The 288,358-nt window shown below is 37.7% G+C and overlaps 3 protein-coding genes across 7 annotated transcripts; 2 read left to right on the forward strand and 1 right to left on the reverse strand.

The window, feature by feature from the left end:
* Window positions 1–100,197: 100,197 nt before the first annotated feature.
* On the reverse strand, window positions 100,198–137,053 carry LOC146002590 (cuticle protein 19-like). Its single transcript, XM_083140535.1, has 3 exons — window positions 136,981–137,053; window positions 112,777–112,884; window positions 100,198–100,516 (listed from the first exon to the last, which is right to left on the reverse strand). Exons 1-3 carry the CDS (start codon window positions 136,990–136,992, stop codon window positions 100,253–100,255), a joined length of 384 nt encoding a protein of 127 aa, XP_082996661.1. The 5' UTR covers window positions 136,993–137,053; the 3' UTR covers window positions 100,198–100,252.
* On the forward strand, window positions 109,063–220,200 carry LOC146002589 (uncharacterized). 5 transcript variants are annotated; one of them, XM_083140532.1, is made up of 4 exons: window positions 109,063–109,207; window positions 207,882–207,930; window positions 212,489–212,680; window positions 218,854–220,200. In XM_083140532.1, exons 2-4 carry the CDS (start codon window positions 207,927–207,929, stop codon window positions 220,092–220,094), a joined length of 1,437 nt encoding a protein of 478 aa, XP_082996658.1. In that variant the 5' UTR covers window positions 109,063–109,207; window positions 207,882–207,926; the 3' UTR covers window positions 220,095–220,200. The 5 variants fall into 5 exon arrangements, with proteins under 5 accessions (XP_082996658.1, XP_082996660.1, XP_082996657.1 ...); XM_083140531.1 differs by lacking the exon at window positions 109,063–109,207 and adding an exon at window positions 183,983–184,137; XM_083140529.1 differs by lacking the exon at window positions 109,063–109,207 and adding an exon at window positions 203,357–203,480.
* Window positions 220,201–269,307: 49,107 nt separating this feature from the next.
* LOC146002293 (uncharacterized) lies at window positions 269,308–269,997 on the forward strand. The gene has a single exon (XM_083140002.1). It carries the CDS (start codon window positions 269,308–269,310, stop codon window positions 269,995–269,997), a length of 690 nt encoding a protein of 229 aa, XP_082996128.1.
* Window positions 269,998–288,358: the final 18,361 nt, after the last annotated feature.

Raw genomic sequence — 288,358 nt, forward strand, 5'->3', positions numbered from 1 at the left:
AAGTTAGGGCTCCACACATTCTCGATGTAGGCTATACAGAAGGTGATGCGATCAACACCATATTTCGGTAGTCTTTACCCCCATTATTAATCCAGGTTATAATTGATTTCAGGTTGGATGTTTCCTGGACCACTTTATGTTGGGACATAAATGACCACTTAAGAAAAAATGACCACGTAAGATCACCCACGGCAAGAATCGCACCCCCGTCTCCTGGGTTGCGTCCAGCATCCTACTGCCTGGACTATCTCACAGCATCGTCATCGCCTTGTAATCAAGGTGTCCCGGGTTCGATTCCTGGTGGAGGCACATAGAGCTTCAGATCCTACTTTAACCTGTAGGTCCACTACCGATTAGCCTTACTGTGCATAAAGTGAACTTAAAACACCAAAACAATTCAATCAATCCAATTGCACAGCATATATTATTACCATATCTTAAAGCACATTAAGGATTAATGTATATTTCCCATCTTTTCCAAGATACAGAATTCATCTGAACATTTTTTGTTGACGCAACAGCTTCTTAAGGAAATAAGTCTACCAAGATTTTTTCATTAGGTGACGCTCGGTTAGCGTTTCGAGTGCCATCGTCGCTGTTTCCTGGATTTTCACGATACTGGATCGGCGCCAACCGTTGGAACTTCAGACTCACTGGGGATAGAACCCAGGACCGATTGGTCCAAAGGCGCGAGCGCTATTTGTGCATGAAAGACTCTTGGCCAATAAGGACCCGCTCTGATTTCAGAAAACATCTTCTTCAGGACTTTGCGCAGCGCTTGAAGTTGAAATTGCTAGCTGCGGGGTGTTTGTCCTGGTAATCTCTAGAGCAAGGTTGCGCATGGCGGCAGAGAAGGAAGGAAATCGAGTGGGCAGAGCGAAGCAGTACACGCTGCTGCGTAGGCTGGTATCTGCAGTCGCTTTCTCCCCTCCACGCAATCCCATTCCCTCTCACGTGTTCATTTTTTGGAGCCGTCGCGCGTTACTACTTGTGCAGAGATTTGTTTTTATTATTCGCTTGCTCCAGATATAACCTAGACAGAGTATAGTTAGGGGGATGTTCCTTTGTTTTCACATGGTGAAAGTAAGACAGCTGGGGGGATGCTTTGCGAAAAATTTGCTATTTGTTGGGGGGATACCATCCAATGCATCCCTCCCTCACTTCGAGCACTGTTCTGGTGGTTAGAGTAACACCAAGGGTGGCGGAAAATTGATTGTATTCACTACACCTGCCGAACGTTGGTAAAGGGCATCTCCCAAAACTAACTGTCCGAGGAAAAATAACCTACAGTAATTTTCTTACCATTCCTCCGTATGCCTGATTGGTTTAGTTCACTCTTGCTTTATTTTCACTCAAAGCATGGTGCTGATCACATCACCTCCACAATAGCCGAGATCGAGAATGTGTGGCGCCTTACCTCTGCATCCCCTAAAATATACCTTCATACCACGGTGCTATATGCACGGAGAACTTTACCTTTACCATACATACTTATGGCAGTTTGCCATATAAGTTATCATCAACGAAAAGTAGCAACCGACTGTACTAGGTGAAAAAGTCAATATTTGCAAATTCATGGTTTTAGCATTGGAACGAGTGTTGAACTAATCAAAACGAGAGAATACACAATGTAATACTGAACTATGTGAAATTTTGTAAATAAAAACGTAACAAGAAATTCGTAACTAACAAGGGAGGTTATCTAAGTGCCCCCCCCCCCCGATTTCCAACAAACTTGGCAGGTGTATAGAGGAGCCCAAATGAAGAAATACGTGTTTTTTTGTATCAGCTAAGAAACTGTTTTAGGGAGCAAAACACACCTCAAATGTCAAGATGAGGACAAATTAAAGTGGGTATTTGACCCCTGTGTCTCACTCCGATTTCCATGAAACTTGGCAGGTGTATAGAGGGACCCAAAGAAAGAAATACGTGTTTTTTTTCGGCTAAAACACTGTTTTAGGGGGCAAAACCCGCCTCAAATGTCAAGATGAGGACAAATTGACGTGGGGATCTGACCCGTGCGTCCCCCTCCGATTTCCATGAAAAAAAACACGTACTTCTTTCTTTGGGCCCCTCTATACACCTACCAAGTTTCATGGAAATCGGAGTGGCACACAAGGGTGAGATCCCCGCGTCAAGTTGTCTTCATCTTGACATTTGAGGGGGTTTTGCCCCCTAAAACAGTTTTTTTAGCCGAAACAAAAAAACACGTATTTCTTCCTTTGGGCCCTTCTATACACCTGCCAAGCTTCATGGAAATCGGAAGGGGACACTTAGATAACCTCCCTTGTAAGATGTACTTTACCCTTAGTTAACGGTAGTTTAGTATTTTTCAGGTAGGATTCTGAAATGATGGTAAGTATTTTAATTGTTGCGGTTTAAAGTGCATTAAAAGATAAAAGATACTGAAAATAGTGTACTTTTCAAATTAATAGTAAGGTAGAGGAAAACAAGGAGATAAACATAACACTGACAAGCAAAAAGAAAAAAAATGAAATGACTCCTTCCCAGTCACTGAAATCATGTATCAACACATATTGATGCATATTCACTAACATGTAAATAATTATTCTGGATTTGTCTGGAATTCCACGTAATATACTAGATGGTCCCACTTGCTTAGCCAATAGACAGTACCTCTTGTTACAAGCGGCTGATTACAAACCTTATATCTAGGAAAGATAATTGCAACAGAAATGAAACAACTGCCCTTGTAGTAAAAGAAAAAGTGACGAATCCGATTTTGAAGATACGACCACTCTCTGGCCTGTAGGTTCGCCGCCATCTTGAAAAATGGCCAAAAATTCACCTAAAAATTAAAAAAAAATAACATCTCGAAAATAGTGCATTGTACACAAAAACTGAAGATAATCAAAATGAAAGAGAAGAAAATTTGATAAATTATGGTTTTTGTTTGATAGAGCTACCATAAATGTTAATTGAATTAGAAATCTTCAAACATTTTCTTTAATTTTCAGAATTAGCTTTAAAGTTGGCTTCCGACAAAGACACCATTAAATATGCAACGAACTATGTAATTTACGTCCTAAAGTCACTGGACCAAATTCATAGCTCATGATCTCCTCCTCCAGGGGTGGGTGTTGTTTTGTACTTGTAGAGACAGGGGTTGAGGACATATGTAGTTTAAAACAAAGCCATGCGTTTCCTACATTTGACGTATTCCATTTCTTGTGATATTGGTGAGAATGTAACATATTTTTCTGAAGTGTTTCTTTCACTTGCGTTTGTTGTTTATGTTGTTTGAAAATGTATGCACACAGTAGCGGCAGTTGGGTGTCAAAACAGAAAAGAAGGGGGGGCAAGGGCAGTTTACTTTCTCTTAGTAGACAAGGTTTGGCATTAAGATGCGATAATGCTATCACTTCGTCTAATAATCAATTGCAGAATTTTTCTTACATACCTGGTGATAACTAGGTCCCTGACTTTATGTTATAACATATTTTTCATTTGGCTTCGGATATAATATTGAGGTGAGATCTTTACAGATCTGATAAACATCAGCCGAAATAGACAAACTTGACAAATCATATTTTGACATATTTCACCAATTTCGCGTTTTTACAACATATTTCTTCAATGTTGTTGTAATAAGACATATTTCTGTATAATTTCGTAATTCTCTCGCACATAATCGGTTATTTCATATTGTTTTCTTCGTAGCTTTAGCACAACGAATAGTTCATATTGTCGATGGCAGGATATGGAAATTACGGAGGAAGAAAGTATTTTCTTAGTACAGAACAATAATACCCCACTTATTTTTCCCACCGACAATTGATAGCCATGCAAACATTATTGAGGAAAAATGTTCTCTCTCATTGTTGCACGGGAAGTAAAGAAGTTTCGTTCTCATTTCTTTGCCTTTTTCGCTTTTCACAAAAATCAGTCAAAAGTAAAAATAACATTCGGTACATTAGAGCCTCTACTCTACTCTATCGGGTATGGGAGAAATTCGAGAGTTCTGTTGTACATATTTTTGACTTTACTGGGAATATTTCTGCATTTTTCTGACATATTTGTAATTTTTCATGACATATTTGTAATTTTTCATGACATATTTTCCAATTTATATGACATAATTACATACATATTTTACAGTTTTATAGACATAAAGTCCCGGGCCCTAGTGATAACATGTTCAATTTCATCATTTCCTGCCGGCTCCCGTGGCGGAGTGGTTAGCACATCGCGCTACGACGCCAGGGGTCTCGGGTTCGAATCTTGGCCTGGGCATGGATGTTTGTGACTGTCCATTCATCAATTTCATCATATCACTCATCCCCATCTTCGCAAATTAGCCAAAAGTGGCAAGAAAGGCGAAGTAAAATAAAGCAAATCAACCAATTATCATTTCCTGTACATTCAGACGCGCACTTGTAGCCCAGGCGTTTCATTTGATGCAGCAAAAGGAGCACATATGCGTAACTGATTGAAGATGTAAATTCCACTTCCAAATATGCTCGGCTTTAATGAAATTCCTAAGAATATTGAGCGTCCTAATGTATTGCAGCAACAGAGCAGAAGCATCCTGTTATTTTCAGAGATGAAACAAATGGAGAAAATATTTTTCCAGATTTTTCAGGGCGTCGGAGCTTGAACTTACAGCCAACGATTATTGAACGTTTCTCAGAAATATTCTCATTTGCAAGTCGCACCAGCGCACTTCGGAAATGAAAAGAAACATCGATTTAGAAATTTTTGTTAGCCTTCCATAATTATTGGTTTAACCTTCAACATATTCTGCTTTGTGTTGTTTATAATAAATATATAAATTAATTGTTTTTAATAGTAACACTATTTAAATTGTGATCGTGTACTTCTGACTAAAGAACAAAAAAAACCGTTTTTTTCCTCTGATTGTTTATATATATATATATATATATATATATATATATATATATATATATATATATATGCCACACGTATATTGTATGCCCCAAGCCCCGCACCCACACAGGGCCTGCCCTGAACTCAAATTTATACTAAACATTTCCCCAGCTTGCGTTATTCGATCATGAATAACATAGTGTAATGCTAACCCACTTCAGAGTGTGCCCAGACGAAACAAATGAAGAGAAAATAGTGGGATTATCATTTAAAAATCGAGAATGAAAAATTGTGAAGATTAGAATGAGACAAGCGTCTGAGAAATCGAGACGAGACAGATATTAGCTTTCCCCAAGTGTCATTTTCTTTCAGATGTTAGGGATTTCAATACAAGGTACATGACAATTTCTTCGAAATCAAAATTTCTATAGTAATATTTGTATATATGCCTACTTTTGTACATTTTTGTATCTTCAAATTTCGAGACTCGAGAGCAAATAGCAAGATTGACAGACAACGAGACGTGCTTTCTTATTTGCGAGACAATACGAACCCGTGCTAAATTGTCTCACCTCATCACCTTCCTCAAACAAATTAATGTCGGTGTCATTGTGTTATGTCTCTGATAGTAAATATTGATTTCCCTTTGTGAACCGTATAGCTACAGCAAATGAACTGAATTTGAGTAAAACTAACCCACATCGAAATCGCACATTGCATTGGATGTTAATATATATGGCAAAATAATAGTTCTCTCTGTTGTGATCGCTTCAAATGCATTGTATACTCTATCTCGGAATGTCTGGGGCAAGTTGTGCATACAAGTAGAGAAGGGGAGAAAGCGAGTGGGCTGAGCGAAGCAGCTGTTGCAAAGACTGGTAACTGCAGTATCTCTTATTCCTCCAAACAATCCTGTTCCCTCGCAAATGTTCATTGGTCGAGCCCTCCCTAGTCACTACTTGCGCAGAGACTTGCTTTCGTTCTCTCTCTCAAGAGATACCCGGGACAGAGTATATAAAGCAGGTAATCATAAAAGCAGAGAGATAGAACAGGAAAATCGAAACCCAAGTAGAATAACTTGGTTTCCTATACTGCTATACTGTAAGAAAATTTGTTGAACCTAAATATATTTTATTTATTGGGACATCAAATAACATCTGGTGTGCTATTATGCACACATTGACTAATCGCTACTAGACCTACAGTTTTACGTATCGGTATATCTACACTCATGGGCGTATACATAGTTCACGTGCAGTTCAACTTTTGGTATGATTAAGGTTGCTTTAGTCCATAAGTGAAAATCCAGAACACTGCTGACCGGAAGCGTTTGGGGGGGGGGGGGGTATTGCACCCGACAAAGTTGTGTGTATATAGTCACGAAGTCTCGCTACTTAGTATTGATACTTTTCTGTTCATCTTGTGTCAAATAACTTGAGAATGTTAACAATGTTTACCTGGTTTTCTTGTATTGCGTTTTTAAAAACCATATTTCTTTCAGAAGACTCCAGGGGAAAAATGATAACTTACTTGACAGTGCCAATGTAGTTTCTTACCGCAGAAATGCCGAAACTTTCAGGAAATTACAGACATTTGGTCCCATCTGATGTGTTGAATTACGTAATTTCCTTCCCATCCATATATCGTCCTATACGTCTCGAATTCAGGAAAATAAATTGAGTCCGAAGAAATTTTTATTAACAAGCGAATAAAAGAGGTAATCTGGTAATTTTCCTGAACCAAAAAAGGTGGTTTGGACCCTTTGAACCCCCACGTAAATACGCCCATGGCTACACTACATTAGAACTTTCTATTATCCTGATTTTGGTCATCGTTGACAGTGTTATGATCGGGGTTACAGTAGAGACAGCCGAGTTCGGAGGTAATATCTGATTCACAAAGCATAAATCTACTTTTCCTTATGCTATCCGTGTAGCTATACCGAATGCTTCTACACATGGATTGCAGTGAAAACATATTGCCATTGTTATGACATCGCATCGTAATTGTCGACTTTCTCCTCTCGATAAAGAAGAAACACTCAAACGGAATATGGCCGTATCTATCGACGCGATGTCCACGTATATTTTGCATAAAGAAAAGTGAGACGTGCTGCAGGCGGTCATGCACGTGTAACCGACTTAAATTAAGAAGCAATAAAATAATTTTTAAAATACTCAGATTTATGCAAATGCTGCAAGAAAATTGTATAGCTTGGTGTTTGTGTTTTGGCTGAGGACTGTTATTTGTTGTGTTTTGAACTACATTCATCATTTTTATTATTACTGAGGAAATTTTAAAACGCTATGGAAGTTTATTGCATACTGTAAAATAATAATATGGGCTATATCTACTTTACTGGCTTTTCGGCCATATGTATTTATTAATATGGACATTTCAGTCTGTAGTATTGCTTTCATTTCAATTATCCGTTTAAGATCAAGAGCTACGTGTAAAAAGTGTGATATGAAAGTGCAGCTGTCAAAAACTGTTATACGTCACGTGTTAGTTTAACATGCTATAATGTCTGGAGATAATTCTATTATGGACCTAAAAGGGATGAGGAGACAGGTGAGTGGAGAAGGTTACATAATTTAGAAGTACATAATTTGTATTCATGTCCAGATATTATTAGAATGATTAAATCAAGAAGACTTAGATGGGCAGGCCATGTGGCACGAATGGGAAAGGAAAGAGGAATTTACAGGATTCTTGTTGGGAAACCTGATGGTAAGAGACCTATAGGAAGGCCAAGACGAAGATGGAGGGACAACGTTGAGATGGACCTAAAGGAAATCGGTAAGGATGGAAAAGAGTATATAGATATTGCTCACGATAGGGGCAGATGGAAGGCCTGTGTTGCTGCATCCATGAACCTTCGGGTTTAAGAAGGCTAGATTGAATGATTTAGTGTTTTAAGTCCACTTTATGCACACTAAGGCTAATCGGGAGTGGACAGTTTAAAGTGGATCCGAACCAATTGTACCTCCACCGGGTATCAAACCCGGGACCCCTTGATTACAAGGCAAGGACGCTACCACTGCGCCATCGGGAAGGCCTAAGAAGGCTAGATAGTTAGTTAGTTAGTTATAATGTCTGGAGGTTTTAACTTACGAGTATATGGTATGGGGATACCACGTACCTTTCGTCGATATATATTTACAGTTCTTACAGTCTGTCCTTTGCTATAGGCCAACGATTCCCAATACCTTTGTTGCGGCACATTTCCATAGAGAAATTACACTGTACCAAAATTTCTGTTAATTTTTGACTGGTTTTATCTAACTTAATTTATCAAGTCGTTAGTCGATATTTTATCGTATCAAAGGCAAGAATTATTTTTCGAATTCTATTTAGCATATAGTGAATTCTTCCAATTAGTTATTAAAAATTGAATCCTTAATTACTGTTTTCTCAAAACATCAATTTGGCACAAACACTTTGGCCGTTGTTTGTGATAGAGTGATTAGCTAAGTTCTCTATGGCGCCATCGGTGGTAGATTGGAAGCCTGGATTAGGTATGGAAGTGTATTTGTACCATCATTCATTTCATCAGTTTCTTGTTCCTTGTCATAGCAACCGTAAACCTAAACGAGAAACAGAAATGGAAATACACCGGCGTGTTGTTTCATTTGAGTTGAAATTGTTAAATTATTTCACGATATCAGGCTTCAAAACAAAACGCTCGGAATACACTTGGGGCGGTTTATGTGCGAAGGAGAACAAAAGTTTATGCAGATGAGTTTCATAAAGATAGTTCATATTCATGAATTTTGTTGTATTTCATTTAGATCAGGAGCTTGTTCTGTTACAAATAGCGCAAATAAGGCATGTATAGTTATAATTTCACGTAAATCAATCAATCAACTAGCGTTCATAGAATTAAAATTTGACTCTTCTATCACATAAGTTCAGAAAAATGCATTAACATGGAACAAAATTGAAATTGAATTATATTCTATGTTATTTATATCCATCAATTTTTAACTAAAGTTCTGTGCAAGAAATAAGTTCTGGAACAGTGGCGGCGATTGGGTTCCAAAACTGGGGGGGGGGGGGGCAAGGAAGTTTACTTTTCCTTGGTAGATAAGGTTTAGCGGGGGCAAAAATAGCAAAAATAGGGGGGGTCAGTTGAAAGTTGTGAGTTTGATTTTGAGTTTTGGTTTTATGTCAACTTTATGCAGAGTAAGGCTAATCGGGACTGGACCTACAGTTTAACCTCGAAGTCCCTCCACAAAAAAGGAACCAAAAGCATTAGCGTTAACCACTACTTTATCTTTCACGCCTTGGAAGGTATAAAGATATTATTTTCCAACTTGCAGCAGATAATGGTTCTGGAAAAATCCTATATTTCAGCTGAAAAGACGAAGTACAATTATATATTGCTGCAAACGGATCCATGTTATTAGCACCTCGTGTATAATGAGTTAACAGTCAATCCATTACATGCAGAATCCTCTTGCTGCATTCTTCAGTAACTTATCCAGATGCAGGCATGCGTTCTCGTTATTACTCAGGAACTGGGTTTATTATGCATTGTCTTAAAGCCGGCGGGAATCTTCAAAGTCAAGGTCGGAATCCATTCTGCGATACGAGCCAGCAGCCAAAAGAAAGCTCCGTGACCCTGAAATTTGGCAGCGACTGCCCAGCGGCGGTGTCGTCGGGCAGGAGATTCCAGAGGTCTTCTTTAGAAACCGCCATCTGAACTCTGGCGTCTGAGGTGAATTTACAATTAAGGCCCGCTCCCCTTTCCACTGTCCTCATTGTTGGAATAAATCGCAGCGGGAATCTTCTAATTAAAAAATAGGAAAATTGAATGTTCTCCGGAAGAAAGACGGGACACGCCTGGTTGACCCCTGAAAGTTGCCTTCATTTATCACTGGCTGTCTTAATAATTGGGAGATGAAGGCAGGGAACGACACATGTTCCAAAAGTTGATCAACAGTCAGGTCCAATGTACGAAATAACGGGGGATATTTCAGGAAACCCCCCTCCACATACAAATTTATCCCCGGTAAAATACATTTATTTTTATCCTTCCCAGGGATGTTTTTATTCCCCTCAAAGAAAATGGAATTGAATGGAGTATACCATTTCATAAATATGTAACAAACACACAATTGAAATATCATTTCTTTTCATTAATGGTCCGGCCATCAAAGATTTCCCTGCCGAAAAGTAAGCAGCCTTGTGGACTAAAGAAAGACACCATTTCTGAGACAACAGCAGGCTGAGATATACTCAAGTTTTCATGGCATAGTGCTGATGTTTACATGTATTAAAAGTGTTCACAAGAAACATGTAGGTGGGTTAAGCCTGAATCACATGGAAGGAACTGGATTTCCAGTAGGAATGCTCTAGTTGACGCTGGACTGGCTACCCATTTGCTAGTATTCGCCTCACACGATACTTGTTACACCGTACTTGTCGATAGTCTTTTGTTTCCATAATGGCGGCCGCGTGAGATGTAAACAACATCTCACTTGACACTTTTAAAATACAATAACTATTCAACCGAGAGGAATATCGCTTCGTATTAAATGGTTTTAGGTAGAGAAGAATGGCGCTGATTAAATACATACTTTACAACGTTTACTCTACACGTATGGAAGAATATTTTAGCTTTTTCAATTGTAAACACCGTGCACTCACCATAGACGGTGTAACTCGACGTGCCTTTCGTGCTGTATGTATTATACATTGTAATTGGAACGGCTAACCGAAATGATCCATGAAATGCTTTGGTGTAATACCGTAAAATACTATCTGTTATTAGATTTTTGGAAGCATTTACGTAGCATTTATGCTAGCAAAAATGTTAATGGAAATGCTTTCGTCTAAGACCGGCTTAAAGGTGGACGAACAATTTGAAGAGTGTTGTAGGAGAATTACTGCTTTGTGCTTTTATTAAAAAGGAAAAGTATGAACTAGAGATTGGATCGAAAAAAATGTGGTAATCAATGGGTACCGAACAAGCTTTTCAACTCGGGTTTGCATTATTCATAAATGAGATTCGCAGGATTCATTCACAAAAAAAGGTCAAACATTTATTAATACACTTGTAATAATAAGGATTTTCATTTTCAGCTAATCATATTTGTCACGTACACATCTAATCGCTTTGCATAAATTCCTAAATATTAATGAACTGAACACGAATGCACTGCACGTCATCTCTTTACTTTTTTTTTTATCGAAAAACGGAGAAGCTATAACATTAACAGCAAGCACTCGGAAACGACAGACAAGAAACTCTCCTTTGCAAACTCACAGATTATCTTCACATGGCCAAACTTTCTCTGATTGGCTGTTCCACAGACTCCAGTCGAGGAAAGCTAGTAGCAATTATAACATGTCCTATTCCTCCAAACCAGTCAAGCAGTCAGCCAGGCAGTCATCACATCCGGGCAGGTAGCCAGTTCAACGATAACTAACTGGATATCCAGTTCCGTGCGATTCGGCTTTAGATGGACGTTACGTTTGAACTCGGTAATAGAAATTTGGTCAAGTTTTCTGTTACTAGTTCGATAGCTCTTTTTGTGTATGAGTTTGTGTTTTCTTAGAATGTATAGTAAGTGGTTTCTAAATTATGTGTAAATAACATAAGAGAAAAGTTTTACTGACTGGTAAACATATATACATATCTGCATACCCAGAAAGAAACTACCTCCTAGAATGAAACCACAAATACGCCCCCCCTCCCCTCCAAAGCAGAAACCTTAACTCGCACAGTGGTTAGGTCGTTGATATTGCTATCTGAAGGATATTTCGTACTTTTCTTATTGTACTTTGTTTTCTGAGAAATTCAGAACTTGAGGATTTCCCAGTACGAAACATGTTTTGTTGTGTTGTTTTAAACTTGTGCATGTAAAGTTACAATGGGAAATCATACATTAAAGAGATCATCTATTTTTGTTAATTTACGTAGCCCTTCTACCTCTTAATAGCGACAATGAGGATGAATGTTGAACTGGTGCAATCGTGATTGGACAGACATAAGCCTCAAACCTGGTAACTTTGGCTTCGTAGCACGTTACGATTGATTGATTGATTTGGTTTATTTTACTTCGCTCTTCGGCAACTTTTTGCTAAACGCGAAGATGAAGATGAGTGATGATATAATGAACACTCACAAATACCCATTCCCAGGTCGGGATTCGAGCCTGAGACTTCTGGCGTCGTAGCGCGCTGTACTAACCACTCCGCCACGGAGGGCGTTACGACAGATAATCAGACGATACTTGATTGATTGATTTGCTTTATTTTACTTCGCTTCTTGTGTCACTTTTGGCTAATTTACGAAGATGGGGATGACAGATGATAAGACGAAATTGATGAATGGGTACTCAAAACGATCCATGCCCAAGCCAGGATTCGAACCCGGGACCCCTGGCGTCATAGCTAACCACTCCGCCACTCAAGCATATGAGATACAGTTAAATGCTATTACTGTATGTCGAAGTTACGGTAACACCTTACTTTTAGTAGCGAAATAGTGGTGACTGTATCACGTTACATTTTTTACTGCTTCGCTCAACACTAAGGTACATTCACGCCCATGGCCAGGTCAGGATTAGATTGAGAATCTTCAGCGGTGAGACCATGAGTCGACCACTGAACAACCTTGCGACTCCGGATGATATATATTCAAAAAATATATAACTCATTGTTACTTAGTTCTTTAATTACATGATTTTTCAAGCGCAACTTTCTTTGCGTGTGTGTGTGATTTCTTTTTCAGTAAATTCCATCATGAGAGTTCCCACAATGACATAGAAAATATCCCAAAAATATTGAACGTCTGTTTGCATATATTTTAGCATATTATATGTAATGTCATCACAGCATATCCAATTAAACATCAAGCAATCTTAATTGGACGTTGTCAATTCTCTAGTCGAACCTTTACCTTTTGTACTAACCACTATTGGTCAATTTACGACTGTTTCAGTTTCCTCAAGGTATTCCTTTTTCTACCTCACTACCATTGGTTTAAAGTAATCCCAAAGCAAATCCAGCAAAGTTAAAGATGGAGAGGTATTTTTCATAAATTGAACTATGATTCCACCATTCTTTACTACAATTTTAACTTCTTTCCATCAAATACAGGATTGTCATACAACTTAACGTGGAATTAGAGCGTCAATGAAATTCTATAAGAAATACGTGGGGAAAGTGGTGCCGGTTTCGTCTTAGGATAGTCATGCACGAAGGAGAGTATATTGTTTGTTTCTGATGGCACAATTTCAATTGTTCTCAGATCTCATCCCTCACCATCAGTGCACGGAGGAGTCGCATAGAAACATAGCTACGTACGCTGAACCAATCAGTGGCCTCACCAGGGTAATGTCGTTCGGATTGTCTCCAGGATGGATGGAATGGTTTCCGGTGGATTTGCGTCGGTTGTTATGGCTGACAAGATTCTCTCTTTTCTTCTTCTCCTACTATATTTTATGTTTCTTTTCTTTCATTTCCAATCTATCATTCTTGCTCCTATCCTCTATGCTCTATATTTCTTCCTTCCTTTCATTTCCCTTTCTCTCTCTTTCTCCTGCCTTGTTTCTCCTTCTCCCACCTTCTTTCTTTGTTTGTCATTCTTTTTATTTTTACATATTCCTTTCCAACTACTTTTTATATATTTCCCCTTTTACCTCTATCTTTCTTTCTTTTTATCCCTTTTAAATAAACTTTTCATTCATTCCTTCTTTATACCTTATTTTTGTCACTTTCATTCTTTCTCTCTCTCTCTCTCCTTCCTTGTTTCTCTCTCTCCCACCTTCCTTCAATCTTTGTATCTCTTTCTTTCTTTCTATATTTTATGTAGTCCTTTCTTTCTACTTTCTATATATTTCCCATTTTACCTCTTTCTTCCTTTCTATTCTAATAAATTTTCATTCATTTCTTTCCTTATTTGTGTCCTTTTTTCTCTCTCTCTCCTTCTTTGTTTGTTTTTCTCGCACCTTCTTTCCTTCTTTCTTTCTTTCTATTTATATTATAAATACTCCTTTCCATCTACTTTTTATATATTTCCCCTTTTATCTCCATCTTTCTTCCTTTCTATACTTTTTCTAAACTTTTCTTTCATTTATTTCTTTGTTTCCTTCTTTATGTTGTTCTTTTCTGTATCTCTATTTCTATCTGTCTCTCTTCTTTAGTTTTTACTTTACAAATTTGACGCTCTATTTTACGGTTTTTCATTGTTCCTCCGTTTCTCTAACCTTACTTTCATTCATCTTTTTTTGTCACAGAATCAAAAAGTCGTGTTCTTTCCGAAGTTGAGGTAGTATTCTCTCGTGAGTCCGTATATAAAGTCTCACCTCCTTTCATTAAATTTAGAGTAGGCCTCCATGACGACAGGACAACAAAATCTGGGACGCGGCGAAGGACAACGCAATAAAGGGAAGAGAAAACAAACATTAACACGCATATGGCTCACTGGTCTTGTCGTCTGTTGTCTTCCAGGCCATTCGAGGGGAACCGGAATTCGATGTAATGAGAGCGCGCCGCCACAAGACCATCCACACGTCGCTCTGGCGTCCACGTAATCAAGAGTTGTTTCAAATTCCCATAATGTCACTGCAGCGGAGCGTTCGGTGAACATGATGTGACCACTGGATTTCGTGTCACGACTGGTGGACACGAAAGAAGAGTCTTCCCTCCTATTTTTACATTCAACTGTTCAACATTCAATTGTTCTTTTGCTCCACCACCAGCCGTACAGTCATACTGAAACGTGAGCTCTGCACTCTGTTGGCTTCAGATTCATGCCCTTTTCCTGTTTTGATTCTTACGAGAATCATCCACATAGCACCGACGACTCTATTTATATCCAATACCAGTGTGCTAATTAACGGGGTGCGGGTTTTTTTCTTCAGAGATTCAGGGTTTGGACCAGGGTTCAGGACCAATAAATTCTATTGGATTCTATTGGGTTCTGCAACAGGACCGAAACAATTTTTCTTGCACAATTTAAAATCGGTCCAATTTGCGTATTGTTTAATTTCAATACGGAACTTGGACAGGATTTAAATTCATCCGGAAAAAAAGGTTCCTGGAGCTATTTCAATTCATCCTCAAAAAAAGTTCCTGTACCGTATTTAAATTTATCCGGAATAATGGTTCCTGGGCTGAATTTAAATTCATCCGAAAAATAGGTTCCTGGACCGAATTGTAATACTTTATTCATGAAAAGGTTCCTTACGGTCTAAACCCCATTTACACTTGCTGATTTTCTCTCCCGAACCGGAATTGAATTTATTTAAAATTTCTGGACCTTTAACAACCCTGGGATTCTTAAAGATGTAGTAAACCATACATTTTAATGGGTTCTATTGGGTAACAGAACTGGAACCTTTTTTCTCGCATAATTTAAATTCGGTCCAAGGTGCGTATTCTTTCATTTCAATACTGAACTTTCAACCTGTATAAACTGATCCGGAACAAGGGTTCCTGGACCGTATTTAAATTGGTCCGGAAAAAAGGTTCCTGGACAGAATTGAAATTCTTTACAAATATAAAGGTTCATTTCGGTCCAGAATCAATTTATGTTTGCTAGTTTTCTCTCCTGGGCAGAAATTGAATGTATTTTAAATTCCTTGACCTTCAACAACCCTGATTTGGACCCCAAAACGGTTCATTTTATTCAGTAACATACGCAATAGCAGAGCTAAGTCAAGAATGAAAAGTGTTGGCCAAACTATGCAATCTTTGAAAGGAAAAAAAGAAGACACCGCGAAAGTAACATAGAAAAGCAGATGGCACATATTTTTAAGAGATGGCCATTGCTGCATTTTTCCGTGCGTGTGCAACATTACTTGTTTCGAGGCTGCTCCTCCTTGACCTTCATTCCCGCTGCTTCATTTGCATCCGGTCCAAACAACCTGCTGCTCCAGCCTACAACACGGTGATTCACTTCGCTGACCTCCCTAGCATCTGCTGGGTAGGATCATTGCATTGTAATCAAGGGGATCCTCACCTGTTCAATTTCCGCACAGGCTTTCATTTCAACGACCAATTCTTTGAATTTTAGAAGCAATCTATCTGCTTTTACACATTAAGTTGGTTTATAAAAATTCAGAAAAATTGCTGTTTGCAGATGAGCTGAAATTTTACAGGAAAATAAGCAAACAAGATGACAGTATTCAACTTCAAAATGGTATTACAAAGTTAGAATCACTGACAGTAAATAATGATTTAACACTAATTATCAATAAATACCATTATGTAATAATACTGGAAAGAAAAACCCAGTTGAAGTTCATTACCGAATACACAACTATACTCTGTCAAAAAAATTTACATTCAAAGGGGTTAATTTTTATTCAAATCTTACTTTATAGAACATAAGCGTATAATTAGTGATGCGATCACGAACCTTGGGTTTATTCTTAAACAGGAGAGGGATTTTAAGAGTATTGAGACACTATAAGTTCTGTATTATTCATATACAAGATAAAAACTCAAATATGCATCTGTTATATGGATACAGATAGAGCAAAATACACTGAAGCAATTAAAAAAAAACAATCAAGGTTTCTTACATTTTTAAAATACAAAGTTCAGAATATTTGAACACTATGGCAACCTAATACATATATGGGTTTACAAAGCTGTGTCATAGAAGAACGTTACAGAAAATAGTATTCTTGTGGAAGGTGTTAAATCATGAAGTTGATGCTGAACATCTACTCTCCCAGATTAATTTTCGAATCCTGTTTACAAAAACTAGATGCAAGGGTGAACCTTTTCTTCTCATGAAGATCGGAAATTGTAAAGAAATCTCCCATAAGGAGAATGTGCATAAGCTGCAATAAAGGGCTAATTAAGAACAAAACTATTGACATTTTTCCATGAACATAAGGGAACTGTGTAAAGCCACTATTTACACACATGATTTGTTGATGAAATTATATAAGAGTTGCAAATACAAACATATTACAGAAAAAAATACATGTAACTGAATTCACTATGTTTCTGGACTCTGTAGTTAGGTATCTATCTACCTCTTCAGTTCAATATATAAATAAATAACAAAATAAGGCTTTAGATTTGATTCATTGATGATTATAGTGATCACAAATATTGAGCTCTGTAAAACTAAGGGTCTCGAGTACATCTTAAACGAAGCCAGGTCACACTTGTTTGCAACAGTTTTTAACTCAAACTTCTGTTTTTTCGTACTGACATTTATTAAGGTAGGAACACGTGTGTTTAAAATTGTGTCCTAATTTGGGTTGCAATAATGCTGTTCATTTTTATTGTTGTTATTTTATGTTGCTCTTTTATCGCTAATCGCAAAAATGAAGATTGATGAAACATGTTTGATGGTAAAGAATTTAATACTGAAGCACTAGATGTATGTGAATTAGAATATATTATTTGAGCTTGTGGGTTCATCATTTTCCATCTTAGCAATATCTGATGAACAATTATAGGATAAAACGTTAAAACAAATAATGGTTAAATTGAAAGCCAGTGAAATGGTAGAACATTACGAATTGGTAAACAAATGTATTGTTCTGTAAAAATAAAGTCAATACTATGCCATATAAAATAGTCGTTCACGTAAGTCTGTAATTACGTATTTTCATAGTAATGTTATCCAAGATGCTCAAATGTGTTGGGTGAAGACATTAACAAAATTCAAAGAAACCTAGCCTGGCCAATGATGGCTAAGGATGTTAAAGATATGGTACTGTACAAGCAGGTGATATTTGTAAGCAAAGTCGAAGTATAAATTTTGGTGTAGTAAATGAATCATCATCAGAAATTATTTCTGATCCTTGCCAAAAATATATTGATTGTGTCAAACCACTAGTGCCATTAAAATAATTTAAATTTGTATTAGTGGTAGTGTGAGCATTTTCAAAATGGGTTGGTTATCTATGAGCGTTTAAAGATATTGTCTTCAAAAGTCATTGTACAAAAACTCTACAATATATTCTTAACATATGGGTTCCAGTAAAGTTAATGCTTCAAATTTTATTCCACAATTCTTTACATCATTCCTGTCCAATTTTGGGCATTAAACATACAACAATAAGTCCTTATAATAATTAACCAAATATGGCTGGAAAAGAAAATATATCAAACCAAGTGGGCAAGTGCATTGATAGAAATACAATATTCACACAGTTCATGTGTTAGTTATGCTACAAAATATAACAGACTGAGGAGATATTTTATGCATTAGATGGCAATTAGAAAATTAAAATGAAGTTATTTCTGAGAATGAACTTAAAGAAAGCTTGGAAAAGGAGGGAGGAACTTTATAAAATATAATAAGTCCTGTAAATGTTGCTGTAGTAATGGTGGAAAATCAAGTTCCTATTAACAAGAAAGGCGAGAATGTGACACGTAAATTACTATCTTGTTCCCGATCATACGTGGATTGTAAATAAAGTAGAGTCAACACTGTCAGGAAAAGGTGAGAACACCGTGCATGTGCTATCAGGCAGTGAGCAATGTCAGTTTGGGCCCATGTCGATGTGTGGAGTGCCGAAAGTGGTCGGTGCAGCGAGTGCTGTGGTGTATATAGGAGGTTGAAATGAACACCATTTTTTGTACTGCTCTAAAACATTTTTACAAAGGTATAACATTGATAGTGGATCAAAATACAAGTTGTCTGTGGAAAAAATGCACGACAATGTCAGCAAGACTTTCATGAAGCTTATAGCAACAATACCTAGCCGTATCTGATGGTTGCAAGTGCATTTATTTAGGAGGTTGCGATGCGTCCGTGAGAACAACCTCAACATGAGGAAAATTGCATCCTGCTGGGTGCCGATATTATCACCATTGTGCAACCATCAGGTAAGGCTAGTTATTGTTGCTTCAGGCTTCATGCAAGTTTTGATTACATTTTTATGCATTTTTACCATGATCAAACCTGGATTTTGTTCCACAATCACTGTTCTACATTTGTAAACATGTTTTAGAGCATTACAGAAAATGGTGTTCATTTCAACCTCCTATATACACCACAGCACTCGCTGCACCGACCACTTTTGGCACTCCATACATCGACATGGGCCCAAACTGACATTGCTCACTGCCTGATAGTACATGAACGGTGTCATTACCCTTTCCTGACAGTGTTGCCACTACTTTATTTACAACCCTTTAAAATTGTCAATTTCTTTCACTAATGTGTCATTTCTAGTAAAACATTGCTCAGATCAAAATGAATTTAAGACAGTGCATGTCTCTAAGAAACAACTGTTAGTCCTCCATCCAGTAATAATAATAACATAGGTAATTCATTACCAGAACTACAGACATTTTTTTCTTATTTTTCATGATATGACAAACACAATGATACAATGTCTGACTAGGGTTCGAACCTGACCACCTTGCCTCGAAGGTCTCACAATACTGCTCTAGAATTTCTGTTATCAAGAGTGTTTGAAAGGAATGAATGTATATTTATCCTTTTATTTTTGTTATTAGCCAAGATAGATATAAAGCCGAGCTCTATGACGGAGTAATTTGCACAGAGCATTATGACGCAAGGGGTCTTGGGTTCGAATCCCAGCCTGGGCATGGATGTCCCTTCATCAATTTCATCATATCATCATCCTCATCGTCACAGTTATCCAAATATGGCAGTAAAACAAAGAGAAATAACAAATAACAAATCCAGGTGTAATTGAATGATGAAACAGACACAATAAGAACAGAGGTGGTAAATAGGATTGAAAACGATAGATGAACTTCAGCCATTTGTGAAGCAGAATATAACATTTTATTCACAAATCGTCAGTTTTCTTCATTAACTAGCATAAAGATCATAGCCCGGAATGCATTCAATATGTATACAGGTAAGTAGAGTTGCACTTACTGATCAGTGCATGAGTGCATAAACATAACGGACCATTTAGAAGCAATTCGAAGTGGCAGTCCGCCGCGAACAGCTACAATTTTCATCTCCATAACTGGTAGTTATGTTGCCTTATGGCCAGTTCAAGTTCCATAAATACGTTATGCGTTCACGGTTTGAAGAAGAAACTATCAAATGGATGGAAATCTACCTGGAAGGACAGAGGGGCACCACAAGAAAGAAGGATCTACAAAATACAAGCGTTAAGTTGAAATTGTACGTTATTATCTCAGGTGAAGGAGCTACGTCATGACCTTGGAAACTCGTACATTTGTTTTTCCTATTCACGGTAGAAAGTTAGAACGCAAGTTGAGCCCGGGAAGAGTGTAGGGTATCTCCCACGCAGTCGGAAGGAATGACGGAACGGAATATAAACCAGGGAATTAATTAGTCAAAAAGCCACATGAAAGTGAGACTTCCCAACTCTTTCGCAAATTCCTTCCATGTTATGTTCTCACCTTCCAGATGAACTCTCCAACAGGTACTCGTCATTATATCACCCGGAAGCAGACAACGGCAGGAAATTTTCCAAGGAGGAGCAAATCAAAATTGCATCTCATAGCATCTTTAGGAGTCTCCATGAATAATGGATCTTTTCGTTTAATCATGTAAAATTATTTGCCCTAGCTTACCCTTGCTGTAACGAGATACGTAATTACGTGAGGGGGAGGGGGGCTAACAAATTACAGGCCCACACCATTTTTATCATTAAAATTCAAGAATCCATTCTGTTATTGAATCACTGCTTGATTTGTTGATTATATGTGTACTTATTTATTAATTACAATAATTATAAAAATATAATCATTAATAAGAAATAATAACATAATGTGCATAAGTGTCACATACATATTTTATCATTCACTAAAACTCACAAAAAACATAATAATATTTCATTAATGCTTTCTTGTTTATAGAGGTGTAGTTGTTCATTAATTATAATAATTACCAAAATTACCATCATTACCAACCAATTGTACACTCTCACTGGCATGAGTATCTGGAATAACACGCATTCAAAGATGGCGCCTGATAGGCGCACCAAGTGCATTTAGCCTTCTATGTACATTACATTTAGACAAAAGTAATACAGAAATATTGTGAACACTCCCCTGAACAATTTAATGTATTTTCAACTTTTTATAAAACTTTTCAGAGGTTGAAAAATTGAAAAAAATAGAGGTAGTGGGCCTCGGGTAAGTTAGGGTTAAAAGAGAGGTAGAAGGGGAGGAAGCAAGAAAATAGACCGAAATATAACAGGGAAGGAAACAGAATAAATAAAAAGAGAGGAAGCTATTAATAGAATAAGAAAGGAGGAAATATAGAGAGAAACAAAAAAATTAGAAAACAGAGAACAAATGAAAAGGGGAAGAATTAGCTTGTAATTCATATCTTATTCCGGGAGAATCATGAATGTGACCTTCCCCATGAATGCTTATGGATCATTTAACAAAAATAAATTAATTCATCTTCCAGAAGTAATTCAAAGCTATCGTATCCAGCAATGGACAACTTCAACTTGTAACACTTCCATTTATAGGGTTTAGGTAGCCTATATGTAGGAAATACATAAAAATGCGCTTATTTCGTAAGAATACCCACTCGGCCAGCGAGGGGATCCCAATACGTTTGGGAGAGTATCGTAATCCCCCAGTATACGGGTGCAATTATGGTGCACAAGCACTTAATCGATTAGCGGAGAATGCATTAAATGTAAAACAAAGTTTCAATTACTTTTTCTTCTATACTCTGCTAAAACCTAGCACTTGTTACTTTCCTCGGTAGTAAAAAACACACTTTGAAATTTGAAGTAGGAAGTAACATTCTGTAGACATTTGTGTTTGTATCTTTCACACAGTATTAAAGCTCTTCAAACTAATTTTGTAAGAGCTCCGTTGTGTGTCCAACCCGTAAAAATTGCATCCGTAACGTAAGTTTTCCCACATTCAACACTTGTAGAACGTTTTTTTTTAAATCTCACTTGTGAACTGGAGCACAATAACGCAAAGATTTCACTGTAAGAAACGTGATCTGGAGCCATTCCTTTGACTTGTTTTGTTCTCTAATGGCGCTCTTCATCGTAAATGATGTGTGTCCTGTGTTTGGTTGTTGTCTCTATTTTTACAACAGGGCCAATGATTTCCTTCCGCAGTAAAAGAAATAAATTTTCACCTTCTAAGTAGCAAAAACTATTAAAACTTCAGGTCAATGCGCATTTCCATATTACTGGTCATTGCATTAACATTATAATTACATTGTTGACAGAGATATATAGTGTAGGCCTACTTATAATCAAATGTTGAAAATGCTTCCGCACTATGGTTTCTTAGGCCTTACCTACAAAGAGAATGTAAACTGTCTTTGTGATTTCCAGATTTGGCATCACCCGTGTCAACTACCGATAATTCATTAGCTACCAGAGAAGATGAAATTTGGTAGAGCGTTAGACTCAGCAAGTAACAGTGGAACACAGGTAACCATCTATTAGGCGCATTCAGAAAGTAAGTTCCCCTGGAGTCCTGCACAAAAATGAAACATTATTTCATTCAAAGATGTATTGTCATAGATACAGCACTTGTCCAGTTACTTGTCAACATAATTCCCGCCGGAATTCAGGCACTTGTCATAGCGTGGGACCAACTTCTGTATACCTGTTTCGTAGAATTCCGCCGCCTGGGCGCCGAACCACTGTGTGACAACCGTCTGAACCTCTTCGTCGCTGTGAAAATGTTGACCGGACAGGAACTTTTTCAGGTGCAAGAACAGGTGGTAATCACTGGGAGCGAGATCCGGGCTCTACGATGGATGATCGAACACCTCCTAACCGAACCTGTCCAGAGGGGCCTAGCCATATGCGGCTTCACATTGTCGTGCAGCAAAGATCACCCCGGCACTGCGCTTACCGCGTCGTTTATTCTGAATGGCTCGTCGCAATGTCCCCAGTGTTTCACAGTAACGGTTAGCGTTCACAGTCTCACCTCTGGGCAGAGACTCGATGAGCAGAATGCCTTGTTTGTCCCAGAACACCGTGCATATCACTTTTCGCGCCGACACAATCTGTTTGAACTTTGTCCTGCATGGAGTGTCCCCAGTGTTTCACAGTAACGGTTAGCGTTCACAGTATCACCTCTGGGCAGAGACTCGATGAGCAGAATGCCTTCTCTGTCCCAGAACACAGTGCTTATCACTTTTCGCGCCGACACAATCTGTTTGAACTTTGTCCTGCGTGGAGATCCACTGTGACGCCAATGCATGGACTGCTGCTTGCTTTCTGGGGTGCTGTATGTAACCCACGTTTCATCCCCTGTGATGATCCGGTTGAGAAAATCGTCAGTATCATGATAACGCTGCAGAAATGTCAGCGCAGTGCCCATGCGTTTTTCTTTGTGTTCGGGCGTCAGTTGTTTCGGCAACCACCGGGCCTACAATTTCCGGAACAAGAGGCGTTTGGTAACAATGTCGTGCAACAACGACCGAAAAATCTGCGGGAAATGGCTGCTGAGTTCCGTGATCGTGACTCGACGATCCTCCAATAACCCCGTCTAGTTGGCTGCACTTTTTGACACTCGGTGCAGTGCAGGTGTATCCAGTGTCAGAGTGGTGCAAGGAAATTACGTTCAACCAACTAGACGGAAAGCGGTGTTCAAGTTCAGAAGATTCAACAAATGCCTGTCTGCTGCTTTTAACGGTCATTTGATTAGTTAGCACGCACTACGTGACCATACACCAAAAGTACACCTGTCCGGAAGGTAGTGCAGACGGTGCAGACACCAAATACACTACTTGACTCCAAATTAACGAACTAGACGACTCGGTGTTTCACCTTGCAACCAACTATACGCTTCGGTGCAAAGAGTCTCAAAGGAGTAAAAAAGTGCAGCCAACTAGACGGGACTAGTATGCGCTGCTGCACCTGCTCCACAAGCTTGTCAATAACGGTCGATGGTCGCCCACTGCGCTCGTCGTCAGTCATGCACACTTTGCCGGCCTTCAGTAAAAGTCCTGCACCAACGACGCACCATCTGCTTGCTCATGACGTCTGGCCCTTACATCTGGCACAGCTGACGATGAATTTCGATCGGCTGTATGTTTTGTGCGTTCAAGAACTTGATCACCGAACGAACCTCGCACGTGGCGGAAAATGGAATAAGAGCCGCCATGTTTCATTGCTGCCGCGACGCTACTGAGGACTTTCGGGAGGCATCTTCTAGGACATTCACTAGCCAGGGCATGTGCCTCTCACGCATGCGCAAAACCGGTTTCACTAAGCATGGCCTGCCACCTGTGGGCGAGTGGGAAACTTACTTTCTGGATGCCCCTAATACTATATGGCCATAAATGCCAGCAAGCAACCTCTCACGATAGACCACTAGCATGCTCCAGTTTCAACGCGGCTTAAGTTATTCTTTGAGGGTCTCCATAATTGCGTAATGTTAACGCAATCATCTTGTAATGAAGAAGTCCTGGATTGGATTTCTGATAGCATACATTTCAGTTTTTGCAGTATATTCAGTCCCGATTGTTTTATTTGTACAAACCTTTTATATTCTTTGACTCTTGAAAATGATACTACCAATGGAAGCTGTAGAAGGATTTTTATCGTATGTTGCTCGATCATTTTCGTGTTGGTATAAAACGATATCACCATTTATTGGTATTTCACCATCACATTTGGATACCGGGGATTCGAACCCTGTACCCTTGGCGTCGTAGCGCGCTGCGCTAACCACTCCGCCACGGAGGTCGGCTCTTGGTTTGTTAGAAGATGTGTAATAATCAATTAAGCACTGACACAAAAGTCGTGATGGAATAAGCGAGAGAAGGTAAAACACGAAATGCTAATTAAGTACGAAAATTTCGCTTTCGCGCTTAACCCTTTACTCATTACGTGACTCTTCGAGGGAAACCCTCGTGTTTAACAGGTAGTTACGCCGCAACCTGTCAGTGGAGGATTAACGATCTTCTGTAAATGAGAGACGTTCAAAGATGTTTCAACGGTCTCCCTACTATCTGAAGCTGATCATATTTTTAAAACAATAAAACTTGACATTTTTCATATTTTCCTGAAGAAAAATGGACGAAACATATCGGAAAAATGTACACATTTAAATACAAAAACTGTTTAGTCATAAATACTTATGTTTGAATGTTAAATAATTAAATAGGCCTACTCTGTAAACAACACTTATATAATATGGTGATATCACATAATGAATGGATCTTCTTCATTGCATCCTTCGTTTCCAATAACATTTTGTAAATGTTTACACACGTGTGATTAAAGTTCACCTTATTAATAGCTTTCAAAGTTTGTACTGAAAGAGTGTTCTTGTCACTTGTCCACAAACCATTCATGTACAGTCAACGGCAAAGATAATAGTAGGCAAATTGTCCATCGCTATTTTCATTACTTTAAAATTTTACACGATGTGCTGTTTTAAGGAGTGAAATTATGTTGGTTCGAAGCAGATATTGTCCATTGCTTACTGACGTCTCTATTTCAATTCATTATCATTACATTGTGTAATACAGACAGAATGAAATTGGTGATGGACAATTCTAGTACTGTTTCTTTTGCTGTTGGGTGTACAAAAGCAATTTTTCAGTGGGGGCATTAGTTCCACGTTAACAGAGAATAAACTCCAATATTTTAAGGGAATTAGAATAAGGCATATTGTTGACATTGAAATGTGAAACAATTTCTACCCTGTTAGGTTCATAGTAGTTCATAGTAATAGTACAGAAGGTATATTGTTGCACTAATTTTACCGATAAGTTATTGTAAAAAAAAAGAGAGAGAAAAAGAAAATAACATTTCGGGCTCCCGTTTCATGCTACTACATCTGCGAGTGTCCATTTCAAGCGTTTCTCAGCATGCTTTGGTGATGAGCAAGGACTTTCAGAAAACAAAGGGGAGAGGATGAAGTATATGCTTCTATTCTTCTTAAGGACTTGATATTAGTAAAATTGTCTCGATACATACGATGAAATTTTACAGTCGCTACTAATTTATCTCATAAATCATGCATTTTTTTCTCATTCAAAATAACTGCTCACGGCAGCATTGCACAAAACTGTCTATATCTTTTGGGTGGATGCACTTCATTCGGTGAATATCTTTCTCTGGTCCGCCATCTGTTTTTATATATTTTTAATTTCTTGAAAGCAGATATTTCGGCTGCAATAGCCAATAAAGAGTACGAGTATGTTATAATGTTCTTCTGAACACACCCAAATGTTAACTGAAGTATTGCAAGCCAACGAGGCTCTGGCGTCTGAACCTACGGCCAGTATAATCCTTTGTAGGGTTGCTTGATTTGAATTTTTGCTTTTAACTCCACTTTATGCTCAGATATGATAATCGGGAGTGGACATACAGTTTAATGTGGGATCCGAACACTGTGTGCTTCAACAGTCCTCTTGATTACAAGGCAATGACGTTACAGCTAAGCCATCGGGAAGGCTACCTTTGTATGGTTGTGTTGTCCTGTGTTTTGACCATATATTATATGCTTAGTGCCCCAATACAGCCTCGGTAAGGAGATTTTAAAGAGACGCATGGTGATTTTTTACCTATTGTAAGGGGCTTGGTTCCGTATAATGCAAAGGGTGTAAATAGCCTAAGTGCTGATGCATCCAAAATTTTAATTTCAATCAATCAATAGTGTTCTTCCATTACACCGGTAACATTTAAACAAAATGCATGGCTAGTTGGTACTACAACAAATAATAATAATAATAATTATTATTATTATTATAATTATTATTATAACGAAACTATTTTTTTTTTCAATTTTTATTACTCCATATAAACCATATACATTGGTATTTGGAGGGTTCAGTACAGTTCATATAAAAAAATATAATTACAAAATTACTATAATTTACAATCTAGATATTCACTAACGCTATAATATTCCTTATATGTGTGTTCTATTGAACTTCGCAGCGCAATATTTTTTTCTTGCATATAATGACATTTCATATATGTACAGTGAAGGAAGGGTTAATATTTTCAATTTTTTAAACAACGTTTTGCACGATTCCCTAGGCTTTATTCCTGCTTTAATCCTAATAGTTTGCTTTTGTTTTCTAAATGCTTCTAAACTTGCCGGTGAATTCGCCCTAAATTCTATTGCATAATTTATTAGTGAATGAAACATTGCATAATATACCTGAATTAGTGAATTTGTTTGAAGTGTTTGTTTTAATCCTCAGTGCAAATATTTTGGAATTTAGTTTTTTAACAAGAATTTTTACGTGGTTTGACCAATTTAGACTGGAAGATTGCTATTCTTTACTACATCTTTAGTTTTACTCTTTTGTTTAGTGTGAAAAGCAGGTAATTTGTTTTCTGTTCGTTCAATAGTAATTTGGTACTGTCAAACCAAGATTTCATTTCTTCCATTGTTTTTTCAATGTTGGCTTTTAACTCATTCACATAATTTCCCTTTATTATGCCCTAGTATCATCTGCGTAATCTTTGTATTTTGTATATTTAATGATAAATCATTTATGTACAAAAGGAAAAGTAGTGAGCCTATTATTGATCCTTGGGGAACTCCATATTTTAATGTCTTTAGAGTGAATTTGTATTTTCTTACTTTTCCTTCACTTTCGTGGTTAATTTCAACACTTTGCATTCTGTTTGATAAGTATTATTTCATAATTTCAACCGTGTTACCCCTTATTCTATAGTGTTCCATTTTAGAAATAAATATTTTGTATCAAAGGCATTTGTCAAGTCGTAAAATATTCCGAGAACTAATTTTTTATCGCTTATACCTTGCAAGATGTTTTCGATTAATGTATGTGTTGCACTTGCTGTGCTTTTATTTTCAATAAATCCATGTTGTTGTTTTGTTAGTATGTTGTGTTTATTAAGGAAAAGTAGAAGGCGACGTTTTAGTAACTTTTCTAGAATTTTGCTTAGCACATGTAATAATGAAATTGGTCTGTAATTTTGAACCAGGTTTTTACTTCCATTTTTAAATACTGGGTTGACTTTTGCTATTTTTAACTTAGTGGGAAAGATACCATTCGCGATATAGTCATTAAAGAGATATTCTAAGATGGGTGCTAACAACTTCTTTAATTCTTTTATTACTCTGACTGGAAATTCGTCTCCTATAGCTTTTGAGTCTTTTAAATTCCATCTCTCTTTCGATATTCCATTTGTTGTGGTTGGTGTTAGAAACATGCTTTCTAGAGTGCGCGGTTTAGAGTTACACAAAAATTGCAGTCCGTTTTTTACGTTATTTATATGTGTTACTAAGTTATCTCCTAATTCGGTGAAGTATTTGTTAAATGTTTCACACACTCCAAATGGATCGTATATTTCAATATCATTTGTACATAATTTTATATAGTTATTTGTTTGTTTTTCTTTCATTACAATGTTTTCATTTACAACGTCCCACATTGCTTTGCTTTTGTTATTTGAAGACACAATTTTGTTCGCATAATATTTTTGTTTGGCATCTCTTATTTGTTTTTTATAGTAATTTATGTAATTTTTTTTACTGCTTTATTTATGGGAGTGCGTTGACTTGGACTTATTAGGGATCTTTTCATTTTGCTATATTGTTTTACCTCTCGTGTTATCCATTGCTTTCTCCTTCCATTTCTGGCTTGTATTTTCCTTTAGGTAAAGTTTTGTCAAAAATATTGTAGAATGTATTTGTAAAAATTTGTGAACTTTTCATCACTGTCTATTTGACTTACATTTGGCTCCAAAATTCTATTTCTATCAAAGATTTAAATTTGTACATATTTCTTTGACTATATATTCTCTTTTCATGCGTAATAGGTTGTTTGGTAACATGTGTAGGTTTTACAACAATTATTAATATTATTTAATGTTATTACATGTATGTAACTATAATGTACAATTCAATAATCGATACCAGTTACAATAAATGTGATCAATTCGCTGCACAATCTACATTAATTTTATATGAATTCTAAGGTCAAAACCAACCACTGTAGTAGCAAATTAAAGATAAGCATTTACGCTACAAATTTTGTTCGGAACACTTTCTTCTCAAATGTCTTACTGATAAGCATAAACTTATTAGTAAAAAAATACAAAATTATTTTACTAATCTGTGTTTAACTACTAAAAGGTTGCTCCTATCGAAAACCTAATATAACCTTATATATAGAACACATCTTAAGATTTCATTTGAAAAAATAAATCGTTGATATCGGACCATTGGTTTCAGAGATATAGTTGTTTTTGCAAATGTCAACATCCGCCATCTTGGATTGGCCGCTATTTCTATTAACTACCACTTTGAGATGGCAATCATGGTTTGTTGGTATTCTTTCACACCCATACTATTGTTCCATAAAGGAAAATTAGTACCCTCAAAAGATACCGAATTCTTGGCTTGCCCATAGACTAAAAGTTCGACGGTAACAAGTTGTGTTCAATCTTCCTTGAAATTCGAGTAAATATGTTTAAATTTTGAAGTTGGACAATTCGGACAATGCTTTGCTATCACAGATTACTGTTGTTCCAGCTGCAAGAAGATTGATTGATTGATTGATTTAGTTTATTTTACTTCGCGTTTTGTGCCTCTTGGCTAATTTGCGAAGATGGGGATGAGTGATGAAATGATGAAATTGATGAATGGACATTTACAAACAACCAAGCCCGACCGGGATTCGTACCCGGGACCCTTGGCGTCGCAGCGCGATGTGCTACCCACTCGGCCACGGGCAGCTGCAAGAAGAAGATAAAGAAATGATTCCAAAGCCTTAAATCTTTAACGCTAGTATATGCCGTTGTTCGTTTAACCGGTTCCGTCGAGCATAATCAGCGTCATCTATTGCGCCTGCGTTTATTTACAATATCTTTGTAACGGTCCTTCCTCAATGTCGTTGCGAGCATATACGTAAGCAGGGAAACTGTTAACTACTGGCAACACTGGAGCCTGTTGAAGCCTACCATAATCCACGGTAGAGTGGCTATCTCTCCTGGTCACGTTCGGAACTTTCCGATTCATGTGCCATGTAGGATCACAATCTTTTCCCTTCTTTCCCCAACAAGCGTGATTATTGCCGTTTTAAGAGAGGGGGAGGGAGGCAGCCCAACACATGTGGACAAGAAAATAGCTCCCCCAACCTCCATGGTGTGCAATGTAATTAGGAAGATAACAATTACTGGTGCCTTCGTGCGTGCCAAGCGAAATTCCTCCTGATATATATATTTTTTCTAGTTCCCTGTTGCCTCTACGCTCTGTATCATATGGCCCACATTTCTTCATTTCTCCTCGATACCCGGCAGCCACCCAACGGAACTCAAGGTCACCTGACCGAACATGGCGTGCGCGAGAGAGTACTTCCAGCTACGCGCTCCTCGATTCCGGGAAAGAAGGCTTCTCTCTTCCCTCCCTCTCGTAACAGGTTGCTTGCCTCATTAATTTGGGTTAGTGCTCTCTCTCCGATAGCGCAGCTGCTAAACTGTCGTGTTTGTAATCATGGTTTCGCGGGTTCGAGTTCCCGGTGGGCCAAAAGTTCGGCTAGGTCTTGTGTGTAAGGTCACTTCATACTCAGATAGGCTAATCGGAATTGGACCTACAGTTTAAGGTTGCGCCATACATTTTCAAGGTCGGTTCAGAAATGACTTCGGTCCATTCCTTGATCGCACCTCGCTTTTAGGCGACGGTACAACACTGTTCCGAACCACGGACAAGTCAGGAACCAGCATAAGCTATCTATATGTATTTGTCCAGAGATTTCCCAGCCTCAAATTGCATTACCAACAATAATAATATTATCAACAACAATAATATGTAATGGTATGCGTGACAGAAATTTTTTAGTCGGAACGGGATCGGGACGGGAAAAAAATTGCAACTTTCCGACTAAGTAGGGAAATTTTCAGTGCGGGATATGTTTGAAATTTCCCGACGCTCTAGAAACCTCGAATTCTACACGTCATTTTCACCTTAAGTGATTGTCTTTGAATTTCTGGAATAAAAACTAACAATTTCCAAAATATTCTAGACACAATGGAGAAAACATCGAGAATTAACCACTTTTAAAAATTACAATTTTGAATTTCCCAACTGTCCGGAATCGCGAAAAGTCGGGAAGTAATTTCTCGAATTCGGGATCGAGACTGGATTTTTTTTTTCCGGATTTTTCGGGATCCCGCACACCCTTAATAATATCCAACAGCACTCTCGTAGGGAGGAATAAAGGGGTCACTTCACCCGTCCTGGAATAAGGGGAAATAGCTCGCTTATTCATATCTTCTCCATTTTATTTGTAATGTTTTATTTGTTCTCCTTCTTGTATCTTCCTTCTTCAACATTCCAATCATCTCTTCCCAGTTTTAGCATCTCTTTATGTTCAGTGAATTCCCGTGTCATTTAATGTCTTATATGTATAAGATATTTCACAGGCCTTTTAAAATAAACCGAAATTCCCATTTCACCTAATCCATATCGGCGGTGGACTAGTAGGTGTCGACTTCCGTGGCGGAGTGGTTAGGACAGTGCGCTAAGACACCAGAGGTCACGGGTTCGAATCCGGATAAGACGATACATAAGATGTTTGTGTTTGTCTGTCCTGAAGTCCTGAATAATTATAAAAAATTAGTTACATTGACATGATATTGAGGTAAGGAACACTGCCGTTTAGGTTTTTTTAAAATAATGAAGTCGTAGAGCGTCTGACTGCCACGCGGGAGACCCGGGTTCGATTCCCGGGGTGAGTGACCTAAGGTTGGAATTTATCCCGCTTGTTGTGTGTTCATAAATAGTTACTATGGTTGCCAAGTATATTGTCTCTGGATTCTATCTATAAAGAGAGCATATTGCCATCATTGTACATCGATTTTATCGGAGGCCACTTAACAAACAGTGCCTTCAGGTTTCTTGTGATTGAAAAAAATGAATGATTTGTTTTATTTTTCTTCGCTTTTCTGCCACTTTTGGCTAATAGCGAAGGTGAGGATGAATGATGATGAGATGAGATGGATAAAGAGACGACAATCACAAAGATATATGGACGACAAAACACAAGTGTTCTCACTTTTCGCACCCATATTGAAGACACTTTGTATTCTGTTGTCATAGCGGTGTGCCTTCGTTGCTTGTTAGATTTCGTTCTCTTAGCATAAGTACAATGCAATATTTCGGAAATTGACCAAAAAGTTATTATTTTTAGTAATGAACCTAACAAGCCTAACCTAACCACGAAGGCACACCGCAATGACGTCAGAGCAGGAATCGTCTTCAATATGGGTACGATAAGTGAGACGCCAACACAAGCCCCACTGAGGATTGTACGCGTACTTGCTGCGAGTCCAGACGCCAGAGCCTCGTTACTCTTCAAAATGCAGCCCAGGGTGTACTACGTACAGTGGGATCCATGAGTATTACCGTGTAAATTATCCATGCCTATTTTCATTAATTTTTCTCTTACATCCATGTGTTTTTAAGCGATGGATTTTTGTGTATGCTGGTGCAGAAGTCGTCAACAGCTTGTTTTGTGTTTTTTTTAATTCTTGAAGCTCTTATTGGGTCAAATAAAGTGCACGAACATGGTGATGGGCAATTTGCACGGTGAAACTCATGGATCCCACTGTACAATAAATAGTTGACATTTGGGTGCCTTCGGAAGGGTTACCCCACTCCTCACAAAGTATAAAAATAGATTACAGAGGAAATGAACTATTTCACTCTTTTCGTAAGTTAATCACTGGCACAAAAAGCGAAGTACAATAAAGGAAGTCAATCAGTCAATCGTATCATGCAAACTAAGAAAGAGTGAGTCGTTAGAAACGCAAATATCAAGATTCCCTGACTCTAAATTCAACAGAGGATATAAACAAATTATATTCTGTTTTCTTTGTTTTTTAGTCAGTTTGATAAGTTGCTGCTCCTAAAGACAGGAAAGACTTTAAAAAATACTAGAATTTTAGTTACTTATTTTGAATTCCAGGATAAGGCTAAAAATATCAATAATAACTAAAGTTACCGAAAATGCCATTGAACACATTACACATAGAAAACGTTTGTAATAAGCAAAATAGTTTCTGGCAACCAAACATTTGTTTAAATAGGCGCCAAACAATTGGTAGTTCACCAATGTCAAATTATTTTAGTAAATAATGCACATACCATACCAGGTACACTAGTAATTTCAACTCATGTACAGTACATTCATGTTCAAGAAATATATAATATTTGCTCTCTCTATTTTTGGTGAATTTTTCAAATCTTCCCGTTTGACTGCCTCAACCATTACTTACCAGAAGCTTAACCCCACGTGTTTGGTTAATTGGTTGATTGATTGAATTGTTGTTTTAAGTCCACTTTATGCACAGTAAGGCTAATTGGGACTTGATCCGAACCACTGTGCCATGTGTCTCCACCGGATCCCTTGATTACAAGGCTTGGTTAATTGGTTTTATAACATTTTCTGTGCAGTTGATGAAAGTAAGTCGGTGCACTTAAATAAATTTGCATTACCACTGTCGATCTCAGTAATAAACTATTCGTAACATTGTTTGGATCTCGAAAATTATACTGTAATAAATGAACATTATTTAGTTAGTCCTCTACTTTTTCATGCCGTCAGTTTACTTAAAGTGGTATTTATTGACGTGTTATCTATGGACACAAAATATCAGCTTCATATAAATTTTAAGTATAAATATTGGTAAATTAATTCTGTCTTTTGGAAGACATTAATTATAACGACGACGAAAAAATAATACTGTGCGCTTTACAGTTTTATTATTAGAAATTGCGTACAGAAGTTGCTATTATTTAGTGACTTCACGTGTGAGGTTTTAGTATCCTAAACTAAGCCTTCATTTAAAGCATGGTCATGATGATGGTGGAAGGCCACAGTCCACCATGTAGCTTTTCTGACTGGCTGATTATCATGGATGGAATTTACATATAAATAAATATCCTAATATGAAGCTAAAATCAATGTCGTCCTGTATTATCTTTGCAAATCGTAGTACGTAAGCTCGAAAAATGCTATTTTTATTTTCCAGATTATTACATATATTGGCTTTTAGCACATATTTTTGTTATGTTTACACATAATTTCCATATTTTCAAATATTTTTCCAAGATATATTTCATATTCATTCTATTACTACATTTTTCTTTCTTGCGTTTACATTACAGTTCATCTGTATTCTGTTCATTTTGTATTCTCTGTTCATCTTCATTCTTGATATTAGACAATTCATCTGTTATTCTAACAGTCTAGAGAACAACAGAGAAATCTTTCGCTGTGGAATCCATTTATTATTTTAAGTATGCTCCAACTATTTTATGCGATATTGAACACAGTTTCATTCACTATAAATGTTATTTAGGTAAAGATGCATGTGCACACATGCCATGAAGGCATATGGGGTGATGTGAAGGTAGAGCTCCACATATTCTTAATCTCGGCCATAGTTGAGATGATGTTATCAGCATCACACCAGGCCGCCTTACCCCCAGAGTTTCCCGCAGGTACCCATTGATTTGAGGCTTGGTGAGCTCCGATCTTAGATCATGCACCCCGGGAATCGAAGGCGGGTCTCTCGCGTGGCAGCCAGATGAGATTCATTTTTCAGCACTTCAATAGAAAATTTGGTAAAATTTTGCTTCAGCAGCAAAAAAAAAAAAAAATGAAACACATTTTATATTTTAATTTTGCAATAATGCCATGTAATGATGTAAGCCTAATTCATTTTATTTAGCTATGTTAGCCTCTTGTGGAAATTTACATTTTTCACAACTGTAAGTACATATTTAATTCATTATTTGATTGAAATATATATATATATATACGTACATATATTCATATGTGTAACACTTCTTTGGTATATATAAACCCGTTCCCTGCTGATTATTATTGCCAAACTAATGTCCAAAAGCAAATGTACTTCCTACTTCCTTATTTGATTTGGCGTGAGAGACTGGTATTTTTCGTGCTGATCCAGCTTAAACGACGGTGAGGTGTTGGATCTAGCAAGGTAATGACCTCAGGGCTAGCAAGTCAGGAAGGACATGGAAATACGCCTGTGTCTTAATGGTATAATATCAGGGTTTTACACGAGTTTCAGACAAAATACCATTGAGTCTCATTTCACTTTCAGAGAAAATCATGTTTTTTATGTGGGAAAAACACAACTCTGCGTTTTCACTTTCAACTCTATTATATCATTATCCTTCCATTTCAGTGGTAATGTGCAGTAGTGCGTTTCGAGAATTTCAGTTTACCAAAGGAGTGAAATTTTAGTGAAAAGCGAAAGAAATGGGGAAAAAAGGCGGGAAACGAATTTTAGTATATCTTAATGTAAAATGTGTATTTTTGGCGAAAGTTTGTTTAATTATAAAATATTCCCTAAATGTTTTGGGGGAAAGGCAGAGCGAATGATTAGGGAACAGTTCCTTTGCCTATGAACAATGTCGCCACTTGCACTTTCCCGCAAAGATAAAGACAATTGAAGGCGTCAGGGCTATAATGTTCTAAGGAACGTTTATTTTCATTACGTTATGTGTGTTGGTAACTCTACGGCGGTTAGTGAATTTTAATAGAAAATTTTCAATGTCAACATCAACCACAGCTGTAGAATGTGGCATAACACCTCGCAGGGAAGCGGGTATTCCAGGATCTGGTTATTTCATTGTAATTGCGGGTACACGCAAAAGGTTTAACATGAAATTACGAAATGAAATGAACATCAGTTATAAACATATCAAGAGAGATTTGTAAGTAATTAGTAATTTAACAACTTAATATTAATTGGTTTAAAATACGATTACTTTCTTTTCAGTCATCTGATGATTCTTATATAATTTTTATTGATCAATTAATAAAGGATTTGTGTGTTGTGACTTCAATAAGGATTGGAATGACACATAAGTTTCTGGGCTCTAGGTAGCCACAAATGAACTAGCCGGCTCCGTGGCGGAGTGGTTAGCACATCGCGCTACGACGCCAGTGGTCCCGGGTTCGAATCCCGGCCTTGGCCTGGATGTTTGTGAGTGTCCTTTCATCAATTTCACCATAACATCACCCATCTTCGCAAATTAGCCGAAAGTGGCACAAAAGGCGAAGTAAAATATAGCAAATCAACCAATCAACAAATGAACTAAAAATAATGGGATTTTAACTAAGAAAGCAAAAACCATACTAATATATCAAATTAAATATTAGCGTTTACATAACTAGATATATAAATATATAAATAATCCACCTAATTTCTTATTTAATATAAAATATAAATTAAATGCGGCATAGAGACAATGTGTTAGTCTACAAACAGTTCTGTAGTCTTAAACGTTTCAGAGGGTATACGCTAATTTTCATGAAACGTTAAATGGGCACGTTCCAATAACTGAATTATGTTTTCATTAAATATATGGTTCAAATCATTTAACTTCTACAGGGTGGCTCAATAAGTCACTTAACACCCCCAGTACAAGGCCACTGCGGCATGGAACGTGAAAATGGCGATGACCAATCGTTGACTGGCCAAGGGGGAACCACATTGACGTCACCCGCATGGTCGGCAGCCATCTTGATGTCCGCTATCTTGAATTCAACTTCAGAAATTTAAATGGGAAGGGGGTTGTGCGACATATCAAAATGGGCTAGAATTTCACCAGGAAAACAACTGTGACATTTGTTTTCACCTAACTTTAATTGTTGCAGAGTTAACAATACCACAAAGTTATAACACATGCTCAATATGACGTCCCTCTTGCTCAACACACACGTGTAATCGTCTCTCCCATTACCTTACCACATTCTGAAGAACCTCAGGAGTTATTGCAGTACAGGCATCCACAATGCGTGTGCGCAAGTGGGCCAGATCCCTGATTTTCGTAGCATACACAATGGCTTTCAGGTGTCCCCAGAGGTAAAAGTCCAATGGTGTCAGGTCAGGTGAGCGTGCAGGCCATTCCACAGTCCCTCGGCGACCAATCCAGTGGTGAGGGAATTGTTGATCCAGGTACTGACGGACTATCATCCCATAGTGCGGAGGAGCACCATCTTGCTGGAACCATTCAGGATAGCTCCCATCCTCAGACAGTAAGGATGGTAAGATCTGCTCCCGTAGCAGAAGCAAGTAGCCCTCTGCATTTAAGTTGCCCTCAATGAAAAATGGACCAACAAGTCGGGAACCCCAAGTACCACACCACACCATTAGCTTCCCGCCTCCCGTCACCTTGCTGGGATCTGTCCAATGTGGATTTGCGGGTGACCAGTACCGCAGATTTTGCTTATTCACCTCTCCCGACACATAAAAATTAGCCTCATCACTGAACAGAATCTTGCTACCGACGGCAGGGTCACGTTGCAGTTGTGCTATAGCCCACTCACAAAACTGCAAACGCCTGTCTGGATCGTCCTCACTAAGGTGCTGCTGCAGCTGTATCTTATACGGATGCCAGTGGTGGTCACGTACAATCCTTTGAATTGAACCCCTGCTGACACCTCTTTCCAGCGCCAGTCTCCGTGTGCTACGGGTTGGGGACTTTGCAAATGATGCCAACACCGCTACAGCAGTACCCTCATCCGTGGCTGTTTTCGGACGTCCATGTCGCGGCTTGTCGTACATAGATCCAGTATCTTGAAACTTTGCCAGCAACTGGCTGACGGCCACATGTGACACCGGTTGTCTTGCAGGATTGCGGTTATTGAAGTCTGCGGCACTGTCACGCGTACTTCTCTCCCCTGACATCAATATGATGGCAATCCGTTCCTCACGTGTTAATGGCATTTTCGTTCAGATCAGTGAAAAAGGGAATATGCTACTCTTGACACGATCAATTCACATCATCACTCTTTTAAACTTTTATGTAAAGACAAAACACAATCGTAATTCCCATGCCAACCAATACTACAAGATATGTACATACCGGTAAGTCAATATCCGGACATTTTCAGTGATTGGTCTAACAATAAATACCACATAATCACATACTAACGATTATTTGAACAATAAACATTTAAGCAAAAAGGAAAGGACGTGTCACTCTCCCATGCGGAAACCGCCCTTAAATTTAAAGTTAGGTAAAAACAAATGTCACAGTTGTTTTCCTGGTGAAATTCTAGCATTTAAATTTCTGAAGTTGAATTCAAGATGGCGGACATCAAGATGGCGGACATCAAGATGGCTGCCGACCATGCGGGTGACGTCAATGTGGTTCCCCCTTGGCCAGTCAACGATTGGTCATCGGCATTTTCACGTTCCATGCCGCAGTGGTCTTGTACTGGGGGTGTTAAGTGACTTATTGAGCCACCCTGTACTAAACATGTTATTGATGGTAAGTTAATGATGATAATGATGTACTCATAACTAACATAAAAGAGCCATATTACAATAGAGACGGCATTTTTAAAATATTCAAAAAATATGAAACACGGTTTTTAATTATTGTATTTTGACCTATTTTGTAGGCTACAGTACAACATGTTATTGTATTTTCTTTTCTTTGTTGATATTGCTGCTGTGAATTGTCAGTTCGTATACTGCTACTAATACTTTGAAAACCGCACAAGGAGCAATAAAGTCTTCTTTTGGAGCTGTTAATACCTATCAAGTCGAAAACTAGAGGTAGCGCCCTCGGAGGCGCCAACACCGAGGTATCTCTTGATTAGCTCCAAAACCTTATTTCTGATTGCAAAATTAACTAACTCTCTAGCCTTCTTAAACCTTAAGGTTTATGGCTGCAACAACACAATCTTCCATCTGTCCCTATCCTGGGCAAGATCAGTCCAATCATTTCCATCCTTACCGATTTCCTTTATCTCCTTCTCAATGTTATCCCTCAATCTTGGCCTTCCTACAGGCCTCTTACCATCAGGTTCTCCGACAAGTATCCTGTAAACTCTTATTTTACCTCCCATTCGTGCCACATGGTCTGTCCATCTAAGTCTTCTTGATTTAATTATTCTAATAATATGAGGACATGAATACAAATTGTGCAGTTCTAATTATCTAACCACCTCCACTCACCTGTCTCATCATCCCTTTTAGCTCCAAATATTTTTATAATGCTCTTATTTTCAAATACTCTTAATTTATGTTTCCCTTTAAATGTAAAAGTTTCACATCCATATAATACCGCTGGCAAAATTACTGTTTTGTATATTTTAACTTTTAGTTTCTTTGATATTATACCAGAAGATAAAAGATTATAAAGAGAAAAGTAACACGCATTTCCTGAATTTAGTCTGCTTTTTATTTTCTCTTGACAATTGTCAGCATTATTCCTAAGTATTTGAATTTGGAAACTGATTCAAACTAGATCTTATCAACAGTTACATTTTTATTATTACCTAACACTTGGTTTCGTTTTGTAATAATTCATTTATGTAGTTCTCTCTTTGCTAACTTCCAAACCTATCTCGAGACTGCATTCAATAATATTTTAGCAATGATCCCCTAGTAGTCACATCATCTCATCTGCAATGTTAAATAACTAAGGCAGACCATTTAACTTAAGTCCTTCATTAGTAAACAAAGATTTTTATATCAATTTTAATTTTAAAGTGTGCATTTCTCACGAGATCGAAAGTTTTGCTTGGCATTATATCGGCCCAAATCCTTCGATTTATGTACATTTTAAATATAAGCAAAACACACAGAACAAAGCTATTTCTTAAGTAAATTATATCGCATAAAAATTATATTAAGTCAACATACCTGTTTCTAATTTGGCCATCTTTTTTGCTTCTACACGTTCCTCAGTTGTTTGCAAATATAAGATGAATGATGAAATGAATGCTATCTAAGCACACATCCATGTCTTACTAAGAATTAGAACACAAAAACCAACCATTCGTACTCTAAGGACTTAGCCAAAGGGACTGGTTTTTCAGGGTTACATGATAACATTAAAACACACACACATGAATTTCGACATATTACAAAGCATTTACATTGCATAAACATTACATGCATACTGACTTCTCTTGTTGTGAATATCTTTACAAAGTTTATTCGAGATTGAATTACAGATAATAATGCATGTTGAATATTCTGCGCTGTTAATCGCTTACGTAGTTAAATGTCAAAATGGTTATAAAGGACTGACACAACCACAAGATATTACATAACTCTTTGCTAGTGTTCTAAATTCAGGCACCCGATAATGTACAGTAAGTTAGATATTTATGTTCATATGAATATTATTTTCCCAGATAAAAATTATATATCAAGACTCTGGAAGTTTAAACTAGACATCAGAAGAAGATATTGGGTGAATATTTTCCTTATCGAAAACTGTGAAAGAATGTGTTTATGCTTATTACAGTGACTAACTATGAATTGCGTTTACATAGTAACAATCTGTCTGTTCCATTAACTGAAGATTTTTCCTGCTTGACTTCAAGAAAAAAAAATAAAGGAATATTTTACCTTTTTACAAGAAATAATTAGTTATAAGTAAATTAAATAAGTAAGTATACATGCATATGCAACTAACACAGACTGTTAATAACTGATAGTCTGTGTGTTTTGTATGCACGAAGTAGTAAATTTATGCAAATGTAAATAATAATAGTATTTAGTGTAATTCAAAACACAAGGTGGAGCTAAACGGAAATGGGTTTATTTACTTTCACTTAAAAAACAAACAGAAAATGAATATATGACTAATAGTATATAACTTTAGTAGAGCTATAATATAATATTAAGTAGTTGTATATTTTAGGTAAATATCTAACATTTGCTTAAAATTTCTTTGCGTATGTCATTGATCATTAATTCATTTTATGCATATTTCCGATGTTGTACATATATCATATTTTGAGGGTGCTACTATTAGACAATTTTCCTCTGTAAATGGGTTTCGTTCTATGAGCAAGAGTATCTCATTTCAGCCTATGAAAATCTATATACATAAAACTGAACGATCCAATCACGATTGCGCTTTCTTCTGAAAAAGAAGGGAACGAATCAGATGACGAAAAAAATCAGGAGAGATGGAATTTAGATAGAAAGGCACGTGACGTGGTCTTCTATATTAGACTAGCAAACATTTGGCGTGAATGAGGTCCTGACCTAAATCCAGCGACGAGCATTAATATTCCTTGGTCCCTCGCCTTCGCTGCATGAAATTGAAAACGATGATGGAAAGGAAACAAAGAATGAACTGTTAGGAGAAGGCAAAAAGAGAACAGGAGGAAAGTGCAAGATGGTAAGCAGGGCGTGACGTCATATCAGTCACCATCTGAAGATCCTTAACTGAAGACAAGCGTCTGATGGTGTTGGTCGGCGAAAGGAAGAGAAGCAAAAAAAAAAGGTGTCAATAGAAATAAAGAAACAAAGTAAAAGTTAAAGGGATGACCGTAAAAATTGCTGAAGGGGAATAAAAGGCATGTTTTAATGTAAGTGTAAATAGAGAGGGGAGAATGTTTGTCACGATAATTGCCTTTGATTGACGTCCGGCGTGCGCTTGGAGTAATGGTAAACAAGAGGAGGTGAATGGGCAGATTTGGAAGCGTACGAAAACAAAAACCACCTGCTCTAGTTTAGGAAGAGTAGGTAATGCTTTATAACCAGGGAGCGGATTTATATGTAAATGCATATTTATGTATGAAGCTGAATTCAGTTATATTTTGTGTTATTTTTGCGCAATATGGCATGGCATGTAGACTCGAAAACGTCAGTCTTTATTTTCCATATTTGTACATATATTAGGTTTTGGCTCATATTTTACATATTTTAGTTGTTTTTACATATTATTTCCATATTTCAGAATATTTTTCAACATATGACTCTATATTCGCACAATAACTACATGTCGCCGTGTGACCGAAAGAGTTGAGTGAATTTCTTGCGAATAACTGACACTGTACGAAGCGACGTTAAACAAGTGAACATTTACTATAATTTTACTACCCTCCAAATTGCGTTAATTACAAGTTTTCTGTCATCCGAACAAAAATGTTATTCTTTTTTCAATTTTACACCTCCTAACAGTTTGTTGTTACAAACCTTATTTTGGCAAGTCCTAAGTCGAGAAGTCCATTGCTAACCCCACCCTAGCTACTAGTTGCGCGTCCGATAGCAGCGCCAGAAGCAACGATTTTGTGGTACACGTACGGGATTCGCTTCTGGTTTCTCTTCAAGACAGTCACGGTAATTATTGCAATGATGAGACTGTATTTTAAATAGCTCGTCTAGTGTCTTATACATATTATAAAAAAGGTACTTTTTTTTTACAATTTCAAGTCCATATTTAATTCCATATTTTGATGAAAATAACTAAATATGTATTTACATATTTTGCACATTTTTACTACGTATTGGCTAAATCCGTTCCCTTCTTATAACACTAGAGGCCACGTGTTCAGAGCTCGACAGAGAGAAGAGTCACTAATATTTTGGCTACAGAGTTTAAAACGAACAGATACTTAATATAAAAAATAATAATAAAATAACTTTTGAATCCGATTCCATTATAAGAGATATAATCTGTCTAGATTTTGTAAATCCCTAAAAAGACAAACTCAACAATATGGGTGTCCGCATAGCATCAGCCAATCACTTAAAGGAAAAGCAAAAAATAAAAAATAAAATTAAGCAACAAGAAAGAAGAAGTAGTACTACTGTTAACCATCTCTCTCAGGTCTAGTAACTAACTACCTATCCTAGTATAACATATATGTAAATCGTACTTCAAAGATACTCTTAATGTGTGTTTTTCTTTTAATGTAATGGACCAAGTTTCATATCCATATAATACTACAGGCAAAATTACTGTTTTGTATATTTTAACATTCAGTTTCTTAGATATTATACGAGATGAAAAACGATTTTGAAGAGAAAAGTAACACGCATTTCTTGAATTAAGCCTGCTTTTTATTTCCTCTTTAATATCATTTTCATTTGTTAGTATTACTTCCAATTATGTTAGCATATTCATTGAACTAACTCAACTCTCTAGCCTTCTTGAACCAGAATGTTTATGGCTGTCCTTATCATGGGCAATATCAATCCAATCTTTTCCATCCTTACCGATTTCCTTTTAGGTCCATCTCAACGTTTTTCCTTCATCTTCGCCTTGGCCTTCCTACATGGCTTCAACTCTATTCAATTAGTAATATATTTTATTCCTTTTCTCAACTACGCATGTTATCTTTAATTGTCGTATTTTCATTTACTTAATTTAAAATTGTATTTGCATCTGATCGTGACAGCGAAACATAGTAGTTAATCATTCAACAAAGCAAATACAGTGTGTTTTACAATTCCTGCAGGATTCTAAAAATCTATAAATTCAAAATAATAGGTATATTTTAACATTTTTTTTACACGTGCCTCAGTACCTTAGCTTAAGACAGCGCCAGACGACAATTGACCTAAAGCGACTTGTGGCCACCTCCAAAGGTAGAAAATGTAAAGATTTGAAATTGTACAAATTTGAAAAACTACCACATTCGATATAAAAGTAAATTACGAGGGTAATTCGAAAAGTAAGGTAACTAGCTCTCACGGACAGCCCTTATTTCACTGGCAGATACATTGATACACAGTAGTAAGGAACTGATACACATTACTTTTGAACATAGTAACCATGTTTGTTCAAACATTTTGTTCCAACGGCACACCATATTATGAACAACTCTGCGTCAAGTCCTTGAAGCCACATCATCACGGGTTTCTGAACTTCCGTATCGCTTGTGAATCGCCTACGAGCCAGGTTCTTCTTCAATGGTTCAAAGAGATGGAAATCACGGGGTGCTAGGTCGGGGTTGTAGGGAGGATGGTCCAGTACCTCCCGCCGGAACAATTCACGCATACTGTTGACTGAGTGTGATCGGGCGTTGTAGTGCATCAACACGACGACTGTTGAGGGAAGTCCATGCTGAAAACCTCCCGCAACCGCCTCACTGTGTGACAATAACCTGATCACACTACGCTTGACCATCTTTCCGTTAGCACGGACATCTTCCAACTGATATTGCGAGGAGCACTCAGCACATATAAGTGCAACACACAGTCTTACGTAGGATTATACTGGCCGCAGATCCACACGCCAGAGCCTAGTTAGCATTGCAATTACCAGAGTGTACTAGGTGGAAATGAGATTGACATTAGGGCGGCTTGTCAAAAGGTCACGTCTTGCACTCTTTTCATTGCCATAGACAAACTGGCTAGCGATTCGAAATATGAGGGTGATTCAAAAAGTAAAGTAACAAGAGCTGGTATCATATACATCCTGTTCTTCGAATTTCCTACCATGCTCGCAACAGAAGAGCACAGATTTATCGCTCAACCGTTACATGGCGCATATGTTGCGTCAGAACCTGTAAGGAGATTTTAGTCCTCCGAGACACATGTTGATTTTTGATACAATAAGGGGTTGAGCCCAATATAATTTTACGGACCCGTGTAAATAACCCATGCGTCGACACACTAAAAAAATATTCAATCAATATATCTATGGCAATAAAAATGAAGGTCAACAGACGATTCGGCAACATATTGGATTGTTAAGATTGGGCCGTTCATTGGTCTCTTACAGTCAACAATAGAACCATTTGATATATCCTGATTACTCAAAAAATATAACTGTTCCGGATATGAAATTTCGTGTATTGAAGCAAGTACCAATTTTTTTGCATAACCGTACATGTCATCAACCTGACTGTCTGTCTTTCAGTCGGAGTGAAGTATGACAGTATCAATCGAACTGCCACTAAGAAAGAAATATGGTAATATAATATTTCATATATAATTATCATTATTATTACTATTATGAATAATAATAATTATTAATTATAATTATAAATAGCTATGATATTTTGTAGAGCGAAATAACGATGAAATATTACCTCGATTTGTCTATTTAGAAAACCACAGGAACTAAAAATATAAAATTTCGTATAATTTAGTCCGGTTCAAGTTCTAGATTATTACATTTGAAATCCTATTGCATTTGGTTTTATATCCCCCAAAATAAAGAGTAATCATTATTCTATTAAATAATGTTTTTATAAATACCTAAAGAAGTTCGTATATTCCTTGTTAATCGTCAATGTTAACTACATTCACAGGCTGTTAAAATAAAGGTACACCATTATCCTGAGGGAATTGTATTTTCGTATTATGTAAGTTGGTTGTCCTCACAAATTTGCACAAAACAACTACTCTAGAGTGATTTTAAAGTTTGTAAAGATAATGTGCGGATATTTGAGAGTTTGATGGCATGATTAAAGTAATAATAATGTTATTCTTCAGGTATGGAAAGCCAGGTTAGTGGATACAAGCGCACCTCCAACTTTCTAATTTGCAATTTCACGAAAACCATTTGAGCTATAAGTATGAAATTTGGTATATTGAAAAAAAATGCACAACATACAATTTATCGACCATATGTATTCTTGAATGTCCCGTACCGTAGCCATATGGTCTAAGGCGTCAAGCTTTGGTCTCCGAACTGGACACGCGCTGGTTTGACTTTGCTGGGGTGAAGCGTAAGAAATTTTCTCCTGGGATTTTGGGCAGTGCGTATGGGACCGGCGGCCACCATCGGGAAGCTTGTCACGTACCGTGTCCGGCTCCTTTGGACAGCACAGGTATCGTTACCTTTTTATCGGACTTATTTTCTAAGGCTGAAGGTAACAACTTGTCCGTTGCCAGAAGTTACAGATCGGAATCTATCTGTTCTCTCCTAGAACAGATTTGCATTTGATTGCCGAATTAATATCCACAATAATTTTGTATTCAGTTACCGCTTTTGGGATTTATTTGGTATCTGGATGTCACCAACTTACGTTGCACCGCTATTCCAGGAAACGCACCTCCTTAACGTAATATTTGCTTAATTTATCGATGCTGCTGATTCCTATGAAATAAAATAAATGTCTTGTTAGCGGTGAGAATTAGGTACCCGAGTGAAAACCCTGGGTCGCCTTAACTGCTGACGACGCTGGTGATGACCAAACGAAAGGCCCTGGTTAGGTATAATTAAAAACCTCTGTCCCTTCCAAGTTTCCGTAAAGATCCTCAAACAGTAATGTCTTCGACCGACTATAAACCCAGTTGGCGGGACAATTAAGATGGAGAGCACACGAGTCCCACTATGTCTCCTTGTTTCTGTGAAATTACACCGCTTTTATAGCCGGAGTTTGTTGATTTCGTTGTTGCCATGCAGTATTCAACTGTTTGAGCGTTGCTAAGGCCATGATTGTGATATTAGGCCTTCTGGCTTTTCATAATTTATAAGTAATACAGCAAAATTATCTTTAATTTTTAGAAATCTTTTCAGATAATAATCCTCCTTAATTTCTTAATTTCAATACGCATGGAAACTTACTTTCTGGATGCGCTGTTCTAATTTCGTTCAAATTTCGTACAAAATTCGTTTGTATAGGAGAGTCCTAACATGCTGATGACAGGAAATGAGAATGAATGAGTGAGAGAGTGAAAGAATGAGTCAGGGGGACCTGTAAGGTGTTCGTCATGTAAATATTTTGATTCCAATATATACATATTTTACTGTTAGTACGAGTTATCATTGATGTTTACAGGTGCCAGGTGTATCAGGTACAATGCTATTTGCTGTTGTATTTTTTAATGTCGACGGATGTCAGGTATAATGCAAGGTGATATATTTGTAGGTATTTTATCCCCATTCCCGCATTGAAAGGGTAGCGTTACCGTTCAGAACCCGAACTCAACCTGGATCGTTTGCTATTGAATAATTGGCACTTCCTGTCATTTTGTGCGGTGGTGTTAACTTTGGCCCCGCAACCAGAGGACTCCTGAAAACGTCATTCAAATGATTTGTCTGAATGTTGCGCTGTTACAACAACTAAAGCCAATCATGAATATAAAGGGTGATATGATTTGGAAATGAACTGTGATTCACTGTCACTAGTTGTCATTTGTGTTTAGTATACTGTGACAGTTCATCATGGCTAAATACACGCTTCAAGAACGTTTGGTTATTATCCAAAAATTTTATGAAAATAGACGTTCTATTGAACTTGAAACGGATCATAATTTTGGGCGAAAAGTTATCTTCTCAGATGAAGCTCATTTCTGGTTAAGTGGATATGTTAACACATAGGCAAAAGATCACTGTATGGTGTGGTTTATGGCATGGTGGCATCATTGGACCATTTTTTTTTTCCAAAACGAGATAGCAGATGCAGTTACAGTGACTGGTGAGCGGTACGGATTGATGTTAACAGATTTTTTGTGGTCAAATTTAGATGAAATTGATTTGGAGGACATGTGGTTCCAACAAGACGGTGTTATATGTCACACTGCTAATGCCACTATCGACGTATTGCAAGAACAATTTGGTGAATGGATAATTTCAAGAAATGCAACTGTTAGTTGGCCTCCAAGAAGTTGTGATTTAACTCCTTTAGATTGCTTTTTTAGGGATTTATTTGAAATCTATAGCCTATGCAAACAGACCACGAATCCTTGATACATTAAGATTGAACATCGAACGCTGCATTCGTGACATTAGGCCCGAGTTATTGCACAAAGTCATCGAAAATTGGGTTCATCGAACTCAGACGTGTGCAAGAAGTCGAGGTGGACACTAAAGTGATGTGTTATTCAAAACATAATGTAATAAGCTATGCTTGAAAATAATAATAAAAAGTCTGGTTATATCTGAAGTAGTTCATATTTTATTTCATTGTAAAATCATATCGTTCTTACTGGAAATCTCTATACATCAAACTGTCGCAGAGTGAAATATAGTAACAATCATATAACTTGACGCAGAGATATTCATAACATGGTGTGCCGTTGGAACAAAATGTTTGAACAAACATGGTTACTATGTTCAAAAGTAATGTGTATCAGTTCCTTACTACTGTGTATCAATATATCTGCCAGTGAAATAAGGGCTGTCCGTGAGAGCTAGTTACCTTACTTTTCGAATTACCCTCGTAATTTACTTTTATATCGAATGTGGTAGTTTTTCAAATTTGTACAATTTCAAATTTTTACATTTTCTACCTTTGGAGGTGGCCACAAGTCGCTTTAGGTCAATTGTCGTCTGGCGCTGTCTTAAGCTAAGGTACTGAGACACGTGTAAATAAAATCGTTGAAATATACCTATTATTTTGAATTTATAGCTTTTTTAGAATCCTTCCGGAATTGTAAAACACACTGTATTTACGTTGTTTAATGATTAACTACTGTGTTTCGCTGTCACGATCAGATGCAAATACAATTTTAAATTAAGTAAATGAAATACAACATTTAAAAATAACATGCGTAGTTAAGAAAAGGAATAAAATATATTACTAATTGAATAGAGTTGATGCCATGTAGGAAGGACAAGGCGAAGATGATGGACCTAAAAGGAAATCGGTAAGGATGGAAAAGATTGGATTGATCTTGCCCAGGATAGGAACAGATGGAAGGCTTGTGTTGGTGCAGCCATAAACCTTCGGGTTCAAGAAGACTAGAGAGTTAAGTTAGTTCAATGAATATGCTAACATAATGGTAGTACGAGCAATGTCTATTTTCTTGCAGAAATAGTGTTTTTCTGGAAAATAGCAATTCATCTAGCGAGTAGAAACACTTTTTGAGGTAGGGTCTGAAGATTATACAGCGCAATATTGAAATGACGATGTCACATTGATTTTTTCGTATTGTTCTTGAAGCGAGTTTACTCAAAACCAACAAGCCAAGTATCACCAAATTTTTAAAGACGTTCCTAGAGCTTGAGTTTACATTTAAACTTAGAATATTTTTGAAGAAAATTTTGTAGAAATAACATTTATTTCAAATGGATTTGATGCAAAGATGGCAAACTTAGAGAACTTTTTCTAACCGTAGAATAGGACTGATTCAATATCCAAAGAAATACAAATACAATTACTAATATTTTATACAGATTGTTCATAAAAAATAACTGTATTTTTCGTTTAAATTGCCATTTTTAAATTTATTCACAACTTGGAGGTATAGCAGTTATTTCCTTGCCACCCACTATATGTCCATACCTGTCGTATTGTAGTGTTCACAAACATGAAACTATTATCACGGCGATGAGATACTTAACGAAATAGTTATATTGTTAAGAATGTAACAAAGCAACTTTTCACAGCAGGATTCAGAAATAAGACTTAATTTTGTAAAAAGATGCTATCTTAGATAGCATCAAAGGTACTACCGTAACGTTGCTCTTGATTATTTTTAATGTAAAGTCGTTTTTCTACGTCATTACGTTGATTCAATGGTGAAGATGAATGATGATTAGATGAAATTTATGAAATGAGAAATGCAATAGAAATATCCTGACAATTCACTCGATTCCACCATCTTCAGCCGCCATGGTAATTTTGTGAGGAATAAGCAAAATCGTAAATCAGGAACTCAATAGCTTCGTCATACAATTGGGATGGTTGTTAGTATGGAAAGTTTTCACTGGAATGCATCCAAGGTCAAGCACATTCGCAGCTGTTGCATTTAGTGTTATCTTCTCTTACACATAGTCATATCCTTCACATGAGATAATTGGGTTTATAATCATGATCAGTAATGTTAAGAGAATGATCAATCTTTGAGCCCTATCGTATTTCATTTTTGAACGTTCCACTTGTGATAGGCGTTTTGAGAATAACTTTCTTTCTCTTTAATACACATAAGCACATTCAAGAAATTTGTAACATTTTCAATATAAGAGCTAAAAAGTGCCTTACCGTTACAATCCAGTTAACGACATTTATATAATTACTAAATAGAGAACTCAATTCTTCTTATCAATACTAAGCTGCCATCTTCTGACATCTAAATCAAATGAAATTGATATCACATTATGCGGTGTTGTGTTATAACATGTTAATTTAGATTTCTTTGGCGACACTTCCAAAATAAAATTGAGTGCGTGGGCAGTAATGGCGCAGTCATATTTAGTATACGCCTAAATACCATACCAAAATACATATTGGGGCTACAATAGCATTTACTTAACTAGTTGTGTTTACTGTGGAGGTGGTAGGGCGAGTCGAACAGATCGACAGGGGGGCTCTTGCCCCCTGCCCCACTCTAGCGTCGACATTGTAATTAGGAGCAACCTTGGTTAGATGGAATGAGTAGACCAGGTAAGCTGTAATTTAGGGCTCAAAATTACTTTAGTTGACGTTATTTATAAATACATCTCCAATTTCTAAGTATGTACATTAAATGTTAATACAGGGTGATTCAAAGTCTAAGTAAAGTAAAGGAGCTATGCTGGGTACAATTGGTCATGAAGGGAACCATATCGTCCGCATATTGTTGGCCGCCATATTGAATTCAACTCACTGTTTTTAAAATGGGAAGGGGGCATGTGACATGTGACATATTAAATCAGGCTAGAATTTTATGAGAAATGCAATGGTGAATGTTTTCCAACCTATCTTTCATCATGAAAAAGTTATGACTGCATGATTGTTAGAAATGACTCATTTTCCAGGTGTGAGAAAACATTGCCAGAATGCTCCTAACGCGTCAGGAACGCATCGAGATCGTACTGCAGTTCGTACTGAAGTTCACGTGCTGTTACAAATTATTCTAATCAATGACGCCCCAACGAGTGACAGCTGCACAATTACTTCAAAAGTTCCAGGAGACAGGATCAGTCAACGACAGGAAACGATCAAGACTTCCCAGAATTTCCACCGACGAAGAAACAGTCACAGTTCTGGCTTCAACGAAATTAACAATAAGGTGTGTTTTATACAGCGTATATTGATACACTTGCTTGTCAATTGTATCTTCTGCAAATATGCTGTGTAGAGAAACAAACTGCCGGATTACTAAGTGAGGTGAGTGTACCAATGAAATTTATTCTAGTTCTGGGGTGGTTTTGAAAATTCTGTTAACTGGGGGAAAGCCTCAGCCCACATTTCCCCCACTTTAAGCACTGCTGCCACCCCCACTTTCGTGAGAAAATATCGTGCTACCATTGTTCATAGCATGTAGCTATTTCGTAAATGTTTCGACCAGAAATAATCATTAGCCCCTCTAGTTCGCTGCACTATTTGACAATCGGTGTAGTGCAAGTGTATCCCGGTGTCAGACTGGTGCAAGCGAATGACGTTCAACCAAGTAGACGGATAGCGGTGTTCAAGTACAGAAGATTCAACAAATGCCTGTCTGCTGCTTTAAACGTTCATTTGATTAGTTAGCACGCCCCACGTGATCATACACAACACACTACACCGCTCCAGAACGTAGTGCAAACGGTGCAGACACCAAATCAACGCAGTAGACGAGTCGTTATTGCACCTTGTAACCAACTAGACGCTTCAGTGCAAAGAGAGTCAAAAAGAGCAGCGAATAAGCCGAGCAACCTAACGAAATGTTTAATAAAATAAGACAAGAGAGATTACTTCAAACATCCCCCCCCCCCCCGAATAGGCAATATCTAGGCTACATGGTTTAATTTTGTAAGCACGCACGAGTGTACCTACTGATGTTAGGATCCGAGCGTCTATTACTAATTACACTTTAAGCCTAAAAAGAAGAGAGATTTGAATTACTTAACAGTGTACTTAATAATGAACCGGTTGCCTGTCAACGAGAGACAATAGCCCTAACGACAGCTTATTACAATCAAACGGGAAGCTTTTTCATGCTTCAAAGGTTTCATGCTGTAAGCACACCAATCCGTCGGAGGCCATCTTTTCAAAGCCTGTTAAGCATGAAATTAATGACTGCCCTCTGGCGTCGAAAAGCTGAACCAAATTAATCCGATAAATGAACATGACGTCATATTGCTTTTGTGATGAGAGATTTGATTTGCTCTCCCGAGCAAGACTTTTCCGTAAACGGTCACTTTTATCTGCCGAAGGAATGCCAATTTTAGGGGAGGGGATAAAATGGGTGGGGAAACAAACGCGCAGCGAATGAGCGAGTTTTGACGATAATAAAAGAGAAAGCAGCATTTTTCGTGTCGTGTCGAACTAATTTGCTTCACAAAGCTTTCAAAACATTATATCCTTTTTCTTAGTACCTAAGTCGTAATAAAGCAGCCTAGTGTAATAATAAAAAGTCACGGATGATATACGATGATCTAATTTGACAGACACGTAGAGAAGGCACTTTCAGTACAGCGTAGGATCAGAGGTGTGCAACGTTTTTTTCCGCAGTCAATTTCCTCTTAATATTGCGTTAAGTAGAACGATTTCGTCACGCCATGGAAATTTCCTGCAGCGTCAATTGTTCGGTACATAAGTTCTGGCTTTGATTCATGTCGTAACAAAGCTTTTGTTTTGACTAAGATTGTAGCGTTCAGAGATCTTGATTTGATTTCCGTTGTACGTAGTTTCTAAGGATGGTAGTTTGTTACAGAAAATTGGAACTTTGCTAATCGTTACGTTTTGGTTTGTTTTTAAATAGATGTATTGATATCTTACATTTAAAAGTATCGTATTGAATCATTTTTTTAGAAAGAAGGAAAGATGAAACAGAAGAGATAAAAGAAGCAAGAAGGCAAAGCGAAGCAGAGAAATGAAGAAAGGAATATATTACGAAGGGTAAGACGTGAGAGCAAGTTAACAATAAATCGAATAATAAACACGAGTACGCCAAAGCGGGGTCTTCGCCCCCTTCTGTAGCTATCAAAACCTTATTTCTGATTACAAGCGTGGCTATTTGTTTTAAAAAGATATTTGTGTAGGCAAAAGTTCATTGAAGATACTGCTGCATAACGTAAGTATATTGTAAGCGGAGTTGTGATCATAACGCGATGACGCCTGGGGTTCCGAGTTCGAATCCCGGCCTGGTCATGTGTGTTCTTTGTAAGAGTCCCTTCATCAATTTCATAATGTCATCACTCATCCTCATCAGGGTGGATTTATAAAGTTTTGGGACACTGCGTTAACCTAAGGTAAAATAATAAAAAAGATATTACTACTACTACTACTAATAATAATAGTGTTGTTAACATGTTACTTCACTTCCACTAATTTGCATGCCATGTACTAATTACACTTGTAATATTTAAAATACAGACACACATGATTCAAAATTATTCATTAAACTTCGTTTTCGATGATAAGCGCAACTTGCACTATGCATTTCGCCACACAACACTAATACCGCACACGCACCAAATGAAAAGAAACCGACACTACATTACTGTAGCCACACTTGCCCCGAACTGAGAAAACAATTATGTTGATTTCAACTATCAATATCCCTCCATTTAACTTTCAATTGGTTGCATTCTAAATGTTTACATTCGTTTCGTGCAGGAACAATTCTTTATATTCAAGCACTGATGTAGGAAGTTATTTAAACGCTATAAACTTCTTCCTTCTACCTTTTTTTAATGAAATAAGCAAATAAAAGAACTTGACATGTTGTTTTATTTTTCTATTATCACAATATTAATGAGCGTCTTTATCACTTCACTTCTGCCTCTTTAGCGTCTCATTTCTTGCGACCCCCCCCCCCCCTGGACTTGCGGCCCTTACGCTACAGCTGGCGATTAGCCAAAAGTGGCAGAAAAGCGACGTGCAATACCCTAATTCAATCAGTCAAGTACATTGCAACATCTTGTAGCATTTTAAACGAAGAGATTATTACATATTGATGTCATTATGTAGGTATTCAGCAAATGAATACCTACAATAAGCATTTTCTTTAATTGTGACACTTAAGGTATTTAAAAATGAGGCTGTTATTTTTTCTCGTTAAAACCGTGGTCATATTTTTATTGAGGGGTGGTGGAATTTAGAGACACCAAAACTGAAAGTTTGGGGATGGAAAAGTAGAAATTGATGCGGTTGCAAGTTCTGAAGTTCACCTCGTCCGGGTGAAAATTTTATCTTGAGCCGCCCCTGGATAAACAAAAATATTCAATAAAGAAAAGATAGATTTCCAGCCACACAATGAAAACTGTGGAAGACTGGCAACTACATTTTCCCTGCACAATTCCACTAGAACCAATTTTGTGGTAGAAAGTATTCAGAACCCTTAGATGCTGAGACTGATTTTCCAGGTATTTGAACTAACGCTGAGCGTGTTTTCAGCGGGAAATTAGCAATTCTGAATGCTTCTAAATGAATTTTTATATTTCGGGAACTAAGAACGTTAGAGGTACAAATGATACCTCGTTTTATTCAGTATACTTTGGGCTATAAACTTGATGTAATTTTATTCTTTCCCGTAATCAGTTATAAGAAGAAAAAGCAAGGGAAAAACTATTTTTTACACGAAATTTGAAATTCATCAGACCACACGCAGGCTACTCCAGGACGTGAATTTCCAAAATTTCCCACCCATCCTTTTGGCACCAGGAATGTCGCAAGGTTGTACTTCTATTGCCAAAAGTGTGTTTTGAAACACCAAAATTTAGAAAGAAGCGATTATTTCCAAACCAATGAAAATATATCCCAAAAAAATCACAATTTTTCGGACATCGCCCCGCACCAAAATAGTAACACTGAAACTAAACTTTACTAATTGTTAATTACATACCTCTAGACCCATTCAGAACTCAAAACACGTATCTCCGATCATTATCCAAGTTACAGTATGTTAAAAAAGTAACACCTTCCTTTAAGGAAGTACCTGCTGTGACACCCGTGTCATGGACTGTCCTTTAAGGGTAAGTAAGTTAAATCCAAGACAGATTGCTACAAACCTAGCTCAAAGATATCTTTTGTTATCCCAGGAGAGGCGAAGTTGTTCCATGTTATTTTATTTATCATTATTCAAGTATATTTTCTTCTGAGTGAAATAAGTCAAACACGCTATTCCACAATTAGGTATACTGCACACAAATGCCGGATATAAAGTATTGTGCGCTACGGCACTATATTCTGTGAAATGTTGCTTGTTGTTAATATTACTAGTAAGTGAAACTCATCAACAATTTCCATAACTGTGAGAAATTACAAATATGCATCTACAGTGGCGTACGCAAGGGTGGGGTTACGGGGTTTAAACCCCCCCCCTTGAGCTTGTGAAATATTATGAAAAAGGCTGTGGAAAAAATTTAAATGGCCAATTTACCACAGTCAAAGATCTGGGACAATACTATTACTATTACTACATCTACTACTACTACTACTACTACTACTACTACTACTACTACTACTACTACTACTACTACTACTACTACTACTACTACTACTAATAATAATAATAATTTGAATTATTATTTCCATGTAGCATGGAGAAAAGCACAGCATTCCAAGCACACGCGTCTTTCAGAGTGATGCCTTGAAAATAAGCACAAGTTCTTGAAAGTGAAATATGAGGGTAACTATGATTTAAAAGAGAAATAAAATGTTTTGTATTTCAGTTGCAACAATGTTCAATACTCTGGCGTACGCAGTTTTTTTTTGGGGGGGGAGAGGCTGGAATAGTAAATGTGGATAACACATGGCTTCGTTTTGGAGGGCAGGATGCATAATAAAATATTTCGTATTTTTGGAGCTTTTCAGTCTATTAAAATTGTATTCAAAGACAAAAATGGTAATCGGGACTCACTTTAAAAGAGGTTTCGTATTTACACATTTTGATTTTTTAAAGTTCTTAACGGATTTTTATTTGAAAATTCTGATTTTCTCAAAATGTTGGTAGGGGCTGTAGCATCATCGGTAGAGGCATGCATATTTCGTTTTTGACAAAAGGAAAACGAAATTGGAAATAACACATTGCAATGTTAATTTTTAAGGTTTCTGAAAGGTGTGAGGTGCATTTTCCTACCCTGTTTTGTCACGAATTGATGCAAAATGAACTGCAAAATGCGAAATAGACTCTTAAACACGAAATTTACCGTTTATATACCGACGCAACACTTTCTGAAGGCTGAAGTATCCTGTGTGTTATGCAATTCACGGAAAATTGATTAATTTTGCTGTAAATATTTGAAAAGCAAAAATGGACTCCTCTATACAGGAATAAACTTAATATTCTGGTAATGATTTAATGTGCTATTAGAAGGGATACCTATGTTTATTTTGTGTAATAGTGCAGTTTTTAAATCGGGATTATATTCACATTTTTAAAACCAAAATGTAATTTTATATACCGCTTTTTCACCGCTATAACACCGAAATTTCATTTCATTTACAGCTTTTGAACCCGAAATTGCTTTTATATTTACCAAAAGTATGTGCCTCTAACCATCGGCCATGCCTCTATGTACGCCAGTGTTCAACGAACATGTCTTTTTTTGTGTGAACAATGAGAATTAACTAAAGAAAGTTCTTGGTTCGTTGTTAGAGGCTAATGTATAGACAAAGGCTAGGCGGACAAGAATACAGTCACCAGTCTGCCTTCCCATTGTATTATTTACCGCAGCACGTTTGAATGTCTCTCTTTAAAATGTCTCACCTTGTTGACTAGACAATTATTCAAACGACAATAAGCTTAACTATTGGAAAATGTTTTGTTGGTAAGAACAGGGAGACAATCCAGATGTGAATTATCGGGGACATATATGCGGGGAAGAAGCCGGAAAAATTCCAACCAATTTCGGGAATCGAATCCGGATCTCCCGCGTAATTGTCAGATGCTCTACCGACCAGACCACCGCAGCTTCTTGGATGAGTTCCATACTTTAATTATTTCAATTTATTTTAATATATTTTCTTGTTTTATGGATTTTCTTCATCCTTAAAATGTCTCACCTCGTTGACCAGACAAAAAACAAAAACGAAAACAAAAAAATGCTCCCAGGATTTGATAAAAATTGAATGATTAGAAAGTAATTTTTTTCTATAAAGGTAAAGTGTTCCCCTGTGCATAGCACCACGCCATGAAGGCGTATAGGGGGTGTGGGGGTAACGCCCCACACTTTCTTGATCCGGTCGTGAGTGGGGGTGATGTGATCAGCATCACGCCCCTGACCGCCTTTACCCCCCAGGGTTTCCCCCAGGTACCCATGTTATTCGACGCTGGGTGGGCGCCGGGGCCGCTTCCATCGTTAGAAAAGTTCCCGGATTTGAACCGGCCGGTGATCGAACCCGGGACCTTTAGCATGGTAGTCAGACGCGTTACCGACTGAGCCACCGCGGCCACATTGTTTTCATAAATGGTATATTTATGTAGATCTCTACTACATAATAGTAGTAGTGGTATTAGTAGTATTATTAGTAGTAATTCAGCTAATTAATTAACTATAAGTATTATTAATTAATTGTGATTATTATTATTTAATTAAAGTATAATAAATCAAAGGTAATGTGAATTTGGAGAAAGTTTTAGAAATAACCCCCCCCCCCTTGACGAAATCTTGCGTACGCTACTGTGCATCTATATGCAACACAAAAGGCAGACATATGATTATGAAAATAATATCAGATTGCAACAACTCTGGAACATGGCAGAAGCTACGAGAAGCAGAGTAGAAACCGAGAAAAAGCGGCATGTTCTGAAGATGGCAGATAGCCTAGAAAAATATTAAATTACAGGCGAAAGGAAAATAAATTTAGGAAGATCATATCGCCGATGGATTCATTAATTTTTGTAGTCGCAGAACAGTCTTTGGTTCCCCAGACCTTCAAGAGGAAGATGAAGAATATTTAAAGCTATTTATAAACACAAACAAATGAACACACCATTCGTTCTACATTTTCTATTGTCTTGCATTAATAATACGCATTATGTATTAAAACAATGAACAAAATTAATTAAATGTCAAGCATAAATAAAGCAAATATTTCAGTCCCCCAATTACGATTAACTTACTAAATGTCGAATATTATCTCTAAAATTTCTTTCTAGAATATACAAATTGATTCAGTAGTCAATTTTTATTTCATCCATTGTAATCACTCCTTTTTACATTTTGAACTAATTCTTTAGCCTTCTTAAACCGAAAGGCTGCAGCAACACAAGCCTTCCTTCAGTCCCTATCCTAGGCCAGATCAATCCAATCTTTTCCATCCCTACCGATTTCCTTTTGGTCCATTTCAACGTTATCCCTCCATCTTCATCTTGGCATTCCTACAGATCTCTTACCATCAGTTTTGCCATTGCGATCCTCCATTCATATTGGAGGTTAGGTGTAGAGCTGACAACTCTGCACTGTAAATAAGTTATATCAGAAAACAGCAACATGAGGCCATGGTTTGTTCCCAAGGTAACTACCTCAAAAAATGTCTATTTGTAGAAAACTTGGATTGTGAGCATCACCTAGCTGGTGGATTTCCTGGGCGAATACAAGCACGATTTCGTATTTGATAGCATACACAGGATTCTGTGTGCATATGGTATTTCGGAAAGAAATGCTTTAAGAGTGCATCGCAAAATTCAGCTTTCAACCGCATAGTGTGGCTTCTGATGATTGGCTCACGAACTACTCTCGCCGTGTCTCCGAATACCAGATGTCGCTTCGAAAAACGTGCGCTGATTCTTCAAAAAAAACACCGCCAGCATGGCAGAAACTGACTTCTGGGCCATCATGATGACGAAGAACATTAAGAGCATAAGAGTGTTTTACAATACGAATACTTTCTCTGCGGTTGACAGTGTAGAAATCACCTGTCGCTTTGCAAGATCTCTCGGGAAGCTTTTTGGCAAAAATATCTCCATCGCAGGTCAAAGAACGGATTTTTACCATTACCTTGACGGCGTACCCATTCGCTTTCACCAAACTCTTCGACGCTGATCATTGCATTATGGGTTTGCACGAGGTAGGAGAAAACCATGATGGTTCATTGAAAGGGCAGGAGGGGGGTGCAGCTTGGTACGAAACGAGTCCAATGATCTACTGGGCTCTCGGATCCATGACCTTGCCCATCATGATATGGTACCACGTTTTCACTTTCCATAATGATAGTCCTGGATTTTTTCCTCCCATACTTACCTCTGCATGGACACTCATGCGTCATTCATCTCCCCACTCCCAAATCTTTTCTCTGTGATACATTTAAGGTTCTCCTCGTAATCGTAGCTTTCTCTTTGCCGTGTGTCCGAATTCTGTAAGATCATCTTCATATGTTGATAACTCTCTCCACCCCTTTCCTTTTTTCAAGCGCTCTCCTAGATTTTTCTCTCTTTCACTGCACTTTGGTTATTTTTCGAATTTTTTGTCCTTTCACTCATCTCATGTGCATTAAGCTGGATTGTAAGAAAAACGGGTGCTTTCCCAGGAAACGGTTTAATCGACTTCATCGCTTCTTTGCACATTTAAGTTTCTCTGCAAAATCTTAACGAAAAGAAAGGTCTAGGTTTATGGGTAATAAATTGACGAGGTTATGAGCTGGTTGGGTTGCCCATAAGGTCGCGAACCCTGTTCTAATTGCTCGCTTTCCACGAAGCTTTCTATACAGAGTATTACTGATCGCAAAAAAATGTGGTTCCAAAACCTGTAGTTGCCAGCACTTCACACTTCAACATCACACTTTCTTTGCAAAACCTCATCAGTTCGAACCAGATACTAATCTTTACCTCATCCTTATCTTGCCAAACCAAAAAAACTCGATTTCATACATACGGGTGCATGCTAATCTCTACCAACCTTTATTTGAATATACTGACACCTACCTTTCGATATATTAATCCAACGCTCCTGTATATATTTGTAATAATAAATATAAGTGAGATTCTATAACAAATTGTACATGGTAACGTATATACGCACGTATAGAAAATTAACTAACTCTCTAGCCTTCTTAAACCCGAAGATTTATGGCTGCAGCAATTATCCTTCCATCTTCGTCTTGGCCTTCCTACTGGTCTCTTACCATTAGGTTTCCCAACAAGATACCCTTAAACTCTTTTTTTCCTCTTCCATTCGTGCTACACGGCCTGCCCACCTAAGTCTCCTTGATTTAATTACTCTAATAATATCTGGACAGGAATACAAATTGTGCAGTTTTAATTTTGTAACATTCTCCACTCGCCTGTCACCTCATCCCTTATAGGTCCGAATATTTTTCTAGGGATTATATTTTCAAATACCCTTAATTTAAATTCCTCTTTTAAGGCAATGGACCAAATGTAATGTATGTAAAATTATGTTATTATGATTTGCTTTATTTTACTTCGCTTTTTGTGCCACTTTTGGTTAATTTTCGAAGATGGGGATGAGTGATGATATGAAATTGATGAATGAACACTCACAAACATCCATGCCCAGGCCGGGTTTCGAACCCGGGACCCCTGGTGTCTTAGCGCGATATGATAACCACTCTGCTTTTGTTGTTATGATTAACATTTTTACTAGCCGGCGTCTACTCCACTCTTAAACTGGACCGGCATATGATTAAAAATCTTATTTTCCTTGTTACATATCCTGAGGGTTACTTATTTAGTAATTATTTTTTTCTTCGTGTAATGCAGTTTTTGTAGCTGAGGTATACCTCGAGTTTGAAATCTGGGCCATAGTTACAATGGACATTTCCACTCAATTTTTTTACAGCAATTTTAAAAACATGTTTAACCTTTAGGACACATTCTTCCACATAGACGTTTCCCAAACTATTTTTAGAATTTTATTTATAGAATTTCCTCCTCCGTTGTGTTTTGTTTTAGAAATAAATTCACTCCGTGAATTTCATGGTTCCATCTTATTAATCTCCTAAGTGAAGAAATGTTTGTTGGCTTTTCAGTATTATTGTTCAGTCGTTTCGGACGCTGGACACATTCTTTCTCAGGTTCGAGTCCTGGAAGCCTCCTCGATGGAGCATTGGTAGCGCCGTCGCCTTGTATTAAAGGGGTCCCGGTGGATTTACAAGTGGTTCGTATCCAACTATAAACTGTAGGTCCAGTCCCGATTAGCCTTACTGTGCATAAAGTGGACTTAAAACACCAAATCAATCCAATCCAATCGAGTCCTGGGGTGAGCATGGACGAGGCTTCTTTCAATTTCATCTGATCACCAATAGCGGTGATTGGGTGCCAAAACTGGGGGGCAAGAACAGTTTACATTCTATTAGTAGACAATGTTTAGCATTAAGAAGCCATAGTGTTGGGGCTCCTCACGTACCCCTAATCGCCTTCACTACTAATAACCTTTCAACTTCATCGTCTTGACAAGCCAGAAGTGTCAGAAAAGCAACGCTAAATAAGAAAATTCAAAAATATTGATCGTATAGGGTCTGCTTGCTGCGTCTTTGAAGCAGTTCCGTATTGAAATGAAACAATACGCAACTTGGACCGATTTTAAATTGTGCAATAAAATTGGTTCCTTGACCTTTAACAACCCTACCTAATAGTGTAGCTGCAGGTATTTGGAGCTATTTTCCTGCAAGCTTGCTTCATTGGTGATGTATCTACAGTAAACAGTGGCGGCGATAGGGTTCCAAAACTCGATGGGGGGGGGGGGGCACAAGGTCCCAAAACCGAGGGGGTGGGGGAATGACAGTTTAGTTTCCCTTGATTAATAAGGTTTAGCATAGTGCGGGAGCAATAGTGGCAAAAAGTGATGGGGGGTAACTGCCCTCCACAAACCCCCAAATCAGCGCCACTGACCATAGGCGCCGATTTGTTCCAATATTTGAGGGAGCCCGAAGCTAAGCAAGGCATAAATACAGACTTTTTCCGTTGGCGGCTGGGGGGGGGGGGTTTTGGAATATTTTCTCAGTAGTAAGGAAACCCTTAAGAAAAACCTTCAAAAAATTGTAATTACAATTTACTAGCTCTGGAAACATAAATGTACACACCGGAAGCATATCAAACTTTATTAGCTGGACAAGAAATGAATGATTTGAAGTGAATATTTTGATTACGTTTGTTTCTAAATTCACTGTGTGCTCGAAAGAAGAAATACTGAAGTGGGGTGTACGCACAGGCATGCTGGACACTATACACTCGGCTGTGTCATAAACTCCACATTTTTAAGATGCCAATTTCAGAAGAGAATTCTCCGTAATTTCCTGCTTCTTTGTATCCAACGTTCCTGTATGCAAAAGTTATATAATCATAAATAGAAGAGCCTCCCCAATGGTACAGAGGCAGCGTCGCCTTGTAATCAAGGGGATCCGGGTTCGATTTTTGGTGGAGGCACATAGTGGTTCGCATCCCACTTTGAACTGTAGGTGCAGTCCCGATTAGCCTTTCTGTGCAAGAAATCGACTTAAAAGAACAATTCAATCAAATCATAAATAGAAGAAATAATTCGAATTAGAAATCTGAGGAACTATGAACCTAACATCTTCTCACGCACAGTCCTCAATCAATTTGTGCAATTTTTCCCCTTACAAGAAGGACCCTAGTGAGGTTTGGGGGGGAGGAACCCCCTGGCATCCCGATTTCGGCGCCCCTGAAACTGACTACAAATTATGTTCAGTGAGCGGGAAGTCGGAAACGAATGCCAGCATCGCAGGTTTCTCCTTCACAACATGCGAAGGCTGTTCACTCGCTGCTGCAAGAGCGCCACATGGAAGCGTTTTCACTGGAACGAAGCGTCGCGGCGCGTATCAAGGGCAGATAAGGAAGTTATTAACGCCAGAGGACATTCCCCCACTCTTACCCGGTCTGAATTTCATCCGCAAGCCCGGAAAACAATGTCAGAAGAGAAATTAAATTCTTTTTCGCTCCGTCTCTTCATGCGACAAGCCAAATTGCTGAGACTGACGGGGGATGGTGCTTGCTTTTCTGGTGCACATTTTTACCGGAAGGAAGGCGGGATGTTATTAATCACTGCAATTTTGTGCTCGGAAAGCAGTACCTTATTACGTACACTTTCCATTGTTCCTTAATTTTCTTGTCGAACAGTTTAGCTCATCGTGCAGGAGTTGTCCCTAGTGTTTGCTGCAACCTTGCAGAACTGCAGAAGTATCAAATTACTTATGAAAGTATACATGAGAATTTACTTTTCTTTGATTAGCGTGTTAAAGAAGCACTACTAAAGAAATGTGACAAATCTTTCCTATACGCTATTTCGGTTATCTCTGGAGTAAGGTTGCACATAACGGCAGAGAAGGGGGGCGGGGAATCCAGTGGTCAGAGCGAAGCAGTACACGCTGCAGCGAAGGCTGGTAACAGCAGTCGCTTTCCCCCTCCACGCAATCCCGTTTCCTCTCACGTGTTCGTTGGTGAAGCCATCTCGCGTCACTTCTTGCGCAGACACTTGTTTTGGTTCTCTTGCTTAGAGATACCGGGACAGAGTATAGGCAAAGAGTAGATCTTCCACCATGAGTCAGTCCACCCTGACACTGGAGCCCACTGAGGCGTTTTAGTCTTCGTGATCTGACCCCCATCTCTTACACATTTTTCTTACCTATCTCGTCCATAAGGTTTCGTGAGAGCTGCATCGCCTGCTGTTCGAAACAGCGTTGCCAAACCCTGATAATGAAATATTCAGTTTGGAATGTGGAGATGTGCAGCGTCATAGAGAAATATTGGGAGGAGTTCAACTTTAAGCAGCCCAAAGATAGTAACATTTTAATATTTATTTATTGATTGGTTGATTTGGTTTATGTCATTTCGCATTTTTACCACTTTTGGCTAATCGCGAAGATGAGGAGGAGTGATGCCATGATGAAACTGATGAAGGGAAACTCACAAAGAACACCTATTCTCGGGCCGGGATTCGAATCCGGTAACCCTGATATCGTACTGCGCTGTGCTAAGCACTACACCGAGGAGGCCGGCATTAATAATTATTGATAAAATTTTAATACTTATAATAATAATTATTTCTTAATGTTCACGATTTCGCGATTATGTCTGTATTATATTTGTCTAATTATTATTATTATTATCATTAAATAATATATTAATGAATAATATATTTCCTTTCAAACATTTACATTGTGGTTAACAATGTGCACCTATTAGCAACAATATTAGTATTATTCATTATATTTATTGCATTCCTATTTTGTAAAATTTTGAAAAATCTAAAAAAATATTGAACATTTCTACGTAGTTGCTAAAAATATATGTCTAAATTTTCACTTTCTAAAACTACATACAATTATTGTTTTTCAATTATACTTTTCTTACACACATTTTGAGACATGCTTACGTTATGAAGAATATAACATTAATATATCTGAAGAAAATGTGACCAATTGTGTGTAAATCAAACATTTTTTTCCAAAAAGTATTATCATGAAATTATTAATTGTTGATTATAAAATTATTGCAAAACAGATCGTAAGACAATGAAAGGGTTTTTGGACTCATTAAACCCTCTCTTTATATTTGACCATGTGCAGTTAATTCGCGCAATTATACGTAGGCCTACTTGAAGTGGTATTGCCAAGTTTGTCATGAAACATTACATGCTGCTCGGTAACGTGATCATAAACAAAATGTGCTAATTCAGCAATGATGACAAATATTAACCCTTATTCGACACACCTGGGTCCTAGGGACCTGACTGAAATTTATTTTGTCTTTTATTACGAAGCGACTGGCAGCAATGATGTGACTGGCTCAGTAGTCTCTCAGGGGTGAATATCCCCCCCAAGGCCCATGACGCACTCTCCCCAAAAACATAGAACATCGCCCCGTTTATGCCGAATGAATTACTCAATTTTTTTTTGTCAGACAAAATTTGATGAAAAATGCAATACCAGAGGTGCAACTTGTCCGGGGGGGGGGGGGGCAAGTACCAGGATAAAAGTACCAATAATTATAATAATAACATTAATAATGGCTTTATTATTATTATTATTATTATTATTATTACTACTACTACCAGTAGTAGTAGTAGTAATAGTAACAAAGACGTTATTTGCATTTGTTTGGAACAAACGATATGAAACATTTTTCAAAACCGTCAATTTCACATTAGCTAATAATGGAAAATTTTTAGATCCAATTTTTGCAATTGAAAGCAATATTGATTTAATAGGGCGCAATTAATTTCACTGGAGGCCATGGCACATTCTCTCTTTTACAACTTTTTTTTTGGGCACTCGGCGCCCCTAGCTATAGCTCTGAACTTGACGAAAACGAGAAAAGCAGACAATGCGAGCGAAGCAAGCAAGAAAATTTTCCAAAATGTATTTTTATTTGCATAAAATTTGAAATCGAAGGGGGTAATTGCTCCTCTGTGCCCCATGCAGGTGTCCTAGGTCGTCAATGTTTGTCCCCCCTTGCTACCCTAGAATTGACTTCCGTCGAAAGTTGAGGGGGGGTCAACAACCCCCTGCCACATGTCGTTGCGTCACTGACAGGGTTTCGGAGCGGAGTGCGGAGCGTACTAAAGAAGCGCTCCGGAGCGACTTCGAAGCGTCATTTCTACTCCGCTCCTCGCTCCGGAGCGGAGCGTGGTACGACAGCACTCCGATCCGGAGCGGAGTGGTTCGACTTCTTGAGAGACACGCTCCGCTCCGGAGCGGAGTGGTTCGACTTTTTGAGTCGCACGCTCCGATCCGGAGCGGAGCGTGATACAACAGCACTCCGCTCCGGAGCGGAGTGGTTCAGCTTTTTGAGACGTACGCTCCGATCCGGAGCGGAGCGTGATACAGCAGTACTCCGCTCCGGAGCGGAGTGGTTCAGATTTTTTAGACGCACGCTCCGATCCGGAGCGGAGCGTGAGGCAACAGCACTCCGCTCCGGAGCGTGGTGCTTTTGACAGCACGCTCCGATCCGTTTAGGAGTTTTTTTTACACGAATGCTGTAATGCAACTATGAATAATGGAATGGGCGCGTTAAAGCCGGCTTCCGTGACGGAGTGGTTATAGTGGGACCACATGGAAAAGAGCCTGCAGTCCTGTTTCCACGTACTCTAGTTGTTTGTCTGTATGATCGCCCCCGCTTGGAGGGGAGGGACAGAGTGAATCATGCTTCCTTATGGCCCTAGTCGAACGGGTGAAGGAGGAGGTGCGCGGGGACTTTTGACCGAAGCTTTTTTGTTTGTGGTCGCTCTACAGCACAGCACCCTATGACTTCAGGGATCCGTGGGGTACTTCAAATTTTGTATTGTGACTCTTAGATATAAAAGTTTGAATGTTATGTGTTGAATGGGTTACGAATAATTTCGAGCAATCAATTTTTTCTGCTTTACGGATTTTTCCGACCCACCTCCCCCATACAACAGACAGCTTCGTTTTGTGCCGTATTCCGTGTTCCTTGCAGGTGACTCAGTGCAATCGGCTAGCTCATTGGTCTTGTGCCCGTTTCAAGAGGGGAGGAGGGTGAAACTGGTACATAGCTTGTTTGTGTGTGCTTTCGGGGTTGAGAACTTCGTTCGCTGCGCTGTACGTTGCGTTCGACTTATCCGTACAAGGTAGAGACATTGCCTTTGCCAGACAGATCAAGTGTTGCCAGTTGTATTAGAATTATGCTACACCAATTCTGGCTAGATTGTTCTCTTTTAAAAGTATTACTTGCGCGTGTTATTCTTCTCTTCACTGTCATAAAAAGAAGCCTTTAAAAGCTGTGTTCTCTTGTATCATTACATGCATATTATGTGTGCTTGTCAACGGTGATGTATGGACATTTAATGAAATTTTTAACGCCGCTGATACATGGACGTCTTCAGGATTTTTTCCAGGAAGGGACAAGCAAGATATTTGTCCAAGGGAGGGGGGCAGAATGAGGCAGAATTTCCCCAAAATAGTATTACTCCCATTAAAAATATTCTACAGTTTGAAGTTATCATGTTCCTGCAACGCCCTTGCAATAATTAACATATATTACTGTGACTGAAATGAAATTATATGCGTGATATATGTACTTCTTGATTACCTTTAATTTCCGGGTGGCGTGTCCCCCTCCATTTCCGGACGTCCATGCGAATGGAGAAATCTTTCCAACCAGTATCGTTTAATAGAATAATAAGGTGACTAGATTTGTTAAATCAATATAAAAGAACAAAAAAGAACGAAAAAAATCCGTAATTGTTAATTCTATGCATCATAAGCCAAGAGAATCATGGAAGATCTATACTGTAATAATGAATTGAAGGAAACCATGCCGAGTTTTTATTTATAGTCTACATATTCAAGTAGGAATGGAATGGTGCACAAAAGGAATTACAAATATGTATGTAAAAGAAAACCAAGTATTTCGATAAAGTTATTTCTATAATTGTAATCAACAATAACCAATTGTCCCTTCAACCAAGTATAAGTTTCAATTTGTTTTTTCCGGACTTTACCTTGCCTTTAATCGTACATTTCTCATGATCCGTAATTTTAAACAAATTCTAGATAAGTCGGTAAAAAAATAGGACCCCGAAACTATGGAAAAGAATTATACTGTGATAGAGAAACAAACACAAAGGAAACACCAATGACATTAACGCGGGTCAAACCAACACCATTTGTCGTTGAGAGCTAAACTCAAATCCACGAACTCGCTGAAATATTCCCATGGAATTCATTATTCGTCTGATATTGAATACCCAATGATGCTTTCTGTTATGTAATAGACATTTATGAAGTGAATACATTATTAGAACTTTGCCAGATTTCAGAAAAAACACACACACACACACACATACGTAAAAGATATGCATAAGAGGTTGTTCATTTGAAAATGAATTTCCCAGTTGTATTTTTATGATTTTGTGAATAGATTTAAAGGAAAGTGACATCTCTTATTGTTAAACAGAATTACAAATGTATATTTGCTTAAGGATTAATTTATCACAATATACATTGCAATTATACATTCAACATACGTTGAAACAATGCCTTTTGTTATGACTTTTGGTGGATTTAAGACTCAACAATACGCTATCGAGAATAGACCTACAGTTTAAATCCTACCTAAAGTGGGATTCGAGCCACTATGTACCTCCACCGGGTATCGATCCCAGTGCCCCTTCATTACAAGGAGACGTTGTTATCACTATGTTATCGGGGTACAGCGCGCTACTTTTTTTTTCAGTACACATTTATCAATTCTCTCATTATCATCGTCGCGATTAGCTAAAATTCAAAGCTAAGTTACAAAAATCAAATCAAATGCCATCAGTGAGGAAGGCACGTATTGCTCGCAGCCCTGTTTTTCAAAATTAAACCATAAAATTCAGGACATGACCCTATCCAAGTAGATAATATTACATTTTGTGTTTATCACGGTTATTAAGGTTTATACATCTTGTTTCGACTTATCTGCTGACTACACGTTGTTCATTACTGAAAACTTGCTTTCAGTTTGCTGTCTACAACGTACTCAATACAAAAAATATTAATTTTATACGTATACGTTTTCTGGCTTTCTAGACTCAGAAAGTTAAATATAGCAACATTCCATTCGTCGTCTTTCCAAATTTTTGCCATTTTCTTATAACCACCATGCCTATTTCCAGGTTACTGCTTACAAACTTGAAATGTTATATATGGCAACCAGACATTTTGTAATTTTTGCAGTAGTATACGTATGTAACCATTAAATACCTATTTCAACTTCCTGCCTTTAAAATTGGGAAAAATAATCGATATGACAACCCTGTATTTCATACTATTTAAATTCCCCTGTTCGGCTGTATACAAACAGCATTCCGATTTTCGACTTTATACATTCATAAAAGTAAACCAAATGTGGCAACTTACATTTTTGGTTAAGCCGGTTTTCAACTTTCTAGTGTCAGAATTTTTAAAAATTGAGATATGAAAACTCTGTATTTCAAATTAAAACGTTTCCTTATTGGCCGACGGTAACATTAATAAGCATGATTCCGATTTTCAACTTCATACATTCAAAAATCGAAAAGTTAAAATTAGCAACCTGAATTTCCAATTACTTTAAACTTTTCCCTTTCGCTACATTCAAAGTATCATACATAACCAGCGTAAAAGAAAGTTAGATATGACAATCATGCACCAGCGAGTGTTTTGCACGAACACCTGTCTGCCTTTATCTTCCTCCGTACAAGTTGCTTCGCCTTTGCTCTGGCCTTTTAGAAGGTCGAATGGATTCTCTGCAGTAATTTCGCCAGTGTTACTCGAACCAATATTCCGGAATAACTCACTTCTCCCGCGGCGTGGACTGTAACGTCGGGCCGATATGCCGAAGTGCTTAGCCCGAACCAGAAGTTGAACCGAAATGAGTTTCAGTCGCGATCCCTGGTGGCAGGAAATGGAAGAGTGGTTCCATTCTCTCAACTTATAAAACCACAGGTGGCACACCTGCTATTGAAATATATTGTCCCCAGAAGTAGTAGTAGAGTAGTAAAAGTGATAATGAAAATGTAATAATAATAATAATAATATCGCTCTCTTCACGAAAACAGTCCAGTGAAGATCGAAGCTTCCCCTTGCCTCCTCCACACCCCTGGCCCTCCAGGTTTGCCACACTTCTTCTACGCTTCACAGTTGACACATTGCGCGTTGTATAGTCACGGACAGTACGTATGCGGTTGATTGTGCCTTCCCTGGTGTATTGTGTAAGGATTATTCCTTGCTTATTGGCAACACTGTAGGTGAGTGACGTAATATTTTCTGGACTGTTTCCGTGGCGTTAGCTTTAGTAATAATCAGTTTTATAACAACAATAACGGGCGATTTTCAAATGCCGTACAAATTTCAGAAACAAAATTACTAATGTACTCGGAACCTTTGATCGTTAGTTTTCTGTATACACTCGTATTATCCAACCTCGGAGCGCTCCGGAGTCGCTCCGGAGCGGACTGGGCAAGTTCTTAGAATATCGCTCCTCGCTCCGGAGCGGAGCGTCACAAGGTATCGCTCCACTCCGGAGCGGAGTGAACCGTTTCCTAAAACTTCGCTCCTCGCTCCGGAGCGGAGCGAGAAATTTTCCAACTTCCTCTGCTCCGATCCGGAGCGGAGCGTGTCAAGGTAGCGCTCCGCTCCGGAGCGGAGTGAACCATTTTCTAAAATTTCGCTCCTCGCTCCGGAGCGGAGCGAGAAATTTTCCGATTCCCGCTGCTCCGCTCCGGAGCGGAGCGGGATAAGACATCGCTCCGCTCCGGAGCGGAGCGAACCATTTCTTAGAATCTCGCTCCTCGCTCCGGAGCGTTGGCAACAGTCGGAGCGTTGATCCGCTCCGCTCCGAAACCCTGGTCACTGTATAATCCAGACATATTTAAGCAATATATGTTTACTTTAGATACTTTAGGCTCCCTGCCATTGTTAGTGTCAACCTCATTCTGCATAGTTTGTCTGCTCGATTAACCTTGTATTAATGCGAATACCACGCCCCCCTCCATCCAAACCGATTCTAAAGGCATAAGAGGTGGTGTTTCATTTGAGTCCGTGTCGTTTGCGCCGAGTAATTTGCGCCGAAGCTTCTTATCGGTTCATTTCCGCCGTGACATATGTCAAGACCATCCTTGGCTGGTTTTCCCACAATCCAGAGTGTCATTATCGCCGCGCGCACGTATGTTTATGACGTTGCCCAGCTGCAGCTGTGTTTATCTTAGATTGAAATGGAAGGTGAGTGGTAAATGAATATAAGATGAAAGTATATATGAGGGATATACATTGGAAAATTAGTCCTTCACCGAGATGCCGAGGTTGCAACACCTCGGAACTTTCTCCTCGCCGTGATAGAACGGAAACTGTTCGATCCCGAACACCCCTGACATGGAAAAGGGGAGACGGAAGAAGAGAGCCCGTGAGGAAAGACCAGAAACCGAAGATGAGGGGATGTAGATACCACCAGCGAGTCCGACGATGAGAGCATTTCAGCGTCGCAGCAGCGAGATGAACCAGTGAAGACAAGCAGGCCACCCTGCATAACCATATTCAACGCGACAGGTCAAGCGATATCGCTTAACATACAAGATCAGGTTGGCAACAGAGCTCGTTTTATCTATAGCAGAGGCTGCTGTAGAGTGTAGGCAAGCAATGACAAGGATTTCACGGTTATCCGTGAATTGCTCACCAAAAATAACGTTGGACACGCGTACGGTTCGTCCGCTGCCGACAAACTCAAAGTAATTATTCGACACCTCCCGGTGGATGCCACCCTCGAGCTACTTTACAAACATCTGACTGAGCGCCGTGGACTTACCATTCACAGTCTCAGCCGTCTAACTGCCCCTGTACGACGCCAGAAGACAACTCTACCCGCTGAACAGGGCTCCCGAGGACGCGCTTCGACCCGGCGACCGTTACCCTTGATAATGGTCGTTCTGCCAAGAACACAGCAGTCACAACATATATACAAGTTGGACTAGGACCTTATAAGATCAGCGTGGAAAAATACCGATCTAAGCAAATTCTTCAATGCCATGCCTGCCAGCGGGTCGGGCACGGTCAGCGGCATTGCTTCGCTACACCCCGTTGCGTAAAGTGTGCGGGGCCACACAGATTTGCTGACTGCCCAGAGGAGGACCTGGACACACAACCCAGATGTGCTAATTGCAGCCTTCACCATTATGCCAGTTATAGGGGATGCTACTTATTCAAAAAGGTCAAAGAAGATCGTCGGACCCAATCGAACCAAAAACGCCCAGTTGCACCAAGGCCCATTCGACAGGATGTTTCCGTGAAGACACCCGCCCGGGAACATCGTCCGAGAACTGCACCAAATTCGACCAATCAGAAACCCGATGCACGCCAGAGAGACCGTCGTCCTCACGCACCACGACAGGCCCCTCGCCCTGCTGCACCTTCGATTTCTCATCAAGCGTCATTGTTGGATCTGCTCCAACAATTGGCCCAACCTGACGTGATCCCAGGACTGCTACGATTACTCCAGGGACTACAGAAAATCCGGGAAGCTCCGGACTCGCCGATGAAATGGTGCAGTAAGGCAAAATGTGTTGTATTGTTTTGTTCCTTTGTGTATTTTCATGTATGGGTTATTTCTAGGGAACAACAGCTAATTCCATCTCTTGCGACAGATGCAGAGGACTATTGTATATGATGATCGTAAAACTTTTATTATTGTAAATAAAATTGTAAGACACCTGTAAATGATTAGGGAAAACAAGATGCAGGTTCCCTTAACGGATGACGTCCTGACGGACAAGGTAAAAAAAAAAGGAAAATTAGTATTTATGTAAAACTGACACTTGAGAAAGGACAAGATGGCTGAGAATATGGAAATGATAGAAACAACGCGTGGAAAGAATTCAAATAACGTTTGTATTGTTGTTGTGCAAGTGTATCGAAATATTGTGTTTATATATACGTAGCTATTACTTATATAATGTTTGCAAAAAAGAAAACACTGTATTTATAATGTTTTTGACGATTTTATGTTGTGTATAATAATTAAGTGTAATAGACTGGCACATTTATGTTGCTTCCAGAGTGTACATTTACGTAGTACTTGTAGAATGCTTGCAATATTTTAACAATACTGTATTTACAATGTTTTTTTTTTACGGTTAACGATAACTGATTAATAGTTAATAGGCTGATGCTGATTTCTGTTTTTGTATTGTGGAATAAAATTGATACAAGTAATCTTGTGTAACGTCCTTGAAATAATTAAAGAAAAGTCATATTTGACTCTCTGGATAGGTATAACATTTCAGTCTAAACACAGCTGTGCAACGTGATAAACACACGTTTGATTTTATATTTTAAGTCCACTTTAGGCACTATGCACCATGTGCCCAAAAACACACGTGCGCGCGGCGGTGATGACACTCTGGATTGTGGGAAAACCAGCCAAGGAAGATCTTGACATATGTCACGGTGGAAATGAACCGATAAGAACCATCGGCGCAAATGACTCGGCGCAAACGACACGACACCGTTTCATTTCAACCCTATCGCCGCGAACACCCACAGGTAGGTAGAAAAACTATACATAATAACCAAAACTAAAAATCAATAACAAGTCAATCAAACGATACGATCCTCCCATTTTTGTGTGAAGATATATAGAATTGGTATAAAATTTTGTCCCCCCCCCCCAAATTCCCATGAGGCAGGCGCGTCAGGCACCCCTGGGTCTCCTATCCCTTTGTTATCTTCTAGCCAGTGGAGTAGCTAACGTTATGATCGTACTAAATGTGCCAAAAGCGACTAACATTGGGTCTCCAGGACCCAGGTGTGTCGTTAGTGTTACTTTTTGTGTCAACGTGATTTTGACATCGACCAAGTAAATTGAGGATTTTGAACGAAAAAGGCGTTCTTGCAATCTTGAATGATTCCCTAAATGATATTGACGGATATCAGTAGCGCTGATAGTCATTATATGAGATTAGTGAACATGATTGAGATACAGGGCAAAACGTAGAGAAAGATGGTAATATAAGTGAATATGCTAAGGTATAAGATGTAGAAGAAGCTGAATATGGCAGTAAGACTGACAAATCTAATTTATTTTATTTATTTATTTATTTATTTATTTATCGAACTCAACAGGTACATACCTAATTACAGAGCCCATGTGAAGGATACATAGTGAATACAATTACATATATTTCTGTAATATATATATATATATATATATATATACACACACACACACGTACATAAAATACATTAAAATTATTTCCTATATATATATATATATATATATATATATATACACACACACACTTGATCACATATTATTTCATTAGGAAATTATGTGTTTAAGCTTAGGTTATTGTGTTAATAGTGGCTTTACTGAGGTCCCTTAGGTTCATAGAAAAGATGTCAATGGTGTTATTCTTGATTAGCAATTTATTGTAACTGGTGCACATTCTCCACAATGGAGATTTCTTTTTAATTTCCGATCTAGCCTTCTTTATAAGAAAAACTTCGTTCTTGAGTCTAGTTTTCGACGACGGGATTCGAACATTTATCTGGCAGAGTAGATGTTCAGCATCTACTTCGTTATTTAACAACTTCCACAAGAATACTATTTCCTGTAACGTTCTTCTATGGCACAGCTTTGTAAACCGACTTTCATATATTAGGTTGTCGTAGTGTTCAAATGTGGGGTAAACTTTCTGAAATTTGTATTTTAAAAATCTTAGAAATCGTGATTGGACTCTTTCAATTGCTTCACTGTACTTTGCTGTGTCTGTATTCCATACAACAGATGCATATTCGAGTTTTGGTCTTACATACGAATAATACAAAACTTTTAGTGTGTCTATACTCTTGAAATCCCTCCCCATTCTAAGAATGAACCCAAGGCTCTTGAACGCTTCACTAATTATTTGTTCTACGTGTTTATTAAAAGTAAGATTTGAATCAAAAATAACCCCTAAATCCTTCACTAAAAAATTTCTTGCTAGAGTATGGTTGTATATTTGATACTGAAATTCAACTGGGTTTTTCTTTCGAGTATATGATACAAAATGGCATTTATTGATATTTAGTGTTAAATCATTGTTTATTGTCCACGTTTCTAAATTTGTAATATCATTTTGAAGTTGAACACTATCATCTTGTTTGCTTATTTTCCTGTAGAATTTCAGGTCATCTGCGAAAAGCAATTTGTGTGAATTTTCAAATGAATCAGGCAAATCGTTAATAAGTAACGTGAAAAGAAGTGGCCCAAGGTTAGACCCCTGGGGTACTCCAGAGGTGACTCTTATCTCTGAAGATGTGTGGCCTTTATACGTCACGTACTGCTTACGGTTCTGCAAATAGGAAGCGAACAATTGGCGCAGTGGTTCAGAAATATTGAAGCATGCTAATTTACTTAATAAGATATCGTGGTTAACCAAGTCGAATGCTTTGCAGAAGTCTGTATATATTGCGTCAACTTGACCTCCTTCGTCCAAGGTTGAACTTATAAAATTGGTAATATCGGAGAGATTGGTCAACACTGATCTACGTGGTACAAAGCCATGCTGAAACGATGATATTACAGGTTTTACGTGAGTAAATATGTAACAGTGCATGATTTTTTCGAATATTTTTGCTGGGGCTGATAGTATACTTATTGGTCGGTAGTCTTGTACGTCATTAGTGTTATTGGTTTTGGGAAGTGGACAAATTGCCGTGGCTTTCCATTTTTCAGGGAATTCGTGCTTTGCAAGAATTAAATTGAAAATTAGATACAATGGGTATTTCAACACATCACTGCAACCTTTAACTACATAGGGAGGTATCTTGTCCGGTCCGGCTGATTTCTTGGGTTTTAAATTTTTAATGGCTTTTTCTATGTCTTCAATTCCTATCTCTGTAATATTAAGATTATCCAAAGTTTCATATTGTTTATGGTTAGGCAATACTTTCATGTCGTATCTAGGGGGATCTTTTTTATACACCGACTGAAAATGCTGTGCAAAAGCTTCGACTACTGAACGTCGGTCTGACAACACTTTATCCTTGAACAGTACAGGATCTTTGTTGCTTTTCTTACGTTTATTTGCAACAAACGACCAAAACTGGGTGCTATCTTTTGCAATATTTATTTCCGAATTGGCAACATAACTATTGTATGCATCAATAATTTCCTTACTAACTATTGTTCGAAATTCGCTAAATTTATTGTAGTGGTATCGAAAGTCTCCCGCCTGTTTTTTCCACTTCTTGTGGTGGTAATGTTTCCTACTTATACTTTTAATAATGCTGCTCGTAAACCAACACGGGTACTGTCTTTTGCGGCTTTTCTTTAAGGGGACACATTCATCGAATATTTTATATATAATTTCATAAAACACGTCTGTAGCCTGATCAACGTCATTATTTGTTTTCAATACATCCCAGTTCGTGTTAAGCAGTTTGTGATAGATAGATGGAAAGTCGGCCTTACTGAAATTGTACTGTAGATTACGACAAGTTTTATAGCGGGTTTCTTTGACATGATTAATATCTACTAGCAGCGAGGGATGGTGTGTGTCTTCAGGAACTAGTGGCTGTGTGCTCCGTGTCACTGTTATTCCCTGTCCATTTGTCAAAATCAAATCGAGTGTCTTTCCGTTATTATTCTTTACGTCATTTAGGCTTATTAAGTCAGAGAAGTTTATGAAATTGTGCAATTCTAAATAAGGTCCAGTCGAAGTCGTTAAGTCATAATTGGAGTCAGTTATGTCAGGGAGATTAAAGTCGCCGGCCAAGAGGAGTTTAACTTTACCAGGTTGACAGTGCATTTCTATGAACCTAAAGAATTCGCAGTAAGTATTGCAGTTGCTACCTGGTGCTATGTACACTACACAAATATACAACATCCCAATGCATTGAATTAACACTTTAACGACGATGCAGTCTATGTTTGGATCTAAACGCGGAGAGTCGACTAACACACACTTAAATTTACATTTTATCGCTACAGCTACCCCTCCCCCTTTTTCTTTTCCTGTTGTTATTGCGTTTCGATCGGACCTATAAACCACATAACGATCATCAAAAAGTTCACTGTCCATGTGCGATTCGGTTAACCAGCTTTCTGTTATCAATATTGCACTATAGTTGTTCGAAAGCAAGTTCTTGTAAAATTCATTTGTTTTAGTTCTAAGTCCGCGAACGTTCTGGTAGCAGATTTGAAATACCGAGAAATCATAACCGGTTGCTGTGCATTTGGAACTGTTTGTACTTACTTTACTGATGTCTTGCTTGGCGAATCCGTCAGTCCTTTGTCAGCGAGGTTGCTGACCCCTGAGTTGGTAAGATGAGGGTCTCCGTGTATTGGGCCTAGGGGGTAGTTGATTGTTTCTGAAGGAGGGAGGGGGAGGATTTCGCGTCGCTCCGTCCAGGATTCCTGCTGGAGATACCTGGTCTCTGTTCCGCAACGTTGAACGTGGGTCCTGTTTCCTTATCACCTCGCTGTAGGACTTTCTATTTCCCTGTTGATTCTCGTAGGAAGGGGGAGGGGGGTTATGGCTCGTGACACACTGCGCTTCTGTGCTGGTGGATTCCTTCGGCACTTCCAGCGGGGGGGACAATGTAGAAGTAAAATCGACCGTTTGTTGCATAGCACCGAGGGGAATGTCACGCCTGACGTCGGAAAAAATACTCACTGTATCAGTAATAGACACATTTTCTTGCAACACGTTGTCCTTTACACATGGCAGTCCATTTGCGACTAAATCACTTAACGTATGGACTGTACCTTCTATCACCAGCTTATCGTACTTTAGTTTTGCAAATAGGTTTTGCTCTCGTGCCCGTTGCATATATTTTCCCAGCTCCCGTCGGGTATCCCGCACACGCTTTGAGAAATCTTCCTGTACACTGATGCCTGTTCCCTTGAAAAAGCGAGCTCGCGCAAGGATAATTTCTTTCACTTTGAAGTTTGCAAATTTTACTATAATGGGTCTCGTGGATCCTGATCCCAATCGGTGCGCTCTCTCTACATCGAAGTCACTCGTATTTATTTCGAGAATATCCCATAGAGCATCCCTCACCAGCTCCTCCGACATCGCCCACGTTTCTCCTTGCATTTCCCTGAAGCCGTGAAATACCAAATTGTTTCTTCTGGAAAAAACCTGTATACGTTGCCTGAATTGTTTTGAAAATTGAAAAAAAAAGTCACCTAGAGAAAGGTACTACTATACACGCGCTCCAGCCGTGGTTTTGGTCAAACTGTAGTTGTGTTATTTTATTTATCTCTATGTTTTATAAATGATAAAATTAGTATTCAATTACTGGCACATTAGGGAATCTCATATATGAAGATTGGAGAGAATGACGCAGATAGTTCTTCATATGCACTCATTTCTATATATACATATTTTGTCATGATGTAGATATATTTGTGCCTCCACGGTGGTGTAGTGGTAACATCGTAGCCTTGTGAACAAGGGGTCCCGGTTTCGATACCCGGTGGAGACACAGTGGTTCGGATCCCATTTTAAACTGTAGGTCCAGTCCCGATTAGCCTTTCTGTGCGTAAAGTGGACTTAAAACAAAAAATTCAATCAATCAATGTAAATATATTTATCAAAAGATATATATTAGTTACAGTGTGAATATATTTTTTATAATATGAACATACTGTTGTTTCAACTACCAACAAACACATTTCAAGACATCGTGATCAAATATTGCGTGTTTCCAAATTTTTATGTACATAAAAAATAAAATAAAATGCTGGGTCACATGTATCTAGGTGTGTCTTAAATACATTTTTTTTAGGTATGTCGACTAAGGGTTGGACGCTGTGAGCTGGAGTTTTGCTGCTGACTCAGAAAGTGTCCAGTGTCACACTCCATCCAGTTGCTTGTAAAAGCTTCTGAGGGCGGCTGCTTTGTTTCTTGGTGAATTATTTGCGTGGTCATATAGAATATTTTAATATAAATACACATGATTCCGAAATTTATTTTAGATAATTTTTATTGTAATGGACAGGATAATGAAGTGCATTTGTTTGTTATCTAGATTTGTTTTGTGTATGGAGTGAGTGACATGATTGCCGTAGTTATACACCTTACCTGGTCATTAGAGCCACAATACTTATTTTGAGAGCAATTTTATTTATACAGGGATACATGGACAAATGATAAACATAACATATGAAAATTCCTGAGCACGTCATTATAGATACTTACGTTAATTAATTAATTCTGTTTGTACAGAACCATTATTTAAATATTTATATCACGACTGCAACAACAATATGGATTTTTCAAAGTCCTTCTGATATTTCTTAGATTAATAACGAAATAAGTGTTGCGACAATAATTTGATGCAGGAAGTAGACGAAGTGTCAATTTGTCTCTTCATTAACCTTTTCTCTAATCTGCTATTACTCCTCCTTCACTCTTCCTCTTTCTGCCTTTTCTCTATATTTCTTTTTCTCTCTTGCTTCTCTATTTCTTTCTTTTCTCATTCTCTTCCCTCTATTTCTTTCATTCTTTTCTTTCTCTCTATCTCTTCTTTCTACATCTTTCTTTCTTTCACTGTTATTCTGTCTCTCTCTCTCTGTCTCACTACCCATTGTCCATTTCATTCTTTCTCTTTGTTTGTCTATTTCTACGTATTTCTTGCTATCTTTCTCTGTCATTTTCTCTCTACTTCTCTCTCTCTCTCTTTCTCTATTGCTTCTCTATTTCTTTCTTTTTCTTTATCTTTTTCCATTTCTTGCTTTCTTTCTCTGTCACTCTCTCTCTCTCTTCTCTATTTCTTTCCCTGTTCTTCGGTCTCTCTCTCTCTTTCTTTTATCTAATTGTTCGTCGGTCCCTTCTTTATTTTATCTTTCCATTTCTTCTTGTCTTTCTTTTTTCTTCTGTGGAGGCACATAATGTTTCGGATTCCAGTTTAAACTGTAGGTCCAGCCCCAATTAGCCTTACTGTGCACAAAGAGGATAAAAAACACCAAATCAATCATTCTTTCTTCTTCTTCTTCTCTCTTTGTTGCTTCTCTGTTGATTTCTTTCTCGGTCTTTTCATTTTCTTTCTCTCATGCTTTCCTACTTCTTTCTCAGTCTCGCTGTTTATATTCCTCTTCCTCTATGTAGAAAAATAATTATGGTTAAATGATAGAAAATGTAATTAATGTAAATGTAACCTTGGCTATCTTACGTGCAAAATAAATAATTATTAAATATGAACAGTAAAGACGCTAAGTATAACTGGGTGGCAGCAGAAATATATGCATATTTGTAACTAAATATGATTATAGGAGCAAACATTGAAGCTATATCTAGCTAATGAAACTATTTTTGGGCCCACTCCCTCGGAAATAAGCCAGTAGTTTTTTAGAAAATTTACGTCCGTATGTACTAAAATCAACTTTGTTCAATTATATATCTAATACTCGCGTACTTTCGACGTGGACTTTGGCTTGTACGCTCGAATGCGTGACCTTCGGCCACGTTGTGGGCGTAATCATGTTATAGATGGGGTAAAATGTTTGCATGTTTTATTGGATGAAGCCAAACAAGTGTATAAGTTCGCTAATTTGAATACTTTAGAAAGTAACGTTATGTCTGTATGGGCTCTAATAAGGTACATATATTCAAAATATTATTGTCTATTTTCCTAATAATAAACTGAGTAAGTAATAACCGTTTCAAGATAATTAGTTGGATGTTTTGCATAAACGAATTCAATAACGACACTAAATTGGAAATGCAATATTTACGTCTTTTGTCATTTTCACATTTTTAAACTTAATTGGATAATAATTGCTTTCTGTCATTCTCCTCAAATTCCTACCTTGCCTCTGTAATAAATTCTGACGCTCGTATTTTGAAATTCGAAGTCTAGCATAATTCCCTTACAGTAGTTCTCGGGGTGAAAATAAACTTTCTGTAAGTACCCTAGCAACGTCCGTTTCCATGGTGAACAACAAGCACGGCAAACTCTCTAAATAATTGTTTGTTATTATACCTCTAAACATTTAATTAAAACAACCACGATGTAAATATGTTCGCATTGAGTTTACCAATATATACGTTTCGCTTATTTTGAAAGTTTTGAACGTAACTCTGTGTGTGTGTACGGGCTCTAATATGGTACAAATATACAAAATATTCAAAATTGTCTATTTTCTTAATAATAAAGTGAGTAAGCAAGTTTCAAGATAGTTAGTTAGATTTCTTGTATAAACGAATTCAAGAGCGACATTAAATTGAGAAAACAATATTTACGTCTTTTGCCATTTTCACATTTGTAAACGTAATAGAAAAATAATTGTTTTCCGTCATTCCCATCAAATTCCTACCTCTCCTCTCTAATAAATTCTGATGCTCATGTTTTGAAATACGAAAAGTCTAGCATAATTCCCTTACAGTACTTTTCGGGGTGAAATTAAACGTTCTTTAAGTTCCCTAGCAACGTCCGTTTCCATGGACAACAAGCACGGCAAACTCTCTAAATAATTGTTTGTTATTATACCTCTAAACATTTAGTTAAAACAACCACGATGTAGATAATATTTTTGCATTGAGTTTACCAATATATACGTAAGTAATTGATTCTGGGCTGAAACTCCTTATGTAGATGTCACCTTTTTGAACCAGGTGTTCATTCATCTGTGTGTGATCTGTGACAAATATAATGTAGCTAGACAATTAAGAATTGAAGGAAACAATGTGAGCAAAAAAGAAAAGCCTTGGAAACGGTTGCTAGGAACGTGAGAAAAAGGCATTTTCACCCTTAAGGAAGGGCCGATTGAGAGATTTTTTTAATTTTCTCGGCCTTTTGGGACGATTTCATGGGGGGTCGTAATCGGGCGTTTTTCACCTCCGGGGCTTCCTTCATGGAGAACATTTATGTCAGTGAGTGAGTGGTGGGATTGGGGCTATATATATATTGGATATCTAAGATATGTTTATATTTTTCACTTTCAAGATTTGCCAAATTGGGATACAGAGAACAATCCAAAAATAAAAACTCATAAAGTTGACTGAATGGGCGCAAACAGCCAGAATATTTGAAAATAATGTGTATGGATTCGACAAAACTAACATAAGAGAAAACTTTAGCGTTCTCATATGAACGCGTGGAACTCATAGCGAGCAGCATTGCTGTAGAGTTCTAAGAGGGGCGATGGGAAGATGCAGGTTTGCCAGCGACTTAGTACGAAATACGATTAAACTGCTATGTATTACACACAATTACAAACTCACCCATATTCCACACGTTCAACTTTTTTTTTTACGAATAAGGAAAGGAATGTTCCATACTAATAATAGAAAGAAAGTAGGGCGTTTTAATAACTCAAATTTGCAAAAGAAGTTTGGCATTACTTACCTTGGAAATTGCCCATTTTGTAGGGGGATTAAAGCAGAGACGTCGAATCTCAATAATTTAAAGTTGACCTGTGATTTGCAAGATTTGTATTTAACGGGCTTTCTGGTAGAGTGGTTAGCGCAACACACTACTATTTTAATTGATTCATTGATTGAGTTGGTGTTTTCAGTCCACTTTATGGATAGTAAGGCTAATCGGGACTAGACCTGCAGTTTAAAGTGAGATCCAAACCACTATGTGCCTCCACCGGATATCGAACCCGTGATGCCTTGATTACAAGGCGACAACGCTACCACTGTGCCATCGGGGAGGCCATCACTATTTTAAGTTACGCGAAACTACAAAGATATATATGTAAATGTTTATATAAACAAGTAATATTAATAATTGAAACAAACAACATATTCGAAGGTCGGTCAAAAAGTAACGCACAATCCACTGTAGCTCAGGAATGGTAAGCACTAGGGAAATGAAATTTTGTAGCTAGAAGCATTGGTCCTTTGGTTCTTTGGAAATGTCACTCAATGTATGATCTATGTGCTTTACTGTACTGCAGCCATCTTTGTTTCCATGACATGAATGCACTTTCGTAAAACTCTCTAGGTTGGTCTCTAACCACTTTATCACACACGCAATGAGCTCGTTGTCATCTCCAAACTGTTTCCACGCAGATGAGCTTTCAAATGTCCAAACAGATAGAAATCCGATGCCGCCAGATCAGTGCTTTATTGGGGTTGTGGCACCACTGTCCATCCCATTTGGCCAATCTTCTGAACTACCATGAGTGCATGCGGTCGTACATTATCGTGATGCAACTTGATGTCCGTTGCGCGTAACTCTGGCCTCTTTGTTCGAACAATAACGTTCTTTGTTAATGGTCCTTCCACGTTCGAGAAAGTCTATGCAAGTCACCCCCCCCCCCCCTGCGATCCCAAAAGAATGTCGCCATCAATTTGTTGTGTGACCTAGCAAATCGCGGCTCGCGGCTTTTTTCGCCGCGGAAATCCGGAATGCCTCCATTCCATGGACTGCCTTTTGCTCTCCGGATCGTAATGAAACAGACAGGTTTCATGACATGTGATGACGCCATGAAAGCATTGTGGACAATCGCCGGAAAAACTTTGCAGAAGATCTTCACACGTGATGTAAAGACCAACCTAAAGAGTTTTACAAGATTGTATTCGTGTCATGGAAACAAAGATGGCTGCAGTGCAGTGAAGCACATGGATCATACATTGAGTGACATTTCCAAAGGACCAATGCTTCTACCTACAACATTTCATTTCCATAGTCCTTACCATTCCCGAGCTACAGTGGATTTTGCGTTACTTTTTGACCGACCTTTGTATATACATGAATTGGACCAATTATACAAAGATTTTAGTCTAGGGAAAGTCTTACAGTAACCAGATGTCCGACAGTACCGGACAACGATAGATCTCGCTTCGGAGGCTAGAAAGCAACACTTGCCAGGTGCGAGTGCGACGTGTGTGTCTCAATATTCAACATAGTTTGGCTATGCAAGTCTGCGTGGTGTGTTGTTGGAAAGTGTTCGTAGGAAAAGTGAGTATGGAAAGTTATTTTCACTGTGATATTCCTCCAGTTTGAGAAAAGCAGGAGATATAATTTTATACGTAACTGTGTATACGTATAGCCGTCTAGTTCGTAATAGCTGATAAAGGATTCACGATATCGTCTGCAAAAAATGTAAAATCGAACGAGGTGCTATCATGTGGCGATCGTGCAGTACCGGACAACTAAGACTCTTCCAGTACCGGACAAAAAGAAGTTCAAGACGAATGACCTCTGTCCTGTTGCTGTTCACAGCACAATGACTGGAAATGAGAAGACGTACACCATAACGTAACGGTTCCTCTTCTAACTTCAGTACTTCCATCTATACAGTCAGATACCATATGTGCTCACTTCAATGACACCATTATCAAGATTTCTTATACAACTACAGCATAAGATAAAGTTCGAAGGATAAGACGACGAACACAGCAAAGTGAAGTTTTGACATGCAATCATTACAAATAACAACTAGAGGCAAATAAGAAACTGGCTGAAGAGCAGAACATTTAAACACAGAGGAGACGAAATGAACGATACATGCAGGACGTTGGAAAGATGAAACGAAGAAACAAGTCACACACTTCTACAAAGGAAGCAAAGGAGGATGCCAGTCCTGGACTTCAGTTCCTTTAAGAAATAAACAATGGAATTCATCATTTGTAGCGAGGCATTCAATGAAGAATAATTGCAATGTCTCTCATGTAATGCTTGGGCGTACATCCATTGTGTACATGAGGAAAGCGTCTTGCACTTTACTTGTGAATATTGAAAGAGCCGAGCTAAACTCTAGGCAAGTGCTTTGCGACTGCATTTAGGTTGTCGGTATTATTTACTTTGTGTTTTCGACTCATCTATCAGATGACACATTGCCTGTCCGGTACTGGATGACGATTTTACTTTCTCAAATGATTCTCAAGTATGGATCGTGAAGTGAATGACGTAGTGATACATAGTAATTGTATCCATGTTAAAATGTAAGTCTATCTTACCAATATAGTGATAATTGAAAATGAAATAGATGAATATGGGCTGAAACTGCTAGTCATATGAGTCATTCCATGCCAAATCATCACAAAAACTTAAGTTTTCAACACGAGCATCTCAGATTTTCATAAAATTTCGAAGGATGGTAGAGAACATGAAGTAACTTACATGTGTAAAATTTTAGCCGTCAGTGATACACGGTGTTTGTACAGCAGGGTTGCTAACTTCATAAGAAATTCAAATTTATGTTTACAAGGTCAACAAACAAAATTCATAACTTTTCATCTAATTATGGTATAACTCGTCTTGATCTTATTTGGAAGCTAAGGGAGCATAGTTTTCATAAAAAATAGTCTCATATGAAAATGTTGAAATTTTCATTTCAAGGTCACACGATGTGACCTTTGACCTTGAATACCTAGAAAAACATATCTTCAATTTTTGTGAAAATATGGTATGTTATACAGTTAAATGTAATCTTTGTCTTGTGTAAGTTTAATTTTGAGATGGTTTTGGGAACAGGAATAAAGAAATCTGACAGTAGTATATGCTACATTCAGTGAACACCTTACAGTCTAGTAAAGTAATGTTGTTTTGGGAAGTAAAGAAATGAAACCGACTGCCTCTACAGTAAAAAAGAAATGTGAGGAATCCGATCTGATCTGTAGGATCGCCGCCACCTTGAAAATTTAAAAAAATAATATCTCGACAACGGTGAATTGTACACAAAAAGTGAAGATAACCCAAATGTTAGAGCAAAAAAAATTCCAAAATTATGGATTTTGTTTGATGTCTGTCTTGAATCCTAATTGAAGAGCGTTGTGTAGTGGTGTAGTGGTTAGAGTTCTTGACTGGGTTGCGGTCCCAGGTTCAACCCTCCTTATTACCCTCTTATTAAACCAGAGCATAGTAACATTATTTATAACAACAGTGTAAAGTGCCCACAAGTTCATCATCTGGAATTTACTTAAAAAAATAAACAAATACATGAATTGACGCACGTTCAAAGGGATATTTTCAATAAAAACTAAAGTTTATAAGATGGTGAATTATGATACTGTGACGATAATTGTATACGGATTCAAAGACATTGACAAAAATTAATGCAATAAGTATTTATATTTGAGGTAATTCAACACATAGTAATTTCACCTCTTTCTCCACTCGAGTTAAATACAAGGCTACCTGCACAAATTTTGAATGGAATGATCAATCAGTCTTCGTCATCTGCAAATTCCAATTAAATGTTTACGTCGTTCGTTTTTCTTTGTCAATCAAGTATTATTTGCACAATACATGTAGGGGAGAGTTGCATCTATATTCGTCAGCTTCTTCTACAATACCCACTTTGGGAAACGAAACCTTCTAGGGTAGTGTTTCCAGCTAAGGAATGTCAACCTGATGGTCGTAGGTTCAAACCCCTCCCGTGGCAGAAGTTTTTCATAAGTTTTAGACATATCCCATTATGTTCATTGTCCACGCCGTGTGAAATGGAATGATTCTGTTAGGCATTAACAATGGAATATTAAAAAATAAAATCTCCATTTCAACTAACTGAGAAGTGGAGAAAAATGTATAATTCTTAATATGAAAATTACATTCATGTTGATAGTGGTGTAATCGCAGATAACATCGAAAATCTTACGTGGTAATCTTGCTCTGAACTCAGCCAAAAGGCATTTCGCACCGATAATATTAGATCGAAATTTTAAAATATTATTGTGTTTCATGTTGAAAATTTGATCAATGCATCAATTCTTGATGCTGAGACAATATTTTCTGCAACAACCTCTTCTCTCCTCTAGTCTTTAGTCTTCTGTTTTGCCCTCTCCTTCTCCTTCTTCTCTTCCCCTCCTTCTCCTCTGCTTCTATATCATATCCTGTTCTCGCCTCTAGTCTAAATCCCTTTCTTATCGACTCCTCTTATCTCCTCTCCTGCCTTCCATTTTCGACTCCACTGCATTCTTCTCCACTTTTCTTTGTTTTTCTCTTATTCTCTCATTTACTCTACTTTCCTCTCTCCTCCTCTCCTCTCAAATCCCCTCATCTCCTCTCATTGCATCCCGTTTTTCTCCTCTTTTCTCCATTTGCTTGATCTTCCCTCGAATCGTTTTCATTTCTTGTTACAAATTCTCCTCTCCTCTTCTATTCTCTCTCTTCTTCCCTCCTGTACTTTTCCTCGTAGCCTTTAACTTCCTCTGTTCTCTCCTTTCCCCCATTTTGTTTCCTTTCTCCCCTTTTCCTTTGTGTAGACTCATCAGCGATGAAACAGTAGAGAATATGTTTTCTTTCTTTCAGAAAGTATTTCTCATTTGCGAAAAAATACTGACATTTTTGTAAATATTTTTTATGTACATAATACTTTGTTTTATTCCTTTCGCGTATTTCATATGCATATATTGTGTATGTTGCAACCCTGAAATTGAGCCTATTTCTACACGCAACCCACCGGTGCCTTGTGTCAGTTGGGTTACCTAGTTTAAAATGTCGCTGTCCTAAGACTTTTGAGAGACGCTGTACAAATATGATTCAGTCTTTGATATCTGTGTAACGTGCCATATATATTTGTATGTAATAATAATGTATGTTATCATTTTGCAGACTATCGAGGCTCTGGCGTCTGGACGTGCAGCCAGTATAAACCTCTGTAGGACGTTTGTTGTGTCGGCCGTATACGTTTGCGTTTGTCCTTTCATCTATCTCATCACATCACCATTCATCGCAGTCGTCGCGATTAGTCAAAATTAGCAGAAAGGTGACGTACACTAACCCAATTCAATCAGTCAATCAATAATGTATGTTAATTGAAAACATATGTTTTTATGTTGAACCACAATAATTGAAATTATTTGGTACATACAATTTAGGTTTGATATATTAGAAAATTTCTGCCTACGCCCTTGCCTTCCAAAATACTATGCAGAAGGTACAAATTTTAAAATGTGAAAATAAGCAGCTCTCACATCCTCAATTTATATGTTTTGTTTAAATTCAAGCACTGATCATCGACACAAAAAAAAAATAATTGAAAAATGTTCAGTGTTTATAAAGTTTCAGACGTCACGGAAACTTTTCTATTGTAGCGTCTATGTTGATGATAAAATTGCTGTGATGTGATGTTTAAAATAAACGTTTTTTACTCGTCATGATTTTGCCTCTTTATCTGTCAAAATATTTGAATCCCTATTTTGACGGCTGAATACTGTTTTGTCGTATCTCCACTTTCGAATTGATGACAATATGGTGTTCCGTACATATTAATGCGTCACGTTCTGAAGCGAAGTATGTGGATGCCAATTGGTGTGAATGATCACCATTAGAAAAATGTTTGCGCAAATCATGTGGAGTAATATAAATCCATATAAATCTATCTCTAATCAGTTTTACTGAAGAGTTAGTGCAGATGTACTAACAAATCAGTATTCAGTCGGTAGTATGTGAAAGAAGCACGTCCTCTACTAAACTAAAATGCTTTCAATGGAAAATTAAATTGCTTTCGGTGCTGAATAGTATGTCTCAAAGAGAAAATCATGAAAGTGTATTCACCTGAATGTATTAAAAAATGCATCAGGCAGTTCCTGCAACGCCCAATAAGCTAAAAGGAAAGAAACAAAAAGCCGTGGAACAACACGTTGTTTCGGTACGTGACGATCGAGAAGACTACGTTCGTTATCTATGCACCATCATTTCTGCACAAGCTTATCGAATAGGGTGGTTGCAGTCGAGCTCGGATAATTGTTATTCCCTACCCTTTCTACCGCGAAAAGTGAGAGAAGGTTTCAGGCAGGAGTGTGCTGATCGTTGTTCTGGCCTTACCTTTCTTTCTAGTCTGTCCCTTTCTCCAATTACGGCGAAAGGTATGAATTTTCGTCATTTTTTTTACTCCTCCTCAGCCGTACGGACGATCCTCACTGAAGATCATAATCCAGCTGCTGTTCGTTATGGCCGAGTGATCGTAGATTGGTAGTTTTTTTGTCTCGAGAGTGGATGAGGAGTGACATTGCTCATTCCGTCCTGAAGATAATGATGGTGTGGCTTTAATGGGGTCCCTCGTGAAGAAGGTCGCGTTTCTTTGCCTCCAAAGCGTGGAATGACGTTTAGATCGATAAAACTGCGAACCACTGCTGAAGAGTTCCTGGTATCGCACCATTGTAGTTGAAAGAAACAGGATATGGCAACCCTATTTCAAGCGATGATACCTGGCAATCTTGTGCTTCGTTGTGTTGGTTCGCGGTGTGATCATATCTCGTATTTTAGAGCGGGACATCGTTGAGTCAAGATATGTCCAGTTTTCCCGCCACCTCAGGTTGTGGACAAGATATGGATGGCTATTTCGACGAATGCCTGATGTGCATTCCATTGTCAAGTGTGAGACACGCGTACTGCATTTTTAATGATAAAGTAACTATTGTACTGATAGTTAAGCAACATTTTTCTTACAGTTTCTGAAATATGAAACTTAACACGGGTGGGACAGACAAAAAACTGCCTCTTCACTTAATAAGAAATTTATTTTAATTTCTTTGAATTGTCACATCATGAAAAATAAATTATTTATAACAAAAGAGAAGGTAATTAACCTTTTAATATTCTAGTGGAGTTGAGGGGAAATGTAACAGTTAAACTAACTAACTAACTAACTCTTTAACCTTCTTAAACCCGAAGGTTCATGGCTGCAGCAACACAGGCCTTCCATCTGTCCCAATCCTGAGCAAGATCTATGTACTCTTTTCCATCCCCACCAATTTCCTTTAGGTCCATCTGAACATTATTCCTCCATCTTCGTCTTGGTCTTCCTACTGGTCTCTTACCATCAGGTTTCCCAACAAGAATCCTCTAAACTCTTCTTTCCCCTCCCATTCGTGCCACATAACCTGCCCACCTAAGTCTTCTTGATTTAATTATTCTAATAATATCTGGACATGAATACAAATTATGAAATTCTAAATTATGTAACCTTCTCCACTCACCTGTATCCCCTCATCCCTGTTAAGCCCAAATATTTTCCTAAGGATCTCATTTTCAAATACTCTCAATTTATGTTCCTCTTTCAAAGGGACCAAGTTTCGCATCCATATAATATTACAGGAAAAATTACTGTTTTGCATATTTTAACTTTTAGTTTCTTAGATATTAAACGAGAAGACAAAAGTTTATGAAGAGAAAAGTAACGTGCATTTCCTGAATTAAGCCTGCTTTTTATTTCCTCTTTAATATCATTTTCATTTGTTAGTATTACTCCTAAGTACTTGAATTTGAAAACTGGTTCAAACGAGTTGTTATCAATAATTAGATTTTGATTATTACCTAACACTTGTTTTCGGCCTGTAAGCATATATTTAGTTTTCTCTTTGCTAACTTCCAAACCTATCTCTCTAGCTGCTTTGAAATATAACAGTAATAAATGTAACACTTAAGGGAGAAATTAATTGTTTTTTTTTGTTTTTTTGGTGTCACGGGTGAGACACAATACAAAACACAAGTAAATAAGAAAGTTAAAAAAAGCGAACAATACGTAAAATACCTTCTACTTTGTAACTTAATTATGTATAATACTTGAATTTTTATGCAAATAACAATTTTAGTTTGATAACTCACGAGATATGATAAACTTACGGTATTGCATTTAATTTTAAAAATTGTGGTTCAGGGACATTTTTACATGGAATGTCCCGTATTTATTTCTGTATACTTATACTTATACATATTCGAAGGGAGATTTTATAACGCTGATTTGCTTTCGACATACACCAAAACAATGTGAATAACTTAAATCGCTAGCCAGACATGATAACTAGAGCACTTGAATAATGAGAAGGTAGATGATATTAACTGATTACTTGGATCGAGCAGAGAATAGGAGGGGAAAAGTACAGTAGGTGGTCGAGGGATGCGCCAGCACTTACCTCTGCTTCCTGATGGCGCCACTGGTTTGCTACTCTCAATGAGACACCAACTAATTCGTAAATAAATAGGAGACCTGTCTCAGGGCAACTTTTGCTTATATCGTTGAGATTTCGTGGCGAAATCACAACAGAAGTTTTGGAAGGAAGGAAACAAAACTAAAGATTGTACATTTATTACGTACGTGCGAAGTAGGAGATTCAGTTGTTAAATCTGTATCTTTATAGTACATGTGCATTAAGTACGTCTGATGAGTGCACACTTCTTGACCATACGCAATGTGGATGAGTTTTATGTGACGTTGCACATAACGTATCGAAGATTGGATAGGCGTGAACTTTTAGGAATGAAATCAAGTTTCCTTTCTCTACTACATATAGTGCTCGAAGTCTTATTTCCGATTGACTTTCGATTATAAACACGTCGTTTATGTGCTGAGAAAACAATCATACGGCACACCATATTTAACCTCAAAATGTTTTTAATTGTATTATCACACACAAAATGAAAATAATCTATTATTTTATACAGGGTGATTTTTATAGAACCGGCCTGACAAAATTAGTTATAACCTAAAATATACCATATGGATATTAACGTAATTTATACATGATGTACTACCTTGGATAGTGTACCATTGATTGTGATCAGAGCATGTGTTGAACGTGTCCGCTGTTTTCAAGAAGGCACGCCTCCACCCGCGTGTGCATATTCGCCGACGGCTCCCGTGGCGGAGTGCTTAGCACATCGCGGTACGATATCAGAGGTCCCGGTTTCGAATCCCGACCGGGGCATGGCTTTTTGTGAGTGTCCATTCATTAATTTTATCATATCATCACTCATCTCCATCTTCGAAAATTAGCCAAAAGTGGCACAAAAGCGAAGTGCAATAAAGCAAATAATAAGCATATTCGCCGTGACTCACCGCAGCGTTTCTTCGGTGATGTTCCTGATTTCAGGCGAAATGTTCTCCTTTAGAGCTTGTAACGTACGCGGTTTGTTTGCATACACCCTGTCCTTCAGTAAACCCCACAGGAAAAGATCCGGGCTTGTAAGGTCAAATATTGGGACCACAACCCTTTCGAAGTGAAGCTCTTGGATGAAGATGCTCTCAATCAGTTCCATGGACACGTTCGACGTGTGGCACGTCGCTGAATTCTGTTAAAATAACCCTGTGTAAGTTTCACATCATCCAAATGCTGGACGTCAAGAATACAGCAGTGTAAGGAGCTTTCCACGGTCTTGTCGAAGAAGATCGCTTCAATGATTCGTAAACAAGATGTGACGCACCACACACCAACTTTTTGTGGGTTTTGTTCATTTGCATTTGCGGATGTAGCCGTGATACAACAATCGCATGTGGGTTTTCAGACGCCAAAATCCTGGAATTTTGTGAGTTTACATATCCCGATATGTGGTGGAACCATGCTTTATCACTAAACCAAGTGATATCCAAAATTCTGGGATTATCGCGCACGAATTCCTGAAATCATAAACAGTACCCGTTTAACTTTATCAACATGATCTCATCACAATCAACGGCGGCACACTATAGTATCGTACCCAAGGTATTGGGTAAGAAGTATAAAGTCTTAGCATAGCAGGTAGCAGAGATAGGAATGCTGAATAAGTAATCAGACAAAGGTCGGGTGATTGACTTGGAAGGCGTATGTGGCATGAGTGTTGGGATTGTCAGGAGGTGTGATCAGTTGGCGAGAATACGAGAGAGAGTAGAGAGAGAAGCAACGTGGAGAACGATTATTGGACGATGGTGTGTGATTGAATCGATGTCTGACGGGGAGGTCAGACAGTGACATTTGAGAGGACAAGTATAAGAATGATCTTCATCTATTTGTAAGGCAAGTAATATCCTTTTTCTAAACCAATCCACTTGCTTCTCTCTCACAATCCGCAGACCTTACTCTCCCTCGTATTCTCGCCCACTGATCACACCTCCTGACAATCCCAACACTCATGCCACATACGCCTTCCAAGTCAATCACCCGACCTTTGTCTGATTACTTATTCAGCATTCCTATCTCTGCTACCTGCTATGCTAAGACTTTATACTTCTTACCCAATACCTTGGGTACGATACGCTATCCAAGGTACATCATGTACGTACGAGAAATTATGTTATTATCCGTATTCTTTACTTTATATTACAGTTCATTTTGTCGGGCCGGTTCTATAAGAATTACTCTTCTATAGAAGAGGTGCATGGAAATAGTAAATAATATACCGGTTGATCCGTTTGAGATGTCAGAAAAGTAAACTATTGTGTACAGTAGACCAATGTACGTATCTCTGAACAGTTTGTTGTAATATATGCCGAAAGGATGTAAGTTTTGAGTGAGTGCAGGTTTACAGACTTCAGCCATGTGGCTATATTAGTGTGCATATAACACTCGAAAATTTCACATCCCATACGAAACATTGTGCGCTGTTGTGGCGTGACCACTATCTTTATCTACCATGAAAGCTAGCGCCACGCGACTGAAGTGTGTAAACCTGCACTCACTCAAAACTTACATCTCTTCTGCATATATTACAACAAACTGCTCAGAGATACGTACATTAGCCTTACACAACGGTTTACTTTTCTGACATCTCAAACGGATCACCCGGTATATTGTAAAGTTATTGACTCACTTTACACTAATTATAAATATCATGTTCACAACATTAAATAAAATATTAATAAAACAATGGCATAGAATTCCATAAGTGGTGAATTTACGACGTGGTGTGGAGGTTATCAATAGGGTAAGTGATCGACATTTAAGTATATTAGTTTCACAATCACTATCGGAATCTAACTACTGGATCATAAGTCACATTATAGAAATTAATAACAATGTTATCGCAACGGTTGGGGCATTTGTTCATTAGCCCTAAAATATTTAAATGGAAGCACTTATACTTTTAGTGGACAATGGGGAATATAATACCCCTATGATATTCATAAACATTTGACTGAATATTTTCGTATAGAAGAATGCAATTTAGATCCAGTGTTCTATTGTACATACTAAAAGATAGATCAAGTGATACTTTAACATAATCTAGGGTAGAGGAGTTCCACTCTCTTGTGCTTAGACACTTCTTTATCTCAAACGCATAGCGTTACCATATGGTAACGCTCAACATTCGCACACTTTCGTGCTAGAGGCTTGTCTATATTGAGTGTGTAGGCAAACCTAAAGCCAGAAGTCGCTCTAGGAAGCATAAAGCTTGCATTTGAGACAATTTGTTTCGATCCAGGTAACGGCATTGTTGCGAGAGGATGTATCTGTTTTGACCTTCGATTTTTTTATTCAATATGTCATACACTGGAAAGTAAATATAGTGTTATTATCTGATTGTCTTTCATTATGCAGTTCTGAATGTTTTCAGCATTTAGTAAACACATGTAATTAAAAACTTATGAATTTTTCTGTTCAAGAATTTGCATCACTTGCTCGATTATTGCTCATAACGGTGGCGTTTCCATATGGTAACGCTATGCAGATACAGTAGCTACAGGCCTTTTCAACAATTACTTTATTTATTATTTTATTATTGCATGTAAAGCAAGACATTTAAGTTTACCTGGTTTATTTATTTCTATTGCTTATAATTTATTTTAATTTTAATAATAATATAAATAATAATAATAAATATTATAATATAATAGTAATAATAGATGACCTGCCTGTTCAGTAGCTCAGCCTTGTTGAGTCTGTGAACCCGTATTAAGGAAAACATTCGTGCAACCTATTTATTACAGGTAAACCTATAAGGTTTGGTTACAAAGCCTGCCAGGTGCATGAAAACCTTCAGTGGATACCTATTTCGTTTTGATATCTATCAACACAAGAGTATAAGAATATTCCACTGACATTGAAAACAAATTTAGAATGACTGCTGCTCCTCTCATCCATATGCATAGATGAATTTCCCGAGACAAAATTTCTCCCAGCTAGAATTTGGATGGATATCGCTCAAAACTATACGACATCATTTCATGTTGCACCTAAGGGAGCTTGGCGGCTCATTACAACACAAAGGAAGATTTTGAAAGATGTGTGGCATGCTGGTGGTCTACCAGTAGTGTTCGCATTGGACATATCAAATATGTGGTTGGACTTCACGTTCCTGTTTCATACGTTTCTATGACAAGGGCCTCCCCGATGGCGTAGTGGTAACGTCATCACCTTGTAATCAAGAGGTCCCGGGTTCGATACACGGTGGAGGTACATGGCACACTTTAAATTATAGGTCCAGTCCCGATTAGCTATTCTGTGCATAAAGTGGACTTAAAAACTTCAATTCAACTCAATACAAAGTTTCTATGACAATTGAATATTGAAGAATGATAAACAATATATGAATATAGAGTAGTCATTATGTACTAAATAGATACCTGAGCAACTTTAGCTCAGAAAATGTGAGATTAATGTACAATCGATCTATGATATTTGTATTTTTTTAAAAAAATAATCAAATTTTGAAATAAATTTTAAGGTTAATTCAAAACTTTCCAAGTTTTCAATAATAATTCAATTTGTAGGAGTGAACGCATAGTGTATGCAGAACATTTAATATGGCAGGAGGTTGTAAGCAGTTCCGCAAAACCTCGCATTGCGGGTGTGCCTTGGGATGAGCCTTTAGTGGGTCCTTGCCATGCCCTTTACATACTGAAATATGTGTACTAAAACAATGAAAGAAGTACTTTAAATAAGGCTCACACAGGAGATGTACTACGTAGAACTCTCAGCGAAAAATGCAAGTTCGACCAGAACTCGAACACGGTTCTCTGGGTTAACATCTCTATGCTGGGAGGAACCAGGAACGCCGACGTCTGCAGTGTTTTAAAGGCGACAGACCCCGTTGCGGTAGAACTATATAGCATAGACGATTCCACACAGGTAAAACAGCGGCAGGGAAATATCAGGCGAGGCCAGGCCGGCTAGGTAGCTCAGTGGAGTCGATCTCTGTGGCGCGCTGCGACGCCAGGGTTTCCGGGTTCGAATCCCGGGTAAGTAGGGGTGTTTATCCTAATGAGAAAAACTGAGAATTTGAGATAAAAAGGATGTATATGAAAATTGAGATTAAAGCGAAAACGGAGGAAACTACCGCTTAGGGGTATTCAATTAAAAAAAAAAGTGGTAGTGCTATTGCACGATGTACCAGAGACCCGGGTTCGAGTCATGGTGGAACCTGCATTTCTCGCTGAAAGTTCTACTTAATAAACGTAGTAGAGAAGAAACAACCATTTAAATATCGTTAAGGTGAAAGGATTTGTTATTCATTTTAAGTTCCCAAATATGCAGTAGTTTTCTGTTAATATCTTCGGCTTAGTGCTCCATACGACAAACTAAGTATTAATTCCTTTCTAACCACGCGTTTTTTTTTACCCTGACTCTGTGGTGTGGAACTACTAGTTGAGATTGTATTATACGATCACATGAGTTAAGAGGCGAAACGGGTCTTCCTCGAAGTCCAACACGGCGGAGCAAGGGACAATAAACCTGCGGATGGAAATAAATCACTATTTACTTTAGTGACCCTCAAATCTGATTTGGTTGCCTAACCGCCACTGCATACCAAACCCAACGGATGACGCAAATTATAGCAAAAGCATACGAATCACAGAAATTTATTAATCATGTATCTATACGTCCATAATTCCAATCCCAATTGTTGTCTCTTTAAACAGCTCTCGAAAGTAATTGATCAAAAGTTTCATGTGTAAATGATTTTGTGAAATTACCGCATGAGAAGTACAATTCAATTCTACTTATCTCTCTAGAGTTATATCGATCTCTGTGGCGGAATTGTTATCACAGGGCGCTACGACTCCAGATGTAACGGGTTCGAATCCCGGTCTGGACACGGGTATTTTTGTAAATATTCCTTCATCAATTTCATTCTATCCTCGCGATTAGCCACAAATGCAACGCCAAATAACAAAAGTTAAATCAAATCTTTCCAGAGGTATGTGTGTACACACACGCACAACCCATCATACACACACACACACACACACACACACACATTGAAGAAACTGAATAACAGCAAAAGTTTGACATTCTTTAAGTAGAAGTTGCCTTATTTTGTGGGAGCCTAAAATTTGTAGATCCAGTACTGGTAAGCTTGGTTTCAGGGAGCAAAGATAAACAAACAGAAATTTGGTGGTATGTGGGAATAAATCCCTCATGTGGCGTGATCACAGGCTAACATCAAATTATGTGAGGACGGAGAAACTGCAGAATTTTTTCCTGTGGCAGTTATAAAACTTTCCCTATCTTCTGTGGTGGACCATGAAAGGAAACATAGGCTACAGAACCTTGGATTCCAACGTGTCCACTGCGAAGAAAGCGAGCGTCCTTTCCTTCTTCTTGCCCTCCGTGAACCTTGAAAGACAAATCTCTCCGGCTGGACTCCCGGAAAGAAAGCCATTCCTCACCCGTTCCGACGGTCTAACCAATAGCTGCCTCCTCGTGGCACCGAGAGGACGTAATCTCCTTTGATGAATGGCTCATTGTGTAACTATCGTACCCCAGCATTCAATCTCGGAACAAGCCCCTTCCAACCTACTGATTCATTCATGTAATTAGTGACCCAGTGGTCTTCGCTTTAATGACTCTTATTCATACTTCAATCATCCACGGAAGACACGAACTCGCCATTTAACCTAACCTACAGAGGAGAAAGTAAGCATTGTTTATCCGAGGACCTGTTCAAATGTTTACTGAATTGTTATTCTTTCGTTGCACTCGGTTAATTAAGAACTAGTACTATTAATAACTTTCCGGTAGACACCACATGGATAGTATTCAGTGAGTCAGGCAAATATCGGGGTCTAACTTGTTGGTAATTGTTGCCATCTCACGAATGCGTTGTGTAGCCGGCCTCCGTGGCGGAGTGGTTAGCATATCGCGCTACGATGCCATGGATCCCGGGTTTGAATCCCGGCCTGAGAATGGGTTTTTGCGAGTGTCCATTCATCAATTTCATCACATCATCACTCATTCCCACCTTAGCCAAAGATGGCAGAAAAGCGAAGTAAAATGAACCATATCAACAGACGAATGCGTTGTGATTCTTATTGTAATTGGTACTGTAAATGCAGCTATAGCTAACTACGTGTCTCACTACAACTTTCCTGTACGTTTGATACGAATTAATAGAAGCAATATTTGTGTTCACATTCTTAAGTATTATAGAGTCTGTGTCTGATTATCAGCATTGGGTGGATGATCTTGAAGATCTCAGAGAGTGACCGGAGCATTTTCACTTTGTTTATATTTTTGATGTCGTGTTTGACCCTATTTTGCTTCATTTGGACTGTATATAATCAAAGTGTGGGTCAAAGCCCTACCACCCCACACTGGGCTATTCGCTGGTTCCTCTGCAGAATTGTACATTACTGCGAGGGCATCCTGAAAAGTAATGCCTTGTATATTTTTTATTGGAAAACGGCTGAATTCATTTGAATAAAAGAAATGCAGGTATCTTTCTAGAACTTTATTGTCCATATATACATATGCTCTGACGATCAACAGACGTCTGCCAACGAAATACCTGTTTCTTAATGCCGGCATTCTAGAATTGTTGATTTTGACGACGGAGCCACTGTCTCACTTCTGTTTGAACTGCATCTACAGAATCTTCCTTAAGCTTAGGAAAGCATGACCTTCAAGTTCGTAGCGCTGAAGCAACTGTTGGCTAATGTTCATGTCAGGAGTGAGCTTCCGAGTCACCCACCATGCACCCACCTTCAGGGGCGTCGACTTGACAAAATTATTGTAGGGGGGGCCCTCTGATCACTAAAATAAATTAATGAATGACTCACTCCCATCCTTTTTAAAATTTTGGCCTCAGCGTTCGGAATCTGGTAAAAGCCCATGAATTCCTCAAAAATATCAAAATTTTCATTCACAGTTCGAATGCAGAATGTCAATTGTTTACGGATGGATATGTCACAGGTTTCGTCAACCATAGCTAATAGCAAAATATTCCCGACTTTGAATATCTGCTACCACGGAGCGCAAAACACATAGCCTCTCCCTAATATATCGGCCTCCCCGATGGCGCAGTGGTAGCATCATCGCCTTGTATTCAAGGGGTCCCGGGTTCGATTCCCGGTGGAGGCACATAGTGGTTCGGATCCCACTTTAAGCTGTAGGTCCAGTCCCGATTAGCCTTACTGTGCATAAAGTGGACTTAAGCATCCAATCAATCCAAGATCATGCACATCGTGATTTGAAACTCTTTTTAGTAAAAGTGTTAACAATACTCATAATTATATACTTAGTATATAGTAATAAGTTGTGTGTTTTGCTGTCTCTGGTCATACCCCTCCAAAGTTGGTGGTTTAGCGGTCTCAGCCCCCCCAAATTTGATGGTCTAGAACATTTCAAATGTGTATTTAAAGTTAAGTTCATGTGGCACAATTCAAAGTAAACTTTACAAGAGAAGTAAAATAATACATTAGATCCTCTTAAGCAAATTATTTGGGGGCTCTGCCCGCACATCGTTAACATTGGGGGGCTGGAACCCCCCCCCCCCCCAAGCGCCTATGCCCACCTTCCCAGCTCTGCGATTATCGCCTGCACTCGCGCCCGTGATATGCTACACTTGAATGCAAGCTCTGCCTGGGTTATGCGACGGTCCTCTAATGAGTTTATCAACACGATTCCGATGACTTTGGTCAGTTGCAGTACGTGACCTTTCACTAAATTTGTTGTCACAACATTGAGAATTCCTGGGCTGGAGTTTTCATTACGAGCAAGAATATAATCCAACGTCGTCATACAGTACTGACGTCTACACATTCATCCCCGTAAAAGCCTTCATTCTCCGATGAATGTCAATAGGGGGCAGCACATTTTCTAGAGTTAGATGCTCGATCACTTGATTCAGGCGCACCGACATAGCATTGTTACTTGAAGTAATTTTCCTCGCTATAGTTCAGCACCTAATAGCGATTGAAGTTTGAAATTTTCAATTGAGAAGTGGTAAAGTCTGGTAAGTACAATGCATAGTTTCTAAAATTCAAAATGCGTTTACACCGTACCAAAAAATTGTAAGCATTAGTTTTCAGCACTCCCTCGTATATAATCGTATTCACGTTGTGAAAGATACATGATTGCGTTATCTGGAGAGATTATGTACTGTAACTACTTCTGTTCAGCAGGCAGAAGGCCGATGTCTATTTTCGCCCCCGCTCCAAATGGCAACGCCTTTGTGTAAGATGGTGAAACGTATCTGATTTTAATCGTAAGTTTTTAAGGAAAAACCTCAGCCTGGAAGAGTTTTATCCAAGTTGAAAAGTAATAAATTTAAAGTAAAGAAAGTGAGGATACAATTGAAAAAAATCGCTATTTCGTTATGGGAAGGAAATTAGAGTGGGAGATGTAATATTAAACCAATTATTACTATTCTCACATCACAAAAAAGGTAATTTTCTTGGTAACAATTTATTTAAGAAGATTTGTTTTTGTGTACGCCATGCCAAGGAAGATACAAGCCAAAAGGCTGACTCATGTTGCATATAGTAATATAAGTACATGACCGCCATATTGGAAAATCCGCCATTGTACGTACGGCAATCGTAGAGTGGTGGACTTTGCACCAATGTTTGCACTATACATTTGGCTATAAGATACCGTTCAAAGAAATTGCTTACAATTACTTCTTGGTTCAACTCTAAAAAGCCTACATTAATTGCAGCAAGTGAGTTTTACTTTCATGAGACTTAATGTACACAGATGCGAACGTCTCATATTTCTTAGATTTCCTTACTTTGCTAGTTGTTTTTTTTTTAACTTTTGAACAATATAAACGAAAAATACTTCCAATGAAGCAAAATATTTAGGAATGAAAATATGTTTTAAGTAATTGAGAAAAATACATTTTTTAAGAAACAAAACTTCATTGACTGATAAATTATATCAATCCGCCTCTCTCTCTGCCTGCCAGAGGCAAGTTTTGACAATACTTGACTTCTAAATACACAAGTAAATACGCAATAATGCTGAAAATCTGATATTTACTGAAGATTAAGACCTTGTAAATAATTGTTTACGATAAAAAATGATTTGGACTGCTTCGTCTTCTGTTTGTGAGTGTCAATCCTTTGATTGTCAACAATACTATCGACATCTCGAAAATAGTCAATGAGAAATCTGATAAACAGAAACCAACTAATGCCAACTTGAATCGAAACTAAATGCAATGATTGGTTTGTTTGATCGAGGTAGCAATATACACAAATCGATACCTATCGATAGTTAAGGACTAGTATAAGCTGTATCAAAAAATTAAGGGGACTGAAATATAGCCAGTATCGTAACTCAACGTACGCAAACTCATGATTACTGGCTCCTTGGGCGAGCGCCTTAAGTGGTCGACCTTGAGACTCGCCACCGAAGTTACGAATTTCCTCCCTACTGTAATGCGTTTAATGAAATAACTTATCATTTTTTGTTAAGTTAACCAGAATACTTTAAAAAGGACATTCTCGCTATAAAACCAGAGAATAGTGATCCACGTGACCAATGACGGGAGTTTTTTTTTTTCCGTCGACCACAACAGTGTTAAATGTTAGGCCGAACCCGGATCCAATGTGATGAGGGTCGACTCAACTCTCACAGTCATCGAGGCTGCTGAACGTAATAAGAACAGCAACATACGTGCGTTAATAATTTTATTTGTGTTTTCTTGATACATAGCAGTATGCTGACGACATTATTCTTCGTAAGCGACGAGCTCAGGCTTCACCAACAAGGGATGTACTGGCTGTGGGTGTAGACCGGGCCCCTCCTTCCTCACGACGGCGTTGAAGCCGCTGTGGTCATCCGCCACGTAGTCCACTGTTCTCACGGTGCCGTCTGGCTCCACCAGGCTGTACTGGCCCTTGACGACGTCACCGTCCCTGGTCTCGTGCTGGCTCTTGATGTCGCCCGTGTGGTGGTCACTCACGGCGTAATTGTACGCGTATTGAGGGTATGCCTGGAGTCATGGAACGAAAACATAAGTAGAGCAGATTCAGTGGCAAGAACCGGTACGGAAATAAATACTTAATGGAAGATATTGGCCAAGCAGAGATTTCTTCTCAAAATTTGAATCAATTAAAGATTGGAAATTCAAAGGGGGTTAAATGTCACTTTTGAAACATTCTGTCTAATACCACTAAAGAAGCTACTACCTCCATTACTACGATAACACTGTATTGCAACACTCAACATGATGACCAAGGCAGAATTTATTGTAAAACATCATAATATAATCGTGACGTTTGAACCTTATAACAAGGTCTTGCTCAGACGCTGAGCAAATTAAAATGAAAAATATTTTTATGTTATTTAACAATAAATTCTGCCTTGGTCATCATTTTGAGTATTTAATTAAACACGGAAACAAGTCTTAATAGTGTTACTATATTACAGTGTATGTACTAATAGAAGGAGATCTGTAGTCTGGAATTAGCCTTGATATATGGATCGTATAGAATGCGAAACATATGTTTCAAAAATAGCACCTAACTTCTTTTCGATTTCCAGTCATCAACTATCAACAATCAGTGCTCCTACAAGAAATAAATCATTTAACTGAAATTAATGAAAAGGGCTTGTAAACAACATTTTCTAGCATCTTGCCAGTAACTATAAGATATAAAAATAGTACATGCTTGGCTTTACCTGTCTTATTACATAAAGTTAGATTAAAATGTTAGTTGAGAAAGGTCACAATTAAACAATAAATGTGTAGTTTGTTGATAATAATAGTAATGAAAATTGCCAATCCGTAATGTAAGAATATTAATTAAAATACATGTTATACGTAGTATGAAATGCAATAAAGTGATAGTTTATTGTGATAGGTTTTGATCCAGAACTAGCTCTCTTGAAAGTTACAGAATATGAGCCAAACAAGATTTTCAAAATCTGTTTCATTTCCATTTTATACTCAGCAGGGGCGGCGCCAAGGTGTGCTTGCTTGCGCACCCCTTAAATTTCCCCTTCAGCACCCCTTTCTCAAAACCAACATTAAACCGAAAATAATGTTAACTCTTCACATAGGAAAACAAATGGAATAACTAAAAATAGTTTCTGGCAACCAATCATTTGTTTAAACAGGCGACAAACAAATTATTATTCATCAGTACTAAAAGCTCTTTAGTAATCGTGCACAAAGCTACCACATAATTTGTTCAAAGTTACCAACTTCAGCAAATACTACAATTTTCTTGTTGTTTGTTTACAGTAACCAAATAGCTTAACCAGACGTGTTTTGTATTAAATTAAATTAAATCAGTTTTGTTGCAGTGTCTTACGAAAACCATGTCGTCATATTGAGCGTATAATATTAAGTATTGAAGGGAGAACAGTATTTTTGTATAGTACAGATGCAAGCCATTGATGCTAATCTGAAAGGAAAGCCACATTTACTTCTGTAGTCAAAGCAAGAAAGGAAGAATGAATGAAATCATGTGAATATTTTCATAGAAGCCTACTGAAAGTTGATTGGTATTTAATGTAGTGGCTAAAGCATATATGCATGTTTCATTTTTCCTTTATTTTCAACATCGCACCCCCTAAAGTACATTCCGCACCCACTTAGCACCCTTAGCTGATTAATCCTGGCGCCGCAGCTGATACTCAGGTAGGGTAATCTGAACTGAATGCACAAGAATCTGCACCACTAAATTTAACAAAATATATTTTTGCTTAAATTTGTAAGGTCGCTTCGAACCCGACACCCCTTGATTACAAGGCGACGACGAAACAGCACATACATGTAGTGTATGTTGTTTTCGCAGAACCGCACAAGCATGAGTGACGCAAGGGGGTACCACTCATCTATGGTAAAGAAGCACAATTTAAAAGTGTTTTCTAAATTCTATAAACTTGTCAATAATATATCTCCATAATTATCATTTTTCTTGATTGACGTGATGTGAAATTATACATTATTGATTTGAAATCGGAAAAGATAAACACTTTTGCAGAATTTGATCATCAGTTGAATCTAGTAGAACAATCTATGCCTGCGTCATGGGAATTTCTTTTTGGTGAGGGTCAAAATTTTATACCAATTCTATATATCATCACACAAAAATTGGGGGGATCATATCGTTTCATTGACTTGTTATTGATTTTTAGTTTTGGTTATTATGTATAGTTTTTCAACCTGTGGGTAGGTTGGAAAAATTGGATCTAAAAATTTTCATGCTCGCTTCGCTAACACTATATTTGTTTTCTCTAATGTAATGTATTTAAATAATATGTGTTGTATATGTGTATTAAATAAGTTTTGAATAGGTGCACAATTTAGTGTTAGCTTCTTGCATATTTATTTTCTTATTTTATGTCACTCCATGTTGCGTATGTGTAAAACATATGTTCTACATGAAAGTTACACATGTATCTTCGGAATGCATTTATCATTCATTTTCTGCCATTCAAAAATACAGTTTGTGTGCTCAATTTCCATTATTAGCTAATGTGAAATTGACGGTGTTGAAAGAATATTTCAAATGGTTTGTTCCAATAAAATGCTTTAGCACAGACTTTACCCCCTTTTTGCGTAATTTATGAGGATAATAACTACTACTACTACGACTAGTAATAATAATAATAATAATAATAATAATGTCATTATTATTATTGGTACGTTTATCCTGGTACTTGTCCCTCCCCAGACAAAAAATCGTGGTTGCACCTCTGGTATTATATTTTTCGGCAAATTTTGTCTGACAAGAAAAATTTGAGTAATTAATTCGGCATACACGAGGGGGGGGGGGCAAATGTTCTACCTTTTTGGGGGGAGCGCGTCATGGGCCTTGGGGGGGATAGGCACCCCTGATAATAGTTATTATAAGTTTCTATCATAGGTTTTATTACTGATTATATTATTATTGGCAATATTGTCACTATTACAGCTTCATCAATTCAACAACCTGCCCCTATGTATTGTTTTTCGACACTCATATCTAGGGCCTACAAATTAATTTATACTTAACCAACTCGCTGGAGACAGAGACAGCTCAAGTCTTCAAAACGTTGGAATTAGAACAACATTAGTAAAAAAGAGCCAAATGTCATTCAACATGAATTTACTACCGGTCTTTACACTTCTTTACACTAGAAGAAAGAAATAACATTTTCTCAAAATTTCTTGCACACGAAATAATGTGACAGAGAGACGAAAGAAAGAGAGATTTTCCGCGGGAAAGGCGCCTTCTTTTCCATTTCACTAACAGGATGGAAAATTACATGCTTTGTACTACCGGCACGCCAAATCCACATGCACGGACCGTGGAGGAGAAGAGCACTTTCCGCCCAATCAACTTCCTTTGAATTGTCCGCTTTCTCGGATGTCTCTTTTGGGTGTGCAGGAATTGCCGACAGGAAGTTCGACGCTTGAGTGACATTCTGTTTATCCACGAGATAATCAGCGCTTCTGCACTGAATGCAAATACTGTACCGGGAGTTTCAGAAATAATTGAGGTGTTACAAAAAGTTGTTGCAAGTAAAGTATTGCACTTCGATACTGCAATAAGTCCAGGACGAACGAGGAACGCAAACAGTGTTTTTCGAGTCCTACAAATTGTACAATATGTGCACCATGAGTGATGAGTGACACGGCAAACATCGACACGATAGTCTACTTCTCGTCACACTCGCATCAACATGAGCCTTTCGATGGGGTCTATCGCAGCGATGATACACTCCTTTAGGGCTGCGATTTAACGCGCATCGGTGGGACGAATACCCTATCTTTTATGAAACCCCACAAAAAGAAGTTACACGGTGTAAGGTTCGGTAATCTTGGGGACCAAAACATTGACCGAAACACTGTGAGTGATAACGTGATTTAGGTGTCGCCTAGCGGCAGGGATTTGAACTCTCAGCTTAACAAAACATACAAGCACAAACTGTTTGGGTTCCTCGGTCGTTCTGGACTGGTTTCAATAATATAAGTTCAATTGATTATATGCAATAACTTTTTGTAATACCTCAATTATTTCTGAAACACCTGATATTTCAATACACTTCACAGTAATAATTCTCATACAGCACTAATAAGAATCGCCCAAAAAGAGTGCCACTACAAAATATATATCCAATATTTCTGAAAGTTTACACATTGTTGATGTGGAGAGAGCATTAGTTAATTGTTTACAATTTCACACGGCTATATTCCAATATTCAGATATGTAAAACTGTACTTTCTTCCTTATTTTGTTGGCTATGCATCTATTTCTGATGTACCTTTCTGATTATATTAGAAATGAATAGAAGAGGCCTGACTTCTGTTTGCTACATTATCTTCAAGGGTGTCCGGTAAAAATGGCAAAGGAAAAAATGACAAGGGAAAAAATGGCCAAGTAAAAATGGCAAACGGAAAAAATGGCAAAGGTAAAAATGGCAAACGGAAAAAATGGCCAAAGTGAAGTTTTCTTCTTTGACAGTTGTCTTCTCTCAGCGTGCAGAATGATCGCTTTCACTGCTACATTTTCTTGCTGGATGCATCTGATTAGCTTCCACAATATAGCCTACAGTCTTTACTCTGTAGGATGTTTGAATTTAAATTGCATTACTCCATATAAACCATATACATTGGTATTTGGAGGGTTCAGTACAGTTCAGATAAAAAATATAGTTACAAAATGTCTATAATTTACAATCTAGATGTTCACTAACGCTATAATATTCCTTATTAACTAATAGTTTTTTATAAATTTGTTTTTGAAACTTGTCATACTTCCTGCTTTAATATCATTTGGTAGGTTATTGAATATTTTAATTGCCATATGTTCGGGTTCTTCTTGAACTAATGTTAACCTGGTGAAGTATGGCTTTAGAAGCTGATTATTTCGGGTGTTATTTGTATGTTCTATTGAACTTCGTAGCGCAATAATTTTTCTCGTATATAATGACATTTCATATATGTACAGTGAAGGGAGGGTTAATATTTTGAATTTCTTAAACAACGTTATGCACAATTCTCTAGGCTTCATTCCTGCCCACCAAATGCAAAAACTTGTTGTTTTATTGTTTCTACCTTGAAGTATATTGTGTGAAATGTTCTCTTATACCGTCCAAAATTAGGACACTTGGCAATCTTCACAGCATCATAATCAGGTGAATGATTATGGTCATAGGAACACACAGGATTTCGTTTCAATAATTTTGTTTTTAGAATTCCTCGACACTTGAAATTGTTCCTCCACCTTATAACATTCTTCAGATCAGACTTTTGTAGAAAGAAGAGCTTATCTCCAGCTTTCCAAGATTTAACAATTTTATTTTGAAAAAAGTAAACAAGTTCGTCCATCTTAGTGCGAGGGGGTTAGATAAGGGCTGACTTGAAGTCCTACTAGTAACAAGCGTAAACTTGTTTTCAGTCAAGATGAAAACCCATTCTATGCTGCACCCCACTTAAGTTTCATCAATCACACATGCTTCAAATTATTTACAAAGGTTACCTTTTATTAGTATGTGATTCTATAGGGACAGTAACTCCTGCCAAAAGAAATAAAGAAATAAACGGCATTATTTTTGGAAACATCAAATAAAATGTATCCATTCAAAGACAAATTAATGTTAAAAGACACCAAAATTATATTAAATTTTAATTCCAAACTGTGAAATGGAAGACACGTAATTTCTCAATTTTCATGTAAAATCGTAATAGGTATATTGTATTTGCCATTCTTATTCTTGCCATTTCTACCCTTGCCATTTTTTCCGCTTGCCATTTTCACTTTGCCATTTTTTCCTTTGCCATTTTTACCTAAATTCTCTTCAAGGGATACATGAAGTCTAAGAAAATATTTGCAAGGCTAAAATTAAAAAAAGAAAAGCCTCCCAGATTCGGTAGTGGTAACGATGTCACCTTGTTATTCAATGAGTCCCGTGTTTGATACCCACTGGAAGCACACTGCACAGTGGTTCACAATCCATTTTAAACTGTTGGTCTACTTCCGATTAGCCTATTTGTGCATAAAGTGGACTTAAAACAACAAACCAAACAGTTGAATCACACCACATACATAGACGAAAGAAACAGAACTTTTAAAAAATCACAACAGGAAAGAACTTCTGGTTTAATAATATGTCCTTAAAAACTAATCTCTAAAGTTTTGAATAATAAATCATTGTTCATCAAATCAGAATGCCAAAGTACGTAATCGGAAGTTGCCTTTTTCTATGCTCTCTACCTAACTTCTTGCCATTTCAACAGTAATGTGTTCAGGATTTCATTCTAGCTATGCTACATCCTTATACCAACGTCTAGCTGCATTTACGAATAAGACAAATTTTGATAAACTCACACAAAAAGTCACTAATGTCATATTTAATATCAAATTAAATCCCTTACTTGAAGTGAGAAGTACGTAGATTTATATTTTTTTAAAAAATCTTCGTGTACATATGAATTGTGAAAGTTCGTTAATTGTGTGTTCATTAACTCAATTTTTTGTGTGTATAAAAATATTTATATGAAAGATAAAAGGGGGGAATGTACTGTACATCCCTGTTTCTTATTATACTGTCTATCATTCCACACCTCCTGTAAATTTCCTTGGTGATTGATTTATATGTGTTCCTTGGTACGCTTGGTAAACAAATAGACCAGACGATCTATTTCATAGATAAACAGTTGTCATTTTCAATGTATATCTATTAATGGGTTATAAGATACAGAGGGTAGGGTCTTTGTTATGTTCAGATAAAATAAATTAATTATTCCGGTTATCGTAACGCGGTGATAAGAAATTGGTTCTTGCTTAATTTTGCCTTAATTTACTTCGCTTTTCTGCCACATTTGGTTAATCGCCAAGATGAGATTGAATGGTGATAAGATGAAATGAATAAAAAAAACAATCACAAACACACAATGACAGCACTCGACACGGAGTATTATACTGGCCGTGAGTCAAGACGCCAGATCCTCGCAAGTCTGCAAAATGCAGCCCAGCCCTTACCCCCAAATTGGTTCTTGGTTCGAATCTGGAAAAGTGTGTTTCGTGTATTTTGTGGTTCTTTCATCCAATTTGGCCATGCTGTTGTGATTAAATAGGAAATATTTGTAAAAGAAAGAAAAGACAAATAAGATTCAAATTATATTAATTATCTCTTTTAAGAAAATTTTTATTGCTTAGTTGTTTAATATAGGCAATTGTGTTCCTACAAGCAGAAAACTACATTATACTTATCACCTCGTTTGGACTTACCTAGGTACAATCTCACCATCGACGGTCAAAAGTTCGAGTCTTATCATGGACAAGGGTTTATCTTTACGAGAGTTTCTTCATCGATTTCATGTCATCGCCATTCATCCATATGATCACGATGCCAATTTCATAAAACTAACAACAATAACAGCGCCGCTGCATATCCAGAATTTTATGTTTCAGCAAGAGATCAGAGAGAAAGACATTTCGGGGTAAGTTGAGAACGTCAGTAAGTACGCATACTGTGAATTGAACCTCATAATCGAAATTTATAGAGACGTGGTCGAACATGGAACGCCATATATCGAGTTGAATGATGACATGTATTTTCATGCGGTGACGCCTCTAAGGAAGGAGTATCTAGGGGTAACTTCATCACTTGAAAAATCTTCAGTGGGAACAAGGGCCAAGTAGTACCACCTTGTCCTAACTTCTGCCAAGTATAAATTTCTCCATCGAATATTTTGGTTTTGTTGTCTTCAAGAAAAAAAAAACAACTTTAACTTTGAAATGCACCCTCTGTGCATGGAGCCCTAGGCTTTATCCCCGTAGGCTACCCTCACTATGAGCCTAATTCATTATACCGGGTGATTCAAAAGTCGCCCCTATATATATATGTCATTAAGTGTGCATAATATAATATCAACCTCATAATCGAAAATTAGAGATCTTTTATTGACGTGGTCGAAAACACTCACTGTTCTTTCCTTCAAGTAGTATGTATGATTGGATAAACGAATCTATTTTCCTATATAAGATGAGTGGGTCAAACGCATTGACGTATACATTCACAACAACGGAGGTCATATTGAACATGTTGTGTAACCAGAAAACGACTTTGTTTGTTTGTATCCTATGTATGGCGACTTTTGAATCACCCTGTATAATCCTATATCGTGCTCAGGGTGATTATTTGTATTTCCCAACATGTAAAAGTTACAGCCTACAAGTTACAGATGGACATCAACGTTAAAATGTTTGGCTTTATGCGTTAGCTTCTTTTTTGGTTGAAATATCGAAAATACTTGAAGCTTTCAGGATCAAGTATTGTTCTAAACCATGATTTTGTAACAGGAGGTGATGGAATTGTAATCAAAATAAGTAATATGCCTTATTGTTTATTCAAACACTGAACCCATTACCTGTTGCAGATTAATTTGAATTTTATCAGTATTAGCCTCAATGGAGCGATGAGAAAAGTTGTTAACCGTACTTGCAGTTCAAACCAGACTCGTTAGACAAACAGTCGATCAAATCGAACGAGAGAGGTTGGCGTAGGAAGTAATTCGGTGTCTGAATTGCCTATTCAAAGCTTACAGCGTGTCACAGATACAATGGCTAGTCACTGCTTTCTTTGTGTTGATGTAAATGCTATTCTTCGAATCGTTTACGACCTGATCTCGAACACAGAGTTACTACGTGTAAGAGTTGTGTGGACTAACAGGTGCAAGGAACAGGTAAGCAGCATTCTCTTCGATTTATGTGATTAGTTTAAAATTTTGTTCATTGAAAATATCATACATACTTTGGCTTCAGGATTTGAACAGTAATGTGTTCAGTGTTTCATTCTAGCTGTGCTACACCTTTAAATCAACGATATATACGATGAAATGGGAGGTTGAGAGAAATTTGGATAAAGGCTAAGACAAATAGACCACATAAGTTAATCTTACCATAAAACTGAATCTCTTAATTGAAGTTCATAAGTCTATAAAAATATGAATTGTGAAAAATTCTTTACTTATTTGTTCATTTATTACATTAACTCGATTTTTGTGCGAATTTTTATATGATTTGATTGATTGAATTTGAAGTTATGGGTGCGTCAGCACTAGGCTTATTTGCGTCAAAACATATGGAGGAGCAAAGTCTGTGAAGTGAATTTTCGTTGGATAATTCTCCCGGTAGGGTTCGTTACTATATCAAACAGGATAATTTCCTGCATCAACATCGAAATGTGGGTTTGACAAAGGGGACTGTACCCAGAACTGCCAGCACAGAGGGTGAGAGTGCTGATCATTCGGCTATGCGAGAATCTTTTAATCATAATTATGAATTTACTTCTTTAAAGAATGTTTCACCCTAATTTTCGAGTGAATTCCTGCTTATAATTTGCCATAACGATAAAAATTGTAATCTTTTACATGACTAAACATAACCTTTAGAAGTCTACAAAGAGTATGTGGTATGGGTGACGGACAATAAGGCAACAATTCCTCCTTTCTGCTATCATTTTTCACAACTGGTTATCGTCATCTACGCCCTGTAAATTGATATTAAGGTATCAAGGGTGAAATGTTATAAGCCAAACACCTTCCTGCTAAATACAATCCTAGTTAAAATCTTGAATATGCAAATTAGTTTCAGACTGACGCAATCATGACAGCTAATCAAAATTCTTGTAACATGAGCCTGTGATCTCCTCATCCCATCACTGTTAGAACCATCTGGCGTTTTTGCACCTCGGTGTGACCGACCTGCATCGTTTCCAACATCGTGTATTCTTCCGCAAGGCATCATCCAGCATTATGCATTCGAGTTAAAGTGTTTCTGTGTCAAATGCCATGTAAGTGTACAAGCGCGTAACCAGTAGCGCTACAAGAGGAATGAAAGATAGCAAGGCGATTGGCCCCTCCCCTTTCTACACCTTCAACCTGCTGCCAAATGAAATAACCTGTTCCTGCGCCCACCTCGCTCTGCATAAACAATTCCAGGCAGGCAAATTTCTCACACCTGAAGCTAGGACAGGCTACATGCACTCTTGGCACCTCCACAAGAGCGAGGGTCTTTTGGTGTAGGAACAATTTTAGGAGAGTGTGAATTTTATGGAGTGTAGTTGATTGGACGATTTGGTCAGTGTGCAAATTAACGTGGGGATGCCAGGACACCCTCTCCCTCTCCCCGCAGAAAATTTCATCCCCGGCAAGGGAGAATTACAGTAAAACCTCGATAATCCGGACTAATGGGGGATAAGTTGACCGGTTTAACGAAAGTCCAGATTAACTGAAATAACCTTAAAGAACAATAGAAAGTGCATTAAAACTCCGTTTATATCAACAAAACACGTTTATTATGGTGTATTTAAAGGACATAGGCCTAAATACACTATACAATACAGTACAAAGTCTGCGGGAAACAGAATTTCATCAGTGGTGACTGCCTTATCTTTGGGAAGTTCTCTTGTTGACTTCTAGCCACATTTAAAACCCTGCAATCTGCTTTATTTATTATTATTATTATTATTTTTGCCTTTTGCCTGTCCGGATTAAGCGTAGTCCAGCTTAATCCGGGTTAATCCAGGTCCGGATTAACGAGGTTTTACTGTATTTTATCCCTGTCAGAAACGCTTTTATCCTCTTCAAAGGAAATGGGATTGAAAGCATAAAGTATAGCATTTCATAACTGTAACAAACACACAGAATCATTCGTGTCCTTTAATGGTCCAGTCATCAAAAATATCCTTACCAAAAAGTATGCAACCATGTGGATTGAAAACGGACACCATTCTGAAACTGACTAACCTTAACGAGCCGAGGCAAGAAAAGGCTCCATCGCATAGTGCTGATATTTTACATGTATTAAAGTGTTCACAAGAAACTTGTAGATATGTTATATGGACATTAAGTTTTTAACTTGGCAATAGGAATTTAATAAAGTTTGCGGTGTTACTAGTTCGATAGCTCTTTTTGTGTATGAGTTTCTGTTCCCTTAGAATATACATGTACTAAGTGTCTCTAAATTACATGCAATTCTTATCGTAAGATCTAATGATCTAGATTAAAATCAATTTTCTAAGGTAACGCAAGGCAATAGTTTAGTTTAGTGACTGATAACATATACAAATTTGCATACGCAAAAAACGAAAAGAAAAACCACCTCCCGAAATGAAATCATAAATTCTCAAAGAATGGGTATCCCCCCTCCCCACAAAAATCAGAAAGTTTAATTCGAACAGTGAATTTGGTTTATTTTACTTGGTTTATTGCCCAGGTTGGGATTCGAATCCGAGACTTCTGGCGTCGTAGCGCGCTGTGCTAACCACTCCACCACGGTGGTCGGCATCGTGAAAATCTGTTAGGGTTGTTGATAAGTTGCTGCAGTCGTCGCACCGTTTTTGTCAAAAAAAAAATATTTTAAAACTTTTCTTTCTACCTTTTAAAATATATACCCTTATAATTCATCTTTACGAGAAATAAATTACTATAAAATTTACGGTTATCATGTTAAATATATTACCTTAAATATATCCTTAGTTTAAGCTGTCGTTAATTTTAAGATTGACTGAAGCACATTACTCATTTACTCTTAAGTTAATTGACAATTCCTACTTAATTTCAAACGGAAATGAGAATTGCTAATTTTAAATGTCCAATAACTCGGGAAAGGTGGCTGCTTAATTTCATGGACGAAAGGACAAGTATTTGTACAGACATTTAGTAATTCGATCGATATGTCCGTCTGTCAAAATACATAAAAATGTTAATTCTAAGTATATTGTTCAGAATTGTTATAATTGTAGTGTAGAGTATTTTAATTAATTATTTTTTTAAAATAATTTGAAGAATTATTTCTTTGATTTGATTTTATGTTTGTTATTTATCGTTGCTTTTCCGCAACATTTGGCCAATCGCGACAATGAGGATGAGTGATGATATGATGAAATTGATGAAGGTGCACTCGCAAATAATACCCATGCTCAGGCCGGGATTCGAACCCATGACACCTGGCGTCTTAGAGCTCTGTGCTAACCACTCCGTCACGATGATTGGTAATTGATTTATTTGAGTGTAAGTAATTAATATAAATAATATAAGCGATTATTTTCAAAGGCTGTTAACATTTGTAGGGGAAAATATTTTGAAAACTATTTTAATATATTCATTCTACACTATACCTTAAACTAGGAAAGATAATGTGTGAAGATGTAGGGCTCCTACCTTAGCACTTTGCTGGCATATGCTGGGAGAACCTTACACACACACACGCACACGCACACACACACACACACATACAAACATGTACTTACATGATAGTCAATGTCATTGGTGACCCCAATAATCGGAGCGTAGTGAGGCTCTGGTGATATAATACCGCTGCATGCTGACCCCAATAGAACAGTAACAATTACAATAACCTAAAATAGAAAAAAACGCAATATTTAACATGTTGCATGATTCATGAAAAGTCAATTGAATAAACATTTATTTATTTCCTCACGCAGTTGTCCTTGGCAATATTTTGTTACAGTTTATAATCAAGCATCCATAGATAACTCAAATAAGGTTCTATAGATTCTACAGGTAATTTACATAAACTGCTAGCCCCTTGAGAAAGGTTAAAAGTGCAAGGTTGTAAAGCAGTGGCCGCCGACGGGGGTGGGGGGGGAAGCAGTTGCTCCACACTTTGTGCCACTTTTCCTCCCACACTATGCTAAACCTTATATAAACCGTTCTTGCCCCCAGTTTTGGAACCCAATCGCCGCCACTGTTGTAAAGGAATCTGCGCAGGACATACACAACACATGATTAAGGTAAAGAGAGTCTAAAACCTTTCTGGGAACAGTGTAAAAGGCCTACTATTCTCAAAGAGCTAAAAACATTTGTTAAAACGCTGTCATCGTCTCCCAACATGGAAGATTGAAAGTTTGACCGAGGAAAGTAAAATCAGCACGCACCACGTGATCATACACCACACATTACAACGCCCTAGAACATTGTGAAAACGGTGTATGCACCAAACACACTACTTGAAACCAAATCAACGGTGTTGCAAACTGTAACCAACTAGAGTGTTCAGTAACTTGTACAAATTGGAGCCAAGATGGCCGCCAGAATACTCGCAGGACTCTAGTGCCTATTATAAAGCGAGTTAGTAGTCTGTGAGAGCGCGGGAAAGCGACGCAACGAGATGTACTGCTGCTGCCTGTAAATAATGTATGAGTAGGGAAATACATTACAATATGTATATTTATAGTGTTTCTATCATGTGTACCTTATCTACAGCATCACAACCATTCCTGAGAAAGCTACAGACTGTGTCCCGAAACTAGAAGAGGTGCTTCTGTTGGTTAGATGGCGCGATCAACGAGCGAGTGTAGAAAGAGCCAAAAAGTTTAGCCAACTAGACGGGGCTAGCTCATTAAATAATCTCACATATTAACCCCAGATTACCCGAGGGGGGAAGGGGGCTGTCAGGTCCACCACCTCTACTCTTTCTATTTTTTACTGTGGAATTTTTTATAAAATATGAAAATAAATTACATTGTTTACTAAGGTGTTCGTAATATTTCTCTATTACTTTTGTTCATAAAAATTTAAATGTAATGTAAATAGGAGGCAAAATGCACTGGTGGGCGTATCAGGTGCCATCTTTGAATGTATGTAATTCGAGACACTCATGACAGCGACAGTTGGCTGGTAATGATGGAAATTTTTATAATTAATAAACAAACACACCTCTATAAACAAAGAAAGCACTAATGAAAAAAATATTATGTTTTTATGAGTTCTAGCGAATGTTAAAATATGTATGCGACACTCATGCAATAATTGGTTATTATTTTTCTTTAATGATGGTAATTTTTGTAATTATTATAATTAATAAATAACTGCACATATGTAATCAACAAAGGAAGCATTGATTCAATAACAAAATGGTTCTTCAATTTTAGTGAATAGAGAATGTGTGGGCCTATTAGTCCCTCCCCCCCCCCCCCCAGGTAAGTTAGTTTCTCGTACGGCACGGGTAAGCTAGGATTAATGAAGTAGTCAAAATTCAGTCTCGTTATATTAGAAGCTCTTTAAGACAAATTATGCTGACAATAGTACTTATTTGATGTTTCATTTTTAAAAAGAAAAACAGGTTGAAGAAAACAGGTAACTAATCGAGGCTACAGCGTGAAAAATTCATTTAGTAGGCATTAGCGGTTATCAATCACTTTGGCGCTGCCTTCGCAAACCACAACGCCCCCCTGTGTCGACTCTTAACTGATGTGAAGCAATTAGCACCTGTTTCGGATGCAAAGCGGATTCCGAACGAAATTAATGTCAATAAAGCGTCTGAATCAATCCATTCCACAGAAACCGTAACGGCCTTGGGTCCTTTCCCCCATCTGCTGTTTCGAATTTAAAATTCCATGAAGGCCTCCGTTTTTTTTTTATCCTGGTGGGTTTTGGGAGCGGCGAGCTTCATCTCCCATCATGTCAGTCTTACTTGGAATGAGTTTGGTCTTAATCACAACATTAAGAAACACCATGCGTCCGTTATCCCATAACTTGTAGGTAAATTTCAAGATCGGAGTGGGAAAAGTTTTTCCAATTACAACCTTAAAACGTGTATAATTATTAGCAGTTAGCTTGCGAATATTTGGACCTGCAAGTCGTGTCAGTGGACTCGTGAGCTTACCATTAACGGTCCTGGGGTGATCATGGGTATTCCTTTCGGAATGTCCTTTCATAAATTTCATCTAATCATCTAGCATTTTCATCGTCGCGATTTGACTAAAGGCTAAGCAAAATAAGACAAATACATATTTTGACTAAAGTAACCAGATTTTTAAAATAACAAAACGGGACATTTTTAATATTTTCCTGAAGGAAAAATGTACACATTTTAATATAAAAACTGTTTTGTCATAAATACTTATGTTTTATAACTAATTAATTAAATATTAATTATTATATATAAATAATACAGTAAATACCGTGTAAATAACTTGTACAATATGTTGATATGCACTGAATTTCAAAGACGTGCTATAGAATTAAAAGTCATTCATTGACAATTTGCCGATGAATGAATATTTTTCAGTACACCCATCTTTTCAAATAACAATTTGTAAAAGTTTACGCATGTGGGATTAAAGTTTACCTTATTGTACTGAAAGAGCGTCTTTGTCACTTGTCTACAAACCATTCAGGTATTATAAGAAAATTGGAATATGGTACATTGTTGACATGGAAAAGTGAAATAATTACTACCCAACAATGACAGTTGATAGTAACGCTAGAGAAGGTTTTGTTGCAGTAATTCTATGTCGATAAGCCATTGTCACAAAAAAGTGACAATTTGGAGTCCCGTTTTACGTCCGAAAACAATCGGGACACCTAAATTTAGACCTACCAATCAGAAGGTTGAAAAGTAATTAACATCATAAACTGCATCCTCTGTTATAATTGAAACATAACGGACAGGATTTCAAAGTCTACATGATGTCACTTGTTTGTTTGTTTGTTTTTGTTATTTAAGTCAACTTTATGCACAGAAAGGCTAATCGGGACTGGACCTAGTTTAAAGTGAGATCCGAACCAATTTGTACCTCCACCTGGAATCGAACCCGGGACCCTTTGATTACAAGATACGATGTTGGTGTAACATCTAAACGTCATGTAGCATGCAACGGAATGTTTCTGTTAAAACTATTCTTCTTTCCGTTACCATGAGACGGCATGATGCCACAATGTTTGAGTTTTTTTTTATTTAAGTCCAATTTTTCCACAGGTTGGCTAATCGGGACTGGACCTACAGTTTAAAGTGGGATTTGAACCATTATGCGTGACAGAATATGGTTGCCTCAGTAGAATTACACCCTAACAAACATCCTGTAAAGATGGAGCATGTTTTTACTTCTTACGGAGATTTTGTACTTTTCAGAACTAATAAAATGTATTTTTTATGGTTCACAACTCTTTCTAAAGTATTGTCGAGTATAGTGAAACCACAAGCAAAGAAACCTTCGCAGACCCCCGACTCCTGTGCACCCATTGAACTATATATAACATGGAAGGACAGCTTTACGGCGCAAAAGTGTAGCCATTCTCTCGCTTAGTTACGCCAGGGAATGTGGGAAGAAAAGCTGAAGCAGACGAATTTTTTCTGTGGCAGCAAATGGATTTTTGCGACAGATTATTTCCGAAATAAAAGCCATAATTTATGAGAACTTATTACAATGAGTAGATGACCTGCATTCAGACACCACTTTCTATACATAGGGTATATTTCGGATAGGTTCCTAATTTCGGATACCAAGAAATTTCCACCTTAGAACAGCAGCGCCGAAGTGCAGATAGTGCCAACTAACACGCTACTTCGTCCTCCAGATTCACCCTTGTGCGTGACCTTGAGCAATGTTTCTTTAGTGTGTGGCTGATATTTCTGACTTTTCCGAAGTTTTGATGTAATATTTCACCATCCAAACTTAAGGCCTACAACTAGAAGGTTAGTATTTACTCACTTCTGCCTAAATTTTATATAATCTTGAGAGATTCAGCAAACAATATTACGTCAGTCACATTATTTCAGAGGGGGAACGCACAGAATCGTCATATTGAATATGCGACTGGGTTTCCTAATTTCGGATGCTACACGGGTACTTAATTTCGACTATCCGAAATAGCGCACCCTTTCAAAATACTCATTAGTAACCCTATCCGAAATTAGGAAATACCCTATCCGACATTAGGCAACCTTTTTGTCAGACTAAAAATATGCATACAATTCTTTGTTTCATAAAATATACCAAGTATTTCTTATAAATGTTAATATAACTTTCAGAAACATTAATAAATATATGTTCAATGTTTATCAACACATTTATGGCTTATTTTGTTTACATTCAGGTACTGAAAATCTAATTTGAAATTAAGTATCCGAAATATGGGCACTTGACCCTATTATTGTTACTTGTGCATAAAACGTGTGTAAAATACCTTTTAAAGAATAAAAAAAACGCCTACCATGTAAAAGTGACAAAAAGAAAGAAAATTGAATAGAAACTGACTATTGGTAGGGGTTATGAGGGGTGAGCTTGTACGTAATACTTGGCATGCATTTACTTGTGATTGAAATATCATAATTATAGCATAAATAATGTATAATTACAGTAAAAGTATCTGAATTATTCCTCATATCAACCAAACACAACATAAAAATTGCAAAAGAAAGTGGGAAATTTCGAAACGTTATCTTTTCATAAAGTATTTAGTAAATACCAGTTATACTCAGTATGTTAAATTGAATTAGAGTTTACCCGCAATAAATTTTAAGTGTATTGCATATTCTTTTTCTTTTTCAAAAACCTACTCTTCATGCATTATTACGAAAACGTTGATTTTTCCACAAATAAACCAAATTTCTTTGATTTTTCCAGGATTTCCAGGCTGCTAGACAACCTGATAACATGCTTTTGGGCACAAAATTAATGCACAATTAACACTTTTGTAAAAAGACAAAAAACAACTGAATCACGGTCAACAAACCTCAAACAATATTTAATATTCATTTTGAAGATTCTACACTTCTTTTTTCTTCCTGTGCGTCTTGCGCAAAACATACTTTGTATAGAAGTTAGCGGAGTTCCGGGTTCGATACCCGGAGGAGGCACATAGTAGTTTGGATCCCACTTTAAACTGTAGGTCCAGTCCCGATTAGCCTTACTGTGCATAAAGTGGACTTAAACACCAAATTAATCAATCAACTGTATAGAAGTTGGGCCATAATGTCGAGACACTTTTTTGGGTGCACAATTAAAATGTAGGAACTACTGCTTGACATGCCAACAATATACACAAATTGCTCGAGCATGGCATGTAGATAAAACTAATATTTTACGACAAAAAATCTATCCGGAGGTTAATTATTTTAATTCCCTTTGTTACTTCTGGTTAACTTCTCTCTAGTGTTGCTCACGAGACGAGACTTTGGCCTGTCTCGTCTCGTGGAGTCTCGTGGATTAGCTGTCTCGTCTCGAAAATATTCGTTTGTCTTATGACACATGGTCAATCTCGTCTCGTCTCGAATTCTTAAAAGCCTGTCCCGTCTCGTCCCGTGGGCAACACTACTTCTCTCCATGATTCAATTCATTTCATATATAAATATTTATAAGTTATGAAAAATTCCAATCGGTTATTGCAAAATTTAATCACTTGCGACAGTGTGTGAAACACGTGGGTGTAAACTCATTCGCAAGCTTTCGCTATAAAATTTAATTATCGTCATCAACTTATAATAAATACATTTGGGCGTAGTATACACATATTTTAAGAATGATACCGATAAAAAGTGGACCCCGGGGTATTATTTAAACGATTCTTATATCCAAATGCCAAACACGACCGTATCATGTTCAACCCACTTGAGACTGGATAAATTGTTCGAAAAAACACATGTCAACTATTAATGTAGCGAAGAAACACTTAATAAGACATTCATTTATAGCACTGAATGCATAACTATGGTTAAAATATGTTTCTTTTGGTGCTATACGAAAGCAAAGAGGCGAGTAAATACACGCTAGCGTATGGGATCACCACATTTTCTTCCCTTCTTCCCTGAAGAAACTAATCGCAAAAGTGGCTTCAGTTATCGCGGCCGATCAGCGTTGCAGCGAGCGTTCCAGTTATATATAGTTCAATGTGTGCACCGTACTCTTACGTTAGGAGGGGAGAGGGAGAGTGGACCATGCTTCCTTATAGCCCGAGCTGAAGCCGTCGACGTAAACTTAGCTATTTTTTTTTTTTTTTTGCAAAGTACTAAAGTTTATGTCGCAGTTTAATTGATAGTTAAAATAGGAATATTGATAGGCAAGTTAATAAAAATAATATTGTATAAACAAACAAGCGACGAAAGAACATGATTTAAATCAAACACAAAAATTGTTAACATGCCAACTCGTAGCATTCAGTTGATGCCTCTCAGGGTATGGGTAATATTTCTTCGTTCGTTGTTCAAATAAAATCGAAGTCAAGTTTTCATTAAGAAAAAAAATAGATTTTACTTCTTACCAAGAAGCGTCTTATAATTCAGATTGACAACCACTCTCTTTTAAAACTCAAAGCCAAAAACTAAAGTCGAAACACAATCCAAAATTACCATGGCAACAGGTCTTACAAGATATAAACATACAAGTCAGCTGACTTGTGACATCGTCAGTGATAGATCTAAATATTAAATAACACAAGAATCATATACTACTAAATTACATAGATTTAAGACGAAAAATAAATATTTGTACTCAGTGTGCCAATTGACGGAGGGATACCGGCGATTTCCCCCCCACCCAAAAAAATATTCTCCGGCAAAATATATTTTCTAAAAAATCCCTGCCGGGTATGATTTTTCCCCTCCAAAGAAAATGGAATTAAAAGCATGTAGTATACCATAAACACCACTAAAAAGTCATTCGGGAAAACAATTAAGTAACCATTTAAAAAACATTAATTGTAATTATTGCATCCTACTTTGCGTTTGAAATTTTATTTTTAAATAGCTTATTGCTTATTTGTTTATTGTAGTCTGGTGCAGAGATTTTACAAAAAGCTCCCAGAATAACGCCGTTGCTCTGTCCATTGTCAAATAAACTACGAAAGCCTACAGCAATAGATCTCACTTCTGAACTAACTTCCTAAAAACAAGTATTTTCATTTTTATTTTGCACTTTCCCCCTTACATGTTGCTAACCCTTGACGATATTTTGTAATTTCTCGTATAAAGATCTTATATATGTTTTTACACATAATATTAATTTGTATTAGTCTTAAGTATATCACACCAAGCACAATTGTGTATTCTTTGTGTATATGTTTTCAATCTATTTTTTTTAGTGTGTAGACGAGCCTTTGTCCTCAATATTGTATTTGTTCTTTTTGTGTCTTCTTTATGTTTCTATCTTTCTTCCTTGTTTGTTAATGTACAAACATTTAGTATGTAGAATGTATTTAGTATGTATATGTATCTATAGGGGTTAGGTGGTAGAACAGCCGCAGGCTGAACATCGCCCTATAATAAAGGAAAATTGAAATTGAAATTGAAGAAGAGCTGATTACGTCAGCTTTATTCATTGGAGGTACGTAGATCACATTTCTCGCAGCACACCGTCATTGAGTTGAACGCGCAATAGACATTTGGTCACGTTTTCTCGGTTAGAGTCCGAGTGCATTCGGAACATCTCCAGCCGACTGCACGAGTCTAGCCAGCGAGCTTACGAGCAGTGTGCAGCGTGAGCAATAGAATAAGCTATATGCGCAGAGTAGAGAGGACGTCAGCGGTTCACTTCTTGATTGGAGGCGTCGGGAGTTATGACTCGCTCCTAAGGTGCAAGCGCAGAACGGCCAGAGCTGCGTTTGGGTGTTCTTAGAATTTAAATATACTGAGGGTTTCCTCATTACGTGTAAATGTTATCATAAGATTTAATATCCTGGGTACTTAGAACTGGCAGGCAATAATAGAGTTTACTAACTGGTAACATACAAATTTTTCATACCTAGAAAACCTACCCTCTCCCCCCGGAAATGAAATCACAAATACGGCACTTTGGGGCATACCCCCAAAAGCAAAAAAGCTTAATTCGCCCACTGTTTGTACAGTGTCTCTCAAAAGTTTTAGGACAACGACATTTTAAACTAGGCAACCCAATTTACACAATGCGTCGGTGGGTTGCGTGTAGAGTTAAGCTCAATTTCAGGGTTGCCACATGCACAATAGATATTTATAAAATACGCGAAAGGAATAAAAACAAGTAATATTGTATAAAATTATTAAAAATATCACTATTATATCGCAGGTGACAAAATCCTTTCTGAAAGGAAGGAGATAGGTTCTCTAGTATTTTATCGCTGATGAGTCTACAGAAAGGAAAAGAGGCGAGAGAAAACGAAAGGTGACAAAGGAGAGGAGAAAGAAAGCGAAAGAAGAAGAGGAAAAGTAGAGGAGAGAAGAAAGAGAGCATAGACGAGGAGACGAGATGTAGTGAAGAGAATGGAAAAAGATTCTAGGAGAGATGATGAAAATGGAGCAAAGAAGAGAGAGGAGGAGACGAGAAGAGGGGAGTGGAGAGTAAAGTAAAGGAGAGAAAAAGAGAAGAACGAAAAGAAGAGGAGAAGAGTGCAATGGAGTCGGAAATCTAAGACAGGAGAGGAGATACGAGGAGTGGAGATGAGTGGGATGGAGATAAGATGCGAGAAAAGTAGGGAAGCCGATATGAGATAAAAGCAGAGCGAGCAGGAGGAGGGGAGAGGATAAGGAGAAGAGAAGAACAGAAGGGACTGAAGAGAAGAGGTAGTTGCAGAAAATATCGTCTCAGTGTCAAGAATTGATGCATTGGTCAAATTATCGACATGAAACATTCAATAACATTTTGAAATGTATTGGAGAATGTATTAGATCGGTTCAAAATGCCTTTTGGCTTAGTTCAGAGCAAGGTAAAATCTTCCATGTAAGATCTTTGATTTTACCTGCGATTATACCACTAAAAACATGAATGTAATTTGAATATTTATAAGAATTGTCCATTCTTTGTCCACTTCTAGGTTCGTTGAAATGGAGATTTTGTAACTTAATATTTCCCCTCCCCCCATCGTTAATTCCAAACTGAATCATTCCGTTTCACACGGCGTGGACAATGAACACAATGGGATAGGTCTAAAACTTACGAAAATTTTCTGCCACCGGAAGGGTTTGAACCTACGACCATCACATTGGCAGTCCTGAACGGTAAACACTACCCTACAAGCTATCGCTCCTTAAAGTAAGTAGAAGGAGCTGAGCAATGTGAAATGTAGATGCAACTCTTTTCCTACATGTAATGTGCAAACAATACTTGTTTGTAACAAAGAAAACGAAGGTAGTACGACTCGGCGAAAACATTTAATGGAGAATTGCACATGATTAAAACTTTTCATTCGATATTTGCGGAGGTATCCTTGCATTTAACTCGAGTGGGAAAAGGTGTAAAATTCGTATGTCCTGAATTGCCACAAATATAAATAGTTATTTCGTTAATATTTGTCAATGTCTTTGAAGCAATACACAATTATCGTTAGAGTATCATAATTCACGATCTTATACATGAAAATATCCCTTTAAATGTGTGTCAATTCATTTATTTGTTTATTCTTTTTATAAATTCCATATGCAGAACAATGTAGCCACTATACACTGCTATTACAAATAATTTTACCATGCTCTCCACACCTAGTATGGAGAATCGAACCTGGGACCGCTAGCAGCCCAATCGAGAACTCTAACCACTACACTTTCTTGTAGTATAGCAGATATCTTCGAGAAATAATTTTTGAAGTGATGAAGAAAAACGAGAATATTGGTAGTTGCGAAAATGCAAGTTATTTCTTCTAACTTATTATTGTGATTATAGATTATTAATGGAAAATATCTAGAGGCTTGAACATTGAAGGACGATATTCTTTTCCTGTGATACTGCAACAGACGAAATGCTTGTTTACTGACGCAAGTGTCGTGTTCAGAACATTCTGATGAAATGTAGTTGCTGTTGCGTAAGGTAACACAAAATAATTACACTGTTTGCGAACTACCAAATCTGCGCAACATTAGACGTAAAAAGGCGGAAAATTTTATTCATAAAATCACTTCACATTTGACAGTATTAGTCAAGAGAGACTCGTGGGACACTGTGTTAAGGTGCTGGAGTAAATACTTCTTATTTTAATTCCTCGAAGAACAACAATTTTTAAAGTAGAGCAACAGTTGTTCTGTTCATTCTTAATTCTTTTAAATTCTTCCACATTCCTGTAATTGGGTTTAAAATAATTAATGATATTGCTTGCACTTCTGTCATTGACGTAGACCAGGCCCATACGCAGGATTTCTTTGAGGGAGGGGCCAGACCCAAATATATATATATATATATAAGAGAAAGAGAGAGGGGGCTGTTGTGCAAAGGATTATTATTATTATATAAAAGAGAGAGAGGAGACAGATATTACAAAATAGTTCAAATAGTGCGAGCGCCATTGAAAAGTCATGATAATTCTATGTTTACAAAATAATATATTTATAAATTAAATGTTGCGTACTAGGAATTATTATTACAATAAAGAACATGCCTAATTGTGAGTTAAGAAAAAGCAATAATAAAGAGACATTCTCCCATCACGATTGCAGTTCGAAAAAGTCAGGACAGGGATTGAAAGTAACACAATGTCCTGACTAAATCGCTGAATCGGACATCTGGTAGCCTTGCATCAATGATTATAAAACTAAAACTACCCAGTATTGCAGCTTGAAGACTTTTGCGCAAGAAACAGATTCATTTATGTAAGAACAAAATTGAAATTTTTACACATTTCTGAAATCGACGATGTTATTTTCGTAGTTATTGATAGGTTCACATTTAAAAAAAAATCAGAGCTCTAGGGGGCATGGCCCCCATGCCCCCCCCATCCCGGGTACTGGTCTGACGTAGACAGTGGGAGAGAAATTTTGGAGAATGTTTCTATTAAATTTATTATTTACATCCACCTTATGCTCAGATATGTTTATTGACAATCGTGAACTTTTCGTTTAATAGATAATATTTGGTTTTAAACGACGGGAGAATATTTTTCAAATTTCCTTTCTTGCTCTTTTGAGAGAATATATACTTCTACAATAGCAATCGCGTTCGGAAAGAAAAATGACTTGGTTTTCAAGGGCAGACAAGCTTGGTAGCGTACCTTGCTCGCGTTCAAAGTGACTCACTTAAGCTATTCAAGGCCGCTTCTTATCGGAAAACACTGTGCGTCGATGCACAGTGTCTGCACCCAGCATGTTACGAGTAACCAGAGTCGAATTTGAAGGAGAATCTGAAGAATGATAGATTTCATCAGAGGCGGCTAGGTGGGCACTAGCTCAACATACAATAGTTTAAGTCATAATTTCTGACAAACAAGAAATCTTATTAAATAAGTACAGTGTGTCCGGTTGAAAATATACCACTAAGAAATTTGAATAACTCGGTAACCGTTGGTGATAGAAATGTCCATTACATTTATTTGGAAGAGGGAATCATAGAATTTTATGATAAGCAAAAGAAAATTGCAGCACTCACCTCAGTAGATCTCAATGTGAGCTCCTTTGGTGGCTCGACAAACATCAAGTCGGTACCCAACCTCAATCCATACATTGCGCAACGTTTGACGTGTCACAGACGCACATGCATTGATAATTCTTTCTCATAGATCGTCAAACCTTTGCACAGGTAATACGTGTATCTGCTCCTTTTTAACAATGTAAGCTCGAAGACAATCTGTATTCCATTTGTTTATATTGGCAAATTGGTCAACCGGAGTTTATTATAAGGAACTATTTCGTGGATGTTCATGTAACCGTTATAAAATTACAAATAAAGTATATTCACAAGCTTAGATATACTAACAACAAAGAAATAAATTCAGAGTTATATTTCAAATGCATGTGTGTGTGTGTAGAGTAATTCTAGAAGTACAGAACTATATCAGAGTATTGAACTTCTTTTTGCAGGATAACGTTTACAATATTTACGCGACAGAATAATTAAGAACTGTTGCTCCAAGGGAAACAAAGGGCGTGGTGTATTGGTTAGAGTTCTTGAAAGAATTGATTACGGTCCCAGGTTCGATCCTCCATACTAGGTGTTTTTGTTTTTTTAATTCTCCTTTTATTATAAACAAGAGCGTGGTAACATTATTTGTAATAGCAGTGTATAGTGGCTACATTGTTCTGCATATGGAATTTATAAAAAGAATGAACAAATAAATGAATTGACATACATTCAAAGGGATATTTTCATGTATAAGATCGTGAATTATGATACTCTAACGATAATTGTGTACTGCTTCAAAGACATTGACAAATATTAATGAAATAACTATTTATATTTGTGGCAATTCAGGACATACGAATTTTACACCTTTTCACACTCAAGTTGAATGCAAGGATACCTCCGCAAATATCGAATGAAAAGTTTTAATCATGTGCAATTCTCCATTAAATGTTTTCGCCGAGTCGTACTACCTTCGTTTTCTTTGTTACAAACAAGTATTGTTTGCACATTACATGTAGGAGGAGAGTTGCATCTACATTTCACATTGGTCAGCTCCTTCTATTTCCTTTAAGGAGCGTTAGCTTGTAGGGTAGTGTTTACCGTTCAGGACTGCCAATGTGATGGTCGTAGGTTCAAACCCTTCCGGTGGCAGAAAATTTTCGTAAGTTTTAGACCTATCCCATTGTGTTCATTGTCCACGCCGTGTGAAACGGAATGATTCAGTTTGGAATTAACGATGGGGGGAGGGGAAATATTAAGTTACAAAATCTCCATTTCAACGAACCGAGAAGTGGACAAAAAATGGATAATTCTTATAAATATTCAAATTACATTCATGTTTTTAGTGGTATAATCGCAGGTAAAATCAAAGATCTTACATGGAAGATTTTACCTTGCTCTGAACTAAGCCAAAAGACATTTCGAACCGATCTAATACATTCTCCAATACATTTCAAAATGTTATTGAATGTTTCATGTCGATAATTTGACCAATGCATCAATTCTTGACACTGAGACGATATTTTCTGCAACTACCTCTTCTCTTCAGTCCCTTCTGTTCTTCTCTTCTCCTTATCCTCTCCCCTCCTCCTGCTCGCTCTGCTTTTATCTCATATCGGCTTCCCTACTTTTCTCGCATCTTATCTCCATCCCACTCATCTCCACTCCTCGTATCTCCTCTCCTGTCTTAGATTTCCGACTCCATTGCACTCTTCTCCTCTTCTTTTCGTTCTTCTCTTTTTCTCTCCTTTACTTTACTCTCCACTCCCCTCTTCTTGTCTCCTCTTCTCTCTTATTTGCTCCATTTTCATCATCTCTCCTAGAATCTTTTTCCATTCTCTTCACTACATCTCGTCTCCTCGTCTATGCTCTCTTTCTTCTCTCCTCTACTTTTCCTCTTCTTCTTTCGCTTTCTCTTTCTCCTCTCCTTTGTCACCTTTCGTTTTCTCTCACCTCTTTTCCTTTCTGTAGGCTCATCAGCGATAAAATACTAGAGAACCTATCTCTTTCCTGTCAGAAAGAATTTTGTCACTTGCGATATAATAGTGATATTTTTAATAATTTTATACAATATTACTTGTTTTTTATTCCTTTCGCGTATTTTATAAATATCTATTGTGCATGTGGCAACCCTGAAATTGAGCCTAACTCTACACGCAACCCACCAACGCATTGTGTAAATTGGGTTGCCTAGTTTAAAATGTCGTTGTCCTAAAACTTTTGAGAGACACTGTACAATAGAAAAGGGTGTGGAAGAAGCATCACATCGAGCAAGAATAGTAGGATATCAAGCACGAAAAGACACGTGCACGAGATATTATTGTGTGGTAACTTGTTTAAGAACTACAGAGGCTTGTTCTTATTCAGGATGGCCAGGCATTCTGTGATGGAAGTGTCGAGGCCTACTTTACAACGGTTGACGGCGTCGCGCTGTGTCGTGAATCTTTATGAGGTTTCGCGCAACCTATTCTCAGGTTATTATAGTTGAATATAATTACTGCTTGCCTATGAAGATGTTAAACCGTTTCCAATTTCCTCTCCGCGAAAGTTTCGCCCAGGGACACGTTTTCATCTGCACACGAGCTTCTCTGGCTCGCAAAAAGCGATATTTTTACGGATGGTAATTGCACGTGGGTAAATTATAGGTCAGCTTAGAACTCCAGGTATTTCTTAAATGCAGCTTATATTTTCTTAACAGTTCCTAAAGACAGTTAACACTTACTGACTGATGGGAATGGACAGTCTCGTGCTAAAAATGCCTGTCTCAAAACGCAAGTTTCGTTCCGGTTTTGATTTCTAATTTCTCTCCACTTCAACTTCTCGTCTCTTTCCTAGTCTCCTGGCACTATCCCATATCTGTCTACGATATCGTGTCTAGATTAAAGATACGTTGGCATTATTTCTCCTTAGCTGGAAATGTTGTGGTATTAAGTTGCACTGTCAGAGGTTATCGTGCTGGCCCCCGTGGCGAAATGGTTAGCACATCACGCTACGACGCCAGGGTTCGAATCCTGGCCTGGGCATGGATGTTTGTGAGTGGCTATTCATTAATTTCATCATATCATAACTCATCCCCATCTTCGCAAATTAAGTGGCACAAGAAGAGAAGTAAAATAAAGCAAATCAATCAATCAGAAGTTACGGTGAGTTTTGCAATATTCTACCCATAGGCGTAGCTACGGGGTGTGCCGGGTGTGCCTGCTGCTTTATCAAAGAGAATTAAAGACAGATATTTCAATAAGAGAGAAAATAAGCGGCAGTTAGTAAGAAGTTGAAAATGTCATTACTTGGTACAAACGTGTGCATTATTGCTGATGAAACGGGTGTCTATTGATTTTCGATTTTTTGATGTCATTGGAGAAAGAAGATATTTACTGCATTCTACTCTGTACTGCAGCGCCTTTCTTCTATAGCCTACCTGTCACAAGCTGCACGTGTGAGAGAGCTTTCTCCAAGCTTTCCCAAGTTAAAACTAAATTAAGAGCAACTTAGAAGCAGGATAGATTAGAAGCCCTGCTCTTGCTATTTGTGGAACAGGAAAAAGCTTAGTCTATTGATGTAAATGAAGTTATTGATGAGTTTAAGAACATTGTACCTTTTGAGAGACGTCTCTTGTTATAGATGTCGTGTATTTTGATGTATTTGTTTGTAACATTTATGAACATTTTGTGTGTGTGTAATTTCTATGGAATTTGACTTGTGTCTACATATATTCAGAAATTTTCAACACTGTCATTTAGTGAATTTATATTCCTTTACAAACATCAGTGCAGTTAAAGAGCCAAGTGATTGCATTGCAAAATATGCTATTAAAAAGGTCCAATACCTCAATTTTTTCTTTGTGCACACCCAAATATAATGTTCTAGCTACGCCTATGATTCTACCGTTACGATTGAACCAATTGTTAAATTACAAAAAGACAAAAAAACAAAGAAATAATCTGTTTCCTTCACAGTGATGTGTTCGGTAACAATGGTAATGGCTATATTCATAAACCTCGTTTGTTTCAGCTTTAGAAAGAGACGACAAAATAAAGGACAGAATTTTGAAAACAGGAACATAATCCTCATTTATAGTCCTGCTCTTCGGTTCGAAATTCCTAAGTACCCCAGTGACCAGTGCCGGAGTGGTACACAGGGCAAAACCTTGCAGCACCCTCTGGCCATAGCACCCACACCCTCTTTCGTCGTCGAAAAGATACAAACATCCTTTCCATAAGATCAGCCAGATTCACAGAATAAATTGAAGTTTTAGACGTGCCTTTCTTGATTGGCAATGAAATTACACTATAAAACACAAAACTTTTTATCCTGTTCATAGATGGCGGAGTGAAGAATATTAATATCTTACTGCCTGCAGAAAGCATGCAGTTATGAACCTTTTACTATTATTTTACATTTTTACACAGTAAATAAATCCTGAAAGATATGAGAAATAATATAATTCATGTTGATTTGGTAATAATAATTCATAATTTCATTTCAACTATTCTAGAATAATAATTTTCACGAACACATAACAAAAGTTATGAGGCAAAAAAAAAAACGCCAGAAAGCCGATTATATTGTCAAAGTTTTCTTTGAAAGGGATTGCTAAGTACCCGTGTTTGATCAGAGCTGTTGACAAATAATAAAAAGGAAATCCTCCAATTGATTTTTATTATTTCTAACTGGTTTCAGTTTATTCCAGTGCAGGTTTTAATGCCATACAAGCCTTGCCTACCCGATTCACTTTTGGTATTGGAAGGAAGCAGAGGCACAACCACGAATTTTTGTCCTGAGGGGGGGCAAGTACCAGGATAAACGTACCAATAATAATAATAATAATTTTAATAATAATAATGCTAATAATAATATTTTGTTAATAATAATGTTATTATAACATTATTATTATTGATTTGCTTAATTTTACCTAGCTTTTTGTGCCACTTTTCGCTAATTTGCGAAGATATGGATGAGCGATGATCAAATTGATGAATGGACACTCACAAACATCCATGCCCAAGCCGGGATTCGAACCCGGAACAAACATTATTATTATTAGTAGTAGTACTAGTAATATCAAAGCCGTTATTACCCTCGTAAATTATGCAAAAAGGGGGTAGAAGTTGGTGATAAAGCATTCAAACGATTTGAATTATTTTTTCAACACTTTCAATTTCACATTAATGATGGAAAACAAGCACACAAACTATTTTTGAAAGACAGAAAATGCTTGTTAAATGCATTCCAAATATTATTCTTTTTTACATTAGCATGTAGAACTTTCATGAACGATATGTTTCACACATATGCAACATGGAGCGAAGTGGATAAATTGTGTACGTAAAAGTTTATTTAATACATATTATATACAACATATGTCCCACCCGTTACAATGGAATGTTATCTATCTACTTAAAATAAAAATTGTTACGTTATAGTATACGCTGGTGAAGGTATTTGATGCATTTAAGTAATAAAAAGTGTACTACACCTGAAAGTGAGGGCATGTGTATTGAAGTAAGTAGCTTCTTCGCTACAGCACACACAATCGCCCATTCTAGCGAATCCCTTGCGTTAGATGGCGCTGGTGTACGCGCGACTTCCTGTTCTGAATTGATGAATGCTGGCTTTCCGGAACACCAAACGTGCAGCGAAGCCCATACAGAAAAACACGTGGTGGTATGGCGGGTGAAGCGAACGAAAAAATGAGGCAAAAGTGGAAATTGACGTTTTTGGTGAGAAACAGTCCTAATATGCTACATTTTCAGAGAAGAAAGCGTGAAACTGCTTCGCGATGTTACAAAAAGACAAAAGGGAAAAATTGTTTTCTCGCAAATATGTATCTGGTACCGGTAATAGATTCACCGATTCTTCCTCTTTTTCCTTCAGTTGCTGACGTGCCGTATAATTATGCATAACGACCTTAAATTACCAACCCTGAAGGCCAGTCTGCTTAATTTTTTCGCTTTCTGATGAGGCTGCAGACGTTGCGTGAATGACCAGGGGACATTTAGGTGTGAGAAGACGTTTGCAGTTACATTTGGTGATCATGGTTTCTCGCCAGTCTTGGCAGAACTCTTAAGTACCGGAAGGCTTGAAACGTACCTACCCTGAAAGTGGAGCAGATCTTTTAATCGGTTTGGTTAATCAACTTTATCCGCAGATAAGCTAATTGTGGTTTTAATCCAAGCAAAAAGAAAAGAAAGGATATTTAAATAGGATTTTGCACACTCAGATAATACAGAGCATTATGTCAATAAAAACTTACGTATTTCTCTTTTAGATTCCAATGTAATTTCGTTGCCTGACCCAGTAATCTCTGACGCAATCAGTTGCGTAGCTGAAGAACTCATATAAAAGTTATCTTTCAATCATTATTTTGCTAATTTGACTTTGATAGTGACTTTCCTGTCCTAAGCTATATTGCTATGTGTTTTTATTTATTGTTACAAAGCTATTGGTTTCTTAAACAACTTAAACAATCAACAATTTGAGAAGAAATGTTTTTTTTTTAAACAAAACTTACATTCTCCAGATCCAGGTGTGATTTTATGAAACTAACAGCAAGCTAATTGCATTGGTGGAAGATACTCAACAGAAATATCGTGATTTACATTAAAACTTGTGATGACTGCATTACAGTTAAACCAGATGGAACTGAGAAGGAAATATGTTCGTTCATGTACTCCTGCTTTCAGCACATATTCTTCATTTTGGTTCCTTTTCAAAAGGTGCATAAGTTTTTATTGTGAAGCATACATTTCTTCAAGTAAGGAGAATAGCAGAAACAATGTTTGATACATTTCCACGGATTCCCCTGAAATAGTCAGTGATAATAGTCTACTTTCTCAAAGTGAAGCATGGAGGTAGTTGCTAAATTGGACATAAAGGTTGTTCACTCTATACCTTGGAAACGTGATTCCAATGAAGTGGCTGAAAGACAAGTGTCAACATTGTGATCGACTTTATCAGCGATTAGAAAACAAGCGAATCATATCAATGATATATTTATATTCAGAGTGCACTTAACAAAGTACTTGGCGATTTACGTGTAATGCCGAATCCTTCAACTATCTATCCAACATAATATTACGATACGATATGAACCAATATGACGTTCATCTTGTCTTGGTTCACTTGGTTCACTTATCAGATGAAGATATGACTGACAGAATGGTTTTGATAATATTGAAGACCCTAAATGCAACGGATGTTAGCAGGCTCGATTATTATAACTGATACGCAAATATACGTGCTAGTAAATTTAGATGGGAAGGAAAGATGTGTGCGCGTCAATCAGATGAAGTATAGGAATTAAACGTTGTAAGATGTTAATATCGGAAAGCATTTTCCTTATTCTCTGCACTATAATGAATATCTATCCCATTAGTTGACAGGTTAATGTTAAGAGTGTCAATATGTTTGAAGAACATCCACCACAATGATTTGCATACTGAAGTTTGTAATGTCTTAGTTTTTTCCCCAAAAGTTTGTTGTGTTTCCTTTTACCATTATCTGATACATGTAAATTGATCATTTCAAAATGATTGTACATTAATACTAATAATCACAGTTCAAGTTTTTGAGTAACTGAAGACTTGATAATCCGATTTACACATGGAGTATTATTACATTGTGTTTTTTTTTGTTTTGAATACATTAATAATATAATTATCAAGAAAATTATAAATTTTCTGAAATAATACTAAAATACATGCCAAACCAGAAAACATAATAACTTTAAATAAATACAAGTGAAGATAACTATTTTCATAACAAATACTTTGCAAGTAAGTTGATAAATTAGAAAAATAGACGTGGTACTACAACGTTTCCGATGAAATGGCATGGTTTAGTATGATTTACTTATGTATTAGGAGAATAAAGTTAATTATTGGTGATGATCTATGACGTGGAATCTATATCTCGCCATTGGCACGATTAACCGTGAGAGGTTGAAATGGACGCAAAAGAACAAAGTAGAAGTACGAAAGTGAGAATATATTCCCAAAGGGTCAGAGGGTAATACTTATAAAAATAACACATAAATTATATGAAATTTTTCGTACTGAAGACAAAATGTTCTTTAATTTAGCCCTCAAATACGAAGCCTAATAATTTGTCACATTATTGATCCAAAACCATTGAAATGAATTTATGTGCGTAGAACATGAATTTTCATGAAGGAGAATCAATATTAATTTATGTGAACAAAATTGCAACCCTTAACTATACCCTAACCTAGGGGACATCAAATTAGGCATCAGGAATATTAACGGCGATGCTCAAAATATGTTTGGAAGTTTACGACTTGCCGTGCAGTAACGTACTTGATACAAAATTTACATCAATATTTGAAGCAAGTATCAGGTGTGACAAATGTCTATTTCCTTTTGAAGGAAAGGTTAATGCACGGAGGACGTTTGGAAACCAGCGATTCTTGGATCTTAGTGGCACCAACGCACTTCTGTCTAATTTTTTGTCCGCTGATATACAAATGTGCTAGAAATTTGAAAATATATTTTCAGTAGCGAAGAGCTTGTGCATTCATAATGTCATAAATATAAGTTTTTCCATTCGTTATTTCATCATTGGAATTATTGAGGGATCCATCATAGTCCACCACTTTCATCACGCAAAGACTATGGGGTTGAGTGAATCATTGGTGTGTAAAAAGGGGGGGGGGTGCACGACACCGTGAGAGAGGGCGACTCCTGTAGACATGCGTGCATGCATAAAATATCATTTCAGGAATAATTATAGTACAAAAGTTTCTATAATGGTACATTTATAAAAATTAGTAATGATTCTGATATTTTAAGTGTTCTGTGCATGCATATTAAAAAAGCTGAAGGAAATAGCAGGGCAGCTATGCTAAAAATGTGCATGTTGAAAAATTTTCACCATCTTGCAAAGGAAAAAAAGCTAAATTTATATATTTATTACCTTCAAAAGATTACACAAAGTACTTATATACAAATTACTTAACGTAACTGAATTTAATAATAATAATAGAAATCTACATATAAATGTAACACATAGTACATTGTCTTAGTGTTGGACCATCGATAGAGCTTTACACAGTTATTATCCGAATTCCCAAAGTAGTGGAGCATCATTTACGTTTCACATCGAGTTTAATATCTTATTATAAGATATCAAGATCTGGTCGTAACCTTCAGATTCTATCAACTGTGTGAGTTAAGCATTTTGCTTGAGGGAAGGGGGAGGGTATGTCCACTATGTGGAGTATTTGTGATTTCATTTCGAGGGGTGATGGTAATGTTTTCTTTCTTTGTTAGGGGTATGCAAACTTGTATGTGTTACTAGTCCGTAAACTAAACTACTGCCTTGCGGTTATAAGCACCTTAGAATAGTGGTTCTAACATTAAATCTTATGAAAAGCTTTGCAGGTTATTTAGAAGAAGTATATTTACATTCTAAGAAAATCGAAACTCATACACAGAAAATCTACTGAAGTAGTAGTAGTGAGAAAACTTGACGAAATTTATTTTGCCCAATTTCAAATTTATTGTCCATCTAAGCACCAGATGACACTGTTAACAAGTAAACAATATGCTATTTAAAAATATAATTTGGACGACAAGTATGATAAAAAGGTTTTAAATATTAAATAATGATTCCCGAATTATTTTTCAATTGTGTTTGTTCCATTGTTATGGAATTGCATCCTATATGCTTTGAAGGGGATACAAATACAATTGCTTTGCCGGGATACATTTTTTTTGAGGTAGGGGGAATCTTCGGCATCCCCTACGATAATTCGCATACTGGTTGTATCATATGTGAAAGATATTTTGCATTTCTGACTTTTGGGTATACGTCAGTGATTTGTAATTCATGAAATGAAATTGTATTTTTCAAAGGAAATACTCTGCTGTCGAACATACTAGCTATTGTCTAGTGTACACATTACTTTATGAAAGACTGTGGTACGACAAGCCGGCTTCTGCCGTCATCAAATTATTAATTCGCTGAATTCCTAATGGTAAATGGATCTTGAAGTTTGTAAAAACAACCTCCCAAACAACTCCAGTAAGGAATTCAGTAGCCTGACTTCGTTTCCAAAACCAATTTACCTCAATTTCCTCCCATAACAAAAGCTTATTGTCGTTGCACCAGGCAGCTGTCGCCATTAACGTCAACCAAGTCTCTCCGAATCGCTTTTAGGACTGACATAAAAATTGCTCTTTCATTCAAAACTCGTCAAGAATGAAGGTTTATTGCCCCGTCGAAAGCAAACGGCCGTGGCTTTGAATCCAACGCTTGACACACTTTGTGCGTCGGCTGGCGAGGGAAATATTTGCGTGATGGATTTCAGAGTCGGAGACTGTGAAAACTTCCGTGTCAGGAAGCATGAAAACGTGCACATACCGATTCCGCGCTCGCGTGTGACTGAGAATTCACTTGCTTGGTTCTTTTGGGCTCAACGTGTTTCAAGTGTAAGTAACCATGGCGCCGCGACAAAGACGACCTTGCATTATAAAATGTCGAGACGAGAAGGAAACAGGCCCATCGAGACTTGTCGAGACGAGACCGATAACGAGACCAGAACGAGACACCATATTCGAGTTTTGAGTCCTCCTCCATGCTCCATCCTATGTAATATTCTGCATTGAGGCAAGGCAAGCGTGGAAATTAAATTTCTAAGCTAAGCATCGCACGCGCGCTCTCCGATTTAATTCATTTTAAAAACATTTAAACTAGCCTTTATTTCTGGATTTTCTGCTTCGCTAACTGAAGAGAGAAAGAAATACTGAGCATTGTTGTGACACGTTGCTATTGTAGAGTTATCTGGACAAAAGATGCTGTCCGTCGAAATCGTTAAAGGACAAAGATCTCGAGTATTGCTTGTGCTTTTCACCACTCTTTCGCTTTTACAGACGTACACACATTCTACACTTGTTATATTAACACCAGTAAATTTAGAAATTTTGCACGTTCAGTCTGTAAGCCACTTCATTGTACACCAATCATTATTATGATCGACTTCACAAACCACAAAATGGTAATAGGTAGTACGTACAAGTAATTATCCTTTCCTTCAGTACAAAAGAGACATCAAATATAAATAACTCTATCTAGCTAATTAGGAATTAATATGTTTTCATCTTGCACGTATGGGTAGTTCTAGAAGTATATATAACCGCTTTGTACACTTCATTTCCTGGGAAAAATAAAATATTTTCATTGAACATTCACACATTGTATTCAACTTTTACACAATATCTCTATCCGACTATATAAAAAGCAACAATTTTAAACGTGTGTTAGGATTGCGCAATATAAAATACAAAATCAATCACAAAATCTTGGTAAATCAACGATAACAACAAAAAAAAGCAGCAGCAGTATTCGAACTCACGACATAAAACTGTACCCCGACTACAAGCTGCTGCCCGTACCCACTGCACCAACTTGCCACTTGTGATTTTGCTTCACGTTAAGGCGGATGTCACCAGTACGTGCACACAAATGAAAGTCTGGCGACCATTTCCTTTGTTTTACCTGTTACAACGCACTTCATTTGAATTCTGCCATCCACATCAAGTTTATTTTTACACCAATGTAACTTTTTAATGAATTACTTCCCGTTCAATGTGCCTGAGAAACTGTCTGGTGGAGATCGATCTTCCGATGAGGCAGCCATGTTAGTTCGCAAACTACCAGTCATCTCGCTGACCTCCGGTGAAGCACGGATCAAGTTCAGTGCCACTTAGCCTCCTGTTGAGGAGCTGACTGCAGATGGAAAAACCCAAAATTGCTGTAACTTCTAGTTATTTGCCCAACCCGAACTTTAATCGCACATTGAAAAACCGGCCCTAATATTTTCCCAGTGCTAAACTACAGAAGCGCAATGATTTTGAGCGTAACAACAGTAAGTAGGGGGTGAAAGTAGACATAGCCTATTTGTTTGTTGGTTTGATGAGTTTTGTGCCCCAGAAACAATGCATCCTTCTGGTTAATAAAACACTAATATTATTTATACAATCGATGGGGGTTGTAGATTTAGAGCTAAATCTAAATAATAAACAAGAATATTTTAAGCAACACAATGAATTTGTTCATTGGAGAAGTATGAAATTGCAGAAGCACGCGCTGGAATTGAATATGGAACAAACGTATTTGTAGATTCAGATTATAAGTGTCTAATGTTGAATTTCTTCTCAGTAAATAGAAAGCATTTTTTTTCATAAACACTTACAGTTTTTTTTAATTGATTCGAACTCCATTCACAGTGTTCCAAAAACGGCGGTTAGAGAAAATAAGTGACAGTCAAGTAGAAGAACTTGTTATAAGCTGTTAAGCATAATGTCAATATTTGCGATGTTAACGGTTAACAAGCATTTTAGAAATTGACCTCATTCAAGCAGAGTTAAGCAAATAAAAAAGTGAATGTTATCAACTCACCCTCAACATCATTTTGTATACTTCTGCAACGAGCTACTGTAGAGTCCTCTTGCGTCTATAATTTGCACTTATGGCTGCATTCATTATATACAGTTGAAAATTGCGGCATACCGTCATTTTGACGTCGTTTTTGTGCAACTTGAATGTGATTTCATGGTCCGTAACTGTCGTCGGTGTCGAAACGTGTTAAGTGACAAGCAGAACCTTTCGTGGAAGCTAACAGAGATGCTATCGTTGCAGGATTTGCTTCGGATGAAAAAATTGTAATCTTCATTCTCTTAAGTAAGAATTTCGGTGCACACTCTCCCTTACAGATCGCCCTGATTAACATACGAGTTATTTACGAAAGTTGTTCTGTTGTAATATACTCCACGAGAGCATTCCTTAAGTGTTTTGTCACACGTGTGTTACAAAAGGTGGGCCAGAAGTAGTGAACCCTTTCTTGTTTCTGTGGTCTCCCCGATGGCGTAGTGGTTAGCGCTACGACGCCAGGGGTCCCGGGTTCGAATCCCGGCTCGGACATGGATGTTTCAGATTGTCTGTCCTGAAAAATGTCCTGAAATAGAGATTTGAGTGAAATTATATGACTAAATGAAGTGTGAAGGGGGGAAGCTTCCATTTAGGGGCTTTCTTGTTTTGGTAACGTCTTCGCCTCGTAATCAAGGGATCCAGGGTTCAATACCCGGTGGAGACACAATTGGTTTGGACCCCACTTTTACAGGGACGGCGCTACAGGGGGGAAGGGGCTGAAGCTTCCCCGAAACTGACCTCAGCCCACCTTAGATTTTACGACCAAAAATAAGAAAAACTAGAAGTTGTCTTGCTTATTTTTTCGATTACAATATTTCCATTTGACCAATCATGAGTTGCCAAACTTGCTACTAAATTGAAATAATACTCTGCTGCTTGCTTGATATGGTAGGTATTCAGCGGCTGTGAGATTGTTCTTTGGTTGGAAGTTCAAACGGTAACGAAGAATATGTGCATATGCAGCTAAATGTGAGCAATTATTAGCCCCTATATATCGATTGATTAATTTAGTTTATTTTACTTCGCGTTTTGTGCCTCTTGGCTAATTTGCGAAGATGGGGACGAGAGATCAAATGATGAAATTGATGAATGGACATTCACAAACAACCAAGCCCGAGCGGGATTCGAACGCGGGACCCGCAGCGCGATGAGCTAACCACTCGGCCACAGGGCCCGGCCCCTATATATCGAAGCACTATTTTTAGGAATAGATTTAACAGGTGCGAGAAATGAATTTTTATCAGTAGGAGGACATTCAAAATCTAAAGAACCGTCAAGATTAATTTCTGTTTGTTAGTTCCTCATTCGAGTACCAGCAATATGAGTGTTAGCAATGTTCTCTCATTCGCGCCATAGTTATGCACATCCTTATCGTTGGAAATATCCTAGACGGAGAAATACGAACTGGAAATATTAAAATTGAGCTCCCCAACTCTGAAGTATAGTTGTACGACTGCTGCCTTGTAACAAAGTGTTCTAGGGTTCGATCCCTGGTAGAGGCACATTTTATAAAGCCACGGATCGAAGTGGAAATTTTGAAGAAACTCAACGCTTTACTTGAAATGACGCGCTGTATTACAATTAATAATGGTTAGACTAATATTAAAATTCACACTGAAAATAAGAAAGTAGTAAAATATGTACAAGAAATAAACGTACCAAAACAGTCCGTTGCCATCTCTGGTGAAAAGGAACAGAAAAAAATCCCAGATATTCAAGAACCAGGACGCCATTCCTCGACAGGCTGTGGGTCTCGTCCCGATTAGCCTCTGTGCATGTAGTGGATGTGAATACAAATCTATCCAACAAAATGGTGCAATACGGTGAAAAAAATCAGCACCCTTGTCCAATTATAATTTGTGAGGTTAAGAAATAATTTCTGCAGTACTGTCATAGTAGCCCATTTCGATTCCAGCATGTGGAAGCCAAAGAGCTACATGTGAAGAGGATATTAAAGTTTGGATTAATTTTCCAGTTCTTGTTCACCTAATTTCTAAATTAAAGGAAAGCTTTACTAAGGATAGCGATGTGATAAGTGCAGTAAGCAAAGTGCAGGGTGTATACCCTATCAACAACTGGATGTGAAAGAACATTTTTCTAGTTTCCATCAAATTAGATGTTACCTTTGTAATCAGCGTTATGGCGTCTGACTACCACGCGAGGGACACGGGTTCGATCCCCGGCGGAGGAGAACCCGGACTTTTTCAACCTGTTCAAGCGGCTCCGGCGCCCACCCAGCGTCGTATAAAGTAGTTACCTGGAGGATACTGTGGGAGGTAATGGCGGCCAGGGGCGCGGTGCTGATCACATCACCCCCAGCTGGGCCGAGATCAAGAAAGTGTGGGGCCCTAACCCCACACACCCTATACGCCTTCATAGCGTGGTGCAAAGCACAGGGGAGCACTTTACCTTTTTTTTAACTTCGTAATCGGATTGAGTACTGTAACTTTTGTCTTGAAGGTAACAGCTATTTAGCAAAACAGTCATGGACACTCTTTTTATTCGATGGAAAAATTTTCAATTCTGCCCCCCGCCCCCACAGAGGGCTCTGATTGGTTGACGAGACGGGAGGGTTATAGCACTGAGAGAAAAGGAAGTCGACATCCGAATAATTTGATAAAAAACTCATCCCTGATAAGCATCATAAAAAGGACTCGAGAAATTCTTCAATTCTTAAACTGTTGAATGAAGAATCAATCTCTTCTCCGATGAAGAGTGAAACCAGTGGATTTTCGTTCCTGAAGAAGTTTGCTTTGACTGTAATCGATCAGGGAAAGAGAAAGAAAAGCAAGGGACAGCCGTAAATCATTTTTTCTCGGGAGCCTCCTCCCCCACCCCCTCCATGCTTTCTTGCAATAAATTTTCTCGATCTGACAAGTAATTTATATATGGGAGTTCCCTCAGTTTGGTTTGAGTTTTCAACTCATATTTATTTCCTTGTCTGACGATCAGATTTATGGGGCTTATCGGCTGCCGAATCTTTTTCCTGCGATTGGACATCGCGATGGTCCGGTTGCTGTCTCACTCCAGAGAGGCTCCTGGCGTGGGCTGCCTCTCGTGATGCTGCGTGTATCATTAGTTCGATGCGACGGGATTCTGCAACTGGTGGCTGGGGGAAACCCAGTTTCTCGAGATGTACTTGGACTTCCAAGAATGGAACTGGAATACGCCTGGTCCACTCCAAGCAGCACTGAGCAGTTGGGCACCACGAAAGCTACAAATGAGAGAGAGAGAGAGAGAGAGAAGGAAAAAGAGCTCTATTTCTCTCTCTCTCTCTCTCTCTCTCACACACACACACACACTTTTATTTTTATTTTATTTCCTTCTTTCCCTTTTTCTCCCTCTTCCCCTACATCTCCTATCTCTCTCTCTCTCTCTCTTCCTCCCCTCTCTCTTCGCCCTCCCTCTTTCTACCCCTCTCTTCACTCCCTATTCCCTCTCCCTCTCTCCCTCCTATCGCCCCCCACACCTACGCTCCCGCGTTCTTTCTCTTCTCTTTCTTCTTCTTCGGGGCCTCTCCGATGGCTCAGTGGCAGCGTCGTTGCCTTGTAATGAAGGGGTCCGGTGCTTGATACCCGGTGGAGGCACATAGTGGTTATGATTCTACTTTAAACTGTAGGTCCAGTCCAGATTAGCCTTAGTGTGCATAAAGTGGACTTAAAACACCAAATCAATCAATCAATCTTCTCTTTCTTCCTCTCTATCTGTACCCTACAAGAGAAAGAGAGAGAGAGAGAGAGAGAGAGAGAGAGAGATGGAAGAGGAGAGAGAGACAAAGAGAGAGAGAGAGAGGGAGAGAGAGAGAGAGGGCCGATCCTTACTTCTTTAATTCTTCCATTCTTTCCTTCCTTTTATATCTGTTCTACAAGGTAACCAAATAAGTTCTTGCCGTTCTAGAGTAGTTATAAACAAAGAGCAATACAGTGAACGTTACGTATCATTAGGTTTCGAAGTAATCTCCATCAGCATCCAACACCTTTTTCCAACGTTCCTGCAGCTGCACAATACCCTGGTGATAAAACTCGGCGGGCTTGGATGCAAAGAAGTCTGTGAGTGCGTTCCGCAGGTCTCGCTCATTTGCGAAGGATCTCCTACGGAGGTGGATGTCGAGGGAATGAAACAGGTCGTAATCTGTTGGTGCAAGATCCGATGAATATGGTGTATGGCACAGTGTCTCCCAGCCAAGTTGCTGAAGGGTCTCCCGGGTCCTCTTTGCCACATGTGGCTTGGCATTGTCGTGCAGGAACAGCACACCCTTGCGATTCACCAATGCCGGCTCCTTCTGCACCCTTTGCAACTGCTGAGAGTAGAGGTCAGCAGTGATGGTCTGACCAGGTGGAAGGACCTCGTAATGCACCACTTGCCGACAGTTCCACCATACAGAGAGCATAACCTTTCGTGGGTGCAGAGGTGATCTTGAGGACAGGGTCACGTGGCGACAACCAATGTCTGGTACGCTTGGGAGTGTCATAGAGGACCCACTTTTCGTCACCAGTGAGCAAGCGATCAAATATGGGTGTGTTCAGGTGCCAAGTGAGCAAGGACAAGCAGACTGTCACTCGTTGTTCCTTGTTGGCTGCCTTCCCTATCCCATGCACGTGCAGTCAGACTGTTTCAGCGGAAACATGGAACCTTTCTGCAAGTTAGACCACTGTCCTCCTCGATGGCTGCTTTCAGGGCCTCGTCATCCAACACATGTGGTCGTCCACTGCGAGGTTCATCCGAAAGGCTCACATCTCCCGAATGGAATTTCTGGAACCAATGCCTGGCAGTGCGTTCGTTCGCGGCATTCTCCCCAAATGCCTGGCAAATGCGGCGACTTGATGCGGCAGCTGACAGGTCCACTTCAAAGTCATACAACAAACACACGCGAACAAGCTGCTTCGATACCTCCATTTCTCTTCGACACTGGACGAGCTATGACTGCTGTGTGTGCGCAACGTGCCTGTATTACTGACAGTCGATGATCTGTCTAACTCCTGATCGCTTGGCAGGCACGTGCGTCATTTCGTTTCCTCTCTGTGAGCGCATGATTAATGGGACGTCAAAGACGGCAAGAACTTTTTTGGTTACCTTGTACTTTCTCTCCTTTCTGTACTTCAGTCCAATGCCTCAAGAAACCAATTCACATTGATAACAAGTTGAGCAGTTGGAATTATGTTGTCAAACTGAAACATGTGAATCGGTTATAGGGAGAAACATTTATTTTATAACAAGATCCTTCATCACTTTCCCTCGTGCAGATCAGAGCCTTCAGCCCCATGCTAGGGATGGCTAGGGGGACTGAAGCCCAGGGCGCCATGCACAGAGGGTGCCACTCAAAGATTCTTCTTCTTCTTCTTCTTCTTCCTCTTTCCATTTTTGCCTCATAGCGTCGGGGTTGCCTCTATCCACTCCTTCCATCTCTCCCGTTCCTTTGCCATCCTCTTCATTCCTCTTATTCCTTTTCATTTCCTTTGTTCTATTTTTTCTATTCCTTTTTCAAATGTCTTCCGGGGTCTACCTCTTGTTCTCCTTCCCTCTGTTCTAGCTTCCATAAATTGTTTTGATTTTTTATCTTCGTCCATTCTTACCACATGTCCAAACCATTTTAATTGTCTTTGTGACACTTTCTCTTCTATTGGCTTCTGATTAAATTTTCTCTGATTCTTTAATTTCGTACACTATCTCTTTTGTTTTACCAACTATTCTACGGAAGCATTTCATCTCAACGGTCGTTATTTGTCTTACTTCTTTTCCTCTTACCGGTCAGTTTTTACTTCCGTACAGTAAAATTGGTTCCCCTACTGACTTATACACTTGTATTTTAGATTGGGTATCTATTTCCCTTCAAAAATAATAATAAAAGTGAAAAACAGCAAAGTCAGATATGCGACGGAGTAATTTCTACTTGACATTTTCTGTTTTCAAGAGTAGTAGTACAGTACGTTTTTGAATGTGTAATTATTGCTATAAGTAACTTTATGGTTAAAATGTAATAATCAATATTGTCGTTCTTGCAGATATACTAAACTTTTTTCTATTTATTTTCAATTCAGTTCTAGGAATTAACAGCATATCTGGAAAACTAGTATAGTTATTTCCCTCTGCTGAAACAAACATGTTAAACTCGCGTTGTCTTCAGCTAGATTTGTCACACACATACTGGAGGCACGTGTTGCAGCAGAAAATGTAATCCTCATATTTCTTTGCTGACATTGAAACCTGAGAAGTCTATTTACATGTTATTTTACTCAGTTCAATCTTCGGCAGAGACCCACACTTGCCAAACGGAAGATCATCAAAGTTCCATATTGCTGTAGGTGTTTTTAAATTTCAGTCTTTTGTAATCTGAAAGGAACAAACTTCACGAAATTTATGATCCTGACCATCAGCAACGATTTCTCGTATTGTGAAGTAAGAAAATAGTTGATTGATAAAAATAAAATCTTCATGCCACATTCTAATTAGGGCAGTTGCAGTGATATTGCTTCAGTCATCAGACGAATATATGAACTAGTGTCGTGACAGTGTTTTCAATAACCATCCGTGACAAAAATATTGAGCTCTCAGTTTACGCGCTTGTAAAATAGTACTCCGCGGGAAAAAAAAATTCAAATATACCTCATTGGAAAGCTTCAAGTATCTACTTTTTGATAAGCATTATTTGAAAATTAATCTTAACTTTGTTATCTTACTATAATAAAAAAATCACTGAAAGGTGTAGTTTTTCTTCCAGTTTTCACAAACGGGGTACTTAGCACCATACAGTTCATAATCGACTGTAGATATAATTTTAAGATTTCGTGTACTTTAAGTTTGATTATTTCTGCACCTCTGTAGAAAAAATCAAATGCATATTTTTACTAGATGCTTCAAAAATTGGTGTTTTAGGGAAACGTGCAAACTTGAAATGCATAATTACAATTTCAATGATATTGCAAAAAACTGTTGATATAACACATGTGATAAAATTCCAGAAGTTTGGCGTGTGTACCTCAAATATGGTTGCAGATATTAATTATTCTTTCGCACTCCTAATATGGTAAACGGGTGCATGACGTATGCCCGGGTGCGGCCAATCTCAGACTCCGCGGGCTGCAGGCGACTTCCACAGCGTTGCCGTTTCGCTGCACTTCGCTGCGAGAATCGCGCAAGTGCGTTCCGTCGAGCCGATCCAAAGTATTGTCGCAGCATAAAATAATGAATGAAATATTTCTCATATTGCAAATGGAGTACTGCTGTACTGCAGCTTTTGGGGGGGATTTCTTCTAGCTGTTAACTTCATATGAACGTCGTCTCCTTCGATACCCGGTGGAGGTACATAGTGGTTCGGATCCCACATTAAACTGTAAGTCCAGTCCCGATTAGCCTACCTGTGCATAAAGTGAACGTAAAGAAAGAGAAAACAACTCCACTCAGCTTTATATGAACGTAATTTTCCCAGTATTATTTTATGTCGCACATTTAAGCAGATAATATGAGAGCAACGATGTTCGATGAGAGATCCAGTCTTCTCTGTATACACTAATAACGCACCTGCTGTGTACAGCGATTTCATAAGCAAGGGAAACAGAGCGAGGTGCGTATAAAAATTATATTTATAAAATTGCGCATTTCAAGCCTTCACGCCAACTAATATTTTAAAATATATTTCGAACAAAAACGCATGTAAATTGTGTTTATCTCTCAAAATTCACTTCAGCATTGTATCGAGTAGTGGTAGTGGTTTCAGCATTTAACGCGTTGCTATACATTCCACCTGAAATATTACTTTTATATTTTGGTCTCTTACACAGCTGCAACTGTTGTAATAAGCAAGGAGTTGTGGGTTCATTTAGGGAGACAGAAGGACTAAAAACTAATAAATTTTCAATAAATATAATGAGTGAAACTTAAAAGTATAAAATGCTGTTCATAATGGATTCTGTTGAACTGGGTAATTAAAATAATCGTGTATCTTTCTTCTCACCACATCTTGCAAAAACTCGCCAACTGTGCTAACGTAACCCCCAAACACTCATGCGCCCATTCGTTTCTTCTGGTAATATCTCTTTTGACATTGACTATCATTTCTTTTGCACCACAGTGATATTACCGTCTTGCCATTATCACGCAACAAAAAAAAAAAATCACTTCACAGAACCGCTATCACTCAATACTGGGCGTACGAACAAACACGCGAACTTGTGAGGGACCGACTGCCTGGACAGAAAGTATGTTAGAATTATTATGGCTATGTGGGTCTTCAGGCAATATTCGTGGCAGGAATGGAAACACAGAAGTGACAAAATAAACTTTCGGCATCTCTACAATGCTTTCTTTTGCGCAACACATTGCATAATATGATTGACAGGGTAATAATAGTCACATGAAACAAATGCACTTAGAACAGTGATGAATTCAGCGGGTGGCCGTTGGTGGGGGGGAGGGGGAGGCTCCATTCCGGAAATTAAAAAGCCTCTCCGAAAATTTCAATAACCTGTCAGAGCAATCGGACAATAGCTAAGAAATCTCGCAACTATGTTGGTTTTCGTTTTCTATCATTAACTTTAATTTACTGTAGAACGTAATTTTACTGACTTTCTCATAATAATGAGCACTCGTTCCGTCCTACTTTTAATTAAAGGTCAAAATAATGAACAAATTTAAATTATCGTTAGTTTTGATAACAGGTACTATAGCAATAAACAATAAAATTCAATTGAAACTCTACAATTGACACGTGTAGAGCGGCAGGCTGGCGTAATGTAAGCTTCTATTGTTGCAACGAATTTCAATTTATTTTGCAGCAATTATATATTTTTAAATGTTAGCCAGTCAACAGTTTTCTGCAACAATGACGTACGCTTGTGAAGACTTATCGAAATTTACGCTTAATTTAATGTAATTGCATGTCAGAGGTAAGGGAGAAATATAAAATATTAGCATTATAATAATGGTCGTCGGGAGGGGTGGGGTTCGAATGGGTCGGTGGACCCCCAACCCCTCTGTAAACTGACATCGTACATTTGAAGATATTGTACAAGAAAGCTGAAAGTTTGTTACTCTAAGAACAGAAATAAAGTTCATTTAGTTAATATTCGAACAGAATAATAATCGATGGTGCAGTGATAGCGTCGTCGTCTTGTAATCAAGGGGTCCCGTGTTCGATACCCGGTGGAAGTACATAGTGGTTCGGATTCCACTTTAAACTGTAGGTCCAGTCCCGATTAACCTTACTGTGCACAAAGTGGACTTAAAACACCAACTCAAAGGAAACTCGAACAGAAAAATCGAAGTAAAAATTCATTGGGTCGAAACACAGGCGCAACCACGAATTTTTGTCTGGTGAGGACAAGTACCAGTACAAACGTAGCAATAATAATAATAATAATAATGTAAATAATAATAATGTTTCTAATAATGTTATTACAACATTATTATTATTGTTATTGCTATTATTGATTTGCTTTATTTTACTTCGCTTATTGTGCCACTTTTGGCTAATTTGTGAAGATAAGGATGAGTGATGATGGCATGATGAAAATGATGAATGGATACTCGCAAACATCCATGCCCAAGCCGCGATTCGAACCCAGGACGAACATTATTATTACTATTAGTAGTGGAAGTATCAAAGACGTTATTCTCCTTGTAAATTACGCAAAAAGGGGCTAGAAGTTTGTGCTAAAGCATTTGTGTTCGAACAAAATAAAGTGTTGGGCGTTACCCCCACCCCCCTATACGCCTTCATGGCGTGGTGCTAAGCACAGGGGAGCACTTTACCTTTACAAACGATTTTAATTATATTTTTAGCCCGTTCAATTTCACATTAATAACGGAAAATAAGCACATAAACTAGTTATGAAAGACAGAAAATGTTTGATAAATCCATTCCAAATATAATACCTTTTTTACATTAACATAACTTTCATGCACGAATTATGTTTCACATAGGCTATATGCAACGTGGAGTGACGTGAACACTAAATTGTGTACGCATTCTAAGTTTCTTTAATACATATTATGTACAGCATATTATTTATATACATTACACAACCCATTCATCCATCTCACAATAAACCAACAGCAAAAATTACATAAATTGTCTCTCAAATGTGAACGCTCCCTTTCCTCAAAACAATTGTTCATGCATTTAAAACAAAATCAATTAAGACAAGTCTCATTTCTCTGTCTCGTAAATTACAATGCATTACAGCGAACAATATAAATTGCGAGCGAAGCGAGCAAGAATACTTTTGGATCCAATTTTTTAACAGGCTGAAATCAATATTAATTTAATAGGACGCAAATAATTTAACGGAATGCCATGGCATTATATCATTTACAACTTTTGTGCCTCCCCGATGGTGTAATGGTAACATCGTCGCCTTGTGATCAAGGGGTCCCGGGCTCGATACCCGGTGGAGGCACATAGTGGTTCGGAACCCACTTTAAGCTATAGGCCCAGTCTCAATTAAACTTTCTGTGCATAAAGTAGACTTTAAAAAAACACAAATGAATCAATTAATTTTACAACTTTTTTCATTTAGATCGTTCGGCGCCCAGGGCCGTCTCCCGCCGCCTCCTACTACGGTTCTGAACTTGATAAAACTAAGAAAAGCAGGTATTGCGAGCTAAGCGATCAAGAAAATTTCACGAAAAGTGTTTTTATTTGCATGAAATTTGAAGTTCTGGGTGGCAATTGCCCCCTCCAAGTACACTTGGTCGTCAAAATTTGCCTACCCTTCCTCCCCTAGAACTCATTTCCGACCAAGGTTTTGGGGGGCAAAGAACCCCTTGCCCCCCTGTGGTTGCGCATCTGGGTCGAAAACATCGAGTGAAAAATACAAGAATAAGGTTATATTCTACCATTCCATCCAAAGAGCAAATGTTTCCACAGTTTTCAAAATTCTAATACATGCAATTACAGTTGTAGGTGAGAGGTCGCACAACAAACTTTATGAAAAGAAAAATCCCCTTAACATTTAAAGCCTTTTCTTGAACGAGACATGCAAAAGTTAATACCAAAATGCATTTCAGATACTAACTGCATAAAATGGAAAAGAAATAATAGAAAATAGTTGTTCTGGTATTAACTCGTTTGGTGCATCGAGTCTCCCCATTTACGTAATAATAATAATAATAATAAAAATTAATAATTATTATTATTTCGAATAAAACTTATTTTTGTTAGTTTATAATATTTATTATTGTATAATAACATTTCCGTGGTAATAATACTTATTATTCTTCTACTATTCAACTTTTATCATTTGCATGACCCCCCTGCAACAATTTCTGGCGACGCTCATGATTATAATGTGATATCTACGACATCCCCCCGTGAAGTTTGATATCCAGCTGGAGGAAAGTTGCTGGATTCAACACTGACTGAGGAAATAGTACAAGTGATTTCTCTTCTGCCCTACACATTTCTTATCAGAATTCAAAAGCAGATTTTTCTCCTTTCTTGAGCATGGCTAAACGTAAAGTACGCAATATGCGATTTCGTCTGCACAAGTTATTGCTCCATTTTCAGACAACACAAACATGAATCCTATCCCCTGTAATAGCCAACACTGGGAGACACGTTCGGTGTATGAAGGGTTTGCTGTAAATCAAGGGCTAAGATTTGGACATTTTCTGGATTAGCCAGCTCTTACTTCATCTTTTCAATGCTATCAGACTTTAGAATGTAGAGGCAGTGTACCAAATGTGGACCCCCATTTTGTCTTTGTCGTATATCAAGGAAATTATCAAGCCAAAATTAATGGTACTAAAGCCAGAAATAGTATTTTCTATACTTATTTAGTATGTCTCCTCCCGGAGCGAGAAAAAAAATTGCCTTCATTGTGAAAATTCTAATTTTTTTTTTTAAAAGATGCAAATTTGAACATTGGGAAAAAACGTTCCTGAAGTGGGGCTCCTTAAATTTAGTACAATTAAAAAGGGTAAAAGCACAAATTATAGTGATATATGCTGAAATACATGTAAGACTGTGGAATAAATAAAGCATTTTGTGAGTGTTAATCATACCATATTACAAGAAACTTAAAAAAAGAACCTGAAAGAAGGAGATGAAATGAATTTTCAAAGAATCGAAGTCATCTTACACACAGTAATCATAAATTCAAATGTCTTTGTCAGTCACTTCACAATCTACATAGGACCATAAAGATCACAGAACACACTGCACCCAGAGTTCACATATTCACTGCGATGGCACATCCAAAGTGGAGGCTGTCCGTGATATGTCAGAGATACTTGAGTCACAATCAGAGCCCTCTTTGTTGCCTTCTGCAGCAGAGCGTTTCGCTGCTGACTTACTACAGCCACATCCACGGCCTCGAGATTGGTTTGGGGTGTTTCTTAGGGAGTCCCTCTGTTGTCGTTGGACTTTTCCATACAATCTTCCAATGCAGCCTTATAGGAAGACGAAGTTCTAACAGCGGCATTGCTAGCCTTGTGGCTGTCCTCTTCTTGACTGAAGAAATATTGAAAGGGCTAGTTTGGAATGGCTGCACAATCGTTTGTTGTTCTTGAGAAGATTCAGAAGTTGATCTCTACCGCAATTCTTTCTGTGGCAAGGGCTTCAGGTGGATATTCTCTAGCAGTGGAGGAACCTCTGCAGTGTTGTTCTGAGTACGTGATACGTCCTGTTAGCTTCTTCCAAGCACATCGTTTTCTTTCGTGTAGCATCTACGTATGTGGCCATATTATCTTCATACCTATCCTCTTGGAACCTGCACCAGCATTCCATGATTAGAACTTGGGCGAAAATACATTCTGTGCTTGTTGTGTTAGGACCATAAGTGCTTATTTTTTTCATGAAAATTATTTCTCACGTATTCTCGTTCATTACTTACCAGTCACATACAAAGAGAGCTCCTAGACTTACGACTAAGTAGATAGAAATCTTGCCAGATTAACCTCTGAATTGACCGAAGTATGACAATTGAACGTTCGAGTAATAAAACTTTCGACTTGCAGAAAATCACTCACGAGCTTCTTGGAGAACAATAGACGCAATTATCAACATGGATGCTAGCGCTGCATGCGACAATAACATAAACTACCAGTTCCACGTATTTCCGCCAGGCTGCAGCACCATCCAGAGCAGAAATGCAGAGGTCCGCTTTAAGGACGGGGCCCGCATTTGGTACACTTTCTCTACCTTTTGAGCGTCTTGTGACTTATTTTTCATTTCTGCATTATCTCCTGTTTCAAGTTCGATCATCATTTCGTCACAGAAATTGCATGCATACTAAATGCTGGTTCTTTATATACAATGATATAACTGGTATAAAACACTCATCGATACTCGTCAGCTGATCCTGAATGATAAAACATACAGTTCATGCATTTCAATCACATTTAGGTCAGGTCCTTAATATTTTCTATGTACTTCTCCATTGCGACTTGAATAATGATACTGGTATGCAAGGAATTACTAATTTATATGATTCCATCGCGGTAGGACGCCCGGATTCGAATCCCGACTCGGGTAAGGGTGTTCTTTGTAAACGTTCCTTCATCAATTGTATCATGTTATCAATCATCCTATGATTTTAAGTGGCAGAAAATCGAAGTAAAATATACCAAATCAATGAAATCTTCAAGTTTCTTCACAAATATATAATATTTTCATCTCGAATTTTGTTCACTCGTGTTGCATGCTCTCCTCGTTTATCTCGATGTGTGATTTCTCCATTCATTTTCAACTATTTATGGAGGTTTTCAAGTCTTCTAGAATGCTCTTATAAATCTATTATACAGTCCCGTGCAAATTAAACGGAACAAGATATTTTTATGCATGATAGAGTCTCAAACTTGACTATGGTTTCATGATGATGAATCTATGACAAATCGTGTAATACAAATTTTATAACAGAAAGAAGAACATATTAGCTATTAAGAAATATTACGAATATGTAATTTATTGTTTCTGAATAGCGTATTTGATGAATTAGGGTTTAAGTATAAAAATAATACATAACGTGTGTAGTTATTGTCGTATTTCAATTAATTCGCACGGGATTCGTAGCGCGCTGTGCTAACCACTCCGCATCGGAGGTCGGCTAATGGTTTCCATGGACGTTCATCTGAAATTTCTACCATGTCATATTGTCTTGTAAGGTACAGGTATGTTGCTACGAAAAGCAGATTGTTTAATTTAGTATACATTAGGAAACATAGATGGCAGTGTTACTTGCAAACACTAGCAGAACAGAAGAATGGAAGGCCCGTGTATGTTTGTAAAACATTTGTAACTGAGTTTCTGGCGAATTGTGGGTTGTCATTGTCTTATGCACGGAGTAGAATAATACTTTCATAGGCTTTGTATTAATTTAAAAGTTGTTCTGATTCTCAGATTCATTATGTTATTCTTATTTTTCTTAAGAGTATAATTTCAGGAATTAATAAAAGCATTGCCTTATCACTGTGAGCTATTCGGCAAGAAGGAAAAGGAGAATTCACCACCTCTCCTCAAAATTTTCGTACTTGTTACTTGAATTTGCAAGTATCACTTCATTTTTCAATGCTTCAACTTAAGGAATGAGTTGACGTGCTTGCAACTTTAAAAACAAATACCACGGTGCTTCCGTCCTATCTGATTTCCTTCTCATCCGTTCTATTTCCACCTCTGCTATTGAGAAACTAGTTGAAACATTCAATAATTTCAACAATTGAATAGAGTTGCCAGATGGTTGTAAGGGAAAAGTAGGACATAATGTCTCAAAATGTAGGACCAGCCATTTACTGAAGCGCTCACTGCTTCCTCCAACTCGCAGTCTCCCCTTCTCTACCGATTCGCGTTGCTTTGCTCTACAGATTTCCGGGGCTGACTACACATGTTTTAACTGGTACTTCTCAGAGGAGCCAAATTTTCTCAAAAAAATTCAGGTTTAGTCAAAATATATTTATGAGAGACTGAACACTTAAACCAGTACCAGACGTTTTACAAACTTTATGAAAAAAATATTTATCTGGTGATAGTTGTACTAATGGTGATAAAAGTACTCTCTCAACAATTGCATCCTAACTCAGCAATTACCATAACTTGAAATGGTCCCAGAAGTTTTATCCAGGCTCATTTTTTAGTTCAATAACTTTGTTCTCTATATCCCCTGCTTTACAATCAAAATATTGAATAAGAATGGGAAACCCCTTGTTCCATCATCATAAACCTCAAGGCAAGAAATTTCACTCAGACACTGAACAGTGACATCATCCTAACTATTTTCCTAATTAATATTATCTGACGCTCAAAATGTAGGACATTTATGATTTTTTTTTCAAATTCCTCCCGAACGCCGGACATAAGGCTAAAATATAGGACACGTCCGAATAAAACAGACATCTGGTAACCATACAAATTGAGACCTTTCGGCAGCATCTTTCCAAACAAGGAATGCATGTTTGTATGGTTACATCCACGTCATCATCTTTACCCACGACGCTGTTCAGCTAACTGTAGAAGTACAGTACAAAAGTAAACAAACACTCACCAGATCGTTTGACCTAAGTGCAGTTTTTCCCCTTATAAAAGAAGATACATTTCAAGTTATCAAGTATGCTCCTCGCATGAATCGAGCACCAAATTTGACCTGTCTTTCGTCTATTCCAAAATAAACAAATCTAAAGCTGCGACGTACTCTACGAACAAAGACCGCTATTTTTCAGTTTCTTAAACACAGCTGCGACGTTCGTGATTCCCACTGGGTTCATGCTGCTTCAAGAAGCTCTCGTAGACCGCTTATAAACAAGGTAAGTGCCCAGTCAGTTCTTTGGCACGTTAAGAAAAGTGTTACTTAAAAAAAAAGCAACGGGATTGCATTAACTCAGTTACAGTTACTCATTTTCAAAATAACTCTGTAAAAGTCAGTATGCGAAATAAGCTTTTGGCTTTTGGGGGATGCGCGCTCAGTGGCGTATTTGTGATTTCATTTCGGGAGGTTTTTTTTTGGCGGTATGCAATTTGTAGACGTTACCAGTCAGTCATTGCCTGGCGTTTCTAAATACCTTCTTATAACATTGGTTCCATTAATGTAGCTGCTGTTCTTGTGAATAAATTTGGCCTTTCCTAGAACGTAAATATTCTACTATACTCTGTCCCAACTGTCTCTGGAGCAAGTGAACGAAAACAAGTCTCTGCGCAAGTATTGGCGCGAGACGGCTCCACCAATGAACACGTTAGAGGGATCGGGATTGCGTATAGGGGGGAGGAAGAGACTGCAGCCTTCGCAGCAGTGTGCATTGCTTCGCTCTGCTCAAACGATTTCCCTCCCCTCCCCCTTCTCTGCCGCTATGCGCGGATTTGCTCCAGAGATAACCGATACAGAATATAGTATTTATTCTAGGAAAGCCCAAACTCATACACAAGAACAGCAGCTATCGAACCAGTAACACCATAAACTTGACCAAACTTCTATTTCTAACCTACCTACATGTTTATTGTGAATTTCAATACGAGGGAGAATCAAATGAAAACCGCAATTAATTTTATCCCGCTATTTTAATGCAGGGATAATGTTTGATTGTACATTATTTTTCTATATAGTCCCCTCCCAGTTCAATGCACTTACGCCATCGGATAGGCAGTGCTTCGATACAGCGTGAAAAAAAATATTTCGGTTGACTGTGTAGCCACTCGTGTAGCCACTCCGATTGGACGTCTTCATCAGACTTGAACCTCTGCCCTCCAAGGTGCTCCTTTAATGAACCAAAAATGTGGAAATCAGATGGTGCCAAATCTGCTGAGTATGGCGGATGTGTTAGGCACTTGTAGCGTAGGTCATCGATGGTTTTCATGGTTGCACGAGCAGAATGAGAACGGGCGTTATCATGTTGAAGCAAAACACCTGCACTCAGCAATCCCCTTCGCTTTGTGCGTATCGCTGGCTTCAAATGGTTCTTGAGAAGGTCGGTGTAGGTGGCACTAGTCACTGTCGTACGTGAGGGCGTGTAGTGTTCCAGAATAGGACCTTTCTTATCCCAGAATAAAGTCAACATGACTTTCCCTGCAGAGGGCTGGCTGAGAAACTTTTTAGGTTTCGGCGAAGACGAATGTCGCCATTCTTTGCTTTCACGTTTCATCTCCGGTTGAAAATGGTGCACCAAACTTCTATCTCTAAGTGAACAAGAAGCTATGCCTCTTTACGGGACTGCTTTTCATGTGGTTTAGTGTGATGTAATTATACTCTGCACTACAACGCCGTTGCCTTGTAATCAAGGGATCCAGGATTCGATACTTCATGGGGAGAAGAACTGATACGTGTTAGTGAAAATTTCCTTAAAAAATGCCGTAAATGTGTGGATGCAGGAGGACAACATTTCCAACAGCTTTTGTAGCAAGGTACGTGCTTATTTTAATTGTAACTGTTGTACGAGCTTCTTTTGTTACATAGCTAGCGGTTCCAGTTACGAGGATGTTGTATCCAGTTTGCCGGCCGACGCGCTTTCACTGCCTGGCGCGCTAGCCACCGCTCCACGGACGACTCGACTGTGAAAAGCACTGTATATTATTTGAGCACCATTGCTAATTGTCACTCGTGGGCACTGTAATTCTGTTCCACGGAAATCGTAAGGTCTCCTCATGTAACCGTCTAACATACACACCATACCTTAAGTATATTCCTTTTCCGGAATGTCTGGATTAAGAGAACGCGAACTCGTCCTGGGCGCACGTTGCGGGTGTGCGCCACGTCCAATGAACGCGCGGAGGGGAGGGGTCGCGCGGAAGGGGGGCCTCGACTAGCCAATAGCACCCTTCTCCACCTAGTCTGGCCCCGCCCACAAGCATTCGCCTCTGTGCGTCGCTACTCCAGACATTCCGGAAAAGTTGTATAACACAACAACTCCAGGTTCAGCCCGTCAAGGGAATAAAATCCCGTGTATACTACTGCTCAGAGTAGTTGAGAAGTGGCATGAAGGTCTTTAAAGAAACGATGTTAGCCGTGGGAACAACACCAATCGAGCGGGACAGGACGCGACAAACAATCGAGCCCAAAGCGGCGAAGCTATAAAACGCAGACTCGAAATTGTTCTCTGTCATGAAGAGTGTTATTTGTTGATAGAATCGGGGAGGGGAAGGATGCGGCAACAATTCAGAAAATTGCCCAGGAACGTTTCTCAGAGCGTCCATCAAGTCGAAAGCCTGTCTCGTCCGGAAAACTAGTTCTCTGATGACACGAGGGGCCCCTGGATCCAAGTGGAATGAACCCGTCGCTTATAATCGGGCCAATTCCACCTGTGGCTCTGCCGATTGCAGGATCTGCAAAAGACTCGACGCAGCTTCTCTTCCATTGTTGTGGTGCGTTTGCATCCATCCTTTAACGGAAACTGGAGGAAAAACATTGACCACCTTTTTTTCTTTTTTGCTCCTGGTAAAGGATCGAAGAGAAGGAAGAAAACATGTCCTTGATGGCTGAGGAAAAGAGGTTCTATTGAAAGAGTGACACAGATTGTTTCTGCAGGCCAATTTAATTAACACCTTTCTCAGATCCTTGTAAAAATTGCTGCTCGAAACCACAGTCATTAATGGAGACGGCAGCTTCGAAATCCAATGACAAGGTTGCCAGCATATGGTCTAATAACGGAACTCGCCTATTTTTTTTTTTTTTTTTTTACGAGGATTCTTCTCCTTTCTGTGCAAGAATCTATTAAGGAACCAAGAAGATAATTGGCATTAATGACCTGCTATTAGTTTTCATAAGATCTAAGCTGATTAAATATGACTCTTTACAATTTTTCGTCGCTTTTCTATCTCTTGCGTTAATCGTAACCATGGAGATGAATTGATAAAATGGATGAAGAGACAAACAAAATACCTTACCCAGTGTTCGAACCTGAGACTTCTGCCTTGGTAGCGCGTTACTTTGTCCATTCCGCCACGGAGGCAGGCCTCTGATTAACGATTACGTCCTAGATTTCACGTTGGGAATTATAATCATAGGCAGAGTTTCGCACGTCCACTTGGGAGGGCTAACTGAGGCTAACATTATTCATGTCATTATCCATTACAAAAATCATCACTGGCATTATCCTTCGGATAATTGTGTTGCCATCGGGAATCCTCACGTTTTATGGCAATTCTAGTTGGGAGGTGTGTGGAAGCCGGTTGGAGGTCCTTGTAAGTAAGTACACCTCTGGGTCCATGAATTTAAGGAAACAATTCCGGTCCAGGAGAGAAAATCAGAAAGCGTAAATGGGTTCTGGACCGCAAAGAGCCTTTTCATGTATTTAAAGAATTTCAATTCGGTCCAGGTACCTCTTTTTCCGGATCAATTTAAATACTGTCCAGTTACATATTTTGCGGTTCAGTTTAAATACGGTCCAAATTCCGTATTAAATTGAAAGAAATACCAAACATGGACCGAATTTAAATTGTGCGAGAAACAAATTTCCAGTCCTGCTACGGAACCCAATAGAAACCCATTAGAATTTATGTGTGCCTGGACCTTTTAACAACCATGTATTAAATATACATTCTGAACACTTTGTTCGCACTACACTTACGTAACACTATACTTGTTTTTTTACATAATTCAATTCGTTTGTCGTAGTTCGTACTTAAAATTAAATTTAATAATCCTCCTATTTTCCTCGTGCTGAAGCTAAGGATACTTACGAATGAGTCAGTCTCCGTGGCGGAGTGGTTATCACAGTGCGCTACGACCCCGGGGGTCATGGATTAGAATCTCGGGTAAGGCATGGATGTTTGCCTAATCCCAAAACGAGAAAAGTGAGTAAGAACGGTATGTTAAAAGCAGAGAAATAGAATGAATGTCTGTGGAAACTACCGCTTAGGTGTTTTCCTTTAAAAGAAAGTTAAGAGCTAAGAGCTAAGTTGAGAGCTAAGGTGGAAAATCAAGAACGCTAAGGCGCAGTCTTTTGAAGACCTTACTCTTTTGCTTTATATGAGGAGTTTTATTGGCAATTGGCTAATAACATATTTTGTTTCTGATAGTAAGTAGTAGCAAACAAAAGAAGTTTTGACACGATTCAACGTTCATAGTTACATTTAAAATAGCAATTTTTTAGTATTCTCTACATATTGCTTAGGAACAATGGCAGTAATACATTTTTGTCATCCTGTTTTATTTTCATGGTTATCGCAGGTTATTCAGAAGTTTGATAGATGGATGCTGTGCCATGAGTTGTCTAAAGCAGCAAAACCACATTTTTTACTTTTGTTTCGCAAATCATAACTGATGTTTTCTTGTTGAAACGAAAAAAAGATGTGGCAAATCTGCTTACGTTAAAGCTAATGCTTCGTCAGAACACGTAGATAAAATAATATCAAATAATTTGTCGACCGGCCAGCAACTCAACCCAGACAGTATCACTCCCTCCACAGTCCAAGGCCAATTGAAGGTATTGAGGGTGCCAAGCGCATCGTGTGGTAAGAAAGGGTGGGGGATATCTCTTTGTATTTACGCGTCGTCAATTTGACGAAGCCTTAGCTTTCTAGTGTTAAAATAAGCTGGTTTACACAGCTCGCTGCGCGTTAACACGGCAGAGGTCCCGTGTTCGAATCCTGGACTGGGCATGTATGTTTATGTGAGTATACGTTCATCAATTTCATCATATCATCATTCTTCGCGATTAGCCAAAAGTGACAGAAATGCGAAGTAATATACCAAAAAAAAAAAATAATAATCAATCAACTTATGGATGTTGCATCCAGTAAGAAGAGATATATGCTATATATTTCCAGAACTGATGGACGAACGCTTCCTGTCTCTGGATAACTGAATCGTTTTTAAAAAACAACATTCTAACCAACAGTCAGTTAAATAGTCTGCCTCAACTTGGCGGTTTTCTAGTGATTTATTATCAGTCTCTTTCTGGGACTCTAGCTCAGTGCCTTAAACAGCACAGCAATAACTTTTATTGTCAAAATTGCTTTATCTTCCTCCAAATTGAAGTATTACGCTTTAAGTATAAAAATCTCTGTTCGCTGTCTCTCGTCTTGTGGCCCTCTGAAGAAATATTTCTCTTACTCAATATCTTGTTAATCATTCTTCAATTTGCACTATTTTTTTTTCATTTTCGTTTCTTAATTTCATTTTTCCATTTTGACTCATTTATAATTTATATTCTCTCTTAATTTCTCGCCGTCTCCTATTTTCTTTATCTTTTCGTATAATATCTAAGAAACTAAAACTTAAAATATACGAAACATTATTTTTGCCTTTAGTATTATATTAATATGAAACTTGATCCATTTCATTAAAGGAGGAACATACATTAAGAGTATATTGAAAGTAACATGCTTAGAAAGATATTTGGACTTAAAAGGGATGAGAAGACAGGTGAATGGAGAAGGTTAGTACATTATTTATAACTGCAAAATTTGTATTTATGTCCAGTCATTATTAGAATAATTAAATCAAGTAGACTTAGTTTGGAAGGCCATGTTGCACGAATGGAAGAGGAAAGAAGAGTGTACAGGATCCTTGTTGGGAAACCTGATGGTAAGAGGCCTGTAGGAAGGCAAAGATTGAGTGCTAATATTGAAATGGACCTAAAGGAACTCGACAAGCATGGACAAGATTGGATTGATGGCAGTTTGTGTTGTTGCAGCCTTCGGGTTTAAGAAGGCTAGAGACTTAGTTAGTTAACTCCTCTAATCTCTTTGATTTCTTTCATCTCTGCTATTTCTCTTTTCTCCTTTCCTCTACGTTCCTCTCTTCTACTTCCCTTACCACTCTGTCCCATGTCCTCTACTCCATTTTCTTCTCCCTTCTCTCCTCGCCTCACGTATCTCCTCTCCTCACTAGGGGATGTAATGTGTGACCCTTTCTGCAGATACCTAAATCCCAACATCTCCTCCACGTATTTCACCCTGGACTGCTTTTTGCATACCAACGATGTCAGTATAATCCTCTGTGAGACTCATGTTGTGTCATCTGCATATTGTGCTTGTCCCTTCTTCCATCTCATCTTAATCACTCTTCATTCCACACCGTCGTGATTAGCCAAAAGTGGCAGAAAAGAGACCCAAAATAAACGAAATCAATTAATCCTCCCCTCACTTCTCTTCTACCCTTCTCTTCCTTTTGTATTTATTTTTCTTTCTTTGAACGAAAGCTCTATCAACTGGACAACGTTTCACTTAATTTTTATGGACGTGCTACTTCAACTGTTCATTTTATTTGAAGTTCTGGAGGAGCATTGACCATATTAGATATAAGTTCATATTGTTAATGAAGTAACGGAACGAAATTTACAAATTATAAGATTTTGGTTTTCTTTGAAGAGCGAGCCAAAATTTACTGTTGAACTGTATCTGATGTTTTATATTTACTCAAACTGCGATTTCAGAATCTGCTTCGATTCACGTATGTTATTTACACAAAATTACTGAAGAAGAAACCGGAGGTGGTCAAGGCAGTCATCCTCCGGAGGGCGGCCCTCATGAGGGCAGATCTCACCCTCAAGCTCTGAAGACTAGTGAGGGTGAGGGTGTGTGAGAGCGAGGTAAAAGGCGAGCCGTGAGAGTGAGAGGGATTGAATAAAAAATACCATCTCTGGAAGAAACTCGGAATCAGTGATGTGCTGCCATCTCCCGACATCTCTAAACACTATTTCATTTCTCTGGAGTATGCTAGTGACATCTGCTGAGAAGTTACCAAACTACATGGTGTGCCTTTTGTTCCTAACACTTTTATCAACTCATTGTTCTCTGCTGAAAGGGCAGTTTTTTCACTGCAGCCTCTAGGTTTTTGCATTTGGCGCCTTACGCTTTATGTCAGAGCAGGATCTACATAATTTTTAATTTTATTATATCATCCAGCAGTTGACATCAGGGTGGATAAAAATCATGATTTTTATAAAACAAAAATCATTTTTGATCATTTTTTATTTAAATCGGGTTTTTTTTTATATAAGTCGATTTTTTTTATTTTAAAAAACACGCTTAAAATTGCTGGTATGGTGTTTGGCACCCTACATATAAATATTTTTTTTGCAGAATGGCTTTTTCTAGTAAACGACTTGTAAAATATTTGAACAGTTTGATTAAAGTAAATAAACAAAATTTATGTAAATATACATTTTTCAGTTTCTGATTCTATATATATATGAACATACTATAGAAATGTTTGTTGAATGTGTTAATGAAATTATAATACATAATTTCAGTAACTATTCTTCCAGTGAAAAAAAAACATTCTGTAATAATTGTAATTTAAAATATTTTTTGTCTTTGTAGCAAAATTTTGGCATTTTTTAAAATGATAGTTTGCAAAATATTAGCTGGAATGTTATTTACAGTTTAATGATAATAGTACTATTTACGGTTCAACATGATTAGTATTTTGTATATTTTTCTACACAACATATTTTCAATTTTTGCCTATAAAAATTATTGAATTTCAAATCAAGAGAAACGTAAGAGTGTTTACAGCTTACACATTACATTTCCTTTCGTATGAGCGTCACCCCATCAGTACATATATTTTGTTTCCTTTCTTTTCTTTTCTTTGAGCCTAATAAACACCATTAAATGATTACGACATAAATGTACTTCCACCAAAAGTGATTCTAAATCCTTAAGTACATTATTCTATACATTATTTACTTAAAGTGATTTATTCTAGATTTCATCGCCATTTGAATCAATCCACTTTGGTTGACATATATTTTTCTCCGGCCCTTCCTCTCTTAACCTATCTCTTCAGGGCATATTTCAACAGTTTCTTCTTAGCCAGTGCTACACTATTTTTTCTATACTTGATCACTCCCAACATTTGCTCCTTTATTCCAACTCTTTCCGTTGTTTCATTTCTTACTTTGTTTGTTTGTTTCATGCGCTTCATTTTTCACCACAGCCACATTACTAAAACTTCCAAGCTTGTTCTCACTTCTTGCAACCGGCTATTACTCAGTAATTATAATTATCAGGATGATATATAAATTCCTGAATATAGTCAATAGTGTTGACAATTTATGAAAATAACTCCAATTATTGAAAATCTGTAATATTCAACTTCACAAGAAACAAAATCCTTGATATTACAATAGGATTGTTATATGTTCAGCCTATCATAATTTATAGTACTTATTTGTTAAATATGCTAATAAACAATAGTCTCTTGTTTTCTTCCTCAAATTCCACAATCTAGAATTGTTTTATCGCATACAGTTCACAGTTTTGTATATTCTTTCAAATTAACCATATTAATGTTATCAAACATATAGAAAATAAATATTTTAATCTTATTTGACTTTACTTTTAAAGTATGAAAGTTATGAATGTATGTAATGCATTTGCAAAACCAAAAAATAAATTTTCAGTTTTGTTTTGACATATTTACATGCACTAAATGTCCGTTTCGTTAAAAAAAAAAAAAAGCAACAAATTGACACAGGTTTATTAATTTTAGCACTGTTAGAAGCCTTTCACTTCACTCTTCACTTGAAGTATCGTTACACTTCTATCGTCGGATATGATTTGTGCTTTTGAACTCAAAATACATTGTTTTACATATCACGCGTGCTATATGATGATCAAAATTTACACAGATTTGAACATATTAATGTTAAATGAATCTTGCTTAATACATCGTAAATTTATTTTCTATCTTACATTTTTACCTCAATTTTTTACTCTTTTTAATGTGCGACTTTTTGCAACTTTTAAATTTTAAAAAGTTAAGCTTCTACCTAGCTCTTCCACCTCTATAATCAGCAACTTTTGTTTAATTTGTTTCGTCTCTATTTGACGCCATCTATTGACATCATTAGTGATTATTTTGTTATTGTGTTGACCCGTAACATTCTGCTTAGCGTCTAGGTTTCTACGTCATGCAATGCTTCATTCCGTACAAAGTATTTTATTTATGTATTGGCGGCAATTAGGGGGGGCAATTGCCACCCACTTTCAGGCAGTTTTGCCCCCGCACTATGCTAAACCTTATCTGCAAAGGGAAATATACTGTTTTTGACCCCCGGTTTTGGAACCCAATCGCAGCCATTGTATTTATGTACACATAGGAAATTTATTAAGAGCGATGGTCCAGTAGGTAAGGCTTCTGTCTTTCACGTAGAAGACCCGCATTCACTTATCGGCGTGCAAGATCTATGGTAAGAATTTATCGGACAATATCACTTTCACCCAGCCCCTAACATGATCAAGTCTTCAGGAGCCTGGTGTTGATTACATCACTTGGCCTTGATCGGGAAATGTATAGGGTCCCATGTTCCATCATTGCATAGATGACAGCTTTATTTTTTAACATATAAGTGGAATATTTTAAACATAATATTAGGAATGAAAAGAGAGTAGCGTTATGACAAAATAAGTCCTATCTACAGGTTTGACATAACAAACACGCACACAGTCAAACACATAACACGATTCCAAATCTTATTCAAATTAAAATACATTTCTTAAATTTGCTTCATGTCTCGGTTCAGAGCCGTAGCTAGGGGACGGCGGGAGTCGGTTCTCTGAGGCGAATGATATATATATATATATATATATATATATATATATATATATATATATATATATATATATATATATATATACAGGGTGTCGCAAAACTCTTTCAACAACGCTTGGGAGCTGGTAGATATCATAAAAACAAGTAACTTTTCCCTATAAAGTTTACCTCGAAAGCGCTTAGTTTCTGTGCTATAAGCGCTTAAAGTCTACGTATGCAACCCAACACAACAAACGCTTGCTCTGACATAACTAGCAGGGGCGCGTGGCAGGGTTGCCACTAGCGTTCCTCGTTAAGAGAGACGACTTAAAAACAACAACTTGGGAGTCTTGCCTGAGCAAAATCCAAAACATTAATGATACTTGCGATGTTGTAAGAAGGATTCACAGTATTTATAAACTGACCAAAACAAATAATGGGCAGACTGAAATTCAAGATTACTCATTCTAAAATATCTCCATAATTGATTGATTGATTTGGTTTATTTTAATTCGCTTTTCTGCCACCTTTGGCTAATCGCGAAGATGAGGATGATATGATGAAATAACAAATGACATCAATGTCTAGACCAGGATTTAAACCCGAGACACCTGGCGCCGTAGAGAGCTGTGCTAACCACATCACCACGGAGTGTTTCGTATATCATGCAATATCAAGAATTGCAAGGGATACGTGAGATAGGGGAAATCCACGAACGAACAAATGTAAGCATGATGTGTTTGCTGCCTCGTTTCGAACACGCAGACTGTAATGTTATTACAATTTATTTATTAGAAATAAAGTGAACTAGCGCTATTGAAAATCGAGTTCGTTATAAAAAGCAGGCTGAAAATAAACAAAAATCTCCGGCAGATGAATATTCTTGAGCCATTTCGGTGACTGAGTACGTTTAGTGATCAACACATGATCCCTCTCTACCGAATGTTCCGGACACGAGTTTCGACCTGGACAAAAATGTCACTGAATCTTATGTCCTTGTATTTACTATTTGCCCGAAAGTGTAGGAAAATTACGTACAATGAGAATAATATAAATTCACACGAATTATTCCGGAAATTCATCTAGATGTCAGAATCTCGCTCGTTTGCTACAAAACGTTGTTTCCAGGGTGAACTAAAAGTTGACATTTTGGCGCCTTCCGAAAATATTACTCTTACATTTCAATGTTGATATCAAGTTGCTACACTGAATGATAAATATGTACAATTTATGACGTGTACTCAATGGTTTCCTTTTGATTTTTTTTTTAACATTCCATGATAAGAATGCTAAGCAAGGACACAAAATGAGAAAACTAATTCGCACACATGAAAAGAGTGTAAATTACGAGGATTTCTCTTGATGTACCAATATCAAACGATATCGTGAAGTGCAGAACAAACTAGTACAGGCAGTAAGTATGCACCGAACTCAATGTAATTCCTTTCAGTGAAATATTAATTTCTTCCTACAACTTCTTTAATAGAGCATTCAAGATTAACCAGTTTGAGTGGAGAGAAAGAGAGAGATAGAGAGAGAGAGAGAAAGAGAGAGAGAGAGAGAAAGAGAGAGAGAGAGAGAGGGGGGAGAGAAAGTTTTTAATTCGCATGTTCCTAGTATTGCAAATAATCCTTGGAATTTTCTTGATACCAATTTTTGAAACACATAATTTTTCTTACATGCATATCAGTTGTCGGTAAAATTTATAGGTTCCCACTGTTTTCTAAAATAAACTAGGGGTCTTGGGTTCGAATCCCGGATTGGGCATGTATGTTTGTGAATATACATTCATCAATTTAATCATATCATCACTCATCACCATCTTCGTATATTAGCCAAAAGTGGCACAAACAGCTAAGTAAAATAAAGCACATCAATCAAGCAATGAATCAATCAATCATTAAATTAAAAGAGCCTTGCAATTATTTCCTTATGAGACAAACACGATTAGCAATAACGCTATTACAGATAGGAATAATTTTCAAATAAATTGTAATAACCCGGGTTCGAGTCCTGGTCGAGCCTGCATTTTTCGCTGAAAATTTCTACATTACAGTCTGCGTGTTCGAAACGAGGCAGCAAACACATCATGCTTACATTTGTTTGTTCGTGGATTTCCCCTATATCACGTGTCCCTTGCAATTCTTGATATTGCATGATATACGAAACACTCCGTGGTGATGTGGTTAGCACAGCTCGCTACGGCGCCAGGTGTCTCGGGTTTAAATCCTAGTCTAGACATTGATGTCATTTGTTATTTCATCATATCATCCTCATCTTCGCGATTAGCCAAAGGTGGCAGAAAAGCGAATTAAAATAAACCAAATCAATCAATCAATTATGGAGATATTTTAGAATGAGTAATCTTGAATTTCAGTCTGCCCATTATTTGTTTTGGTCAGTTTATAAATACTGTGAATCCTTCTTACAACATCGCAAGTATCATTAATGTTTTGGATTTTGCTCAGGCAAGACTCCCAAGTTGTTGTTTTTAAGTCGTCTCTCTTAACGAGGAACGCTAGTGGCAACCCTGCCACGCGCCCCTGCTAGTTATGTCAGAGCAAGCGTTTGTTGTGTTGGGTTGCATACGTAGACTTTAAGCGCTTATAGCACAGAAACTAAGCGCTTTCGAGGTAAACTTTATAGGGAAAAGTTACTTGTTTTTATGATATCTACCAGCTCCCAAGCGTTGTTGAAAGAGTTTTGCGACACCCTGTATACACACACACACACACACATATATATATATATATATACACACATATATATATAAAGAGAATGAGAATGCTATGTCGCCCAGTGAGAAATATTTGCACCCTATTAAATCAATATTGTTTTCAGTTTGTGCAAAAATTTGGATCTAACAATTTTCTTGATCGCTTCGCTCGCATTCTCATTATTTTCTGTAATGCCTTGCGAATTACCAGAGATAGAAGAAAGACCAATTATTTACTTCAGACTATTGCTGCTAAACAGTTTTGTCTTCAATGCATGAACAATTATTTTGAGGTTGATGAATTGATTATGTAATGTATTTAAATAACATGTTATATATATTAAAGAAACTTTGAATGCGTACACAATTTAGTGTTAACATGTTGCATTTGTATTTTCTTATTTTAGGTCGCTCCATGTTGCATATGTGTAAAACATATGTTGCCCTTGAAAGTTATACATGTCACATGTAGAAAGAAAATTATATTCGGAATGCATTTATCATTCATTTTCTGTCTTTTAAAAATACAGTTTGTATGCTTATTTTCCATTATTAGCTAATGTGAAATTGAACGTGCTTGAAAAAATTTCAATGAGTTTGTTCCAACACAAATGCTTTAGCACCGACTTCTACCCTTTTCCCATACAGCACAACATGGTTTCAGATAGTACGTTAGCAACACGTAAGTCGTGAAACATTGTAACATTGCGGCAATGTTGCAGAACATTACAAAAATGTTTCGGGTAAGTTTCAGTAATGTGGAAATGTCCGCGAACATAACACAACATTGATAATGTTACAGAAACATGTAAATGTAACATTACCGACATTACAGAGACATTTCCATTAGGTTGCATAATATGTCAGTTACATTACTGCAATGGTATTTTACATTGTGGTTATATTGCATGTATTCATGGATGGCATATTTGAGGGGGGGTTATTGGGGTTAAGCCCCTTCAAAAATTATTACAATATTAGCTTGTAAATCATTTCCTGAAAATAGAATTCACAGGATTTTACTTAGAAAACTAGGTTTAGGCAAGACATCTAAATGTATTTATTTTACCTCTCATGAATTGACCACATATCTTAATTGTCGCAATTAATATAAGGGGAGAAAAACTGCATAAAAGTACTGGATATTAATTCATTAATATCAATTAACAGATAGAGCTAAAAAAAAAAGGAACTCAAATGAAAATGAAATATTGACAACTAAATCACTAAATTCTAAAATAACATCAAATTTGTATAAAATAGTGTTTTACATGCTATAATAAAGCTCTCCCTGGTTTGTAACACCATGTCATGAAGAAGATTGGATTTGAGTGATGTTATCAGCATCATGCTCCAGTCGCTATCCATCCCCTTTACCAATTGATGAGAGGCTGGCAGGATATAAAACATTTTGCAGAATCATGGTCATCTGATAATTCGATTCTGTCTGCATTTCTCAGGGATAACAGGGATAATGTTCAACTTTCATGGTTTCTCAACCTACACAGTGGCCAAACTATCAGTATTACACAGGAATATTCCAAATTAGATTTCAAATGTTACAAATTGAGTATGTGGTTTTAAAGTATATAACTTCCATATACTAAAAATTACCATGTTTAAATTCTGGTATATTCTGGTGTAACATATTGCTCTGTTTTGTAATATTCCTGTTAATAACAAAAGAATCAAGACGTGACTTCAGCCTTTCATCTCAAATAAAATAATTAAATAGAACACTTGCATGTTTGTAGTTTATCAAAACCTTGTACGCACCTACTTGAAATTCTTGACAAGTCTGCATTCTAATAATATTAATTGTGAAGTATTATGTATTATTCTATAAACTTGAAATACCTCTGGAGATCATGCAAAGGGTCCTAAAGTAACCTGAATTGGAAGACAATGTCTCTTATACTTACATAACTGGAGAATGTAGACACACATTGACCATGAATAGAGATTCAGTTAATGAACCAGTAAAAAAAATTTAAAAAACTGGGAAAAACTACCTGTTCACAAGAGACAAATGCAAAATGGATAAAAGCTAAACTTCAGGAATTTTTGTGCAGTAACATTACAAAAATGAGAAAACGCCAGACAATTGTTATGATGTTTGGCCGGTTTGAGCCTACACTGTAACAAATATAAATGAGAGCCTTGTAATCAAGGGGTGTCTAGTTCGATACACAGTGGAGGTACATATCTGTGTATAGTGTGTTTAAAGCAACAATAACAACCAAACAAATATAAATAAACATACTTTGATACAGTTATGATGCCAGCGAGTGCTCAGGCACAATTCATGTCCAAGGGCTTCCCCGATGGCACAGTGGTAAAATCATTGCCTTGTAATCAAGGATCCCAAGTTTGATATCTGGTGGAGGCACATAGTGGTTCACATCCTACTTTAAACTGTAGGTCAAGTCCCAATTAGACTTACTGTGCATAAAGTGAACTTAAAACACCAAATCAACCAACCAACCAAGCAATTCATGTCAGCATTGAAGTTCAAAAATTACACATACATTATGTGGTTATGGTTATTATGAAGAAAAAAAACATTTTTTCATAAAATATATCCTTTATTTTTATTTTTGTTGTTTAAATACACTTTTTTCTGTAGTTCAGAAGAATTCCATTGCAGGTTCTGCAATATACCCTCATGTTGGAGTGGAATAGCATTCAGTTCCTTCCTGTAAAGGAAATACGGTCATGTGTAACATCAATTCGGAATTAACATTCTAGTCAGAACTTTCATTTAAAGAAAAATATTTTGCATCAGTAAAATAACAACAACCCAGATTTTTTTAACTTCTAGTTCCCATATACCAAATATTCTTAACTTCAATTTTATTTCTAAAATATATTGTGTGTGATAATATCTGCAAAAGAATACCTATGCCACACTAGGGCTTCTAAACAAAGATGACTTTCATCAACAAAAAAGACCAACTTCATCACAGAAAGAATACTCCAGCTGCCTCCATGATGGAGTGGAGTAGTTATCAAAACATGCTATGATGCCAAGGGTCCCGGACCGAAGCCTGGCATAGGCATTTGTGAGTGTCCATTCATCAATTTCAGCATCCCCATCTTTGCGATTAGTCAAAAGTGGCAGAAATACAAAGTAAAATAAGCCAATTCAATCAATCAACAATCAGGAATATTGCACAAATTTGGAAGACATTTAATTTGAAAATAAAAACGTTGCAACAATGTGAAAAGTGATCAATAAGTTATCGGGAAATTGTGATTTGACCAATGTTTGAAGATGAAATTTTGGCATTCTGGGCTGTGCAACAACCTACTGCATAACATGCCAAGTTTTCTTGTGAGATGATAAGAGTTGCAAAAAATCTAGCTTTTTGAATGAACTGTTCCTTTTTTCGATAAAAAGCAGGCTTTTTTTAAAGAAAAAACAACAGAAATTTTGGCTTTTTACCAATTGCAGCTAACCTATTTCACTTGAAGTTATTATTAGGAGTTTACAGGTTTGTACTCACATATTTTACAACTAGCTACAAAAATTTTACATGATGCAGCAGCCAAGAGACATATATTGGCCAATCTCAGTGGGCACATATTGCATAGTGGTTCAGCTACAATTTTAATCCTAGCTTACCGAGGAAGAGGGGGAGGGGGTTTGCAGTCCAACCACCTCTTATTTTTTAGATTTTTCAACGGTTTGAAAATAATTACATGGTTCCCTGGAATGTTCCTAATATTTCTATATTACTTCTGCTCATAAAAACATAAATGTAATGTAATTAGGAGGCAAAATGCACTTGGGGGACATATCATGCGTCATCTTTGAATGTGTCTCATTCGAGATACTCATGCCAGTGACAGTGTACAATTAGTTGGTAATGATGGTAATTATTGTAATAATTATATTTAATAAACAACTGCACTTCTACAAACAAAAAATCATTAATAAAAATCATGGGTTTTGCGAGTTTTAGGGAATGATAAAATATATGTGACACACTCATGTAATAATTGGTTATTATTTTTTATTTGTGATAGTAATTTCTGTAATTATTATAATTAATAAATAACTAGCCATATATAATCAGCAAAGGAAGCAGTGATTCAATAATAAAATGGTTTCAATGTGACACCCCCACTACCATGCGTTGCTTCTGTCTGAATGTTCTTTCTCTATACTTAACAAGATTATTAGCTACTTCATCCGAGATTAAGATTTAGTTTAGCCTGCAAATCAGAGAGAACAATTTGCAAGTACTGTTGTTGGAAAAAGGCCAGATTTTTATATAAGGTACCTTACATAAAAATAAATGGACCTCTGGAGTGGAATAAATTAAATGCTCTTGCCTTGTAATAAGAAGGGGTCTGATTCAATCCTCAATGGAGGCAGAGTGCTTTGGATCTAATTTCAAACTGTAGGTCCAGTCCCGATCTCTTAAATATTTTTTTGCCATTTGCGGTCAGTCTTATTTGCTTCTGCTTCAGTTTTAATGCCAGTGCATTTCAACAAAAGGTCCGTTGCACCCAGGGGTTGACAACTAATTTAAATCTAATTTCATATTTGACAGCAAGCCTATACATAATTGAACTATGTATTACTCTTTATGATTATGCCATAGTTTATATATTAATATTGAATATTCATTGAGAGTGCACGTTAATTTAAACAAACTTTAAAGATCAGAAATGTATTTATGAATGAAATTCTTGGGATCAGGGCATCTACTTTTAAGAAATAAATTTAGTAGGCTGTGATCTCAAAGGTGAAAACCACTGCAACAAGTAGCAAAATTATATCACTAGTTGCTCCATGTCCAGGTTTAGCCGCCATTTAACCAAATTATACATTATGTACTGGAAAGCCAGAATACAAATGTATTTTACCGAACACAAACTTTAATGTAAAGAGATTTCATACAAGATTCTCAAAAGATAGAGGAGTATATTATTTTTGGCTTCATGTAAATGATCCTATAACAAATTCAAGCATTGAAAATCATATCATACTATTAGGTTACATTAAAAACACACACAAAACTACTCTAGTTATGTGAATATTTTTATACTACATAGATATATTTAATAAGCCTACCGAAATATGAAGATTACACTCTGAAAGAGCAGCCCATTCAAAAAAAGCCAGCTTTTTTGAAAACATTGTTTACATCTAGTTACAAATTTCATATTGTAAATTGTATTTTATATTTAGAAATGAGTGCCTATTTTACAGTAGGGAGATATACGAAAACCATGCAACAGGAAAAGTACTGCCAACTCCTGCATTTTCATTGATTTGAGCCACTTTTGTGAAAAAGCTCAACCAAAAATAGCTACGGAGAAAAAAAAAACTTGTTTTTTTCCCCCCCCCAAAAGCCAGTTTTTCCGACCACTTCCAACTCTATGAGATTATAAAACAAACATGGAATGACAGTTATTCTATACATTTATATCAAAACTTTTACAGCAATTCCTTCAGTCAAGCATCTCAAACTCACTATGCCACATCTAAGGGAAGGGATAGATGTGCCAAAATGAGACTTCTTTTTCTAATGTCTGTGCTTTAAGAATACAATAGGCTCAATTTTGGAAAGGGAGAAAATAAATTAATTATGAGCTCTGTATGTTTGAACAATTTCTCAAAGAACCAAAACCATTCTTGGAAAATATTCTGCATCTCACATAAAAAATGATAACACAAACACTTTATTGCCTCCCTACTGGCATAGTGGTAACGTCGTTGCCTTGTAATTAAGGGGTCCCAGGTTCAATTTCCGGCGGAGGCACCTAGCAGTTCGGTTTCCACTTTAAACTGTAGGTCTAGACCCGATTAGCTTACCTGTGCATAAAGTGAACCTAAACAAAAAAAACACTTCAAACCGCAATGAACACTTTCTTATGCTGTGCGAAAGTCACACAAAAGGACAAACAGGAATATATGTCTGCTATGTAATTTAACCAACATTTGCAAGGCTGATTTGGAAAATAAATTTGCATTTCATTGTGTCTGGATTCTGAGTTTGAAGTGGAAAATGTTAGATGGGGATGTTTGATAGAGCCTTGGGGTTAGTTTGGGGATGCTCATGTAGTTTAACATGGTGACAGTGAGACAACTAGGGTGGAGGGGTGCTTGCGAAAATGTTTTTTTTTTTATGAATTTTTATGCTTGCCATATGGAGGGAAAAAGTTTCACCAAGTTTTCTTGCTATATATGCCTTTAGCAAGCTGTCTGGTGGGAGGAACAATGGCTGATGGGAGCAATGGCAGATATCTATATCTTGCTGATGCCAATGTTCTCACTGTAAATCAAGGAGAATGTGATGGTAGATTACACTTTAAAACTAGCACAACCACAAGCCCGGCAAATATCTAATTCGTAGTTAGGTTTCTGTAACTGCAGTGTAAATATGTTAATCTGAATCAGTGTATTGCTTTTCATGACTTTTGAGAGTAAAAAAATGCAAATTATCCCAGTTTCCATTACATTATTATAACTTACTTGTTTTGTTTGTTGTTTCTGAGTTTGACTCGCATACGCCACTTCTGCCATATTAGACACCTCTTGCTCTAGCATTTGGCCAGTGTTGGTAAACAGATCCTAAAAGAAGAAATTTTATGAATTAAATCAGTAGTAATTTATTTCTATTTAAATTGGATTCCTAATGTGGATGAATACTCAAATAAATTACTTATGAATTAACATGTGAAATGCTCAGTAGTGCATAGAAGACAAATTGCAGAAACAATAATGCAACCTTGGACATTGGGTATATTCTACTCCAGCCCGAACACAACCATTACATGCAACAGTCAACAGTCAGTAATGAACTGACAGGATTATTTTCATGGGTGACTGATAGTGGAATTAATGTAGAGTATAAAAAGGGTAGTGGTGGAACCTACCCCACATGCAGGGTTGGAGTTAATGTTTCATTTCCCCCATAACATTGCAATTGAACATTCATTCCCCCCCAACCGTGGGACCATTATTACCATTACAGCAAATTACTTTTCCCCCACAATTTAATAATGGAAAATTATTCATCCTTTTAGCATTTTAAAATAATAGGATTCAATTGTCTGGAATGGCACAGCAGCATTTATCAATCGTAGCACACTTTTGATGGACTTTCAATTCATCCAGCACTAAAATTGTTGCTTGAGAATAAGAAATATATTAGGTGTATTTTTTAAATTATTTTTTTATAAGAGGCATGTTCCTGGCTATGATGTTTATATAACTACATATTAACCATTCAGTACCACGAAGGTCCACCTAACTAGCAGACTCACATTTTCATTTGGTTGACAACCCCCAACCCCTCTCATACAAAAATTCCTGGGTGCACCTATGCATGCACATATGTTTAAAACAAATAAAACTGATTGAATTTTTTGATATTCTCCTCTCCTCGATTGCTGACCTTCCTTGGAACAATTTGGTTTGATTTTAACCACATGCCTATGTATGCAGGGCATCTCAAGCCTCACCAGAAAATAAGTCATACCTCCATCCTCAAAAGACTGGAGAAAAAAAATGAGTAGAGAACATACTTTTTTAAAACAGTTATGGCTTGGCTCTCAAAATGTATATCACAAAATTAAAAAACAGTACTGCCAGATACAATGAAAGGAAAACATGCATTCTCTGCTTACAAGTGATAAGCCTAACTGAGTAACTTAACGACTGGTGCAAGTAAAGAATAAATAAAATTAGAAATTAAGTTTTGATTAATGGTGAAAATATTGGAAAAGCTGACTAAATATCTAGTGATATGGTCATTCCAAATTTTTAGAGTGGTGCTTACTTAACCCATGCACATAACTGCCTAACCTAATAAGCAGCATGGAAACTAATAATACAACACAATCTCTTATGAATTAGTGTGTATCTCGTAACAAACATTCCTCATATTACAATGAATAATGAGACCAGATTCAATAATAATAATAATAAAAGCATTAGCTTCATCACCTGGCACAGTTGGTCACTGTAATAGGAACGACTGAAGATGACCGGACCCTTCTCCGATTTTCTTCATATTTGGCATACTCACTAATTAAGGCCTCGTAATCACGAATCTGAAGTTAAAAGTTGTCGGAAATGTCTAGAAATTGCAAATTTTCGCAAAATTTTTTGTTGCACAAGCAAATATATATATATTCCTGATACTACTACGACATGAAATTTTAACTATGTTTGCCTAACCTAACCACACGTCAATGGTTCGTTGGGCTGGCGTCAATGGTTCGCAAATATTTTGCAATTTCTAGACGTTTCCGACAAATTTTAACTTCAGATTCATCATTAGCAGGCCTCAATTAGTAAGTATGCCAAATATGAAGAAAATCTGAGAGGGGTCCGGTCATCTTCAGTCATACCCTGTAATAATATACATGTAACCAGTCACAGCACTGTGACACTACTGCAAGTCATGGCATGCTGTATCTTTCAGAGGGCTATGGTAGCCAGTACCATGTCTGTTTTGTCTAAAGTTGTATACTTAAATGTAAACAGAATTTTGATTAAGAGTGTCATGTACATTTTGTGTTATCAACGGCTAATTTTATTATTGCCACCAAAGGAGCTGGAGTAACAAGAATCGAGATTCAAAAATAATTTACAATTTTACTTCGTGCATGTTGTAGATCCCATCCGTATTTTAAAACAAAGTCTGATAGCATAAGTTTGCAAGAATGTGACAATTATATTTTTGCAAGCAATGTAATCAAAAATAGAGTTGGAAAAACAGCTTGGAGACATGTGCGAACATGTAACAAAAAATATTTTTGGGCCATTTATACAGTATGTATAAACCTGACCTACCTAACCTACTGACGTATGCATCCAATAGGTGAAATAACCTAAACTTGACTTACCTATACTATTCACATATTTATTTCTGCTATAAATAGGATGCACACATGAGTAGGTTAGGCAGCTCAGGTTTATGCCTACAAAAGGGCAAAAAAGGTTTTTGTTACATGTCAGCACATATCGCGAAGCAGGCATAGCTGTTGCTATCTACTCATCTAGCCATGAAAAAATATAAATATGCTGACCAAGGCAGTAATTTATTTTATTAAAAACATAAACTAAACGTAACGTTTCAACCTTCTAGCAAGGTCTTCATCAGACTCTGTATCAAGTACAAAACTTTTGTACTTGATACAGAGTCTGATGAAGACCTTGCTAGAAGGTTGAAACGTTACGTTTAGTTTATGTTTTTAATAAAATAAATTACTGCCTTGGTCAGCATATTTATATTTTTTCATAATAATGGAAACAAGGCTTAATGGTGTTATCATCTAGCCAGTGTGTAAAATTCAAAAAACTGCATGACAATGGTGCTGCCCTCAATTTACACATTGTAACTATATCGCAGAATGAATTAGTTGAAACGTGAATATTTTTAGATAGAGGCTGGGAACGTAACAACTTATATGGTACAAGGTATTCTACACCTCTTCACTATACACACGAAAGATAGAAAATTTTCTTTTCCAAAGAATAGGGTAAGTTTTGTGCAAAATTACGGGGGGGGGGGTATACTGTAAATGCAAAAGGTGTATATTTAGGCCACAGCTTCTTCAACAGGTGATGAGAATAGCATATGGAATTGCTATCACAACAGCCCTAAACCTGGCCTGCCTAACCTAACAAATGCATTTAGGAATGTAATACCCCTTGTAACGATTGAAACATTTTTGGCAAATCTTTTTAATATTTAATAGCCCTCGTATAAATTCATTTGGAGTTTTAATCTTTTGAATGTACATTTTTATCTTTTATCTTTGTTAACATTGTAACGCAGTTTCGGCCCAACGAGAAAGAACGCAAAGCAAGTAGAAGCTTGCGTTGTTTTTCTTCCTTAACAACAATGAGTTCTTTTCGTTCGGCGCTGCGTGGGTTTGTAAATAAGTTTAGCTTGCATTGTGTTTCTGGATATGTCTTTTGGAAAGGGTAATTGTTAGATGCTAAAAATAACTTTTCAGTTTGTCGAAATCTTTTGTTGAGAAATAGGATTGCGCAATCTCGCAAGTATAAATATCAGCGTTCTCGCTGGCAGATTAATTCAGTATAGCAGTAGATTCCGGAATCGTTAGGTGATTAAATCGCTTGTCGAGGTCCAGGGCTGGGAGAACACAGGCGTTGTGAGGGGAGTGGCTGGTCAGCTCTCCCTTCTACAATGTCCTGCGTTTTCCGTAAGCCACCTTTCTGGATTTGTGCTGGTCAGCATGATCCTTAAAGGGGATTTTGGCAGGCTTGTAAATAATTTGATTTATACATAATTAATCTTAATAATTTAAAATTTTGTTTCATAAATTCTATCGAAGTTGGCACTGGTCAGTGTGACTCCGGTATAAATTCAAGTTATACATCCTTCTCGTCGAGTTATTTGTTTTAATTCTTAAATCATTTTGAATTCTCCTGGTCAGGAGGTTCGTTTAAATAAATTTGTTTCTTTGATACTTAAATCCGAGAGCATACCTCTGGTCAGAGGATGTCTTTTAAATCTGATAGCTTATATAGTTTCACGTCCGTTTCTAAAGTCTGAGTATCCGGAACGTTTATTGGTTTCTCTTATTTTGGTTTTATGTTAGATATAATTTTGAAACAGTTATAATAGGTGACCGGTCGAGTAAATGTTTTTATAGAAATTCGTTTAAGGTAAAAGTCTATTGTTTTGCTTTTGCAATGTAAGTAGCCAAAAAGGGTAGACAGAGTCCCCTGTTATGTTATGGAATTCCAAGCGAACATTTGTAGTTTGTGGCCGAGAGATGGCTTTGGTAATTGGGTAGAGACAGGCTCCCCTTATCTTTAGTTATGAATGTTATTGGAGGTTGGCCCCGAAGAGGGTAGTATACCTCGAGAGTTCTAAAGAACATAATACTGAAGTGAAAATATGACAGAAGCACAAATAGATATTTACGGAAAGAAGTTTATGTAATTTTCTTTTGGTTTTGGTTAATGGAAATTGTCGATCATTACTGTTAATTTGTCACCTGTTTATTGAAACCAAGTTAAGCTGGGATATGGACGATATATATATATATATAAGAGGGAGCTCTCTGGATTGTATTTTATGAGAAAGCAAGTTTCAGTCTATGTTTTTCGGAAGTTATTTGAACAGAAATTAAATTTTGGCATTGTAATTTTCTCTCGATCTGAAGATTGTATACTTTCTTTTATCCTAACATATATATGGATTAGTAAATAAATTTATAATCGTTATTTGGTATTTCTTTGTAGTAAGTTTGCCTAATAAGTATAAATTAACTGACTTCCTTTTGGTTGGAGAGGTGTCCCGCCGTTACTGGTCAGTGAGGCGGAGGCCTTATCAATCCAAAGGACGCCAGAATTGATTATGCTGATTTCAATCGCGAATCGTATGCGTATGCTCACTGGTCAGTGGAATGCGGGTGCGATTGCGGTGGAGTTCAAGCATGAGAAAGGGCTAATATAATTTGAAGTCTTGGTTATGTAAGTGTAAATTTAACTTTTGATTATATTATTATCTTGAAACAGACCCTTACCCGAACTTTGGGATGCGGGGTCTCATGCCCCGCAGGAACTGAGCGTAGTCGTGGCATTTATATATTTATAACAGAAAGATATTTGGTAGGCAGCGACGCCCGGTCTTTGTCTGTCGAGGGGACCGAGCCGGTGTGTCGTGTGTCTTGGCAACTGGCAAGACGCCGTCTTGTTGCACCCTTCACACCTACATCGCGGGCATTGTAAAGTATTTACGGAAGAATTTTAATGCTTCAAATTTGAGCTGCCTAACCTAACAATGAAAGCATTTTGGTCTGTAATAATTATTCATACCAACGTCAAGTGACATTAGCAGCAGCAGCAGTCCACAACGGAACACTTTCCAGTATTCTTCCACGTTATTTTATTTGTGCGCGCTGGAAATGTTCACTTGTCCCTCTGTACCCCAAAAGAAAGTGAAATATCTTGCATTGTTTATGAAGATTTTCTTGTTTATGAACGTTTTCAGTTGATTTTAGCTTTCGGAAATGTGTTATTGTGAAGCAAAGTACGTTTGTTTCCTTAGCATATTACTTTACTGTGAAGCAGAACAACCCGAAGGCTTCACACAAGTGAATATAGCACCCAAAACGACTTTCCACAAAAGCAGCTATAATTTTACGTAGTTAGGTTAGGATTGTTAGGTTTGGTACTGATAGTCATTTTCGGAGTGTTCTTTCGCTATTTTACTGTACATACAAACAATTTTTACCAACAAAAAGTGGCGAAAATACTTAGAAATTGAAGATTTTATCTTACGTGTGCCATTCTATGGTATCAAATATATCCGTTACTTGAGCTTTCCTAAAGCTGGAACCACTTTTGCATTACATAAAACATTGAAATCTGTCGATTAAAAAAATATCTACGTAATTCTCGAGGGGTACAGTGGGTAAACGGTCCCACGATAGTCAGCCACGCTCGGCAGAATGATAACAAACTCTACATCCTTGATTACGTTGCACGTAGAAATAGGAATAAATTACACGGTACGTAAGTAATTCTGTTGTGTGTATATATACTGTTGTAAGTCCGTTTTACCTGGGCTCTGAGGTCACAGGGAAGTTTCATTTAAACATTTAGGTAGAGCTTAATAATATCTGATGGCTGAACCTGCTCCGTTAGGAGGGTAGAGATATGGAAAGTTGGTGTAAAAGGTTATTCACGCTTGTTCATACCTGGTAGATGTGTGTGATGTCTTGTCCTAATGCTTCTCGCAGACCGAATCGTGACAGTTCCAAGGTTCTATCCAGCGACCCTCAGTTCACCAAGCCAAGCGATCCCTTGCGCCTTGTAGCATGCTAGGCAGCGGTAACTCCGTGTTCCATCGTCGTAGTTAGCAGTGTAACGTGTTGTAGAGTAATCGGACTATTTATCCATGTAGCGTCGATGAGTGTCAGAATCAAAAGAGAGCGAGCTCCGGGTAGGAGCTTGCTTTTATCATTCTAGGCGTCGAAAGGTTGTTAAACCTTTCAAACGCGGTAGATCCTGTTTAGATCCACGCGTTTGCCTTTCCAGTTCCTTGTTTTACGGAAGTTACAAGCTAGCGCATTCTTGGGATCACTCGCTGGTCGGACAAGTTCAGGAAATAAACAAGTGTGAATATTAACATGACGAGGTTTTCTCGGTTTAATGGTCTCCATATCTCTACAATACATATATATATATTTATTTTTAATATATGTATGTTCACACACACTACTTTAATTTCACAATAAAAGTAACATACTTTTCGCTCTAATCTGAAACTCACTTTGTTTCCAATCATGGAGGAAGCAGAATTAATTATAGTAGCCTATATTTAATTTATTTCATGTTGTGAATTCTGTATTTTCGTCGTAAAAAAGACTACTGTTAAAAAAGTAAATATTAATACACTTACCTCTGCCTTTACAAAGACGATTGTCCCATGAAACAAAGCTCAAACCACGCTACTCATCCGTGTTTGGTTTCGTCGGTGCGCACTCGCAGCGTCGTTCAACTTCTTTGGCGCAGTGGATGATGGGAAGCAACGAGTCGGCTATCGCACGTAACTACATTGAAAGATCCCTGTGTAAGATGTAACGAGCGCAAAAAATGAAACCACCACGCAACGTTAAAGCAACCACGACAGGGAAACACTGAAGTATGTTATGTAAATGAGACTTCGTAACCTTTCAGAAACATAATTCTGACTTCGTGTGCTGTATGGGTTTCTGCCTGATATACGAGGATAATAACGTCTTTGATAATATTGCTACTATTACTACTGCTGCTGCTACTACTACTACCAACAATAATAATAATGATAATAATAATAATGTCACTCTTGTTATTAATATTATCAATATTATCATTAATATTATTAATGGCACGTTTATTCTGGAACTTGGCACTTCCAGCCAAAAATTCGTGGTTGCGCCTCTCATAGATTGGAGCTTTCAATGAACTAACCGACCTCTATTACGCACTGTTAACGGCGGTAATGGTTAGGCTGTTTTTAAGTTAACCGTTACAACTGAGGATAATCTGTTCAGTCCGCATTAGCACCTGTAGCGCTGTTAACGTGAACTACCTGGAACGATGCGAGAGCAGGCAACGACATCTCTACGGCAGAACATTGAACTGCGTGCAGCACGTAACCAGGCGAGATTTATTGGAACTACGTGCCCCAGGAAGAAAATATGAATAAATATTATTTTGTAATATTCAACGTGTGCTATCCTTTAATATCAACAAATAAAGTATAAATAATACAAATTCTTTGCGACCTTGCAGGGCTTTATTAACGTTATAACACATCATAATATGCTAACAGAGAGCACCTGACAATGAATGGTTAACACAAGTAACGTAGACAGAAATAGCAATAGCAATGATAACACTAAGAAACTACAAGTAAATAACTGTGATGGTCTCGCAGGATCATTACAAGGGTCTTACTCGCCCGAGAAGCACTGTCTCTAAAAACTGAGTCAAACATCGAATCACTCTCTATTGCGCTGTGTCACGCGGCAGTCTACTTCATCTTCACTCTCCTCGTCGTCAGGATATATGCTTCTCTGCTCCGGTCGAAAGAAGTAAGGAACATACATTTCTGATGAAGAACATTTCGAAAGGTTTTACAGTGGTTCAAGACTACACTCTTAACTTTGTTACTGAAGTGCTGACTGTAAAACATTCTTTTGTCCAGTTCATTCATTCCAAGTAATTCCTTGCCCAGGTTTGGCAGGAAGAATTCATGCTTACAAATTATCTTCCCTTTTGCATATTGACTCTTCATGACAGCTATGTTCTTCAGACGTAAAGAGAGATTCCAGCTTTCTAATTGCTTCAGATAAGTACGATGGACTCTCTCCATCTGCTTGATAATGTAACTGGTAACCAGAACACAGACATCTGTAAATCATGTTCCAGCAGCCTAAAGCACCCATCCAAAGAACAGCTGAAGTCTGACTGGAATCGAAGATGATGTCGTGAACACAAAGATAATCCTGGAGGAAGTGGACAGCTTCAGTGACGTCACGGGCGATTCTGTTGACTAGGACGAAAACTACTGGAAACGCTGAGGTACTGTACCTGTGGACTCAAAATGTTTTAAGGCTGGCAAACAATTTACTTCTAAGATACGGAGGCAGCTGTCATAAAACACGCACCTTGACTGGAGGGTCATAGCTGTGTGTTGCAGTTCTCCTTGGAGGAACAGGTGTAAAAGTCTGCTGATTCGTTGTATTTGTTGCTTGGAGTATGATATTGGATAGTGTTCGGAAAGTTACTTTTTGAAAAGTAACTAGTTACATTTACAGTTACTGGTGCTTGAAAAGTAACTGTAAGTTACTTTTACAGTTACTTTGTTTTGAAAATTTTCTTGCAAACAATTACACTTATACAACTGATGATCATTAATTGGAATAAAATAATATTTGACGACTAACATGCATTCGAGTTATGCTTCTGGTTGGTACATAATATAAGTCTTCACATATTTATATTTTTCAGTGGACGCGGAAGGTATTCCAAGGGAGGGGAAAATTACCATTTTTTTGTGGGGGGAGTTCAGTTTCGAATTCCCCATAACAATAATGAATAACAGACATATTAAATCGAAAAACATCTCACTTTTTAACTACACACACGCAAAGCTTTTAATGCAAAAATGCACCATGTTTTCGATTAGCAATATGGCCAATATTAACTTTTTGGACCGGATTATTATTAAATATGTTCTGTATGCTATTTATTAGTATTCAAGTAATTATTTATATTTCAAACCGGTATAAAATATGCATGTAGTCCGTACAGCCAACCGGCTAGCACATGAGAAGTAATAAATACCATCATCATATACTCCTTATTTATTTTAAGATGATGACTTCTCTAACCTTAATCACGACTTATACCATAAATGAAGAAAACCGAAATAGATGGTATTTTTGTTGCTTCCCAGCGGCAAGCTTAGAATTTAAAGACATTTTCACAGTGCACAGAAGTTCTTAAATTATAGCAGCTGGCCCCCGTGACGGAGTGCTACGAAGACAGGGGGTCCTGGGTTCGAATCGCGGACTGGTCATGTATGTTTGTGAGTGTCCATTCATCGCTCGGCCTGTTGGAATACGCGATGAATGTTTTCTTATAGATTGAAGGGGCCGTATCTTTTTTCGCTTCGGTGTGAAATTTCCATGTCTCTTGTCGCTTTGCAGGCGCCAAGCGATACGCATGGCTCAGAAACGAATCCTTAACAATACATGTAAACACTTTCGAACTGAAGTGTGACACTCGGACTGAATACCGTCTTGCCTTGGTTTCTTATTCACACGGTAAGTGCATGCAGATTGACTGAAGTGTCGCTTGTCTTTTCGGCATGAAACTTCTGTGTCCATCGTCGCCTGTCTCTTCTGTATGAACGCTCCGTTAAGGGAGATCGAAGAGACACATGTCCCTTTAGTCTGTAAGCAAGCATACACCACGCATTGACAAACAACAGGCGAAATAGTTCTTTACTTAAAATCCATGTTGAAATAACTGTAGGCGTTGCTATGTACATTCGCGGATTTTGCAGGACAAAAGTGCACTTGCACCCTTCTCAATTCTCAGATTTATTTATTTAAGCCGCTCCTGACAGATAGTGACGATATGTTCTGAATGAGCCTATCCGTTCGTTTATTAATTTATTTGATAGTTATGCTGTCGGTGCGGGCTTAGCGCAGCTACCTAGCACCAGGAAACCTATTTTCAGTTAGTGCTGGTCCAAATTAATAAAAGTGTAATTTAATTTAATTTAACATACATAGCCTAGTGCAATAAAAAGACTTCAATACAGACAGGATAGACACTCATTGCCTCATAGTTTTTTTATAAACATATATTTGGTTTTAGCTTTTCAGCTATGCACCAGTTAAATTTCTTTTACATTTCATAATTTTGCAATTTCTTCATTTTATAATAAAATATTTTCTCTTATAATATAGTTCGTAAGTATATATATTATTTTCTAAGTCTGATTGCTCAAAAGTATTGACAGGGCGTATACCCCATTATATCCTGCTTCTTTTAGATCTCTTAAGAAATAATCACGCGTAGTTACATAAGTCGACATTCAAATATAATATGATCAGGTGTTCCTTCAGTTGCACCACACTGACAGATTGGGGATTGAACAATCTTCCTAGTGTACAGTACAAGTCTTTAGGGGATAGGGTGTAATTTAGCCGACATCTAAGAAGGCTTGTTAAAGAATTTCTTGAAAGATTAGTATCTTGATACCAAGGTTCTTTGGGTATGAGTGGGTGAATTGAATAGTCTTTTTCCCCATTAATTATTCCTGTAATTGTCCATTCTTTCTGCCAACTTTTCAACAATTCTGTTTTAGCATGTGACACTAGCGCTTTTGCATAAAATTTAATCCGAAGCGATCGGTGACTTGATTCTTTATTTGCGTAGTTGGCTAATGCGTCTGCTATGTGGTTTCCTTCTATGGATGTATGCCCAGGAGCCCAGACAAGAGAAATGCTGTAACCTGAGTTTGTTAGTTTGTGATACACATTTTTTATGTTAACAATGTACCAGTCTACATAGTAATCAGTAATGCCTCATAATTGAATATTCAATAAAGACATTGCACGCACTAAAAACTCGAAGTCGTAGATTCGCTAAGTTCCACCTACACACGTCCATTAAATTCTTAAATTGCCACACTACAGACACGTTTCGTTTAATTTCGTCATTTCACCAATTAATGATTTACAAAGGCAAAATAAACATATGTTAACACTATGTGAATTGAACCGGGTATAAATCTGCAGTGGAAAAGAAAGCTGATGACGTCAAAAGACTGGTTCTATGTTTTTGGGGTTTTAATACATCTATTTGAATGAGCTAGTTTCAAAATGAATTACTGTAAGTTTATTTATTTTAGATAAAGACAATAATTTTAATGGTAAATTAAAAATAAATATATCCTGATCTATTAAACTTAAAGTTGTACATATGCTTGTACGTAATACAAAACTCATTTAATGCTAGTGCCATAAATGTTTGTGTTCAACATGTTTACAGATGTAAAGATTAAACTTTACATTTATCAATATTACGTATTGTATATTTTTAGATTAATAATACTTGACTTGTTCTTCGTGGTGAAGGCAAAATTCTGACTAAATAAGAAGGGACGATTCAGTCAGACAAATAAATATTACATTTTCATATTGTTTGTAAACTAATGGCGTCAGACGGTACACATTTTAACCTAATATGACGTAATCTAATTTTGTTCGTTAAATTCCTACATTAGACGGTAACAGCAAAAGGTTAGAAGTTATTTATTGATACATATAATAGTTTATGTTTGTGATACTGGTAAAATTGAGTGACTATCTATCAACTTCAGAGGAAAAGCATTAAAACAAATACGTACAAGAACAGAAACGATGTCCAAAGTCGACATCAGATTGTTGACAGGGTCATGAAAAAAAGAAGAAGAATAGAAGGTATGAACTGTAAACATTTTACCTTCATATAATACAGTCAATATAAAATAAACTTATATTCAAATTGTCCAGCACCATATTAATTCATAATTTTTCTCAAGGCGAATTTCATGAAATAAGAACACCATGAAAGCAGACCATTCCTATTGTAATACAACCAGAACAAAACCATACTATGCAATTTCATGGAATTAAAAAGAAACTAAAAAGAGTGATTGACAATTTCCATCCAGGTATCCCTTTACCAAAAATGTTTCCTTCCCTTTTTTTCTTGTTTTTTAAAGTCTGGTGCACAGGTTTTCAACGGCTTCGATGTTATCTTGCGTAAATTGAACCTCGAATTGCTTAAAATAAATTGAATGAACATGATGATGGACAATTTTCTTAGTAATATTTTTACATCTTCCTGGAAAAGAATAATATGGCATCCAGGATTACAAATATATACACATATTATTGTTGGTTCGTAGAAAAGGTCTGTCCGGGATTTTCCACAGACATGGTTTTAGGTGTCACGTTGTTGAAGTAAGTATATTTCAGAATAATAATAGCATAGTGTTAAAGGCTTCATGTAAATAATTTTCAAATATCTACACGACAAGTAATATAAAATTAAGCCTGAATTTGAAAATAACATTCTGGGATGGTAGCTTCTGTGTAAACTAGTGATCTACACAACAAACATATGCACTATAATTCCACAAGAATAAGAAAATGACAGTCTCTCTCTATAATACTACAAATTCCACGTTGGTAGTGTACAATGTTCGTGCTCCTAGATATAAATGTATTGCTTCCTGTTTAAATTATTCAAGGTATATAAACTAACCAAATTTCTTGTTTGAAAATTATGTACGTATGTCTGTAGGTGCTTCCCAGTAAGGGGTGCATTTTATTTCATGGCTCGAAACAAAGTAGATATCGTAAAGTGAAAAGGAAAACGATTTTTGGAGGAATTTTCATAGAGAAAGTTTAAAAAACTGTGGATGTACAAATTATACATACTACTAACGCCATCGAAAATTTTGCATTAATACTTTCAAAAGTTAGTAAGCAGTAAATATGATAGTCAAACTGCATTGAAATATAATACGTGTATGTGAATAGTGCAACTGTGTGTAAAAAAAGTACAGTTGAGAGGAAGAACATTGTTCAGAGAACATGAAGCTAAGAGATAAATGGAAGTTCGTGCAAATTAAAGAATTGATTGATTGATTGAGTTGGTGTTTTAAGTCCACTTTATGCACAGTAAGGTTAAACCTTACTGGACCTACAGTTTAAAGTGGGATCCGAACCACTATGTGTCTCTACCTGGTATCGAACACACATTAAAGAAATGACAATAATCACACGCCAAATTGATTCATCAAATTGATACTGGTATGAAATTGCATCACGGTTCCGACTGTGTAATTTTACTGGTTGTACAGAGTATGAGGAATGCGTTTACAATATTGGAGATGATTGTGGAAGTATGTTTGAAGTTCGGAGACTAATTTATTGGTTTCAAAGACGCAGAAAATATTAATTTGTGTTATGTAGGTACTCAAGTGCGCGATTGTAATTCAGCAAAGTGTGAAATGTGGTACTGTAAAGTGTAGAAATACTAACACAATCTCACCTAACATACTTTGAGAATATAAATAGTAACACCATAAGTATATAGGAACGTAATAATAATTCTAGAAGTAGAAAACCTGATTAGCCTAACCTACTCACGTAAGGATAAAGATCTGGATGAAAAAAATATGCACAAGAAATGCAGCAAGGAATTACCAAACATGTCGACAATGCTCTTGTAGACACTATACAATTAGATTCATGTAGAGGAACCAGTGTGTATCGCTTTGCAATCAAAATTTCACAATCAGAACTTGTGCCCGTAATTGAAGTATGGTAAAGGTTTAAGAAAGTAGCTATATTTATGTGCATTATAGATTTTGATAAATTCTTTAGACAAAGAATTAGATACATTATAATAATTTTTGCATTGTAATGAGCGTAGGTGTGTTCATTCACACACACTTGACATTTAAGGTATAACTCTCGGTTTCCAAACTTTCTCGTTTCACGGCGCCCTTAGTGCTTCAAGATTTTACCGCTGCACCCAAGTCAGAATGTAGGCTAATCTAACACTTGCAACTCTCAGTTAGTCTGGTTAGATTGCTTGCTTTAAGTTAAAAATATACATATTTCAAATTCAGAAATGTCACGTGTGTAAAAAGTATCAAAGAAGCACATATTTGGAACAACCATATTATTTTCAGTGAAAATATTGGAACATTTCGCGGCGCACACTTTGGGAACCACTGGTATGGCTAATGCTTAACTAAATATTGTGTTGACGATCTCGTTTCTAGCATACTGCTACATTTATGCATTGCATCATACATTGGAGTAGTTATGGTACCGCTTTGAGTCCGATAAATCAATTGATTGGAAAAGATCGATCAAAGATCAATTGATGACGTAGCGCTATTGTTCTTTTTTTTTTTGATGACGTCATAAGAAGGGGCGTGGCTTATTTTGTAAGGATGATTTTGATTGGTTGTGACGTCATAAATGGGTGGGGCTTATTTTGTAAGAAGCGTCTTGATTGGATGATGGAATTCGGGTTTTTCTCGTGACGTCGGGAGTTTCCGGCGTCTGAAAACAGATGGCGTTGATGAGTCAGAAAGTCTGGGTTGGGAGGAGGAAAAGTAGGCGACGCGGTTGGTTTTCTCGTAATTGGAGTACGTGTTTCCGGTGTCTGAAAACAGATGGCGTTGATGAGTCAGAAAGTCTTGGTTGGGAGGAGGAAAAGTAGGCGACGCGGTGACGGTAGGTTTTCTGGTAATTGGAGTACGTGTTTCCGGTGTCTGACAACAGATGGCGTTGATGAGTCAGAAATTCTGGGAATTTTGTTGTTTCCGTTGTTTGAAGAGAGATGGGTCATTGATCTTTGATCGATCTTTGCCAATCAATTGATTTATCGGACTCAACGGGGTACATAACCGTGGGAATCACGTGACTTTGTGACGTCACAAAATGGAAGTCACGTGACCAGATTATATTATTAATTTATTATTAATTGAAATATTATTATTATTATTATTATGAAGTGTTTTAATTTCTGGGACGCCATTTTGTTTTTGTGATGTTATTTTGGTGTGTGACATCATATATAAATTGGAGTACGTGTTTCCGGTGTTTGAAAACAGATGGCGTTGATGAGTCTGAAATTCTCGGATTATTATTATTATTATTATTATTAATTGTTTTTATTTCTGTGACGACATTTTGTTTTGGTTATGTTATTTTGGTTTGTGACGTCATATATAAATTGGAGTACGTGTTTCCGGTGTTTCAAAACAGATATTGTTGATGAGTCTGAAATTCCCCGATTATTATTATTATTATTATTATTATTATGAAATGTTTTAATTTACGTGACTTTGTGACGTCACAAAATGGAAGTCACGTGACCAGATTATATTATTAAATTATTATTAATTGAAATATTAGGATTATTATTATTATTATTATGAAGTGTTTTAATTTCTGGGACGCCATTTTGTTTTTGTTATGTTATTTTGGTGTGTGACATCATATATAAATTGGAGTACGTGTTTCCGGTGTTTGAAAACAGATGGCGTTGATGAGTCTGAAAGTCTCGGATTATTATTATTATTATTATTAATTGTTTTTATTTCTGTGACGACATTTTGTTTTGGTTATGTTATTTTGGTTTGTGACGTCATATATAAAGTGGAGTACGTGTTTCCGGTGTTTGAAAACAGATGGCGTTGATGAGTCATTCTGGGAAATTCCTCAGTTTTCGTCCTGTTGTTTGCATAAAGAAAACCCGGATTCGAATCCCACTCAGGTATGGTTGCGAATGTCGACGGAGACCCTGGATTCGAATCCTGCAATTAACTAAGGTTCCCTAAAAACATGTTTGATTCTGCTCAGGTATGGTTGTGAAATGTAAAAGGGTACTTACAACATGTAATAAATCTTGGGCATCCATGTTGCTGCCCAGATGAAAAGGAGATGAACTGGAGGGAAGGATGCCTGCAGAAGGAATTCTATCCACTTCCTTATAGAGACACACATCTGCAATTATTTTTTGCAACGTACGATAGAAGTCTGCATATGAGATCACGACGTTTTTGTGAGGCACAACAGTTCCTTGATAATTTTCACAGAAGTTCCTTGTTCCGTGTCAGCACATGTTCTTCGAACAAGACTTCCTTAAAGAGACGGACATCTGGTATCATTTTTTGCAACGCGGCCCAGATGAAAAGGAGATGAACTGGAGGGAAGGATGCCTGCAGAAGGAATTCTATCCACTTCCTTATAGAGACACACATCTGCAATTATTTTTTGCAACGTACGTTAGAAGTCTGCATATGAGATCACGACGTTTTTGTGAGGCACAACAGTTCCTTGATGAATTTCACAGAAGTTCCTTGTTCCGTGTCAGCACATGTTCTACGAACAAGACTTCCTTATAGAGACGGACATCTGGTATCATTTTTTGCAACGCGGTTTCCTAATTTCTTTATTTGCAATCGTATACCCACCTTCCGACCATTCTAACGAAAGGTCTTGACGTGCAGATTACAAATATGTAATAAGATCCGCTCTACGTCAATTAGGGGAGGAGCTAGAGCGATTTGAAAATTTCGATTTTTGCAACTCACATGAGTCAGGAAGACATCTGCGTTGAATAACAGAATGTGTCACTGCTAAAAACCATCTTGTAAAGACGGTTAATTGATTCCGAGAATTTACATGAGCCTTCGTATCAGTCAGAAAAACATCTGCTGAAGACGTTTGACGATTTCTGAGAATTGTACTGGTAGCATGTAGATTAAAATGTGTAAGTCGTGTCCACGTAATAAATAGAGCGTTGCACTATACTATGAATATTGTAAGAAATAATGCTGATTTAGAAGCCGTAAAATGTAGCATAATACTGATGGACCCCACTGTACATGGGGTTTTTAAAATGAAAATAACTATTGGTAGTATGAATTCACAATCCGCTAATCCTTTTTATACCACCCTTCCGATCTACGTCATCGATACACATTGCTCGCATCCGTTCCCGCAAAGCGTCCAACGCCCACGTGCCTCTCCTATCTTCTTCCTGTCCTGGTACACTATACACAGTCACTTCTTCCGCGAAACCTACTCGTTTTGCTCTCTTTATTTTCTTTACATCTAGACTCTCCGACTCTTTTTTCTCTTTTTGCTGTTTTTCCTCCATTATATGCTAGCAGACTTTTATTCTCCTTTTCTTTGACAGTATGATGATGTCATAACCTCTTCTTAATCACCAGACACATTACCATTCCACCCACCCATCCCAACAAACACGCCACACATATCAGTCACTAATTCCAAGAATTGTAGCTATACACTCACACACCATCTGCTCTCATCCATTAACACCCGGGAAAACCTATCACCACACGGACAAAGACATCACACCAAAGCCGTTCGTAACAAACACCATTTGTTCTTGTCCATTAACAGTCTGCAACCCTTGGCTCCATTCCAAGGTCAAGGGTCAAGAAGTATATATTACATACGTATATATATTTATAGAATACTTTTTTCCGCAAATTATATAACCGATATTATAATATGCACCCTTATTAGTGGAGAGCTCAGTGCATAAAACGGATTTTCAACATCAGTTCAATCCGGCACCCGATAGATCAGCCTCGGTGCATAAAACGGATTTCGAATACCAGTTGAACCCGTCATTCGTTAAGAGTCTGGATATGAGATCACGGCGTTTTTGTGTGAGGCACAACAGTTCCTTGATGGTGTTTGCAGGAGTTCCTTGATGATTGTCGCAGGAGTTCCTTGTTCCGTGTCGACTCAACTTCTTCAACGAGGAACGAGTGATGCCTCTTAAATGAATATAACGTAAAATGTGAAATGTCCTACGGATTGAACTAGTGTTTGAAATCCGTTTATGCACCGGGGGTAATCGGTACAGAAATATACGACGGCATGGTAGAAAATGTGGAATCCTCTTAAGGGCTGATCGATTGATTGAACTGATGTTTGAAATCCGTCTTATGCACCATAAAGTAGAATGTGTAAAATGTTCCGAATTTTCAAGCTGTTATTTTGCCGAATAAAATACAGCATAATACTTATTGAGCCCGCTGTACATGGTGTTCTTAAAAAGAAAACAAATATTGGTAGTATGTATTGTAAATAGAGTAAAATGTGTAAGTTTTTTCTGAATTTTGAATCTCTTATTTCTTCGAATAAAAGAGCATAATACTTATGGAGCCCGCTGTACATGGTGTTCTTAAAATGAAAACAAATATTGGTAGTATGTATTGTAAATAGAGTAAAATGTGTAAGTCGTGTCCAAGTAATAAATAGAACGGTGTTTACATACAAAAGTAATGTTATTATTATTGCGTTGCACTATACTATGAATATTGTAAAAATGGAAGTAAGTATTAAGGAACATACTACATTTTCGGAAAGGAGTTAAAGTTCAGGGGTATACCAAAAATATTGAAAAAGGGTAAGGGTGTTATTGGTTGGATTTAAAATAATGTGTGGCGGCGGAGAGTTTTGAAAATGTTTTGAAATATTGAGAGGTGTATGGATATTAAACACCGCTAAGTTTGAATGTGATGTGTTCAAAATTCTTCTAAATATAATCCAAATGATATTCCTGTAGTTCCATATATGTTTCTTACAAATGGAGAGTAAATTCTTGTGCACACACGATTTAGTAAGAATTATGCAATTCAGTTAAGGATACAGCTATTTGATATATAAAAGGTGTCCTAATAGGGTTATAATAAATGTTTAAAGAGTTTTTGTTATATCCACACAATGCTACGAAAATTTCCATATGTTCCAAACAGGAAACATCTTTTGTACATTCCAATAACACCCAGAAAATGTTAAAAAAGAACTAGTTTTATTCATATCTAAATCGTGTCCAGATAAGATTCAAATGTAGTCTAAAATGTATTTTTTGTATCCACACTATAACCAAAGTACGTACAAAAATGTCTAACGGAAGTATATTGTCTACATAACGTCCACCCACTTGGTGTACAAAATATTCCAAATATGATCTCGAATTGCCCATAACATATCCAATTCTGGATATCCCCAGGGTCCTGTCCCAATTACCCTATATGTGCATAAAACTGAAATTAAGCAGCAATCGAGCCAAAAATAGAACACCCAGAAAATGTTAAAAAGAACAAGTTTTATTCATATCTAAATCGTGTCCAGATAAGATTCAAATGTAGTCTAAAATGTATTTTTTGTATCCACACTATAACCGAAGTACGTACAAAAATGTCTAACGGAAGTATATTGTCTAGATGACGTCCACTTGGTGTACCAAATATTCCAAATATGATCTCGAATTGCCCATAACACATCCAATTCTGGATATCCCCGGGGTCCTGTCCCAATTACCCTATATGTGCATAAAACTGAAATTAAGCAGCAATCGAGCCAAAAATAGACCCCGGTTCCAATCACCCTAAATATGCATGAAGTGAAGGTGGACACATTGGTAAAGATATTCAGCTTCATTATTGAAAGGAAAAGAAATGCGTCAGTAGTCGGTGATTTTGTAGAAAACATACATAGAGCGCAATATGTACCTTCGCATTTGTCGTTAAGAATTTGGTTCGTCTATCCACTTTTTATCATTTGTGGCCCCGCAGTATGCTAAAACGCACCTGCGAGGAAAAGTAAACTGTCCCTGCCTCAGTTTTGTCACTTTGCTCCCCTAGTTTGGATTTGCTCCATAAAACGTATGGAGCGCACTGTACACGGTGTTTTTAAAATGAAAACAAATATGGGTAGTATGTATTGTAAATTAAGTAAAATGTGTAAGTGTTTGTGAATTTTGAAGTTCTTATTTCGTCGAAGAAAATACAGCAAAATATTTATGAAGCCCGCTGTACATGGTGTTCTTAAAATGAAAACAAATATGCGTAATATGTATTGTAAATTGAGCAAAATGTGTAAGTTTTTCAGAATTTTGAAGTTCTTATTTCGTCGAATAAAATACAGCAAAATACTTATGGAGTCCACTGTACATGGTGTTCTTAAAATGAAAACAAATATTGGTAGTATGTATTGTAAATAGAGTAAAATGTGCAAGTCGTGTCCAAGTAATAAATAGAGCTGTGTTTACATACAAAAGTAATGCTATTATTATTGCGTTGCACTATACGTAGCAAATTCTTTCCCTCCATCTTTGCACTGTACTGATAAAGACGTTACAGAAGAATAAAAACTGTCTGCAGTGATGGTCGGAACATATGCACATATTAGATACGTGTAGGGTTTCGTCATTAACGGAACGGATGCAACTTTCTTGTAGGGTCTGCATGCCTGAGATAGCAAAAACTTCCTCTCAGAGTCTCCATAAAAACATAAGTTGGTTCACACTATGTTCCTTGTCACATCCTGCTACAGATGCACAGGCATCAGAAAATTGAACACTTGCAGCCGAAAGAATCGAGAAGGTGCCAGCGGAAATCGGGGTGCGGATTTTATCCATAGTTCCCCTGCACAATATTATTCCCTTAGCAGCATTGAATAAAATATTGAAATGTTCGGTGTGTGAATGTGTGTATTTTGTATAGTAAATAAAGAGAGTGAATTAACTTTATGCACTGAGGCTAATCGGAAGTAGAATGTATGGTTAATCGGGAGCAGAATGTATCTATGTGGATTGAACCGCTGTTTAAAGTCCGCTTTATGCACAGATAGGTTAATCAGGACAGAAACAACTTTATACACTGAGGTTATTCGCGAGCAGAAAGTATCGAAGTGGATTCCGCTTTATGCACGGATAGGTTAATCGGGACAGAATTCACTTTATGCAATTAGGCTGATCGGGACAGAAATATACGAGGCCATGGTAGAAATCAGGTTGTATAATAATAGCAATGGGATAGGGCCTACAGGCGTCAATTAGGATATCGATCAAACTTGGCGCATAAAACGGATTACAAATATCACTTAAGTGATAACAAATCCGTCTTGACACATTTTTCAATCACCAATCATCCGATTTGTAACAATATATCACATGACGTGTAGAAACTGTTCAATTTCCAAAAACATAATTCGCCCTGGAACATTTTCGGATAATTATTCATGCTCAATATTATAAAAAGTTTGTTCTCTGATCAAATTCAACACACGCCCATTTCTTACGTCCATTCATTCACAACTGTTTTCCCTATTCACTATTAAGTCCTCCAGATTGTTCCAACGGTTTTGCTTATCAAGGTACGAAAAATACATATAAGGGGAATATAAGATGTCTGTAGGCGAATGTCATCGAGTATCGAACCAGGGATCCCTTTAATATTTTCAAACTTGTAGTCAAAAGTCAGTTTACTGTTCAGTTTTCTGCTAATCAAAGGTTTTGTGTTGTGTTCAATTGCTTTATCGCAGATCTGTGTGCATCGAATGGAAAAGAAAACGCAAAAGTGCAGTAAAAAATATAATCTCTTTCATTCTCAACATTTTCCCACTACCACCATTGGCACGTACCTTCACATTTTAATCTGATAGCACATTCCTTACACAATATAAACATTTAAAAGTTGGAAACAACCGCCTACCCGCCTTTAAAATTCGTCTCTTATGCCTCGAACGCGTTCGAGGCAATAAGAGAAAGCGACACGACTTACACATTTTACTCTATTTACAATACATACTACCAATATTTGTTTTCATTTTAAGAACACCATGTACAGCGGGCTCCATAAGTATTATGCTCTTTTATTCGAAGAAATAAGAGATTCAAAATTCAGAAAAAACTTACACATTTTACTCTATTTACAATACATACTACCAATATTTGTTTTCTTTTTAAGAACACCATGTACAGCGGGCTCAATAAGTATTATGCTGTATTTTATTCGGCAAAATAACAGCTTGAAAATTCGGAACATTTTACACATTCTACTTTATGGTGCATAAGACGGATTTCAAACATGAGTTCAATCAATCGATCAGCCCTTAAGAGGATTCCACATTTTCTACCATGCCGTCGTATATTTCTGTACCGATTACCCCCGGTGCACAAACGGATTTCAAACACTAGTTCAATCCGTAGGACATTTCACATTTTACGTTATATTCATTTAAGAGGCATCACTCGTTCCTCGTTGAAGAAGTTGAGTCGACACGGAACAAGGAACTCCTCCGACAATCATCAAGGAACTCCTGCAAACACCATCAAGGAACTGTTGTGCCTCACACAAAAACGCCGTGATCTCATATCCAGACTCTTAACGAATGACGGGTTCAACTGGTATTCGAAATCCGTTTTATGCACCGAGGCTGATCTATCGGGTGCCGGATTGAACTGATGTTGAAAATCCGTTTTATGCACTGAGCTCTCCACTAATAAAAGTGCATATTATAATATCGGTTATATAATTTGCGGAAAAAAGTATTCTATAAATATATATACGTATGTAATATATACTTCTTGACCCTTGACCTTGGAATGGAGCCAAGGGTTGCAGACTGTTAATGGACAAGAACAAATGGTGTTTGTTACGAACGGCTTTGATGTGATGTCTTTGTCCGTGTGGTGATAGGTTTTCCCGGGTGTTAATGGATGAGAGCAGATGGTGTGTGAGTGTATAGCTACAATTCTTGGAATTAGTGACTGATATGTGTGGCGTGTTTGTTGGGATGGGTGGGTGGAATGGTAATGTGTCTGGTGATTAAGAAGAGGTTATGACATCATCATACTGTCAAAGAAAAGGAGAATAAAAGTCTGCTAGCATATAATGGAGGAAAAACAGCAAAAAGAGAAAAAAAGAGTCGGAGAGTCTAGATGTAAAGAATTTCAATCCGTAGGACATTTCACATTTTACGTTATATTCATTTAAGAGGCATCACTCGTTCCTCGTTGAAGAAGTTGAGTCGACACGGAACAAGGAACTCCTGCGACAATCATCAAGGAACTCCTGCAAACACCATCAAGGAACTGTTGTGCCTCACACAAAAACGCCGTGATCTCATATCCAGACTCTTAACGAATGACGGGTTCAACTGGTATTCGAAATCCGTTTTATGCACCGAGGCTGATCTATCGGGTGCCGGATGGAACTGATGTTGAAAATCCGTTTTATGCACTGAGCTCTCCACTAATAAGGGTGCATATTATAATATCGGTTATGTAATTTGCGGAAAAAAGTATTCTATAAATATATATACGTATGTAATATATACTTCTTGACCCTTGACCTTGGAATGGAGCCAAGGGTTGCAGACTGTTAATGGACAAGAACAAATGGTGTTTGTTACGAACGGCTTTGGTGTGATGTCTTTGTCCGTGTGGTGATAGGTTTTCCCGGGTGTTAATGGATGAGAGCAGATGGTGTGTGAGTGTATAGCTACAATTCTTGGAATTAGTGACTGATATGTGTGGCGTGTTTGTTGGGATGGGTGGGTGGAATGGTAATGTGTCTGGTGATTAAGAAGAGGTTATGACATCATCATACTGTCAAAGAAAAGGAGAATAAAAGTCTGCTAGCATATAATGGAGGAAAAACAGCAAAAAGAGAAAAAAAGAGTCGGAGAGTCTAGATGTAAAGAATTTCAATCCGTAGGACATTTCACATTTTACGTTATATTCATTTAAGAGGCATCACTCGTTCCTCGTTGAAGAAGTTGAGTCGACACGGAACAAGGAACTCCTGCGACAATCATCAAGGAACTCCTGCAAACACCATCAAGGAACTGTTGTGCCTCACACAAAAACGCCGTGATCTCATATCCAGACTCTTAACGAATGACGGGTTCAACTGGTATTCGAAATCCGTTTTATGCACCGAGGCTGATCTATCGGGTGCCGGATGGAACTGATGTTGAAAATCCGTTTTATGCACTGAGCTCTCCACTAATAAGGGTGCATATTATAATATCGGTTATGTAATTTGCGGAAAAAAGTATTCTATAAATATATATACGTATGTAATATATACTTCTTGACCCTTGACCTTGGAATGGAGCCAAGGGTTGCAGACTGTTAATGGACAAGAACAAATGGTGTTTGTTACGAACGGCTTTGGTGTGATGTCTTTGTCCGTGTGGTGATAGGTTTTCCCGGGTGTTAATGGATGAGAGCAGATGGTGTGTGAGTGTATAGCTACAATTCTTGGAATTAGTGACTGATATGTGTGGCGTGTTTGTTGGGATGGGTGGGTGGAATGGTAATGTGTCTGGTGATTAAGAAGAGGTTATGACATCATCATACTGTCAAAGAAAAGGAGAATAAAAGTCTGCTAGCATATAATGGAGGAAAAACAGCAAAAAAAGAAAAAGAGTCGGAGAGTCTAGATGTAAAGAAAATAAAGAGAGCAAAACGAGTAGGTTTCGCGGAAGAAGTGACTGTGTATAGTGTACCAGGACAGGAAGAAGATAGGAGAGGCACGTGGGCGTTAGCGCTTTGCGGGAACGGATGCGAGCAATGTGTATCGATGACGTAGATCGGAAGGGTGGTATAAAAAGGATTAGCGGATTGTGAATTCATACTACCTTTAAAAACCCCATGTACAGTGGGGTCCATCAGTATTATGCTACATTTTACGGCTTCTAAATCAGCATTATTTCTTACAATATTCATAGTATAGTGCAACGCTCTATTTATTACGTGGACACGACTTACACATTTTAATCTACATGCTACCAGTACAATTCTCAGAAATCGTCAAACGTCTTCAGCAGATGTTTTTCTGACTGATACGAAGGCTCATGTAAATTCTCGGAATCAATTAACCGTCTTTACAAGATGGTTTTTAGCAGTGACACATTCTGTTATTCAACGCAGATGTCTTCCTGACTCATATGAGTTGCAAAAATCGAAATTTTCAAATCGCTCTAGCTCCTCCCCTAATTGACGTAGAGCGGATCTGATTACATATTTGTAATCTGCACGTCGAGACCTTTCGTTAGAATGGTTATTATTTCATAATAATAATAATAATAATAATAATCGGGGAATTTCATACTCATCAACAATATCTGTTTTGAAACACCGGAAACACGTACTCCAATTTATATATGACGTCACAAACCAAAATAACATAACCAAAACAAAATGTCGTCACAGAAATAAAAACAATTAATAATAATAATAATAATAATAATAATAATAATAATAATCCGAGAATTTCAGACTCATCAACGCCATCTGTTTTCAAACACCGGAAACACGTACTCCAATTTATATATGATGTCACACACCAAAATAACATCACAAAAACAAAATGGCGTCCCAGAAATTAAAACACTTCATAATAATAATAATAATAATATTTCAATTAATAATAAATTAATAATATAATCTGGTCACGTGACTTCCATTTTGTGACGTCACAAAGTCACGTGATTCCCACGGTTATGTACCCCGTTGAGTCCGATAAATCAATTGATTGGCAAAGATCGATCAAAGATCAATGACTCATGAACGCCATCTCTCTTCAAACAACGGAAACAACAAAATTCCCAGAATTTCTGACTCATCAACGCCATCTGTTGTCAGACACCGGAAACACGTACTCCAATTACCAGAAAACCTACCGTCACCGCGTCGCCTACTTTTCCTCCTCCCAACCAAGACTTTCTGACTCATCAACGCCATTTGTTTTCAGACACCGGAAACACGTACTCCAATTACGAGAAAACCAACCGCGTCGCCTACTTTTCCTCCTCCCAACCCAGACTTTCTGACTCATCAACGCCATCTGTTTTCAGACGCCGGAAACTCCCGACGTCACGGGAAAAACCCGAATTCCATCATCCAATCAAGACGCTTCTTACAAAATAAGCCCCACCCATTTATGACGTCACAACCAATCAAAATCATCCTTACAAAATAAGCCACGCCCCTTCTTATGACGTCATCAAAAAAAAAGAACAATAGCGCTACGTCATCAATTGATCTTTGATCGATCTTTTCCAATCAATTGATTTATCGGACTCAAGGCGGTACCATAACTACTATTGGCGAATTTAGTGGGAGCGGTGCGGGGCCACGTATCCCTCCCAAAAATGATTAGATACTATAAAAATAATTTATATCTACCAATACATTACAACCGAAAAAAAGTATGGGAAGAGTTTTTTCTACGTGGCAAGAAGAAACAAAGGCTATCAGAATAGCATTCATCGGGAATTGATTTACCAGACACTTAAATAAGTCGACACTGGAAATTGAATCCAGGACTTGTTAATACAAGCAATAACGTTAACTGCTCAGCTGGGACAAAAGGAAAGTATTCTATGTCATACATTTACAAGCTTTGTGGCAGTTCCTTCTGAGTAATCGAAATCTGAAGCTCATCTTTTTCTTTAAGTAAATCATTTTCAATATAAATAAAGTAAAAATACTTATATATTACAAAACTCTACTAATGCTATCATATTATGAGGGCCTCCCCGATGGTGTAGTGACAAAGTCATCGCTTTGCGATCAAGGGGTCCCAGGTTCGATAGCAGGTGGAGGTACATTACACAGTGTTTACGATCTCACTTTAAACTGTAGGAGAGTCCCGATTAGCCAATCTGTGCATAAAGTGGACTTAAAACACATACTCAATGAATCAATCAAACAATCAAACTCAAACAAACAAGCTATCATATAAAGATTAATCAATTTGTTCCCATAATTTATATATATGCAATAAAGTGGTTATATGATAATATAGCACTCATATGGACATGGTTGTTTTATCACCAAATTATTTTTTTCAGTTACAGGGGTGACGTAATAAACCGCCCCAAAAATGGGGCAGTGAGAATGAATGGGAACAGGTAAAACGATTGCACACTGCCCCAGTTTTGGGGCAGTGGGAATGAAAGGGCACATGTTCCTGTACATACAATGCTATATATTTACACTTTCCTTGTACATTTTCTATCTTGTTTACAAACCATTTGAAAATATGAGTAAAAAATAAAATATAAAATATCTCACTGCATGTATTTATGTCCATTTATCAGTATGTGTATCTTGAAGTTTTAGTAGTAACATAAAGAATTGAAACTCTGTAGACTTTAGCGAGAGTGGAATGTCTGAAAGCAGTTCATATGTCGCACTTCTTGCACTTTCTGGTTGTGTTTTTGTGGCACTCAGCACATTTTATTTGTGTTTCATTCTTGACGATGAAATGATCTTGTCCATCAAGTCGGATATCGTCACAAACTCTTTTCTTTAGACTTTTTGCAGATGGTCCAGGAGATACTGTAGTACTGGATTTAGCTAGATAGGTTTGAACAATATATCTTGTAAAATTGTGCAAGTCCATTCCGTCAGATTTCCCTTGAAGTGTTAAGCGATATATTTGGCATGCATTATTTACTGAAACATTCAGGGGAAATGCAATAAGTTGGTAATACCATTCTTTCTTGCGAATGTGGACTCTATATGAAGCTACATTTTCATCTAGCCTGTTTACACCTCCCATGTAACAGTTGTAATTTGCAACACATATTGGAACCTGCACCTCACAGTGTTTTCTTTCTTTGAAACTGTATCGTCTTGCCTTACCTATTGGCGCTACGCCAGTAATTGAAGAAGCTACGGTGACAATATTATTGTCATGATATCTAACCAACGTAATACCAGTGATTGTGTCAGTTGTTTGAGAGAAATATCCGAGTGGCTTCTTTTTCATTGATACTGGATTTTAAAGTGGAGCATCTTCAACTCGGCTTGCTTTGATTGTTCCTGTGCAGAAATGACCTGATTGTTTCAATTCTTCTATCAACTTAAGAGACGTGAAATAATTATCTATGTAAATGCTAAATTATTTTGTTTTGGAAAGCTTTGTACGAAATTTATAACAACTGATCCTCCAACACCTATATTTGGATTGGTGTTCCATGTTCCAGCGCCTTGGTAAGGTTCGCTTGAATAAGGTAACCAAGCTTGTTGCAAAGACACCATACTTTATAGCCAAAACGAATTGGTTTGCCATGTAAGTGTTATTTGGTGCCATGTTGACCATAGTACGGCACCATAGCTTCATCCACACACAAATTAGCATCTTGGTGAAAGAACTCCAACCACCTTTTATTCAGCATTGTCCAAAGAGGACGTATTTTGGCGAACTTATCTCATGGATCCAGATTTCCATTATCACACACATGTAATATTTAAGCATATCCTCAAATGTGTTCCTTGACATAGCTTTGGAAACTGCTTCATTGTGTGTATCTGGTGACGCTTCCCAGCACATTCGATATCTATTGACAGTACAATACTCACTCAACAATAAAATTCCCAAAAATACTTTGACTTCATTAGAGTTAATTTTGAATTTGGTATTTCCCTTTTGAAGAGCATAATTGTTGCAGCTATCTGCAATAAATTGTACAACTTCATAAATTTTTTCTTCGAAAAGTTCAATTGGAGTATAATCATTTTCCAACCCAGCGGATCGATCCCAAGTAAGTTCAGGAGCAGGAGGTATGTCTGTACTTTTCCATTACCTGTAGTGTGCAGGGATTTTGGCTTTCTTGGGAGCTGAAGCTCTTTGGTTTGAGTTGGTGTTTTAAGTCCACTTTATGCACAGTAAGGCTAATCGGGACTGGACCTACAGTTTAAAGTGGGATCCGAACCACTTGTGCCTCCACCGGGTATCGAACCCGGGACCCCTCGATTACAAGGTAATGACGCTACCACTGCGCCATGGGGGAGGCCCTGAAGCTCTTTCATACTTTTCTAGTTCAGAAAGAACAATTTTGTCTGATGCATGGTCTTTTGGTTCATAATTTGGTGCATCTAATACTAAATCTACTATACCTTTCTTTCCATCATCAATGGTTTGGGCACGCAGTTCTGCACATGCTCATAACTGGTTGCCGCTTAGGTGATTCATGTATGGATTCAGGTCATCATCTTCACTGTCTGCATCGGAGATAAGATGGTTCTCTGGTGGCTCAAGATAAACAGCTTCATCTAGTAACTTCTCCTCTTCTTCTAGAATTCTGGCAATGTCATCCAATGTTAGTATGCAATGAAAATTGGAACACAAGATTTTAGCCACTTGCAAATAGTGACTGTAAATGAAAAATACTTTTTTTATCCAAAACATCCCGGACATACTCTTGCATATTAAAACTTATAACAAGTAACTAATACTTCACATTTATTGCAACAATCCGATACATTCCTACAGCTAGAAAAGTGGGCGTTAAGTCAATGTACCCGGTAGTTCCCACTGTCCCAGATCTGGGGCATCATATTTATACGATTTGCGCTCATGTAATATACATAATTTGTAATTATCAATTGTACAAACGTATTCAACAATTCTTTGTGCATTTGTTGATAACTTGTACCAAACTTAAATGCTACAATAAAGAGTAAATACTCACTTACTTTTCCATTGTTGAGATCAGCAAGAAAAATCGTCAACTTCTTCTTCAGTCTGCATACACAACGAAGTAGGTTTCCAATTCCAAATAGCGTTCGCAATGTAGCCAGATACAATACAATCACGACTGAAAAATCACACTGTACTCACTTTTAATATTTTGGAAAAAAAATAACAACCGCTCAGAAATGGGGCGGTGGAAATAAATGGGTTAAAAGGATCTGAGATCTTTTCTGGTGGATTTACTTTGTATAGTGGTTCGGCTACTTTCAAGGTCCAGTTGCTGTTAGTTTATCTGGCCATAAAGGCATAAAACGAACCCTTGTAATTATTTTGATGTGAATATTATATACCCACATACGAATTTTTAATAACTGAAAAAGATATGAACATTTTATTTTTCAATTGTAGGTCTTACAAGCTTACAGCATGTTCTGCACATATCTCAGGAAAAATTCTAGATCCGCCTATGGCATCAGAGAGCGATCATATATTTGCGGCTGTGTTCTTGCAATTGCTATATCCCATTCCACCAAAAATGTTACATTGCGTTCTGCAAGATCAGGTTACATTGGACTTCGATTCCTTAGGTTCTTGGGCTCATTTGCCCATTTCTAGTATCAGTGGCGGCAATTGGGTTATAAACCGGAAGGGGCAAGGTGCCAAAACTGGGGGGGGGGGGGCAACTGTCCCCCACCTAATCGCCGCCACTGCCAGTAGGGGGTCTAAAGATTTCACATTGATTATGACAGTTTTGGGACAAGTACTTGAGTACTTTTTAATCAGATGTATATGATCTAAATTGCAATTTCTGTCCTTATTTGTGTTAATATTAGCTACTCCACTACCTTACTGGATACTCTCTCCTTATTATTATCAAGTATATTTTACTTCTTTGATAGTAGTTTTATCATGAGACTGGTTCCAATATTTACTTGGACAAGATGCCATCTCTTAAAATGTATATTTTCTGCTTCGGTCAAGGCATGAGTGTATTATTGTGTTTGTCCCTTCATCCATCATCTACTTCATCAGTTCATCATCCATCCTTATGGTAGTGGTTAATTCAAGAGACAGAGCAGAAGACCTTTCGACACCTTTGGTTCTACTTTAAACAGTACGTCCACTCCCCGATTTAATTCTACAGTTTCATTATAATCTCTCTTTAATCTCCTCTTTGAATTGTTTTGATTTTCTCTTTTCAGTATTCAGAGTTTATTCAGGATAGGATTTGAGGAATTGTTAAAATGCTTCATAAATTTATCTCTTAAGAATTGAATTTTGAATGCTTGTAATTGTTTTAATGTATTGACAAGGGTGCGAAATCCTGAGGGGGGACAGGGGAGATCCCCCCCGAACCAACAACCTTGGCCTCTAATATCATCATCCCAACCAAAAAATTCTGGTGAAGAGAGTTTGTGTTACAACAACAAAAGATGAGCAATTAATTTCGACTTCAAATATACTTTACCGATAATATCGAAATACACACAAAAAGTATTGTGTCTTTGAGAGTTGCATGCTATTTATCTCTCTCTATCACTCCTCTCACTTCCCTCCCTTTCACGATATCATTAACAGATCCACACCAATATCACTTATACGCACAATAAAATTAAGACTGCAATACAAATATTATAATTATGGAATGTAATTGATTAATATTCATAGAAAGCAAAAACTGAACACAAACTTATAGATAATAATATTATTTTTAACTATTTTGTAATTTATTGACATCTTGAACCAGCTAATAAAGGAATTACTTTGTTACTTTATAAATATCTGATATGTACGAAAGTAACACATTTATTATTCCTTTGTATTTAATAATGATGCATTTTCAAATATTTAATTTACTTTTATATTTAATAACGTTATAAATATGTACGTATATCATATAATAATCATATTTGTGATCTTCCTTCCCGCTCACTAATCTTCAATGATTTCACACCTTGTATTGACTCGACAGTGTCTATTTTAACCCAAAAAAATGTATATTTGCGATATACTATTCTTTTTTTCAAAAATGGAATTATCTCTGAATTACTGGTCGGATTAAAAAAAAACAGCGTAGAAATGGTTTTAAAGATTTTTGTAGGCACATAGGGACACCAACATTTCTCTTTCAATTGTTGAAAAATTGTTTTGAATGATTATGTGAGTGGAAAATGTAGCGAAATTCTTAGCCTATATAGTTCTATTGTATTCAAAATATAAGACAAATTGGGTGATTACCCACGTAATGGGGAGTTTATTTCCGAACTCGTTGGGTAGAAAGTAACTCAACAATGTGCGGTGTTCAAAGAATAGAGAATAGAATTGTTGCCATGAGAGTCACCTTTTGTAGCTGACTGAATAGAGAAACCAGAGAAGGTATGCATTTGTAACTATCATGTTACAATGCATATCATGTATCAATATAGCTCCATAACAGTTGCGGTGGGAAACTAGGTAAGTGTCTTTATTGTGTTTCAAGGAGTAAAATGAATTATGGCCAGAGAGTTCGACTTGAAGGGGAGCCAGTGAACCACTCCACGCCCTTTCTGAATTTTCTTTCCTACCTCTAAATTTCTAAATTGGTTTCCAACCCTGGGATAGAAAATGTAATATTAGGGTGCTTATTAGATCGCGAACTGAGAAAGGTTTTGAAAAGTTGTTGAATTAAGACCACTTTTGTCTTTTAACGTATGGATGTATTTGATAAACACTTACATACACAAATGAACACTTCTAAGGGGGGCTCATGTGACTCCTTGGAATAAAGATAAATTTACTATTTTTAAATTACTTCTCCCAGGTATTTGGGAGCTGTGATGGTCTGTTCGGTAGGGCGTCTGACTGCCACGCGGGAGACTGGGTTCGATTCCAGGGGTGGGTGATCTAAGATGGGAATTTTTCCGAGCTTGTCCCTGCATAGAGCGGCTATGGAGCTCACCCAGCCTCAAATGAATGGGTACCTAGGGTCAACCCTGGGGAGGGGGGATAAAGGCGGCCGGAACGTGGTGCTGATCACATCACCTCCAAAATGGCCAAGATCGAGAATGTGTGGGGCCTTTCCTTACATCCTATATATGTGCCTTCATTGAATGGTGCTATATGCACAGGGAACTTTATCGGTAGCTCTCCCAGCACTTTCCAATTTCTTTCTCTTTTTTCTTGTATCTTATTTCTAGCTTTTGAACTTATTTTCCTCAGGTTTCATTTTTAGAATCTCTTCGTAAGTGTGTCTCTTCTTGATTAATTCTTTCTCTATGTTTTCCTTCCCATATTCTATCTTTTTCTTCCTTATCTCTCTCTCCGCTCTCTCTCTCTCTGTCTGTCTGTCTGTCTGTCTGTCTCTCTCTCTCTCTCTCCCTACCCCATCTCTACTTCCCTCATTCTTCCTGAGTGTTTCTTTGCGTAGCTTCAAAATTATCTTCCTCCCTCTGTGTGTGTGTCTTTTATGTGGATGTATGGCTTCTTTAATTTTCTAATTTTTCTTATTTTCTACCAGTTACTTCATACAAGTATCTCTTTTCCTTAAAAAGTTTCTTTGTTACACATACATGAATACACCCAATTAAAGACACGAATTTTCGATTTTAACCCTTTGTAAAATATTTTGTGGCACCCATGTACAGCTGACCGCTCAAGAGAAGATCCCCGAAGAAAGTGAAGTGACTCAAAGCATTTGCTTGGATGAATTGTCTTCTATGTTCAACAGTATCTCCCATTAATGATGAAAAAATAACTTCGGCACTATCTTGTTCATGTACTTGAACTTGCAGTAAAGTTATTTTCCTCGGATGTAAACGATAATGAAATATCCGTGGGGTTTGGTTGTCTTAACTATAACCTTGCTGTCAGATGCATGCAATTACTGACTTTGAGTTTTTAAGCGGTGTACCGAGTACTATAGGTGCTGGAGAGATTATGAATGCTGGAGTTTATAGATATCATCATAGCAATTGAAGGAAGAATTTTTGATGTTCTAATGTTATATCTACCCCTTTATCAAGTTCAAAATTATCTAAATACTCTAAAGTCTTAAAATAGCAAACGTTACAAGCCAATTACACAAACACTGCAAATTACAAAAAAAAGTTTATATATGAAAAACAAATTATTTAATCAGAATTATAAAACTATAGATCTACCTAGGTCAAGAGTAACAAAGTTAGACAATTTGGCTTTCATAATCTTTAATATTTTTCCATATAAACTTTACACGAATCTCCTAAATTTATACCAGCGACAGGCGACTTAACCATTAAGTTTGGGTGGGTGATCGTACGTCCAGCTTTGACCGGGACAGTCCCGTTTCAGGTGGGTGTTGATGTTATTAACAAAAAAACACATTTGTCCCGTTTTATGGAAGTCTAATCAAGTCTAAATTTGAGACATTTCATTCTAAAAAAAAGTTGATGCAATTATTTAACTAGCGTCACGGTAAAATAGCTGAATTGCGTTTCAAACACTTCATAACAATCAAAATATTTCATCGTCGAGAACATTCTAGCTGACAGTACTTCACTGTTAGCGCTCGCGTCGCGAGTTGTATTGCTTCGTGTGTGTTTCGTTATTTGTGGAGCAGTGAATAAGCATGGTCAAGAAGCATACATGTAGTTTCCATACGGACATGCAAAAACAATCCAAATTCCTGCGTCTTGACGCAATATGAAAAGACAAATCTCGCGTTGCATGTCAGATACGTGGGGTAAGTTTTTCGGGGAGTTTTATGAACGGTTGGTGAAGAATAATGCTGTTCTCAAGACGAATGGTTCTTCTGATAAATACTTCTGGTACCCTTCAATTTCAGCGTAGAACTAACATCAAAAGTTAACCGGAAGAGAACAGAAACACTATGTAAGCCATACCGAGATTATAATAGTAATTATTACCTTCTTATTTCATTTATGTTTATGATGTTTCATTCGTGTGATCCATACTTTAATGAATAATAATAATATAATTAGGCCTAACCGATTTTTAAGGAGGGCTGTGTGTAAACTAACCTACTTGGGATATTCCGTTTGTGGGCCAAAATATTATGGTCACCCTAGGTTGGGGGAGTGCACCCTAAGTGAGAAACACATGTGGGCTCGCCGTAACAAGTGCAGCGACGCAAGTCGTTTAGGATTAAGAGAAGTCCTTTTTTACCAGGACAAATCCTGTTTTTCGGGTCCTACAAATGCTCCGGGCCGGTTTTTAGGAACATTTGGAAATATCATCCTTTTTGGGGTATATACAACTGCTTAACTTCAAGATTAGTAACAAAATGTTATTTGTAAATCATTATTAATATTGTTTCCATCTTCAATTTCAAAGTAAGGATAAATACAATACTCTCAGTTGCCAGCACATAGACAATTAACTAATCTTCCAACAAAGAAAAATTGTTGGACCTTTGCGTCTTTTCTGCTGTCACCGCCGAGCCGCGTGAGGTGTTGATTTCAAAGCATTTGTGACATCTACAGTGGCTCGTAGTGAGCAGCAAGTTTCTAACAATAGGTAAGAATATAGGCTTTCTTTGATTTGAATTTGATGACATCAGAATTCAGAAATAAACAGTAATTTTTAACTGCCGTACTCTTAGTTGTTACATGGCAGTGGAGAAGTGAAATTCTGTCGATAAGCAATCTGTCTGAACCATGCCGAAACGCAAATGTGTTTTTAGTGACGACTTACAAAAAGTGTTTCCTGAATCCTGACTCTGGCCTGAAACAACTCCGAAGCAGAATGTCAATTTATGTCATTCTTATAAAGTAAGAAACTAAGTTTCACAACCGTATAATATTACGAGCATAGTGAATAAATATTAGAATATTTAGACATTTGCCTATAATGAGGCCTATTATTAGTTGTAAAGAAACGGTGTAAAACTTTTTTACAGGGGTGTGTGATTTATAAGCCCACCAAAACACCAGTAAGCACAAAACGTGTGTCGAAGTGCTGCATCTTCGTCGAAAGTTAACAACTCTTGGCAAATGTTTTCTTCTTTAAAGTTTATCATCTGGTAAGCGTAAAGTCGTTACCGTATATAATTCTTGAAATTTTTTAAAATACAGTAAATATAATACACAGGATAAGCAATACATAAGTATTCTGGACACTGAAAGAATAGAAGCAACCTGTTTCCGCAGACACACGCTCTGTGTGATTGACGCAAATCAACTTCTACGCACTTCCAAGTCTACGGACACAAGACGGCAGCCGAAGACTTTCTACTACCCCAAAAACCTGGAAATGAACTGGTCCTTCCCTTTACCCCTGCACTCCGTCTCCCCTCGTTTGGGGATCATCTCGTGAGATGACTGCTGTATGTGCATGATCCACACCCCACATACAAATGTTTGAATACAAGAAAGCAGACTACCATAACTTGAATATAAACCCAAAATTGCAACAAGCTTTTTAAAATAAGACGAAGAGAATTCTTGTGTATAAAACTTCACTATAAAATTATTATATAATAAAATGCAAAATCACGTTACAACCATGCACTTATAGCAATCGTTCTCAACAAATAGAAATTATGTGTATAACTTTGCTGTCAGACACACTGAGCTTCTAAAGGCTAGTTCTTAGCTTAGCTCTTAGTCCTGGTGAAGTAATTTATTTCATTTAATCATTACTCATATTCATCGTCAAAATGAAAGTAATTAGTAGAAAAACGATTTTAAATAACAACAATTCATTTACAAAAATACACTATTTAATCATATGTAAGAATTATAATTCATAGAACCTTTCAATGTCTGTGCAATGAAGAAAATGTCTATATTTAGTTTTTATATGTAATCAATGTTAATTTTCTTACGCTTTCTATCATTTACTGTTTTTACTCAAAATTTTTATTTTCTTCTTCTGCAGATTCCCGCCAAAATTTCCAGGACTTGATGAAGAACAGGCTTGAGAATGGGTAAGTTTACGCAGTACAGAGCAAATACCACGATCACTAGCCTCATGCGATTACATTATAACAATGAGAGTCCTTATGTATGGTGCAGCATCGTCTGGGACATAATTTGTACGAGTATAATAACCAAAATTGTTCAGACGAATACCAGAACTGTTGAAAAATCTGACATGTTTGTTTGTATGTTGGAAGAAAGAGTGCCTTAAATATTAGAAACGGATAATTAGTTACATCTATTCTGACTGTTCCCTCCATAGATACCTTGAGATAGACCTGCTTAAGAAATACGAAATCTAAATAAAATCGGATTATAGATGCACCAAGTACGAATTAACCACAGCTAATAAACTTTACAAAAACATATTAATTCATACTTTAAATAATATTCCTCCCTGGCAATAGAATATTAAAATTTTCAATCCTGTGGAGCTAACAAGTATAAACGTAACATATGATTAACTCATTGATTTTACTTTGCATTTCTGCCAACTAATCGCGACGATCAGGATGAATGGTGATAACATTAAACTGATGAAAGGACAATCACATACACACACGAACAGCACACAAAACAAGTTCCGCAGAGGATTATACAGCCTGTGAGTCCAGGCGCCAGTCCCTCGTAAGTTTCCAAAATGCAGTCCTGAGTGTGCTACGTGTAATTAAAGGGTGTCTTTAGAAAGTGTCACCCCTTACACCTCCTAATATTATAAAAAAATGTAAAGCCGTTCATGCCACTTTCTTATTGTACAGCACAATAGGCTGCAATAGTAATATTGATTGATTGATTGATTTGCATTATTTTACGTCGCTTTTTGTTACACTTTTGGCTAATTTTCAAAGATGGGGATGAGTAATGACATAATGAAATAGAATGGACACTCTCAAACAACCATGCCCAGGCCAGGATTCGAGCCCGGGACCCCTTGCGTCGTAGCTCCATGTGCTAATCACTCCGCCACGGGGGGCTGCTACAACAATAATAATAGTAAATATAATTTTTCAGGAAAACAAAGTGTATTCAGTTTTCAATAAGAGTTATTTGTACTACATAATCTGAAAATTATTGCACATTTGTTCCAATAGGTAGTAATAAATTTCGACACGTCCCATCGATCAGCTTTACTTAAAATTGTCAGGTACTTTTATATGTAAATTTTACTAATAATATATATTAAAAATAGTGATGTGATCTAATTGTCTTACTGTAAAACTCATATTCCAACATTTGTAGGTACAAAACAATAGCTTGAATTTCACCTCATGTTACAATTTTTCCTATATTTCTTCTTCTTCTTACAGAATATTTAAATAATTACACCTTTTGTATCAGGGAATATTAAAATTTAATTTCTTATGAAAACCCAATACATAGCTGCATAGGGACGTTCATTAAACATTTCCCCTGAACCAGTTCCCATGGACGGATATAAACGAAAATTGGTACAGACATTAGTCCTTCTCTACATAGGAACCACCAATGGCCACACACTTTTCCCATCGCTTTATGTACCCGTGGAGACCTTGTTTGTAGAAGTCTGCAGGTTGCTCCAGAAGCTATGGCTTGACCTCAGAAATCAATGTTTCATCGTCGTGGAAGTGCGTTCCCTTCAGAAATGACTTCATGGTTGGGAAGGATGAAAGTCTGATGGTGCGAGGTCTGGAGAGTACGGGGGATAAGGAAGGATTTCATTTCCGCAGGACCGTGCTTCTGTCTGAGCAACATGCGAGTTGTGAACTGGAGCGTTGTCTTGCAGGATGTGGAGGCCTTTGGTCAACATTCCACGCCTCTTGGTTTTGATGGCCTTCCGCAATTTCTGCAGCAGTGAAGTGTAGTATGTCCTGGTAATTGTGGTACCCATCACCAGGAAATCCATCATAACTACTTCATGCTGGTCCCAAAAAACCATGAGCATCACTTTGCCCGCTGAGGGTTGGACACGGGCCTTCTTTGGTGGTGGTGAGTCAAGATGCTTCCATTGCTTGGACTGGGCCTTGGTCTCTGGGCCATAGTGATGGACCCATGTTTAACCCTGGGTGAATAGTCTGTCAAAAAATTCCTCCTGGTTTTCCTGGCACATGGTCAAATTAGCCTGGGAGCACGTGATTCCTTCCTGCATTTGGAAAAGTGTGAGTAGCCGAGGAACCCATCGGGCAGACACCTTCCGCATGTGCAAATGTTCATGGATGATTTTTCCACAGACCCCACACTGATCTTGACATCTTCAGCTAGTTGGCGAACGGTTATGCGGTGATCCTCCAAGATGGCGGCTTTCACTTGCTCAATGGTGTCTTCGTCAATGGCTGACTGGGGTCGCCCGAGAATGGGGGCTGTTTCTACTGAAGTCCGACCACACTTGAACTGACGATGCCAGTGCTTCACTACGTCATACGATGGGGTATCCTCTCCATAGGTCACTTTCATCTCACCAAAAGTTTCCTTTGGTGTGCGGCCTCTCAAGTAAAGAAACTTGATTGCTTGGTATTCCACTGGATCCATCACTACACCTTGTCTCAATTTAATACTTGTAAGACAAAAACTTAGAGTAGTTCAGAATTGCAAATTATCTCATGACCTATGCACATATGTATCATTACACACGTAAAATTTCAGTATTCTAAATTAACTAGAACTGGGTCAGGGTAAATCTTTAATGAACGTCCGTAAATCTGTACAATTAATTCGGATTTGACTTTAAACTGCATGTGCGCTTAAAAGAAACTTTAGAAACATTACGAAATCCAGATTTATGTCAAAGCGATGAAGATAAAAACAACCCACAAAGGGTCAAATTAGCTTTTGGTAACATGATTATTTTAACCATTAATGTAAAAAATATGTATACCTTATGACTGTACCCTTTTTTGTAATACTTTCAGCGTTTGGGTGCAAAGATACATGTCAGTTTCACAAAATCAAAGAGTGATTTTAACATGTAACAACGTACAATGAACTGGGAAAGTATTGGAACTGGAACTGTACACAAGCACAAAATGTACATTTGTTTTCATTTATGGCCATAAAATGACTGTGATTACACAGACTATTGGAGAGATGTAAATATTTGTTAGCTTTATACTTGGCACCAAAATTAACAAATGACATGTTTTTTGTTTTACTATCTATCATATAATTCGTTCTAATCTACCATTCTGCCACTAACTTAACTTTTACATTAATCGATATAAAATAAATTTAGAAACCCCTAACCTATTCATACAAATAGGAGTGAAACAGTAGTGTATTCTACTCGTGTTAATAGGGAATTGAACTATACATATCCGGACAGTCGATCTCTGGTTCATATCCGGCAGAAACCTGTGCATCTGTAATTATGTGAACTATTTTAAAATAAAGAAGTACGCAATAAGAAAGGTGATGAGAATCGTCCATGCGGTTGTAAACGAAAAGTAATTAGGCAGAAAACTTGCCTTCAACTTTTCACTGAACAACTATCGTGGAAGAAAAACTCAAGGACAAGATGTTTGTTTCTTGCACTAAGTAAGTGCTAGGACCTGAACGCGAGGATGGTCTAATTGGAATTTGCTTCGTCGGTTATAGCAGTATTGTTTCTGAAAGTACTCTAGGAACGGTTACTTAGGATAATTGTACAAAACACATGAAAGGAAATAAATGGAAATGAAAGATTGAAGAACAACTGACTATTATGAAAAATGTGTGACAAAATCTTTTGATTATTGAAACCTTATCCATTTACTCCCAGCATTTCCATTTGGAAACATTTGGAACATCAATAATATTTTTTTAAATTATTAAAGAAATAAAAAAATGTGCACTAAATATAAATGAAGTTGGTACATGTACATGTCTCGTAAGTGCAAACTGCATTATGGTAGTGAGAGAATGTTATGTTGAATGGCTAGCGTTGTTTTTTAAAACCAAATAACCTTAAATATTCACATTTATGACCAAAAAGACTTAGGACCAACTTGCGTTGAAGAGCGAGCACTTTCATTTCCATAAAAATGGAACTCCAAAATCATTTATTAGTGACATTTTAAATCTACCTTGTCCAGTAGATAATTGGGTTAAAAATCCGATTACAATTTCATTGATGTTGGCCGACCGTCGAAATTAATTTGGTAATTACTGTTTGTCACAGGCGGCTTCTGTTAGACTAGTGTGCTACAACAGCAAGAGTTCGGGTTTGAATCCTGGGTAATGTACTGATAATAAACTTAATAAGCTGAATAATGACCAAAATGTCACTTATCATGATTTACCCCAGAGCCCTGCAACTTAGGACTTCTTGAATTCGAAGTTCGAAGAGGATAGAATGTACATCTATTTGTTTGATAAATAAAGTACCATTCTTGTTGCACTAGTGAAGAAGTACCAGAATACTACAATTTCAACATGGGGGATATGGCACGATTTTGAAAAAAATAATCCTTGGTTTGTTGAAAATGGCACGGACGGAACTAGGAATAATAATTCCAAATAGAAAAATATATAGATTAAAATTATTTTAATGCGGATAAATCTATTGCAAGGAATCATTCTTCACTAGATCTAACGCACAAGTATTTTCCTTTGAAGATCATCTGGATAGAAACAAAATATTTTATCCGTGGCTCATCGAAACGGCGTTCTGGTTTCTGAAGCATCTTCTGGTGGAAAGGTTTCTTTACAAAAGAGCGAACGTCATGCCTGCTTGCCCAGCAAACAACACGGCTTCCACAGACACTGACAGCAAGCAACAGGAGAAGGAAGCGAAAGATTCGGAACCAGGTAGACGTCACTAAATTTAAGTCTGTTAAAGCAGTTGGTAGGATAATTGTGAAGAATCTCAAAATTTGGAAATCGGAAGAAGATTACAAACACTTTTGTAGAATTGGATTATTGGATTTCTAAGCACTAAGCCAAGTTGAAGTACCACTATGAACATTTACGTGGCAACAAAAGTTAGAGATAAGGAAGGAAGTGTGTGGCAGATCCTCAGTAATGACGAACACACAACTTACAACCATGACAGAGTGTGGTTAGCACATCGCGCTACGACGCTAGGGGTCCGGGGTTCGAATCCCGGCCTGGGCGTGGATGTTTGTGAGTGTCCATTCATCAATTTCATCATGTCATCACTCATCTCCATCTTCGCATTAGCCAAAAGTGCCACAAAAACGAAGAAAAATAAAGCAAATCAAATCAAACAACCATGACAGAAATATGCTCCTACTCATGAGTTGAGGGAGTTCATTAGAAACATATGCTCTTAAATATGTGATGTTTAAACTCATTATTTTAATAAGTAAAACAGATTACTTTTGGGGTACCTTGAAGGCGTATGAAGTCATCTAGGAATTTACACACACACACACAGCAATTCGTCAGTGCTGTAAACGTCTCTGTAAGTTTTCAAAACATTTGGTGATAGTTATTCCTATATACTCATCGCCTTGTTCGTTGCTATTTGGATTGCTGAAATATCACAACGTCGCATACCTCTGAGTGTTTTTTTCAGTCGGAGAACAGAAAGAAATTACACAAATCTGAGGATGAAAAAGTTATGGAAGTTTGAATCAGATATTCCTTCATATTAAGAATTCATTTCAGTACCGTATGAGACTGAGTTAACACTCTTCCTCTAACAAGCAGCGGCGCCGAAACGGAGGTGGACGGGGGATTAGGGGCCCCCAAACTTCAATTTGCCCCCCCCCCTTGTAAGAGGCTCAATGTATAAATTTTAACATTTTGGAACAACATATTATTTATGTGATGAAAATTCCATAAATTAAGTGAGGATTCTGCGTGAAAACATTTTAGGTCCTTATTTCCTCATATTTCTTCCATTTATGATTACCATTTTCTTTCATGCAGGAACTTTGCATGCAAATAAGCGGAAAATTACGCAGGATTCTCTTCTGAAATGGGCATATAAAAAATGTGGTGTCTATTACCCAGCCGAGTCTTTAGTGTTCAGCATACCTGTGCGAGCACACAGTGAATTTTGAAAAAAGTATGATATATAAAAATATAGTTAATTTATTATCCAGATAATAAAGTTTGATGTACCCTCGGATATATGTTTGTGTTTTCAGAGCTAGTTAATTGCAATTACAATTTTTGAAAGGTTTTTCTCAAGCGTGTCCCTACTACTGAAAAGAAAACTTGCCCTCCACCCGCAAACGGAAAAAAAATCTGTATTTATGCCCCCCCCCCCCCGCAAATATCGGACGAAATCGGCGTCTATGCTAAGAAGAGTAAATCAGTGATCTGTCAGCTTCAAACAAGTGAAATGCTTTATTCGTAATCCCTGAAATGTTTTAGATTGCCAGAGTCTCTAATGTATTTAATATCATCCATTATTTTCTTAGAATGGATTTATAGAAAGTTTACATAAATGTTGTCCATAATGTAGGCTACATAAAACATGACGAGGTTTGTTCTGAAATTGTCCCTACGAACTGTGTTATTCAAAAAACGCATTTACTAATTTTTATGTAGTCTCTATAGGAAAGATATTCGATGCCATCAGACGTTGGTGTACCCAAACGACTGGAAGATGCTTCATTAACGTTAATAACATTTTTTCCTTTGACTCAGACTTTCTTTTAAAAAATGAGAACACCATGTACGTGGAGCTATAGTAAAATATAACACTGACTACTGATGATAGTAGTTGTAACCCTTTATGAAAGTAATGGACCCATCACTGCCGTTAGTACAAGTGTCACTTACTTACATAGTGGCATTGTGCCGGAGACATGGCATGTCATTTACAGAATGCGCTATTGTACAATCCAAAGAATGCAAGCCATCTCCCATAACACCGTAGTAATGAATGGAGAAATACCTTCGTGGCATTGCACCATGCACGTGTGGGTGTGAAGGTAGGGCTCCATACAGACTCAATCTCGGCCACATTGGAGGTGATATAATCAAGCAGGCTAGGTACCTCTTGATTATATGATGAGTGAGCTCCAGAGCCGATTTTTATCCGAACATGACTGGAAACATTTATACATGCTTTATATATAACATTCTTCAAATGAATTGAGGACTAGAAGTGGTTAAAGTTGTAAGTGCCAAAAGCGAAAGTGTTGGGAAATCGCATCGTTCCGCACATCAGCCCGTAAGAAAGTTCATACTAGTGACCTCTTCACACGCCCTTTGAACTACTTGGAGGGCTACCAGCCACATTTCACGTTTACCACATTTTAAAGCATGGCACATTTCACAGTTTAACGTGGAAAACGGTGTTTGAATTATTGTGGTACTTACATCGTTTACCAATTTTAGTCTTCAATTTTTGAAAGTGCATTTCTCTCTTGCAAACAGCTCGTTAAATTTCTGAGTATCGGAGAATGCTCAACAAATGTAGAATCACTGGGTACAACTGAGGGTAGAAATGCGCGCCTCTTTTCTTTACAAGTTAGAATTAATATCATAGAGACGTTGAAGAATATTCCTACAACAGATCCCTCATTATAGGCCTCCCCGATGGCGGAGTCGTAGCGTCGTCGCTTTGTAATCGATACCCGATGGAGTCACATAGTGGTTCGGATCCCACTTTAAACTGTAGGTCCAGTCCCGATTAGCCTTACTGTGCATAAAGAGGACTTAAAACACCAAATCAATCAATCAATCAAAGATCCTTCATTAGCCTCCAAAACAACAATCATCAATATTGGTGTGCTGGATGGAAATATTTTAGTCTGGAAGTAGGAAAAGATGACATTTCGATGTTCGGGATGCAAAATGTTCACCATTTCCCGATATGGTAAAGGTATTTTCGGAATGAATAACACTCAGGATTTCCCGGCAATACAAATCTCGAATTCTATAAATTGTTCTCTTTGAAGTGACTGTTCTCGCACTTCTAGAGATAAGACAAAACTGCCCTTTCCAAGAAATTTCCGACTCTAGTAGCGCCGAAAACTTCGAAAGTGAAGCACGTTTAATACACAAAATTGCACATCAGGTGTACATTTAGGTCAATACCTGATCAGCTTGTAAAATATCTCCACGGTCCCATCGTAATTAAATATGTGATACAGAAAGTTGATACAATGTACTATTTCGAGTGATTGAGTATTAAAAGTGCTTAAATTCTTGAAAGCGTCTGCCAGATACGTGTGGAAAATTTCTTTGAAAATATCAGTTTTCATTCCAGAAATGAAAAAAAAAAACTGAAACTAGTATAATTTCAGATTTTACAAAGTCGGGGAATGGCGAACATTTCCCGTCAATCTCACTCCAACCAAACAAGCAAAAAATAAATAAAAAAATAAGAAAATAAAAGTCCTTCCCGCACACTCGTTTAAAATAATATTTCTTGAAATAAAACAGTTCTATTGAAGTAGCTTTTTATACGTATTTTTGTTAAATACCTCTCTTCACACATCTTCAGTTTTTCCTGTGATTCTCATTCTACTGTAACAAATATTTACTAACTAGAAGCCAAAAAATCAAATTTCTCTAGTTACTGTGTTTAGGTAGTTAAAGAGTAGTGTCAACTAGATTTGCAGTCTCATACGTATGTGAATATAGTATTCAATATTTCAATCTTTCACACTGAAATCTTCATCTAGAGGAAAATGACATTGTATTAATAACTTTACTTAAAAAAAAGCATTTACTCCATTTGAAAAACTTAAACATTCTAAACCATCCATTATTTGTACACATATATTAACGTTTTATAGACTATTGGAAATTACGTATTTTGTGCTCAGTGATACAATTATAATAATCAGTCGTGATAGAAATGTTAAATTGTAATTATAATGTGCATGTACTTAGCTTGTTTGGTATATTCTGCACATTCTGAAGGGATTTACTAATTCTTTAGTTTATTACTAATTTTAAAGTGACATAGTTGTTGTGCTGTAGAGAAGTTACATTTTTTTCCAATTAATATCGAACTGGATAATTAGAATTACAGCAAAATTTGTGGAAATGTTGCTGTTTATCTCTTCCACCTCACTCACATGTGGATAAGACAACCAATTGGTGTGTGTAGGGACTGGGTGATCAAGTTAGAAAAAGATAGGATTTCTAGTGGAGGGGATTTATGATGCATAAAAACATCGTAAAGCATTCGACTATTAGGTACACTTGAAATGAAAGTCATACCCTACCCAATTACAGAAGCGCTTGACACCGAACTAGGAGCCTGCCTTCAGCTAGTATGGTTCAAAATTCCAAAAAGGTGATAATTTAGAAAGTCACCCCCAGTTGCGAACCAAAAACACCTCACACAAAGTTTGGGAACTCGAGCGATATTCTTCGACCCTGCCCCATGTGTTCTATTTTTCGCATAAGAATAACACGCGTAGAATCTAGGCATCCCGCCGAACGTCCTCTATGACTCTCAAAGAATAAGATCACTATTTTAAAGATAACAAAAAAATGCGCTCAAAGGTATGAAGTAGGTCACGAAAGTGTCACAGAACACATATTAATTGCAGAAACATTAGATTACAACGACGATTTAGCATCGTAGTACATTAGCATTAAAAAATGATAACAAATCGTAACGTTGCTCACAGGCTGCTGTTATGGCCTTCCATGTGGTTCTATTCGCATCACAATGCTAGCAGTATCGTCTTTGGGTGGAAGAGAGAGCACCATTTGTCGGCAGTGCAGCAATTCGCAAATTGCCGGAGACTGACATCAGTACATGTCTGCGCTCCTTTTTGTGTAGATCCTCGTGTTCGCGTACCCGTGTCATTGTGTCTTGCATGAAGTAAAATATGTAACGATAGGTGAAAGGGGTACTCGAAATGTTTTGGAAGATTTTGATAGGGCACAAGCTGCCTTCAAGAGGAGAAGTCCTGTGACTGAAATCTGATGTTCTTGAAGTGTTGTGAGAAGAATCTGAGAGACTCCGCGTTTGCCACACCAGAGAAGTTGACAATGTATTGGAAGAGTGTATATTAAGCCGAAGACATATCCCATTAAGACTATGAAGGGTCTGTACCACAAATAACGAGGCATGCGTTAGGATGAGAAGACGAGAAAATAGAAACAACTGGAGACGACGTTCACTATAACAGTGGATAATCTATTTGATATTTTCCATCAGCACGTCATGAAAATGTTAAAGTAAAAGAGGACAAAATGTTTTTAGAATTGCAGGAACAGAAAGGAACACTAGCATTCATTTCGAAGCTTGACGAAGATTACACGTTTGTTATGTGGCTTGTGCCGAACGCAAAGCGAAAGTGGAACAGGAACACCGACCCAATCCCGTTTCCAAGGATGGCGTCAGTGAAGATTTTGGTTCATTTTCCTCCTCAAGTGGTAGCAATGCAGAGGAAGGGAAGAAAAGTTACAGCAGTGACAAGTACTGTCCTTTTTTATAAAAAAAATGATGAAGACAGTGTTGGAGCCAAATCTGAGCCTGAACCGTAATAAATTCGACCAACTGAGCCACTGCTTTCAAATCTGTTTCTGAAATGAATATATGTTCTGTGACTCTCTACCAACCTTCTGCTTACCTTTGACCTCAAGTTGTTTTCTTTTTTAAATTAAAGTGATCAGGTCTTTTGATGGTCATTGTGTATGCCTCCATTCTAGGCATGTTATCCTCATAGGAAAAATAAAAACTCGTGGGCCACGGCCGAGAGATATCGCTAGTTTCCCAAACTTCGTATGTGTGTTTTAAGAGGTGGGGCCAGTTGACTTGCTTTACCCTAAAAAAGGAAATATTTGCAAATTTTGGGCCAGGCTATGCATCCTCTCACTAATTGATTTTCACCCCAGAGTATCCCGAGCTAACAATTTCCACGTCGAAACTGGCTATTTTCAAAGATGAATCGTTGGTTGTAAGAGTCATATACAGGTATAAGCACTAAAATATTTGACGACTGTATGTAGATTATCTATGTATATGATCAAATGAATTAACAATCAAATTAAGAATTTAAGCTAGTATGTGATGTGCTTATTTTTATTCACAGGACAACGGTTTTGTGCTCCAAGAACAATCATCGAAAATCCGTCTTCAGTTCCGAATGATTCGAATTGCACGCCAGTTTCCAAATTGGGCACCCACGTGAAAGCGCTGATAGACTTGTTCGAAATACGCGCCAGCGTCAACAAGAGCGCCACAGCTAAAGCAGTCATCCGTGCGGAACAGTGGACAGAGGAGCATTATCGGAAGTGCGTGCAAGAGTACAACAGTTTAGTGAAGAGCTTGAGTGACGACAGTGATTTGACCACCGATTTCCTGATCGTGTTGTGCAGGACTCCATCGACCAACGAAAATAAGCAGCTGGGGCACGTTCCACCTACAACCTGCGCCAAGGGTTGCAGCATGTCGCATGTACCCGATGACACAGAGAGTGAAGCAAAGTTTGAAGAAGATCGATCTCCTCTTGCCATGGCTGGTGGCGACAAAGATTTTTCTCGTGGCGACGATTCTGCAGGAAGCAAATCATTTGAACGGCACATCTTGAGGGAGTTGGGGAAAACTTTGGAATGTCCAGTGTGCATGGAACTGTTTCGTTCTCCCGTGTTGATGTGCCGTCAAGGACACAGCGTCTGTGGAACGTGTTACCATCGCGTCAATAGTCTGAAGTGTCCTATATGCAACGGTGGTTACAGCGGTTGCAGAAATCTGGTTGTGGAGGACGCAGTCTCCACTCTCCAATCCCTGTGCAAGTGCGACTGCCAGAAGTCGCTGTTCTTCGAGAACGACGAGGACCATCACGAGAGCTACTGCAAGAGCAGGAAGGTGCCCTGCCCCGTCCTCGACTGCAGCATGGAAGTTGTCTTGGACCAGATCTACTGCCACATCCTGGAAGACCACGTAGACGTCCAGCTGGTCTCCGCAGTCAGGCATTCCCAGGCGTCCACCGTCAAGTGGCTGTGGAACACAACTCTGCTCCCGGGCCAGCCAACGAGGGTCGTGCTGGACGTGAAGAAGTACGGAGTGTTCCTCCTCCAAGCGAGCACCGACGAGAAGAAGAAAACGAGGAGCGTCTGGCTGCAGCATCTGCCTGTGGCGAGTCAGTCGTCGGGGTTCTTCTGCCTCGTGACTCTCTTCTCCCCGTCCCAGTTGAAGAAGGTGGCGTTCCAGGCTGTTGTGAACACCGAACATTTCGTCTGTAGTGAGGAGAACGCATGCGCCATCCTGACTGATGAAATCACCTCCACATTAGAATGCGGCATTCAGTTCTTTCGTGTAACAGAAACCTAGAATACCTCTGCACTTATAAGAATTACAAATTGTATTTGGTAATGTTTTTACTCGTTGCCACACAGGATTGAACGTTTATAAGTAAACATATTGTAAAGTAAATAAAAATATTATATACATTTTCATTTTTATTAAAACAAATATGAAGCTGTAATCTGTGGCGCTCTGGTGAGCGAACCTGGCCAGATTGCCTTGTTTATAATCCTAGGTCAGACATATAAAGTGGAAATTTTATGGTAGAACCTAAGAAAATAGTCGTGATGAGTTAAAATAAGCCAAGAGTTTGGCATAAGTGGATTTCCTCGTTAGTGAAGAAATTTTCTATTTAAAAGAAAGTAAATGGATTTTCTTCCTTTTTACTTTGAAGTTTCGTTTTTAATTTCAGTGACAGGCCTGCATTTCTTGTGTTTAAAATTGCGATTTTGAGTGCTCATTCCAAAATGCAAGATTCAGACTTATTTATTTAATTTATTAAAAATATATATACAGGAATGAGTAAGGGTGCGATACAAGTGGGATTGAGTTGAGTCGATGGACACAATATTTTATGTGGGAACAGCAACATGTATTTAATTTGCACAGCTCAGCTTTATTTTGTATAAACCTTTGAAGGATATAAAATAATATTATCAAGGGCAGAATGGTACCAAAAACCACTAAGACTTTCCTAAACATTCCTCCATTAACCCTAGGCGAATTCCCAAATTATGTGAAAATTGATATATTTTTTTATACTGTACACACAGAGCAGATACCGATATTTGATTACTTTAGTCTTGTTGCTTTGGCCATTGCCTGCAAGTTTTTTTTTTTGTATTTGCAATTTAACTAACTTTTCTAGGATTCGAGGTCAACGATAACAATGATCTCGGATTTTTATGTAATATCAAAGTGCAAAATATGTACATAAATATGTAACAATAATTGATAAAATATATACCTAAATATGTATTATCAATAGGATATGTAGCTAAATATGTAGTATCAAAGAATATGTAATATTAATAACAAACGACTATCGAAGCAATTTCAAGAATTCTGCTAGATATTTATTTTATTTTAAAATATTCAACATAATTTTTAGGACATAAGTTGTTCAAATTAAGATTTGTATGAAATTTTTAAAGCCAAAATCGCAGCAACATGTACATATTCATGAAACCACTTTTGTCAACTATTAATTACTTTTCACATCGGTGTAGAATATGTAAATATGAAAGAGAGCTCTTTGTAACTTTCGAAACAAATTGTTAAAGGAAGCATCTACAGAAAGAGAAATACGATGAAAATACATAGCAACTTTTGTACTTTTTGTACAAGTGAAGGGAACATATTGTGTAACTCGCTACGTACAGGAAAGCAGCTTTCATATCCACCTATGTCGGGCCTCCCCCATGGCGCAGTGGTAGCGTCATTGCCTTGTAATCAAGGGGTCCCGGGTTCGATCCCCGGTGGAGGCACAAGTGGTTCGGATCCAACTTTAAACTGTAGGTCCAGTCCTGATTAGCCTTACTGTGCATAAAGTGGACTTAAAACACCAACTCAAAACCAAAATTTATCCACCTACGTCAAGTTTACAGGTTCTATAAATAACAATTCCCATACTTTTTTCGTCTTCAGCTTGTCTCTCGAATTTGCACTCAATTTTAGGCAACCATAAGCACTACGCATCACATTTATTAGAAAATATGACGTCATATGAGGTAAAAATTTTCTTCATGTTTCAGAGATCGAAAACATGAAGAAACATCAAGATAGAAAAAAAATACCAAAATATGTTGTTTTATGTAAAGTAAATTAGCAAATATGTAATATCCTGGCAAGTATGTAAAAATATGTAACATAAAACGTATGCAAAATTATGCCAGTTATATAATTCGTTGACATTTTCCAGTTCAAAATATGTATGTAGAAAGGAATTGAATTTGTAATTACATGCAAATCCGAGCTCTAGTGATTATGAATGCTGGTCGTTCAGACTTAGTCAATCTGCGACTAACTGCTTTACCCACTTCTCTACGGCTACAAAGAAGAGTATAAACCTGCCACAGACTCTGTGTTGCTTCAACCACGAACCTTCGGGTTTATGAAGGCTAGAGAGCGAGAGAAAAAGAATTATTATGATGTACAGCATGCATAATAGTACGTAGAGCATTGAATTATTTAAAAAAAATACTGTCCCAAATAACTCATACAGCTCACACCCCATCTCTTGTCTAAACTCAGTACCTTACACACGTCTAGGGTGCGGATTTATAGGCACTAAAAACCTCTCAAATAGGCAGGCAAATAGGCACCGAAATGATTGAAATAGGCACTAATTGATTGATTGATTGATTTGCTTTATTTCACTTCGCTTCTTGTGCCACTTTTGGCTAATTTGCGAAGATGAGAATGAGTGATAATATGATGAGATGAAATAGGCACTTAAAAAGGCGCTATAAAATAAGAAAAGACACTAAAATAGGCACTAAAAATACACCCTAAATAAAAAATTACATTAAAATCGGCACTGAACATGAACTTATTTCAATTTTCTTCTTGAAATTCACAGTTATACTGTATTAACATCACACTATATACACGTACATAAACGGACGCCAACGGTTCACAAACTATTAATAGTATTTTGATTGAAATTCACATTTGCGAGGAATCTTCAGTTAATTAGATTCTCACAAGAACTTGTGCTAAAGACTGTTGCGTGCATAATTGGTCAACATTTTAAGAAAAAAATATTTTGAAGGCTGTTGCAATTAAAATTTCTCGGAAGAAGCTAAATTGTGTTACGATTGTACTAATTGCGCACAAATGTTCCACAAACAATTAACAATAGTTTGAAGCAAATCCTCATTTGCAGGAAATCTAGTTAAATTAAAGAACTTGTGCATTGTAATGAAGGGGTTCCGGGTAGGGATGGCCAAACGGATCCGGATCCGAAAAATCCGGATCCATTCGGATCCGGATCCGGATCCAAAAGTTACGGATCTGGATCCGGATCCGAAAATCCGGATCCGGATCCGAGAGTTTCGTATCTCAATCCCATTATAATATTTCCACACCTTAAAAGATATGATCTTCGATTACAAAGAAATTTCTCATTAGTTAGTCCTACAATATTTTTTTTAAGTGTTGTTCCTAAATTACTTGCTACGCATCGGCTAACACACTCGAGCACAAAAATAGTCTTACTTGTTTAACATAAAATGTCAGAGGTGATTTTGTAAATGCCATTGAAACCAATATGTATTCATTCGAATGTATTGGAAATGGAAACACACAGAACAAGATAGAAATGTTATACAAAAATTATACAATTTTTCTACAGTTACAGTTTTCCAAATTAAAATAATACATTATAATATATGCAGTGTGGTTATCTAAGTGTCCCCCTCCGATTTCCATGAAACTTGGCAGGTGTATAGTGGGGCCCAATGGAAGAAATAACTTTTTTTTTTGTTTCAGCTAAAAAACTGTTTTAGGGGGCAAAACCCCCTCAAATGTCAAGATGAGGACAAATTGAAGTGAGGATCTGACCCATGTTTCCCCCTCCGATTTCCATGATACTTGGCAGGTGTGTGTATAAACGGTCCCAAAGGAAGAAATACGTGTTTTTTTTTTGTTTCGGCTAAAAAACTGTTTTAGGGGGCAACCCCCCTCAAATGTCAATATGAGGACAAATATAAGTGGGCACTTGACCTCTGTGTGCTCCTCCGATTTCCATGAAACTTGGCAGGTGTATAGTGGGGCCCAAAGGAAGAAATACGTGTTTTTTTTGTTTCAGCTAAAAAAAAACTGTTTTACGCGGCAAACCCCACTCAAATGTCAAGATGAGGACAAATTGAACTGGGGATCTGACTCCTGTGTTCCCCTCCGATTCCCATAAAACTTGGCAGGTGTGTGTATAAACGGGCCCAAAGGAAGAAATACGTGGTTTTCTGTTTCAGCTAAAAAAACTGTTTTAGGGGGCAACCCCCCTCAAATGTCAAGCTGAGGACAAATTTAAGTGGGCATTTCACCCCTGTGTTCCCTTCCGATTTCCATGAAACTTGGCAGATTTATAGAGGGGCCTAAAGGAAGAAATACGTGTTTTTTGTTTCGGCTAAAAATCTGTTCTAGTGGGCAACCTCCCCTCAAATGTCAAGATGAGGACAAATTGAAGTAAGGATCCCTCTCCGATTTTCATGAAACTTCGTAGGTATATAGAGGACCCCAAAGGAAGAAATACGTGTTTTTTTTTTTTGTTTCGGCTAAAAAAAATGTTTTAGGGGGCAAAACCAGCCTCAAATGTCAATATGAGGACAAATTAAAGTGGGGATCATCTGACCCCTGTGTCCCCCTCTGATTTCCATGAAATTTGGCAGGTGTATAGAGAGGCCCTATGACCCCTGTTTATTCCTATGCCATATTTACGTGGTTTTACATTTTTTTTAAGCTGAAACACAAAAACACGTATTTCTTCCTTTGGGCCCCTCCATACAGCTGCCAAGTTTCATGGAAATCGGAGGGGGAGACTTAGACCTCCCTTGTAAGTGTATTAATTAATTACAAATCGCGCACGCGCGCGCACACTATATATATATATATATATATATATATATGTGTGTGTGTGTGTGTGTGTGTGTGTATGTATGTATATTATATATACAGGGTTTGTCCGGAAAGTAATAGGACTGAGACGATTTAAAAAAAATTATTGAGCCAATCGTTACAATTCTTTAAAAACTTTCAAAGTAGTCTCCTTCTGCGTCGATACAGCGCTGCCAGCGCGATTTCCAATCATTGAAGGCGTCACGGAAGGCATTCTCCGGAATAGCCTTTAGAGCCGCGGTGCAAGATGCTTGGATCCCCTCTGTCGTCTCAAAAGATTGCCTCTTTGTCTCGGGATCATACTCAAAGATCCATGACTCGTCACCTGTGATAACGTTATCCAAAAATTGGGGGTCACTTTCACACATGTTCAAATTTTCTTGGCACACTTCCACTCGCCGGAACTTGGTCGTCAGTAAGCACTTTTGGGACCATCTTCGCGCACACCTTGCGCATGTTCAAATGCTCCGTCACAATGTCATGAACCACAGATTTAGGTAAATTTAACATCTGGGCAATTAAGCGAATACTCAGTCGACGGTCTGAGTTCAAAACTTCGCGCACACGAGTCACATTGTCGGTGTTTGTCGAAGTCGAAGGTCTTCCAGCACGGTCTTCATCGGCGACCTCTTCCCGGCCCTCCGAAAAGGCCTTGTGCCACCGAAACACACCACTTCTTGCTAAAGTATCATCTGGGTAAGCCTGCTTGATCATATCAAACGTCTCTGTCGCAGATTTACCGAGTTTCACACAGAATTTAATCGCGTACCTCTGCTCTAACGAACGCTGCATTTTCGGCTTGCACCACTCACAGAAACACGTCGCGCGAAAAAGCCTGTCCTGACTCTCCGGGTGCTCGGAGACAACTGACTAGCCGCTTGTAGGTTAGGTAGGAACCCCCTCTACCGAATACAGTCAGTGCGCGCGCGCTCCGAAGTACAGTCGCGGCGAAAAAAAATCAGTGTGTGCATATTAGCAGGTAGCAATGTGTTATAAACACATTCTTACTTTCCAAAGAAGCGCATGTGGGATGGCAAAACGGATCCGGATCCGAAAGTACTGGATCCGGATCTGAAAGTACCGGATCCGGATCCGAAAGTACCGGATCCGAATCTGAAAATTCCGGATCCGCGGATCCGGATCCGAAAAATTTTAGGATCCGGATACTTAGGATCCGGAACCAACCGGATCCGGATTTCGGATCCGCCAGGATCCGGATCTGACCATCCCTAGTTCCGGGTTCGATACCCGCTGGGGGCACATGCCATAGTGCTTCAGACACCACTTTAAACAGTAGGTCCAGTTCCGATTAGCCTTCTGTGTATATAATGGAATTAAAACAACAAATCAAACACTTGTATATTTTTTTACAAGTATGTGAGCTGTTTATGAGCATGAAATTTTAGAATAAATAAAATTTGTTGACTTAGCGTCAGTGCTCGAAGTAAAGGGGGGATGCGGGAGGATGTCCTCCCACAGCTCTCTTATTGTCACCATGTTAAACCAAAGAATCATCCTCCTAGCTAACCCCAAGGCTCGACCAAATATCTCTCCAGCTAACACATTCCACTTCAAGCGCTGCATAATAGTGCAATTCTCTAATGCAACACAAGACCACTAAACTAAGTTTTTCACATAATTTAGCATTATTGTATTCAGATCTGAGGTAATGTAAGATCATGGCTCGTCACAGTGTGCATTGTTCACCATTTATTGTTGTTTCCGAATAACACGTGAGGTAGAAAAACATTTTCAGAGGAGTCGGAAGTTACTGAAGTGAACTGAGTTGTTGTTTTAAGGCCATTTTATGCACAGAAATAGCAATTGGGACTGGTCGTACAGTTTAAAAAAATTGGATCCGACCAACGATGTGCCTCCTACGGGTATCGAACGAGTCTGAAATTACGTCAGCAGCTGAAAGTTTTGAACAATGCCATTTTATAAAACAACGTATGTACATGTAGTGTTTTACATGCGGGAACTACATATATATTTGTAAAGCAATTTAATAGTTAAACCTATCTACTTCACACAAGTTTGATAGAAAACTATTGTTCCGTCAGCGGGGCCAACAGTGGCTCAGTGGCGGAGTGGTTGTCCGTGACTATTTTCACTAATTTTTCTCGTGAAAAAGAGCTGGATTTTTAGGAATTCTACACCAGGCTGTTTGGTGTTTTGTTTCAATTCTTGAAGTTCTCATTGCGTAATACAAATAGAATAATCATGCTGTTGGACAATTTGGTTGGTAATACTTATGCATCCCACTGTACAGCACGGTTATAATTCCATGCAGCGATTGGGTGCATTTCGAGTGCAGAGGGGAAAAGTGGCAAAAAGATGGAGAGCAACTGCCCCTAATCGCCGCCACTGATGCTTGGGATCCCGGGTTCGAATCCTGGCCTAGGCATGGTTGTTCTTTGTGAGTGTCCCTTCATCAATTCTCATCATTGCGATTAGCCAAACGTGAAGAAAAGCGATGCTAAGTAACAAAAATCAAATTTCCCGTCGGTGGTAAAACACGCTTCTGCAGCAATCCATTTTTAATTGATAACCTTCTGGCCGCCTTGTGCTTTGGCATTTGAAACATGTATCCACAGAAAATTCTCTACTTCCTTTCAAACACACAATAAAGCAAATTAGTAGAGGCAAGTCACAAAAAGTTATATAGTAGGGTAGTTTGGGGCGAATAGGGCCACTTTCAAGAAAATCACCTAGAACTACAGTATAGAATGTTTTAATGTAGGATTTTTTTACAGAAATATAATGAACCACATGTTTACTACAGAGTCCACATCAAATTTTGCATTTCAAAAATTTTAAAATGTTATACAATATAACAAAAAGAAATACACGCATTGGCCCTATTCACCCTAGCATGTCCGGCTGAATAGGGCCACTTCTAAGGTGAATAGGGCGCCAACCATACAAAATCATACCGTATCGTACCCAAGGTATTGGGCAAGAAGTATAAAGTCTTAGCATAGCAGGTATCAGAGAAAGGAATGCTGAATAAGTAATCAGGCAAAGGTCGGGTGATTGACTTGGAAGGCGCATGTGGCATGAGTGTTGGAATTGTCAGGAGGTGTGATCAGTTGGCGAGAATAGGCGAGAGAGTAAGGTCTGCGGATTGTGAGAGAGGAGAAAAGTGGAGAACGATTATTGGACGATGGTGTGTGACAAGAGACAAGTGATAGTTGAGAGGACAAGCTAGGAACAATCTCCATATATTTGTAAGGCAAGTAATATCCTTTTCTTATCCAATCCATATCGGTTCAGTCATGGAGAGTATAAAACCCATATTTAATCTAAGCTAATTTCTATCGCCATTCCTTTAAAAGGTAACCTCTTGCATTTATCACATTTAGGCCAAGCGAGTGATAACCATCTGAGAGGTGAATGAGGAATAGCTACATCACCCAATTAAATCTAGAGGTTCTTGGTTCGATCCCAAACGCAGCATGGGAGTTGCGTTACGTGGTGGAGTCTGCTTAGGGCTTCTCATCCATTTTTTTGCAAATGCGATGAGAAAACACTGCAGTACGTGAAATACTGCGATTTTCATCTATTTCATCCCGAAATATGATGAAAATAATAGAGCCTTCTAGCTTTTCAAATTACGTACGTGCGATATGACGCCGGAATTTTCACTTGTTAGCGCTTCACGTTGTGTTAATTATCAATTGTTACCAAAGATCAAGAAAAGAAAGCAAAAGGTAGGCCTAGCAATATGCTACGCGGTAAGGCGCAAATAAATAAGAATAGAGTTTTAACTAGGTTATTCGGCTATTGGCTTGTGAAAAGATGAGAATTAACATTAGGATGTTGCATAAAGGTTGGTTAAATATTTTAAAGATGTGTTCGGTACTGTCGTCACTCTGTTACGCGATTGTTGAACCTAACTTATCAAATTTCCGGGAGAGTAAACAATTGAATTGCTGATAATGTCCTGTCAAAGCCACGGGGGGATGAGAAAAGAAAACAAGCAACTTAGTGCTAATTTTAAGCTAATCAAGCATTTTTCCTGCGCATAGGCTAATCATAAAATCATGGCGCAATCTAGATTTATCCACCCCAACATTCTCGAAACTATCCAGTTTCAAGGTAACATTCACGAGGATGTATTAAAATTCATTGACAAATTTGAAAGTTTAGCTATTCTTAATGAGTGGAATGACTCAAAGAAAAGGCAAATGCTACCGGAATTTTTGGCTGATTCAGCATTGGAATGGTTCAATACTTGGAGTCGAACTCAGGAAGCACAGGATATAGATTTTGTAACTTTAAAAACTAAAATTGTGGAAGAATTTACGGAACCGGGGGACACTTTTCAATTAGAAGAACAAATCAGATTACGCTTCCATCAGGAAAATGAACCTGTTTCAAAATATGTGAGAGAAAAACAGTTATTGTTATTAAAATTAGATCCTGCCATGGACATTTGTGAGCAAATAACGCAAATAAGAGGTGGTTTACAACCTAACTTTATGAAAGAAGTTTATAACAGGGAATATGATTCAGTACATGAAATGTTACGAGACCTGAAAAATGTTGAACAATTCAAATATCTCGTGCAAAAACGGCAAATTCTAGAAACTGAATGTGAGACAATGAAAGCTCTGTCATGTTCTGAATCGAGTCGAGCCTACATGCCGACTCAGCAAGCTATCACGTTGCAGCGCACGGTCAATGATCATGTTGACATAAGTTATTCTCAGGCTAATCGGGAGATCGAGGAAAGATTAAATGCACTACAACAAGACCTTGATCAATTACAGTCGAACGCGGGACTCCAGTCTCATGAGTCAGATTTAGTTTCGCAATTTCAGAATCTTGAGGCTAAAGTAAATGCACTTGCAGAACATCGAAAAAAACATTCATTTACTGAGTCATCATTCTCATATCCAGTTAGAGAATATGAACATAGAGACAGAAACAATAGGAGAACCTATTATAATAATAGTAACACTAGAGCCCACATACAGTGGCAGAATAGAAATACTTGGCATAACAACCACAATAATAATCTCGACACACAGTCGCAACGTTCGCATAAGGGGCGATTGCGCAATGGCGGTAACCCTCGATTTCAGCGTTCGCACTTTTCATCTTCATCTCCGCGAACATTTTTGGAGCAACAACAGGGGCGCGAAGATCCAAACAACCATACTAATCAGGTTGTTAATGCAAATCATTCTACTTTTCGTAAGAACAGAAGCAATTTTAAACGAGTAAGACCTGCATATGACGGGGACCTAGGTGTAGGACCTTCGGGGAAAACTCTAACGGTCTCTACTTTTCCTTCTGAAGATCTGATTTACATCAATGTGAAAGTAGATGGGGAAATTCGACAGTTCATCCTGGATAGTGGAAGTCAAATTTCGGTAACTGGAGATAAGAACATACCAGTCAATGCCAAGCGATTTAATATAAATACTGCGATTAGAGGGGTCACTAATAGTCAACTGACAGTTAAGGAAATTGTGTTACTACCATTTTCTATACATAACCAAACATTTGTTCATCCATTTAGAATTGTTAAGGATTTTAATCAAATTACTATATTAGGAAATGATTTCTTGAAGGGACATAAGGCTAAGTTAGATTTTGAGGAAAATAAGCTTACATTGCATAGATTCGGCACACCTCCTAGAAACCAAATTAAAAATGAGAATAAGAAAGCTTTTGACGTGTCAATCAAAGTTTCCCATTTGTTACAGCATGTTTTGCAACCAGAATTTGTAGCTGCTAAAAAGATAAAAGTGAAACCCAGGACACATTTGTGCATTCCATTGAAGTTGGCTAATTCATATGACAAAGATAGGACACTCTTGGAACCGGACCTACAGTTTCAAGAGAAAACGGGATTGATGGTTGCCAGAGCAATTATTAATCCGGATTCGAATCTTATTTGGATCACAAATCCTTTAAATTATAATGTTACAATTAAGAAGGGCACTATTATCGGGAAAGCTGAAACATGGGATAGGCCAATCATGAGTAACAATAATGATGAGAATAAGGATGAAATTGGTGAACAGGCACAGGTTTTCGCGACGGAAGAGTCAGGGAACGTCAGTGACGCACGGGCGGACCCTAGTCGGTTTGATGTGAATCCGAATTTAGAACCCCAGCAAAAGGAGCAACTTTTGGCTGTTTTAATGAAATATCCACATGTTTTTGCGTGGTCAAAGGATGATATAGGTAGAGCCACGAATTATAAACATAGAATTCAACTAAAAGATGACACAGAATTTCACTTAAAATCCTATCCGATTCCAGTTCACCTTCGTGATGAAATTAAAGATCAGATCGAGACTTTATTAAAGCAAGGTGTTATTTCTCCTACACAATCACCCTTCAACTCTCCAGTTATTCTTGTAAAGAAGGCAAAGGCGGGTTATAGATTATGCCAGGATTATCGCAGATTGAATGTTTCGTCTGTATTTGACGCTCTGGGTGTGAATAACATCAATGAAATATTATACAATATGGGGGGCAAGAAATACTACTGTACGGCGGACTTGAAGAGCGGATTCTTTAATATTCCTCTCACCGAGGACAGTAAGAAATATACAGCATTTACAATACCAGGAATGTCACAGTATCAAATGAACGTCGTGCCACAGGGCCACGTCAGTTCATCAAGTGCAATGACTCGTTGCATTCACCTTGCTTGCTCAAATTTGGATCCCAATCACTTTGCCCATTATGTGGACGATTTATTTTGCTTCGAAAATACCTTTGAAGAAATGCTCGTAACTCTGGAGAAAATGTTACAATGTTTACAGGCCGCGGGATTGAAGCTTGCAATAGAAAAATGTCACTTCGGCTACACTGAGATTATTGCTTTAGGACATAAAATTTCAAAATTTGGCTATCGGATCAATGACAAAATCATTGATTCTATCAAGAAATATAAGACACCGACAACTGTGAAACAAGTTCGCACATTTCTCGGATTAACATCTTATGTCAGGAAGTTTTTAAAATCATATTCCGAGATGGCACTTCCCTTGCAAAAATTGATAGGAAAAAAGAAGAAATTTTTCTGGGGGGAAGAACAGCAAACTGCGTTTGAGAGGTTGAAAGAGGCTTTACTTACAGCTCCTGTATTAATGGCATATGATCCATCAAAAGAAGTAAGGGTATATACGGATGCAAGCAGTAAGGCTATTGGCGCGGTGATTTTACAACCGAATGCGAACGGTGATTTTCAGCCTATTTCCTACTGCAGTAGAGTTTTAAAAGACCATGAAACTCGACTTTCAACCATCGAGCAAGAATTGTTGGCAATCATATACGCATTTAAGTCATTCAGATTCTTTTTACTTGGGAGACATTTCGAATTATTTACCGATAACCAAGCAATCACATTCATTCGCTCCTCAACGCAACTTTCAAACAAATTATTTAGATGGTACACGTTGATGGCCGAGTTCGATTTTACGCCAATTCACTGTAAAACTACACAAAATATGGCGGATGCTATCAGCAGGGAAACAGAACATGATCCAAAGGATGAAGACGAGGAGCTTCCAGAGCCACGTACATTGTTATTGTTAGATGAGACAATTGATGTCGCTATTCACCAACGAGAGGATTCTTTTTTTGGAAACATCATTAATATTTTGGAAGGAAAAGAAGACGAGGGGGACAACAACCCACCCAATCCCTCCCTGCAGAGGCAAGCTTGCTATTATGTTATGGAAAATGGACTTCTTTATAGACAACATAAACTGGGGGCTACGACTAAAAAATTATTATGCATACCGAAGTCACTTCGCAACACTGTCATTGAGACATTGCATAGTTTACCAGCTGGAGGAGCACATTATGGCTTCACTAAAACATACAAGAATGCGTTGGATAGGATTTACTTTCCATTCATGAAGAACCATATTCAGAAAATGGTCAAGGAGTGTGTAATTTGTCAGCAGAATAAGCGCATAAAAGGAGCGCCATATGGAGAACTTTTAACGTTCAACTCACAGAAACCATTCGATAGAATCGCTTTAGATTTTAGCGGACCGTATCCACCAAGTGGTTTGCTTCGCCATAAATACATACTAAGTGCAATCGATCATGGTACTCGATTTTTAATTGCTCAATCAGTAGCAGATACTTCAAGTGAGACAGCAGCTAACTTCCTTTTTGAAAATGTAATTCTACGCTTTGGATGTCCTTCTCGTATAGATACGGACAGAGGTACTTCTTTCACAGCTAGTTTATTTAAAGAACTATCGGAGAAATGTGGAATCCATCTGAAATTCGCTCCAGCAGCTAATCACAATTTAATTGGATTATTGGAACGATCACATGCTATTCTACAGGGACTTATGAAAAACTTCGTGAACTCAAAACACACAGATTGGCTTTTATACTTGCAATCGGCCGTGTGGTCGTACAATGTTAATTACCAGGAGAATTTGAAGAACAGTCCATTTTTTCTTCTTCATGGATTTACGCCTAGATTAGTCTGGGAGAGCGGACTACATTTAACGCCCAGTGTGAATGTAAACAACGAGATGAGATTCAAGATTCTCGAAAAAGCACGAGAAGCAGCTTCATGGTAAAATGTCTTTCGTCAGCAAAAAAATAAAGTTCAACTCGGATGCAACGGAAATCCTTCCTCTTTAAGCAATGTGGCAACTTGAGTTACATTCAGAAAGACGGAACAACTGAAGAAATATGCAAGTTAGGCATTCTATTCGTTTCTTGCGGCAACGATATCTACCTACATCGGCAGGAGCAAAATTCTCTTTTGACATGTAGTAACCAACACGTTGCAAATTAAACAGCAGATATCTCACATTCCACATTAGCCGGCGAACTGAATAAACTGCCGACAGAGCATTCTTTCAACTCAGGCTATCGACTTCAAGGATACAAAAGAACATGCAACTTTATGTCCGTTCATAACGATATTTCTTCATCTGGTAACATTTAGAATATAAATTGCAATTAAGTTTTCATTTTTATGTCATTTAATTTTAGGTGATTATATATATATAGCTTAACACTACCAATTGTCAACTTTCATTTTTTTCTCTCCATATTTTTTTATATTATTTTCCTTAAATATTCTTAGGCTGATTGCAATATCATTAGGGGAGAAAGAGTCAATAATGGACAACGAAATTTCGGATTCTTAGAATATTATCTGATGTATTTCAATTTATGTGGACAATATTAGCAAGTGCAAAGGAAATTTTACAATTACTCTTTATTAATGACGATATTTTATCAATATTATACTAACAGAAGGACGATCGTTCGACACATTATTTTTTTTAGATAATATTTAAAGTATTTCATTTCATTCAATTGCTATTGATATTGATTTCAGTAAACTTAAGCATTCATATATTTTCAGAAATCAATTATACGTAATTTAAATTTTGCAGTAGTCTACAGTATACACTCATAACACTCTCAAGAGTATTTACAGCATTACATTCAATTCATATGTAAAGTTCAATTTGCTTTTAGTAATTATTAGTAAAAAAAGTAAAGTGCTCCCCTGTGCTTAGCACTACGCCATGAAGGCGTATAGGGGGTGTGGGCGTAACGCCCCACACTTTCTTGATCCGGTCGTGAATGGGGGTGATGTGATCACGCCTTTACCCCCCAGGGTTTCCCCCAGGTACCCATGTTATTCGACGCTGGGTGGGCGCCGGGGCCGCTTCCATCGTTAGAAAAGTTCCCGGATTTGAACCGGCCGGGGATCGAACCCGGGACCTTTAGCATGGTAGTCAGACGCGTTACCGACTGAGCCACCGCGGCCAACAGTAATTATTAGTAGTTATATTTATTTATTTTTTCTCTTTTCAAGATTCTAATTATATTTGGTGTGTAAAGGATGGCATTCATCAGAATTTGGGTAATTTATAGTAAGAGTAAATGTTATGACTGAATCGGTACTCCTTTTCAAATTCCATTTCCTCAAATAACAACCCTCAACTACAAGATTTTTCATACTTGTAATAATTACAAGTACTACTTTCTTAAAATAAGGGTGACTTAGAGGCGCCCTTGTCTCAACAAAACCTCTACACATACCGACATTTAAGTTCTCTCACATACAACATTACACTAACGATCAGGAGGAAATGCCTGTTCGGTATATGATGCAAATTTCCTTTCCAAAACCTACCTGAATTGCCTCACAGATAATTCAAATTTTAACGGTGAAATGAACATTTTAACAATATTATGAAACCATGTTAACAGTCCTCAGTTCAGCTTTTTCACAGATGTCAACGTCTAGAGATGGTCACCAGCTAAAACCTTGGAGAAATAAGAAGTCAATTTACACCTGAAGGACGCAGAGGAATTATTTGTCCTACGATTTTTTTGAGAATTTCTCAAGAGTTTTATTTCTGAGAGTTTTCTTTTATTTTTTTCGACACGTGGAAACAGCAATTACAATTAGACCTTTCATCAATTTTAATTACGCAGTTCAGCGAAATCAGTCGATAAGCACCAAATCGTTTAACACGGATCTCCTTCATTCTATTCTAATTAACTCCTACTGAAGTCAATTAGCAGTGAGACCCGATATTCAACGCTGATAATACATACATCGATTTGAAGGAATATTTACATACAACTAAATACTTCACATTCACAATTCGACGATATGCAGTTCTCTACTGTACGTTTTTCATCAATGACAATATTTGTAGCTGCAAAATTAATGCATCAAAGTGAAAAACATTTTTCACGGCCACAAGGAACTAATATATACATATATACGTGGTTTAGTTCAAGAAGAAACTTCATTGCTATGCGCAGAGACTATTAAGTGATGATAACAAGAGTAAAATTATGGTATTTTACTTGAACTTTTTGTGAGAATCAGGATAACTCAAGGATTATTTTATGGACAAATGTTAGTGCTGTGATTTTATCTATCGAACACTATTATATTCTTATTTTCAAATACATAAATTCATGTACATATATTATTATTCAAGGACAGTTATTGATACAGTATATATATTTTGATTATCTTCAAATTTTCTAATTAAATATTTATTGTGATAGTTGACATATATTATAAATAAAAACGACAGCGATATTTAAATGATACAATAAAGTAAGAGACGGTGAAATTTACATCGATAATGACATATGTGTGCAAGTGTAACTCGGACGAGTATCACAAACGTTGCTGATTTTGTAAATATTAACTTCAAAATACATAACAGTGTTGTACAGCGTCAGTGCTTGCAGGATCGATTACACTACTTCGCTAGTGTGTCATTGAGACATAAATTTTGACAAAATCCATTCTTGTGGAACAATGCTTTTATAATTTTCTCACGTGGTGTCAGAGTGTTGCATGCTTATGCACGGACTACGTTACGTCATCATGTAGTATTGGTATTTATTTTGTTTGTTTATTGGTTATTTTTCTCCATTCTTTTTTTTCTTTTTAAAGAACTATATTAATCAAATTACATATTTTTGGTTATGGTATGTTAGTCCAATAATTTTGGGACTATATTTTATAATTAAAAAAAAATCTCTCCATAGAAAGGATCGATATGGAATACAACTTTAAATCTTTCATCTTTAAGTGAAAATCAAAGGATTTTCTTTAGGGGGTAGAGGAGCGTATCGTACCCAAGGTATTGGGCAAGAAGTATAAAGTCTTAGCATAGCAGGTATCAGAGAAAGGAATGCTGAATAAGTAATCAGGCAAAGGTCGGGTGATTGACTTGGAAGGCGCATGTGGCATGAGTGTTGGAATTGTCAGGAGGTGTGATCAGTTGGCGAGAATAGGCGAGAGAGTAAGGTCTGCGGATTGTGAGAGAGGAGAAAAGTGGAGAACGATTATTGGACGATGGTGTGTGACAAGAGACAAGTGATAGTTGAGAGGACAAGCTAGGAACAATCTCCATATATTTGTAAGGCAAGTAATATCCTTTTCTTATCCAATCCATATCGGTTCAGTCATGGAGAGTATAAAACCCATATTTAATCTAAGCTAATTTCTATCGCCATTCCTTTAAAAGGTAACCTCTTGCATTTATCACATTTAGGCCAAGCGAGTGATAACCATCTGAGAGGTGAATGAGGAATAGCTACATCACCCAATTAAATCTAGAGGTTCTTGGTTCGATCCCAAACGCAGCATGGGAGTTGCGTTACGATACATAATTTGGAAAATCACACAAAGTACAATATTTCAGAAAAGATAATTATAAAATTTCAAGATTTGCATGCTTATAAGTGCTAAATTTTGGAACATTCCCTTTCTTATGTTCCTGGATTGTTGAGACAACGTCCGCACTGCCTGTTCTGCCTTCCTTACATCATCTTCACTGCATTTCTGCTGTGTTTTACGATTATATTTCCCCATCTGAAATAAAATAGAACGAGAAAAAAACATTACTTTTATTTATCAACATCAGGCCAATTACATACATTGCATGTTTTAATCAGTTAAGTGGCCCTATTCACCCTGATAGATAATATATAGAAAAATGAGTTGGCAACCCTGCTTTGCTTCATTTCCGATAAAGAAGGAATTCATGACAAGTCGTCTCGGTCTTTGTTGAAGCTAAGAAAATTAAAGTTCTAAACTTTCAACAAAACAACAACACCTAACAAGAATGAATAACTGACAGGAATATTAACAATAGGCCATATTTCATAACACATACTTTCGATTGTTGATGAAAACTCCTTGCCAACACAATCAGCATCCAACAGAATCCAACTGCACAATAAACTTGTACAGGCTCACAGTCGACACACGGTGTGGCGACGGCTTCGCCTCCTCACTCCCATAAAATGTTAGATTGATTTATGTTCTGAGTGGCCCTATTCATCCTATGGTCCTATTCGCCCAATGTACCCTACTCCTAAACCGACACACCCCTATTTCACAGCCGAGAAGTCCTGCCACTTCGCGGCAGCAGGGTAACTCTATTCTCTAGGCTCTTAAGATATTGTGCGGCCAGAGAAACAAGTGTCCGTGACGGGTTTCTTTTTATAGGGAGAGATTTTTTGTCTTGGGGTGATTTCAAAATTTTTGTTTGTCTGTCCATAGTGCTATAATATTCATACTGGAAGGATGAGTAAAGCCTTATAGTTTTAATCACGTTATTGTAGATTATGGTGACCATCCGTACTGATTTTCGCAGTACAGTCCTTTTTTTTTTGATGGGCTGTCCTGCAGAATGCGAAGCCATGTATAAAATTAAGATATGTCCTTTCTTTCACATATGTCCTACGAAATGTCCTGATTTCTACTCCGGTCTCCGAAGTCCAAAGATTTATTTTCTATTTATATTTTCTTTTGTTTTTTCCATGTCAACAGTTTATGCAGTACATACTTTTCTGTTGTGGTCGGGCTGGAGAGAATGAACATCCGGTTAGAACAATGCGTAGTTACCACGGCAGAGAGCAGGTTATAGACAGTTGCGAACAAAAGGCTCAGGTGGCGCCGAGCTGTCCAGTTGTTGGGGGGTGCGTAGAGTGGAAGTCTCGTTCCTGAAGTGCACGTCTCGTATTTCAACACTGTCGGGTGAAGATGCCTCCTTGGAGGAAATGTGCATTTAATTCAGAACTGAAATCTCTTTATCCATTTCTTAAGAGAGGCAAAAGCGATAGTGATGTTCACTGTGAAAAATGTTCAGCTGAGTTTTCAATTGCAAACAGTGGAAGGTCTGAAATAACACGGCATCTGCAAACGGCAAAACACAAATCTGCCGACACTGCTGCTGCATCTAGTGCTACTCTTTCTACCTTTTTTCGAAACAAGAATTTTGGCCCTAAAGAACAAATATTGGCAGCAGCAGAAGCGTGTTTTGCATTTCATACAGTGCAACATAATCAATCGTTTCGTTCCACAGACTGTAGTTCGAAACTTGTTAAGAAGTGCTTCGAACCACAATATGCTTGTGCAAGAACAAAATGTGAAGCGATCATGACAAATGTGATAAGCCCCTATGCAATTGCAGAGCTTCAGAAAGAGTTGGATCAGGTAAATTACATTACAGTTTACACAGATTCGTCAAACCATAAAGCTACGAAATTGTTTCCATCGTTGGTGCGCTACTTCCTTCCTTTGAGCGGAGTGCATTTAAAGTTCTGGATTTTCAAGATCAGTGTGGTGAAACGTCCGATATTGTGTCTTCGTATATCCTGAAGACATTAAATGAGTACAACATAGGAACTAAAGTGGTTGGATTATGTGCTGACAACACCAACTGCAACTTTGGAGGAGCAGCAAGGAAAGTTTAAAAAAATGTTTACAATATTGTTCAGGAATGCTTAAACAAACCAATTGTAGGTGTAGGTTGTTCTGCACATATAGTGAATAATTAATAATTGTGTACAAACTGCGATGGACTGTTTACCGATTTGCATAGAAAGTGTGGTGCACAAAATATACTCATATTTTTACATATATACAGTACGTGAACATGCTTTACGTGAATTTTGTGACTTCGTGGAGATAAGAGTTCTCAAAGCTTCTTTCTTATAGCAAAACTAGGTGGCTCTCTTTGTTGGCAGCCGTAGAGCGCATACTTAAATTCTATCCAGCATTGAAATCATACTTTCTATCACAGGACAAGTGTCCCACAATCATTAAAATGTTCTTTGAGGACCCCCTATCTGAAATATGGCTTTATTTTATCCATTCCAATGCAGCACTTTTTAATGACTTTGTTCACTTTCTAGAGGGTCAATATCTTTCTATGATAGAAGGTTCTGCATTGATTGCAGAACTTTAAACAAAAATTAGTTGACAGATATAACTGCCTTTTTTTGCCTCTTATAGTGCAGTCGAAACTGAAAAGTCTGGAGGAAAATGGGTTTGTTTGTATGTCAAGTTTTAAGAAACATGTGCGTTCATTTTATTCAACTTGTATTGAATATATTAAGCAGTGGTTCTCTCCCTTTTCTGAAATGACTGTGTTGGATTGGGTAAAACTGGATTCCATGATTGAATGGGACAGGGTGCAAAATAGCGTACAATTTTTCAACAAATGGTCAGGAAAGCAACTTAATGATTCTTATCTCTTTGATGAAATTTCAAATGTAAGAGCGTATGCTACTCTTGAAAAACTGAAAGCATGGAACACTGCTCAAATGAGAGTAGATTTAAGATGGGTTGAGATATTCAAATATTTTCAGGAAAAAATTATTTCCTTTTAAAAGGTATTTGATATTGTAGAGTTCAGTTTGTACCTTCCAGCCACAAATGCACTTACTGAGAGAGTTTTCTCATTAATGAATAACATGTGGACTGCTGAGAAATCTCAATTGAAAACTGAAACTCTGAAACACCTAATAATAACAATATAATTTCAATTGTACCTGTAGTGAATTCCATGATATGGTTATGGAAAATACAAAGTTATTACATGCTATTCACTCGAAGGAAAAGTACAGAACCATTAAGGATGATATTTAAATATTGGTACATTTGATTATGAAATATTTGTTAATTTGAAGTTATTGGAATTGTTTTAAAGACTTAAAGTGTAAGTGACATGTTCTCAACAAAATTTTGCTCACAACTGTAGTTTGTTTAATATGTCAAATTTTAAATACATTTAGTTTTCATTTTTGTTTTATGCCACTCATATACTTTGGGGATTCATCAAATAAAATAATAATTATTTTTAAAACTTTTGTTCTTTATGTCTTTCCTTTTTTGAAGATAGTTTGTCATGGTATGTGTGTGTACTGTTTTTTGCTGGTAAGAATCTGGTCACCCTATTGTAGATAGAATAACGATTACGAACATGTATTTCTTTTAGTTGTGGTGTTTGTAATATTCACGTACTCGAGATTTCATCCGTGAATATTACACGTACCATTGAGTACGATTATAGAGTTCATTTGTTAAATAAACTCTCCAACCCAATAAACGGTAGCTCCTCGTCGTCTGCTTCGTGTCTCAGTCTATTGGCCATAACAAAAAACTACTCTCTCCTTTTTCTCCCCTCCCCCCTTTTTTTCTGCCCCGTCGATTCCGATCGGGAACACAGCAGTTCGCATTCAGACTCCGCGTTGTGCCTTATCAGCCCAGCAGCAGCGACACGGGGAAAAGCTCGCCTTGAACTTTTACTTCCTTCGGAAACCTATTGGGACCACAAAAATGGAACACGTTAAGTAGCAGCTGCAATTATGGTCTCAAGTGGAATTACTTAACTGTAGTTTTTGGTACCAGAACAGTTGAGTGTACTTGGTTTACGACTAGAGCTCCGAAGGAATACATATAAGGTAAATTGGACTTCTATCAAATATTCCCGTTGTCTGCTTGCTTCTGGAACTGTTTCCTTTTTTTGAATTTTTGCACAAGTGATCGACGTATGTTATCCCTCCTTTCAGTTTTTAGACTTGTTCGGTTGTTGCAATAACGAGTACTGTGAATTTGAGTGACTGCAGGATTATTACTCCTAATTATCGCCGCAACGAAAACTTACTAAATGCCTTCTTGTGTGAAGTGTTCGTTTTGAGCACGCTGCCCGTAGCAAACGACGGTAGTAGTAAAAAAGGGCTCACTTAAATGCAACCACTCCCTTTTTTTATTTTTTGGTTGAGCGCGTGTTAAGTGGCAGAGGAACCATTTGGACAGTTAATAGTGTTGTTGAAGAGCTACTGGGAGTTTATCCTGAATTGCTTTAACTACTTACCCTTTTTTGGTAACTCGTACAACACACTCCGCTCTTTCCGGTTTCAATCCAGTACCACCAAATAACCAACACGGTAGCATCAACGGCCATGCAATAAAAAGTTGTATTACAAAAAAAAAGGAGAAAAAAAATAATTGTAGTCAATTACTGATAAGACTGGTTACCATTCTTAATGCTGTTGATATTTGTATATTTATAATGCACTTGTTACGATCGTAATTACTCCTTGGGAGACTGAATTGTTAACCAGAGTCCTGATGGACCTTTTTATAATAGTTATTGAGAACAGAAATTAAACAGATTGTTAAGAGGAAGTTGAATTGTACTTATTTGATTAGAAGTTTTTACCCCAGTTATCTCTGAACAATCTTTTGCTCTGATTGATTAGACTATCGCATAATAAGTCATGATATGTCTTGCTCATGGTAACCTCCTTTCCTTGTGTTTTTTCTTAACAGGACTAAATCTTAGAAACGCCGCATTTAACTCTATTAGCGACGTGTGAGAAAGGTGCAAGTCATTAAATTGATACGCAACTGTTGTGTTGCGGAGTGTTATCCAATTATTTACGCTAGAGTGTTCTTGATTTTTTTTTTTTATATACAAGCATTAATATTCTTATTTCTTGCAGCATTATTGACAAAAATAAAGTGAACGGAATCATTTGATTTCGACCGTTCCATTGGATTCCAAAAGTATACTGGAACCTGACGTGACCTTTCTGTGACTTGCCTTGTGTTTGAGAATATAGGCCTAACAGAAACGTCGCGTCAGATTGTGTTTGTGACCCTTGTGTGGGCGTAGGCGTTGACAATTGTAATTTTCCGCGCGCTTCCAGTATAGTTTTACCATCAATTCGGGCAAGTCAGCGTCCTCCCCAACACAAGCGTTACAAAGTTTTGGAAGCAGAGCAGGTTAAATTTTTTCGATCTACATTACAGTTACCAGTTTAGTGGCAGTACAAAGTTTTGGAAGCAGAGCAGGTTAAATTTTTTCCACCTACATTATATTACCATTGACGTACCTGGAAAAAAACCCTTCCCCCCTCTTTTGGAAGGAGTGATTGTGATTGACCCGTGTGGGTCCACGATTCCTGAAAATGACTTTTGATGTGCAACCTCCCTACGGACAATCACCACTACCACCCCCTTCCCCTTCCGTTTTGGATTTTCTTCAAGGGGTAATCCTCCCTCAAAATGCGTCACCGATAAGGGAGACTATACGTTTTCAGATGGTATCCATTCTTTTGAAAGACATGGTTTTGTACAGAGTGTTTCCCTTAAGCAATGCATTCCATAAGACGTCATCTAAGCTCCAAGAACAATGGTCGGGTCCGGTACAGGTTCTTAAAATGTTAACTCCTGTAACAGCACTGCTGGTGGATCCTGATACCCAACACTTGCTCCGAAAAGCTCACGTGACCCACCTTAAAACATATACCATTCGCAATTTAGACCCTCCGGTGTCACCTGTGGACTTGGGATCTACTCAGGTTGGGCAAACTTTGCAGAATCCTAACGCTAACACCTAGACTCTTTTTCTCTAACCCTTTTTTGGCTCAAATTTTTTTTTTTGATTGTAAAATTGTCATATTATAGAGATATGAAGGTGCCTAGGATATAAGTGTGATTATTATATTCCTGTTATTTTTTTTACTTAAAACAGGCATTTTATTGGTATATCAATATGTAAGTTATTTTTGATTCAATATGTAAGTTCATTGTGATATAATCTGTTTTTTTTTGTTTTTTTTTATTTTTGTTTGTGGTGCGGGTATATATATATACCTATTTTTATTGAACAATAACATATTTGTGATGCATGCGGCCTTGTAATGATGCTACTTTCCTTCTCTTCCTTCCTTTTGTAGTTCATAGTCTTCACTTTTCTATCTCTCTTTCTAATTTCCTACTTTCTTATTCTTTTGTTGATTCCTTTCCTTTTTTTTGTTTCATATTTCTCGAGACTACTGCGCTCCTGTTACGTCATAGGAAGACTTTACATCATCATTGCCTTTTGGACCATGGTATTGAGCATGTCATTACACGCCTACGACAAATTGAATCTACTGTGCAACACTACGCATATACCCCCCCCCCCCCTTCTGCTTCGTATTCGTCAGATTGCACGCTTATGGTGCGGCATAAGTTGACTATATATCGCTTATATGTTTGGCTTGGTACCACGTTTTGTGTTGTGCGCATATAATGACTTTTGTGTGTATAATTGCTCTCCTCAGATGTTGGAGCCGGGATGGCCAACATGGAGTTGTGTGTCATTTGGTATGCATGTTTGTGTTGAACCTTTTAGGTTCTAAATTCTTTATCTGATTGCAAGTACGAATGCATATATGTATGGTGTAATGTTATACTCTGCTCATCTTTCCTTACAAGGGATATATATATATATATATATATATATATATATATATCATTAGTATTAGTTTACTCATTTCATGTGCTTGATTTTTGCCTTGTGATGGTATGGTGGACATATGCCTTGGGATAATTCTTTGCATACAATTTCATGAACTGTTCTTGTATTTTTTGTGGGTAATTTTTCTGCGTATCTTATATGTTGTTTAATCTGTCAAGTTTGGGGTTCAATTCAGAGCAATTTTTGTGTATCTGATTTCTCACGAGACCTTTTTTTGAGTATTCATCTTTATTGGAATAACGTACTATAATCATGCTCATTGTATTTTGGTATTTTTGTTATAATTGTTCTATTTAATTTTTTTGGGTTGTTACTTTACAGGTTTCAGGTTGTCAAGCCTATTGATGCTACTTAGCCGTTTAGGCCTTTTTTCCTTCTTTTGTTTTGAGAGGTGGATTCTCTTTTCCCCAAGACCCGGGAATTTGTAATATTCACGTACTCGAGATTTCATCCGTGAATATTACACGTACCATTGAGTACAATTATAGAGTTCATTTGTTAAATAAACTCTCCAACCCAATAGACGGTAGCTCCTCGTCGTCTGCTTCGTGTCTCCGTCTATTGGCCATAACAAAAAACTACTCTCTCCTTTTCTCCCCCCCTTTTTTTCTGCCCCGTCGATTCCGATCGGGAACACAGCAGTTCGCATTCAGACTCCGCGTTGTGCCTTATCAGCCCAGCAGCAGCGACACGGGGAAAAGCTCGCCTTGAACTTTTACTTCCTTCGGAAACCTATTGGGACCACAAAAAAATGGAACACGTTCAGTAGCAGCTGCATTTATGGTCTCAAGTGGAAATACTTAACTGTAGTTTTTGGTACCAGAACAGTTGAGTGTACTTGGTTTACGACTAGAGCTCCGAAGGAATACATATAAGGTAAATTGGACTTCTATCAAATATTCCCGTTGTCTGCTTGCTTGTGGAACTGTTCCTTTTTTTTTTTTTAATTTTTGCACACGTGATCGACGTATGTTATCCCTCCTTTCACTTTTTAGACTTGTTCGGTTGTTGCAATAACGAGTACTGTGAATTTGAGTGACTGCACGATTATTACTCCTAATTATCGCCGCAACGAAAACTTACAAAATGCCTTCTAGTGTGAAGTGTTCGTTTTGAGCACGCTGCCCGTAGCGAACGACGGTAGTAGTAAAAAAAGGCTCACTTAAATGCCACCACTCCCTTTTTTATTTTTTGGTTGAGCGCGTGTTAAGTGGCAGAGGAACCATTTGGACAGTTAATAGTGTTGTTGAAGAGCTACTGGGAGTTTATCCTGAATTGCTTTAACTACTTCCCCTTTTTTGGTAACTCGTACAACACACCCCGGTCTTACCATCAATTCGGGCAAGTCAGCGTCCTCCCCAACACAAGCGTTACATGTTTGTAAATGTTTTAGGTTATTGTTGTTGATGACGTCGTTCCCTAAACCGACATACGTCAAAAACTGAGTTCCCTAAACCATTGCGCCAGATAAAGATGCCCTAGATACTGAATGTACTTCTTGTGAAGGACTTTATTCTGAGGATGCCAGTGGTGAATGTGTATCATGTGCAATCTTTGGGCTCATGTTCAGTGTTCAGGTGCAGAACATGACCTGTACTCTGTGATTTCTGAAAATGACAGTATTTGTCATTTTATTTGTCCTTAGGACTAAATAGACCAAAGAAATTACATTTCCTTTCATGTTGATGAAAGGAATTGCTTTATTCTCTAGTACAAGCCATTAAAATATTATCACATACATTCATTTGTGTTGCTTTGTAATTTAATTCTATGTTTTCTCATAGTAGAAAACTTACGGCTAAAGCGTGTGGTGTATGGTGCATACTGTGTTGCGCATTATAAAACAGGTTAAAGTATCTACGACAGAAATCGGTGAACCCCTATTCAAATCTCCTGGGGAAACATGCCAGAAATCAGAAACGAGAGTGATGATGATGGCCTTGCAGTTCCTCTACAATAAATAAAATACCTTCAAACTTCTTTCAGGTACGAGTTTCTCTTATATGCTGAAGTGCTATAATATACATAATCCTGTGTAGAATTCTTTACTATATATTTCATTGTACTCATATATCACGTGCATGCATTATATATAAAAAGTTTAATATTGGACGCAACGAATTCTTTGTGTTTTCCTTTCGCTAGCAGTTGGTTTCGCAATAGCGCGACAGCACTGGCTGCGTATTGGCTGAACTCACAGTCTACAATACTTACAGTCGCTTGTCAACGGAAAATACGTTGTCCATACGAAGCGTGCATGCTTGAGTAAGGTAATTTTTAAGTTGTTTCTTTTACCATAAATAAATTTATTTCGAAATCCAAACAGTGCTTCAAACAGTACTTTGAAGAAGGTTCAAATTTCCTGTGACAATGATTGCCAATATTCGACAACAATTGGCTAGAAGAATTTGAAAAAAATAATAATCATAAAACAGTCGGAACTATTACAAATGTTTTTATCCCCCTTAATGATTGCTTGATTGATTGACTTGCTTTATTTTACTTCGCATTTTGTGCCACTTTTGGCTAATTTGGGAAGATGGAGATGAGTGATGATATGATGAAATTGATGAATGGACACTCGTGACCGTAGCGTTGTAGCGCGATTATCCTCCTTAATGAAAATGGAAATGAAAGTATATTTAGTGGAATCACAAGCAAAAAAATCCTGCGCTGACCCACAACTCCTGTGAACCGTACGCCCGCATGGAGGGGAGGGGCAGAGTGAAGCATGCTTCCTTATGGGCCGAGCTGAACGGAGGAAGGGAAAGGTGAGCGGAGACTTTTCGTCGAAGGTTCTTTCCCTTGTGGTCGCTCTATCCTACAATTTCTTAACTAGCCTATGTAACAAATACACAATTGAAAAATCATTCGAGTCCAATAATGGTCCAGCCATCAAAGATTTCCCTGCCTAAAAGTATGCAGCCTTTTGGATTAAAGTAGGACCCCATTCTGCAACTGATCAACCGTATCGCGTTATCCACTTAGTTTCCATATCATAGTGTAGATTGTTCACAAGAAACGTATGTGGGTAGGTTAGTTGGATGTTAAGTTTGAACTTTGCACTACAAATTAGGTCTAGTTTTAGGTGTTATTAGTTTGACAGCTTTCTCTTTTGTGTGGATGAGTATTGGTTTTCTTAGAAATTAAATACAATAAGTGTTTCTAAGTTACATGCAAAAGTTTTCCGCAGACTTATGCTAGAACCAATGTTCAAAAGTATTTAAACAGCGAGGCATTTGTTTAGTATACTGACAGTATATACAGGATCCTTTGCATGTTTTTTCTCTCTTTCAATGTATGCTCTTTATTCCATTGTATTGTATTAATCTCTCAGACAAGGGTCTGTTGTAAGAACAGCCATAGAGGCCGAAACATGCCCGCTCTAATAAATACGATTTTATTATTATTATTAGTTTAATATACACATTTGCATAACCCCCAAAAAACATACCGTACCAATTATAATGAAATTAAAGTATGACGTAATGAAATGATATCACAAATATGCCACTGATAGGTCATACTTCCACCCCAAAGCAAAAAGAAAAACATAATTCGCAGAGTGCACGACAAAATTGGATATAGCATACTACTTGTTTGGAGAAGCAGCAAATACCGATGAAATCACATAGCGTTATGGCTATAGAACACGGATTCAGGGAGCAGAAGGAAAAAAACATTTCCTTGGTAATGTCCTCATTAGAACACTTTCATTATAATATAGCATCAGCAAAAATTAGCAACAAGCAAGGAAACATACACGGGTTACCCTTATCGCACAACACTTGGCAAACCTTGCGTTCTGACGTCACGGGTGAAAGCTTTTAATTTTGGCTAAATGCCTAAGTTGTTAGGTTAGGCTAGCTAGGTTCAGTTCTCTTAGTATAAATAAAAATTTCTCAGTAACGTAACAGACCCAACCTAACAACGTATGCATTGCTCCTTTGACGTCATAACGAAATGTTGCTCAAATGTTGTGAGATAAGGGAGACCCACGTTCACCTGTTCTCCTGGCATGCGCGATACGATCTTCATTTATTTAAAAAAAAGTTTTCCAAAATTCACTATTGAATTCAATATATTTTTAAAGGTTGGCCGGTTAGAACATTTTACCGTTCAGTGGGTGAGTTTGTGCGGAATTAGGTGATCAGGATTCCTGATTCAGGAAGTGCTTTCCGGATTTTATGGATCACTAACGTTCCTGCACTAGCACTATAAGCACTGGCGTTCAGGGGGGAGCTGACGGCGATACAACCCCTACCAAAATGTTGAGAAATTCAACAGTTTTATTTATTTATTTATTTATTTATTTATTTATTAATGCCTTGTTTTAAATGGCGGAGTTAAGGCCGTACAAAGCCTTTTCTTCCACTCAACCATACATTTAAAATTATACATTATTATATTATACACAAAGTACACTAAGTCATTTCACATAGGTCCACACACACACATTATACTCATACACACAAGTCTTAAAGCCCTGAATATAACACACAAAATACAAAATATATAATACACAAAAAACTAAATATGGAATGAAAGAATGCAAAATTTAAAATTGTATTTAAGTAACTGCAAGGTATTTTAAGAGTTCGTTCACTTGCACATGCTTTTTAGTCTGCTTGACAGGGGAAGATCTAACGACTACTCTGAAGAGAGTGGCGAACACGTCTGCTAAAGGAACCGACGGAGCTTACTGCTCTAGTGCTTTCTGGCAGCTGATTCCATAGTCTTACAGCCGATACGGAGAAAGAGTTGGAGAAGAAGTTTGATCTGTGGACGGGGACAGAGAGAACTGAGGAGCTGCGTGATCTGGTGTCGCGATCGTGAAATTCGTGAAGAAATTGGAAGCGAGAGAGGAGATAGGAAGGTGACTTGAGGTTGAGAACTTGGTAAAGTAAAATCAGAGTGTGCAGCTTTCGTCTTTCTTGCATACGTAGCCACCCCAATTTGAGAAAATAAGGTGATAGGTGGTCCCAATATTTTAAATTAAAAATGTATCGTACGCAGGCATTTTGAACACTCTGCAGACGTCTAGCTGACTCACCTGTTAAGCCGGAATACGCTACGTCACAATAATCTAAATGACATAAAACTAGGGACTGACATAGTTTGGCCTTGATAGAGGTGGGGAGGAACTTGCCCATGCGTCTTATAGAATACAGAGATGCGAAAGCTTTTCTACACGCTGAACTTGTGTGATGTGACCATGATAAATTTCCGTCTAATACAATTCCCAGATCTTTAACAGTTTGGTTAAATGGAATGTGAGTCGAATCTACAAGAATGGAAGGCTGAATGTTAAGATCTACGTAACGTTTCAGTTTATCGGAAGCAATCAAAATTGCTTGTGTTTTATTAGGGTTAATATACATGCCATTGTCTAGCGACCAGTTAACAATCCTCTCTATATCTTCATTAACCTTGGAAATACCATCGTTTAACATTACTGGGGGTGCAGAATAGTACAACTGGAGGTCATCGGCATACAGGTGATAACGGCAGTGTTTCAAGATATTTGGCAGGTCATTAATGTATAAAGAAAATAATAAAGGGCCGAGTACACTTCCTTGCGGAACACCACAAGTAATCTCAGATAGCGCCGAGCACTTGCCATCATAAACCACCCTTTGTTTACGTCCAGTTAAGTAGGATTTGACCCAGTCGGTTGCAGAGGTGGTGAAATTAAAAAATGATTTTAGCTTGGAAATGAGAATATCATGGTCGAGTGACTGGAAAGCTTTCGTGTAGTCCAATAAAACTAAAACTGTCGCCTGTCTGCAGTCCATAGCTTGTCTGACGTCGTCGGTTATGTGAGTCATGGCGGTGCTAGTGCTGTGATTAGGTCTAAATCCCGACTGAAACGGAGCCAGAACTTCATTTGTATGTCGGCTGATTTGGTCGTGAGCAATGTATTCTAATGCTTTCGATAGCGCGGGAAGAATACTGATAGGTCGGAAATTGTCAATGGAAGTGGCGGGGTCAGTCTTGGCGAGAGGAAGAACGTGTGCTATTTTCCACTTATCTGGAAAAATACCAGAGCGCAGAGAAAGATTAAAAATGTCAGTGATGTATGGCAATACATGAGGTAAAATCAGATTTATTAGTCGCAATGGGAGGTTGTCGGCTCCTTCAGAACCAGATTTGATCCGACCGATTGCAGTTGCAACTTGGAACTCATAGACTGGGTTAAAATTGAACTCTATCATTTCTGTTTTGTGGTTTGCTATAGCTCTAATAGTAACATTTTTAGCATCGTTATTCATTGAATTAGAGAGAGAGAAATGTGTATTTAATTCATCAAGGGACGAAACACGAGTAGGATCTACGTTACGTTTCTCTCCTAGCCCTAGATTTCTTAAGTTATTCCACAACATTCGGGGGTTGCCTTGCATATTTAATAATTCGTAAGAGAGCCTTCTCTTTGCGTTGCGCACGGCCTGATTACATCGATTTCTCAACACGCGGTAGTTATTAAAACTGTTTAAAGTATTTGGAGATTTGAGGCGCTTGTCAGATTTAAACCTGCGGTGAGCCGAATCGCGCTCCGCCATAAGTGCGAGAATGCTGTCGGTCATCCAGGGGGAAGCAGGCCGCGTGACGCGTTTTTTCTTGAGTGGAGCATGTTTGTCGAAAAGGTGTAAGATTAGACTATTTAATTCATTAAGCTTATCGTTAATATCAGTGAAGCTGTTTATTGAATTCCATGGGGTTCTTGTAGCATCTTCGTTTAGTGAAGCGGGGTTAATTTTCTTTAAATCGCGGTATTCAATTATGTTTGGCTTGGATTTCGGAACATTGAGCGAGTAAGCAACGTAAATAAGATCGTGGAACGAGAGACCGCAGGCGCTCGTTTGTCCATGTTTGGTGATTCGAGAGCAGTCTCCTGTTAAGATGACATCTAGCCAAGAATGCGATGTAGCCGTGTGGAAGGTAGGATCGAGCTTCAAAATATTTAGATTGTAAGAAGAGATAGCAGCGCGGAATTTATTTACTTCGGGTTTGTCAGTTTCTAAATGAAAGTTCAGATCGCCAAGTAATAATACATGCGAGTACATTGGAATGAGTTTAGCCAGTTCCTCCTCACAATTTACAAAGCACGTTCCAGGTGGACGGTACGCAACAGCTAGCAGTAGCTTCTGTTTGTTGATGGTAAGTTCCAGGAAAATATATTCTGTCATTCGTGCGTAGTTACCGTCAGATTTAGCCACAACCACCGCGGTAATATCTTCCCTTATCAGTGCCATCACCCCGCCACCTCGTTTCCCCAACCTGTCGTTTCGGAAGACGTTGTAGCCTCGCAAGGAGACCATGCTGGAGGGTGTGAGGGGATTAAGCCATGTCTCTGATACAAGAATGCAGTGGAGATTCAGGGGGGAGAAAATAGCTTTGAAGCTATCGAGGTGCGCTTCGATGCTCTGTGCATTCACGTGTGACACCAACAGTGAGTTCGGACAAGTCTTCAGCTCATTTCCGAGAATTTCGGCTGTGCTGACCGCGGGGGGCGGAGTGCCAGGGCAATTAGCAGAGCGACCACCCTCTTCAGAATTTCGTCCACTGTCACCGAGATGCGTTGTTGCCAGATTAGCCATTTTTAGAATTGAGGTTTAACGAACAGAAACAAGATGGGAGAAGAAACATTAGCATAACAAAATTAAATTTAGAATTATTACTTACCCTGTCAAGCAGAATAGCATGGAGGAAAGCATCAGGGAATGACACACACACACTCACATTAAAAAACGATGACATAAACAAGAACCCGGACAAAAAACTCACACTAAACACACATGATTTGAACACATCACACACACAATTATTCATACACAGCTTACAAGAAAGCGGTTAAGAATTCGAGGAAAAACTTATAAATGCAAATTCGCCATAAAGAATTGTCATTTGTAATTTCCCTATTGTTCCAGATGCCAAAAAGTCGGGAAATCATTTCCCCCCAAATTCGGGATCGGGACTTGGTGATAATCTGCATCCCAAGGAGAATGGCCTTCATGATTAAATCATGGAATAATGTTAGCCCGAGTTAGCAACCACCCCAAGCGGACGGACGAAACCACGCCTATGCGCAAGATAAGATTGAATGGTGCGCCAGGGGCCTCGGGTTAGAATCTGGCCTTGGGCTTGGGTGTTCCTTGTGAGAATCCCTTCATCAATTTCATCATATCATCACTCAGTCCTTGCGATTAGTCCAAGAGTGGAAGAAACGCGAAGTAAAGTAAACAAACCAATCACTCAATCAATCAATCACGATTGAAGACAAATTGGTAAAATGGATGAATAGGTAAATAGAAATAGGGCAACATAATTATCTGTTCATGGTTTATCCAAAACTACACAGAGAATTCGAAATGCATCAAAGCGAATTTGATGCACTTTTAGTGCATCAAATGACACACCTAAAAGTGTAATCTTGGATTATTGGAAATTGTCTTCGGATTTGATGCACTTTTACTGCAAAAATAAAAATAATAAATTTTGATATTACGATAATATGAAAGGAATTATTAATTTATAAGCTCATAAATTGATCAAAGTAAAAAATATAAAGTATCAAGAACAAACGTAAATTTATTTTTAAGTAACTAAATTATATTTCCTATAATTGAAATATCAAAATTGGTGCCACACTTGCATGTTCAAGACATTAATATTGTTCTTTTGATGCATTGTTTCTGCACAGTAAGTAATTTGAACTCTTTGATCAACCACTGCATTGTAAGGGTGTGTGCAGGATTTTTTCCCTCGGAGGAAAGAGGAGGGGTCACATCTTGCCCTCCAGTCATAGAAACTTAAAATTTCCGTTTTATTATTGTTAATCAGTGCTTTCTTTCTGGGAGGAAAGTTCCGTTACTCTTCAACCTGGTTTGTTCTTGTGTTCATCATAAAGAATACTCAAAATATTTAGGCACGTTCATAAATAAAAATGTGCCAGAAAAAAGTGCTTGTTATTATTACTTTTTTACAAAACATAAAATTGAAATGATATTGAAAATACTTTGGCGTTGTAAACAAGTTCAGACTTGTGTACGCTATTTAGGTAGAAACTAGATTCGGTTTGCTTGTTTCCATAAGCATCTAGTATATCACTTTGTTCATGAACAGTTCTTTGGCTTTTTTGTACTTTTTCACGATATACAGATATGAAAGATCCCTTCATCTGCTCCGCGGCGGAGTGATTATCACAACGCGCTACGATGTCAGGAGCCTCGAATTCGAATCCCGTGCTGGAGATTTTTTGTCCGTGTCTCTTCATCAATTTTATGATATCATCACTCATCATCATCATCGGATTAGCCTAAAATGTCAGAAAAGCGACGTTAATAACAAAAATAAAATGAAGTCAAAAGATTTTTGGGGTATTCACTACACCCTAACTTGATGTTAGTAACATCCACCTAACATTTTTCGCATAGGTCCAACTTATTGTTATTTTGGCTCTAAATTTAATGTTATTTCAAATGCCTCCCACTTCAACTTGCCCCATATGGAAAATTCTTTGTAAACAACTCCTGGGTGACTCATCACCACCAGAAGCGTGCATTCCATTCCGTTTCCGTAGTTGGCGTCTTGTGAATTTTGTGGTGATACGTGGTTTGTTGGTGTTCGTGTGTTTTTCAGTTGTTTGCAGATTGCACAAGGAGAGAAGATCTACAGATTTTCGGAGTAAGGGAAGTAAGTATATATGCAGGTTATTTACAATTTTATGTTTTGCTTTTTCCGTTGAAGTTCTGATTTCAGTACTTAATTCCTAATGCTCGAGTAAAAAATAAACATGTGTTCCGTCCCAACGATTGAATTAAAATGGGAGAGCAGCTTCAGGACCCAATATTTAATATACCACATTAGTTTCACACTAAGCTTTGCTGTCATCTTAAGTTGCAAGAACTACAAGTGTTGGGTGTGAATTCAATGTTTCTTTGCTTTTATCTGCCTATTTCATAATTTATTATTTTTGCAACTGAGTACAAACCCCAGTGTCGTGAAGCGAATACCTATATAAAATTTGGTTACGATTTTGTTTTCCTCTTTTTCGAACCTCTTCCTTGCTATTTACTTCCTCTCGTCTCGAACATTTCTTTTTCTATATTTCTCCTCACATTTTCGGTCTGTGTCTTCATTATTCTTTCTCTCCATTTATCTTTTACTATTACTCTTCCTTCTGTCTTTTTCTGCCTGCCTTGCTTCTATATATTTCCTTCTGCCTCGCTCCTCTTATTTCTTTCTCTCTCTTTTCTATTATTTCTCTGTTTTTCTATTTTTGTTTGCTCTTTTTAACTTCTTCCTTTCTATCTCTCTCGCTTTTCTATCCCTATGTATTTTATTCTCTCCCTTTCTTGTTTCTCTATTTCGTTCGTCTCTTTACTCTTCTCTCTCCTTCACTTTCCTATTTATTTTATTTACCTCCCACTTCTCTATTTCTTTTTCGCTCTTTGATGTTCTTCTCTCTACCCTCTCTCTGCCTGGTTTATGTGCTTCGCCTCATTTCTCTCTTTCTTTCGGCCTCCCTGTGGCGTAGTGGTAACGTCGTCGCCTTGTAATCAAGGGATCTCGAGCTCGATACCCGGTGGAGACGCATTGCACGTTGGTCGGATCCCACCTTAAATTGTAGGCCCACTTCCATTCAGGCTAACTGTACATAAAGTGGATTAAAAAAAAATCTCTTCCCCCTCTCCTATCTCTCTCAAACGTGTGTGTGTGTGTGTGTGTGTGTGTGCGCGCGTGCGCGAAACCTCACTTATTTTTTCTTTAACTATCTCTCACTTGTGATTCTCTTCTTTCCTTCACTCCGTCTGCCTTTTTAATTATCTTCCTTTCTCAAATTATCTTCGCTTCTTTCATCTCTTTTATCTCCGTTAACGTGCTTCTATCTTATGACGACATGGAACATGATGTCAGTGTGTCTAACTTGTTTACATGCTATCACACTTATAAGAGAGAAGATTGAAAAAATCGGACAGAGAGTGAACTAAATAGAAGAGAATCATAAGTGAAAGATAAAGCGAAGTAACTAAGCAATACACAGACATACGCCGAAAATTTGGGGGGATGTAAATCTGGGGAAGAGAGGGAGAGGCCGAAGGGAAATAAAAGACATGGGAGAGAGAGAAATAGGGAAGCGAAGGAGGGAGGACATAAATACGGAAACGAGCGAAAGACAGAGAAAGATGTACATAAGCAATCTGCGGGTTACGATAGTCACCTACACCAATCACTAACCACATCGAATTTACACAAACTGAATTTTTGTTTTTCTTTTATAAAAATTGAGAAGGCGTACGTACAGTAAAAATCTAGAATATCTTAATCTTATTTACGAAAGTTCAGAAATATTAGTTTAATATCCCTGAATGTTAGAGACAAAAGTTCCACCGGTGATCTTTTAGTAGTCAGTGCTCATTTTGCCATCTTTTCGTGCATCTCACGTTCTTTTTTTAAGAGTACTGGTGCAAGGGGAGGTTATGACCCCCCACAATCAACTCCCCCTTGGGCACGGCATTGGATTCTACTTTAGCATGCAATGTTATTTGGATATTATCAATTGTCTAGTGCTTTAATATGTGTAGTTTCAAGAACTACACAATGTATAATGTCGAACTGACATATTTCAAACAATAAAAAAAAATAAGATATGATATTTCACTCATCTTAGTAATTATGAATGAAATGATCGTTCTAGCACTTGTATAAAAATTTATTTTTGAATGATCTACTTGTCTGTTATTCATTAATGTTAACTGTACCATTAAAATTATACTCAACTAGTATTTTGTTTTGATATCACTAAGTTTCGTTTTTCTGCTTATGCCAAGTAGATGTTTTATGCAAGTTTTTTTTTGTTCATTTTTAAGGTACTCCTTGTTCCCTTCATGAAGACAATACAGAAATACCCAGAAGCTCTTTTGCAGAGGAATGTGAAGCGAATGAACCGACTGAAGAGGGATTATTCTGTGCTTGTTGTTGATATCCACCAACAATGCAAGCAAAAGGTTAGTGTGTGTTACATACTGTTATCCGTAACATGAATATGTGCTAAGAAAATATCACTTTCCACAGAAAATTTACCATGGTGGAAGTGTTGCTCATGTTTGAAATTACGACTTGCAAGTTAACACATGTAAAGAGAATTTGTCCATGTTGAATTAATTTAAAATGTCTTGAGAATATTTTTTCCATTTGATAGATTTTTAACTAATTAAATAATCACATAACATCCGGTGGCGTGCCCAATGGGTTTTTTGGGGATCATAACTACCTCTTTGGCCAAGTATTTCTAGAAAAGAGAACATCAAAGACAGGAAAGATGGCAAATTGAGGGCTTATTAATAAAAATTAGTATATGCACCCCACTTCTAAAATCTGATAACTTATAACATCACTCAAAATCCAAACAGCTTCTCATTGGATGACATAATGATCAGCTCTTAAGATCCTTATCACCTTTCATACCTAGGTTTTATATGAGACTGGGGTTAATTCAATATGCTTAACTGTTAATGTTTGTTGCCCCCCCCCCTCTCTCTCTCTCTCTCTCTCTCTCTCTCTCTCTCTCAATATGTGTGTAAATTATTCGACATGTGTTTCTTACTTGTATACCAAATCCAAAGAGTTGATGTTATGTTTGTTTCACTGGTGGAGTTATTTTGTGGAAAAAAGATTTCTATACTTATAGGCATTATAAATAAGAACCTTATGTCAATTTCATGTTTAATTTTGCTTTTTAATGACATAAGGTCATTGTGGCTCTAAATTTATCCTACCACCCCTAAATACAAGCTTACACCCACATATGGAAAATTCAGGATACACCCCTGAAAATATTTTCTTTTAATGCAACTGATAAATAATTTGAAGTAACTATATATACATAATGGTTAACACACGATTGTCATGTATTTTCTGTTTCATTTTCTTAATTGCTTGAGATACGCAATGAATGGCTTTTAATATATTTTTATTAGCGTACGTAGTTTTAAGCACATCGAGCTACCCATGAAAGGCTTGGAAATTGAATTATTACAATGACATTAAGTCATGGAAAGCGGTAGACGAGGAAAAGAATCTCTTTCTCCCTTAATTTGTTTTTATTTCTCTTTTCTTATTTTCTCGATTTTCTTTCTTTCCACCTTCTTTCTCTATTTCCTCTCTCACTCTTTGTCAGAGTGAGATAGACCACTCTCTTATTTCTTTTCTTCCCTCTTCCCCCTATATATCATCTCTCTCAGTCCTTTTCTGTCATTTTTCTTCTCTCCAAGATATATATATGAGAGTCCCTCTTTTAGAAAGAGAAAGAATTAAATATATGTGCTTGTCATCTCTCTCTCCCCTCTCCGTTTATCTCTCACTGCATTTCTTTCCTTTATCAGTCTCTCCAAGAAAGAGAGAGAGAGATTGCAAGAGAGGAGAGAGAAATATGTGTATTTGAGAGAGCATCATCTCTCTCTCTCCACTCCCTCTCTAATCTCTCATGTTTGTTATGTGGGAGAAAGAGAGGTGGTGGGAAGGAAAAGGATGGAAAGGTGGAGGGAAGAGATGGATGTATTATAAAGGGTTTCTGATTGTAAATCGTATACAAATTACACCATTTAAAACTATGTAATATTTTCAGTTCTGCTTGATCTCATGTGTTTTAGTCCACATATGTCCCTAATTATTTTATTTTTAAAGCTCCAAATCATGTTCCTCTGTGATATAGTACCCAGTGTTTCACATTCATGTACAACAGAAAAAATTGCTGTCTTCCATTTATTAAATCATTTTCTTATATATTGATGAGGATAAACGTTTATAAACAGAAGACTAATGTACATTAACTGAATTGAATGTTCTATTTGTTTTCTTTTGGGGTTTTTAATTGCTAATCTTGTTCGTAACTGGTCGGATTTGGAAATTGATTTGAACAGGTTATCAATAGAAAAGTTTATGTTTAACCTGTGTGTATTGTGTAAAGTATTATGTCACTTGGTTTTGACCTATAAGAATATGACAGAATCTGTCTCCCTTAGAGTTTTACAAAATTATTATTGCTATTATATTTACACCACTTACATGTGGTAATGTTTTCCCAGTGCCAATTGACATGTGATGTTTTGTAATAAATTTCAAGGAAAATATAATATCTATGAGTGCTTCATTCATTTATTTTCAGGAAGCATCACCATTTGCTAACAGATATTTTGAGATTGAAGCACCTTATCTGGCACTATTAGTGGAAGGAAAGTTGTCCTGGTAGCTGGATGGTAGAAAGTGCAATGTGCCACTTTAACTAACTAACTCTCTAGCCTTCATAAACCCGAAGGTTCATGGCTGCAGCAACACAGGCCTTCCATCTATCCCTATCTTGAGCAAGATCTATATACTCTTTTCCATCTCTACCGATTTCCATTAGGTCTATCTTAACGTTGTCCCACCATCTTCGTCTTGGTCTCCCTACAGGTCTCTTACCATCAGGTTTCCCAACAAGAATCCTGTAAACTCCTCTTTCCTCTCCCATTGCTCACTAACAACATTGGTGTGATAGAAAATGGTATTCATAGATTTTCTATGTTTTATATTAATTTTAGGTTACAGGGTGTTGATTTTGTTCTGTTTAATGACAATGCTTTTTACTCCTACATCACTTAATTCTTGTTCATAATTGAAAATTTTTGCATTTTGGATTTTTCTGTGATTGTTAATCTGCATGTTCACGGTAAGAGATAAACATGTAGATTAAATGGAAAGAAAAATCAATTTACTTCTTTTTCTCAGCCTAGAAAGGATTACAATCTCTCATTTTGTGCAAAAGTTATTTTCAGTATGTTCTGAAAGTGTTATTCTTATGTATTCAATTCAATATTTGCACATATAACCATGAACTCACAAGACCATGCCACTTGGAAACAGAAAAGTGTGTTTATATGTGCAGAAATGTGAACAAGAAACGCCCAATATTTAGTTAAGTGTAGGTTAACACACTAATTCCCTTACACTAGATAAAGTTACACTATGCATCCCTCCATCTAAACATTTCCAGTAATAAGGAATTTGTTCAATGTGTGCTAAGAAGTGTTTTCAGCATGTTCTAAGTGTGCGAAATGTACTATAAATGATCAAAAAAAATTGATAATTTCTAGAATGCACTTTACACACTGGCAGAATATTTAATATTGACAATACTCCTTTCTATCACTTTTTCAGCAATTTCAACACTTCTGAAGCACATTCAATTTGAAGTGATTCAAGAAAGTGTTTGTAAAGTGAAATATTTTTTATAGTGGAGAAAAGTATTGGAACTTTTCCCTTGCAGGTATGCAACCCGCCATGAGCAAACAAAGGGGGGGAAAAAGACGCATTTGAACGTGTCACTCTACACACTAAAAGTGCATCAACTTTTTTGACTCCAACGACACGTTTTGGTGCATCAAACGAAATATCCACTTTAATGTGTCATTTGACACATTTATTTTGATGCATTTAGGTGCATCTTTCAGTTTGATGCATTTTAGTGAATCTTTTGACAAATTTATTTTGATGCATTTAGGTGGATCTTTGGGTTTGATGCATTTTTAATGTGTCATTGGAGTCAAAAAATGATGCAGTTTTGTGTGTCAATTGACACTCTTTGAGTTCTGTGTGTAAACACCAGGTTCTTAGAGCGATACGCTATCGAACTCCAAAAGAGATATGGAGTATATATTTCTTGTATTAACTGTAGCATGCAGTGGCTAAAAGAGAATTTCTCATTGTTGCCTCTTGACAACAATAGAAAAAGATATTGATGCAAGTAAAAATTACGTTGCTATGAATCCTGAGAGTGAAGTTCTGTTCTGTTGTGATACATGAAGATGTAAAAATTGATATTGTGAACATTTCGATACTAACGCACCTTAGACGCACGGGTTATATAAACGGGAGTTTCAATACGTACGTGTACTCGAATTCGCGGCCGCTCGGTTACCCAGAACAAAAGCGATGTCCATTGCCTCACCAAGAAAGAAGACGTCAGTGCTTCAGGAAAGGTAAGTTCAATGATTGTCTTATTTACGTCAGTGGTTCTCAGAAGCCTTCATCCCCTGCTCCCTCCCTCTATGTCTATGTACCCCCTTCCGTGCGAACGCAGCAAGTTACGATGTCAGGGGTCCCGGGTTCGAATCCCGGCTAGGACATGGATGTTTGTGTTGGTCCGAAACAAGAAGAAAATAGTTGATCCTTTTACCAGAAAGGACTGGTATGATGTGAAGGCACCATCCATGTTTGCAACACGCCAGATAGGCCAAACCCTAGTAAATAGAAGGAACAAAAATTGCATCAGATTCACTGCAAAACAGAGTAGGTATTAGAAGTTCCTTTGGCTGACTTGCAGAAAGATAATGATGCTGAAAGGTTATTCCGGAAGTTTCGTTTGATTGCGGAAGACGTCCAGGGCCGCAATGTTCTTACTAATTTCCATGGCATGAACTTGACCACTGACAAGTTGAGAAGCATGGTTAAAAAATGGCAGACTGGAAAAATGTTTGCTAAACTGTCAGGATGAAATGTGCGTCGATTTGGAACATTCAATTTTAACATGTTAACGAGCATTCTATGCATCCTAATCTTGCACAAAGGACGTTTAACTAGTAATAAATGATTTTTAAGTGCCGCTAATATCGACACAATTTCTTTTTTTTTTAAAAAAAAGCTTTACTTTATATACGTACAGTGGGTGTAAAAAGTGTTTGGAGACTGCTGTAGTTACGTTAATAATGGATCCTCTTGGCGTTGTGGTTCTACCTCAAATTCTTTCTTTTTTTGGCACAACAGCGAAATAAAAATATCAAAATATAAACAATCCATGAAGAATTATAACAAAAATGCCACAAATTATGGGCACAGAAAGTCTTTGGACAGTTAGTAAAAAACATTAAAAATGACCTCTCTGAAACACGATCAATAAACCTGGACTGCCATACACGTACCACTGACCCCTTCAACCTCTGGGCTCACAGCTGTCAGTTTGGAAGTCTCAGTACTGGCAGTGGCTCCACCTCATTGAACACGATAGTGCAACATGGGTCCCGGAAGGAGAGAGTTCACCGTTTGTGAACGTCGGCAAGTTATCCGGCTACACAACCAGTGCCAATCGTTAAGCCAAATATCACGCTTGTCCGGAATTCCTAAATCAACCGTGCACATGATCATGGATCGCTTTGGCGAAAGAAAAACAGTGGAAAATAAGCTGAGGAGTGGACGACCAAGAGTGCTTTTTGTGCAAGACGAACGGTTTATTTTCCGAACTATCAAAAGGACCCCAAAACTAGTGCTCCGGCGTTGGCTGCAAGCCTTCAAGACCGACGTAAGCAAGTTTCATCCAGGACAGTTCGTAACGTATGCCGACGAAATGCCTACCATGGACGCGTGGCAAGGAAAACAATTTGGGTTAGTGCAATAAACAGAAAGAAGCGCCTCAAATTTGCCATATACCACCGCAATTACGATGCAGACTTCTGGAACAAGATCATGTTTTCGGACGAAAGCAAATTCAACTTATTTGGGTCGGATGGTAGGCATATGGTATGGCGGCAAAGAAATACAGAGTTCGAACCGCGAAACTTAATCCCAACTGTCAAACACGGAGCCGGTTCACTCTTAGTATGGGGTTGTATGAGTGCTGCTGGGGTCGGCAAGTTGCATTTCATAGAGGAAACAATGGATCAGTACATGTACATTGATATATTGAAGAATAATTTGAGCGCTAGTGCTTCTCAAATGAACTTGGGTAATGATTATTTGTTTCAACAGGACAACGATCCTAAGCATACCGCCTTCAATCCCCAGATCTGAAGCCCATACAAAATGTATGGAGTGTATTAGAGAAACAGATAAGAAAAAGAAACATATCCAACAAATCCGACCTAAATTAGTATTGCTAGAAGAATGGAAAGCCATTTCACTTCAGATTACTACAGATGTGGTAAAATCTGTACCAGACAGGCTCGAGGCAGTGATTCGTGCCAAAGGAAATCCAACAAAATATTAAATGCTTGTGATTTTTGCAGAAAATATGGACAAGAATGGCAAGTGTCCAAAGACTTTTTCTGTTCAAAATATGTGATATGTTTGTTATTATTGTTTATATATGGTTTCTTTTTTATATTTTGTATTTTCCTGTTGTATCAGATAAACAAGTATATGAGGTAGAATGATGTGGTTTTCATTCAACTCGCCTACCTGCACACACAACCCGGAGCGGATCCCCTCTTTACGTACCATCAATGGTGTCCAAACACTTTTTACACTCACTGTATACCGCTCGCAATTCCAACTGGCGGCTGGTAAACAGCGATGGATTAACTTCTCTTCGACTGACATCGGGCATTTTCGAGTCACAAGGCACCGAAAGTTCCTGGCGGGACGAAACAAATGAGCATCGGATACACAGCATGTTGCCAAACGTACCGTAAAACGGAGGTGGAGGGGGGAGTTGATTAACGCCGTTATTGGATGAAAGTTGCACAATAGTACATTAGTACACAAAACACCAATACACTACATAGAAGTCAACAAAAACAACTGATAAAAAAACAGACATACTCTCGGCAACATTGTAACGGAAGACCGATATTACCCCTGCAGTTCTTACTTCGAATATGAGGTTGTTAACACTCATAGACGATTGGTGGACAGATAGAGCTAAGGAAGAAAAAGTAAGTCAGTTGCCAGTTAAACCTGCGCCTTCCCCTCAACATGACAGTTGCAAGGGGATTATGTTCAGTTAGGCTCATCAGAATCCAAATTGAACAACGTGGTTACATTGGGTATCAAAACCATGACTCCTTGACTGTGACTACGAAACGATAGTTACCACTAAACCGGAAGGACTGTGTTCAAAAGAAACAGCATCATGTTAAACTTTATGTACCACCAGTGGCATACGCGGGATATTTTTCGAAGGGGGCTAGTAAAGTACTGTAAAAGTTGTTATTACACAGCTACGATTCAGCTAGGGGTAGGATACACTACAAATTATTTGCTAATTACCAAATTTTATCCTTCGTTTTTAATTTCAAAGGCAAATGTAGTAATCGAAATTGGGAGTTATTTTGAGGCGAGTTTACATTTACCAATTTGGATTTCCCGAGTTTTTTACTGTTTTCATTTGGAGTTGTTGATTTTCTCAAAATTTCTGGGGGGGAGGCTGTAGTGGAAAATATGGCTTTAAAAACCGAGTTCCCCCCCTGGCTTTTTAGTTTTTCTAAATTGATTTTTTCCTGATTTACCTACATATTTCGGTAGGCTTTTTAAATATAAATATTAATTTTATATCAGGATATACATTTTGAAATAGCTTTTCATCGAATGTTTCTGTTTATAATAAAAATACGTGATGATTGTACTGGGTGAGTCTGTTAAAAGAGGCCCCATGGAAAACCTGCTCCTTGCATGTAGACAACCCCGGTACACCGAAGAGAATATCGGGGTAGAGAACAGTCCAGGATATCTGTGCCAAGCAGTTTAGACTTTAGACAACTTGACATAAACGTAAATTATTGAAACATCTCATCTGTAAATACAGTACAGTGTGACAACAACCTACCTAGAGGAGGTGCTGGAAATGTCCTCCGTTGACCTCGAGGCACGTGTGCAGACGATACCACATGTTCTGAAAAGCACGGGCGAGGACATCCTGCGGGATGGCATGGATAGCTGTGATAATGTTGTTCTGGAGTTCTTCGAGTGTGTGAGGGTTGTTGCTATACACCTGTCCCTTTAGAGCTCGCCACAAGAAGAAATGTCAGGGTGATAAATCTGGAGAACGAGGTGGCCAAGGTTGGTTCGTGAAACGGCTGATGACGCGATCAGGCGGGAACACTGACTTAATGAGCGTGATCGTTGCACATGTTGTATGCGCCGTGGCTCGATCCTGCTGAAAGTAAGCGTTCCTTCGCTCATCCTCAGTCAGTTGTTCAACAAACACGTTGAATATGTTACTCATGTATCAAGCCGAGCTCACAGTCTCATGGAAGAACACGGGGATGCACGACACGGCACGCCAGACACCGAGTTTCTGGGCGTGCAGTGGAATCTCCATGAACAAGTGTGGATTGTCACCTGACCAGTGTCGCGTGTTCTGCGAGTTTATGTAGCCTGACAGATGGAACCATGCTTCATCAGAAATGAACAAGTAACCATCCTGCAGCACCACCGGACCAATATTGGACAGAAACCACTCAAAACCAATAAGTTGCTGACCAAGGCAGTTTATTAAGATAAAAACACTTAACACGTAACGTTTCGATCCTGTATCAGGGTCTTCCTCAGACGAAGAACTATTTTTTTTTTTATTATTTTTTTTTTATTATTTTTTTTTTTAGTTCTTCGTCTGAGGAAGACCCTGATACAGGGTCGAAACGTTACGTGTTAAGTGTTTTTTATCTTAATAAACTGCCTTGGTCAGCAACTTATTGGTTTTAATATGGAAACAAGGCTTAATTATATTACAAGAAACCACTCACAAAACTGCACGCAAGCCGCCTTGTACACATCTCTCACCTGATGCATCACGGTAAATTTGAATGCGTGCAAGTTCAAGTCCTGCTTCAGGATCCGCATAGAGGTTTACTGGGACATCTGGAACTGTTGTGCCAAACACCGAGATGATTTTCGTGGACTGCGTCTCATTAGCTGCGCTGCGTCGCCCACCTTTGTCTCAGTACGGACAGTCTTTGGACGCACTTTTGGCCTATTCAGCAGGGATCCTTGTTTCCCGCCATTTTGAAATCAGTTTTGGCATTACTGATTTGGTTGGGGCCTTAGCTGGAACTCCATAAACAAATCTGCACACTGTTTCCAAGAACTGAGGCGTGCATACGGTTCGACAACAAAGGTACCATACTGCACCGTTAACACCATGCTGACCCACAGAACCACACTCACAACTTTCCTCGCCGCTCAACTGCACTCAACTAAACTGCACGCTGCCGGCCTCAAGATCACTAGTGCCGGATCGTGTGGCCGAGTGGTTAACACATAGCGCTGTGACGCCAAGGGTCCCGGGTTCGAATCCCGCTAGGGTTTGGTTGTTTCTTAATGTTCATTCATCAATTTCATCATTTCATCACTCATCCCCATCTTCGCAAATTAGCCAAGAGGCACAAAACGCGAAGTAAAATAAACTAAATCAATCAATCAAGGTCACTACTGGACACTTTCTTTTCAATCCCCTTCTATGTCATGTTGTCTAACTTCTTGGCACCGATATCCTGGACTGTTCTCTACCGCGCTCTTCTCTTCGGTGTACCAGGGTTGCCTACCTGCAAGGAGCACATTTACCACGGGAGCTCTTTTAACAGACTCACCCAGTATGAGTTACAACTGACCACATGAGCAGCAAGAAAGTAGCGCCAGTTTGGAAGATGGCGATTTCCATGCAGGCAGGGAAGCAGTGGCGTAAATAACACGCCCGCAATCCCCGAGCTTCTGAGACGCAGTAAGAAAGATAAAATAAATATATCTTCAATCTTTAAAATAATCCAATGAGTCGAGAAAGAACATCTCCTGACAGTTCGTCGAAAGGAAAACTTTTGTCATTCTCAATTTATCATTCTTACTGCATCCTCGAAGTTCGTGTGCAGCTCCACACCGTTGGGGTTGCAGGGGTCAGGCCCGTACCCAGGATATTTTGAAGGAGGGGCCAGATCCGAAAATGTCTATAATTACGAGAGAGATTAGAGTATATAAAGTGGGAGAAATTACAAGGAGTTGAAATGTTTAAAGTTTTATTTTTAAGTGTTAGATATTATTTAATTCTTGCTTTATGCTAATGATTTATCAATAAAATTTCATACTTATATTAGTCTTTTGTTTTATTGTAATTTTGTATATGTTGCTAAGGCTCGTACCCAAGATTTCTCTAAGGGGGAGGGAGTAGGCCCGAATATGCGGAACAAAGAAGATCAGAAATGAAGTGATAAATGTTATTTTAGGTTGCTTTTCTGCCCAGTTTGTCTAATCGCGACGATGAGGATGAGCGATGATATGATGAAATTGATGAAGGAACACACTCACAAGGAACACATGTGCCCAGGCTGAGACTCGAACCAGGAACTCCCTGCGTCCTAGCGCGCTAACCACTCCGCCACGGTGGTAGCCCTGCATCAACGATTATAAAACTCAAACTATCCAATATTGCAGACTACAGACTTCTACAAAGCAAGAACATTAATTTATGCAAAGAAAGAGAATGACATTTTCACAAAGTTGCAAATTTGTTGTTTTCGTAGCCTTTTATAGGTTCATGTTCAAATATTTCATGGTTTGAGGGGGGCCTCACCTGGCAGGGTTGTTATTTACAGCCTTGTACTGGCGTCGTAGCGGGCCTTGCCAACCCATCCGCGAAATAAAAACTAGAAGATCCTCCCAGACCCAAGAAGCAACCACAGCAGCAACGGAGTATCAAGAGACAAAAACCGAGACGGCATTAGTGTATTGGCGAGGGCTTTTCTTTTTTTTACAGACTTTTAGAAGCTGTCACCAATCACTTGCAAAGCAGATTTTCAGATGAAAGTTTGCAAAGGGCACCTGCAGGATTTTTTCAGGGGCCAGAGCAAGATTTAATATCTTCCCCTTCTGTCAAATAAACTTATGTATTAGGTTATCCTTTATTATTATTATTATTATTATGTTATTTTATTTGTTGGAGAATTATCTCTAGAAACTAACCACGATATATCGTTTTATATATTCTTGTATTCGCAAATAACAGAACTTTTCTCTTGCTCATTTTGCTATGAATTTGTTTCTATATAACCAATTGCTTATTTTGTGTATATATGCAGTGCTTTAAGAAACCTGCACTCCCATTGGTCAGTTCATATCGGGTGCGGTGTCTAGTTGCCGCCATCTTTGCGCGGTAGCTTAATTCCGCCAGTGTTCGTGCAGAAGTCACTCCGGCAACAGCCGAAAGTCACCGCGTTGCGGATATTCATCTAAAACGTAAGCCTAACGTGGCTACGTTTCATTCGGCATATCAGTGAAGTGCAGTGATATGTAGTTCAGTTTCACAGGAACATTACAGTGCCGATATCATTCAGTGAAGAACTAGTGACGTGTTATTGTAAAACCGGCTTCCAATTTCATATAAACAGTTTACTGAGGCAGGAGTGCAGGACAGTGTAATTACGTGTTATGTGTACATATTTATTATTAATATAACGTTATAGTTGTAGTAAGTGCCTTCATTTTCTTTACACCTTAAGAAGATCGCGGTGAACTCAGCTCTATGGTGATACAATCCATTCCAGGGAGACAATCAGGGTCCTACCGGGCAGCAAACGCAATCATTTATGGTCCTCCGGGCCGAATCTCCTTTGTATTGAACATGAGGTACGTTACAATCAGTGATTTTAGTGACATTGTGTTGTGCAAACATTATTTTCAAGTACAGTAACTACAAGTTATTGAAAGCATTACGTAATTCGTTGTAGCGCGCGAGATATTTTCCACGTGGCTGAAGGACAAGCCCGGAACTTTCCCGACCGACAGCGCTCACGCTGTTCGCTTGTCAGTAACGTTTCACACTCCGCTCCCTTCGTCCCTCGCGCTGTACGAGGAACTCTCGGTCGGCGACCAGTGACATGACGTCATACACCCGTGGTGTGTCCCTGAGTTATTTTTAGACTGCAGTTTTCTGTTCCTTCACGGGACTGACTTTTTCGTTCGTTTTCGTGCGGGGAACTTCTAGCGAGGAGAAACGTATTGCGGAGAGTTGCATCAAGCAGCCCACGCGTGCAGACGTGACATCACCATAGCGACCGTGCATCAGCTGTTTCCAGTACTCGTCAGTGTCAACGACTACCCGCAGTGTTGCAGCCTAACCAGGATTTCACATGCCCAGATAGTCCAGTGAATGCCAGATCGGTGAGTACAACAGTGTTTGGTTCAATATTTCCTCATTTTTTCCTTTCATTTCAATACGCATTGCTTAGCCCCTCCCACCTTGAGGCATGGCAGACTTAGCACATCTTCTAAAGCAACGTGCCGCCTACAGGGGGCAAATAACGAGATTGCAGTCGTATATGAGCAGTGTTGATCCAGATGCGCCGAACGTTCAACAGATCAAGGTTCGGCTGGAGCAACTGAACACATTATGGCCCAAGCTAGAAGAAATTCAGGATTGCATTTAATTTGAAGCCACAGACGATGAACACACGGAAGTTCGAGAGACAATCCAACTTTCATATTTCGATCTCAAGTCGCAGATGCTAACATTAATTGAGGGAAATCATTCAAATACAGACGGCGCGGAAAATGAACACAGGGCTTCGTGCAAGTCTCAAGTCAAGTTGCCATTAATAGAGCTTCCACATTTCAGTGCAAATTACACCCAATGGGTATCATTCAAAGACACATTTTCTTCGCTCATACATGATAATTCGGATATTTCAGATATTCAGAAATTCCAGTATTTACGTGTCGCACTGAAGGGTGAGGCATTTCAAATTATTGAAAGCATACCAATTACAGCATCCAACTACGGTGTAGCGTGGAAACAACTCCAAGAGCGTTTTAACAACAAGCGTCTCATAGCTGCTTCACACGTCAATGATATTTTGCATATAAAACCAGTGTCGAGAGAAAACTCAGAAGAGTTGCGAGCGTTCACAAACACAGCTATCAGTTCCATCTCAGCGTTAATATTATTAGCAGGAGATAGTTCACTATCAGATATAGTATTAGTTCAACATCTTACGTCTCAGCTTGATGCCACCACACGAAAAGCTTTTGAATTAGAAGTGAATGATTCTTAATTTACCACTCTTGACAGTTTGTTTCAATTTCTAAAGCACAGAACCAAGGCTTTAGAGAAATTCAAACCAATTTCCAATTAAAGATCAACATTCAAACGACAGTTTAGTGGCAACACCAAACAACAAAGTCACAAACCTGCGCATCCTTCTCCTTCAAGATCGTATGTTTCTACTGTATCTCCTTCATGCCTGTATTGCAAGGATACTATGAAGAATAATAAGCATCCGCTGTTTGCGTGCAGTTCTTTCAAAGCAGCTACTATAGCCCAGAAGTACAAATTTCTTCAAGAAAACCAGATCTGTTTCAATTGTCTTGGACAGTTAGATCACCAGGGATTTAGGCCAGGATGCAAGGCAGGATCTTGCAAGTATTGCGGCGAGAAACATAATTCCCTTCTTCATGAAGATAAGAACAGCAGAGAACGACAAACACAGAAGCAGCCCAGAAGTAAATCGGCAGTAGGCGATGATACTCGTTTTCAGGATAATGATGCCCAGACTAAAGCAACATATTGTTCTGTCAAGATCAGATAAACTTCGCAAGTTCTCCTAGCCACAGCAGTCATAAAAATCAAGAACGCATACGGCGAGTGGCTCCCATGTCGTGCAATTTTGGATGGAGCCTCGCAGAGTAATATTATGACAGAGCATCTTGCTCAGCAGCTACGCATTTAAAAACAAAAACGCCGAATTCCAATCCAAGGGATAAATGAAGCTACAGTGCAAGCCTTTCACACCATGGAGACGCAGATTAAATCCAGCATAAGTGGATTCTCCATGGATATATCTTGTTCCATTTTGTCAAACATCACTGGTTCGATGCCAGCGGAGAGGCTCGAAACTTCCACATGGGGAATTCCGAGTGACATACATTTAGCAGATCCTAGCTTCCACACACCTGGCAACATTGACCTACTTCTGTCTGCAGATGTGTTCTACACGATTCTCAAGCAAGAAAAACTTTCAAGAACAGGAAACTATCCAGCGTTGCAAAACACTGAATTTGGATGGATTGTAGCAGGAAGGATTCCCAATGCACCATCTACGAACGGACCTTCGAAGTCATTCTTTGTTCGCACAGAAGATACAGTCAATTTCCATTTACAGAGATTTTGGGATTTGGAGGAATTCCATGATAAGTTGCCTTCACCAGAAGAAATCGCCTGTGAAAAACATTTCCAGGAAACTACATCTCGTGATCGAGAAGGTCGATACACAGTCAAGCTACCCTTGAAGAAGGACAGATCCGTTCTTGGGGATTCTCTGCAAACAGCGATTTCACGATTTAACCAATTAGAAAGAAGACTTGATCGGAACATGGAATTGAAAAGAGACTACACAGAATTCATGGTCGAGTATCAACAACTCAAACACATGCAACCAATTGGGACATTGGAAGATATATCCAGAAACAAGGAGACAAGGTAGGACATTCCACATCACTGTGTGATCAAGGAATCAAGCAAAACTACACGTTTAACAGTGGTTTTTTGATGGAAGCTCGCCAACAACTATGGGGGAATCGTTGAACAGTATACAGATGATTGGTCCCACGGTACAAGAAGAATTGTTTTCAATCCTGCTCAGATTTCGTAGTCACAAAATTGCACTGACTGCAGACACGGCTAAAATGTATAGGCAAATTAACATGCATTCAGAAGACAGACCACTTCAATGCATCTTATGGAGAGCATCACGTGACGAACCGATCCATGTTTACAGTTTGAACACAGTCACTTATGGATTAACTTCAAGTTTATTCTTGGCCACAAGATGCCTCAAACAGTTGGCAGAAGATGAATCATCAAATTTCACAGTAGCCACTCATGTCTTAACACATGACTTCTACGTTGACGATTTTCTGGGAGGAAATCATTGCATTGAAGGTGCAATAAAGTTGCGTGAAAGTCTCACAGAATTACTCCAGAAGGGAGGATTCAATCTACGTAAATGGTGCTCCAATAGCAAGGCAGTGTTACAATCTATTCCAGAAGAATTGAAGGCAGTACAGGACCTAGTGCAATTTGACACAGAAGGCACAAAAACATTGGGAATTTCATGGCGCCCATCCACGGACGAATTTCTTACGGACAGCAAGGTCGCCACAACAGTGGATGTATGCTCGTTGAAGATCTTCTCAAAGCACCAAGTTGCCAGCATAATTGCACAAGTGTTCGATCCAATCGGACTAATATCACCAGTGGTGATCACATACAAGTCATTCCTGCAGCAGTTATGGCTCCACAATGTAGGATGGGATGATCCGCTTCCTATAGATTTTCAGAAAAAATGGCGTCGTCTTCATTCGCAGCTCACATGTATTAACAAAGTAAAAGTACCACGGTTCGTTTTGGCTCCAGGAGACATTCATAAAGTTCAAATTCACGGTTTCTCTGATGCATCAGAGAGAAACTATGGCAGTGTTCTCTTCGTAAGATCAATTGATTCAGAGGGTCACATAAGTGTGAACTTATTGTGTTCAAAGTCCAAGGTGGCTCCGGTGTAGAGAACCACTCTTCCACGTTTGGAATTATGCGCGGCAGTTCTACTAGCCAAACTGGTACACAAAGTATTGTCCATACTGCGTCTATGTATAGACACCATTCACCTATGGACCGACTCAAAAATCGACCTAGCTTGGCTGGCGTCACCAGCCAGTAAATGGAAACCTTTTGTTGCCAACCGAGTTGCTATGGTACAGGAACTCACACAAGTCAGTGATTGGAAGCACGTTCCCGTCAAAAGACAATCCTGCAGATCTGATCTCACGAGGAGTCGATGCAAAAACTATCAGATCACTTCAGCTTTGGTGGCACGGACCCACCTGGCTCCAAGAAGACGAGACACAGTGGCCATCATCCAGTTTAGCATTCCGTCCAGACGACAACACTATTCCAGAGCAGCGTAAGGTAGCAGCTACCACATTGGTCAATCATGTAACAACTGAAGAAGAAATCATATCTAGATATTCAAGTTCATCCAAGCTACTGAGAGTAGTGTCACTCTGCAAAATGTTCATCAGCAATTGCAGAAACTCAATAGAGAAAAGGAGTGAAGACCTTACCACCTTTGAAATTCAAGGCGCCACACTTGCCTGCATCAAGATAACACAACGTGCATTCTTCTCTCAGGAAATCAAAGATTTGTCTGACAAGCAGCAAGTACACAACAAGAGCATTTTGAGGAACCTTCATCCATTTCTCGACAATGAACAAGTAATTCGTGTCGGAGGAAGATTGGAAAACAGCAAACTGGAATTTCAAAGCAAACATCAAATTATTCTTCATCCGAAGAGTCATTTCGCGAAAATTCTGATAGCATCAGAACACAAGAGACTTATGCATGCTGGTCCACAGCTTCTCATATCATCACTTCGTGAGAAATACTGGATACCTCGCATACGACAGGTGGTCAAACAGATCATTTACCAGTGCAACATATGCTATCGTTTGAAGGCTTCAGCCGCCCAGCAGCTGATGGGGCAGTTACCCTGCAGTAGAGTGAGACACAGCAAGGCATTCCATCACGTAGGCGTTGATTACGCAGGGCCATACCACATCAACACCGGAGCCGCAAGAAGCAGATCGACAAGAAAATGCTACATTGCAGTTTTCACTTGTCTTGCCACAAGGGCAATTCATCTAGAGATTGTCTCAGACTTGACATCACAAGCTTTCATCGCAGCTCTACTACGCTTCACCGCGAGAAGAGGAAAGTGTGCAAGTATTTTTAGCGACAATGCTACGACGTTCCATGGTGCTAAAACGAATTGCAGGAATTACGTAAACTCTTTCAATCACAAGAGTTCAACAAGGACATCAACAGATTTGCAGCAGAAGAGTATTTCCAATGGAAGTATTCTCCACCACGCAGTCCATCATTCGGCGGGATTTTTGAAAGTGCAGTGAAGTCTATGAAATACCATCTTCGCAGAGTAGCAGGAAACGCCGTGCTAACATACGAAGAACTAGTAACTCTGCTATGCCAAATAGAGGCCTGCCTCAACTCCCGTCCTCATTCCACACTCCCTGATTCTCATGATGAATTCAGCTACATTACCCCAGGTCATTTTCTTATTGAAGGTCCTCTAACCTCATTTCCTGAACCAAACATTACAGATCTGGCTGCCAACAGATTATCCAGATGGCAGCGCATACAGCAGTTCCAGCAGCGAGTGTGGAGGAAGTGGTCTCAGGACTACCTGCATAGTCTGCAGCAGCGACAGAAATGGACAGCCGTTCAGTCGAATTTGAAGCCTGGCACACCAGTGCTATTGAAGGAGGACAATCTTCCACCACTCTCGTGGAGAGTCGGCGTCATCCAAGAAGTGTTTCCGGGAAGGGATAACCTAGTGCGCGTAGTTACCGTTCGTACTAGAGACGCAGTCTACAAGAGAGCATTAAGCAAAATTGTGCCTTTACCACTTTGGGAAGAAGACGCTCCATGAGCTAAAGCATTGACAATATATCCCCTAGTGTTAGGTTGGATGCGATCATTCCAACGGTGGGGAGTATGTTGGAGAATTATCTCTAGAAACTAACCACGATATATCTTTTTATATATTCTTGTATTCGCAAATAACAGAACTTTTCTCTTGCTCATTTTGCTATGCATTTGTTTTTATATAACCAATTGCTTATTTTGTGTATATCCAGTGCTTTAAGAAACCTGCACTCCCATTGGTCAGTTCATATCGGGTGCGGTGTCTAGTTGCCGCCATCTTTGCGTGGTAGCTTAATTCCGCCAGTGCTCGTGCAGAAGTCACTCCGGCAACAGCCGAAAGTCACCGCGTTGCGGATATTCATCAAAAACGTAAGACTAACGTGGCTACGTTTCATTCGGCATATCAGTGAAGTGCAGTGATATGTAGTTCAGGTTCACAGGAACATTACAGTGCTGATATCATTCAGTGAAGAACTAGTGACGTGTTATTGTAAAACCGGCTTCCAATTTCATATAAACAGTTTACTGAGGCAGGAGTGCAGGACAGTGTAATTACGTGTTATGTGTACATATTTATTATTAATATAACGTTATAGTTGTAGTAAGTGCCTTCACTTTCTTTACACCTTAAGAAGATCGCGGTGAACTCAGCTCTATGGTGATACAACCCAATCCAGGGAGACAATCAGGGTCCTACCGGGCAGCAAACGCAATCATTATTGAAATTAAGTCGAAAGTACCTTGACGTTGTTGTCAAGTTCAGTCTTATGTCTCCTATTTAAATAGAAACTTGATTCGCCTTGCTTCTTTTCAAAAATTTTAAACTCCATTAATGAACGAAGTTGTTTGTCTTTCAGTACTTATTCACAATGCACAGTTGCAAACATTAAGTTTCAACAAGTGGAAGCTGATGCTAAACGACACCCAGCCAGTCTATTTGTCCACATATTTAAAGAGCCTCACATAATATTAGCAACTGTTCGTGGGAATAGACGGTGGTGAGTGATGTGAATGTTGTAAATGATTGGGAACGGCATTGGTTGATTTCGCAACTCACGTATGCCAAACTACCTGGAGGGATTGGTTGGTCTATTGTATAAACTCTAATGATGATGATGATGATGATGATGATGATAATAATAATAATAATAATAATAATAATAATAATAATAATAAAAGAAACAAGAGTTATACAGGAGACAGTGAGTTTGATTGAGACCTTCAGTGTCAAGGCACCTCCGTGGTGGAGTGGTTATCACGGCGCGCTATGATGCAGAGGTCCTGGGTTCGAATCCTGACCTGGGCATGAGTGTTCCTTGTTAATGTCTCATCATAAATTTCATCATATTATCACTCATCCTTATCTTTGCGATTAGCCAAAATCTGTATAAAAACGGTGTAAAATAAACCAAATCAATTTTGGCAAAAGGGTTATTTTGAGAACCACTGATGTACGTAGTTAGAAAATACTGTGTATAATGTTGGTATGTGTATTGTATAGAATGTGTCAATGTGTTTCTCTTATGTGTGGCGACAATGCTTTCTACACGAAGATGTATGGCATCATGTAGACTGCGTTTATATGTATATAGAGGTGAATTGTCTGCATTGATGTGAAGCAAACTCTGCTCCCATGCAGCTAAATTCAGAGGTAGGTGTTCAGCGACGGCGCAAGATTGATCATCTAGGTTTGCTGAGGGGCTGCCGAATGATATTCAGGGGGTGCAGATACACTGGTCAAAAACATTAGGGAAGCAAATAAGAAACTGCATATACAACTCAGCAAACGGTGCAACTATGGTTTATTTGCTCTCGATGACCCTTGCTGTAACAATCCACACTGGAGTGTGGGCAGCAGCAGATTCAGGAGTGATATTACGAGGCATGTCTCACAAAAGGTGGTAAGACGTGTGTTCAATTCTGTAACATAATTATAATTTAAATTTGATGTTAGAGTTGCTCGCTAGATGGCATTGATATGCTACCGCTTGAAGGATTATTCATAGTTGTGACGCAATAGAACTGAACTCTGTGTCTTCGTGTGTGTGAGAGTGGGCGCGGCTTTGCCAGAAGTGGCGGTATTTCATTGTACAAATTGTATTTTCTGTGTTTAATATTTGTTATTGTAATACATGTTTGTGTTCATGAGCAATGTTGGATTTCATTCTTTGATCCAACACGGGATCAACACACTCCTGGACTTGGGAAAGTCACGCCAAGTGTTTTAATGGTGTAACGACGCACAACGTGGAAAGAATCAACTACACGGGCACCCCGGTAGTGCGATACTGACTGCGAGAGAGTGCGTGGGGGCTTCTGCAGTGCCGCCACAGCGCGATTTACAAAGAATCTATCGCTTGGAGAGCCATTGGAAGGATGTAAGCGGGACAGACGCAAATGCAGGTAGCAGATGCCCTTGGTGTGTGTCGAAGTGTCAATTCCCGCCTGTGGTCACGTTTCCAGGAGGCGGGAAATATGCGAAGGAGGCCAGGACAAGGACGTTCACTGGCAACGACAGCAGGGGCCGACCGGTATGTATTGTTAACGGCTCGTCGGAATATGATACAAAGTGCTACTGACATGTAACGTGAGCTTCTCACGGCAACAGTACACAGGGTATCAACCCAAATCATTCCCAACTGACTGAAGCAAGGTGTCCTCTATACACGAAGGCCAGTGCTTTGTGTCCCTTTGACTGCACAACATTGTCGGGACCGCAGAAACTGGGCCGAAAAACACCGCGATTCTCTTCTCTTCTCCGATGAGTAGTGGTTTAGTCTGCAGTCAGACAATAGAGGCAGCTGATATGAGGGAACGTCGAACTCGTCATTGTCCAGCTAATGTGAATGAAGTATCCCAGTACGGCGACGGTGGAATTATTGTGTGGGAAGGAATCACCAATGGCCAAAGTACCGACCTCCATATCATACGGGATGTTACCTTGACAGCCCAGTGGTATCGATACGAGATCCTTAGGCCTCATGTTCTGCCTCTGGCTGCAGAAATTGGCGAGTGGTTCATTTTTGTGGACGATAATGCCCGCTCCCACAGAGCGCGGATGGTGAACGATTTGCTTCAGGATGAGGGCATCGAGAGGATGTCTTGGCTCGCGTGCTCTCCAGACCTTAATCCGATAGAGCATGTCTGGGACGCTCTGGGAAGACGCATATCAGCTAGGCCGGAACCTCCTGCAACTCTTCAACAGCTGGAAATGACTATCGCGGAGGAGTTACGAAGGCTCCCAAGAAACTTATCGATAATCTTATTAATTTCATGCCAATCATAGGCCTCCCCAGTAGTATAGTTGGTACTATAATAAACCCGAGAAATGAGGAGGTGTTTTGACTGAATAGAAATATTTAAAACTAAGGCAAAATGTCTATAAAATTTCATTGTTACTGTGTAAAACCTATGATTTTTTTTAAAAAAAAGCTTCCGAGAAAAGAGGACCCTCTCAAATTGATGTGACAAAACCTGAATTTGCCAAAATTATTGTTTATAAATTTGTTAAAAATATGGCTTTTCTCGATATTATTTTGACTACACTTAAAACTAAGTTAAGATGCTCTTATGAGTTTTTTGATTATAGTGTCTAACTCAAGATTTCCCGTAAAAAGTATAAGTCCTCGGGAATTTCCCGTAAAAAGTATAACTCCTCGGGAATTTCCCGTAAAAAGTATAATTCCACGGGAATTTCCCGTAAAAACAAAATTCTCGGGAATTTCCCGTTTTTCTTTTCTTCTCAGACCGAGTTTAGCTACATCTATAAAAAGCTGGATCTAACTATAATAGTTAATATTGTGAGAATTGTTGAAGAGTACAGACGTGTTGTTCCAGTGCTCCTCATATTATAGTTCTGTTTGGTTTGATATACTGAATTTCTTATTATTTATATTAAACATATATCTTATATATTGAACAAGGATCTTATATTTTATATAAAAGAGTCTGATATTTGTTACATCTAGTTGTAATTAGTTTATATTTAGAGTTTTGACCTGCTGCTGTTGCAATCTGTTTCTGTGTGTTATATAAGATCAATACGCATTAGGTCACTGCCACCGACATGCATGTTTGTGCATGCAATTGAGAAAGGTTAGTGTTTCAGTAGGTCGCTGCTTTTCTGTCGATCCATACTTATTCCACCTTCGTGCATGTAAGCTATATTGGCATTACAATTTGTCTTAGTTTTATTAAGTATAAAATTTTGATTTGAAACCCGAGAAATTTGATATAATAAACCGAGGATAAAAATTAATAATATTAACATATTAAATATATACAATAATTATATAAAGTACACTCCTGAACCCAATTCATATTATATATTAAATATAGAGATTTAATTTGAACCCCAAGAAATTTTATAACTAATAACAAAAATGTCAAATCAAAAATATTGTAATCAATGCAATAAAAATATATCTAGCCATAATTGGTTTAGACACCAAAAGAATTGTGATCCAGGCAAATATAGAACTCCCACAAAAATTTGTCCAAAATGCCATAGAAAATATAGTCTGGAAAATTTCTTATATAAACATAAAAATAATTGTTCTGCAATTTCTGCAATTTCTATTTTATCACATCCATCTACATCTTCATCTGGTCTAAAAAGAAAACTTGAAACCCCTATTAATTATAAACCGGCAAAGCAGGTACGCTATAGACCTATTCATAGTAGTTTTAATGGTCAACTAAGTGATTACCGTTTTATATCAGAGCCAAAATGTGATATTGAGAATTTTTTGAATAATATAAATCCTGATGTGCAGGATATTCTAAATAAGCAAAATAACTCTTATAAATTATCTTTTAAATTATTTACACAATATAAGAAAGCAAATGGAACAAAATTTACACACCCCCACATAACAGAAACTGTAGTTATATATTCAAATACAAATTTAAACAAAATAATAAGTAGTTTGATAGAGCAATTAATTATTAAACACTCTGAATTTGCGGCAAAAGAATCCGGATGGAGTTTATGTGGAAGTCCACACAAGTTATATATTAATATTTCCAAATTTAACCCACTACAAGGTTCGACATATGTGCCATTACCTGCCAATATTAAAAATAAAAGAGCCGTGGTTAACATGGAAAATAATGATCAGAAATGCTTTTTGTGGTGTATTTTAGCTGCTCTGTATCCAGTTTTAAAGCATCCTGAGAGAATAAGTTATTATAAAAAATATGAACACGATTTTGATAACGCAATGGAGGGCTTAGAATATCCAATGTATGTTCAGAATATTGATAAATTTGAAAAAAAGGCCAGAGATATTAATGGTAAACCATTATCTATTAATGTATTTATTTGTTCTAATGGTCGTGGCAATTGCCTGATAGAACCTCTCAGAATTAGTACAGTTGATGATAATTTTGCTGTTCCGATTGATTTGCTTTTAATTGAGGGGGATGGTACATACCATTACACTTTAATACATAATCTTGAAACTTTAGTAAGAAAACAAGTAAATAAATCTAATACAATATTCAAGTTGTGCCGAAGATGTTTAACTGTATTTGATGGTAGAAAAATAATAAATGGTGTTCGTGAAAAAAATGCAGAAATTGCTAAAAACAAATTAATTGAACATTTAAAATATTGTGGCAACCATAAACCTGTTCATATGGTAATGCCTATGCCAAGTGAAAATGCAAAATTCAAAAAGTTTGAGGCCTTGTTGGAACACCCAGCATATATAGTATGTGATTTTGAATCAAACCTCAAACCTCTTGCATTCTGCAATCCAGATCCTGATGAATCTTCAAGTACATCATACCAGTTACACGAACCTTCTAGTTTTTATTATGTTGTTATACAGGATGGTGTGGTTAGTAAAGAATATTTATACATGGGACCAAATGCTATCAAAGAATTTGCACATAGAATAGAAAATGAGTGCCATGACATAGCATCTAATATTTTATTAAAATCAAGACCTATGTTGCCTTTAACAGAAGAACAAATTGAAAATTTCATTAATGCAGAAAAATGCCCGGTATGTGATTTTAAATTTTCAAATACAAATATCAAGGTGAAACACCATTCCCATACAAGTGGTAAATTTTTAATGGCACTGTGTAATAATTGTAATATTAAGATCCAGAGACCAAAATTTGTCCCGATATTTTGCCATGGTGCATCTAATTATGATTTTCATCACTTGATCAGGTACGAGGGGTTTGACAAGCAGAATTTAAATATTTTAGCAGAAAATGATGAGAAATATATATCTATTAGCAAAATAATTAAAGTTAATGGTGTTCCTATTCACTTAAGATTTCTTGATTCCTACAGAATTCTGTCTGCTAGCCTGGCTACACTGGCCACTCAATTATCTGATGATCAATTTAAAATTACTTGTGATATGTTTCCAAATCAGGACCTGAAATTAATTAGGCGAAAAGGTGTTTACCGATATGATTATGTTACTGATTTTTCTAAATTTGATGAGTGTTCTCTGCCACCACAAAAAGCATTTTATAGTAAACTCAGGGCATCCGAAATTACTGATGAAGATTATCACCATGCCAAGTTGATGTGGGACAACTTAAAATGCCAGACATTTGGTGATTATCACATGGCATATTTAAAACTTGATGTCACTCTTTTAGCCGATATACTTCAGGCATTTAGAAAATCTTCCATGAAAAATTATAAACTAGATCCAATTTATTTTTATAGTGCCCCAGGTCTAGCATGGTCTGCAATGTTTTTTAAAACTAAAATGGAATTAAATTTAATCCAAGATCAAGATATGTATCTATTTATGGAACAGTATATAAGAGGAGGGATGGTGCAATGCTCTCAGAGATATGCCAGGGCTAATAACAAATATATTTCTAATTATGATCCAGAATTGCCATCAAATTATATACTTTATGTGGATGCCAATAATTTGTATGGTCACGCTATGATGGATAAATTGCCATATGCAGGACTTGAGTGGGTTGAAAATTTTAGTATTGGGGATCTTCAGGATTTTTATGACAGTCACTATGGTCTATTCTTAGAAGTTGATCTGATAATTCCTGAAAATTTACACAATAAGTTTTCTGATCTGCCCCCAATTCCTGAGGTTAAGTGTTCACCTAATTCTAAACAAAAGAAATTGATGATGACTTTGGAATCAAAACAGGATTATGTAATATATTACAAAAACCTTCAGTTTTTGATGCGTCATGGTGTTAAAGTAATTAAGGTTGGGAAAGTTTTGAGGTTCAGGCACTCAAGATGGTTAAAACCATATATTGATACGAACACCGAGCTTCGAGCATCTGCAGTAAGCCAATTTGATAAAACTTTGTTTAAATTAATGGTAAATTCAGTATATGGCAAAACAATAGAAAATGTTAGAAAGCATAATGATGTTTACCGACCCCAGCCGGAGCAAAAAATTAGTGGCAAAGCCGAATTTTAATTATAGAAGAATTTATGATGAGAATATGGCAATTTTTAATATGAAGAAAACAAAAATTAAGTTTGATAAACCTATTTATGTAGGGGCGGTGATATTAGAATTGGCAAAATTACATATGTTAAAACTTTATTATGATGTGTTGAAACCTTTTTATGGTAATAGTATAAAATTAATGTATATGGATACAGATAGTTTTATTCTTGATATTCAAACAGAAGATGTTTATAAAGATATATCACATCCTGAATTAATTAAATATTTTGATACCAGTGAACATTCAAAAATTCAACCCCACAACAAAAAGGTGCCTGGCAAGTTAAAAGATGAGACACTTGGTGATGTTATTGTAGGATTTGCTGGGTTAAGGGCCAAGATGTATAGTTTTAAAACATGTAGTGGTGGTGTTACTAAAAAAGCCAAGGGCGTTGGTAGAGTAATTGTAGATAAAGAACTTGAATTTAAAGATTATGAAGATTGTCTTAAATCAGATAGGTTAATTAGAACATCCGAATGTAGAATCCAGAGTGTGGATCATTTGTTGACCACAAATATTGTAAGAAAAGTGGCTCTGGACCCACATGACGATAAGAGATGTATTTTATCATGTGGCATACATACTCTACCATGGGGACATTATAACTTGAGAAGTGGTAATCAATGCCCAATTACAGAGCATGATTTGAAATAAATAAAACATGCCAATGAACTTATTTGGTTTTAAAAAACAAGATATTATGGACCTGCCGACACCAGCACCCTCTCCTGATATAATATCTAAACTAAGTGGTTTGTTAATTATTCATCTGAATAGCATACTTACAGATGTTGATGATAAAACAGGTAAAACATTATACATATTTAACAATAATTTAAACCATTACCAATTACCTATAGGTGGTCAATTACAATTTATTACAACTCCCGAGGGTGATGTCAAAATTTCAGTAGGGAGAAATATTTATAGAATTAAGCACTCAAACATGATTTCTGGTACTGTATATACCGTCTCTGCCGGTGATTGTTTATATATTGAGGTCCCGGGATATTTTGACAAACTTATACCTTTTTTTATAGAATTAAGAATTAGATATTCAATAATAAATAACCCCTAAAATAAAATAAAAATAAAAATGCCTAATGATATATTTGGCCATACAAGACATGAAGATCACAGTGATGAGATTCTGATGCTTGATGTCAGAGTGAAAAAATTAAGAAGTGATTTACAAGTTTTACAAAGCACACTCAATGCCAGACTTCAACTAGCAATTACAAATTTACAATCACAATGCATGGACCCTCTTCTTAAAATTGATTCAGAACTTAAATTATTGCTTCAAAAATATACTGATTTGGCAACATTGGATAATTTTCAAAATTTAGAGGAGGCTGTAGCGACTCTTCAAGCCAAATTAAAAATTCAGGCTACCAACTCTGAGCAATTAAAACACCAACTAGAAGAGCAGATTGGTAGTGTCCAGGCACAACTCCAAACAATTGTCAAAAGCATAAAATCACAAGAAGATTTTGATCTAGTAATTTCCACTCTAAAAGAACAAATTCAATCACTACAGATACCTAATCTGGACCCCTTGAACAATGCCATAGCCGAGCTTAAAGAAAAAATTGAGACACTTGAAAATTTTATGAACAACTTACCATCTTCTGATGCTCTAAGTGCTATAACTCGCAGTGTTGCCAACATCAAGCTGCAACTTGAAACATATGAAGATTTTGGAAAAATTCAGAGTACCATAACCCACCTTGAAGGTACCATAGCAGCAGTACAAAATGATCTGACAAATGTACAAGAAACTCTAGAATCTCGCTTGCCTGGTATTGTAGACACCCTTGTCAGTGTCCAGCAACAGATTACCAAACTTGAAAACCTCAACACCGAATCTGAGCTATCTCATTTTCATCACTTGATCGATGATATCCAAACAAAACTTGAAATTTTACAACAATCGACACCTACTCAGGCAGACATAACCCTGCTACAAGATGCTATGCGTAATGTGGCTGACGCTAGTGAATTAAATAGTGTGAAATTAGCACTTGAATCTTTGCAGAATACTGTATCTAATTTACCTACATCTCAGGAACTTAAAAATATTAAAAGATCAATAAATCGCATACTAAAATCAGAAGATATCAAGAATATCCAGGCAGAGATCAAACAACTTACTCATACAGTGGCCACTCTTCCAACTAATCAACATATTAATGAACTGCATGCTTTATTTGAGGATATTAGAAGACAAGTCCATGATCTTACTGCCCAAAATTCTAAATTGGCAATTGTTGAAAATGTACAGCAAATTGTAGGAAACATCAAGCAACAAATAGGGACCATGGAATCCAACCAAACAAATACTCTGTCTGTTTTTGCCACCCAGCTTCAAGAAATTGTGCAACAATACAAAAAACTTGCTGTAGACATAAGAATAAAACCAGGCCACGATGAAATTGTTAGGACTATCAACGAGCATCTTGAATCTGTAACAAGTAGATTGCTTACAGCAGAAAGAGAAATAACTAGCCTAATCGAGAATCCTAAGCATACAGTAATTCTTGAATTAAACAGTATCCCTAATAATGAATATGATTCACCATTTACACCAGGTGGGAAACTGTATAAACTATCCCCTGCACAATTTTATTACCAGTTTTTTGTTGGAGGCACACTTAGACCAATCAAAATTAAATATTGTTTACAACCACAGGCACATCACTACCCTACCTTATCAATAACAAATGCTGAGAACAAACCAAAAATCACTAAAATAGAGTTAGAAGATTTTACAGATCCCAATACATTAGAAACATCTTATGCCGAAGATGATGGATCTCTGGAATTTAAAATACAAATAGGAGACAAATTATATTTAGAAAATCCTGTAGTATCTGCTGCTGAACACCCTATAGTTGCAATATTCTTATTTACATACCATGTCTAGACAAATTATTGTTGATGAATTACACAAACCAGCTAGACGTAACTATAAGCGACTGCCAGTGGTTACAAAAGGCATAGATGATTTATGGCAGTGTGACTTGGTGGAAATAGCAAGTGGACAGTTGAAAAACTTAGACAAGGTCAACAAAGGATACAAGTATATACTTACTGTCATAGATACATTTTCAAAATTTGCCTGGGCATTGCCGCTAAAATCTAAAACTGGAAAATGTGTTACAAAAGCCATCAGGACAATTATTAATGAGAGTGGAAGATCACCCCGCTATCTACAAACAGATAATGGCAAAGAATTCTATAATTTAGTGTTCCAACAATTTATTAAAAGCCAGTCAATAAAACATTACTCGAGTTACAGTGATCTCAAAGCATGTATTGTAGAAAGATTCAACAGAACTTTAAAAAATCATATGTATAAACAATTTACCCTTCAAGGTAATTATAAATGGATTAATATTCTTCCAGAACTTCTACAAAAATATAACAACTCGGTCCATTCCACAATCAACATGAAACCCTCTGAGGTAACTTCATCTGATGAGCAAAAATTGATCAGTACTGTTTACTATCCTAGATACCAACCAACAACAAAAAAACCTAAATACAAAGTTGGTGATCAAGTAAGAATTAGCAAATATAAGCACTTATTCAAAAGAGGTTTTACAAGAAACTGGAGCACTGAATTATTTACAGTGGTTCAAGTTAAACCTGGGGCTCGTAATACATATATAATAAAAGATCACCGAGGAGAAATTCTCAAAGGCAGGTTTTATGAAGAAGAACTTAACAAAACTAAACAGCCGGACACATATCTTATAGAAAAAGTCATCCGCAAAAAAGGCAACAAAATACTGGTCAAATGGCTAGGACTTCCAGAACACAGTTGGATCGAGGCAGACAAAGTGATATTATGAACACCTGGGATGTTATAAAAAGACTACCAGATCTTGAACAGGAGAATAAGAAAAATGGCCAGTTGCTGCCTGATAATATTAGATGTCTTATTGTTGGGCCATCGGCCTGTGGTAAAACTACACTAATGATTGATAATTTTTTATTAGCACCCAACTGGTTAGACTGGAAAAACAGGCACTTGTATGTATTCTCTAAGAGTTTAGAACAATTAAAATATCAGCAACTGATGAAGATATATGATGGACTGGATATAGCCACTTTTGAATCAGATGTTAAACCACTTCATGAATGTCTCGATAACTCTGTTGTTGTTTTTGATGATATTATATTAGAAAACCAAAACAAGGTTAGAAATTTTTTTACACAGGGCCGACACAAAAACATAGATTGCTTCTACCTGGCACAGACTTTTTCTAAAATACCAAAACATTTGATAAGAGACAACAGCAATTTTATATGTGTATTTCATCAAGACCATACCAACCTCAAACACATACATGATGAATATGTAGGTGGGGACTTGAGCTACAATAATTTTTCTAAGTTTTGCAGTAGGTGTTGGAACCAGGACAACTATGGATTTGTCACAATTGATATGACAAGGAAACCTAATAATGGTAAATATAGAAATAAAATAAACAATTTTCTAGACATTGAAACATATAAAAATAACCATGAAACGACCAATTATTGATGATCTTAAATTAAGAGACTATCTTGTAAAAAGATTTAAGGGATGGAAAGTAGAGAACCGAGGTATCTATGAACAACACAAGCGCACAGAACAACCGATTATTGATGCTATTAGTGAATTAGGTAAAAAAATATTAAAACTGTTACAGAACAAAATCAAAATTTAATCACAGAACTTGTACCTGTAGCTGCTAGGAACATATTAGATTATCCAATCACCCCACTTTCTAGTATTCATACTCCTAGTCCTATTGCTCCTCGAAGAATTGAAGCTAGTCAGGATCCTATTGAATTGGGTCTTCTTGCTCAAAAATATTTAACCACACCTAAAGACAACAAAGATGAGGTTTTTGGTTTATATGCCGACACAGAACTTGATGGTAGCATCATACATAGAATTGGCAATTTTAGGGTAACATTTATGGGAGATGATTTGATAGTGTATTCAGAATCTCATCTTGGAGAAAAAGGTGGTTTTGTTAAGTATCCTGGAACACCTGGATTATGGGAATTGATGACTCGGAAGAGACCTGGCAACTATACAGATCAAGATTATGAGCATTACAAAGAAATATTAATAAAATCAGATGCACTATACCAGAACAATGATCCCACACAAAAAAGAGTCAAATCTAGCAGTGGAGCAAAATACAACAATTTAATCAAACCCATATGGTCACAGATCAAGACAGGTAGTGGGATCAAACAGTACAACACCTTGCCTAAAGAATTTGTGTGGGTTGATGATGTCAGGAAACTTGTAGATAGATTGCTAGTCATAGCTGGGGAAGAAAATGCTGGTAATCACAATTTTTACAATGAAAAGGTTGGAATTATGGACATGATAAGCACCAAATTGTCTAATTTTATAGTTAATGACACTAAGGGCATTGGATATCTTATAAAAATTATTAATACTCTACCACCTAAATTTTGGAATATCTCCGAGGGTCGGGGGCTAGTTAATGACATCATAAACAAGTTGCCATTTGAACTACACATACCAGGCTATCAGTATTGTGGTCCAGGCACCAAACTAGATCATAGATTAAACAGAGGTGACCCTGGTATTAATCCCCTAGATGCTGCTTGTAAAGACCATGACATAGCATACAATTCACATACCAATCTTGACAAGCGACATGTGGCAGACAAAAAATTAGAAGATGCTGCATTTGGTAGATTTGTAAGCAAAAATGCTTCTTTGGGTGAGAGAATAGCAGCATTGGGGACTACCATAGCTATGAACACTAAACAAAAACTGGGGTGGGGGTTGTAATATATTAAATAAATTAGATACAATTTAATTGAGGTAGTTAATCCCAAAATATGCATATAATAAACCCAAAAAATGAAGGCCAAAGGTGTTATGTATCAGATACCTTATGCAGGTCTTAAAAATCTTAAAACTATTGATAGTCTTCTAACCAAAAAACAGCGCAAAAAGAAAAGTTCTTGTCTTGCCAAGGGACATGGTATGAAATTATTACTTAGTACCCCACAATTAAAAAAATTACAGCAATCTAGAAAAAAATCACATATAGGTGGATTCATATTTAGTATCCCAGCTATTTTAGCAGCATTGGGGGCCGTGGGGAGCTTGGCTGGGGGATCGGCTGCCATAGCAAAAACAGTAATAGATGCCAAGAAGAATAAGGCAGAATTAGATGAACAAAAGCGCCATAATTTGGCTATAGAAAAACAAGGCAAAGGTGTTAAGAAAACTATGAATAAGTTTAAAAAAAACAAGAGCCGCTTACCAACCAAGATATTGAAACTTTAATCAAACCACTGGGCATCAAAAATTTTAGAGGAGTATACATGTCCGATTCTTTACCAGAACAACCACTCAAAAAAGAGTGTGGCATAGTTAATTTGGATAAGTACAAAAATCAGGGCACTCACTGGATTTGTTATCTTAAATATTTAAACAATGAGGCATTTGTGTTTGATTCATTTGGTGGTGTTCCACCTGAGAATTTAGTAAAATATCTAAAATCAACAAATCTTTATTATAATAATACCCGTATTCAAAATTTCAAAGATATTAATTGTGGACATTTGTGTTTATCTGTTCTTAAATATCTATCTCAAATAAATAAACCATCGATTGAAAATTTTCAAAAAGCCTTGTGGTATCTAAAACATCATGGGGGTATTCCATCTTACCAGCCAAAATTCAATATTGAAACTCAAACTACATGATGATATAGTATATCCCAAAACAATAGCTCTCAGAGCATTCTATGGCATGTACTTGATACCTAGTATTACACACCACAACAACAAAATTGCAGTTGGTGACCAAAAAATTGTCATCACTCCAGGGCAGTATAATTTGTCTACTTTAAATGCTCAGTTACGCAGAGGTATATTGTTAACTCAAAATTCTGTTACTCACAGAGTAGAAATTGTGTCTGCTACAGAGACAGTAGATCTGGGTACTATAGGAGAACTATTGGGAATCGAAAACAACACAAAACTTGAACCAGCCATTAAACACACTGCTATTAATATACCTAAATTCTTAGCCATAGAAACTCTAAATATTCACTGTAATGTGGCCGAGGGTATGATCACCAAATCAAATGGTATTGGCACTCACAAACAAACTGGCATTATTGCAACATTTAAACCTAACTCTGAATTTATGGAACCGATCATCTATACTCCATCACCAACATTATATTTTCCTGTGTGCCATAATAGAATAGATTATATTGAGTTGATGGTCACTAATGAAAAAGAAGAATTAGTTGACTTTGCTGGAGCCACAACAACCGCTATCATAGAAATTAATATTTAAATAAAAATACATACAAAAAATAAATAAATAAATAAATAAATAAATAAATAAATAAATAAAATGGAAAATATTGAGAGTTATGAGTTACAATCATTCCCTCCAAACCGGAGGACCTTTGCAAATTTAAATCAAGCCAACACAGAGATTGAGGTTGACCTTGATGTAGGAGATGGATTTATACACCCTCACAGAGCAGACCTATATATTAAATTTGATGTTGTAAAACTCGATGGTACAGATTATCCGGCTAACTCAAATATAAGATTGGTAGACAATTTTGTGCCACATTTGTTCTCTGAAATTGAGATTAGAAAGCATGGTGTTGTTATAAACAGAGTAGATTACCCTGGTATTACTTCCACAGCATTGGCCACACTAAAATTATCCAAGACCGAGGCCTCATACTACAAAATAGGTGGATTTGAAGCTGGTGATAAAATAATATCTAAGAGTCACACAGTACTGTTTCCTATGCGCTTGTTGCCTGGATTCTTCTCAGATTACAAAGATATTATGTGGAAG

Source organism: Lepisma saccharinum, chromosome 18, assembly GCF_977018435.1.
Source record: "Lepisma saccharinum chromosome 18, izLepSacc3.1, whole genome shotgun sequence".
NCBI classification, from domain to species: domain Eukaryota; kingdom Metazoa; phylum Arthropoda; class Insecta; order Zygentoma; family Lepismatidae; genus Lepisma; species Lepisma saccharinum.

What these genes read in the sequence shown, in the direction of transcription:
- LOC146002590 (XM_083140535.1), bottom strand. An exon ending in CCAATGACATTGACTATCAT is followed by an intron (nt 100,517 to 112,776) that starts GTAAGTACATGT and finishes CCATGACTCCAG; the next exon opens with GCATACCCTCAATACGCGTA.
- LOC146002589 (XM_083140532.1), top strand. An exon ending in AGCGAAAGATTCGGAACCAG is followed by an intron (nt 212,681 to 218,853) that starts GTAGACGTCACT and finishes TTTTATTCACAG; the next exon opens with GACAACGGTTTTGTGCTCCA.
- LOC146002293 (XM_083140002.1), top strand. Translation starts at nt 269,308, where the DNA reads ATGGAGACGCAGATTAAATCCAGCATAAGTGGATTCTCCATGGATATA.